Genomic DNA, 243793 nt, shown 5'->3' with positions numbered 1-243793 from the left:
TGGAATAAAAACTCTTAAGATGTAGGTGAGCTTTTCTGAGAGAGCTACATGTCGATTAGATCTTGCAAAATCTTTGGAAATACATTAAAATTGAAAATGTGAAAGCAGTAAACAGGTGGAATGTGGAAAAAATTTGGAAATTGAACATTGCATTATTATAATTTAGCTTCTTCAAAGATGCTCTTGGACCTGTTTACACACAGTTGAAAATAAACAGTCAAGGAAAAAATGAGTACACAAGGATAAATATTCAGTTCTTTATTAGAAAATGTTCACATGTTGATGTTTAGTCTGGTTTTTATTATTCTGTAAAAGATTTTTTCTAAACTGATGCCTGAAACATTGGTCTGTAATAGCTAGTCCCATGTTTTTTTGCCTACCATCCATCCATCCATCCATCCATCCATCCATCCATCCATCCATCCATCCATCCATCCATCCATCCATCCATCCATCCATCCATCCATCCATCCATCCATCCATCCATCCATCCATCCATCCATCCATCCATCCATCCATCCATCCATCCATCCATCCATCCATCCATCCATTTCTTTTAAGTATTATTCAAAAGGTTAAAAGGGGGAATGTAGGGGGGAATGTGAAATGTTCCAATTTTTTGATGACATTTTATGAAGTGAGCTGCCTTTTCATTTTTGCAAACAATTATTTATTTTGTTAATTAAAAGAATGGGGATATTATTATATTTTTAATTATAAATTAAATCCCTTGTGGGCAAAACTCCAAGGGATTTTTTTGTTTGGCCTCAATTTTGTTCAAAGATCTTTTTGTCACTTTCAAGTAAGAATCATAAAATGCTAATTTTCACATTAGATGGTGGTTACACGGTGCCTCCTGGTGACACATCAAGGTGGCATCTACACAGTTAATGGAAATGCTGTGTGTGGTTATTTTTGCTTTATGATTCCCAGGTGTGGTAAAAACCGTAACACTGACATTACTCTACTACCAGAAAAATGCATCAGATGTAAATGTGTGGTAAGTATACGCACACACACACACACACACACACACGCGCGCGCACACACGCACAGTATAAAACGAGCGATAAAGAAAAAAAGATAGGACCAAATCCAATGAAGGGGAAAAACAACAACACAGACAGCTGAAGGCAGAGATGCAGCTCTATCCATTTTTAATGACAGCACTGACTTCCTGCACACACACAAAGCACTTTATTAATACTAATGGAAGGGGAGCATGTTGTGTCAGGTGATGAGTTGAAGTATCACACCCATGTAAACACAGGCAAAGCCTTTAACAGGTCCGTGTGCATCAGAATAGTTCAAGTTGGATGTATAATTTATTATTATAATCAATGCAATATCCAAGGAAATGATTTTTGAATGTTTTTGTGCTTGTGTTCAAAAGCAGTCTGTAATGTTGAGAACATTTGGAAAAACTTGCTTAGTAAATTAGTTTTGTTCTTTTTGTTATCTTTTGTGACAAGAGCAAACAACTCTTGTCAACTCTTCTATATATATATAATTTTTATTTATCTATTTCCATTTAATTAATTTCCCTTTGGGATTAATAAAGTATTTTTGAATTTTGAATAACTCTGGATTTTATTTTGTGTCAATTAATATCAAATCAACACTCCTCATCCATTGTGCTGGAATGTATGTAATGACCATCTGTGTTAAGAGTTTAATTAGCATTTAGGCTTATTTATGTTAGAAAATCAAACTTCAGATCAACTTCAGTCACTCCTACGGAGTTCCACAAGGTTCTGTTTTTGGTCCTAATTTCATTTGCGCTTCGTTTACTTCCCTCAGATAATTTTTTATGGTTGTTCAGTGATCTCCAATCATGTAAACACTGATGATATTCAGCTTTTCACCAATTTAAAAACCCAATGTGTCTTGACATTTGCAGTCGAACAGTTTGAAATGTATACTACTACTGAGGTTGTTGAAACATTTTGTACACTTGAAAACTTAAGTTCTTTGGCAAATCTTTATGGTAATTTATCAATTTAGCCATATATCAGACATGTCATTAATTCCAGTTTTCATCAGCTAAGCAATGTTGGTAACTTAATGGTTATTACATCCAATAATGCACAATAATTCATGTTTGTATTTCCTCTTATGTGTTTTTCTGTGACTGGGATTGTACTTACCTCAGAAAAAATTCATCTGCAGCTTGTCCAATGCCCAAATTGCAGGTGTAGAGTTGTTTGAGCTGCCATGCCACTCCTTTCTGATCACTCTGCAAGTGCTCCCTCTTCAACACAGAATACAGGTTTGGACTTTTAAAGCCCTGCATGGTGATGAGCCTCTTTAGGTTTCTGATCTTCTTCATCCGTATGTCACCACCAGGGCCCAGAGGTCGACTCATCAAGGCCTGTTATCTGACCTTAAATCAAGACTTAAAACAAAGTCTGACAGAACCTTTGAATCTGTGAGGCTCCTTTCTCTTTCACTTTTGTTCTGTGGACCCAGTGGACTTTTTCACAACAGAAATCAGTCTTTGCTGGCCTTTAGATAGCCTTGTGTCTTATTGGATTTAACTTCACTGCTTTTTGTCTTTTTGTTAATGTCATTTTATTTTAGCTTTACATATTTTATCTTTAAAGTTTGTTTGTTGCAAAGCACCTTGTGGTTTACAGATTTACTAAAGTCTTTTCTAAATTGAGCCATAACGTTACATTCTCAGTGTGGAAATGGATCTTTAGCATCTCTGCAAACAAAGTTTAGCGCGCTCTACTAGTTCAAGCTTGCTTAAGATGATGCCACTGTTGCTCAGTCAGTCTTAAGTCCTGACTTTGACTTGGCCACTCCAATTTGTCTGGTTATGTTTTTGAGCTGTACAGGTAGACTTGTCATTCTTCCTTTGATTATTGTCCTGCTACATAGCCTTAGTGCACTAAAGCTAAAGAATGGATTTCTGTACATTCTCCTTCAGGATGATCTGGTAGAGGACAGAATTCATGTTTCCATCAATGACAGCAAATCGTCCAGTTCCTGAAGCAGAAACACAACCCCAGAAGGTCGTCACCATCTTTTACAGTTGTTATGATATTCTGTTTCTGTTTTCGTGTTATTTCAGTCACAACAAAGCAAGCACCTTGTAAAAAGCTCCAAAGATCTTGTGGATTATCCAGATTAGGATGTGTAAAATGGGTCTTTCTGTTATTTTTGCTCAAGTGAGAGTTTTTACCTCCGATCTCTGCTGTGGATATTGGAAATGTTTGCCCTATCTATTCTTCACTGCTTTCGTTGTTGTTCTAGTTTCCCCTGTGATCTCCTTCATTTAATTCAATAATTGTTTTTATTTAACCTGATTTGTTAAATAGAGATCACAGATCTTTGTTGACAGGGACGTTTGACCAAGATAGATGCTGTCTGCTAGCATGCCCCAAACTGTATCTTTTTCTTGTTCTGCTAGATTTTAATTGATTCCCCCAAAAAACGTTATGGTTTTAGAGTCCAGATCTGGTTCATTTATTGTCGCATCAGTGCTAAAAAGCAAGTAAACGTTTGGTCGTGAAAACCTTTAAGTTTCAGCTTTGCTAGCGTCGGCCCACACTCTCTTAAGTAGAAAGGTGGCAAACATTTTGTTCATGCATAATTAAAGGTCAACAGTGTGATGCAAAACAGAAATTGAGAGGAAGACCGTGTTTATGCTAATAACTTGTCAGACAGTGAGGCCAGCGACTTTCTGACACCATGTATAAATAATGAGACAAGATCAGGGGAAAGCAGTGGGTACAGGGCCAAACAACGCTGCCTCTGGCTAACAATAGGCGCTGACAGCAGGCTGACTGAGTGCTCTAAAATCCGCCTGCATGCTGGTGGCATGTCTGAGTGGATTTGTTTGTTTATTGATGTTTGTGTTTGTTTCACAGCAGTAGTCTTGTTTGGCCTGTTAGCAAACAAGTTTGTACACGAGTAGCAGCGAGCCGGTGAGACTGAGGATCGGCGAGCGACTGAAGCGCAGAAGACGTGGAAGCTCCCAGGTGTTGCTGCGTGTACTGGCAATAAGACTCGGCCTTTATGATTTCTGATCACAGGGAAAACAGTGTGGTAGAACTTTAAGAAAGTGAAAAATGCTGCTTTAATAACAATAATGATATTTAATGTAGGAGAAAACATTTTCCAATTCTGTTATGTGAAAACTTCAAACTAAACTGTAACAGGATTAGACCAAAACAAAATGCAATATAAATAATAAAATGGATGAAAGATAAAGTTATGATGAGTTTAATGGAGGGGTAGAAATCAATTTGCCAAGATTTGAACCGCTCACAGATTACTGATCAGTCAAACCCACCAAAACACGGTCATCCATCTAAAAACTGTCAGGTTGTTCAGACAAGGAGAGCATTAATTAATCAACATTCAATATTTGTCTTTATCCTGTTGTTACGTTCCCATTTTTAAATCTAATGAGTCTATTATCCTTTAACAAACCGAGACAGGTAAAATATAAATGGATAAAATACAATAAGTGCAATATTTGAAATATTTGTTGGGGGGCCCCCTCCTGTCTTGAGCACAAACATGATGACATTGGCAAAGGCCTGTTAAAAACTGGGGGACGTCGAGGCCTCCGGCGGTCAAACATGGACAGAGGCCATGTGAAGACTTGCTACTGATATCATTATTCTATGTCCAGTCTAGACGGAGCCCGTGAAGTCAGGGTGGGCCGTGTGTAATCTCTTGATTTTGTGTGTATGTGTGCGTACACGTCCTATTGTCATGCTGGCTGCTTGTCTTTGTGTCCAGTAGAGCGTATGTTTGTGTCTTTGTGTGCAGGATTAGCGTGCGTCTCCAGTCCTCTGGCTGTAATCGGACAGGACACTGGCTCCATGATGGCTTGAAACCCCCAACACCACCCACTGAGGGAACTCCTCCGTCTCTTTTTTTACCCCGTCATGCGTGCTTGGCTGCGACTTTGGCAGTATGTTAGGAGTTAAAACAATTATTCTAGCTAGATTCTTGCTAGCTAGCTGTTACTTCTTTTATTTTGGCTTGACCGAGAGCAAAACATTTTTTTTTTTTGCTCTGTGCTTTTAAAAAACAACTTGTTTTGTTGAGCAGCTCTGTAAAGCGAGAGTGTAATTCTGAAGAGAGACGCTGCGGCAGCTCCATCAGGGTGATAGTTTGGAGGTTTTAGATAAACAGCCTTCGCTGATCAGGTTAGCCCGAGCCCTCTGACCCTGGACCAGCCAGTCTGCTGTTAGTTTGACCCCCAACCTCCCCTTTTGTCTTTGAGACTCAACGCCCAAGCGCACACACCCACCAACACACACCCCTACTTTGCCTATTATCTTTGACAGCCCTTACGCTCATATTAAGATCTACTTCAGTGATTTCAGGGCTGTTTCAGCCATAAACTCTCATTTAGGGGAAATTAGCTTGGGCTAGAGTCTTGTTACTATACAGTCCTTAACAGCATTAAGCCTTTATTGTGGCTTTTAAATACCAACAAGGATGGATCGTACCATTCAAATAAAACTCCAGCATCCTACTCCGTTATACCACATGTAATAGCCACACACTTATTGTTTTACATTATTGTATTGCCATTGTGCTGTCCTCTGAGTGCCACACTGATTCTAATTACAGATACACACATGCTTAAAAAGGGGTTTATGCTCACGTCCACTCAGACGAGATCAGATGAGGAGGGCAGCAATCTCTCAACTAAGTTTATTATGGACATTAAACTATAAATCTCAGTCTCAGGTACAGTCTCTGGCTGAAGTATTCGCATTTCCTAAACATTTGTACATTTTGTCAGCAACACTTCAGTGGATCTTCATGGGAGTGAATGTGATTGACCAACACAAAGAAGCTTGTAGTTAATAAATGGAAACAAAATGAGACATGCAAAAAAGTGTGGCATTCATTTGTATTCAACCCTAATGATTCTGATACACTGGCATAAAATTCTGTGCAATAAATTGAATTAGAAAGTCTCCTATTTAGCATAAAAGATTATCTGTGTGTTAATGCCCAGCTGCTCCGTGAAGGCCTCAGAGATTTGCAACAAAAACACTGGTGAACAACTTGATGACCTCATTGAACATCAAGGAATGCAGCAGACAGGTCAGGAAAAAAGCGGTGGAGAAGCTGAAAACAAAATTGGGTTGTAAAAAAAAAAACAAAGCCCTGAGCTTTGAACGTCTCAGAGCTCAGATCAATCCATCATCTGAAAGTGGAAAGAGTAAGAGGTACAACTACAAACCTTCCAAGACATCTCCATCCAGAGGGCCATGACAGCCTCTGGAGCAGCTGTAGAGATCCACAGCTCAGGTGGAAGATTCTGTTCATTATGCATCCCACAAAATCTTGACTTTTACTCAAGACTGGGAAGAAAAAGTAATTCTTGAAAGAGACACGGAGGAAGGTGCTGTAGCCAGATGAGATAAGCGTTAAACTTTATGATCAAAATGCAAGAGCTACTAACGCTGTCCATGAACCTGGGAATGGTAGAGGTAGCCTCATGCTGTAGGTATGTTTCTCTTTGGCAGACAGAGGAGGATGAAAAGACAGAGGGAGCTAAATACAGAAAAATCTTGGAAAAATCTTTTATGAGCTGAAATGGTTTGACAGTGAGGTGGAGGTTCCTCTTCCAGAGAATCTGTCTTCAATCATTTGGACTGACTTTAAGATATTTTACAAAGATAAATGAGCAACAATTTCTGTGTTTGAAAGCTGACAGAGCGATACATCAAAACAGTTGCAGCAATAAGAGGGAGTTTTACAAACTATTAACTCAGGTAGACGGGATAGAAAAGCATGACAAAGTTTTACAAATAAATGAATAAATAAATAAAACACGTCTTTCCTCACCTTCACAACTGTGCACTAATTTATGTTGGTCTATCGCATAAAACCCCAACAAAGGACAGTGAAGTTTGAGATTGTGTTGTGAAATGTAAAAAAAAAGGAAAACTTTGACCTTATAAAAGGTGTGAAAAGCGTTAATCAAACTTTCTTGAACACAAATTCTAGTCTGTTACTGTCAGGCGGCAATCGGAGAAAAAAAGAAGCTTCTTCTCCTTTTCCCCTGTCCGGTGACCGATCGCCATCAGAACGATGGAGACCAACCATAATCATCTTTTCCAATTACGCTCCATCTCAGAGCACTTATTCCACACAAAATGACATCACTAATGCTAAACACCACGCAAATGCCTTTAGGAAGGGAGGCCAATTTATACATTCAAACAAATACCTCAGACTGTAATGAAAATAGCTTTTTATAAGTCCGTAATATCTTTTTCAAAGCACTCATGTAAGAGAAATTGCTCTGCACAAATAATTCAGTTTACAGCCTGTCTAGTCTGATACAAAGCTTCAGCTCAAGCGACTGGCAATTCTGTTACAAACCACAGCAGCTGAGAAGATCTGGGCACATAACTAGTGTATTGCTGCAGAATAAGAAGGGATAGTAGTAGTTGTATGTGCAGGAGTGGTGCAGAGGAGATGGGACTAATGATAAACACCACTTAGGCTCTTTGATCACACAGCTTCATCCATCTACTCTCCGACCAGCATGTCTGAGAAAGTCCTCCACCGACTGATTGAGGTCCCGCACTCCTACGCAGTCCACAGAGTCTGTGTTTAATATTAGTCCCACTTCAACCCCAGCACTTTACTCACTCCTTCCCCTTTTTTTTTCCAAAAACATGTCAGAAGGTCCTGTTGCTGAACATGCAAGCATGAAGAAATGCATTTTCACATGTGGAAACTTGTGGAATTTGGCTCTCTCTCCCCCTTCTGGTCTGAGTCCGCCTGGAGACAAAGGGTTAAGGAGGAACAGAGCCTCTGAAGAGGTGCCTGCTTAACCCCTGACCCTATGGTGTATGTGATGGAGACAGGAAAAAGAAAGAGACGTAAAAAGGGTGAGAGAAATAGAGGGCCAACAACTTCTGAAACGTGACCAACTCTGTGAGAGCTGCGGCAACATGTTGATAGAAAAACCAACACATGGGAATCTGAACGGGAGTTTCTTTGTCCTGTGTGTTGCTTTGCGACGGACCCCCTTCCCTCTCAGGGCAGCAGGTTGTCAGAGAGACGGTCCAGCTGGTGGAGAGCGAGACGCCAAACAACCTGTCAGAGATAAAGAGAAGGACAACGAGGTATGCACGGCACATCCAGAACCCTCTAAGGGTTTCCTGCAGAGTAACCTCTCAGCAGGAAACACATTCAACACAACACAGCTTTGCTGCTTATCAGCTCCTTCATATTCATACATGCATTTGAGCTGATAAAGAGAGCGGCACTCAAAAGAGTTTCCACTGCAGAGACGTTGGACGGGCTTTAAATAACCCACCGATAACGTTGAACGCCACGTGAAAGAGGAACGTACAACCAGTCGACTCGCTCTTGAAAAATTTATTCAATTTCTGTTTATAAATCTGTATTTTTTTTTCTCTCCAATAAAACATGTTGTTTTCTTCAGTTTCCACAACTATTTATCAACACTTTGGGATGGAGAGTAAAACTGGAGATAAACCCTCAAAACTTTTTCCACAAGTTAACAACAAGCAAACTTTACAAACCTGGAGCAATAAATACTATTAACAGCAACAACGCTAAAAAAAAAAAAAAAACACTCTAAAACATCTCATTTTCAGTCACACATGCACATACACGCACGCAGACACGCAGACACACTCACCGGCCACTTTATTAGGTACACTGCGCTAATAGAAGATTAGACATGGCTTTCTTTTGGCTTCAGATCTCCCATAATTGTTTGTGACAAAGATTCAACAAGGTGTCAGGAACATTCCTCAGACATTTTGGGTAGATGGCCTGCACTTCATCAAGTCCAGAGGACTCCAAAGCTCTTCACACTACATTCAGTCATTCACCAATTCATTCACAGACCGATGGTGCATTGTAGCCACAGCTGCCCTGGGGAAGATTGACAGAAGTGAGGCTGCCATGCACCCGAACCAATGAGCCTTCCCCAAGGACACAAGGTTACAATTGCCCACCATTTATCCTACAGTGGCAGAACAAAGTCCTACCACTGTCACTGCCTTTGCCAAACTGAGATGATTTGAGCTCAACGTGGATATTATCTAGCTGCAGGTTGCCATAAAGGGAAGAACATGATCAGCAACATCATTTGGGTAGGCTGCAGTTGGCATTATGAGGCCCAAAAGACAAGACAATGTTCCCAACACCACCATGCCCCCACCGGCAGCCTCAATTTCAACTTTAGATACTTAAAGGCTAATTCACTATTTTTATTTGTAAACGGAACTGAACAAGTGTACCAAATAAAGTGGCAGATGGGTGTGCAAACACATATTAAGGAATGATGAGGCTGTTGTCATGTTAGAGCACCTTATAATAGGTTACTGCATGTTAAAACACCCGGTCAGAGAAATGAAAACTGCTTCAGGACACAAACATAAAACCAAGCTTTCTGTCAGGGAAAGGATACGAATGTTTACAGTGAGCTACAAGGGAAACGTACCGAAATCTAATCAAAGCAAATGTTGGAATAATTGTGTGTGAATAGGGCGGAGACCAATTCAGATCAAAAGCAAAGCATTTTCATATGCAGAGCATCATTTTTTTTTCTTCTTTTCTTCTGCTGAGCAATCCTCACGTGTCAGAAATCAGCATTAGATTCATGAATAATTCACAAGCAAACAAAAAAGGGCTCACACACACGCGCACACGCTCACACACACACACACACACACACACACACACACACACACACACACACACATGTATAAACCTCTTCGGTCAGCTGAGCATAAATATAAGCTTGGTGTTCATTTGCTGCTACTCTCTGAACAGAGGATGCTGATTGGTCAGTTGGGGGGTGACTGAGAGGACACCAGTGACAGCTGCGTGACGCTGACTTGTGCATTTACCCAGAATGCAATGGAAGCAGTGTTTACAGGTCTTTCAGCCTGTAGCACGATCTAAACAAAGTGTTTATCTCTGCAAAGGGGAGCCTGCAGCCATCGCTGGCTGTCTCATTGGAAATTAAACTCTGAGCATCCTTTAGCTGAGCTGACACTGGGTTTGCATGTACACTCGCACACATTTGGACAACGCAGTGCCTTTTCTCCTTCACCGAGACTGAGCACGGAGCAGCACTTTGCTCCACTGACAAGAGAGACAAGTCCGCCCTGGGCTGTGTTGTGATAACTGAGATTACATTGGTGGATAAATGTTGCTGTCTGACTGACAGTGTGCACAACTCACATCCTTCACCATGCATAAAGTAGCAGATGTTGAGAGAGAAACAGCCAAGTGCCATTCAGGGGGTCTGGCCTTAAGAAATAAATCACAGTGCAAATGTTAGAACGAGCTTCAAATAGACGCAAAGATAACAATGTCACTGATCACCAGGCTGCCTGGAAGAGGCTACATTTCACTAATGTCCGTAATGTTAGGTCCTTAATAATTTGCTGCTCCTTCTAGCAGAGAGGAGGAACATGACTTACACAGCACAACGTCACAGAATTCACAACAACTTTACAAAAAGTATCTCAGTTCGTTCAGTGCAGCATCTCTAAGGAGAGCAGGGAGTTTATGGTGAATCTGTCTTTATGGTTCGGTTAGGAGGCTGCACTCCATTCTGGGACTCCACACCTGATGTGTGTGTGGGTGTCTAGCGTGTGATAGAGAGGCGGCGACAGGTTGGGCGTGTAGCGGGGAAACTCTCTGAGCGGAGAGCCGAGCTGTCTGCTGGGAACGCTCTGGGAGCTCTGCGATCGAGGTCCGGAGCTCTGGCTCTGGTAGGGATCGTGTGGGATGTGCTCTCCCAGCGACGGAGAGCTCTGATGGGCCAGCGCACTCAGTCTAGAGCCCTGGGGGCTGGAGCTGTAGGGGGGATGAGGAGTGTAAGGTGGGTAGGGTTCCACGGGGGTCATGGCGGTAGGGAGCGGACAGGTGTACGACCAGGATGTGCAGTTGAATTCATCCATTCTGGGCTCTGAGCCGGCAAACATGCATGCCTGACGCTGTCCCATGTCTGAGCTGTAGGGGGAGTCAGTGAGACCAAGAGTGGGAAGGTTTGACAAACCGGGTGGAGGAGCGGGATAGGAGGAGGGGTGGTAGTAGGACTCCTCCTCGCTTAGTGAACCACCAGTGAAGGGTTTCTTGTATGGAGGCTGGTGGTTCCTTGGAGAGCAGTTCTCCTCTGCTGCAGAGAGAAAGAGAAAATATCGGCTCCATTCAGCATTTAGGACACAGAGGATGAACATCAGGACTCCTGACGTAAAGCTGCAGTATGTAACTTTTAGAAAATATATGGTTTTTAAAAAATATATTTATTAAAACTGTCACCATGTTGTGACAGTGTGGAGACAGATAGTGTGTGAAAATATCAAGCACCTCCACCTATTTTCTATAAAAGCTACATTCTCCAGCTCTAAGCTGCTGAGCCGAAAATAATTATTGCACAGCAGATAGATTTTATGGTTTGGCAGATTTAGGATAATTACATTAAGGGCCATGAGTCAAAAAGATAAATCCATTCTGTTGGAAACATTCACCAAAATGTTTCCAACTTGTTGTCAAAAGTGCAAACATGATGTTATTTCATAGGTGTAACCAACTGTGTATAGCATGTACTTCTATACAGAAAAACTGTTTTACCACATTAATTGGCATCATTTTAAAGAGTCAGACAGTATTATTAAAAAATGCCTTAAGCACTGTCTCATACTGGGAAAAAAAAGAAAGAAAATTCCAGCCTTTAATCTGTGTCCATTTATTGAGAGGTGGAAAAATTGATGGTAGGAAATAGTTTTTCACAAAACCACCAGCGCCACAACCTCAGTTTGCCAACAGGGCTGTGCTCCTAACCAACCTGGGGTGTTTGGTACTGCTAGGCTTGATTCAAAACACACAGTTACACTTAAAGTCCTAATAGAGCTTAGCAAACTTTACATGTTTATGTTTGTGATGGTAGGATCCAGAAACCTTTTTCCTGCCATTATGTGCCCAGGTTTTGCTGTGAAGGCTTGCTAAACCCAGGATGCTTCTCTCTGTAGTCAGTCTCCATATGTGAGCTCTAAAGATGTCTCTCTTCCCTCGTCATGGTGCTCACTGTGTGTGGTGCCAAGATAAACCTGGCTCCTCATTTAGCTTATTAGCTGGTGGCAAAAAGAATTGAGCTTCTGATGTGTGTCACCAGGTATTTGTTCCCCAGGGAAACACAAAAACATGACTTGATTGTTTACTCTAAGTAGTTAAATGTTTGAAGAAACTCTGATCACCTTTGAAAAAGTGTAAATGTAAAAAAATGGCCTGGATACATTTAAATAAGCAGATTTTGTGGGCATCAACCTTCTGAATCTAAAATATTTTCCCCAAATGAACAAAGCTACTAAAATTAAAAGTGCATTTTTCAAAACTTTTTGTGTGAAATTACACCACTGTAGTAACAGATGAAAGACTATTTACACGCCTTTCAATGGGAACTGTGACAGCTAGCTAAAACTAAATGAATGGATTCAAAGTCTGAATTCAAACTGAAATTATTCACATATCATTGAAAGAATGAGAGGATCTCATTTTTTTAAACCAAATATGCGGTCTACTGAAGCGGTCTCTAATTTTCTTTTTTTTTTACTGCTCTTGATTATAATGTCTGAGTATCCATCGAGAGCGCAAATGGGTTCACATGAAAATAACTTATTTATTTATTCATTCAGCTGCTGTCCTTGTAAATCTGATGCTAATTAGATTTGCAGACACTAAGTAAGGGGAAGGAATGGGGCAAATTAATATAAATCTGTTTGTCAGCTATATTTGTGCGTCTTTGTTAATCACTGATCTGCGTTCAGATGCAGTTTAAAAAAAAAACTGAATAAAAAGACTGACCTGATCATTAAAAATAAGGAATACTAGATGATGTAATTTTCTCATATTTAGCTTTATAAATTATCAGGCCTTTCTGTGAAAACTGTAGTGCAAACGTCGCACCCACCTTTCCTCTTGCTGTAGCTGTAGCCCTGCAGCTGCTGGCCGGGCTGCAGGTGTGGGTGAGGATGGGCGTAGTGAACAGGCGGGGCGCTCAGCAGCTCCTGAGGACTGCCGCAGCTCAAACCGTTCTCGCAACTGAAAGGGGACCCGATGGCGTCAGGGGACCCCCGGAGACCTCGGCCCTCCCCACTGAAGGGACTCCCAGCAGAGCAGGCTTTCTGTCGGACAGTACTGCGAGGAACGACGGGGTAATCTTTACTGCAAGATTAAAAGAAGAGGGGGACTCTGGGATTAGATGCATTTGTTCTTATAACATTTGATTTTCTTTGTTAATACGTCCGTTTTGTTGTTATTTTCTCTCCGTCCCATTCAGTCGTTCCACAACCTTTCAGCTGTGATTTTTTCCCCCCCCTGCACTCGCTGCCCTCTGTGTGAACTCTGCGGTATGTAGGAGACAGCAGGCCACATCTCCCTGACTCCTGCTCACACACACACACACTCTATGCACGCACATACACAGGCTCAGCCAATGCTCTTGTGAGATAATTCACCGCTCTAAAAATAAACATCCATCCATGTGTCACTTCAGATAGACTCTCCTCTCCTCAACAACACGAAAACATGGGTGCTGCAACTCCCTCCCTCGCCCCTTTACAGGGTTTTCTTCTCCCTCCGATCAGTAACAGCTCACTAAAGTCTCTGAAATATCTATGCGACTCGAACAGAGATTAGCTCGGCACACAATCTCACACCGTGCAGGGCCGTCGTCAGCCAATCAGCAGCGACAGGCCTACTAGACCTGCAGCAATGTGATGTCATACGTTTATCAGTCCAGTGTTTTCACTGGCCGTTTAGTCAAGAGTTCAACCTTCAGGTGACAAAAGCTCGAACCTTTTCAAACCACTTGGCTATGCCATATGCATGCAGTCACAACATGCACAGCATCACCTATGACTTAATATGGACGAAGATAGGAACAGAAAATGGATTTAACTCTTTCAAATGCCTACAAACATGCAGAAGCGAAAGCAAATTGTGAACACTCACCCTTGCAGCTTGGCCATGCGATGCAGCTCATTGTCGTCACTGCCTCTGAAGCCCTTGGCAAACGGATTATTTTCTATCTTCAACTGCGTGATCTGAGTGCGGAAAGCCAAGAGCATAAGTGTTCAAATAGGACGGAGGTCAAAGAAGGCAGACAAAACACAGTGTTGTGGATTCACACAAACCTAAACATGCGTCCCTAACGGCTGTGATTGAAACTTTAAGCAGCTCGGTTTGAGCTCCGGACAACCAAGCATTCCTCGGCCGCTGGTGCTCAGAGTGCAGCGTCCTCGCCAGCTGACCGGCTGACGCAGAATAAACTGTTTACCCAAACAGTCACTGGGCTTTTAGAGGTCCGAAGCTCGGAGCTTTGAAGTCGAGGCTTCAGATTTTTCTTGGTGATGTCATGAAAGTAAACCTTCTGCGCTTTGAAGGATTTCTTTTGGCTACGGAGCAACTTCAGCAGGACAAGTGGGCCAGAGATCAGGTCCAAACAAACTTTGAAGTGCTGAAAAGACTGATGGTCGCTGCCAAGGTTTAGCCTCAGCAGCTCTGATTTCTGCACTGGAACATAAAATATTACTACACGCTGCTTGGTGTGAGTGCCTTAATTAGCTCGAAATTATTCTGATTTTCTCAACTGCTTATATATTAAATAAAAACTTTAAATAATAAATAAATAAATAAATAAATACAAATAAATAATGAAACTTAAAAAAATCCATTTTAATCAAATTGAAGTAAAAGTAACAAAGTTTATGCACAACAAAACATTTGTAGCTAACATTAGTAAACAGCGTCATTTATAAATCACATTTTTACAATTGTTTATAAATAAATTATAACTATATCTGCTGGATAAAGGTTATAAATAATTTCTTATCCTTTTCTTATTTTTTTTTTTAATAATTGACCAATTGACTTGCATTGAACCATCCAATAAAGATAATCAAATTTAACATTGACTGAATTAAGACATTTACTGTAAATTGGCAGCTTAACTGAACTGAATTTTGATTGTTTTTTTTTTTTGTTTTGTTTTTTTATTAGAACTGCATTATCTATTCATTAAAAATGACATACTAAATTATGAGATTAAATTAAAGTTTTAATAAAAAATAATAATAATGATGTAAGAAATAATATTGGAAAGTTCATTTTTATTGCTATCAAGTTTAATGTTTTTTTTTCCCCTTTCTTTTTTGTGCGAAAGTGAAAACAGATCAAAGTGAGTCTTTATGAAAATGTATCGACCCTGTGGCTCAAAGCTTCAGCAATCTGTCTTTAGTAGGTGTCAGAAAAACTGAAGGACTCAAGATCAAGGGAAAGAAACAGCTCATAAGAGACCAGCACTCACATGAACACGCACACACACACACACACACACACACACACACACACACACACACACACACACACACACACACACACACACACACACACACGCACACGCACGCGCACACGCGCGCACACACGCAAACACACGCACACACCTACATGCACACACACACACACGCACACACACACACACACACACACACACACACACACACACACACACACACACACACTAGCACACACTCAGCTGACTGACTCAGAGGGATTTATGTTCACAAGGAAACACTAATTAAACTTAGAGAATGCACTTCGTGATACAACACCAGATTATATCTAAACACCAGTTATAATGTTTGCTATAACTGGTGATGTTTGGGAAAGGCCTACCTTGTGGTTTTGATAAGATGTCACGGCAATGAAGGCGGTTTCTGGGAACACATGGGTGCAGAAAGCCGTGTTCTTTGAGCCGAAGCCGTTGTTTTCATCCGCTTTGACAATGTGGAGACGAGGTTGGTATTTGTGCATGGAGTTGAGTATTATCTGCACGGGATGAAAGGAGAAAATGATACCGACGGACCCGGTATCCTTCCAGCAGATGCTGGTGGTTGGACAGACTTTATTGAGATTGAACCCATATGGTCGAGATTCTGTAGTTTTTCAGATTTCTTTGTTCCTGTTGATGATTCAAATACAACATTTGTGGTTGGATCAAAGCGACAAACGCTAAGAAGACCAAGTGATTTTTTATTTCTTGTAACAAACATCATCTTAATCATTCATGTAGTGATTTTAACTGTTGACACTTATCCATTATATTGTGATAGACTACATTCAAATCACATATTCCCTTCAAATACTTTCTATTTTACTGGATTAATATAATTTGTATTATTGCATAACATACACAGATAAATTCAAAACTAGTCTGTGTATTCAGATTTTAGCAAACTTTTCAGGCTATGCATCCTAAAAAGGTTTTTCACAGATTATTTAAATCTGTTTTTGAAACAATAATCTGTAATGTCAAACTATAGTAACACTGAATTAAGTAGTCCAAACTATTTCCAGAACACTAACCACCACTCTTTAAGTAATTAATTAGATCAGTCTTTCTACAGGAACCTTTTGTTTATCCACAGGGTTTAATATTTCCACTGGTAACAACCATGAGCTAATGGACTCTGGATTCATTGAAACCATTATCCCTAATGGGAATACTGGAAATGAATGTTTTTAAAAAAAAAATTCATAATGTAAAAAAAAAAAGAAAGAAAGAAAGAAAGAAAGAAAGAAAGAAAGAAAGAAAGAAAGAAAGAAAGAAAGAAAGAAAGAAAGAAAGAAGGAAAGAAAGAAAGAGAGAGAGAGAGCGCTTGATGTGGCCTATTATGTGCTGTTTTCTTTGTACATTAAGAACAGACATATATTTTAAATAGAGATTCTAATTAACTAATTTGGTCAACAAAATAACGTTAATTAAATAGTTGATTCTTTTTTATATACGCAGTTATCTTTCAAGCAAAGTTTGTTTATTTTATCCCCTTTAAATGTCTGTCTTTAAATGATCGAGAGCAGCTTGTGGACGGACAGGAGGACAGCTGACTCACGTGTCCGAAGGGGTCCAGGTGGTTGTTGGTGAGTTTGAGCTTCTGGAAGGAGACAAGCTGGCGGCTCCAGTGCGCTCCGGTAGCGGGAGAGTCCGGGTGGACGTAGAGCCTGCCGGGCATCGCGGGCTCCGCTTTGCCCGTTACAGACCTGAATGGTTCCAAAAATGAAAATAAATTAATTAATTAAAAAAAAAATCCACCCATCAGATAGAAAAATGACCCCAGAGAGTGAGACTCGGGCTGTTGCAGTGATTTGCCGAGCGCCCCGTGGCGCAGTCGGCCTCGGCTGCCTCCGGCGGGAGGAGGCCTGCGTTGACCGGAGCTTTAATTAGACTCAAATAAAGAGCCGCGTTTTGTTGTTTCGACATATGTTTAAAGTGTAAAATAAAATGTTCTTTTTACGGGATATAGCTCCATTCAAGTGCTACAATAAAAATACTAAAGTGAAAAAGTAAAGTATTCTGCATTTAGTGTCCTACTAATTTTAGGCCTTCAGACTTGAGGTTTGTTGAAGATAAAAGCCCAAAAGAAGAAAAGGAGGTCACGTTTTATATTTTCTTTTAACACTGATTTTACACTTAGATATTTTAAATTTAATACATCCCAAAATATGTTTTGGGTATTAGCCAATTTTTATTTATTTATTTATTTATTTTTTAAGCATGTAAGTTTTTAAATGCATCCTAGTTAATGAAGAAAATTATTTTTAAACATGAGAATTACACAGAGGTGGTGGCTTAGTTGTCTGTTATTGTCACATGTTGTGCAGCAGAGAACAATTAGGTTGTTATGTTTAAATATGTTGTATTTATCTGGATTTAACTTCTAATGTTCAAGTTAAATGAGTTAGCGTGCTAGTAACTTTGACTCTTACTGCAAATCTGAGGCAATTACTGCTAAGCAGACTTTAGCCGTGGTTGTCAGGGAAGCTTTGGCTTACAATCTTGTTAGAATACATTTCAAATTCAAGAATACTTTACTGATTCCAGAGAGAAATTAAATGTTGTTGTAGGATCGCCTGTAGCAGTCTGTGTTACAATATACAGAAGCCTCTAACTGAAGACCCTCTGTGGTTGTAAAACAGTCCAAAGGTGGTCTATAATTTTCTTAATTTTTTGAAGAATCCTTGTATTCATAATCATAACCAGAGCAGAACCAGCCTTCTTGATCGGGTTGCTGAACATTTTTAAGTCCCTGGTTCTGATGCTGCCACCCCAACAGTAACATTCTCAACAACAGATTTATAGAAGATGTGCAGCATCTTTCTGCAAACCTTAACGCAACCTAAGCTGCCTCAGCCAGCTCGGTCCCTTCTTGTTGCAACTCCAGGCCAGCCTGATGTCTGAGTGAACCCCAAAATATTTATATTCCTCTGTCACCTCCACTTCTTTTTCCATGTTGGAAATAGATTTTGACCTAATCTTGCTTCTCTTGAAATCCACAACCATCTCCTTTGTTTTGTTCACGTTCAAGATAAGATGATTGTTTTCACATCGTGCCAAAAAAAAAAAATCTCTGTATACTCAGCGTCTTGACCATGTCTGATACCCCCAACGACTGAAGAGTCATCTGAGCATTTCTGCAGATGACGGGACTCAAGCACTGCAGTGCTAAAGTAAACCTGAAGCAATCTGAGCCCCTTAATCCAGAATTAGTGGTAGCAAGCATTTAAAATATCATCTTGTTTAAAGAAACTGGACATTTTGCATCAAGCATCAGTTTGTTTAGTGACTATAGTGCTAAAGTTAAACTTGCTAGCATAGCAACATGCTGAGCTATTTAACTGTGCAGCAAGCAGTTGATGCCAGTGAGCAGCCGATCGCAGCTGTGGCTGTCAGGGAAAAGTTTAACATGCCACCATAATAAAATAGATTAATAATATGTGCATCTGGCTTTATGAGTTAAGTGATAATGCTAATGCTAAACTCAAACTCAGCAGAATGTTAGCAAGCTGGACTCTTAGCCCCCAGGCAGTCGCTGCTAATGAACCACAAATCCAAGCCGTGGCTAAGAAGCAAAGGTTTAGCATTGCATACTGTCATGACAAATTTAAACATTTGCATCCAGCTTTAAATAGTTACGCCTCTTTATTAGGAGGCAAATGAACAATGCAGCATAGCTTGTAAAGTGTGTTTTAGTCACGATGCTGGCCAAGGCAAAACAGAAGGGACCCATAGGGACGATAGTTATATATAACAGTTGTCTGTGTGCTCTAATTGATTTGATTGATTGATTGACCTAACCCCAAGAATGGATGGAGGATTCTAGATTGAGAATTTTAAAATATTGATCGTTACTATATTAAGTTTATTTTCTCAGCATTTCTTCTTTTATTGCCAGGGGTCAGACAGATTGTTTAGCCTAGGGTTTGTGCGACAGCATGCGTCTTTTGCATTTCGTTGGCACCGACTCTTTATGGGAGTTTGTCCAGTTGCTCTTGGAAGCCTGTCTTGATGGTTCCTCAATCTCTATTTACAACTGACATGACTTGAGTTTGTTTTCCCCATGTGCCCGACTGCTAAGATCTGTGAACTTTGCTATTTGCTGCCTCTTTCTTCAAAATGTTATTGTCATCTGATATATATTCATCAAGTAAGTAATTCATTCTGTTGTTCTTGTCATGGAGCACAATGTCTGCTCAGTTCACAGAAATGGTACAATCTCTAGGGACGGTAATGTCCCACATGAGGACATAAGACTCATTGTCAGTCATTTTCTCAGTCCTGTTCTGGAACCACTTGTCACTTGAACCTACAACCACACCCTCTCACAATAATTCAGGTAACTCTCAATCTTGTGTCTTTATTTTTCAGCCTTTATGATTAATAGTCTCCTCTGCTTCCCCCCCACACTGCATGTGCTGCTGACCTGCAGGCTCATCACATTCTATTGGTGACAGCGAGTTTTAAATGCTTGGTCCTGCAATCCACAACCATGAGTAAATAATAATAATAATAATAATAATAATAATAATAATAATAATAATAATAATAATAATAATAATAGCTTAATCTAAATTATTATTATTATTATTATTATTATTATTATTATTATTATTATTATTATTATTATTATTATTATTATTATTATTATTATTATTATTATTATTATTATTATTATTATTATTGTGACATTTGGCTAATATTGCCTGTTGTGTCTAAACATTAAATGTAAGAGCACGAACCTAATTAATTTATGTAAATTAACTGATGTTATAGCAAAACTGCCGTTCAATAATTAATGGAATGTTGTGGAATAAGAACAACTTACAAGACTGAAATAAATGTAACTATCTTTGACTAAATGTTTATAGAAATATTGATTAAAATCAATTGTAGTTATTTAATAAGATTTAAACAAATCTCTCTTTTGTTCCTGTTAAAAATAAAACTTAACATAAACTAAGCCAATTTAGAGACATTCATAACACCAAACGAAAAAAAGAAGAAGAAAAAAACCCAGTTAAACTATGGATAAAACAATTCCACTTCTTCTTTCTTTTTTAAACCGCAAGTTTTACAAACGTTTCCAGAGAAAGCAAAAAAAGCAAGCTTGATGTGGCTTACACATCGGGAAACAGAAACCTCATCCTAAAGCTGTCTCCCAATCAGGCCTCGGGGTTGTACAGCACAAGGATAAAAAAAAAACCCCAACAACAAACATTTAGACATCTTTTACGAGCACTTTATATGTCAGCAAGTTTATCCACAGTCGCTCCTCCTGTCTTATTCTCAAAAGGAAAGCTTATTTTTGGCGTTGTGGGGTGGCAGCAGCGCACTGATGAATCTCATTAGAGTCAGTGGTCCGTTCGGGTTTTAGCCTCAGCACAAGCTGAATGAGAGACTTTAATCCGGTCTGTGCCGTCTGTCCGCTCCGTGAACCCGTCATATTCTGATGTAACCGGCGGGCAGACACACACACACAGAGAGGGAGAAACATGGGGAAGTAGGCCAGCCGCAGCCCGCGTAAGGACCCGACCTTTACGCAGCGCGGAGGAAGGGTCGAGTGGAGGGTAGAAACTCGGATCATCTCGGTTCAAACCACCACTTGTTTTGAAAGTCCGAATTATAAAGAATAAAACAGAAAAAAATATATATATTGTGTTTCAAATTATGGGCCTCATTTGAAATTAATACAACCAGTTGTTGTTTTTTTCAAGCTCCAAAAACATCACTAAACTATAGCCTATACTGTTGCGTAGTAAAGGGATGCAATTGACAAACCATTTATTGTCTGCAAATTTGTAGCGATGGTCATCTCCGGGCACGATGTCCATTAGGAGTATATACTTGGTCTTTGGATTGAGTCCTGTGACTTTGACCTTGTAGCTGGGGAACATTCTCCTGCAGGGGAAACGTGGAAAAAAACAAAACAAGAAATAACATTGCATTTCTAGCATAATAAAAATAAATGATATAAACAATGTGACGTTGCAAACTAAAACGGACGGAAAAGTAGGCTGCATAAATTCCTTCCCGCTCTCCTGAGACGAAACGTCCCTTGGGGCCCTCTGTGACATGCGTATTCCAGACCTTATTTTGTTAGAATGATTCATAACATTTTTTTTTATGTATAACACGCAGCGTTTTTGTTTGGTTCTTTTTTTCTTCTTCTTCTTCTGGAGATCCAGGCGTTGAGGTAATGGACATATTGCATACAACAAAGTAATGCCTCCTACCTTCCAGCTTTCGTGATGATCATTTCAGTTCCCACTTCGTCAAACTTGGTCCAAAGTTCCCTGTCATGAAGGACAACTTTGATCCCCTCCATTCCCTACGGCGGAAACACAAACACTGCTTTATAAAATAATATTAATAATATTAATAAAAAAAATTCTAGGAAAACAAAGCGACATTTGTCCTTCAGATTTGTGAAATCAAATAGCTCCAAATTAGTTGCATTTTTGCGAACTTAATCTGTTGGATTCAATAAAAATGATTAAAACGCAAAATCAGACGTTACGTTCAAAAATGCTCCGTACGCGTTAACATTTTAATTGGCATATTAAACACAAGTCTACTGAATAAGCGGCAGTTAGTAGTGATAAATATTTCATATTTACATCAGGGTCTGCAGCAGAGGCCGCTACCTGCTGGCTGGAAGCTGTCTGCGGTGAAGCAGCTGCTGATTTTAAAGTGAAGCTGAGATTTTCCTGTTTGCTCTCCTTTGGAGAGTCCAGACAGTCCGAGTCCGGGCGATCTGCAAGGCCGAACTGGTCCCCTCCGTTCGCCATGACCCACTGGACAAACACACACACACACACACACACACACACACACACACACACACACACACACACACACACACACACACACACACACACACACACACACACACACACACACACACACACACGCACACACACACACACACAGAGCAATAAAATGTCGATTCGGATTTTAAAGATCACCGCTGCGTGTTCAGTGAAGATGAAGATTCACAAAGTGACACACACACATAAACAAAATATCAAGCAATTTAGGCATACTTTGTAATGTGTAAAACACCCAGTTAATAACGATGGGAGAAAAAAAAAAGTAAATAATGCAAATAATGAAATAAACTGTATTAGAGATGCGTGCGGTGGCTGAAAGTCAGACGCCACATTGATTTAATGATGCACTAATAATCAGATTCTAGTAAATTATTAAGTGTTACATTAGATTACAGCGGCTCACTGTGAGTTACACCAATCCAATAAACTAATCACAAGCTTCACTTAAAATTAGATTATATATGTAGTTTGAACTTTTGCACCCACTTCGAGGAAATGGGAACATTTCTGTATATTTCCCATCGTTTATCTAAAACGCCGTCAAACAGTGTTTTAGTCACAACCTGACCTGTTTAACTGTCTGATTAAATTACCTGATAGTTTGCTAACTGCACCGTTAAGCTCATAATTTATTTGAAATCCCCCAAAAGGAGAACTGCCCAACAAATAAATGCGTTCACCGTTTTGAGTCAAACTTTAAAAGTGCTTCAGGAAACATATAATCTCAAATTGTCTTGCCTGTGTTTGTATTTTAGGTGGTCTCTCTGGGGGCCCTTCACCTCAGTTCCCTGCTCCCTGTAGAAAACACGCTCATCCTTTTCCTGCGATCAGCGTGCACGCATTTTATTTGCGTGTTTTTAATTTTTTTTTTTCTTATATTATTATTCCCAACAGATTTCTTCTTGGAAACGCAGACGAGGAAATGTTGCGCCGCTCTTTCTCCAGGAAAAAATTAAAACAAAATAAAATCCACCACTCCTGTGGCTTATTTGTGTCTGTTCTCGGTCCTCTGTCCGTCTCTTCGCGCACGAACCGTGGCTCCTCTTCCACGCAGTCCCCGGTGCATCCACCGATGAGCTGCTGTGATTTCCTTTTTGTTTTGCTTCGCTCTCCTCCTTGTAATCCACTCTGACCCGGCAGCGGCAGCGGCTCTTGATCTGAGACCCCTCTCCAAGACCCTTCATTACAAATGGAGTAATGTCCGCCTTACATTTCGTGCCCTGCCCCCTCATGCAGCCCTGCTCCGCCATAGGTCTGCGTGGTGATTCGTTACCCACCAAATGATCCACGGCTGTGATCCTGACCGGTGACGCACGCACACACACACACACACACACACACAAAGCACGAGAGAAATCCCATACTAGCACAGTGTTTCTACTGGAATCATCCTCAATCATCCCCATTTTACACACAGGTTCCTCTTATTCTGCTATCTGTTGGTTTTGACTTCTCTGCTCTGACAAAAGAAGCGAGCGCGTTTTCTGCTTGGAAAAAAAAATAAAAATAAAAATCTGGCTCACAGATTCCAGCTCTTCTGCTCATTAGGAATGTTTTATCTTTTGAAAAACATCAGGCCACATTAAGCAGAGCCAGACGGATGCATAAACGACATATGCAGCTACAAACCACAAAGGGGCCAAAAAACTCTCAAGATTTTATACAACACACAGAACCCCCAAAAATGTCAAATTTGTTCCTTAATAGAAATAATAAGAAAAGACGAGTTTTGAGAAACTCATTTTAAATATTTCAAGCTATGTGAAATGTTAAATAATTTGTTTAAAGACCTGGAAAATGTACATTATATTATACAGAAATCTTCATTTCTTGTTCTTTGGGACGCACTTTTTCTGACTATTTGCAATCTGGCTTGTATAGGTGTTGCAAAGGTCTGGTTTGGTTATTGATAAAAATCAGTTCAAACAACTGGGAATTGTATTTTATGATCCATATGAGTCCATGGCTTTACCTGGAATTATCCCGCTTAAAATCTGTATGGGAACTTAATCAGGAATCATTGCATAAATCACCTGCAGACATTCTGAACTCTGGTCAGCTCATGTATATATATTTCTATATGTAAATACTGGCCAAGATGTAATCATTTTAAAAACAATGACGTCAGAGGCTCATCTGGCCCCAAGCACATCAGATGTGACATCGGCAAGCTTTAACTGGCTTCTGCTGTTGTGTTGGTGTCTTTCAATGACAAGGTCAAGTACGAACTTAGCAATAGTTACAAAAAACTGTTTGGGTTTTCATTCTTAAAAACTATTCAAAGTAGAAATTTTATTCAGATTTTCCTAGTTTGAAGCAGATGTGCATCTAACAATCACATATGCATAAGAGACACTTCCAAGGTTAGGGCTCTCGCTCAGGGGCAAGGGGCGCCCACATCATCCTAAATCCAACCCTGGTTTGATAGTTGTCTTTTTCAGTTTGATATTCAACCAGCTTAATATTTTCTGCTGCCTGTGTTTGAGCTGCGGAAAAACTCATACTAATTGTTAATTTATCTGCCCTTTCTTCATAACTGAATCAAATGTTTACTAAAACTTTGTTAGTGGTGACTATAGAGGACGGATTGTTCAGGATGGGCTCCCAAATTAATTTCTGCTCAGGGACCCATACATTTGTCCACCCCTGTCAATAGGAGCAGCAGAAGGGAGTGTGGTGTTATTTTTATTTATTTTTATTTTTTTATTGTTTTCACCATTTTGGAGCCAAATCTAATCCAGCACAGCCTACTGTTCAGGACTTTATCAGGGTATTATGTGATGCATGTGCCATATTGAAGAATAATACACAAACGTAGATTAATTATACCCTCCAAAGATCACATAAATGAAATGCGGAAAGGGAGAAGATATCTGGTTATGGTAGATTATAAATTCAGCCCTTTAGCAGCAGCAGTGGCTGGACGCGGGTGCGCATCACTTTGACTGGATTATTGCAGATCCTGATAACCGCAGGCACCCAGAGTTGAAAGTTGAAGCGGTCACTGGGAGGTCACGCCGGATTCCTCCGTTTCACGCAGCTCTAAAGCGATCACGCTTACTTCTGTCTTTCTTTTTTTTTTCGTTTATCTGAAGTGGCTGGTTAATAAACACGCTTCAATTAATAATTTACTCAAAAATGAAATGATGCTGTCCACATTGCAGCACGATGACACGCTGGCAGGTTGCCTTAAATAGGCAGCTGGCGTATATCGATCTATTAAGTTTGTTTGTACTGTAATGACGAAACATGAGACAAGGCTACTTAACACTTAAATATGTGATGAATAAAAGAAGCGGAGATATTGGGTCAAAATGACGCGCGTAAAATCTGTCTTTACGCACAATCGTTTTCCTTTTTTTTTTTTTTTTGTCCTTTGTAACCCCCAATCTGTTACAAAAAAAAATCACTACAGCATTACATACCGTGTACAAGCAGATAACGATCCCCGCTGAATGATCTCAGTTACCGCAGCTCGGCGCACAGCTCCTTCAGCAAAGCGCGACAAGCGGCTGCTTCAGAGAGCGCGCCGCCGCTCCGAGACTCTTGACTGGCTCTCCGTGTCCTCTGTGCCCGGGAGCGCGTGCACAACCATCCGTGCGCGTTCCTGTAAGATCAGATCCGAGAAGTTCGAGCTGCTGACATATATATATATATATATATATATATATATATATATATATATATATATATATATATATATATATATATATATATTTTATGCAGAATGTTCGTCGGTATTTTCTTAAAATTACAATTCACACACACAGCAGCCGCCTTATGGATAATTTGACGCGTCCCAGCAAAATGTGTACTGTGGCCATATTTCAGTACCTACTGCATTACGTGCCGTTTTCTTCAGTCCTCCTTCAGCAACAATGTGCAACAGTTAAACAGAGTTTAACTTCCATCTGAACTCCATTGCTATCAGTAATATATACAAATATTTTTGAACAGACAACCCTGACTCTAACTGCCTACAGATAGCCAACATAAACCATCAGATCAAAAATATTTGTTTATATGAAACCTCGATATATTGCACATGTCCCATACAATTACATACGATTGTATGTAGTCTATTTGACACTGATCTCACTCCATAAGTTTGCTCTTTCTGTTTTGATTTCTCCAAAAGGGGGCGAATATGTTGACGTTTGTGTTCATCATCGAAACAGGCAAAAACTAGTTCTTATGACAAACTCTCTTCCGACTTCACAAAAAGTTCCTAAGTCACAGTTTTCTTTGCCTGAAACTATTGATCTACTGTGAAAAGTAGGGAAAAATATTAGAAGGATTATATTCTAAAGGATTTAATGTTTTTAAAAATAAATATTGGACAGATTAAGCAGTTGAACATCTGTCCATCACAAACGCTAACTTCGAACTAAAACTGCAGGCGGGTTTTTAATTAAATTTTGGACATTTTTATCGTCTGAAAAAAAAAACACCTTTTCAAACAATTTAACTCATTAAAATATAAATAAAATTAACCTTGTTGTTGAACAAAAATTAGTCTTGTTGAATAAAACACTAAAAAGTTCAATTTGTTTCTCAAAACTCAAAATGATATGAAAGTTATAGAAATAGAAATATTTACTGAAATTAAAATATGCAATAAGTCCTCGTTTATTAGGGTTGATAAATGATTTAGTTTATTTTTGTTTGTCTTAAAGTTTTATTAGCTCTCCAAAGAAGACCATTTCAAAAGAACATTTTTTAAATTTTAATTTCAAGCAAAAATTGTGGTTGATTAAAGAACAACATCTTATTTTTATCACTTAAATGTAAACATCTTTTAAAAAATGACCCAATGTTTAATATAATTCTTGCTCTTTCTAATGAAATCTAGTGAATAATGATGATAATAAAAATCAGCTTAACAGCATACCTGAAAGGAGGTGGCTGTGGCCTCTGGAAGGTTCATTATTGGCCCATCATGGCTTCAGATGACTCCATCCTCTGTTCTCTGTCTGGAGGAAGTGGTGAAGGGGTCCCAGACCTCCTGCACTCAGCAGGGCTGTCTCACACACCTTCAGCCTGGCCAGAGCGAGTGTGTGCATGCGTGCACTCGTGTGTGTGTGTCTGTGTGGCAATAAAGGGGCAAGGTCAACCCATTTCTCTGCAAACAATCACATCACACAGGGCAAAATACATTCCAACAACCTCCCTCCCCCTCCTTTGTAAGGTGGCCTGATGTGGGAACAGCGGATGGCGGAGAAGGTCTGGGCATCTGGCCAGACGGGCCCCTCTGAGTCCAGATGCAGGGAAACCTGCTTCACATTATAATGCATTTATTTCACACAAGTTGGAAAAAAATGCTTCTTCCAACACTGGCCTACTTAAAGTTCTCTTAGCATATCGCTTCACTCTCCAACCTGTTGCTAATGTGGATTCAGGTCAGAGCACTGAGTGATGTCAGATGACCTGAGTGAGATATTTAAAAAAAAAACAACAACTTTCACTTAATCACAAATGTTATGCCGTTAGATGGCGGAATCAGTTTCATCTAATTAATTTATCAAAGTATTGATTTTAATGCAGTACAAAATATATTTCCAGTTTATTTGGGGGATTTTATTATTTCTCACTGGATGTAAATAAAAAGCATATTAGCAAGCATTTATTTAATACTTTTTTGTTATTCAACTCATTAAAACTAAGACGAAAGACTGAGACAAAATGTTTATTTTCTGAGCATCAAAGACTGCATGCTGACTGAACTAACTTATCGTTTACTACTGAGATATGGTGTGTCATAGCTCCCTCTAGTGGCTTTAAAACAAAGTTGCCTCAAAAATAAAAATCCATTTTTACAATATCTAAATACACATTACTTTTGTTCATCACAGAGATACAGTTGTGGTCATAAGTTTACATCCACCCATTAAGGACATGCTAGTTTGGCCTTTTAATGAGGAAACAAATACTTTCAATGAGGTTTAAAAACAAAAGCTGGTTGTACAATTTCTTTTTTAAATTCTCTTGAACCCACAAATGGTCAAAGTTTATATGTTAACAAACTTACGTCCCACTAATATTCAAATAAAATCACAGAAGCAAGGTTCACCGCAATCACATGATTTTGTAGGCATAAACAAGCATATTTCTGATTGACCTGTCTTCTCGACCTGTTTTTATTAAATTTTTTTAGCATAGTCAAATTTTTAGAGGTATGAAATTTCCCAAAAGTTTGATATTTGCTGTTTTACCTATTTCCAAAACAGATTTGATAAAACAAATAAAACTCAGCTATGTATAAGCTTCCAGCATCTCACCTATTCTGCAACATTTATATGAAAGAAAATCGATTAAAATGATCAGAAATTATCCAGTTATCACCAAATATCAGACTTGCATACACCGGAAATATTTGGTACACCAGTATCTTCACAGTGAATTGAGAAATAAAACCTGATCTGTTTGCCCACAATAACAAGAAATAAGTTTTAACAATTCAAGATGAGACTTTCCACAAAAATAACAACAAAAAAAAATTAATAGGGATGAAGTTACATATTTCATCCTACATTCCACCATTTGGAGTAAAGAAGATACTTGATTTCAAATCTTTGCATCAATTTCTGATTTTCCATATTAATTATTCAATCCCTGAAAAATCGGAAATAATATTACGTCCCCAGGTATGATGAGTTCACACAAACCTTGGACCAGCAACGTTTCTTTTATTTCAGGCTACAAGCAACAGAATATGTCAACGTTCGAACCTCTGGGCGCAGCGACTGCATTTTCTAACATTTTAATCCAGCGGAGAAACATCAGACTGTGTTGAAGACAGAGCAGCGCAGTGCAGATGCATCCATGTGGGAATATTAACATTTAGGAGAGCGGTGTGTCTCTGCCCTCAGAGCTGCCCGTCACTCACAGGCGTCACACTCAAGCGCTAGGTGACCTTTATGTTTGTGCACACGGTGACAAGAAATTAGATCCTGAGGGCTTCCAGAGGAAAGCATCATCTCCAAGCATTCATCTCTTTAAAAATATTGCATAAAAGCAAATCAAATTCACTTTCACAAAGATATGATCATCCAGTCAGGTCTTGTTTGTCGTTTCTTTTAAGCTTAACAAAGTTTCTTCATCTTCACACCAAGGTTCTCCTTTGGCCTGTTCGAGCACCTGGAGGGGATTTGTTTCATAAAAGCCAAAACCAATTTCAGCATAGCTGACATTTCACAAGGCCTCATGGCCTTTAACACAATTTAAACTGTTCAGTGGAGACGTTTTTACTGTCCGGCAGCTGAACCGGAGGACAGGAGCTGAAGTGGACATGTTGGGTTTTAAGGCGTTTTACCTGATAGACTTTGCACTGCATGTGTGAAAGACTTCACTTAACACAGCCTCTGGTCGGTACATGGGCATCTGTATGCCTGTTTGCTCCCACACACTGTGCGCGTGTAAAAGGGCAAACTTGTTGTTCGCTCTGACCTCTTGTCCAGCAGCATTTGCCTTTTAGAGACCAAACACATAAAGGTCAAGATGCCACTTACTCAGTCAAACTGTGTTTTAGAAGACTTTGGTCCAACGTGTGCCTCCAAATAGACTTGATCAGAAACGGCCCAAACAAGAAAAATATAAAGCATTATTTAATGTTAGAGAAAGAACTACCATGACATGCAGGTAGATAAGTGCACACGCTTCAGAGAATGGAAACAGGAATGAACACGGTACCACATCAATGAAGTATCAACATAAGCTAGTGTAGCAACACTGAGCATGTGAGGAAGGTATAGTTAACCACTGTGAAAGATCAATCGAAACTATAAAAAAAAAAAAAAAAAAAACATACACACACATTTACATGCACGTACTAATGCAAAGTGCAGAATTACAGTTCAATTACCAAAGGTAGTGGCAAAAACGTCCCACGTAATGCTGCAAAACGACAGTCACATTTACATTTCCAAAGCAGCCGACGCAATCATGAGCTGTGGTTTGATACCAGCAGGTTGTTTTACAACAAGTACCACTGTAACACTGCACCATTCTCATGGTACCGAGCTTCAACCTTCAAACGGACTCACAGTTAACCGACAGTTGATCTTTAAGCAGAAATAATAAAAAAAACTATAAGAAACAGAGCAAATACATGAAAGCTGTTAAAAATACAAACGAGTAAAATGTAACTATATGCAGACGATGTACTTGTTTCTTTATGAGAATGTTTCAGGAATGAATGACTAGAAAACACTGCTGGCGTGGGTGAAACAAAGTGTGAAAAGAAGCTAATAGTATATTCTTGAGATGTCTGAATATAAAAAAAAAAAAACCTAATTTTTAAAAGCGTTAAAATTCCTTTAAACATTTTGTTTAATAACTGTCTTGCAAAAGCCCAGTCCTGGTGTCAGGGATTCAAATATGAGGCCAAGTGCAGGAGTCTGAAAGCATGTGCCGCCATTTTTTAAGTTTAACAAAAGGAAAACTAACAAGATTATTCAAGTTTTCAGAGGAAGTTGCACTAAAATACTCCATCACTCTTTTTCACAGTCCTTGGACCAATAAAAACAGTTCCTCTCCTCCTTCCAGCTGGGTGCATCCTTCGTCTGCAAAGCAGTAACATCACCAGCAGGTGGACCCCCATCTCATGCCATAGACCAGAGGTGCCCAAAGTCGGTCCTCGAGGGCTGACATCCTGCACGTTTTAGTTCCCTCCATGGTGGTAGAAACAACCTTCTCAGCATGTCAATGTTCTTCTTAGGCCTTCTAATGAGCCATCTTCGGATCCAGGTGCGTTAAACCATGGAGAGACCTGAAACATGCTGGATGCCGGCCCTCGAGGACCGACTTTGGACACCACTGCCGTAGACACATCGTCTCTTCATTAGCAGGGAATACTACCATTATCAGTCACATTCATCACTTAAAGAAGGTACCAACACGTTAGTCCACACCAGAGTCTGCACAGACCGCTCAGCGTTACACGTCTGTTGTGCGGATGCTGTCGTCATCCAGGCTGAAGGGGAAGGAGGAGTGAGGCTGAGGCTGCGAGCGGTGCCGTCGCCGGCCGCTAGCAGCGTCTGCCGACGCCGTGAGCATCCCCAGCCCGCTGGTCAAAGGCACCTGGGACGCACTGGGGCACGGGGTCGGGGTGGACAGGGAGTTGGAGGAGGACGAGGTGGACGAGGACGTGGACGAGGAGGAGAGAGAAGGCAGAGTGGGGACAGGACTGAACGGGCTGTCTTCGTCCTCCATGTCCATGATGGACGGCTCACCCGGAGGAACGGGGGTCCAGGGCTGCCAGCCTGGAGCCACAGAGCAGGACTTGACCAGCTGGGGCCGCGCCTCGTTACTGTGGTGACAAGAGGCACCGCTGGTATTGTGCTTTTGATGGAGAGACGACATTCGCTTAAACTGATGTCCCTGCAATTACAAGACAGCACAACAGACGACGATCACAATTCAAGACTAAAAAGCTTCACTTTCCATGTATTTGGTGACGCACAAGCGAATTCATACCCCTCGACTTTTCACATTTTGTAATATTACATCCACATTCCATGTAGTTTAGATTTTTGATAATCGTGACTCATCTTTAAAATAAATATCCTATAAATGTGACAAGCATTTAATGCAAGAAATGAATTTTTTAAATTTTTTTTCCCCATTTTTCTTTGTAAAATAGAACAACTTCTGTCACTGGGATGCAAAACAAATTTTCAGAAAGACTGTTAAAGCTGATTGGATCGAAAAGCAATTTTTAAGTCTTGAAGCTAATCCTTTGTTAGTTTTAGGTCTGAACTTTGACTGGGCCATTTTAACACATTGCTATGCTTTGGTCTAAATTATTACATTCTAGTTTGTTTATTATATTGTTGCTGCTTTATGATGAGCCTCAGCCCCTTCCTCCAGTATGATTTTTTTTTCCCCAGCTGCATCTCCTTTTCTATGAACTCTGATGATCTTCTCTGATGCAATTAATTCCCATAGCATGATACTGGAACCTCTGTGTTTCCCCCCTGAAGATTATATGACTTTTGACCTGATTTCTAAAGACAGAGGGTGTCTCTGGCTCAAAATGCAGATACATATATGGGTGAAAGACGTCTGGGTTACCCGTGGATGTCCTCTGAATTCCCGAATTTTCATGTCAATATCCCTGATCCAACCGTGCATCTCCTCCGGGGTGTCTGTCTGTAAAAACACCAGAAGATAAACACAGAGCAAAATGTCAGAAATTATGTTCATACATGACCATCACCTGTATTAACAACCAACCTAAGTTATGTTTGACACATCTTTTAAAAATGTTCAGACTCTTTTTATGCTTCTTCTGCTTGAAGTTTAACATGATGGGAAGGCAATTTTTAATTAACAGTTTAACAAACAGCTTTTTGATTGTGATAAGACATATAAAGATTTACATTTTATCGGATTAGACACACAAATTGCAGTTTTTATAGCAATTTGCACTACATGTGCAAGCTGAGGGGTATGTGCCCTGGAGCAAGTCATCTTTCATTGTCATCATCTTTTATCTTTCATATCCTCCTGTCGAGGTTTTTCAATATAGATTTCTAATGCAGTTTGGTTCTAAAATTATAATATTTATAAATAGGTAAAAAAAGAACGGATTTGGCCTAATAGTGACATACAAGTCCAAAGTCAATCTCTCAGTCAACATGGCAGAACACAGAGCAAGGCAGAAACTAAACTTAAGGGAAAAAAAGAAGCGAAAAATGCTGATTTGGTACAACAATTATCTATTTCAGAACATTTAAAAAGTGCAAAAATGCACTCTTTGTGCTGGAGGAGGTTCAGTTGGTTCTTTCAAACCAAAACATAAATCATGTAAATGTGCAGTGATACCGCAGGCGTGTAGAAGAACCGCGTCTGTGTGGAGAGCATCAGATGAGCAGCAAAAACTGCAGATGATGCAACCAACCTGCAGGCTAATATCTCCTCTGATGAAACTGAAAAGAGCTACGGAAAGAAGGAGCTCTTCACTTCAGAAACATTCATCGTTTGCAAGAGACTGTGAACTAATTCACCAAGTTTATTTATGAACAGACATATAAAACTTTAAATACAATATAAATGTACAAAACAGAAACAAACATGGTAACCTACATTTTAAAAAACTAATTTTAAATAAGGTTTTTGTCTCTTGTTTTGCCTCATAGCTTCATGTATTTCAAATACTTATAATAAACCAGTTAATCACCTAGTGTATTAATTAGTTCGTAAAAACAGATCTCATTATTGTAAAACAAATGCTTTAGTTGGCTGATAAAAAAACAACTTTGCAATAAAATTTGTAACAGTAGCCTTAAATGTTATTTTTTTAACAATACAAGGACAAACTTTTTAAAACTGTTTCACGAGCAAATTCATAATTTGTTCCACCTACAGCGCGTCGGATTTATCAGAAGTTTTGCAAAAACCAAATTCACCTTCAGGATTTCCCCATCATGTCTTTAGGCATTGATTTCCATTTCATTTGTTTTTGTTTATCTGAGATCACCAAGTCTTTTTTCACACTTCCTTTTTTCTCTCTCTCTCTCTAATCACAAACAGCGCTCGCCTGCCTCGTTCTCTCCCTCCACTTCCCATCTGATCCGGCGCTGACGCCTCGGGTCAGCTGCTCTCCCAGGGGGAGGAACAGGATATTATTGCTGTTATGGTAACACATGGCTGCGTCCAATTCTCAAAAACAAACTGTTAAAGGAGCCAAAAAAGGAGCCTGGGCCACACATCAGCAGCAGAGCATTTCAAGACAAACATTTCAAAACGTCAAGACAGAAACACCTGGGATTCTGAAGAGGACCTTACAACAGAATCATTGGCTTTATAAAACGGTCGCTTGCAAAATATTTGCACCCCTCGATTTTGTGTTGTTACAACCACAACCTTTAAAGTATTTAATTGGGATTTTATGTGATAGAAAAACCTTTTTCTGTCTTACCCCTCTGAAATGTTTCCACAGTGTCACTTAAATCCACACGGATTGTTATTTAGACTGAATCCAGATCATCAACTTTGAAATGTTGCCACTGGTTTGTGATTGGATTTAGGTCTGGGCTTTGACTGGGCCGTTCTAACATAAACATGCTGAGGATGCTCAATTGAAGGTCTGGAGGGATGACGAAGGTCACGGTCCTGCTGGAAGGTGAAGCTCTGTTGCAATCTGAGGTCTTTTCTCCACTCACTACATTATATTTAGTCATGTCTCCGTGAAGTCTGACAAGATTCCTCTTGTCTCTTGTATAAAAATAGCTTCCACACAGCACGATGCTGCCAACTTCATGTTTCACCTCCGAGGTCAGAAAGAATTCAGTCGTATACAAGATACGATTTGATTATTCTTCTTTCCTCAAGTCGGCTGGCTGCCTTTAGCTTGTCACAAACAGCAAATGGGATTTTTTACGGCTTTCCTTTAACAACGTCTTTCTTCTTGCCACTCTCCCATAAATGCCAGACTACTAATATTTATTTTGATTTCAAATTCTCCCATCCGAGCTGTGGATTCCTGCAGAGATCCTCCAGAGTTACCCTGGGGGTTTTGATTACTTATTTAATCAGTGCTTTCCTTGTTCGGTCTGTCATTTTAAGCGACGTCTCGGTAGGTTCGCAGTAGAACTACACTCTTTCCTTTTTCAGATGATCGGTTGAACAGAGATCTGTGAGATTTGTTTTATGTATACAACCTTCTCCCTGAGAAAATGAGTTTTTAGTCTTCATGTTGCTTTTTATTTCAATACAAATCCACAACACAAATTGTTTTTTGGGGGTTATTTTGTATAAAAACATGAAAGAGGTATAATTTTCCTTCCACTTAACAAGTATGCACTACTTTGCGCTGGTCTATCAAGTAAAATCCCAACATGCATTGAGGTTTGTGGCTGTGATTTGACAAAATGTGAAAAAGTTCAAAGGCACTGCACGTTTTTTGTTTTTACCTGGATGTAGAAAGTTCGGGAGTGGGTGATGATCTCAAATAGATTGTCTCTTAACAAAAGGTCCCTGGTGGAAAAGGGAACAGCATTAAGTTAATTATACTTTTACAGATCATAGAGAAAACTGTTTTATCTCAAACATTTAACTGTTTAAGATTACCTGAAAAATGATATTCACCATGAACAAAAACCAGATCAGCTAATTAACTGCTATCATAGATGGACAATAATTTAAACTGAGACACAGTCGTAGTAAATATGATGCGTCAGTTACAGGGTAACAAAGCTGTTTGTAAAGGTTATGTAATGAAAAGTGAGTTGTAATAATCAAATTGTGATGAGGAAGTAGCATTTCTTTGCAGTGTTTGGATGAAAACTGGAATAATTCTTGATCTGCTTAGTTCCAGTGATTTAAGTCTCTTCCAAAACAAAGTTTTGGGGGGAATAAAAACAATTGTACATACTGAAACTTTCAGTATGTTTAAATCCGGCAGATAAACAGATTGTCAGAAAGCACAATCTGACTGAATCAGACCGATTGTTTCATGACTCACCCTGACTTGACGAGACATTCGTGGACCTTCTGAATGTCTCTGAGTGGAATACCGCGGAGAGGCTCCTTGTCCTGGGACGTGAGCAGAACACAAACCACAGTCACGCCGAGAGCGTCAACAGGAAATCAAAAAATAAATGAAAACCATGCTGGCTCGTCACCGTGTCAGACTTGTAGTAGCTGACTGCGTTGTCATCCAGAGTGAAAAAACGCCTCTTCCAGCTCTTCCTCTGCAAATGCACAATACATCCTCTTTTTTTTCCACTTATTTTGAGTTTTTGCTGAAGAGAATATGGTTGGCAATAAGGCAGAGCGCTCACCACATTTCCTTGTTTGACACAGAAACCACATCTCAGCACACCAGGCCTGTTTCCCTTCTTCTCTTTCCCCTCCGTCTCTTCTGTTTCATTCTGAAAGATTTCATCAGAGTGACCTCTTATCAGCGTCACTGTGGTAGCCGCCGACAGATAAATTCTTCAATCACTACAAATTTCTGATTTTATCTTTTTTTTTTTTTGCATCTAAACATATTTACAACCAAGTCAAATAATTATTTATTCAGGTTTAAATTTGATTAACAAGTCTCTCCCTACTGGAAGAGATATTAACATTTTACAAATGACCCAAAACCAAAATCCAACCTTGAATCTGATTGAGAATCTGTGAAAGGAGCTAAAGATGAGGACGTCATCAGCAAAGATCAATTGCAAAAATGTCAGTGGAAACATACAAAAAGTTGATCTTTCTCTTTTGACATGCCATTAAATAAAAAAAAATTAAATAAATTTTTTTTTCCCCAAAAGTGTTTTTACTTTTTTGACAGATACCTGTCTAGTTTCCTGCCAGACATAAAATTCTTGGTTAAGTTAAATGAACTTTAATCATGCTTGATTTTGAGAAACCATGCTCTTTAAATGCTATTGCTGAATGATGATCTCAGTTATAGTTAACTTATAATATTAGACTGTGATTCAATATATTACATAACTCTAGTTTTCAATGTAAACCTTACATTGGTTTGACTAAATTCAGTTTATAGTCTGCATCACTCTTTTGGAGTGATTACAGCTCAGATCTCAGTCTTACCTGGATTGGCGTGTGGACCACCACGCCTCCAATGATCTCCGTCTTATAGGCCTGCTGTTTCCTCCCCACCTGAGAGTCGCTGATCACGGCGCTAGAATCAGATTTGGGAGGCGCAGGGCAGGATTTAGGAACCTGCCAAAACGTAGGACAGTACAAACAATTCAGACGTAAACATTTATTAGAAAATGTATGTTAAAAGGCAGATGTGTGCCTGTCTTCAAAATGTATAACAGAAAATATATACAAGAAACTGGTCATAACTGCCAGCCTTAAATAGTTTTGTTTTTTTTCCTACTCCTAAAGGACAGAAATTAAAAGACGAAACAGAAGCAGATTCATCATTTTTAAAAAGGTAATATTTATTGTACTAAGCAATATGCAAGTTAATTTTTGGAGCTGCTATTCCTTCTCCCTAATACAAAGAACATTTCCTTCTTTCTGGAGCTTTAAAACTTATAAACAGCCAGAGTTATAAGTCCCTCTCAAAGGGAAAATTTAATATAAACTGTATTATTTTTAGCAAGATTTTTGCAATGTGAGAGTGAGCATGCTAACACTGAAACTAAACAATGGGAACCTGAGTGTACGCCCAGTGGTCAAATCAAGAATAAACCGTCTCCTCAAATTTATCTGACCTAGCAGAAAAGTGGTGAAAAGTCACCTGGGATAAAAGAAGAGTGATGAGCAAATTATACTCTTTAGTCCCATTAGAACTGTTAAAAAAGCATGCAATAAATCAACAAAAAATGGTACATAAGAGCTGGGTTTATTTTCTACAAATAAACATGTTAAAAGTCTGGAACCTTTGTAGTCATTTCCCTTTACTCTAGTCTCCCAAATAAAATCCTGTGCTTGGTACAAAAACAACAACCTGTGTATAAATTAATCTCAGTATTAATCCGGCTGTTCTGTGAAGGCATCAGAGAGGACGTCGGTGAACAAACGACATCATGAAGACCAAAGAAACCAGCTGAGAGTTAGGTTATGAAACAAAATCTCAAGCTCTGAAAATAAATTTGCCAACTCAGAATAGAAAGCGTGTGGAAAAGCTACAAATTTAGCCAGGCATGGCCATCCACCCAACATGACAAGCTGGTAAAGGAGGGCATTAATTATAGCAGCAGCCATGAGGCCTATAGTAGCTCTAAATCTACTACTAGGACGACTTTAAGAATGAATAAAAATAGCAATCACTGACAGTAAGTTGTCAAAAGACCCGTTTGCACTGCAGTTCACCACAAGTCATGATGACAATACAACAAAGGTGGTAGAAGTTGCTTGTGTCAGATAAGATCAAAATAAGAGTTTTTTTAACCAACAGGCAAAACTGTATGCGTGTCAGATAACTAGTACTTCACATTCCCACGGTGAAACATGGTAGTGGCAGCATCATTGTATGGAGATGGTTTTCCTCAGCTGATTGGATGGAAATCAGCTGAGCATAAAAAACACTGAAAGCTTATATGGTTGTGATATGAACAAAATGACACAGCAGATATTTCCATTTCAATCACAACATGCAGATCATGCAGCAGGAACGCATTTTCTGATCTAATGCATTTTATTCAACAGCTTTAGTTAGGACCCATTGAAAGTGCAGATGTTACATAATGCAAAATGTTGCCAACTTTAGGAAGAAAAGGTTTGTGTTGTCTAACAGAGATCTGCAAGAGGCATATCTTGTTGTCAGAACTTACTTAGAGCTTTACAAAACCCAGCAAACACTGAAATGAAAGTTACATAAGCAGTTTTCCTTCCCTACTCCATCAACTGTCTTAATTTTGACGTCACACAGGATCTTGGTAATCGTCTAAGTCTGCAAAAATATACGCTCATCTACCACAGAGAGCAAGATAAAAATATGAATGATGATTTAATGTGTCAAACATTAACCACTGCATTATTTTCACAAGTCATTTCCTTTTTAGGGCTGCGCTAACATCCCGTCCCTTCTGCCACGCACGACTTTTTCATTGAGGCCAAGACGGCTCAGAAAGCAAGCAGCAGCAAAGAAGCAGAGCACACGCCGCCCCTCCTCTCCCCCGGCTACGGGGAAGTGAAAGAGAGAGCGAGCGATGTTGCTTCCTGTCTCGGTGAGCAGGTGAGCAACAACGCTCCCCTCTCTGGCACCTGCTGCTGCCATCATCAGACATCTGGACGACGCTGGTCACAAAAGCCTCCCCCCCCTTCCAGCTGAATACACAAATATTATGCAAACATGCAAACTAGATGTTAACACCTCCACCACATTGACGTCTGAGTGTTATCTCTGCTGCTGTCACGCATTCACAATTTCCCCATTCAGTCAGTGTAACAGAGGGCATCTGTGGGTGATGTGCTGGCATCCGCAAAACTGATGGGGCCAAACTGGTTTTGGAGCTGCCCTCCATCAATACGTCATTATACAAACCGACATGTAATGGGGGGGTGATGTGTGAAAGTGATCTTACAGTGATCTTGCTGGCCTTGTTGAGAGCATCCACCCAGTCCCTCATGTCGACTGCATCATTGGCTTGAAGGAAGTACCGCCGTGAAACTGCATTTATGACTGCCAAAAAAAAAAAAAAAAAGTAAAATGAAAAACACAACAGAGAAACAGAGAGGAGAGTTCCATGAAATCCACAGCGACCGCCAGCGACCGGGGGATTTTATCATGAGTAACAAAAATGAACTCAGTTGTGTAACGCCGCACATGCACGTGTCATCACTTCACGACTCCGAGGCAAAACTCACCGAAGCAGAACTCGGTCTTCGGCTTTTGCTTTGCGGTGGCTTCACTCACCTGAGAAAAGAAAAGACGAGAAAAGAAAAGGAGAAGAGAGAAGAAAAGAAAGGAAAAGAGAAAAGAAGAGAGGAATCTTTGATGTCAGGGAAGCCAGATGTCATTATCTGCGCGAGCAAACTAACATCTGGAAAACTTCACATCGCTGCTGCATGTGACTGCACACTGGAGCTGCAGATAACCCTGAATTCTTCTTGAGTATCTCAGAATCCTTGAGTGAATTTCCACATTATTCGTGGGTGTAGTGAGAACAAACACTACAGACCTGACCTTTGACTCACAAGAACTGCTTTAAGTCTTTTAAGAATACTCTTGATGGATAACAGATTCAACCACAACAACCTCTTCTTTCATGTCTATTGCATTCTGAATATCTTCCTGCAGGCAGTTTTTATATTTGAAAGATCTTAGTTTGATAATAATTCAGAATATATCAAAGGTTGTTTAACTTATAAGTCTTAAGAGTGCAATAGAAAACAAATAGCTGGTTATATTTTTGTTGTTGGCTGTCTAGCGTGACACATATTTCCAGAAGTTCGCCTCTGATTGGCTGATCAGGCCCTTGTGACGACTCCTACCTGGGGTCTACCAGCTCCCAAGCAGGCAATACCCCAGAAGAAGAAAAGAACAAGTAGGAGAAAAAAGAAGCCGGATCAACTTTTTTCAGATGCACCATTTGCATTGCACGCTTTGCTATGTTCATTTAAATGTATGTGAAGTTCCTGCAATTATTTCCTTTGGGTTTTTTCTTCAATTCAGATGAAAGTTCTTCAAGCATGTCGCTATGCTCCAAATCAAACGTGAGGGGTCTTCAGACGTCGAAAAAGTCAAGACCAGGAGGACAGAAGCTGATTTATTAAGTGTTTTTAGATAACTTACAGCTGGGTTTAGTTAGAAAAATTGTCGCTGGGATGCAGTTTCTATAAATAGAGGGTGGATTCGGTGCTACAAACACAAACTGCATGACACCTGCATGTGTTCACATGTCATTGCTGCAGGTTGGTAGGTCTGAGCACCTGGCAGGCTCCACCTGAATACTGCAAAGCCGTGCAAAGTTTACTGCTGTATCAGATATCCGACTGTCTGGTTGAACACATCAGGTTGAGAAGAAGCCACTTATTTCCTCATCAAACTAGACTGAGAAGGCTGAGCTGGATCAACCCAACTCAATGGTGAAGGGAGGTGAAAATAAAGTAAATGCAGTCCCTTCCAAGATCTATTATTAACTTACTAGCTAAAATAGTATGAGAACCAATGATGCTTTATTACTCAACTGAATGCAGGATGGGATCAAACTTTAAATGAGGGTGCCAAAACAAAACAAGCAAGAAACAATGACTCATTATTGTAATGCAATTAATCTGATCCATGCTAAATAAAGTTACCTCCTCGCTTTTTCACTTTTGCATTATTGATGTTCAAAGAGGAGGAAATGCTACAGATAAATGTTTAATAGATTATGTAAAATCCTATAAGTCCTTTAGGACTGTTTGATTAAAGTACAGCAATACAGTTGAATGTAGCCTACATGGACATTGCGTAAATTCCTGTCTGTAGTCCAAAAGTATCTGAAAACAAACGGGGGTGCACGCTTTACCTTAGAGATGTAGGTTAATCTCAGGCTGCCAACAAAGCTGGCTCCACTGGCCAGGTTCTGCATACAAACAGAGCAGTCATTAGCTCAGAGTCCAAGGTCCCACGACCTTATATTGATCATTTTTCATTTCCTCCTGCTGCTTGTGCAAACGTGCTTCAAGTTTGGTGGTGTGTTGTGTGTGTGAGCACCTGTGGATTGTCCATGTACCATTGCAGGACATTCCCCTGCGTGTCGAGGATGAAATATCGCCTCTGGAAGCGGCAGCTGTTCTCCTTCTCCTCGATGTCCAGGAAGCCGCACACACGGTTCAAGCGGTCCAGATACGGCATCGCTGCCACTATCACATAATCACTGAGACACAGAGGCAGACAGATGTGGAGGGTAAATCATCTCCGAGTTAAGAGTTCAGACACACACACACACACACACACACACACAGGAAGAGAGCGACCCACTCGCACTCAGCAGTTTTTCATGTGACGTGATTGAGGCTGAGCTGCAAAAGCCGAAAGCCCGAGGCTGAGCTGAGGCCCTCCACCACAGCCGAAAATTACACACCACTCTCCAGATCTGCACACAGGCACATTTCCACAGGACAGGGAAGAGGAAAGAGAGGAGATCAAGTCAAAGAAGTGTGGCCTGAAGAGGGCTGTTTATTCGAAATGAAGAAGAGCATGTAAAATACAGAGCTGCTGGCAGATTCCTAAAAATAATCAGGACTAATTCTTCTCAGAAACCCAGTTATTCTTGTCATATTTACTGCTGGGATGTATCAAGCAGTATTTTATTTCATTTATTGACCTCACTGCAAGCTAAACCAGAATTAAGCACAAAACTATGTGCAGGACAAACGTTTTTCATGTTGTGTTTCTAGATATTTCAGCCTGGCAGAAACCAGCCCCTTGTTCTAAGCTTTGCTTCGTACAGACTGGATCTGCAGCTGTTGAGAGAGATGATTGCTTCCTGGAGGCATGAACACCAATTAAGTTTTACATTTTAACCCAATCGCTAAAATTTTAGCCATAGCTTACACAACGCACCAGTTCAGTGCTATAAAGCTAACCAGGAATTGCCTGCACTGCAAACAACCATCTCCAACTGCAAAGAGAGAAGCAATGGTGGGCAATATGGATTTGGAATTGTATTGCAGTATTTTGTAGTGCTATTGAGAAATTGATTAAAAAAAAAATTTGATAAAAATGTATGACTAGGACTGTTTGTGAAAACATTCATACTCCAGGTGTCATTTATACTGCTAAACTATAACGTTAGTCGTATATGTTATTATCATACTTTCAAATTTAATTATATTTTTGAAGTTACTGATTGATGCTCTCCTGAAGCAAACAGTGAAGAAAACAGTAAAAATAAAATTTCAGACAGTTTTATTTTTAACATCAATAATTTAAATTTATCAAGACAACAATACATCTAAACTTTTATCAGGATATGAAATAATTCACAATGTATGACAAACGATACAATAAATGAACAAGGGCCGAGCTGAATGTGATGGTTGTTGATGTTAATTCAGTATTTGGATTTGTGGCCAACACAGACTGAACGACTTTGTTTAGTTCCTCCGCTGCCATTGCTAAAACTACAAAACTACAGGGAGACTACAAGTCTGAAACAACGCAGAAAAAGAAGGTGTTCATTCATAACTTCTCCTTCTGTTTGCTGATTGGCCCAGTAGAAAATTTACTGATGAAATCGAGCTCAATGGGAGAGAACCCAGACTGAGAACTGAAGGGAGATGAGAATTGAGTACAATTGTGTAGGAAAGCAATGGCCAGGCTGTAGATGTTTGAATCCGTTAAAGCATTTTTAAGATAAGCAAAAAGCACAAAATCATAATGGCTAACTAGGCATTACCTGTAGTGATAAACTATAGTGTGACAGCCGTCTCTATCCCTCCTCTGTTGCCAATAGTCTTATGAGACCACGTTGCCTCTTCGGGCTGAAAATGCATCAACTTTTCAATGAAACAGTTCCCACAAGAACCAGAGCCAGAAATGCCATCAGGCACACAAGTCACACCTGCTGGGTGGAACTCCTGCAGAGTTATTTTTAAACCAATGCTTAAGAAAAATGCCTCATTTTGAAACTAGTCTCGGCGTTGCATGCGTCAATCGTGCATGTTTGCCACTGAAATAGGTCAAAGATACAGAAGGCATTAGCAAAAGCACAGGCTGTGATGGAAACATGAAGGTGGAGGTGCAACGGGTCACACGGATGCCACCACTGAGACACACATCCACACAACTGTGTGCACAGCACACACGCTATTCTGGGCATCAGAAAACATCTGGTTTAATCATTGCTGGGAGAAACTGTGGGGAGGTTTTTCCATCTTTGGCAAAAACCAAACCAATAAATAAAACTTGGATGATATTTTAAATGCCCTGTTTTTGTAAAAAAAAAAAGAAGAAAAAAATGCAAGAAAGCAGCAAACATACAGTAGCTTATGGGGAAAAATATTGTGTTTAGATAAGGGCTGTGGTATCACACATACTTTACACAGAAGAATGGAGTGAAACATTCCTTTGCAAACAATGACTATTTGTGCACAAGATCAACACACGTCTGATACACAAAACCGGATAGTGAGCATTTGGAAAGCAAAGACGGTTAGTGATTTGTAATGGTTTTATTTCCATCTTGAGGTTTTGGGGTCTAGTAAAGCAGAAAAAGGGAGGATTGAATAATCTTCACTAATCACAGGCAGGTTTCTGGCCGCAAGTTACCAAAGTTTTAAAAGGTTACGGTTTCAAAACCATAATGTGTTCCACCATGTTGGTTTAAAGTCCAGTTCAAAGTAGGACACAGAAAGTGCTGGAGATACCAGAGTTTTTTTCAGCAGCATAGAGTAAAGCACAGCTACGACTACATGGCACTGCTGGTCAGCTGGCTGAAAGAAAGCTACCACACCTTTCTTCATGGCTAGAATAAAAGATCAGTTCAGCTCTTAGTGGATATTTCTGGTTGCAAATGACAGACAGTCAGGCAGAAACTAAAGGAGCACTAGCTATATTTATTATTTGGCTAATGTTTTAAAACTACAGCTGGTGAACTACAAGTGTTATTTCTGTGAAGCAACAGACTGCAGGCTGGCTCCCGGAGCATCTAGCTCTACTAATGAACCAGCTTGTTAGTCGAGTCTTCTGAGTTGTGAGGCACCTGTTAGTCTTTTTTTTTTTAATATCCTCTCTCTCATCTTAGCAATTGGGCAGATCTGAATCAGCCCGTTTTTACTTATTTTCTCTTCCAGTTTATTAAATTGATCAAAACTAACAACTTTACAAAATGTACCATAATTGGATGAATTTTTTTTTAGTTTTCAGATAAAAGTTACAGATATGAACTATGATGCATAAATCGAGACATTCTTGTAATTCCTTAATTTTATTTTTGGATTAAAAACTACCATTTCTGTTCTTAAAAATTGCAGCGGATTTGTTTTCTTCCATGCTGAATATGGCACGTTAACAAAATTCCCAAAGGCTTTTTATGCACAAACCAACAGTTTCATCCAAAATAGCGAGAGAAGACCTTTTAAATGTCACCAAAAGCATTTCTGTAGGTAAAACAATAAAAATGTCAGTTTTTTTTGACAAAATTCTGGGGTCATTTATGTCCCTCGATTGAATCTTGTGAAACAGTGTGATTCAAATGACAATCATGTTAAATATATAAACAAATCCCTTTGAAAGATGTTCTGCATGTTTAATGGGAAGTAGCATCAATTACTTCTTGGAAAAGGGGCAAAATATCCAGCTGTCTGAAACTGTAGCCTACAACATCAAATATGAAGATGCAGTAAAGCACCAAAGATAACTGCAGACTCACTGATGGTAATGCATGTCAAGGTCGAATCTCCAACAAATAACCGATCAGTGCATCTCCAGCTCAGATCAGTATTCAACTTTTTGTCCAATCAATGAGAGCTGCTTTGAAAAATGGTTAAGTCTAGTAAGGAAGACTTTGTGGACAGCTATTTGGAGTGAATACTGTGAAACTGTAAGATCCTGTGAGAATCGTGTACCAGCCCACGCGTCACTTAAACAGGGGGAAGAACGGACAGCTCAGTTTTTAACCCTTCACTTCTCTGAGCACTGTTCGTACCATCAGCACTTGTGTTTCCTTTGTCTCAGACCAGATATGTACCAATCCATCGGCAGCAGATCGGAATTGGAAAATGTTCCCCGAGGCAGTCGGTTGATGGAAACACTGAATAATCCATATTTCCCCCATTCATTAAATGCATCATAAGAACCCCCAATATTTTAGAACTGAAATGGTCCGTGGCCAGAAAAAACACTAACTGTGCATCCCCGCGTCTGTGTACAACTACAACTATTTGACGTGGATGATCTGTGCCGTAAAATGAGATTTCTGTTAAGTAGAGAGCTAGAAATCATTTCTAGATGTTGCGCATTTGTTGCCAGTTCACTGAACAGATGGAGTTTAACGCAACTTACCACTGAAGTTGAGTTCGAGCATGTATAACTGAACCGTTCTCAGTCTGAATTACTCAACAACACCTGACATGCACAGCATTAGTTCAGCTCAGATGACCTGCAGTGACTCACTGACACCAACAAGTCCACGGAATGACACACCTACTGCAGCTCCCAGCTCCAGCACGCACACAAAGCGACGGCCAGAGCCACGAAGTGGCCCTGCTGCCGCTGCTGTCTCCAGACTACTTACCCGCTGTGGAGAGTCAGAGTGCGCCACAGCCAGCGCCCCGAAACCAAGCGGAGAGCGCAGAGCCTGCCTCGGCGGCTGCGATCATCCTCAGAGGAACTTTTAAACAACTTTTACAGACTACACTTTTACAGATGAACCGGCGTGCGCTACGCCCTCACACTATCCTCTATTTGTTTGTGTGATCGGATTACAGAAGACTTGCCTTTTTTTTTCCGGGTTGGACGTTTCGGTATTAGAATAAACCAGCCCCGGATGTGATCTATGCGTCCCCTGAGCTCCAGCCCCAACCTCCTCCTCCTCCTCCTCCTGCAGCTGCTGCTTACTTTTTACCCGAGGGAGAGAAAGCCGAGTTTAACAGGCCTTTCTTATAACTTCAAATTCAGTTTCATGTTACAGCTTTATCAACGCAATCCTTTTGTAAAACACATCTTTTATTAATAGAAGGCTTTTGCTGCATCAGAACTGTGCGCTCTTTTTCTCTCTGCACGCCATATGTCATCTAGTCTTTTTTTTCAAGAACTAGGTCAAAGTGCTGAATCAGGTGGTTTGTATGAAAGAGCTGCAAAAGAAGGGAACATACACCTGGACAAACAGGAGCACGGAGAAAACATGGCTATTGTCCTACATGCAGGTGCAAAACTATGGTGTCAAAATTAATTAAATTATCCTGTGTATACACGTCACAGGTGAATTAATGTATTAACTTGTGAAAAATTGACTAAAATCAGACATGAATGTCAAATTCATACATTAAATATTTTGATAATTAAAAAAAACTTCCAAAAACTAAAACTAATAATTTATTGTTAAATCATTTAAACTTTTTAAAGTGGATTCTAACATCTGATTGGTTAAAATCCACAGTACGTCAGACACAGACCAATGATTTTGAGTAACTGTGTCTCAGTCCCGCCCCCTGGCTGTGATTAATGGGACAGACAGATAAAATCAATTCAGTATGTTCAAAACTCGTTACCATATTGAGCTAAATAGAGTTGACAGCCGTTATAAAAAATGATATTAACCAAAGAGTTTCACATTCAAGCTTAAACAAGCAACAAAAAAACAAAACATTAGCAATTATCTAGATAAAGAGAAAGATGAATTTGTTGCCTGCTCTCCAGATTTGTTTACTTTATCAAACTTAAATCATGTTGAACCCTTGTGTTGGCTAATTAATCCTCACAGGATCCTTTGGAGCTCTCTAAAGTTTTTTTGTGAAGCATTAGTAACATTTATCACTTCATGGTACTTTTATGTTTGTTTAGTCTACCTCTGTCGTTAAATGTATGTTTTTTAAATCTGTTTCATCTAGACTATTTTGGACTTTTTCTTGAATATACTTATATTTACCTTTTTTATTCTCATACCAATTTAGAGGTGTCATTACTAAAAAAAACAAATACACATGCTGTCATACCTTTCCAATTTTTATTTTTAAACCCTCTTCTCACTTAGTTATGTACTTGTGCTGGTCCATCACACCACACTTCATTTGGGTTGAGGTTTATGTGGCAAAATGTGCAAAGGTTAACATCTGTGCAACTCTGCTTCTTTGCAAAGCACTTTATAAAACGTATTACTTCTCCCTACTCCATTTTACACATATAACCCTTATATTTTAGTTTGATTTTTCAGTTTTATATTGTTTGAATGACATCTGTCATCTTAAATTAAATAAGTAAATGAACTAACGCAAAAATAAGAAGGGCAGGATGCTGAATTTTCAGTTTTTGTCTGTTATGAGTCATTTATGATTGAGAGATATTCAGGTATTGGGGTTTCTGTCTGAAGATAACATGGATTTCAATACAAAAAAATTAAAATAAAATATATGTGTATATGTGTATCAATCTGCAAAGTAAAGACACTGATGTTTGGAAAACATCTTTTCTTTCAAATTACATTCTGTGGTTTTTAATTTTGAATGTCTTCAAGATTTTTGCCGGGTTTTTTTTGTACTTTCAAACAAAGGTAACCACAAATTAGCCTAACTTCCTTGTTTCACCACTCTGCTCCTTGTCTTCTTAAGACTTTAGGTTTCGACACGTTCTGCAGACTCTCCTCACACCCAGTCTCTCATCAGCCTAATTGCTAAATATTTGTTTTGCACAGGTAGCGGTTTTGCTTTCTGTCATTTTTCTTTGAGTAAAAATGTATGTTCTCCCTTGTTAAGAGGAAGTGGTTAAGTGTCATATGACCTTCCTGAGGACAGAGACCTACCTTGCCGATTTCATATCCAGCAGCAACTGCGTAGAAGATTCAAGTGTCATTTCTGTAAGGGGAAGTGTTAAACTTTCCACAGACTCTCATGAGAATAGTCTCAATGTTTTTTTGTTTTTTTTTATGCACATCAGGAAAACAAATTTTCTAAAAGCATAAGGGGATCAAAGACACTACAGAAACTGAAGTGTGATTGTGTCTTTATTCAAGCTAGAAAGCACAATAAATGATCAGAGTGCCATGGTAACGACAGTGAGGAATAATTTGATTCTATGTGGTGAAGCAAGCTGTCGCGCGCACCGAAACCACACCCGCCACCCCCTGTCTGCACCAGAGCTGTGAGTAGGAGTTCTTGACTTTTCACATATTTGTGCATCATAAACACTCCCAGGTTCACGTGTTACTTTATAGCAGTACCTCATATCATTGTGCAACTATCAGAAAATGTTTTAAGTTTTCAGTGGCAGTGAAAACTGCTGAACTGCAGCATGTAGTACTGAAACGTCCCTGCACCACCGCAATCATGAGGTGATATTCTTCTTTTTACACCAATTTCAAACCACCAGAAACTCTTTGTGCCTCAGATCCTCTTTATTGAACTCGGAGGGATGACATTTATAATAAAACAGACGAGAAGGAGGCAGGAACAAACTAGGTGGAGGAGTTTAGAGCTGACAGAAGGCATTGTGCAGCAGCAGGAGCAGCGGGGTGATCAATGCGAGCGGGCTGGTCGACAGAGCTCCCGCGCTGTTGACAAGCGGGACTTGCTGGCTTTGATGGGGCCCGTTGCAGTCATCAGCAAAGCAGCACTCAATTTTGGCTCCTGTGTTCCTGCTGCTCTGTGCTTTCTTACAGAAGTCCATGTATGTGCATGACTTTATCACGGTGTCTGAAAGAAATCGAGACGCAGACGCTGACTCTGTGAGTCAGATCCCAACAATCCAACAGCAGAAGCAAAAAACAATCAGCAGGAAATGCACAGAGGTCTGCAATAAACCGTTGAACGAACAAACACCCGATTAACAGTAGTAGGACGTAGAGACATCTTTTATGGTTGTTTTACCCATTTGTACACAAACATGCAAAAGTTTTATGCTATTTTTACATGGGAACAAAATGGCATAAACCATAGAAATATAATACTATAGCTGTGAATTGGTTCAGCAAAAGCGTCGACTGTCAGCAGAAACAGTACGACTGCTGTGCAAGCGCTGCTGATTTCCTCAGACGTTCAACTGTGACAGATATTTCACTGGAAACAGCGTTGGTCCGACCTCCAGTGAGGCAGATCCAAATGGCTGCATATGTGTTGGGAGTGTGTTTACTCACTCGGGCCCGTGATGGTGGCGCAGGCCTCAGCATAAGCTGGACAAGAGATGGAACCCTCCTTGTCGCACTCTTTCTCGCTGGTTGTCGAGCAGGTGTAACATTTCAGAGCTTGGCCTTCGCAGACAGGACAGGAGAGAGCACCTGGCTTGAAACTAAGCATGAATGTTTACAGGCAAGTGCAACTCCCACACACACGCGCCACCTTGAGTTAACATCAGTCAGCTCAGGGCGCAACAACATACACAGGGACTCACTAAAGTCAGGTAGAAATAAAGTGTCCTACAAAAGGCATTCATAAATCCTCTAGTGTTTAATTATAAAGTGTAAGGGAAAGGATACATGGTTTGAATTTTGCTTTTACAATAAAGTAAATTGTGAAAGTGTGGTGTACATTTGTATTTAACCCCATTTTTTGTAGCAACTACAGCTGGACAAGCCTTACACATCCAGAGGCTGAATGTTTTGCCCGTTCTTAATTTCAAAATAGCCCAACCTCAGTCCAACTGGACGGAGAGCGCCTGGGAACACGTTTTTAAGTGTTTCCACAAATTCTGAATTAGATTATGGCCTGTACTTTGCCTGAACCTCTCCCAACACATGACTGTGCGTTGATCTGAACCATTTCAATGTCTCTCTGGTGCTATGTTTATTGTTGAAAGATGAACATCTGCTCCAGGCTTGTGTCTTAACAGATTCTCCTGCAGCATTACTCTGCATTTTGGTCGGTTCTTTTCCTCCATCATCTCTGATCATCTTTCCTATCCCTGCTTAATAAAACTAAAATGATTCCCACCAGCCTGATGTGGCCACCGCCATGTGGATGATGTAGACTGTTACGTTTTCTCTACACATAAAAAAAAAGAAACAATTTCAGTTTATTCCTGCCTTGTTAGCCTAATCCTGCTTTGAAACTTCTCCAAAACCTTTTCACTGATCTGTCTGCTGTGTTCCTCTGTCTACATGGCACATTTAGTTCTCTAATGTTTTCCATCAAACCCCTGGGGCCTTCACAAATCATCTGTAATTAACACTGATATTAAACTGCACAGATGTAAGAGCAGTTCACTAATTAAGTGACTTTTTTAACACAATCCATTGCACAGGATTTTATTTAGGGTCAAGGGAGTAAAGGGGGTTGAAACAATGCACACCAATCACATTAAAAATTAAAAACATGCATGCTTTTCCTTTAATTATGTTGCAAGGCACTGTGAATTTCTCATGAATCTCTGCTAAATCTGTATTGAAACACAAATAAAGGTGTAACTGATAGATGCAGAGTACACACTGAAAGACTGCAACTTCACTCAAGTCTTGAATTGTCTTTATAGGCCAAGATCAGCACTTATATTCTGAAGTGTTCTGGATCAATACTTCTCCAGACTACTCAGAAGGTCTTTCAAAGTTTTTCTTCCAGTATTTGGTCCTTTTTTTTTTTTTTTTACTTATTTTCATTTTAGTTATTACAATAATATTTGTTATTATTATTATTTGTTTGTTCAGCCTTATTTTCGTCTTATGAATCATTCAGTCATAAATTTTATGAGTTATCCAGCTGTGTAAATTAATGTAACTTATACTAAGCAAATAGGCTATTTTAATTTAAATTGGCAGAAATTGGGCATTTTGTCACTAGCAGTCGGTTTGAAGACATGATTAAACCTACATGGATATGCCAGTTTAACGGGAATAATCTTGTACTGCTGCACCGATGGGATGATTTTCAAACAGAAATTAACTGAAAAATTGATAATTGATCAATTGCAGCATGTTGCTGGTTTTGTATCAGGACTTTGATTCTTCTTGTTTCCCACAAACATGACTTTCAGACAATGACAATTTGATGTTGGCAGATTTTTAGGCCTGAAATTAATTTCTTTATTGTCCTCCACTTGTCCACTTTTTTTTAAAGTGCACACTGCTGTGCATGATGTCTTGTTCGGGCAGAACAGGAGTGAAAAAGAAATTTAAATTCCAAAGTAAAACATTGAAAAACCCTCATAAAGCCTGGAGAACTATACTGGCCATCTGTTAGAAAAGATTTAAGAGATGATTGATGGCTTAGCACTTTATCTGACTGCAAATAATCTCCCAGTTGCCTACTGATATATTGTTTAGTCTCCTACAAACATTCTGCATCCAATTATAGAAACTTACTGTGGCAGGCCAGAGAAAAAAGGCAGAGCAGAGTCAAAACAGTCTTCATGGCAACTGGATGATGGGACACTGTCTTCTAGAGTCCAGAGATGAAGTGGATGAGTGAGATGTTTGGGAATCGGGGACCATGGTGGCGAATAAGGAGGGGGTTTAACATTGGGAAGATTGGGAAGATGTTTAAAGGATTAAGCATCTTATCTCTGTAATCTCCATGCTGCACAGGCAGCACCCTGCACTAATGGACTTAACAGGACGAGTAGTAACACTTTATTTGAAGGGGGGTGAATAAGACCGTCATGACACTTTCATAAACATGACACAACATCTGTCATGAACATGAATAAGCCTTCATGAATATTTATGACTCTTGTCATAAAGCGTCATTCGGTCAATTATGACACTTTTAATACAAAGTTGACATTATTCAAAATGTTTTTGTTATGACAACTTGACATTAACCAATAAATCATTACTGTTTAAACTTTACCTTTAATAACATAAAGTTACCAAATTTTTTAAGTGCAATCAGTAATACTTTTATAACAAATTTGCAGTGGGGCAAAAAAGTATTTAGTCAGCCACCAATTGTGCATGTTCTCCCACTTAAAAAGATGAGAGGCCTGTAATTTTCATCATAGATGTACCTCAACTATGAGAAACAAAAGGAGAAAAAAAAAATCCAGAAAATCACATTTTCTGATTTTTAAAGAATTTATTTGCAAAATATGGTGGAAAATAAGTATTTGGTCAATAACAAAAGTTCATCTCAATACTTTGCAATATATCCTTTGTTGGCAATGACAGAGATCAAACGTTTTCTGTAAGTCTTCACAAGGTTCTCACACACTGTTGGTGGTATTTTGGCCCATTCCTCCATGCAGATCTTCTCTAGAGCTGTGATGTTCTGTGGCTGTCACTGGACAACACGGACTTTCAACTCCCTCCACAGATTTTCTATGGGGTTGACATCTGGAGACTGGCTAGGCCACTCCAGGACCTTGAAATGCTTCTTACAAAGCCACTCCTTCGTTACCCGGGTGGTGTGTTTGGGATCATCGTCCTGCTGAAAGACCCAGCCACGTTTCACCTTCAATGCCCTTGTTGATGGAAGGAGGCTTTCACTCAAAATGTGACGATACATGGCCCCATTCATTCTTTCCTTTACACGGATTAGTCGTCCTGGTCCCTTGGCAGAAAAACAGCCCTAAAGCATGATGTTTCCACCCCCATGCTTCACAGTAGGCATGGTGTTCTTTGGATGCAACTCAGCATTCATTCTCCTCCAAACACGACGAGTAGAGTTCTGACCAAAAAGTTCTACTTTGGTTTCATCTGACCATATGATATTCTCCCAGTCATCTTCTGGATCATCCAAATGCTCTCTAGCAAACTTGAGATGGGCCTTGACATGTACTGGCTTAAGCAGGGGGACACTTCTGGCACTGCAGGTTTGAGTCCCTGGCGGCGTAGTGTGTTACTGATGGTAGCCTTTGTTACTTTGATCCCAGCTCTCTGCAGGTCATTCACTAGGTTCCCCCATATGGTTCTGGATTTTTGCTCACCGTTCTTGTGATCATTTTGACCCCACGGGGTGTGATCTTGCGTGGAGCCCCAGATCGAGGGAGATTATCAGTGGTCTTGTAAGTGTTCCATTTTCTAATAATTGATCCCACAGTTGATTTCTTCACACCAAGCTGTTTACCTATTGCAGATTCAGTATTCCCAGCTAGGTGCAGGTTTATAATTTTGTTTCAGGTGTCCTTTGACAGCTCTCTAGTTTTGGCCATGGTGGAGTTTAGAGTGTGACTGTTTGAGGTTGTGGACAGGTGCGTTTTATACTGATAACGAGTTCAAATAGGTGCCATTAATACAGGTAACAAGTGGAGGACAGAGGAGCCTCTTACAGAAGAAGTTACACGGCTGTGAGAGCCTGAAATCTTGCTTGTTTGTAGGTGACCAAATACTTATTTTCCACCATATAGTGCCAATAAATTCTTTAAAAATCAGAAAATGTGATTTTCTGGATTTTTTTTTCTCCTTTTGTCTCTCATAGTTGAGGTACATCTATGATGAAAATTACAGGCCTCTCTCATCTTTTTAAGTGGGAGAACTTGCACAATTGGTGGCTGACTAAATACTTTTTTGCCCCACTCTATATCAGTAATGATTTCTTGGTTAATGTCAAGTTGTTATAACAAAGACATTTTGAATAATGTCAACTTTGTATTAAAAGTGTCATAATCTACGGAATGACGATTTATGACAACAGTCATAAATATTCATGAAGGGCTGTGGCTGTGTCAAGAGTGACATCGACGAGTGACATCGATGTAAAGCTCAATGTCTCTCAATGAGGCCAGAATTGCCACGGAATGGAATCAAAAATGACAGCCGACGAGCCCCCAAATGTTAAGAGAATAAAATCATTAACACAATATTCTCTTGTGCTCACGGATTCAATGATTCCATGCGTGGAAACAAAAGCCACACAGAGATGACAGCGTCACAATAATCAGCATTTATTCAAGACAGATGCATACTACCACCAGAAAAGCACATCACACAACATCAGAAAATTCAGAGCACAGACAACACATGAATTTACCTGAGAAAAGGAAAAAGACAAAAGATGGAAACAACAAACAGACAGCAAAGACGTCTTTGGAGAATTGCAAGGGCAAATATGATTTGTTACTCTGTGGGGAAAGTTTTATCTTCCTTTCTTTAATTTATTCAAATAAGGCGTATCTTTGCTCATCCAACCAGAACCTGTCTCTGACCCTCTCTCTAAAGCTAATTGCTCCCATTGTCTAAGGAGAGCTTCTCCGAACTCCTGCTGGTTTATGGCTTTCACAGATCAGTGTGAAAAGCTAGAATTTCCTACTGATTGTTTCCCAGACAGACAAAGGGACAGACAAAGGGCACATCAGAGATCTTGGCAAACAATCTGCTTTAACTACAGGTAAAATAAAGGTCTATAGGCCAGAATAAGTTATAAATTTTTAAATTATAATTAGGCTATTTCAATCAAAACATGTTAAGTTTTAAAACTAGCTTATTTTAAATTTTTTTCTTAACAATGTCAGGGGGCGTTTACACGACAATGATCCAACAAAAACTGAATTTTTGTTCCGTTTTTGTTGGATCATTTACATGAAAACGTTCTAATTACAATCTTTGTAATTAGTAACGGTACACATCGAAAACGTGTAATGCTCTCGCTGGCCTAATTGGTGCTAGGTTTCTTGAAACTGAAGAAATTGAAGGCACGTGGATTCGCGTTTCCCCATCAGGTACCGTTCTCCCATAGACTGGGAGAAAACAGGCACTATGTGCGTCTGATTAGGGCGCATGCAGTTGGAAAAAGTTGGATAACTTTGCTGAAACACCTTGTTTGAGCTTTCACGGGCCGTTTCTCAATACTGAAGAACGCCAGTACGTTCTTGAGTTCTTGGACGTACCCGCAAGAACAGTTGAAAGTCCGTTCTTACCGAGTTCACACGGAAGCAGTATGCTAGTTAGGCGTTCTTGATGACATCACACAACACTGAACTGAGTGGTTAGATAAAGCTATAAGGTCTACTTTCTCGCCTAAAAACAAATTTAAATGTGTTTTTGTAGCAATTAATTGTGGTAAAAATGCAATACATTTCTGTACTGACCTCTATTTACCGCTGCTGGTGGCGCATTGCATTGTGGGATACTTTGCTACCTCAAGTCCGCAGAAGGATGCATTGATGCATCCTCGATAAAATAGGCGGAGCAAGAATACATCCGGGTACTTTGAGCGTTCTTGCCTGGATGTGTACTTGGACCGCTGTCGATGACGTTTCACGAGGACGCGAGAACACAAGTACAGACAAGAACGCATATTGAGAAACGGCCACTGTGTCCGTAGCGGGCCCGGCGGGAAGCCGTTTATTGTTTTTACCTTGGAATGGCCAACAGTCTGTTATTCCTATATCAATTTGATACAATAGGGGCTTCAGCACTTCCCATATCCGTGTCCTCTGTCACCTTTTTCAGCAGTTAAAACAGTTTAATCCGTTGTTAAGTCGTAACCTGTTTTTCCGAGCCGCCTTCAAACGCAACATGAACGCGGAGACGCTCGCGCTGGGTTTACACCTGTGCCGCAGCGAAGGAGACCTGCTGCTGCTGCTGCTGCTGCTCTGGTGTGTGTTAGAATCATGGCAGCAAACCAGCAAAACGCAAATAACTTTGCACTGTTTTTTCCCCCAAACTAACCGACTGAGTTGAGTAAAGCTGTTGGATGCAGGTAAAGTTAGCTAAACAATGACTAGCTAATATCAATACAACACCTTAAGCTTCTTAACAAGTAGCCTGTAAGCTATTGATGTTGTTGTCTATGTTCAGCTACGTACTCACCCCCCTTCCCCCCAACAAAAAAAATAAGTCGATGCCCCCCTGTTAAACTGGTCTGGAGCCGGGGCTGGTCCGTAGTTCTCTAGATAAGAGCGCTGAACAAGCAGCCGTGTATTTTGCCACCTGGAAGGTGCGGAGCGATGAAGAGACGCTGAGGGAACGTATCTGATGGGGAAACACGAATTGTAGTAACCCCAGCATTGTGAGTAGTTTCTTCTTCTTCTGTGGATTGTAGGAAGCAGCTATGTTTTGTGTCATACTATGCATGAGCTGGGATTCTCTGGAAGAAAAGATCAGTTTTCTCTGTTTACACAACAACGGACATATGTACGTTTCAGAAACATCGCACTCTGGGACCCGTTTTCAATCTGTGCCGTTGTTAGAGAAAACATTCGGTGGTAAATGTACACTACAAACGCAACAAAACTCTTCCGTTTTCACCCGAAATCGTTGTTGTGTAAACGGGGCCTAAGGCCTAACCCCCTAACCCAGGGGTGGGCAATCCTGGTCCTCGAGGGCCGGTGTCCTGCAACTCTTAGATGTCTCCCTGATCCAACATACTTGAATCCAACAGCTGAGTCACCTCCTAAGTGCAGTCAAGTTATCCAGAGTCCTGCCAACGACCTCTTTATTTGACTCAGGTGTGTTGAAGTTGAGATGGACCTAAAAGTTGCAGGAGACTGGCTCTCGAGGCCTGGAGTTGCCCACCCCTGCCCAAACCCCTAATCCCCCTTCAAATAAAGTGTTACCGGACGAGCTTTAACAGGGCAACACATTTGTAGTTTTAGATTAGAATAATAGAAGTGCTGTTCTCATAACACGTGACTAATGTGTGTGTAGTGAGGCAGTCAATCAACTACTAATAAAAGGTTTCCGTACAATACGTTTTTATAATAGTATATACTATTGGCTAATACACTCATCTTAATGCAACATTTTTGTAAACGAAACGTAAATACAGCTTATACACATATCTTAATGCTATACTCAAAAACTATGTACACTATTCTACGTTTTATCAACCAATGAGAAAACACATGCTTAAGTGTCTTCCAAACATAAAATACTTACAAAGACTAAAGAACTCTGAGAACTTGACTGCACTTCTGTTTTTCTAGGTGAACAGCCAGATACTTTTACAGTTTACCATTTGTAAAGAACCGTCTACAATACTTGTTCGTAGACTGAACAGATATCTTTAAGAACTTTAACGCAAGGAATATAGTTTTATGACCTCATCCCTTTCCTTTAATTGGTCTTCAAATTAATACAAGGTGCCAAGTCCATTTTATATAGAAAGTAATGAATCCTTATGTAAAGCATGGTAATAAACTGAAAATATTGTAGAACAAACTATATTAATGTTTATTGAGGAGAATGTACACATTGTTCACACTGATTCAACACAGATGTGAGATTGTCATTTATGAACTATAGATACAAATTTATATCCTATTCAAGCAAAGTCTGAAGATACAAAATAATATGGCAAAAACAAAACAGTCTAGTAACAACATGACATATTGGCACAAATATATATACTCTTTACACATCTGGGTTTGTGATGTTGGTGAATTTTACAGTCATCACAAATTTACAATGAATATTTACTTTAATGGAATTTAAATAACCACATAATTAGCCCCAAAAAAATTCCTTCAATGCTCAGTCTCTCTCTTTAACCAGCTGATTTATAGGAAGATTTTAAACATGTTAAATCCTGCACTGCAAGGACAGGTCAATATTTTTTTTCCTGGACAGAAAATCTCATGTAGAAAACCAACTGAGAACCAAACACTCGTAATAAGCGTTAGTTGTAAAATTTATTTTGTATTGTGATAAGCAGCCATAAATTATGTTATAGTTAATCATTACAGCCCTGTGCTGAACACAGATTGTGCTTATTGGTGCGATAAAAAAAAAAAGAAAACATGTCTGAAAAAATAGCAAAACTGTGAAAAAGTGTAAATAAACGAGAACTCTGACAACAATCACACATTGACAGCAGGCAAAAGCTCTCACTAAGACATCAGGATTCTCCACAGGGTTTTGGAAAAAAGCAGACTAATGATATTTAAGCAGCAGCATCTGCAATTTGTAAAATATCTCCACTCAAAAATAGCCCAGTTACATAAAAAGTAAGGGTTATGGTTTTGTGGATTTGACTGAACAGTTCCATAAATTGCACACTGTTATAGAATGACGGTAGTGAAACATTTCTCAATTCATAGAGGTTTATTTATGTGGCCTTGCAAGTGATAGTCTGCATGTGTACAAAATAACTTGTATTTTCATGAAAAGCATGTCCACAGCATGATGCTGCCAACATCATGCGTCACTCATAGGCATGGAGTGTTAGTTTTCCTCTACGCAGCTGTTTGCATGAATTACTCTGTCCACGTGATTTTATGTCATCTACATAACTTGTTATATTCACATATAACTGTAAACAAGACATGGTTTCTTCCTGCATCAGTACTATAAAACAGATTTGTGGAGAGAATGACTAAAAACTGTCCTGATAGATTCTCCCACCTGAGCTGTTGACCTTTGCAGTTCCTCCAGAGTTACCGTGGGAGTTATGACTGTTTATTTGATAAATATTGTCCTTCCTCAGTCTGTTAGTTTAGGTGGAGAGGGCCACTTTCATATGCAATCTGGCCAAACCAATAAACTAAAAAAATAACTTGAAATTGGTATAAAAATATTTTTTAATTGTTTAACCATTCATATTAAATCTGTTCTCTAAAGTTCATCTAACCAGAAGGTTGAAAGTATTTTCAAAATCAAACCCAGGGATGAATTCAACTTGATGTCATTCTGGAGGAAAAGTTGGTAGAAGTTTAGTGGAAACATAAGAGCTGTTGTTCCCTGATATGATGGACAGACACTTGATGGCTCTAGATAACCTTACAAAAGGTGCAAAATGCAAACAAAGTGATCTCATGTGATTAATATGCAGAGAGCCTTGAAGGTTCAGGTCACAAGTAGTGCAAATGCAAATTACAAGAGGTTATTTCAGACATCTGTACATAAGCAGTTTCTTAGGTGCAGGGCAGGCACAGGGTACAGTATGGAAGCTGCTTCTTGGTTGGAGGCATGCACAGTGCATCTCTGCGGGACTGGAGGGGCGATCCAGGCTGATTAACCTCAAGCAAATCTTCAGTCTACTTTTCCCATTTTGGCAATCAGCTCATCACAGATCTTTGTGAGCTCCTCGATTTCTTGATTCTGCAGGAACGCCATGAAGGAAGGTAATTAAACACTATCCAGTCATCACAGACAGGAAATGGTGCTGAATGATGCGTTTCCTGGTGCACAGCCTGGAGACAATGAGTGTTGTACCTTCTGGAGCAGGGCTTGTTCCAGAGACTCGTTCCTCATCTGCTCCTTCCTCAAGCTCGCGGTCAGCGCCATCGTTTCTGAGCTCGCCTTGGTGCGCACCTGAGCAATCTCCTCATTGGCCCTGCAAGAATGAAGAAAAATAATATATATTTTCATCCAACAAAGTTTTTCTCCCAAACTCTTCTGTTGCTCAGACTCTTCATACTTGTCTAGTTTCTCCTCTGCATGCAGCTTCAGTGTCTGGTATCTCTGCTCCTCCTGCTTGACTCTGGCCAGGTAGTCCTGAGCACATTTCTTCAGCACTTCTTCATTCTGCATGAAGAGATACAACTTAATGCCATTTACCAATTCATGTGCACATACACAAGGCAGATTTTTCTAATATTCATTTTAACTTTTGTGTTTTGTCAGTGTTCTGAACTGCAACATATTTCCTTATAATGTTTCAACAGCAGCAGTAAAAGCTAAACTTTGTTTCATTAAAATCCTGCATATTTAGTATGTTATTGAGCAGATATAAAAGTCTGTTTTTCTGGGGGGTTTTAACAATTAAACTTTATGACCCTCAGTTTCTCTCAACTTGCTCTAAACTTGACAACCTTGGCCCTCATGGCAAAAGGTTTGGACACCACAGCTTATCCTTAAAATTACTTTACCTGACAGTTTTGCTGTGGTTTCTGTTAAAGTCTGCAGCTATTTGAGTCAGATCTTTCACCTTACGCCTGGTGCTGGTTGTACAAACGCCGCTGTTAACCACAAGATACACTTCCAACTTCATACATACATTAATCACCAAGTGCTAGAAACGTAAACTATTTTCAGGGTACTTGGGAAACAAGACGTTTCAACAAGATGTCCTGAAATTTCCCACCTTTTTAAAGCCCTCCAGGGTGCTTTTCATGTTTTCATAGCGGCGAAAGATGTCCGAGAGCGAACGCTCAACGGAGTTCAGGTCTGCCAAGGCAGCGTCCTTCTCCACCGTCGCCGCATGCAAAGCCTTCTGGAAGTTCACACTGTTACGTTGCTCGTCCTCTAAAGAAACACATAAATGGGTCCTTTTTTTGATCTCACCATAGTAACATGCAACATAAAACACTTTTCACATTGCAATTCGGACTTTTCTTATTGCAACAGAGCACTCACAGCATGAGTTCACACAAATTAGAATAAATTCAGTGTTTGAATGTTTTCCTGCAGTGTATTTAACTCACCAATCATCTGAGCTATTGTCTTCTCATATTCTGCAACAATCTTTCTGAAAGGAGACACACCGACATACAACTCAAAAGTTGGTCTAAAAGTTTGCATAAGATCATTATGCAATAAAAATGACTAATTTCATTTTTGCGGTACACAGGTCCACACTCATCTGGAACGTTTGATCGCCATGACAACAGCAGCACGTTTCCTAACCTCATCTCATCCACTTCTTGTTTGCACTGCTCATACTTTTTCTTCCAGTCATTAGTTTCAGCCTCCTTAGTGATAATCTGAAAAGAGACCGTTTGTGAGTAAAAACCTCCGTCAGCGATCTCTGAGTAACCCAGTGAAGCCAAGTCCAACACGAGAGCCCACCTCCTCTCTGATGAGGGTGAGAACTGCTTGTTTCTCGGCCTCACTGATGCAGATGGAATCCAGGACCTGACTTCCCGTTTTCTGCATCTCGCTTCCTTCTGATGTCTTCTGCTCACATGTGTCTTCATACTGGCAAGAAGGAAATCAGTCATCACCATCTTTTTTTTTTTATCAATTAAGTTGTCAAAAGTTTCAACTACTAATCTTAGAGATGAAGCAAGAAATGAGCTGATGACAAAGTTTGCCAAACTCCTGCATTCATCTGTGAGCTGGTTGAAACTTTAAAATCTAATCTTGCTTATGATCAGTGAACACCCAACTCAAACCTGACCACTACCAGGTGACACTATTACTGCAGGAAGAAGACTTGGTTAGCTACTTTCAGAGTCGGTAAGAAGTGGAAAAATTAGGCTGGAGGAAGCATCAAAGCAATAACAAGCTTCTAGAAGGGAAACTATTTTCTACAGAGTCATGCTGACGGTTTATTTAGGTGCTTCAACAAACACAGGAAGCTGAATGTTTACTACAAATTTGCTTCATTTTCTTCCAGCAGTCAAATTGCATCTTTAATGCAGCATGTTTTATTAGCAAATGCAAGCAGGTAAGGATCTGTAAACAGAGATGACTTGTTTAGACTGATGTTTAGCTAATTGCTAATATAAGACAGTAAAGAAAGTTCAAAGCACTAATCATTCAGTCCCATAATGTGGAGGATTTTACTGCAGGAGACACAGGTGTGTAACTTTAAACCAACTTTAATAAATCAATGTTTTACACCACTAAACATTTTTGCAAGAATATTAAATTTTATATTTATTCAGAACAGAAAATGTATTTATTAAGAGGTTACAGATATTGGTGAAAGTAGAGAAACTTTTGATTCATGCTTTTCTACACTAAATCTTTCAAGATTTGGAATAATCTCCTAAAACCAACTAAATTATGTTTGTTCCTTTTGGCATCATATTTTAATATGTGAATAATCTGATCTTCTCCTGCAGCTCAACATTCAGCATATATCACTCTCATCTTTGGGTCAATGTTCTCACTCCCTCCTCTGCTCCACTCATGTCTCTCCACGCTGTCGTTCTGTCCTTTGCTGGATTATAACAGTCATAGGCTAATCTTGAGGGTGATAATCTTAATCCATGTGTCACCTGAGAAGACTAACAGAGTGACACACACACCAAGAACCTTGTGCCGTCCTATGCCTCAATACTGTCATCATATTGCGTCTTACAATGCCACTTCCTTGGCTGTAACCTAATCAATTGTTTCTTTAATTCAAAATAAAATGATCAATTTTGTTATATTTTAAATTACTGCGTTAATGTCTCATATTTCAGCTGCATGTGAAAAATCGGATGCAGATGAAAGTGACACCGGCTGCAACTTGTCATTTCCTTTCATTAGAACAGATAAAATCCCCCCCAGTGGCAGCATTGCAGTTTGAAATTTATCCATAAACATTCATCCAATTTTCAGTGACAGATTCACACTCCGTTGATGAGCAAACCAAAGGCTGACGCCAAGAGTTAGAAAGAAGAAAATGTATCAGGTTAAAAAGAGACAGAGTCTCACCACAGAGCAGCAGTCTGACTCATCTGGTTTGGATGTCAAATTGCATTCCTGGTCTGTGAAAGAGAGAGAAGAAAACCTTTTGGGTCAAAGGTCCTATAAATATGATACAACACTGTTTAGACCAGCATGGCCAGCAGGTGGCGGCAAATTAAATCCTTAGGCCAAAAAAAATTTCATAGTGATTTTTAATCTGAAAGAATCCATGAATTATATTCCAATGATTTGAACGTTTTACTGCTTTATACCATTAATGACTTGATCCTAATAACTAACTAATCCATTCAGTTCTGGGTTTGGGCTCCTTTTGCTTAAATTACTACATCAATTCAGCATGGCAACGAGATAATTATCAGCTTGTGTGTCTGCTGAGGTGATGAGGAATCCCAAGTTGGTTTAATAGCAGTCTTCAGGTCGTATCTGTAGTTTCTTTGTCTCAATATCAGGCTAATTTGATGTCAGAGTGCAGAGATAAATGATTAATGATGACACTTTTGGCACTGCATGTTGTAGCCAGGTCCCACTAGAAAATAAGATCATAATTTCTCTAAAGCTTCTTTGCAGAAAGAATACATGAAGTGATATATTCCTTGATAAAACATATTACACTATAAATCTTCACACTGTTCCTGAAGAAAATTTGATTCTGTTCCTCTCACCTCTTCAGGCGTGACTTAAAACGAGGAAAACAACCTTTGTACAACACTTTTTCCTTCCACTTAACTTTCCAATAATATGCTTGGATAAACCCCCAGCTTTTTACCATAATTTTTGACTTCCAAGAGTGGACAACTGTCAGGTTTCCTTTCATTAATGTGTACAGGCCACAACACAGATTTCTATTGTGAGGGGGGGAAAAATCTATTTCATTTATCTTTAGTAATATTCTAATTTTGAAAAAATACTAAATTTGGGCGTTTTATTAGCTTTAAGCCACTACGGCCAAAATTAACAGAATCACTTGGAATATAGCTCTATGTAATAAACTCATAAAATATGAGTTATATATTTTTAACTGAAATAAACTTCCAGAAGACACTGATTTATATGTAAATGATTCATTTTAGCTGTATTTTGTCCTTGAATGTCAATTTTTCCTGAGAATGGACTATGTAAATGACTGAAACAATGTCACATAAAACTCATAACATGCAGTAGAAACTGAACTGCATGTCATAAAACATCTGTCATGTTCTGAACACAAGTTACAAACAGCTCTGTACATAAGGACAGCTCTGTCCTAATGATTCACCACATTGTAATTCTGCACATTTCCCATGTACAACTAATGATTAAACAGGCCTGTGTTTGCAACAGAAGAGAAATTTAATGTGACCATGACTGTTGTTTACCCACGGGTCAGGTAGTGCATACTGATCTAAAATAATGAATATCTAATCTTTGGTATCCTTCATTTGAGTTATTACTCTAAAACATATACCATCAATTTACTCACAGTTTTGCTCCTTTTCTGACTTGGTCCCACCTGTCCCCGCCAGTTTCTCCTCATCTGTAGCATGGCCCTCATGATGGTCGTCCTTAAACAACATTAAACTTCAAACCGTGCTGAGTTTCTCTGTATAAATCTGTTTTTTTTCACTCATTGTGTAACAGGCATATTACCATTATTATCAGAGCCTACCTGTCCATTTAAATCCTTCTGCATCTGCTGGTTTTGCTTTAGTTTGCAGGAGTTCCTGAGGACAAATGACAAAAAGCAACATCAGCTTCAGCACGACACATTTCAGCTTTGAGTGCATTTAAATGGGGACGGATGGAAAAATAGGAAGAGACAGGAAAAGAACACAGAAAGCCTTACTACTAGACCACATAGCTTTTCTTTGTGTGTGCTGAGCTGGCATGCTCTTCCAAAAAGTGCCGAGTTATGCAGTAGAAAGAGCAGAATAATGAGATGTTTGTGGATTAGAGGGTTTCCTCTAACGCTTGATATTTTTCCACTTTGCAAAAGTACTCATGTCTTTTTCTCCACCTTTGAGTTGAGATTCTGAGTTTATGTCGGCTGCAGAGCCGGAGTCACACAACACAGTTACGCAGTACTTACAACAGAACACAGAGGAAATGGACTTGCTCGGCAGTCCTGATGCCACACAAAGAGAAAGGGAAACAGAACGACATGTTGAGCAAAGAAAAGGAAGGAAGAGACACAAGATGAGACGGGGGTTAGGACAAAGACAAGGTGAGGGCAGAGGGTCTGACGTGTAGGAAAACGAATCAGAATTATCGGAGTGTTACTGGGAAACGTCAGACAAAACGTATTGAAAAAAATATTAATGTTGCAAATATAACGAGAATATTTCCTGAGTTTACTGCAAATTTCTTCCAGTGTTTGTCAAATGTCTCACTAGGTTTTAACACTAGATATCCAAAAGTTTGAGATGATAAAAATTTAAGATGCACCAAGAAATCAGCTGATAAAGTCCAGCAAAATTTTAACTGGATTGGACCTAATTAATGACCAGCCACTGGTAAACTAAATACCTTCTATATGGTGAATGCACCATATAAAAGTCCCACCAGGTGGCACACCGGCTGTTCATGCCACAACAGGGAGAAGGCGCTCAGCACATTACAAAAATAAAAATGTATTACAGCTTTAAACCATTACCCGTTTCATTGTTTTATTCTGTTGTAAGATAGAAAAGGAAGCAATGTAAATGTTTGAGAAATCTGACATAATAACCGTGAAGCATCCATCGAGATTTAATGTTCAATGATTTTGTGAAACAACATATTTTGTGATAATGCCATGATGTATGCAAAAAGTTGTAATATGCTAAAGTAGAGGATGAGATGTCCTGCAACTAAGTCTGCTTTTATTTAGATATCTCCATTTCATAACCTGGAGAGTTTTACTGTATTTTGTAGCAGGGATGCCTTTATATTATATACCTTCATATTTATATACTTCATTATATTTATATAACTATACAACACTCTTAGCTTACATACGTGACATAGTTAATTTCAAATACTTGTGTAAGATCTTCCACAAGAGGGCAGAGTTTGACTGTTTAATAGTTGAGCAAAAATGAAGTAGAAGCAAAACATACAGGTATGTCTACGGAATGTGTAAACAGAGCTTAACAGGTGTCTGCAAATGATACAAAATAAACTTCCTGAACATAAAGTGGCCCATTTTAGTGCTGCGAGTCAGGCTGTATGCAGGAGAGAAACAGCTGACATGTCTTAAACCTGCATTAGACACCAACAAGCCAACACAGTTCGTACAGACAAGGACACTTTGATCATTTCAGTGTAAAGAGCTTGCTGTCAATGCAGCTCTTTACAGCCATTTATAGGAACTAGTTGCAGATCTCACTTATTTCTGGGTTGTATGTGTGTAGCTGTAACCACGAGGGGCCACAGGCCTTTATTTGGGTTTACTTACTTAATGATTGAGTTGCTGTTCTCACAGGCCAGTTTAGTGTTCGAGTTCACAGGGTCTGATCTCACGTTGCCATTCAGCAAATCGGGGTCCAGGCACTCATCACGACTGATTGTGTCTGGACTAGAGTCTGAAGTTGCCGGAGCCTCGTCGTCAACCTCTGTAGGATCCGGTTTGGTAAGTGGTGAGAGAACGGGAAGTGATGGCGGTCGGAGAGCTGCAGTCTGGGGAAGGTGGCCGGATGGTGGGAGATCTTCTCCAGAGCCAGCTTTGGAGCCCACGGTCAAGTTGAGGTTTTGATCCAAACCAAAGCTGCCTCTGTTGGAGCCGGTCATGTTGTTCAGGGAGTCAACCTGCTGGGATGGAGCTGAGCGGACATCATGGCATCTGTCCTGAATGTGGCTTGAACCATCAGTAGAATCTACAGGGGGAAAAAAGGGAACAAACTAGTTAGGAAAGAAACCATATTTATTAGTTATACGTAGCTGTGAAAGAGTGAACTTGTGGCAAACTTAGTATTAATAAACTGTATTTATTTCCATCTTAACTTTTAAGTAAATAAAACATTTGAGGTTAATTCTCCATAATTTTAGACCCTAATTGAGATTTTGACGTTTTTCTCTTTTGTTGCCATCAGTAAATGAATACAGGCAACTTCCATTAAGAATTTAAGAAAGAAATTATCTAGCCAGTCACTTGGATGAAAATTTCAGGCAACTTTAAATGAATCCCAAAATGTTCACACAAAACCTGTAAGATTTATGCTTTTAATAGTGTCATTAAATGTTAGATTTAAAAGACATAAGCAGCAGCATGATTACTAAAACATGCATAAATTAATATGAACACTGCAAAAATGAAATGACTACAACAAAAACTCGCCACATTTCAACAACTCCTTTCTAGCACTTCATCTGACAAAATACCGTTTGGCTCTGCAAAACTGTTGCACATCTTCCAAGTGCTTAAACGGTGTATAAATATTTGCTGGAAATTTACAAACGAAAAATTTTCCAGCAGCAGTGATTTACATCGCTGACGCAGTTCACCAGGCTGCCATTCATTTTTGGATGTGTCAAAAAAAAAAACATTCTGTTGCATAAATACTGCAACTTAGAAATTTATACTGAAATTTACCCAGAATTTGTAATAACTTAGCGATGATAGTTTCAATTGAGGTTTTTGTATGTCAGCAGTTTGTGACTCCACTGCTTTGATTTTTTAAAATACTAAACTTTTCCATATTTGTAAAAAGAGGTAAGAAAAATTAGGCGTTTGTGTTAAACATCGTAAGTAAAATGTATTATGGTGGCAACACTCAAAGGGATTTAGATAGTCCATATAATCTCAAAACAAGCTCCAAACAACATTTCATATGTCCTTTTGTTGCCAACTTTCAGCCGCAGGTCGATTGTTCGTCATTCATTAATCACAGGTCAACATCATTACCACTTTAATCCCACCTACACATTTGTTCCTTTTCTAGTTCCCACCAAATCCTAATTGGCAGCTAAATGATTTACGAGCAAGCAGATACGTGTGTAACCAATTGTCACCATTCAACCCCATTACAATAACATTAAATCCTTACATTGTTAGAATGCATCTCTTTCGTGTACTGTTACCATTTAGGGTTTAAGCCTTCAAAGGGTTTACTTAAAATCTGCCGACTTCCTCCCAGAACAATCCACTTCCTGTCTCGTCACACATCCCGTTAAGCATCCCGGCGGGCTGGGCTGTGTTGTTGAAACACAGGAACCCCTGTTGCTGAAAATAATCACCTCCACAATGCAAACGTCAAACAATTATAAACCAACACCATCACCCTATTCCTTCTCTACACCACATGTGGACTGCTGTCATGTTTTCTTAAGCTGCGCCATAAACTGTATTACTTTTTTTTTTTTTCGGTATTTCATGTGATGGACAAAATAGTGCATGACTGAAGAAGAAAAACAATTCATGATTACTTTTCTTTTTTCAGTGTAACTAGCTTTTTGTGAAGGTCTTAGTGGTTTTAGAAGAAACACAGTAGGCAGGTCAGAGACTTTAGAAAGTAATTATTAGCTTTGAACATCTCAGAGAAAATCTCAACCAATCATCTGAAAGTGGAAAGACTATAAGGCACAAGGGACAAGTATTTTGCTGGGCAAAAAGAGTATATTTTAGCAAAGGATACGAGAGGTCAATGGTAACTCTGGAGGAGCTGCAGTCATTCATAACCGAAATGGAAAAATCAATAGGACAGTTCGTGGTCTTGCACTGCACAAAAAAAAAAACAAAATACAAAAAGGGGCAAGAAAAAATCCACTGTAGAAATAAATAATGATAAAATCCAGCTCAAACTTTGCTACAAACCAAATAGAGCAGACAGCAATCAGATGGGAGAAACCAAAACGCTGAACATGCAACTGCAGTTACCAATGAATCATGGTGGTGGCAGCGTCATGCTGTGGAGAAGCTCATCTCAACACCACTTAAAATTTATAATCATTAAAGTTAGCTCAGTTATGATGCCTCCCACATTTATTAGTTTTTTCTTTCATCTTTTATTTCCACTAAAAAATGATTCACTACTTTAAACTGATTCATCACATAAAATCCCAGAAAAACACCTGAAAGTGCAACAGGTGTGAAAGGTAGATGATGTCAATGTTCTTTTTAAATCAAAGTGTTAAAGTCAGCTTGTACAAACTTCAGCTCTAAATCTCCGTAGCTCCTCACATTGAATGCACCCTTTGTAGACGAGGAACATATGTAGAAAAACCACACCCAGTCATGAAGAGTTCAACCCATCACGTGTCCCAGCAACACAAACAAAACATCAGGCTTTATTATCGTTTCACAACTCTGTGAAAAAGAGGAAAAGACAGCAGAGGGGGAAGTAAGAGTGTCAGAGAAACAAGTAGATACAAAGTGTTCTCAGGTTTCTGCTCTGCCACCGTTCAGAGAGACGCATCGTCATGTTCAAGTGGTTGTTCCCATAAACATTGAACTGTTTGTGTGTTCTAACTATAGAGCCCGTTTCTCCAGAGTCAATCTTTTATGTATGAAAGGAACTCGGCAAGCGAGCTGTGTAGCGTGAAATGATACATTTACTGTCTCAGATTGGCATAATTTACCACGAGCAGCGATTCAGACCTCGTAAACTGATCTGACCCGGATAGAAGAGCCCGATGTCAAACCCCGTTGCTCCCAGTGTGTGCTGATATCCCTGCGCAATCCAAGTTTGCAAACACATGCGATATTCATATCTGTGGTTGAACTGACGTCTGGATTATCCGTTACCACAGCAACGGGTGCTACTTGTGCCTGTGTGGGTGAAAGATGGGCAGTAAAAGCAGAAGAGGAGGAGAAGGGAGTGGAAACTAGGGAGCCTGTTTGGAAAAGCAGGACTCAGCTGCAAGCTATTTGTTTTTTTATAAAAGCTTAACCAACAGAGAGCTCATTTCCAACTTTTAACAGCGTTCATAAACACTACTCTGGACCTGTAAAACTTTGCTTAATGAAGTATGTAGCACATTGCTCCTAAAATGGTAGTAAACAGCACCAAGTTTCAAGTGAAATGAATACTGATGCACAAGTAAATTCACATGAAAGACGACAAAGGGAGAAATGTTCCTTAAAAGGTTAAAATTTCTTTGTCGGCTGTCACAAATACCGTATGATCTTTATTTAAGATCACACTCCACATCAGCCTTTCTGGGTATAAAATAGAGCTGCACAATTAAAAGAAATTATAGGACAGGAAGCTTTTTTTAATATTAATTTAAACTTTAAATTAAATTTAAACTTTCCTGTCACTTTAAGTATGTTGTGTTCAATCACTTTTGTTCTTCTGCAGAGAGACTCGATCCAGCAATCTGAATCTAATGATGGTATCTAAAACATTTATAGCACTTCAGTTTTTGGTAACATCCTTCTCAATGTTACCAAATGCATATTTTGCCAACCTTCGGTCACAACTTTTTAATATTTCATGGTAATGAATGTGATAGACCAACACAAATCAGTTCATAGCTAATTAAAAAAAAACAATTTTACTTGTAAATAAAAATTTTGACGTATATGCCATGCAGCTGGGTCTGATAAAATCAAGTGGAATTAATTTGTTAGTTAAAATCTCTTCTCTACACAAACCCTAAACTGCAGGATTAAGTATGAAGGAATAAACTTTCTACTAAAAATACAAAAGGTAAAATCTGTGATATTAATTTATCTTCCATCTGACCAATCAGCACAAACATCAAAGGTTCATCTGTATCTGAGCCTTTATGGCATCGAAATTGTTTTTGATAGGATGTATTAAGTGTATACTCCAGGAAACCATTACTGTAATAAATCCCTCTTCCAAGCATTGAAGCATGCTCCTGAATGATACTTCTGCAGTAATAAATCTGCACAGATTAACCCAAATCAGGGTTTCCAGTAAAGCATAAACAAAAGGGCTGCAGACTGAAACTGAAAGTAGGTTGACAGCTGGCTCACATACAGAAATATGTAGGTCTGTGATACCATGTTATCTGCTGGGCTAAAGTCACATTACTGTTGTAAACAGTGGGCACCATACTGATACTTTGCCCACTATAAATGAAATGCACAAGTACAATAAGATGATACCAAAATATGTCTTGGAAAAACGTTTTTTTTTTTTGCTGTTCCATCTGCAAAGCCTGACTACATGTCAGATATTGTTCATTGTAGATATGGTAAGCAAGTAATACATTTAAACATACAGTTAAAGAAGACGTATAAGATAAAACCTTCAGGATTTCAAGATCACTAGTTAAACATTACCAATATCTGATAATAGTCAAGTCGAGTGACCTACATCGGAGCTCTAACTTGCTGTTTGCTCTGAAGTCTCACCTGTGTTGTTTGAGTTGTCCAGTTGGCTCAGTAGATTCACAACTGGAGACTCGGCTTCTGGGGTCTCGAAGGCTCCCTCAGAGTCCGAACTGCAGGTGAAAAGAATAAACTGCTATTTGTTTTATTTCAATGAAACATTACATGAAATAACAGAGAAGCACAAACAGAAGCTAGAAGAGAAAACTCTCAAACCAACATGGGAAGATTTGTTATGCACTTTTTTTTTTGCCTAATTACACACGTTGTTAACTACCTTGCAAAGATGTTCACATCATAATTTAAGAATTAAAATAAAATTCTTTATGTGGAATACATTTGTATTCAGTCAGTTATTGTACAACAATAATTGGCATCGAAAGACTTGCAGCTGAAAGACTTTTGGTGAACTTTAAAAACTTTGCACATCTAGAGTTAGAGGTTTTTGCCAATTCCTCCTAGGAGCTGAGACTAAACTGAATTGGAGCCTCTTTGAACATTCATTTTCAAGTCTTGTCTCAAATTCTGTATTGAATTGAACCCACCCGTGTGCTTTGATTGAAAACATTTTATTGCAGCCCTGGCTCTGTGTTTAAGTTTGTGGTCCTGCTGGAAGAAAAACCTCAGCTTTGTGTTTTGGTGAATAAATGCTTTCCCATAGCACACCACTACACCATCACCACTGTTCGCTTTAAAGATGGTGTGTTCTGATGCGCAGTGTTGGACTGTTTGCCACACACAGCACTTTGGATGTAGGTTAAAAAGTTCAGTTTTAGTCACATTTAAAGAGAACACTTTTATGTTTCCTGTTTGCTCTTCATCACTTATGGGAAACCTGCTAGACTACTTCTATTGATATTTTTTTTGGTGAAACGCACAACCAAGTTATCCTGTCAACATTCTTTCACCTGAGCTGTGAATCTCTGCAGCTCCTCCAAAGCTGCTTCTCTGATTTCATGTCTGCCATTTTAGTTGGGTTGCCATATCTTGGAAGGTTTGCAGTTGTGCTATTCTCTTTCCTTTCACAAGATAAATCGACCAGTGCTCTGTGAGGATGTTGTTTAATAAATTAACTCTGCTTTAAAATTTCTCAACAGCCCTGATCTACCTGCTGGGCTCCTTGGTCTTCATGATGCTGCCTGGTTCTATAATTATGGATGGATGGATCCATAATTAGTTCCATTAGATCAATTTTCTAACACCCTTGTCCCTCAGTGGGGTCGGGAGGGGTGCTGGTGCCTATCTCCAGCTAACGTTTCGGGTGAGAGGCTCTCTAATTTTATGTTGAGGATAAATTAGATACAAGTGGACCCTGTTTAGCAATTAGTAAATGTAACAACATTTGAAAACCCATGTCATTTTCCTTCCATTTCACAGTTACGCATAACTATCTGCTAGTCTATAGAATGAAATACCAGTACAACACATTGAAGTTTGTGATTACAATTTGAAATTAATTCTCATAAACTTCTATTAATATAAAGAAGTTAATGGGATATGAAAACCTTCGAAGGGCGCTGTATGCGTTTCCAAATAATCGTGACAACAGAGTCATCAGATTTTCAGGATCCATTTTCTTGAAGAGACTTGAACACAGTGGCTTTCACAGGTCAAAACAAACGAGCTCCTTTTATTTTTAAAGGAAGTCAGAGGAAGGAGAGAAGAGGAAGCAGGGCCCAACTGGGCCACCTGCATCCTTTGCTCCTCAGTAACCGTGTCCCACAAACACTCACGGTTTTTGGCCTGCAATCTGGGCTGCCTGGACACCCAGCTCTGATTTATTCTCAAACAACAGAGACACGAAGAGAACGGGGAGAGGCATCAACAGAGTGTGTGTGTGTGTGTGTGCTCGTGTGTATTCCTAGCCACTTGAAAGCGCATCAAAACGTCCGCACTCTAATGAAAAACAGCACAAGGAAGAGTTCACAGTGCCAGCACCCAGGAGCACACCGTCTCTGGAAGCCAGTTCCCACAGACACACACTTAACCCCAATTTAATACAAATATAAACCCTCCACTCCCACACACACACAGCCTAAGAATCCTGTCCCACTGACAGCCTTAGTGGCTCAAGATCTGAATGGTTACTAAGAAACTAGAAAAGGAGGGGAATCAAAAAGTATCTAAAGCTTTGAAAAGTGTTGCTTTTTAATCCCCTGCTTTTTAGCAACCATTGCCAAACGGCCGCACACAAAACAGGCTTAATTACATCCTCTGTGTTTGAAAGAACAGGGCGGCGCATAAAAATCGTCTCCTCTTAACACAACAAAGCTATTTTGACTTAATATGTGCTTTGAGATGATGACAGACTGAGAATCAGAGAATAAACCACAGGATGGGACCGTTGGTCTGACGATGTACAACCTGTCAGTATGACTCAGGAGAATCTGCTGCCATCACAGCATCCAGTCACAATCCACATCCATCTGTTCACGCACACACACATGCACACACACAAAATCTCTTACTTGTCTTCTTTGTCATCCCTTCCTGTATGTTGTCCATTGTCTCCTGCACCTCCAGTCACTGCCGACCACGTCCACTTGGCCCACTGGACCGGAGACAACCAGGACATCTGTGCAGCACTTCCAGCCCCACGTCTGAGATAAGAATTGTAAACTTGTCTTTTCTCTGGGTGAGCCGACTCTGTGATTTTCTCAAGTTTAAATCAACACTTTTGCTATCGACTACAAGCAGCTCTTGATCTACCAGCGTATTTTCTGTTTTGACCTCACTTCCTCTTCTTACTCAGTTTCTCTGCCTGCCCATCCTGCTCTTCTGTCCTGTTGACGCTCGTGAGAGAGAAACGTGTCTGTCTGTGCGGCAGCTGCTTCTGTTTGCGGCTCTGCGCTCTGCACAGCACTGACTCACGCTCTGCAGATTGCAGCCGGAGCATCAGTAGTCACTCCCCCCCGCCCTTTCTGCTCCCCTCCTCCTTCCTTCCTCCCAGCAGCCTCTTCGTCTGGGTGAGCGACCAGCTGATTAATACGCATCGGCTCGCTCTGCTGCTCCTACAGGTCTGCTGACTGGCTCTGTCCCTCTGTGATGCTATCTGGGGTTTTTGAAAGTGGGAGGCAGGAAGAGAGGAAAAGGAGAAGTACATTTCTGTTTTACAAAATAGGGTTAGTCAGGTTTGAATTGGTTAGAGAGAATATCAAATATGTTTGTGCATTGGGGATCAGGTGGGCAAAAAAGTCATGGTGGGAAGGAAATGCCACATTTATATAAACACCTTGTTTAGGTGGATATATAAATGTCCACCTAAACATTTAGCCATCCTAATTCGAGATGAATTAGGATGGCTTTTTTTTTTTTTCAAACGACCAGATAAACAAGTGTTGTCAAAAGCTGGGTCACTGGTTCAACTCAAGGTTTTCAACTATTTGATAATAAGCTGTTAATCTAAGTTTAGTCATCCTTTGGCTGCATCAGATATTTAAGCTGAACAATAAAAGGTTAATCACATTAGCAGAAATGTTATATATTTGACAAAACTCTACATATCCTTTCATTTTAAGCTTAAACTTTGTCCCTTTGACTTAGAATAAGCTCCAGATTGCTACGGTGAAAAAAGGGGTCATCAACAAAACCTGGATGTTTTAAAAATCCCATATATGAAAACTGGTGAATTTACAGAACCTTTCACTTTCACTTTTTCAAAATAAAAAAGGAAATATATATATTTTTTAATACAGAAATGCATCCAAATGAACAAAAGGACGACCTTGTGAGAGCAAAATTAAAATTAAAGGTTTGGACTGACTTGAACTAAACTAAAAATCTGCTGTGAATGTGAGACTTTCACATGGTTAATATGACTGATGTTCATTTTTTTTGTTGGAAGGTGGACAAACATTTGTCAAGATGAGGGATGATGCTGTCTGACTAAATGAGTCAGAAAGCTAAAATTTAATCAGAAGGTGCTTTAAGTTCAAGGGTGTACCTACTAGTTCTACAAGGTTATTGCACCTTTTTTATTTTTAATTGAAAACGGGTTTTTTAGTTAATTTGGCTGTATGGGATCTATGCCACATTATAGGTAGAAAAACGCTTGAAAAGATTAATCAAAAGACCTGACATCCTAACAAGAGTGTGTAGACTTTTACAAGCTGCTGCATGTAAAGCAGTTTCTGTCAACTGCTGCTGTCTGCTCCTGTGCAGAGGTATTAGCTTTATTATCCTCCAGTTCCTTTACGCTCATAAAATGTTTCCTACAGCAGGAGAGATCTCTCTACCTGAAGACTTAACATTTTGTTGTTCTTCTAAAGAGAAACAGTTTTAGTTTGAAAAAACAGTTTAAGACTGACGTATTCTAGACACTAGTTGGCAACATTTCCAAATGTGAAACAAGCTGTGCAATGTGTTTTTTATTTTTAATAAGATTTTATTATTAACATGATTTTATACTTTAAAGCGTGATATTTTTACCATATTGGCCACCCTACATTCATGCATGTCTCAACAGGTTCCAAACCTCTCACCCGTATTTTTATTTACTTGTGCCTTTCATATCTTCACCCTTTAGTTGCTAAAGTTTCTTCCAAACTTTGCGTCAACCCTGAATGCTTCACACACACTGTTCTCACTGAGATCTGATAGGGTAATCAAGATGCAACCCGAGACGGTTAATGGCTTGTTTACCCAGCAACAGATATGGTTGACAGCTCAGCTAAACGCAGGCAATTAAACCGCCTGCCTCTTTTCTCAGGATGAACATGAAAAAGTGAAAACAAATATTGCCGAGACAGAAACTGTTCCCACTGAACTCACATGAGCTACTAAAGCCCAGAGGTGCAATTAAAGTAACTGAGGCTCTATTGTTCACTGAAACTATCCAGGCCAGACAACAGACGGATCAATAAAATAAACCCAGATACAGATTCAACGATGCAGCAGCAAATCCCCCTGGAAGAATAGGGTTTTAATTAAATGCTCTCATCGCTGAACACACACACACACACACACACACACACACACACACACACACACACGTCTTTCTCTGTGTTTATTCATCAGAAGCTTATGTAACTCTACACAGCTCTTCCCTCGGACTCACACAGAGACAGAGGATCTAGGCTAGATGAGATGCATTTTCTGAAAGGGAAAACATGGACCGTGACTAATCCAATAACAGGCAGAGGATTTAGTCACTGTGAAAAGATGGAAAGATCAGCAGAAAGAGGCACTTTCCTTTTTATTTTATGTTTTCTGTTGCATAATTCCCACACATGAAGACATGTTACCACACTCTGCTCCACACAAACAAGAGCAGAGAGAGGAAAGAGGATGATCTCAGAAACCTGCACACAACGTTTCACACTGGTGAGCGCAGAGAAAGAGGCTCTGTTCAGTCTCATAGACTGAAAAAAAAACTGTACAGAAAATAATCACGGCACAGAAACAATGAAGGGATTTTTCTGAAAAGAAAAAGACAGTGTCTAGAGGTTTGTCAAGATTAAAATATCAAACGTTTGTTTTGCATTCCTGGCATTGTCTTCTTTTTCCCTTTAGTATCCTTCTGACAGTCAAAACACATCAGAAGACAAACCAGTGACAGCCTGGAGGCACACAGACATCCATTTAACCTGTTATACAATAAGGCACTGGCTTCTGGCCAGGCACATCAACAACATGTGATTTCTTAACATTTAAAAATTAAATAAAAATACTCATTATTCCTATTGAGACAGAGTTAAAATACAGAGGAACAGAGCAGAGAAATAACAGTGGAAATGAGTCTGCTCTTATGTAATCGCTTGCAACCAGATACTGCGTCAGTAGTGCAACCCACACATGCCTTCATACAGACGGACATAAACTACAGCTGCTACCTTGGTCCACTTACAGGTTAAAATACAGCAGATAAACAAAACGTGTTCCTTAAATAGATTTTGCCCCATGAAGCTGATGCGTTTGTGGTCTGTTAATCCAGTAGGAATGTGGATGTCTATTCCTCAATTAGATTCTGACTGATGGCAGCATGTGTTGTTTGTAGCCAAGAATAAAGCCAGACATGGCAAACATGTCTGCAGCCTGGAACAGAGGAAATTAGATACCCGATGTAATAATTACCAAACTCTGCATACTGAAAGAGGATTAACAGTGGTATGTCAGTAAGTGTCTGGTGTAGCTAAAGATAACTTTAAAAGATATAAACTTTATTTAATGAAAGACTACATGGACTTTTTTAAAAATTCACCTTCATACAATAATGCCAGTGTCTCTGTTGGACAAAATCTCAGCATACAGGTAAGAAACCTATCAATTACTAAATCAGGTATATAAAGTCGTTAATATTTACCTCTGGATTGGTATGAAAATGTTTGTGTCATGTATTTGTGTAGAGATGCACACAGATCACCTCCACCCATGAAAAGCCTCCAATTGCACTACTTCATATCCAGAGATGCACCGCAATAACTAAAACGTCAGCATCATGTCTTTAAGCATCTGTTACTGTGAACTGATGTGTGTCTGCCATGCTGCCCCAGATATTTGGACATGCCAAACCTAGAGACGCAAGACATATACCACATGTATGTGCCACCGGCCACATACATGTCTAAAACTTATCAGATAATAATCTTCAAGGAGAGGATACTCAAACAACTACCAATAAGCCCGGATGTGGCTGTCACTGAGAGCAGACTGCAATGTGCTAAAAGAAATCTCCCAAAACAACAAAATCTTCTCATGTGAACTACGGCAGCATCTTGCTACTGTTGATATGAAAGTACATGAAAACACAGAGCCTGGACTTAGGTTTACCACAAAGAGTGCAGACCAAGACCAGGATTTCTGAGAAAAGGTTTTTGGACAAATGAGTATAAAGTTAAAAAATAGAAAACAGAGATGGGAGTGTCACTGACTCATTATGAGGTTGATAATGAACCTATGTCCTTACTACTATTATAAATGAAATGTTTCTTTAAATATCTTTTTGTTTTCATTGGATTACTTTATGAAATAATGTTGCTATGCAAATAAACCTGCCAAGCCAAGACTAGCCTCAGATTAATGACAATCTGGCGCCACCTGCTGGTAAATACTGGATGCGCATTTTGCATATAAGCAACTATTGAAATCGCAGTGGTCTTTATACCCAGCCATCTATTTAGTAATACAGTGATGTGAGGAGGGGAAATGGACAAGCTGCATGTGTGAAAAACATGAGCTTAAACATAAATGACAAACCTTTTCACCCTGGCAACAAAGAGGAGTCATGAGTGTGCTAATCTATGAAAACACCCATAAAGGGACTACAGAGAGAAACTGGAGCAGCTGGTGTCCCTCTGTCTAAATTCAGCATGGTGTTATCCAGAGTAAAGCAGAAATAAAATAAGCAGAGAGGCTGGCATTCCCTGATCTCATCTTCCGTGGAAGACGCTGCAATTAGTGTAGAAAACCAGCGTGGAAACTAAGTGGAGCTATGGTGCTCACAATGCTATAGCAGCTGAATCACTCAACTGACTGACACACAAAAAAACAAAGAGAAAGAATGAAACAAGAGGAGGGTTTAACCCCAGAGAGGCATGGACAGAAATCAGCAGAGCTATTGTTCTTATTATGAATGGAGCTGAAGATCACACAGTTCCCACACAACAGAATATGTACATTATACACCGTTTGGGTAAGTTTACAGGACCGATAAGAGTGTCAAAGTAAAGAAGCAAAATACACTTGAAAGAAACATTTGTTTCACAATTTCCTAGATTAAGATTGCTGTATTTCTTAAGATGTTTGACCCGTTTTAAATTAAAGTTCCTATAATTGGGCTAAAATGTTATTCTATAAACAGTATATAATTAGTACAGATGGAAAACTTTCCCAGAACTTAGAAATCTAACAAGCAAGACTGGCAAAACATACTATAAAAACAATAAATGAGCATTTAAAAACAAAAAAGGTTCCATTAAATAGAGAGACAATCAAATTTGTATTTGTCAAGTCAAGACTGATGAGAACCACTTCTGGTATTATTTTATGAGTTTCACTATCACACACGAAAGCTTTTCATAAGCAATATGTCTTGAATCATGATTCTTCAAAAAATTACTTTTTGGAGGTGTGTATTTTTATATACACAGGATATAAAGCCATTTATATCAGTGTTTTTCTCCAAATATATTTCTGATGCGACTACTGGTATAAAATTCCCACTGGAAGTCAGAAATAACCCAAATAATCTACAGATAGAAAAATTTTAAACAAATTGTTAAATAAATTATGTTCTGTGTAAGGAAGTGAAACAACAGAGGAAATGTGAATTTACATGGTAACCAAAAATGTATTTCATTACTTAAAACTATTTTTGCAATGATATCTCCTATATCATTGCAAAATGATATATGTAAACTTTTTGTGAAGTTTACAAACTTCACAAAAACTTCATTTTGTGAAGTTTGTAAACAGACTTCACAAAATGTCTTTCTGAAAACAACTGTGGGTTTTTCCCTGGATCAATTTTGGACATAAAATTGTAATAATTCTTTATTAATCCTCAGATTGTTAATCAAGAATGTCTCTCAGAAAAAAATTATTCCATTTGCCTGATCTACATGAAATCTGCCAAATGGTAGGAAAATCCCACACCATGATGGTACTACCTACAAATGTCTTAGTGTTTGGGGTGAAGTACAGTGATGCAAGTTATCCTCCATCTTCTTAATTTCGATATTATTTGAACAGATATTCTCAATCTATTCATCTGCAGCAAATCTTAATCAAGGCTCAACTCTCCACACTCATTTTGTGGATCATTCCTTCTAGATATAGCAATTCACTGAGTCAGTCAGCTTTTTACATAATTAAGTTTTCGCATCATCAACTTTTACAAATATAGCTACACAGAAAACATTGACATTACCAAACCTTGCTTTCACTGCTGTATTTATCACCACTAAGAATAGCTTCAAATGCAGGTCAGACTGCTTCCAGCTGGGTGATTGTGCCAGTGCTCTGGGCTTCTGGAGAGCAGAACAACCACGACTGCTCCAGTTAAGATGTAAAAACCAGAAGGGGGATGATGAAGCTGACTAAAATTAGAGCAAAAGATGAGAGCTGCAGACCTTTTCCGCTGGCCGTGGAGTTTTTCCCATAGGGAAGACCCCAGCTCCCTCCTGACCTAACACAAACACAGATGGATGCAGAAGATAGAGATCCTTTATTTTAAAAGGTTTGCTTCAGCATTGCTTTATCTGGTTCTCTTTCTGAGCTTCTCTTTCCACACTGTAGCTTTAAAAGCCACCTCAAAAACATCCCAGCAAGGCTTTTCACATCTTATCCCAACTCCTGTCCTTCACGTCGGGAACTATTGAGAAATTAAAGGAACAAGTGTCTAAATATAGAACAGCTCAGGCTTTCATGAGCATCGAGAGAAAGAAATCCACTTCAAGAGGCTCCTGGGAGCACTAATGAAAAACATAACCGAGAGGCTAAAGTAAAAGCACTGAGAAGATTAGCGGGGGTGAAGAAAGAGGAAGAGTGGTTTATGTTTGTGCTCTGTCAGATGTATCAGGATTGAAATACTTTTCTGGTCTGACACAAAGACCTTACACATGAATTAAATAAGACTCAGTAGAGGGATAAACTCCATGGATGAATTCATGAATGCACTCCTGTTAAATTTGGGTCGTGGATGCATAATTAACAGCAGAGCCGCACAATATCAGGAACATGTGCAACTGCGAAATTGTAGCTCAACAGTACAATGACGATTTCAATTCGCAAAACCTTTCCTTACCCTTGATGCTAAAGCTCAATCGGAGTGGTGAAAACGTTCTATAAAGGGAGCCTTTATAAAACGTTTTCACCACTCCGATTGAGCTTTAGCATCTCGGGACATTAAAACCACATATCATCAGAGCTGTTAGAGTCCATCTCATCATATCAACATGTAAGAATTTGAGATAGTATATCATATTAAACATTGCACCCAAACAAGTGTGATAATATACTTTGACAGCACGATGACAACTGGGGTTAAATATATTGTGCAGCTATTAATAATCATTACAGCAACAAAACCTTCCTTCCACTCCCCAGTCTTGCCCTCTGACTTCCCTCCAGATTTGAATAGCTAAACAGTATTAAAATCAGCCAATCAGCTGACATTGTAAACAGAAAGGCATGATGGGCTAATTTGCCTTCAGTGACTGAATCCAGACACTTCCCTTCTGGCTCTTTTGCTTTCTGTCACCTTCGCCTCCAACACAAAGCTTGCACACAGCGTTACAAACATTAAAAAAAAAATAAAAAATAAAAATCTGTTCTTACAGGCTGTCTTTCTTCCTAAGAGAGCTGAGCGATGCTCTCCTGTGCTGGCTGAGGGAGCCCCCCATGGCAACAGCAGGACGTGCGTTTGTTTCGGGTTTATCCCAGATGCTCCAAAAATCGTCTTCTGACAGGGTTCACTGCTGCATCAGCTCCCGACTGCCTCCAGCTGCATCACAGCTCCACAATACATCTGACCCAGCAGCCTGTCCTCTCCTCATCTCTTTACATGCTCGGAGTATTACAGCTCTGGTGACGGTCCCGCCTCCTTGCTCCACTACACATCTTCCTCTCTTTCACACACACACTAACCAGATTATAGTCCCTCATCAGGAAGAGCGACGTCCTCAGATTGAGAACGAAATAGAGGTTCTGTGAGTTATAAGTAGGATAAACTATGACAAATGTCTACCCCCTTAAATTCCTTCATTTAAAGACAAACTGTGTGATTCATGGGAGGGTTTCATGTTCAGAAGTGAAAGAGTCTCATCTATTGTTAAATCCAGGGGGATGGAGGAGGGTAAACACAGCTCCACTTGTTGAAACACTCCCACTACCTGCTGGGTCCCAAACACACCAACTATTTTTATTTTATTTTTTGGCTTTTTTTTGTGAGCGTTTGTTTTTCTATATTTAGGCAAAAAATGTTTTTAAAGAAAAAGTTTCCCTGTACCGACAGAAGAAAATCATCACGGCAAAACAGCAGCTCATAGCTTACATTATGATCCTTGACAATTTGTTTAGCAAAAATGTATTAATTAAAATGACATTTAATGCTTTTGATTTTATTTTACTAAATCAGTTGTAGATAATCAGTTACAAATAATCACAGTTATTTGTGACTGTGGCGACAGACTGGGCTTTACATGGAGTGCTTCTAAATCTCTCCGTAGGTTGCCGGTTCGTTTAGTCTCAAAGCTACTGCATTTAGATAAATTTCACATGACTCCCTCATTTTCAGTGGAATGGTCACCAGGTAAATTATCCTAGTTTGAGCTGCGGCTTTGCTCCGCTTTTGTCTTGTGTGGACAATGTGGTTTGTTCATATAAAAATGTTATTTCTCTTCAGCAACTTTATGTGACTTTCAAGACTCGTCTCTAGAAATAAACTATTGTGAACCATAAGCCTGAACGAAAATGAAACAGCTTGAAAATAATACATTTCCTTTAAAAGTATTAAAATTCTGAATAGGAACCATCTGATTAATGTATTTATTAAAACAAATAATTCTATAACGTGAATGCATTGCTGTACCCTTTAGGTCTGATTCTCAGACTCTGCTATCCACCCAACCTTTAAATTAAATGAGGAATAGTTGAAAACTGAGTCAGTGGGGTCCAGGACAAACCAGCCTTTGACAACTACAGAGGAGCTTTTGAGCGCGTTTCCTCCCACTGAGCTGAATCACATGAAACTCTGCGAGTTTCAGGGTCTAAATTTCTAAATGACTTCTCAACATCTCCTCCCCGACTGATCCAACACAGCATGTCGTTTCCGACATTGAAATATTCAGAACTTACTCATCAGCTGTGCCTCGTTACAGTCTGTTGACAAGCACGGGGTCGAAGCTTAATACTTTGTGTTTCTAAGTTTCGATAAATACAATTTATTTTACTTTTATACAATGAACTTTAAAGGAATAAATGGAACAAAAATCTATAAATGAAAACGTTCCAGTCAAACTTGCCTGATGGTCTCAAAACTCCTGCAGACTCCCCAGCTGCAAGCAATCACATCCGCTCTACTGCGCATGCTCCAGTTTTACCAATAATTAGGCGCTCGATGAGCGATTTTCAAGAATTTACTTTTTGTTGGCCCACTTTCTTTCTGTTGGCATTAGTACCAAACAAATATTTAAAAACATTATATAGATGACTGGATGTAAAAAAGATCAGCCAAGAACAAAACCACATTCAAAATGTAAAAGAGCGCCACTTAAGATCTGTTATATATTTAGTTTGTTTGTTAAAAATAGAAATAAGAGATTCAAAGCTATCTTTGGCTTCTAAACCAAATTCTATTTAAGAGGTGTAGATGAAATTTAAAAAATATTAAATAATGCTAATAATGACTTGTAGATATTGAGGATATGTGAATTTTGTAACTCAAAAGCCAAAACTGAAACTATAATCTGACAAATCAAAGATAAAGCACACAGTAATTTCAGAAACTGCTTACTTTAAATTTGGAAATTACCGTTCTTTTTTTTTCACATTTTGTAAATGCCTTGAAACATATTGAGATACTGGATATGAGAATAAAATGATTTAAATAACCTCTAAAAAAAACAACACCAACACAAATACACAATGATATCTTTATTATGGCACATAAGACAAGTATTCACATTTATAAAGCTATGTATTTAAAGAGAATATCACCTTTCTGGCCTGAATAGGTGACCGTCAGAACTCAACGTGAGAGGATTACGTTGAGTTAGAACACTGCTGTTACTGAAATGACACTGAAATTTTAAATATTATAGTGAAATGTTTGTGCTTTCTTAACAAGAAAACAAGCAACCTCAGTAGATTTATTTCTCAATGATTTCGTCCAAAAAACTCTGAACAATTTACAGCTTTGGTGCCAGGCTGTGGTTCCGCTATCAGTGCATATAAAACAAGTAATATACATTTATGTCATAATGACAAAAAGGCTTGGAACGTTAGCGGTGTGGGACTGTTTTTCCAAAATACTCATAACTTTCCTATAAAATAAACTGAAACTACTGGAAGATAACACTTTTCTTTTTATGTAGCAGAATAAATAACAAATATTTTTATTGCTTGTTGCTTGAAACACATCTGAATTGTATGGATATCAAAAAGCAGGGGAATCTAACTTTTAAACAGAAATACATGCAGCAGAGACATGACAGAAAATTTATTTATTCATGAAAACTAGACTGACATGGAAATGGGTATAATTTTAAGTAAACATAAAAAAAAGTCTATTTAATAGCATTCTGTTTCTAAATCAACAATATAAAGCATGTATTGCTGGTCTGAACTTGAGATAAAATTGTCCCAACTTGGAGCACTGGTAGCCTTTTTGTAAAATCTATACAAACCTACTTTGTAGTAGATACAAAACGGAGATAAGTTGCATAATGCATAACAAAGAGACAATCCTGTTGTCTGCTGAGGAACCCTCCTTTCCACACTACAACAACTCTTCATAAGGATTTATACTTTAGATTCCTGTGTTAAATATAACCAAATACAAATATAAACAAACATTCGGCTAAACAGGAAAGGTGCACTGTATTTTGGATTACGTAGCACTGTATGCAAATTGAGAGGAGATGAGTGTAGTTAGCATTAATGAATAATTAAAATAAATGAGTGGCAGCTTTAGGCTTCAAGCTGTTTATTACATCAGTAGAATAATTATAGCTGCCAAAGAAAACTTGTAACAGAAACAAAACCTTCATTGTTAAACAGAAAACAAAAAACCTCAGCCGTTTCTTATGGGGCAATATACATTTTTGGTCAACGCAGACTAAAGTGACTAAAGATCAGATAATTGTATTTATAAATCTCTTTTTTCCACAGAATGGCAAAGAAATGACAGCTGAAAATGAACTAAACTCTCACATGCATTTTAAGTAATTAAGATCATAATCTTTCTTTACACGACCACGAAGTCATGCCAAATGTGAAAGTGCTAATAAATTATGACATCACGTCAAAAAAAAGTGCATCGTTTTGATCTCGAAAAACTCGCAGAATTAAATTGAAATATTTGGACTGCAGGAATGGCAGGAGAGCCGCCACTACGGCAAACAAGCTTTTGACAAACACACGTAAACCAAGATCACCCGGCTGCTGCAAACCATCCAGGCAGCAGGCCGGTAAAACATAGACGGTAAGGCATTCTGGAGAGGATTGTCTGTCAGTTTCCGGCTCCGTCGGCTGTCCTTCACTTTCAGATAACGGTCACAAGAGCAGATCTTCATTCACACTAATTTGCTACTGTTGCGGCTGTTCAAAAGCCACACCGAGGTTGTCGTAAATCTCTCTCAGCAGCAGCAAAGCCGCGTCCTCAGATTCCCTGACACACACAGATCATTTGTGTGAGTGACAGGAAAACCAAAATAGAAAATTCAGCGACATATGAGCACAACTGTAGCAGTGCAGGTATTTGTGACTCACCAGTAACAGAGGTGAGACTGGATGGCAAACAAGTATTCGTTGAAGCTCTCGATGGGTTTCTCCTGGAGCACGTAGTCGATCCGCCGCCCTCCATTCAGCATCCCCATTTCAATCTCGGGTTGTTCGGCCTGCTCCGCTGACACTGAGCACTCGGCTTCTGTGCATACTCCCGCTGCGACAGAAGGCAATACAAAGAGAGATTTTACACGAAGACATCAAACTGTGAGCAGCAGCAGCGTCCGTCTGATCTGACCCACAAAGAGAATCAAAGAGGAAAAGGGCGGCTAGGTTAGTCGTTAATGTTAAGATCATTGATAAACTGGATAAAATCCTGGCAGGTCGAAGGCTCAGACAAAAAAAAAATAATGTAGAAATGATGTTTACAGTTTGAATGAAAAATTAGTTACAACTAATCCGAGGATCTGGGATTTCAAACTGCAGTCTTGCTACTTTTAGATGCATCTCAGCTTCAGAAAACCTGAATCAAATAATTATGCTATTACCGGGATTGGAGGAAAATGACTGCATGCGGAGGAGACGAGTCCACCATGTGATCCAGGTGTGCTGGACGACGGCACTAAAGTAACTAAAGATGAATAGCCTCTGCATCACCAACACACTTCAGCAGAGCAACAACACCCAGAAACAAACCCAGTAATAGATCATAATAGAGCTAATGAGCTATTACTTTAACTTTCATTACTAATAGTTAACATAATCTTACTTTTGTAGACAAATCTCTGGTGATCCACTCTTCCCTGTCATTATCACACACCCTAGCTTGAGAAACATTGCAGACTTATCCAGTCAATTTGCTGATTCAGCAGTACTTCGCATGTCATTGCATGTGACGGTGCAGATGACAGGTAGCTGTGAATCACGCTGGGTCATTAATTCCTGAATTACCTTCTTAGCATATTAACAGGTTCTTCATCAGCCATTTCTTTGATTCAGCTTTGTCAAAACTGGGAAACACAGAAAACGTGTAGGACGGCTTGACGGCGTGAGCTGGACACCCTCGATCTAAAACATCTTAAAACTGGACAAAACAGCCGCTGTCGGATGTTCACTAGGGCCGAGAACCCAAAGAGAATATATATTATCACTCATAAGTATTATTACCTCCAGAACAAAACATAATAAATTGCACTGACACTAAACAAAATTAAATTAAAGCTACAACAATCATTTTTCACAGAAACTCACAAACATAATATAAAAACAGAAGAGAAAAAATGTTAAGAGACAGTACAAAAAGCCTGAAATGGGTATAAATATTCTGGTTATTTCGAGGAAATGAGAGAGAAGGCGCTTAAATAACAGGAATATCATGTAGCAAGTAGCAGGAATTTAGCTGGAATGTGCTTCACAGTAAGTCACAGAACATGCTTTGTTGTTCCTGAGACAGTACATGCTGCTAGCATCCCAATAGTTTTCCCAGCTAGTTCTGATAATCCACTATACAAGTAGTGACTTGCAATAATGTGGTGAAAATCCTATTTTCAACTTTCAAGAAAATCATATAACATGTGCAAATGAAAAACAATAAATTTGCTTCTAGGGATGGACAGAAAGGGAAGAAAAACATGACTGTGAAATGAACTCTTTTCTCTGAACTGCTGTACCTTAAAGACATCTAATGATCTGACAGACTTTCCTCATTACATGACTGAATATGCACCAACATGTAGGAACATATAGATTAAAGTGAAGTCTTGCCTACAGCTAATTACTTACTTAGAAAAACAACTGAGCTCACATAAAAATGTGCTTTAGGCCAGATCCTGCAATGGATTATGATGTTGACGATCAGCGAAGCTGCGAGTGAATTGAGCCAATGAGAACCTCCAGGTGGAAAGGCATGCATGGGCCTGAGGGAGGCTTCAGTAAATTAAACTTTCAGTTAAAATGACAACTTGTTCAGCAGGTGGTAAACTCGTGACGCACAGGGAGAGGAGAAGAAGACAAGCAGCAAAAACCTGTGGTGATAATCACAACCATTACGTAAGACCCCCTCTCTGAGCATGTGCAAAGATAAAACATTGAAGATGAACGGATTTTTTTCCTCTATAAAGCTTTACCACAAGGTATCTAACAGGTAAAGACAAGGCAATAGTGCTTAATTTGCTTTGTTAGTATAGAAAGAAACTAGAAGACAAATTACACAAACTCAGGCTGTCGCCAAATCTTCAGGAGATCACTGCGATTACTCTTAGCGTAAACTGAATCATCAATATGATCAAAGTGGTAAAACTGAATTGTTTTACTTTCTATCCTGGCTTACCTTTTAGGTAAAGCCTGTGAAGGGCCTTTGGCCACTCCTGCATTCTAGTCCAAAAATCTGTACATTTGTCCTCCCTCTAAACAGCAGCAGTCTCTACTGAAACTGGAGTTCGCAGTAAGAAGGCAAGAGGCGTGCACAGCAGTAAAACAACAGAGAGGAGAGAAGGCAGCAGCATGCAGAGAGGAGTGAGAAGGATTCAAGAACAGTGGGTTGGACACCAGCATGTCCTCTCTCAGACAGCAGCCAACGTGAACCAAGTCAAACCCAGCAGAAGGGTTTGGTACCTTGATCCTCCTGGGGGGTCGTGTCATTTGTCGCTTCCCCCTCTTCCGCTGGAGGTAGTGCAGCTACTGGTCTGGTAAAGGACTGCCACGCCGTCCGCAATGATCCCAAAACGTTGTTCCTCAAATCCATACTCATTCTGGTTATGCTGTCTTTAAGCTCTACGGGAGACGAAGAATTACAGGTGAACATTAAACAATTGTTTCTGATTGTGCAGATGAACAAAAGGAAAACTGTCTTACCAAGGTGCATCCTCTTTCGGCCTTTGTGGTGCGGTATAAGCATCGGCTCCAGATCCACCTCCGAAACAATCATGGGCTCGATCCGATAGGCAACAGGGTCATACTAAATGGGGATTGAGACAACACAAGACGAATGCAGCTTTTGAGATGACAAGCTCTCATTTAAGCCTTTAAAACAGAAGTTTTCTAAATTGATATGAGCTGAATTAACATCAAATGGAGGCAACAAGCAGGTCTTGACGCTCAATTCCAGTTTTTTGCTGAAATCCGAATTTTTTACATGGTCGTTCATACTTAAGGCATATTAAACATGAAACGTTCAAAAGGTTCAATGCTAAAAAGGCAGTCTGTTCATTTTAAAAGCATTCAATACTCAGGTTAAAACATAAAACTTTGAAAATAAAAGACAGAAGGAAAAAAAAGCCAGAAATATGTTTAAAAACCTTTCCTTACTGTATTTTCCTTTTCCATGGAAAACTGCTTAAATCAAACGTCAACGCTTTAGAAACCATGAAGGGACCACAAGATACTCACTGGATGGTAGATGTTGTAGAAGCTCTTGCAGGTTGGGAATGAGTAGTTTGGATCGATGCGTTTCAGGCCTCGCACAGTCAGGAACATTCCAATCGGAGACCCAAAAGCAAAAAATGTCTCAGGATAAAACGCCAGCTGAGGGTAATCGATGCACACCTGTGGGAGTAGAGACAGGAGCAGAAATGGGAGGTAGTGTGAGAAGTTAGCTAAAGTGAAACTTACAGAAACATGTAGGTCATTTACAACTGATGGACTCGTTTCTTCAGTGAAGTCGAGAATGAAGAGATGACCACTCATGCAGCGTAATACAAACGTATGAGCACAGATACAGAGTGTGTTTTTGGGTACAACGCTTCGCTTTTTGTTTGAGCAAACTGTAACAGAGTCATGGGGATTTCTATAAAAAGCTGTCACTTCAGTTCAGTTGCCAAGATTGCACTGTGTGCAAAGGAAACATCAAGTCAGAGTGAGGTCAAGCACATCAAGAGACAAGGTCTGAGGAGAACGTGGACACCATGTGAGACACACCTGTCCCTTGGCTATGCCTCCATTGGACTTTCCAGGCAAGCAGGGAGAGGGAAAAATCAGCAACGGGTGACGCAACAAAGCAAATTCTACAGTATTCGTGTGCTTGTTTGCTACCTGTCCGATGCCGACATCAAAGTATTCGTAGTCCACAGCACCGGTGGTAGAAGGCTTGTTGTGGAGGGAGGATTCCTGGCCCGGCAGTTCTGAAGACTGGATGCCCTCACTGGTAACCTGAGGTGGACCGGACTCCGAGGTCTGATGCCCTGGTGCCATGTTATAGTCCTTATAGAGCAGAAGTCATCCAACTTTGTAAATAACACCAAAAACAAAACAGCAAATGCTAAAAAAATTTATAAAATTACTAACTGCCTGTTTCTCACAGATTTATCCATTATTCCTTACAATACATGATAAGTAGGGTTAAATATAAAAAGTAACACATCCTAAACCCTACACCTGAGTAATGGCTGACCTCTGGAAGCCTCTTCTTCCTGATGTAGTGTAAAATCTTCTTTCGGGGTCCAAGAGGAATTCCTAAATTTCGAAGATCACTGTCTTGGCAGAGAGCCTAAAGAAAATTATTTTAAAAATGTGGTTTTCAAAATTTGTACCGTATGCATAATCCAAAGGTGCCACTCCTGTATTTCTAGTTGTGCAATACTCATTTGACTTGTACAAAGATTTGCAGAAGGATTCATACCCAGTGAACTTATGAACAACCACAAAATTCAGCGTTGTATCAAATCCCATCAAATCCCAATAATTACATTGACGTGTGTGGCTGTAATTTAACAAAAGTTCAAAGTGTTTGAATACTTTTTCATAACAGTCTATGGGTTGATGCTTGTGATACCAGTGATTCCATGTCGACATTTTCTGCCAGTAGAGTTTGCAGGTACTGCTGAAGGTCCAATTTAGTCAGCATCTGCTCCAGCGTGTCACTGTTCAGAGCAGAGTGTTCTCCTGACGGTACCTTAAAAAACAGAAGAGATTCTCTTAGGAGTGTGCTTTACAAAACAGAAAATAAGATGAAGACATTCATAGTAAGTTCAATGTCATACTCCGTCTCTTGCTCTGGATCTGTTCCTCTGATTGGTTAGCAGGTCAAACAGGATCAGAGAACCTGAGTGACATCAGAGATTACACAATTTAGTAAAAAAAAAAAACTTTGCAGGTGGCACCTGCATGTGAATGTTTGTGATTCTGTGTTGGTAAAACTCTGACCCAAGCTGTGTCCTATGACAGAAACTTTTCCATCAAACTCTGGGCGTCTCTGCTTAAAGAGGGCATGCAGCCGGTTGACTTCTGAGGCCACTGTGTCCACTATTGTCTGGCAGTAGGTGGGGCTGTTGTAGAAAAATAAGTCCAGCAGAGTGTCGTTGGTGAAATGCCGGAGGCGGCTGATGCTGGGCAGAGTGATCCTTTGAATGTCCCTAAAATATGGGAAAAGAGGATGGAAACAAAAACAAGAGCACAGATTAATTATTATTATTGTTTTTAGCAGCTGTGACAGAAGTTTTTTCTTTTTTTTTTTTTATCATTTCTGCTCGTCAGGTTACGTACTCATCCACACCGGTGGCATCCCCGTGCAGAGCGCTGTGCCAGTTGACAGGAAGGAACTCAACTCGACCCACGTGGCCTTCCTGCTGCGAACGCCTGTAGTGGGAGGCCAGGAGGGACAGCGAAACACTCCGGAAGTCATTCACTGAAAACAGATGAAAATCAAACCGAGTCATTGATGCACATTTAAGAAAATTCTTGCGCAACTACACACACGCACACACACACGCACGCACGCACACACACACACACACACACAGACTCACCGCACTGTACGATGGATCTAAAGCGTAAATCACATGCTGGACCAATCCCATGTACCATAAAGACCAGGTGATCCACCTTCTCCGGTTCACCTGAAAACAAACCGACATGATGAGAGCAGGTTCTAGCCTCCTGGCAATGCGTTTGTCCTTCTTTATGATCTGACAGCTAAAGAACACACACACCCTCAGGTATTTCTACAGAAATGCTCTCCACTCCCCTCTTGACTGTACAAGGCCGTAACTGGTCCGACGGAGATGAAGCCCACTCATCCTGCAATCCTATTGGCTGATAGTGCATTATCAGCTGAGAAAGGGACAAAAACAAACGGTGAGGAGGGACCCATGAAGCTCATTTAAAAATCTTTTGTTTTGATTGTTTAAAAAGAAAAATTAAACACTTTTTTGAGCATGTTTTGCTTTACATGTGTCCTTACATCAGCATTATTTAGATAAGGAGAAAATGCATTTATCAAAAGAAAAGTAAAAAAAAAATCAATGTCAAACAGTTTTATTTCTCTGGAAAGACATTTAATTACAGGTAGAAATCAAAAATAAATGACAATAAATGACAAAAATGTCTTAAATCTGAAGCAAAAGACCCCATTCCCTAAAGCTAGGGTAATGGTTGATCTCTAAGAGGTCAACCATTACCACCTTGCCGTCTCTCACATTGATCCAAGGGAAGTTTGTCCCACTCCTTACTCTCAGCTGTGAGACATTTGAAAGGTCTATAGCATATGCAGCCCATTTCAAATCACCCTGCAGTATCTCATTGAGATCCATGTCTTTGTTTCAACAGAGGACTTTCCTTTTCTTTTATAAACCAAATAAACCACATTTTCTTTACAGCTATAAAATCCAGTATAGGATCTACATCCTGAACCTCACCTTAGGGTTGTGCAAGATGACGGTTTCTCCAGTGGGAAAGTCCAGCTTCCTTTTCCATTCATCTAAGGTCACTGCTATCATATAGGCTTCCTGAAAACTCAGCGTAGTTGAGATGGATTATTGGTGGGAGAAAATAGCATGCATGTCACAAGCCAAAGTTGGAGAGTAAAGAAAGTCTGAAGTTAAAAAAAAAAAAAAGCAAAAAAATGTATGTGAGATTACCTCCAAACGTTTGCTGAACTCCTCAGAGTAAGGAAAGAATCTTGTGTCTTTATCTCCTTTGTAGAACCAGGTGCAGCGGCGGACCTCAGCGGGAGGATGTTCCCAATAGACAGCAAAGCGCATCCTCTCCTTGATATGTACATCGTAGCGCTCCCCTTCCACGGCAACCACGATGTCCTCTTCCTGTTCTCTTACTGCAAAAAAAAAAGGGAAATTATCTATTGTTTCTATTTCAAAAAGGTTAAAAAGTAAGTATTCCAGTACTTTTTCTCTGGTAATAAATAAATATATCAACCGATTGTTAAAAAATCAGATTTTTTTCACAATTGACTAAACTATTGTACTGTATCAAACAATATTCTTCAGTAAAAATAGCTCCAAAGACAATAAAATACAATAAAAAAATACTATATTTATAAAGGCCTTCATTACTGTTATTCCAGGCTTTTTTTTTTACAACATGCCAATGACTTTTGGAAAGCATTTGTCAAAGGAAGCGATTATAACTTGACCCAACCACTGAACCTGTCGACATTTACGATTCTAGATAAATGTCGTCTAGAAAAATTATGCTTCTAGATTTTTCCTTAGTTAACTGACATTTATAGTTATATGAATTACAAATTTAGGGGGTTGAAGTTACACTAAAAATTAGGTTTAGTGCGTACCTTGGTTCTAACGTCCCATTTCAGTCATGGGTTTGATTCGGGGGAACGTTTCCTTTTCCATTACGACTGACTTAGTAAGAAACCTTAATAATCCCAGAAAGCAGACTTCAGTGTCAGCTGGGAGAGCTCTCTCTGTTGTTTCGGTGTTGCATTTCAATATTGCGCAGATACAACATGAAATTTTGTACTTTAGTTTCACACAGTACTATATTCATTCTGTAAACGTGCGTGCCCAGACACAGGTGGTGTAACTACATGTACTGCTTCACCCCTAGTAGACACTTATATAAGGACCAATTAAATTCAGACTAGAAATGGAACATTTATCCACATTTCAATTTCACTACAGATGCTTAAATATTTATTACAGTGTAATTCATCAAAAACCCACCCAGAAACAAAAGTTCGCCTGACAGGACAGTGTCCAAACATTTAGAGACAATTGCTTTAAAGGGGAGGAAGATGTGTCAACTGGACTTTGCTTCAAGGATCACAGGACTGTTTTACAATTGTATTCCCCCCCCCAACACCGATTTGCAAGGAAAGAAAAACATGCTGAACACTTCCATTATAACATAACTTTAGGTCAAACAGCTAATAGTATTTATAATGACATAATAACAGTTTATGTCTAAGGTACTTATTGTTCATTACCAGTATTGAAAGCATTTTCTAGTTTGTCAGAGTCCTCTCTACTGAAGGGATGCCAGAACTCGCTGTCATCTGCCTGACGACAGAAGAACCAGTGAGGCTGCACCTCTTGGTACGGAGGTGGCACTGACTCCATGTCCAGCATCTCAAAAGAGGAGGCAGAGGAAGGAGAAACCTCATCCAAAACAGGAGAAATCTGAAGAAAATTGAAAAACAGCAATTTGATCAAAATCTAAAAGCATTACCTGCTATGGATAGTTATTTTGTGTCTTCCTTTTTGCAGAGCGGTTCACCGGTCAACCCTTGCGGTAAGTACCATGAGAATAATCTGAACAATGTCCGCGCCCTCCTACTAAAACCCCATCAAGTGAGCTCAGACCATTACATAAAGCAAAGGGCAGTCAGGAAACAAAAGATCAGACCACCTCTGGATCAAACCAACAAAGCCTTGTTGTATTCTTCCCTTGTCTACAAGCTTTGTCTTGTCTGTTCTGCTGGTTCCAAGGTGGCCACCGCTTGTAAACAATTTCTTTCCACAGACTTTCTTATGCCTCCAAAACAATACAACCACTAATACGGCTCCTGTTTCAGCGTGCCGAACGGTAGAGCCTGCCACCGTTTGACACAACGTTAACCCACAGTGCGCAACTGCCAGATCATTCGAGTTGTTTACACTTTCCCAATCTTATTAAATAAGCATTCGCACAAAGCAGGAGTACATGTTTTGGAAAGATTGAGAAACTGGAATGTGATTGGAAAATACTTCCTAAGAAATAAATCCCACTGATTCCTTGAAAAGTTTTACTTTTTGTAGGTGCATTATTAATGAGCTGCAGCTAAACAGCTAATATGTTTTAAAGTTCTGGAAAATAACAAACTCAGGACTGGTAATTAAAAATGCTCCAGCGCAGGTGTGGGTATGTGCTGTGTTTGCTGTCCCTTATGGAGCCCTAGCCATGTCCAACATTTTACAGAGTGTGAACATCATAAAAGGAGGGGCAGCATGTGATGTCCATTTTTCTCCAATCCCCAAATAGAAGCTCACAGTTTCTTGTTTAACTTGCGGTCATGCACTAAAGCCAAAATGCTCAAAGTTACATTTGTTCAACAAAGCATGTTTTCTGGCAAAAAAAATTACTAATCTCTTTATTTCTCACGGCTTATGTCATTATTGCAACATTTACCAGTATCATAATTTTTTTGTTTGTTTAGCTAACATCATGCAGTCTGAGGCTGAACATTTTGTGAGCCTAACCTTTTACATTTTAGGATGGAAAAAAAAGATAATCAAATGAGCTTAAAGTTTTCCATGTCTGACTAAATGCATTTCTGCTTCACTTAACTCCAAATATTTTCATTAGTTCAGTAACTACCTGTAATAAGCTAATTATTTAAGCATTTTCTTGGCAATTTTACGCCTAGACAGGCAGTACATGTAGTGTCAAAACAAGAACTAATGGAGAATCCCATGTTTATTGATAATGATGACTAGAAGGTGAGTTGGGAATGTTACAGAGATGCCTTAGTATATATTTTTTCAAAACAGATTAATTAAACCCAGAAGCATCTGTAGAAAATAAAACAGGACATCTATATAAACACATTCAGTTATGGAAGCGAAACATGCTTCCATAACTTCATAAAGCATTTTGCAATCATGCAAAATGCTTTATGAAGAAGGACAGAAAATAAACATACTACAAGGTCTAAAATACAACCATTTGCATCGTTATATGAAATCCCATCTGCAGCCTCACCTGTGCCTCAGGAAGAGACAGCTCGGCCTCGCTGGCCTCAGTTGTGTTGCATGTTGCAGCAGTCTGAGTAGGGTTGTCAAAGTCGTCCTGGGTGGTGATGTTGTTTGGGGCAGCCTGAGAAAGACCCCCTCTGTCACCTTCACTGGATGACATCGGTCCGATCCTCAGCTCTTACCTGAGGGGTGGAGCACTGTCACAGGACCTGGAACAGCCATATGCGCATAGAGTAACAGGTAAACAGACGACTACTGCATTACCTGATGTTATCTTGAAAGAGCATAATAGATGGTGAAGCTGAGAAACAAGACAGATTAACAGCGACTAACACCTTACTTAGAGTTTTAACGTGAGGTGTTAACTCCTAATCGTCTGATTTAAAGCCTCCTTAACTTCTGCCCTGTAAGTAAGTGTATTGAAATGGAGGTAAACAGTTTGGTTTCGATCAAATATAAGGGACGCATTATACACCAGAGAATTTTTCGGAATAGCCTTAAACACGACTAGCTAATTTTAACCTTCACGCAAGTTTTGGCCCTAAATGTTTTAAATGACTCGGAAAAAACCCAAAACAAACATAACGTTCAGGCCACGGGTTGGCGAGTGTCATGCTAGCTGAGAAACAGCGACACAACAGCTACGTTCTTTATTTTCTTATCTTCCAGATGTTTCAACATCACGACATTAACGGGCATTAAATAACTGACAAAAACTCACCGCGACCGTCTCATATAGACCGAAAACAAACGGCTTGTGCGGACGTTATGTTGCTCGGTTTAGCTAATGCGGCTAGCTAAGGAAAGCCTCCTGTCAACTCAGCTGCTGTCAAGATATGTTTAGGTGTCGTCGGAAATACGAAAATTATAAGTCAAACGTTTTCCGACAGATTTAGCCTACAAAGCAAACAAAAACATAACAATATTAGTTAACATAAAGTACGTTTAAAATGAATCTTTTCTAAAAGTTATACGTGGAATGTAAAGGACGATAAATGCTATTTTAAAAGGAGTTGATGCAAAGAGCGGATTTTCTAAACCATTACACAACTGTACATTTTTCAGGGGGATAATATTTCACCGTAACATAAGTGGCAGATTAGTTATATAATAATAATGATAATCAACAGAAGGTGAAAACATTTAAAAACATTCACCCTTTTAAAATATTTTTACTTACAAGAAACTTTAAAGGTAACATCGATAAAAGCAAGATTGCAGGTGTCATCAAAACTGTAAATTACTCCGTACATACGCTTATTTGTGCAGTAAAAACAAAGAGTGAATGTATAAAGGGGAAAAGCCAAATTGCTGACACCCACTCCAGTCTTAAATTTAGGAAAGAAAATTGTGGGATTCATTTGCTAAGTGATTTATTCAGATTTATTTTGGATTTTAGGCATTTCACCTCTTTGCCATTTCATGTTCTTGTAGTTTGAGTATGTTACTTCACCTCGATGGGCCACTAAAAGGATGGTTATGTGATCCTAAAATATATTTATCAGCCAGAAATCGTCTTAACAATATAAATTAATTCATTTAGGCCACCATGCACAGTTTTTTTAAATGTTACAAATAATTGTGTAAGAGCTTTGTGTAAGAGCTTTGCGAAAAGACATAACTAAAAAGAAAAAAAACTGACATACAATGGCTTAAACACATTCTGAGTTAAAATGACTCAGGCAAATCTTAGACAATAGAAAAAATATATTTCTTCTTTTTGAAAACTTAACAAAAGATGGCATGTCAATAATTATTTATGCTATCTCAATAAATAATGGAAAAACCTCACTCAAATACTTTTAATTTGCTAAGCAACATTTGCATATTTCCACTGGTATTCTTGATGACTTGTCTCTTGCAGAGATTTTGAAGTCTTTGAAATGCCTTCTTGTCATCACTCTAATTTTTTGTTCCCTTCTCAGCTTCTACAGGTGTGAATAATTTAGGGCTTGTGCCATAGGATTAATGAAAGAATAATAAAACTATTTAAATTGTGCCACCCCTTAATTTTCCTCCCCCATCTGGGAACTTGTTTTATATCTGTATGGAAGCGCCCCTGGCACAGTCATTTCCATGATCAGCATAAATGTAATGAGGTAAATAAACTTTAGTCTATTTAGGTTTTTTTTTTTTTTACCTGGTCTGGTCTCGATTTACCTGTCCTACAACTACAGCTAATTTAGACAACGCCCTGCCCTACTTCTACATTATTCAAGTTTATTTTGTAGGATACCAGTGATAACAGACAGGTGACATTTGCAACCCACACATCATCGGATTTGTTCAAACTGAGATACTCTCAAGTATGTGTGTGCTGAAACATAGTAGGTATAGTCCACTAAACAGTCACAAGGAACCACATCACACACAGGTACACCCATCTGTGGAAGTTCAACCATGCCTTGTTGTATTTTCTGCAAACTGACTCAATGAACAGTGCAGCATGGTGGATCAACTTCATGTTACAGCCGAAGGATTCATGCAGTTTAAAAGATACAATATAGCTGATTTGTTTTAATAGATGCGTCTTACTGCATTATGTCTTCTTCCGACAAATTGAAATTACCTTCACAACTCAATGACAACATAAAAGCTAAAAATGCCAAAAGCTTTGTGCACAAATTTCACTTCTACTTGCAGGCTTATGGGGGAGGAGTGAAACATGCCTGAGGGAGGAAGAGTGAGTGAAGCTACAACAAAGACACACCCAGTCCAGCAAAGTTTCTGAGGCTGTCTGTGTGGAGCAATAAGAGGGTGTGGCCTTTTTTGCACACTGGGAACAGATAAGTTGAGTTTGCCTTGTAAAGAGGTGCATGAGTCACAGTCGTGAACAGTGAGCCGTTTACTTTCACTCCGCTGGACACTCTCTCTCACACTCACACATAGTCCAGCTGCACAAATCAAACACCCTTTCATCCACTCTCTCCTGCTCTAGCAGTTTTTAGACAAGACTTTTCTTAGGGAGTAAGAAAGAAGTAAAACTCCCAGCCATGAAGGACAAAGTGAAGAAAGGAGGAGGAAGGAATCAAGTCAAAACTGGTGAGTAATCCCTGTAATCGCAGGTTTTTCTCTTGTTCCTTCTTTTCCGCTTAGTGGATTCTTCTACTTTGTGAAGAATGTGTGGAAGTAGGGTGGGAGATCTGGCACAGCGCTGACGCTCTAACATGGCTGGTGCTAACTTTCTAGCCTCTTGGAGAACGTGCAGTTCATTTTTTGTGTGTTTTTAGAGCACTCTCCTGATCCTGACACATTCCTTACAAAATGGTTAACCCCACCCCTGTATAATACTGTAACAATCTAGTTATAACAATTTCAAAGAGTAGATTTATTATGAGAAGAAGGAGCAATGCTCTCCAGTGTGACTTCTTCACCTTACTGAACATTTGCCACTCCCCTTTTTTACAGAGTTGAATGACTGAATTAGGGTTCAGTGTGTGTTGGCTCATCTCCAAATTAGACTGAGTCAAACTTTTTCCTGTAAAATAATAAAATGTTGGCACCACAATAAAACTGAAAGGTGGTGCATTTAATTACCTGGATGCTTTGTGTTATTACAATTACACATAAATGACAAGGCAGTTTTTTTATTAGTTTGTTTATGATATTTTTTACGTTCTTATAATCTTTAAATGTTATCTCAAATCTCAATTCCTCAAAGTCTTTAGGGCGTCTCTCAAAGTTGATCATGCAGTGTTTGTCAAGCCATTCAACACCAACTTATGGATCATTCATGCATAAAAAACAACAACAGAGCCATGTTTTCACATTACAGACGTTTATGCATAGGTATATATTTTAGAAACGTCTTTAACCAGTGTGTTAGCAGTTTTTCACTTATATGTGTCAAATTTCTAAGTTGCTCCAATTTAAGCAAAAAAAAAAAGACACATTTTGACAAAATGAAAGCTACTGTTTTTGAAATAGATATGAGACTCTCAAAGCAGCTCATTTCATATTTTTTTCTGTTAAAATAAAGTAGCAACTCCTGCAGAGAAAAGAAAAACGATGCCTTCTTAGCTTCCAGAGGGGAGGCGCGTTCCTCCAGCCAATAGCGGCTACTCGTTGACTGGAAGCTTTCCAGTAGTAAAGCAGATCCAGATTGACAGCACGAGCAGATAATCTACTGTAGTAAAGAGAACAGTAATCATGCACAGATCAGGATTTGTTGTGTTGCGGGCCTTCAGTGTCGAATGGAAGAAGTCAAACTTTTCGGGGGTTTTGCGTCTCTTGTTACACTATACTGTCTGCCGATGTCAGATCTGGGTGTGGTTGTCGTTTCACCTGAAGATGACATCAAGGCCAATTGGCAAATGCAGCAGGTTTAGTCACAGATCAGTTTGGGGAACACGCTGAGTCCTGCTTCGCCTCTGGTTCTACATGTGTGTGTGTGTAAATCTGCAGCTACGCCCCATTTATCTTCTTCTTGGCTTGTTTTTCCCTTCCTATTCTTTTTTTTTTCATTAAGACTCTTCAAGTTAGCTGAAGGGGATTTTTGAAAAGGTCTTGATAGACAAAATAAACATTAACTACTGATAAAATCAGAGCATATCATCTCATTATATTCAAGTTATCTTTTGATACAGCTAGGTATTTTCCAGGATACATTTCCCATTATTTTCTCCTGTTTCTACAGACACTGTAATTATTCACAGTTAGTTGGGTTTCTCTCCTTCTCATAGATGTAATCAGTGCAGCCAGCGGAGACGATGCTGCTGATATCAAACAAGATGAGGGCACAGCGTTTCCTGTGAAGATCCAAGGAGCAGGAGTCGAGCCGCTTGAACTGCAGGTACGAAAACAACAGTGAGAGGCGAGACGGCATTTTGGTTTCACCTTCAGCCATAACCCACAAATTCACTTTGTTTTCATGGTCCGGAGTTTTGAGGTCCTTTCTATGTTTGTGCTGTATAGGTTAACGCATTTTGGCTCGTTCAAGATGCAATAATGGCCTTGCTGTCGAGGAATGAGGTGTGTCCACGTTCCAACTTGTCTCTCGCTCTAGCTGGGACAACTCTGGATCCCCACGCCGAGCTGCAAAGCCTTAAAGGCCTTAAAGCAGGAGCTCTCATTCGCCTGGTGGAAGGTATACTCTTTTATTTCAATTTATTTTTTCTGTGTGATTTCTTGCTGTAGCTGCACAATTGGGTAATGATTAAATCTAGTGACATGATATATTTGTCCTATTCTGGTTAGTATTTTACACCAGTATTTTAAAAATATCCTCATCCCATAAACTTTTTCACATTTTGTATATAAACGAAGTCTCCTTAAATCCCCTATTTATATTTAAGCTCCCTATTAAGTCTAACTGAATTTAAGCTATGTTACAAAGCAGAAGGGGCAGAAAATACAGTTTCTAGATGTCCAAAGCTTTTAGATAGATACTCCAAAAGACTTAGTCGTAACTAGGCCTAGTCGTAACTGCTCTTGCTCAAGAAGAGACAGGTACTAACGCCGTCAAGGGTACAGAAAATGGATTAATGTTATTATTAAAAGCTTAGACTTAGACTATCTCACCCATCTGCTCACCAGGATGTTCTGGATGCTTTTTGAGCGACGTTCATTTCACGGGTTCAGCAGACCTTTCCCACATCACTGTGACTTTCATAAAGACGGCCAGGCTACACTGGATGCTAACTAATGCATGTCTCTGCAGAGCCTTACACCTTCCACTCCGCCAGGGTCCACTTGGCTCGGGTTGTGGAACTGCTGAGAGCGTCCGGACCTCATGATGCGCTGAGAGAAGGACAATCACCAAGTGTGCTGGAGACCCTCACACACACACCGGGTAAAAATGCATGAAGAAACAGCCCACTGAAACAAGACGGCAGCAGAAAGTCACAAAACGGTTTCTGACTCATTCTGAAATGTCTCTCTGTTCCTGGTACAGACTCGAGCCTACCAAATGGAAAGAGCCTGAAGCGCTCGTTAAGCAATTCAAAGGGAGAATCAGCCAACCAGGATGGACCCCCTCCTGAGTACCTCTTGCCTGGCTCCTCAGAAAGACCCCTTATGGCCCTGCTGCCACACAGTTCTCAACCAGAGGTGGATTCATACCAGAGACTGTCTGGGAATTTGGCTTGTTTGACCCCAAGAAAGCACAAGTTTACCATTCTCCTCTTCATGCGTGTTTCACCAGGCCCCCAGCTACCTGAAGGACTTGTCTCTCAGCTGCTGGCACCCCCCACCAGGACACAGGAAGCTGCAGGGAGACTTCATGTACATGACAGTGGTGACAATAGAGGGTCGGCATTGTGATATCACATCCTGTCCCAAAGGTTTCTTCCTGAACAGGTGAGCACAGCTGCAATAGAAATTATCTTATTTTCTGACTGGGCAGCAATAATTAGATAGTTAAGTGTTTTGATACTAGAGCAACATCATTATGCAAATATATCCCATGTTTTTTAAAAAATAAACATGTTTCAAGGTTCTTTTTTTGGGTGGTGGGTGTTATCAATAACACAAAGTGATAATTGTGAAGTTGGAAGAAAGGACAGTTTTTAAATGTCTGGTGTGCATTTATTTGTGTTCAGCCATATTTACTCTGATTCTACTAAATACAATTATTAGTAAATAGAATTCACCTGTGTGTAGCTTTTGTCAATAATATCAGTTCTGTTAATTCTTCAATGTTTGTTAGAGGACATAGTTGAGCACAAAGTATAACAAAGAGTGAGGAACATTGCAGACAAGTCAGAAAGAAAGCCGGGGAGAAGCTTAACGCACAGTTAGGTTATAAAACAATATCCCAGGCTTTGAAATGTAATGAAAAGCTGCATAATGCATGGCGTGAGAGTAGAAAAAAGGGTGACGCATCTGCAAACCTTACGAGGATATTGCTGGTTATCTAAACTAACAAGTCAGACAAGGACAGCATTAATCAGAGAAGCTGCCACAGTTTCAGTGGTAATTCTCATGAAGCTTCAGCATTATTTCAGCATGCAGCTGCATTCAGGACAGTCCTGAAAGAAAATATTTTAGAAGCTGGATGACACTTGAGACTGGAGAGGAAGTTCCCTTTCCCTCAGGAGAGGACACTAAAACACTGCCAGTGCTACAACATAACAGTGTAGATCAAAGTATTTCCATGTCAGGGTCCAGAGGAAATTTACTGAGACTTCTTGTAAAGGCGATTCAATCTCACTAAGCTGGAGGTATTTTGCAAAGAAGAATGGGCAGCAATTTTAGTTTCTACATGTGGAAAGTTGGTAGATATACTTAGAAAGATTTGCAGCTGTAATTGAATAAAACATTGTATGAAATATTGCTTTAGGGGCATGCCAAAATGACCAGATTTCTGTTTGGAAAAACAATCTGAAAACCATGAATGAATTTATTTCCATTTAACAACAATGCATTAAAATGACATGTGTAAATGTTGTAAGGATATGTCTGGCTTTGCAGGACACTGCATGTACATCCATCCATGTACCAGCTGTACCCGCCTGTCCCTGCAGAGTCTCTGGTTATCTCAAATGAACAGTTTTAATGTTGTTTCACATTTCTTTTTTCTTCGTTTAGGTCTACTGACGATATGTTTGACCCTCGTCCTGCGCAGTCTACTCCAGTCTGTCACTGTCTCACCGACTTGCTGTGCCATGTCAGTCCTACTTTCAAACAAGCCTTTACCACACTCAAAAACAAGTCAGTAATATTAAATGCCACTGGATGCTGTAAGAACCGCTGTGGCTGAGCGTGATGGATATGAATCTGCATTATGTCTCTCATCCTTCAGGCCACCACAGCCACCAGTAGAGGCAATGCCCACTCCTTACCACACGCTGTGCTGGCTCGGACCTCCCTGCGCCTCTCGTCTCCAAAAGAATACTTTCAGTAGACTGGGGGTGGATGAGCAGGCGGCAGCACAGGTTATATACCACACAGCAGTGGTTTGCTGTTGATCTTAATCATAGATATATTGCATAACACATAAATATATCAGGTTTGAGCAGCTTTGTGCGTCTCACCGGCAGGCTCCAGACTGGAATGAGGAGTTACAAGCAGCCAGAGATCTTTCCCAGGGGAGTCTGGAAGAAAGGCTGCAGAGAGACAAAGTTTTGCTACAAGTAAGAAATATGCCTGTGATTTTATTTTTACTTGTGAGAGAAGTACACTTTCTAAATCTTTCTGGATTCCTTTATTGGTCCTCCTCTTTTTCACTCAGGTTAACAGTGCTTTCGTAAGGACTGTCATGCAGGCGGCTGAGACGGTCGTAGATGGATTTGTTGAGCCGGTAAATGGAAACCCGGAGGACCCAGCATTCCTTTGGAGCGGCCTGTTCATGAGCCAGGGGGCCACAAGTCGAGCGTTTGGTGGTGAGAGAGGTCGCAGGTAATAAAAGTCTAAAGTCTTTTAGCATACACGGGAGAGAAGATGCACAAAGCTGGACTTTTATGCAGACTCCACCATTGCTGTCACTCCTTGCAAAGATTTGCATGAAAACAGCACAATAAATTGTTATGGAGACTCGGTCAACCTAAGAAGAGACTCTTTGCTGCAGTTCTCTAAAAGTGAGCGTTGGAGATGTTTAGCTGCCTTACAATACACCTCGCAGTGTGTAGAGAGAGGATAAACTTTAGTTCTTGACCAGTTGTACTTGTCATATTTGCACATGATCTAAACTAATTTAAAATAAATGTAGTTCAGACTATATGAGCAAGTTTAGGAGAGTTATTATTTTCTTGTGGCGGTTTTCTGAGTCATGAATACCAATACTTATTTGTCTTAGTTAAGTGATATGCTGTTCTGTCTTCAGCACATTAAAGACAGACTTTTATATATTATGCTATGGGAACACATTTGTTCTGGAGGGACAGAAAAGCTGATTTCTGTTGATAGGGATTAATAATGAAATAAGCTATTGTCCTGCTACATAGTACTACTTTTTAGCATAATATTCATTGACGTTTTGGGTGTATCATGAAAAATTTTAAAGAGGGTGAATATTTTTTGCAATTTTAGGCATTATTGTGGATGCCAATGAGTGTGATACTCATAACACCTGCAGTGTGATCTTCTCAGATGCCAAGTATTTAAAAATGTTGAGTTTTTCCCTCTGAAAAAAAAAACTAAAATTAAAAGTTGGACTTTTAATAAAATATTTAGTGCGACATTATACTATTGTTAAAAAAAAGAGATGCATTTATTTCAAGGCATTTTACAGCTTTGGCAGAGGTTTCCAATTGAATTTTTTTGAATTTATTTTAGTATTTTCTTATCTCCTGCTTGCAGGGCAGCTCAGAGGTTGGAGCTTAAATGCGTGCAGGCTTACAGTGACTTAGAGGCGCTGCAGGGGCTGCATACTTTACCCACAGCCATCGTGGACTACAGAGGAGTGCGTCTGTCGGCCCAGGGCCTGGCCCCCGGCTTCGAAAGCTCAGACCAGGACCAAAAAGATTCTCCTGCCTCGGGGTACTTATGACCTGTCACCTATATTTGAGCTGTGTGAGACTTCTATTCCGCATTTGGAGCTAAATCTGTTTCTTCTTCTCTCCTCAGAGGTTTGCTTTATGGAGTGAATGCAGGGCCCCAAGAATCCCGTGAACGCAGACGGCTGCTGGCCTTATTGGCTCAAGCCGCCAAAAGTCTGTTCATCCAGAGACATGTTGTTGTGGCCCCCAAGGGTCACCAGGTGCCTCTGTTCACCTCCCTGGACGCTCAGGGCCTGCTGGGGGCTGATGGGAGGTTCTACCTGCTGGATGTATTCAGAAGTTTCCCAGTTGATGCCAACTTCTGTCCAGAGGAGGAAACACAAAGTCAGACAGCTGCTGGGGAGGAAGAGAGCAGCAAAAGCTGTAAAGAGAACGAGGAGAAGAGCAACGGGAATGAGAAACAAGGCTGGCCAGAGAATTATCAGAGCGCCTCTGGGCTTCCAAAGAGGTTTCCTCACAGTCTCTGTAGGCTGAGGCCAGAGCTGGTGCAGGCTTTCATTCAGCACAAGTGAGTCCAATGTGAAAGAAAACGTTTACATTTAGTTCTAACTTTATTATTATTATTATTATTATTATTATTATTATTATTATTATTATTATTATTATTATTATTATTATTATTATTATTATTATTAAGTTTAATATGTTTCGTTTATTTTCAGACATTGTCAATTCACCCAACGTGTGAAGGAGAAGATGGATGAAAATGGAGGATTTGAAGAATGTGCAACAGCCTGTAAGGAGTGTTTCGGCACATCCTTGTGAAAGGAAATTCAAATCTCGTTTAAGACGAAGCACACATTTTATTCTGGACTAATATGACTTTTCTCCCAGGCGACTCTCGAGCGACTGATGCCGTACGAGCTGCATGCAGAGACGTGGGCTCCGTTAGTGACATCATCTTTGAGATGCGCTTTAACCCAAATGTTTTCTCTCCAGGTACACAGATTACTGTGCCTTCTCAGGAACAACAGACAGACGATTGATGTTTAGCATACATTTCTTGTGTTTTACATTCAGGAATACATTTTCCTCCCTCTGAGAGTGCATCAACAAACCTGCAGGAGAAGCTGCTGAGAGAAGCCGCAGCTTTCATCATCACTCACCAGATACCAGACTTTGTGCGTGTCTCCAATGTTTCGCATTTCGTGCTGCAAGGAAGTTCTCTGCGACAACAAAATCAGTGCATAATACGTTTTAATGATTGTGTTTGCAGTTGCAGTGTTGCCTACACAGCAATGAGGCGCCGATGGACGGAGTATCTCTGAAACAGGCGCTACACCAGAGAGGCATCAACCTCCGCTACCTGGGACACGTGGTCAAGGCGATTTCCCAGTCAGAACACAAGGAGCAACTCAGGCATATAATGGTGTGTTTCATTTCCTCACATTTAATTCACACATTTAAAACTGTCTTATTGTGACCATTTTTTAAAATAATGTTCTTCTTTCTCCTGTTTTATATTAAACAGAGGTTAACAATAGGTGAAATTTTCACCCGCTCAGCAAAAAGAGTGTTCAACCATTTCCTACAGGTACTTTGCAGCATTCAGTAATAACTCTGATAAGTTCTCATGTCTGAAAACTGTAATACGTGATGGGTGGTAAAAGACTTTTTCCAGTTGGAAGTTTACATATATTCCCTGTCAATAGTATAACTTGTGTCAAACATTTTGGGTATCTTACTACAGGTTTCCCACAACAGTTTGCTGTAAATTTGGCCAAGTCCTCCAAACAGAACTGGTTCTCACACATCTTCTCTAAAACTGAGATCAGGGCTTTGCAGTGATCACTCTAAAACATTGACTTTTTTGTCTGAAGATACCTTGTAGCCATGTTGGTGGCATGTATTGGCATTTTGTAAGATTGTTGTTAAGCTGTTTAAACTTCCTGGCTGATTTTCAAAAATGTTGCTTCAATATTCCTGTGTAATGTTCTGCCTTTATGATGCTATTTATTTTGTAAAGTGCACCAGTCCCTCCTCCTGAAAAACACCCACACAAAATAATGCTGCCACTGGTCACAGCTACAGATTTTGTTCCAAGTCTTGCAGACTTTCTCCCTTTTACCTCCAAATGTAACAACTATCATTTGGCCTAAAACGTCAGGGTTTTTTTTCTCAGACTGATATATTCCCCCCCACCCAAAAAGGTAAATGATTCTGGCTGCATTTTAATCTGCTTTTGGCGTAATGACGTTTTCCTTTCTGAGGGACTTCAAATTGTGTTTTGGGGTTGATTCACACATTTCAAACCAAAACACTTTAATCTGGTACAAAGAACCTTTGTACCAGATTAGAGTGTATGTAAACTTCCAACTGGCACTGTAACAACCGGTGTGGTTCTCAACAGAAAATGTAGCTCAGCATCTCTTCATGTCTACGCAGGGTGTGGACGTGCCAAGCCTGTCTGCAGCCGTCAGTCATTTCCTCAGTTGTCTTTTGGTTCATCACTTCACACCCTCTCCTGTCGGGGAGGAGGCTAAGAAGAAATCACGGAGGCGTGGCCGTGGGGCTGGGGCCTCCGAGAGCACGCCCTGGAGCATGCTCACTGGATCTGAGCTGTGGAATCTGGTTTGCCAAGACGCTGTCGAAACATATGGTGTCTCTGACAGCCTTGGGTGAGAAGTCACAGACCTTGCTTGTTCACCCCCCTTTTGTGTGTTAAGCAATGGTGAAGCTAATGCTTAACCCTTGCCATTTTCTCATAGTTCAAGTCCGAATCACTTGGTGGAGAACTATGGGCTTCAAAAACTCTCTTTGCTGAGAGAATTCTGTTTAAAGACCGGAGTGCAGGTAATCAAATATTCAGTTTTGCTTCTTTGAATCAGTACTTTGCAGCTCTAAAGATGCATTCAGGATAAGACACAATGCATATATTAGAAACACCCTGAAAGCAACACAAACTCTTTGAAAACACCACTGAGATCTCTGTATCTGCACCAGCTGAGACTGAGAGACTACATCCTCGAGAACCAGAACAAAGCGCCCTTCAGTCCGGACGACATCCTTAATATCTTCCCCGTTGTTAAACACATCAAAATGCCAACTGCTGATGCTTCAAAGGCATACCGAGCCGCACAGACTTCCATTCAGAAGGGTATGTCTACAAGAAAAGAAAAAAAAAACAATTGGGTATATGTTCAACACATGCTTTTGAATGGCTCTTATGCTTATAACTCCTCCAATCTGGTGTGTAGGTCTGCTAGATCAGGCCCACGAGCAGCTGAAGGAAGCAGCTTACCTGTATGGCAGAGTGTGTGACGATCTGGACCCCGAGGCCTGTAACTGTAACAGCTTGTTGGCCAAAGTCACCTTCCTGCAGGGGAAAGCAGCTGAGGTATGCTCACAAAGCCTTTCAACGTCTGGCAGTAATGACAGAGTATTAGCAGATTTTAAAGTATTCCAGATGCATTCTCCAGTGATGGATAGCTGTGGCTGATTACTTAAAAAATTGCTTTGTGCATTGCAAAGTATTAATCCTCTTGAAATGTTTTCACCTTCTGGCACATTGCACCCACAAGCATAAGCATACTTTATTGGTGTTTAAAGTAATTAACCAACATAGAAATGAAATGAAAGGAAAATTATGCATGGTTTTAAAATTAATGTCAAGTTTACTCTAATACTGTATAATGAACAAACAGCTGCCTTGAGACGTCAGCTAGTTAGTAAATGTAGTTCCTCTGTGTGCAGGTTAATTTCAGTATAAATACACATTTATTTACACAGCGTTTCATAAAGCTTTTCATCTAAACATTAAATAAATATGGCACAACTGCAGACCTAGCAAAACATTACCAGAGAAACAGAGATTCGCAGCTCAGGAGGAAAAATCTGCTGACAGATTCTGAGCTCCACAAAACTAGTGTTAATGGATGTGTGGCAAAAAGAAAGTAATTGTTGAAAGAAAGCCAAATGTAGTTATTCTTCAAGTTTGTCACAAGCTGCATAGGGGACACAGCAAACATGTGGAAGAACCGGCTCTGGCAAGAGAAGACCAAATAAAATGTTTTGGCCTACAAGCAAAACAGTAAGAGAACTAACAGTGTTAATTACCCTGAAAGTGGAAGATGGAGCTAAATTCAGAGCAACCATGGAAGAAAACGAGCAAAAAAAATGCTGCAAGACTGGAGCCGAGGTTTTACCGTCAAGCAGGACAACTCAAAACATCCAGGGAGAACTTTTTGATCAAAGCATGATTTTGTGACCAGGTTAGCGCAGTGAACTAAATCCAATTGAGAATCGATGGCAAGACTGTATAAATTGATGTTCACAATCTCATTGTCCATCCTGACAGAGGCTATTGTAATTTGCAAACAGAATGGGGAAAAATTAAAGTAATAAAATGTAAAGTTGCTTGAGACATTGTCCAGTGGACTCCCAGTTGTAACTGCAGTGAAAGGTGGCTATGCAAATGAACTCCACACGACTCAAATTTTTAAATTGCATATTCTTCAGCTGCACAATCATGTACTAGTTTGAGATGCTCTATTACATTAAATCCAAATAAAACACATTGACAATCGTGGTTATAATCTGACAAAATTGTAAAATGTGCTGTGTATTTTTCCAAGGCACAGCACACATGACTGTATTGCTAACTTAACTTCAGTAATACATCTTGCAACACTGCTATTGTATTTGAGAGTGCACTGCCAAATATTTCAGGATGTTATAAACACTAAGAGCTACATTTTGACCGTGACTTTTTTTTGTCCTGAAGGCTCGAAGTGTTCAGCTGAAGACAGTGGTCATCAGTGAGAGGGTGCTTGGCTTTGACCATCCAAACACTATACAGCAATATGTGAGTACATCCCCACGTAGATGTTTATCATCACCGTTTACTCATCCGTGTTGTCACGGTGTGAATATTGTCACTGATGTGTGATTTATAGGCCCTCCTGGCTGTGTATGCGTACGCTGGAGGGGAGACGACCCTGGCGCAGAAATGTCTTCTCAGAGCTCGTCTGCTAATGCTGACAGTCCACGGAGAAGACCACCCGTACACCGCAACGCTAGATGTAAGTCGAATCAGTTTATTAAAGTCTAACAAAGAAGGAAGTACAGGTTTTGCTCACAGTTCGGTTTCTCTTTTTACTTGTTTTCTGGCAGAGTTGTCTTGGCCTGGTGCTGACAGAAGATCAAACAGGACAGTTCCTTAAGAATGCTCTGAAACTTAACACTTCATTTTTCGGCCCCGCTGATCTGCATACCGCTCTTAGGTATGTTAATTATAGCTCGCATTGAAAATGTGGCTGTAACTGAGTAAGTTTACTTACTGCTTCCATTTTTTTTCTGTGCAGCCACCACCTGTTGGCCCAGTGGATGTGCAGCAAAGGAGACTACAGAAGTGCTATGACACATGAGAAAGAAGCCCTCTCTGCCTTTACATCCTTGGTTCGTAGCTCTGCGATACTGAGAAAAAACGTCAGAGGGCTCCTTTTTTTTTTCTACCCATCTGCTTACATTAACTTTCTGTTCCAGTTTGGAGAAGATCACCCACAGACGAGCTGCAGCAAAGAGTTCCTGGGGACCATCACCAAGCAGGCAGTCAAAGTAGAACGCACTCTCAGACAGACAGGAAGTGAGACTGCAGAGCAAACCGTTGAGGTAAGTGTAAGAGCTTGTATATATAGATTGTCTAAAACGTGTAAAACATGCTCAGGTTGTTGTATGTTCTTCTCTCAGTGTCTAAGCCCAACATCTGAAACTATTCTGGAGCAGATGGTTCTGGTGACGGGGATCAGGAGGATTACACGCAGGTAAATACATTTCTAAACAGACTGAATGGTGTGAAATCATATATATATATATATATATATATATATATATATATATATATATATATATATATACTGCTCAAAAAAATAAAGGGAACACTTAAACAACACAATATAACTCCAAGTAAATCAAACTTCTGTGAAATCAAACTGTCCACTTAGGAAGCAACACTGATTGACCCGACGAGGGTCCCTGTTGTCAGTCAGTGTTGCTTCCTAAGTGGACAGTTTGATTTCACAGAAGTTTGATTTACTTGGAGTTATATTGTGTTGTTTAAGTGTTCCCTTTATTTTTTTGAGCAGTATATATATATATATAAATATATATATGTGTGTGTGTGTGTGTGTGTGTGTGTGTGTGTGTGTGTGTGTGTGTGTGTGTGTGTGTGTGTGTGTTAAAAAAACATTATTTTGATGACACGCAACAAATCTGTAGTTCGATTTATTAAAAAGGTTTTCCTAGTCCAAGTTCTTTATTTGTGAAGGAGAGTAAAGCTCAAGACAAATAACATTTTCCTAGTTACACTTTGGCATGAACAGCTATTTTCCTTCTCAACGATTTGTTGTACTTTTATTTTCTGTCACAATACCAACAAATACTTCAAAATTTCAAGCAAATTTTAATATCAGGCAAAGACAAATTTTTGTCAAAATATATTTATTGAGGGAATAAACCTATCCTGACCAACCTGTCACTAGAGGTGAAAAATGAATCACTCCCATTATTAAATCATTAATTATTGTGATAAACCACATTTTTAAAATTGAATATGTTGGGCTTAAAGTATTTAGATTTCTGACAGATATAAGTAGACTATTCATCTTAACTGTAAATATCACAGAAACCAGCAGTATTAAAAATCATCAAAGCATCAACAATATACAACCTGTTTTCAGTTTGATATTCTAAAATCTCTGCTTTCATTCATTAAAAAAATAACATTATAGGAGGATTTATGTTTATAAATAAAAGCAATACCAATTTTTATCTCTTTGTGTTTTCATAGTGACAGGTTCCAGGAGTATAAGCAGAAACACCTGGAACGAAAGGCTGCAGCAGCAAAGGAACTGGGATTCAAGCTCCCAATCTGGCCTGTCAACTCGCATCTTGTTAGCAGAGAAGATAAAAGCTTGGACAAAGAAAGTGGGAAGGAAGCTGGTGACAAAGGAACCGAAGCAGATATAAAAGATGCAGAGAGCCAACAGGAGAACATGTCTACCGACAGTGGTGCAGGTGTCTTAGCTAACGGTCAAGAGGTGGAGCCAGCTGAGCGAAGCAAACGTGAAGAGAAAGCTGATGTGGATACTAATGGAGAAGTTGCAGATGGTGAAGCCCAGACAGTGAGTGAAGGTGAGATGCAGTCAGCTTCCGGGGGGAAAAATAGGGAAATAAACGGAGACGTGGAAACAATCTCCAGCCCATCTGCCCTGAGTAGTAAACTAAGCTGGGCAGATATTGTTTCAAAATCTAGCAATGGAACAGGAGGCAAGGCAGTAAATGGAGTCGCTGCTAATGGGGCAGCTGAAGAGTGAAAACACTGAAAACACACACAGGCTTGTAGGGGCGAGCTTTCTAAAGGCACTGCTGTAAGATGAAACTATCCTTGGATTTAAAATGTAACTTGTTCAAAACAACAGGAAGGTATTATTAACAAAGACGAGTATTCTTTCATGTTTGACGTGTTCCACTGTCACGGATGCTGTGAGAAACTTGTTTGGCTGCAATTGTTTTTGTTCCCTAAATAAACTTTTTACTTTGCTGTAATAAACAAATTTTGTCTTCTATTAATAATCTGTTTTTTGCTGCTTTTCCTGAAACTAGCTCGAGCACAAAAGATAAAATCATGTTCACCAAGCGAGAGAGAGAGAAAAAAGTTATTTTCCAGCAAATATTCAAACCATATTTCAGAAGTATATTCTGATTTCTATTTTTAAAGGACTATATGTTTCCTTAATGGAGCTCTGTGAAGTGATTATGAACAATAAATGCAGTCGTATCAAACGCCAGATCATGATGTTAACAAGGAAAGACATCAACATGAATTGCTGCTGCCCATGAATCTGGGAAAAATTATGAGATCCATCATTCTATAGTCAAAAAGATTAGCAACAAGTGGAAAATCTTTAAGATGGCTACCAACTTTTATTGGAGGTTAATCAAGTAAATTCACTCGCAGGTGGGTATGTGCGGTCCTCAAGGAACCTGTAAAAACCTTGGTGCCAACTCTCAGATGCTCTCAGATCTTGGTAAGCATGTTAAGAGGTAAGTATTCTGCAACAATTAGAAAAAGGCTGAAAAATGGTCTTCGGTATTTAGCAATTTCACCTTTTGTTTAATTAGACACACTAGTTCTAGACATAGTACCGATGCTAATATTCGTCAAAATCTGCATCTTTCATATCTGATATTTAGAACCTGGTTCCTGTCAAGTTAGCTTTTGCAGAAAATGTTGGTTGTCAGAACTTCACAGAACGGAAATAATCTTTTTAGTCAAGCTACTGCAGTTTAACCTAAAGAAACATATTCAAAAATATGAAAGTAGTTCCCCCAATAAACAGAAATAAAACACTTAAAATAACAGGCATAAACTAACCTAATGACAGTAATTATTGCTAAATGAAACCAAACCTGAACTAAATATAATTTTTCTTCTCCCGAAAAGCCTCAAAATAAACATGCAATGATGCTGATCTGTCAGATTGGGCATTTATTTTAAAAAAAGGTGTATCAATGTTAGGCTTGAAAATACATCCGTTGTTAGCTAAGACCTGTTTCAGGAGAGTCTAAGACGGGTGTTTGTTTCAGTATAATTTCTAAATCTGAGCAATGTTGGTATTGTGGTTCAGGTGAGTCAGTCCAAGTAGATGAGGGGAGTTTGTTTAGTCGGTCCGAAGGAAAAGTGATAATTGCTGTGTCACTGAAGACGTCTACCAGACGGGAAGGACAAGGCAGAAGTCTCTCTTCACACAAATCCACAGCTCTGCTAATGTAGCTGTAATCCCGCTTCAACTCCCTCTCGATGGTCCTGCAGGCAAAAGAGGAAAGAACGTCACCTTCTCTCAGCCATCATTTCCAGGATGGTCTCATTTCATTAATTCCTGGTACACACCTCTCTCTGATGCCGCTGAAGCAGTTTCCGATGATCGTAACCAGAGACAAACAGTGTGGGTTCCAGTTCTGCCACAGCAGGTTGTTGTAAAGGGCTTTTCCACAGTGCATCAGATAAAATAAGGTGGGCTTAGTGGCCAGACGCTTCCCCTCCTTCACAATACAACAAAATAAGACGTTGTTTCTTATTAAGTTATGATAAGGTGCAATAGCTGTAAATGTCGATGTTTGTCTAACTTACTACTATTAAAGTATTATTATAAATTACAGGCTAAAATAAATAGAAAACATAGAAAAACTGACCGGATCTGTGATTTGATTAAGCTAAGTAGTAAAATATAATGCAGCTACCTTTGATATACATCTAACAGTGTATTCTAAGTCTGGAAAAATAAAATGCCTAAGCAGGCAACAACTGACCTCATTTTGTGTAAGCACAGTCAAACCCAGCTCTCTTAAAATGTCCTTTTCTGCCACGGTGAATGCAGGATCATAAAGAGCGCAATCCTTCAAGGGAATCTACACAAAGAAAGGAGCAACAGCACACCATCTTAGATTAAACGCCATTTAATAAACGTGAGGTATAACACAGATGAAATTGATTCCCTCACATGTCCTGCATCCAGTAGCAGCAGCAACATGGCAAGCTGGTAGCGGGCTGAGACACACGAAGAAAAGGAGCCGAGGCCGTAGCACACACACTCCAGCTGCTGGCGTACTGTCGCCTCTGTGTCCTTCTCCTGCTGGCCTTCAGTCTTTATACTGTCTGAAGGTCTTGATGGGGATGTTGAAACTAGAAGCTGATCTAAAGACAAGGTTTTCATCAGGCTGCAAGCGAGATCCTTCAAGAGCAAAGCTTCAGTCCCTGATAGACGTATTCATACCAGCTAAGCCCTGGTTTGTGCTGGTCCACTTTATGAAATCCTCCAAAGCAAAATTAAGTTTGTGGTTGAATGTGATATGTGAAAAGGCTCAAGGGGTATAAATACTTTTGTAAGGCTCTGTAAATACTTAGCTGTGAACTACACTTACTTTTCCATTGTTGCCAAAACTCTTCAGCTCTCAGCTCAGACCTAAAGGAGAACAAATAAAAGCAGAGTTAAAAGTGTGTGAAGGTAATCTGCTGAATTTAAAAACTAACCTTTGTAAAGGTTTGGTCTCAAATACTGAGGATATTCATTGGGTTGAAGCTGATCTTCATTTCTTACACTGTGTCTCTGATCCGTCTGACAAGTTTCTCAACATCCAGCTGCTCCTGAAGACATACAGAAGGGATTTGTTGGTGAGATCTAAATTTCCTTGATGCACCTTTTCCCCGTCGAACTACCTGCCACTCTTCTACAGAATCCGACGACATTTATATATTATTATGCAGAAATATATGCAGGAATGTCATAAAAAGGTATATTTTATGATATTTTGCATATTTTTTATTGCAATCGTTGTCTGCTGGAGAGCGTATATTGTCTATGCTGGGAAGCCGCTAGCACGAGGGGTTATTTTGAGAACAACACAGAAGTTCCTCTTCCGAGGTCACGTCATTTTTTTTTTTTTCAAATTTAAAATGCTAGTCAGTAAATGAAAGGAGGAGCAAAATAACGTAGTGTAAAATATTGTGTACAGACGTGAATTAACTAAAATAAAAAATAATTAGCTAAATTAAAAACCAAAGTAAAATAAATTATTTATAGAATGTTCTGAAATGTAGACACAGAACACTACAAATTGTTTATCTTATATACAGAAGCTGAATAATATAATATAATATAATATAATATAATATAATATAATATAATATAATATAATATAATATAATATAATATAATATAATATAATAACAGGCGATATTCAATCTTTGATGGTTAAAAAAACAACTATATTTTCGTGCTTCTCAATGCAGTAGCTGAAGTAAAAAAAAATAAAACAATTCAATTGACAGTAAAATCGGAACTTAAATGTAAGTTGGGGAAACAGATACTTTTGTTGTGTACAAGAGTTGATGTAACACCAGTAAACCGGAAGTACTTGGATCTGCTAAAACGATCGTTTTCGTTAGCAGAATTATTTCTATTTTCTAATTTAAAAAACATGTTATTGATCTCGAATAAGAATACTACATAAACTTTAACGTGAGTATGATAAAATAATTCAATGTTTTCCCGTTTAAATTGTTTTAACGTACAGACGTATAGATTATGCCCCACGTTAGATTTTGCTAGTTAACATTAGCTTTCACTGGGCCTAATTACTCTTCATTTGTCATCGCTAAATACCAATACATATATATGTGTATATATACATCTTTTAACACTTGTCTTTTTTGTCAATATTTTATTTATTGTGGTTAACTATGAGCAAATTGCTGCTACAAAAATAATATCCTATTTGTAATCCTAGGTGGTAGTCTAAAGCAGTAAGATTTATATTGTTTCTGAAGGGAAACGCAGTCTTTTCTGACACTTTTAACACAAGTACAAGATTTCTTTCCTCAGTTTTCAGTCACAAGTTTTGATTACCGTCAGGTCACCAATTTTCACATATTCTTCTGGGGGGGTTTTTGTGGGGTTTTTTGCCTCAACATTTAGATGTCCATGTCTCACCTTTACGGGCGGAGGGAGGAGGAGGAGGAAGGTGTGGAGATCGAGAGCTTTGAGGTGACAGACTGGGATCTGGCCAATGAGTTCAACCCGGAGCGTCGCAGGTTCAGGCAGACCAAGGAGCAGGCCACCTATGGAATCTGGGCTGACAGGGATTCAGATGAGGATGAGAGACCTAGCTTCGGTGGCAAGAGGTAGTGGCATCTATGCCTGTTGCTGTTAACAAGTAATAATAGGTTCAGTTAATGTGTTTTCTAAAAATATTAATAGTATTAAAAGTGGTTGTAACCTAAACATACTTAGGTTACAACCACTAACGTAAGTACCTTTAATTTAATATGCTAGACCAACACAAACTGGAGATCTGGGTTTTATACAAATAAAAATCTTTAAATGTTGTTATATTAATTTACTACCAGGTCCAACTTCTCCACAACTTTCTCCCTGACTTGTCTGCTGCATTGCTTGTTTGTTGGCTAATGTTTGCTGAGGCCTTCACAGATCAGCTGAATTCATGCTGACATTAATTAGCTGCTGCCCCTGTGACCCGACCCCGGATAAGCGGCAGAAAATGGATGGATGGATTAATTACACACAAATAGGCTCTATTTGCAAATAAGTTGATATCTGAATTTATTTTTTTTACACTAGATTTTATTTAATATGCTGAATACAAATGTAGCAAACAACATTATGTTGGCCTAGCATGTAAAAACGTATTAAACTTATTATTCTATGTAGAAATTTGATGTAAAATTAGTAAACCGTAGCAGAATTTTTTCTGCTAGCAAAACAATTCGTGGTTGTACAAAATGGGGAACATTTTTATTGATTTGATACATTATTCAAGGCACTGTAAATGGTTGTGACATATTTTTCTCCAGGTCTAAAGACTACACTACTCCAGTGAGCTTTGTGAGCGCTGGTGTGCGTAAGACTGCAGGTGAGGAGAAACAGCAGCAACAAGAAGGAGGTTCTGATGACTCTGATGATGATTCCCCTCCAGCACAACCTCCTCCACGTGCGACGGCTCCCAAAAAACTTCAGATGGTGAATTTATTTATGTCTGCATTTTGTCCATTTGCTAACCATTAATTTAAAGAAAATACAGGGAAGAGTAACTAGTCCTTCTTTTAAAATGCTTTGTTTTTCTAGGGTACTTTCGGTGGGAATCAGTCCCAGAGGTTTGCAGGTGGCATCCAGTCTGGTAAAGGCATTGGAAGCTGGGAGAAGCACACCAAGGGAATTGGACAGAAACTTCTGCAGAAAATGGGTTACCAGCCAGGAAAAGGTTTGGGCAAGAATGCTCAAGGTGGGTAGAACTAACAGTGATATCATCTGGTTGTGTAATTTTGTTTACATTTCAGAAGAGGAGAGGTGGCGCAGTAGGGAAACTTTAACATAAAGTTCTCTGCCATTGCTGCAGGTATCGTGAATCCCATTGAGGCCAAAGTTCGTAAGGGAAAAGGAGCAGTCGGTGCTTATGGCAATGAGCGAACTCATCAGAGTCTTCAGGACTTCCCCGTGGTTGACTCCGAGGAAGAGGAGGAAAAGGTAAACTACTGGAACATATGGCGCCGTTCACACTTTTCCCATTTATATCCACTATTGTTTTTGCTTTTCATAACCTGTCTGCTGATCCTGCAGAGCCTCTTTAGCGTTATTTGTTTTTTTTGTTTTAAAGGAATTTAAGAAAGAGTTAGGCCAGTGGCGTAAGGATCCGACTGGGACTGCAGGAAAGAAGAAACCAAAATACTCCTACAAAACTGCAGATGAGCTAAAAGCTAAAGGTAAAATGGCTTATCGGGGCACACCGGCATCTGCAGGAGAGCTGGCACAAGTCAAGGTATGTCAATGTCTTAGATTGGATTCCTTCATATATGTTCACATGGATTACACAACTGTTTTGGGGGAGTTGGGCTATTGTGTTTAAGCTTAAAAATAAAGTTGCACTCACATTTGTGGCCCTCACACACCAGGGTATATTATAAAGTATGCAAGGGTACATGTATTCTTACTTTTTCAGGCATTGAAATCATCCTTATTTATTCCTCTCCTCTCTCTTACATCATTGCTAACTTTGAATGGTTTTATATGGATTCTTACTCATTAAATTTAGAAAGTAGGATTTTTTGTTCATATGTTAGCGAATGAGTCATACATGTCTCAGTGTTCATTTTTCACTGGACATATGACCTCTGGAACAAAATGAAGAGTTTGGGGGATGGTTATCTTGAACGTGTGAGTCCATTGAAGCCTGCTGTTTAGCGTTTTAAACGTAATTTTCCCATGTTACTCCTGGTTCAGGTCATAGATATGACTGGCCGAGAGCAGAAGGTTTACTACAGCTACAGCCAGATATCCAACAAACACAGCGTTCCTGATGAAGCCCCACCAAGCCTGGCCACCCGCGACCAGAAAGGATCTGGCTTTGCTCTCCCTGAGCTCGAGCACAACCTGCAGCTTCTGATAGACCTCACAGAGCAGGACATCTTACAGGTGAGGGGAAATGGTGAATTACATTCAGCAAGAGCAAGACTTAAACTTCACAAAACATTAACAATCTGAGGTACAAATGTAAGAGTTACCAAACGGTTTCTAAGCTTCATTTCTTTCCCTGGTGCATGTTTTCGCAGTCCGCCAGGCGTTTGCAGCATGAAAAAGACGTGGTTGTTTCTCTGAGCCACGAATCTCGAGCTTTGCAGAGCCGACTGGACACCGAGCAGGATGCCATTAAAAGAATGGAGACCGTGTTGGCCTTGGTGGAGCGATTTCCTACTGAGGAGACGGCGCCGGGCAAGGGGCCAACCCTGCAGGTTTATGTTACGCTGATTACACTCTGAAGAGCCCCTGTCGTTGAGCATTTTAAGTTTTATAGTTTGAACCCTATTCTTTTAATCGCTTCTTCTTCCTCTCTGTTCAGGAGTGTGCCCATATGTTTGAGACCTTGCAGACTGATTATTATGAAGAGTACAAGACAATGGGGCTGGGGGACCTGGCTGTCGCTGTTGTACACCCGTTACTCAAAGAGAAACTCTCCTCCTGGGACCCTCTCAAGGTAATTCTTCTGCCATCATCACAGCTCAGGAAAATTATGACATTTTTAAGTGGTGCCAACATGTTTGTCTGATTATTTCAGGACAGCTCATATTGTCTGGAAGATATTGGTCAGTGGAGAGCAATCCTCGAGTCCCAAGACATGCACTCCAGCGGTCCACATTCAAACATGGATCCATATCACAGGTCATTGTAAACAAAAAAAAGAGAGACTTAGATTTGTCTCGTGAAGAATTTGTACCAAACAGAATTTCTATGTAGTCATAATTGACATGAGTTTCTTATTGATTTTGTGCTTTTAACAAAGCATTTCAAACATTATTCTTTTTTTGTGGGTGGAGTAATCACACAATTACAGAATTTTAAATACAAAAAGTAAGCGCACAAGTTAGAATTTGGTGATATTCTTTAGTCCCCACTGCATTAAAAGTATGCATATATAATTATTTATATAATATATATTTAAATATATAAATAATGATATTTAGATACATCCTAATTAGCAGCTTGCAGATGAAAATAAATTTTGCACCCATGAACAAACTGGCCTAATTTTGATATATTTGATGGCTGTTTTTATTAGACTGTTAGTAGGGGCGAATGTGCATTCATTTCTAAATAGATGTAATCCTATTTAGATTAAAGAAGTCCTCAGTCAATTAAAATATGCAAAATTAATTCTTGTTTTTAACATTTAGGTTGTCTATGTTTATAAACATGTAATAAAAACCCCTTATTTAACAGCAGCTTTGCTGGTTATAAGAGGATGTAAACTACTGTCACTATATTTTAGTTTCTGATGTACGTTTATTCATCCAGACTGTTGTGGGAGGTGTGGATCCCAGTGATGCGCTCCTGTGTGTCCAACTGGCAGCCTCGACTAGTTGGGCCAATGGTGGACTGTTTGGATTTGTGGGCCCCTCTTCTCCCCCCGTGGATCCTGGATCAGCTGCTGGAGCAGATGATCTTACCCCGACTGCAGCGAGAGGCAAGACGAAGACCGTCTCGCATGCTTGTGTGTCCTCCCTAATATCAGCGCCAGAAGGCAGATGTTAAGAGCGAACTTCTTCCTTGTTGAAACAGGTGGATAACTGGAACCCTTTGACCGACACCGTCCCCATTCACTCCTGGATCCACCCGTGGCTGCCTCTGCTCAAAGCCCGCCTGGAGCCTCTTTACCCGCCAATTAGGAGCAAACTGTCCAACGCTTTGCAACGGTGGCATCCAAGTGACGCCTCAGCCCGCCTCATCCTGCAGCCGTGGAAGAATGTGTTCACAGCAGGGGCATGGGAGGCCTTCATGGTGAAAAACATCATCCCTAAACTAGGTTTGTCCTCAGGGATGCTTAGGACTGTGTTTGGCATATCTATTAATGAATGTCTACTTTGCTGCTCTCTGTTCTCCATTTGTTGTGGCTGCTACTAATGGTAGTCTCTCTTCTTGCTCTGGGGAAGCCTTGTGTCTGGAAGAGCTGGTTATCAACCCTCACCAGCAGCAGATGGAGCCATTTCACTGGGTGATGGACTGGGAAGGCATGCTGTCCCCCTCCAGCCTGGTCTCGCTTTTGGATAAAAACTTTTTCCCCAAATGGTTGCAGGTTAGTGAATACACTTGGAGTAAAACAAATCTTATGGACATATAAACAGATCTTCTTCAAGTATGTACATTATTAAGCTAATTATGTAGCGAGATGGTAGTTGAAATAACATTAAGAAATTTGGAAAATTCAAAATATTTTTCTGTACTATGATTTGTTTACATTCAAAGATAATTAAACTCCAACCAAAAACATTTAACTGCCAACAGAGACAAACAATACCAATTTTATTCTACAACTGTAAATGTAATTGTAAATTTAGGAAGGGAAATTTTGCAGAGTGAAATAAGTAGTAAGGCAATTCTGGAGTACTACTTTCATACGGCATCATGTCTCCCCATGACATTAAAGCGAAAAACAGAGTCATAGTTGTAAAATTTGTCTTCTGCACAAACTTAACAGCTCAGCTCTATGCACTTCCTGGGGAGGAGACATCAGAAGGAACTGATCAGCCAATCAGAAGTGGATCTGAGATCATATGAGGGACATCTCATGTTGGACATCCAGTTAAAAAAAAGCAATTGTGCAGATTTGTTTACTTATAAAGAAATCTCAAAGTTTCAATAATATAGACAAACTTTTACTTTAGTACATTAACTAGTTATTGTTTTTACCTTCAGTGATTTTACAAATATAACCTTTCTACTTAATTAAAAACTGAGTGATATTTTAGGGTTCCTGAAGTGTCACCTATAGGAACAGAATGTGATCTGGTTAGACCGTTGATTCTACAAATTTATTGGGATTTATAGAAAAGCATTTCTAGTCAGTAATAATATGTTAATAACTTTAATGTTGCGTATCTGTGTTGGTTAAAGGTGCTGTGTTCGTGGCTGAGCAACAGTCCAAACTATGAGGAAATTACTAAGTGGTACCTCGGCTGGAAAAGCATGTTCAGCGACGTCTTGTTGGCGCAGCCGCTCATTAAAGAGAAATTCAACGAAGCTTTGGACATCATGAACCGAGCAGTGTCTTCGGGTATGGGACATTGTCCATATTCCTTTAAAATGTCCACTGAAGAATCTTTAAAAAAGTTGCTTTGCCTTAAAAATATATTATTACGTCTCAGCTTGTCTTTCCACTGAAACCTATTGTAACACTTATTCACTTTTACAACCACAGGGGGATACATGCAACCAGGAGCAAGAGAGAACATTGCATATCTCACACAGACAGAAAGACGGAAGGACTTCCAGTACGAAGCGCTGCAGGAGCGCAGGGATGCTGAGAGTGTGGCTCACAGAGGCATCAGTACTGGTGTGCCAACAAACTTTAAAGATCTCATTCAGACCAAAGCAGAGGAGAACAACATCGTCTTCATGCCCTTAGTGGGCAAACGGCACGAGGGGAAGCAGCTCTACACATTTGGACGTATTGTGATCTACATAGACAGGGGTGTTGTGTTCGTGCAGGGGGAGAAGACTTGGGTTCCCACGTCTTTGCAGAGTCTCATAGATATGGCAAAGTGAGCTTTGCCATATCTATGAGAAGCATTTGGTTTGTTGTTTATAAAACGATTTAAAAAGTAAAGCAACCTTTTCATGTAACTTTAGCACAGTGGTTATTTGTCATGTCTATAAATTTTAAAAATGTCAGACTGAATAAAAATAATTACCATTCACAGACTACTTTCCACAAATAAAACCTGTTTTCTATTTTTCTTTATTCATTAGTGGCCTCTCAGTTAGAATTGACATCTCTTCAATGCAACTTTGGACTTTTAATGAAAAGACGACATACGAGTTCGGTCCTTCAATCCTTTTTCTGCAAGTTTATGACTAATCTCAGATACAGCATAAGCCAACTCATTACTTTCATCATTGATGCAACAATAGTGGGAATTGTCTAATGGGAATGGAACATCCTGCAGTTTGCTGATGTGAGAACAAATACTCCATCTCAATCAAATTTAGACTTTAGATCTTTAGAGCATCCACAGCAGTAACTATAACAGGAAGATGAAAATTCTGAACCCAAGATTTCAAAGGTTAAATGCTGCTTTACGAATTTGAATTAAGAGTTACTTTGATCATCCTCACCTACTTTAACTAGAATAGCATGAAAATGCTAGAGCAATACAGAAAAGACAGTAGTCGCTCTCCTTTTTGGAGGCCAAATTCTAGTAGAGACACAAAAAGCCCTGTGAATAATAACTATCTTAACCTGTCTATAAACTGTTTAACTTCCTGTTAATGGCTATAAGATAATCCTGGTTAAATTCATCAGAAAGGTAGAAAATGTGCAATAGCTTAATTCCCCCGATGAGTCTCACAAATTTCCAGTAATACTCATTTGGAAAAGTTTAATGTTTTGTTTCCATGTAATTTATTGTAATATAACTGACAAGACAAAACATTTGACACTGAAGGAGGTAGTCCTGGTAACCACATCATAACAGTAGGTGGCAGTCTTATTTCTGCTTATCCTGTTTGGGTTGTTGATTATTGGCTGATCCGGCTTCCGTCGATATTCGGCGCTTTGTGGTAAGACATTATAGCTCTTTTTGTCGTTCATTTATCATTAAACTATTACGGTGCCATTTTTTTCAAACAAACTGGTGCGTGAGTAATTTTGACACACAACAACAGACATCCTATTCATTATAGTCGTCAGGAAAGACGACTGTTAGCGGCTGAACCTCTTAGCAGCTAAGCTAACAGGCTATGTGGCTAGCATTAGCATACTTCTAGCACGTTGCTAAACTGAGGTTTCATGTCGTTTCTTTTATCCGGTTCATGCACCCATATTTACACGTAGATAGCCATGTCGACCGATGCCTTAAAGAAGAGAAAGTCGAAGGTTCTCCGCGGTGAAGGAGGGACCCCAGAGACGAAGCGAGGCCGGGGGGAGGTGGACCAGGTAAGCACACAACTAGAGAACCGACGCTCTGCAGACAGTGTGCCTTCATCTAATTGCATAGCCATTTTAATTAAATGAGAATATTTAACAGATACAAAGATTTGTGTTTTAAATTAAAACGAAAAGCCCTTTAACATTTTCTATAAAAAATAACTTCTGGAAAGGAATAATTTAGGACACTTCTATATTTAGTCCCACGTAAACTGTCTAAAACTAGTTTTAGTAATTTCATAATCGGTGCAAATGATTCGAACACGTTTTTTTCCGCATTTTGGTGGAGGTTTGCCCTCTTTAAGTTTAGGATATTTAGTTCTGAAGTGTTAGTGAACAGAGTTTTAAGATTAAAAGTGCTGTCTGAGGCCTTCACATTGTAGCGGGGATGTGAAAGGCTGAAGAAGAAGAATCTGAAATCAGCATACAAGTGGAGGACATTCAAAACAACTGTCAGCACAAGCTAGACATCCATTAAGATCAGAGATGCTGCAAGTCAGAGAGGCTCATTATCACAGAATCCACCGTGAATTCTTGTAAATATTAGAGTCTGCTGGAGGAAAGTATGAACCTAATGGAAAACAATTAACACTGAAGCAGAGCTGCACCTTTATTATGTATGTATGATTTTGTGTCCTTGCTTTATTAATTTTATGTGATCTTACACACATTGCTGCACACTTGTATAACCATAACCAATTGATAACACATGAAACCATCTCCAGTCACATAATCATGGGGGTTAGTCTAGTAAATTGCCATGAGAAGCCAAAGGAGAGTTTTCTAACTTCTTTTCTCTGTTTAATGCATACGACTAGGTTATTTTTTGTGTTAAAGTCCAATTAAATTACTTTCTTTTTTTTAGATAAAATTATGATTAGCTGTTGATGTATGAACATTTTCTTATTAAAAAAGAGAGGAAAATATTGTTTAACTGCAACCTGTATCATCATTGTGTCACAAAGAGGGGACAAATATGGGCAATTATGACCAAAAAAAATGTGTTTTTGATTTTGATTAATTGAAACCATTTCAAATTGATAACACAATGAGAGCAACAATGAAGAGGTGACCTATAAATGCAGGTGGATTCTTAACTTTTTAATTATTGCTTCCTTTAGGACGTTCGTGTCTATAATGAGGAGGGGGAGCTGGACGGCAGGGACCCCGAGCAGGACTACCTGCAGTACAAAGAGTCCTGTGACAGCTTGGCTGCAGTCATGAGTGAGATCCAGGAGCTGAAAGCCAACGGCACCAAAGAGGGGGTAAAACAATCAATTCACCATAAATATAGTTTCCCATTGTTCTTAATGGAGAGTAAATAAATTCAATTCAATATGGTGCGTTTTGTTTTCTTCACAATTCCTTATGGGGTTGACTATTTTGCTTTTTGCAATTCAGTAAAAAATAAAGTACTAGGTTTTGCTTATTCTGCGTATAAATGCCACCTATACGCAGAATATATATTAAGAAGAAAATAAAACTGGAGTTTTAAGTAAGAATTTGTTAAAAAAACAAAAGCATCAAATGACAGGAGAAAATACATTATGCCAAAATTAAGCATAATGGTTGCTTTGAAAATCTGTATTTTGAACTCGTCCAATAAACTGACAAGAAAGGGAAATGTCAGATCAGCCTAACAGAATGACGGAATAATTTTTCTTTTCATCACACATAGTCATACACATCGATCAGTGACTAACTACTTGCTACATTTAAAACACGTCTCTTAAAATTGATATTTCTTCAAAGGAATCAATAATTAAGAAGGGAAATATCTCCAAGATGTCTGGAAGCAATGCTGCAGATATTTAGCTTCTCAGATTCCACCCCTCTTGTTATCTGCAATGTGCGCAGGAAGAGGACCTTAAATATCTATACATCTAACTGGTGTGTTTCTCCTCAGAGTGCCGAGGTGGAGCTGAGACGCATGCAGGGCTGCATCCACTTCATGAACCTGAAAAAACTCAACCGTTTGGCTCACATGCGTCTAAAAAGAGGGCGAGACCAAACCCACGAGGTAATCCTCCCACAGATCTACAATGGAGTTAATGACAGACAAAATAAGTTAAGTTGTATTATTCTAGGTATTCTCAAAAAAATGCTGATGCGAGTTCCCTTTGTGCTGATCACTGAAAGAGTGTTGAACTAAGCACTTTTGTCCTTGCAACATCTAACTGCGGTAGATGCTACAGTCTGCAGAAACGGTCTGAGTGCGCTTGTGTTACATTGTAAATGTCCACTGTAGATCGCATTTAAGCTCATTAATCTTTGATTCCACATAAACCAGGTCCTCAGATTTGGCGTATCGGCAGGTATAAATGTATCGGTCTTTATTTTGCGTCCGTCAGGTGATTCGTCTGGTGGAAAAGCCTCTCCAGCGATTTATGTTTCTGTCCTCAGGCAAAGCAGAAGGTCGACGTGCTTCATCTTCAGCTACAGAACCTCCTCTACGAGGTCATGCATCTTCAGAAGGAGATCAGCAAGTGTCTCGAATTCAAGTTAGTGTGAATTACTCTTTGTCAGATGAAACATTTACAGTTTTATTGAGACAACGTACGTCACTGACGTCGCACCAGTTTACCTTGGCATAAAGGACTGGAAGACGGTGCCGTGCAAAGATATTTATTTTGTCATGTTACGACCTCGGAGTTTGATGTATTTTATGTGATAACCCAACATAAAGTAGTGCATTATTGAAGATAGACGATGTATTAAATTTTTATTTCTATTAAAATCCTGAAGTGCAGCGTGCATTTGTCTTCAGCCCCCTTTACTCTGCTACACCTAAATAAAATCAAGTGCAACCAGAGGTTTTCAGAGATCACATAGTTTATGGAGTCCACATGTAATTTCCTCAGAGAACATTAGGCGGTTAAAACATCTTCATGAAGATGGTGACATCATCATGCTGCAGGGATTATTTTCCTCAGCAGAGACGGGAAAGCTGGTCAGAATTAGTGGTAAGATGGCTGGACAACACAAAGCCAGAGAAACGGAGGAATGGTTTAGATAAAAATGTTTTAATGTGTTAGAATGGCATAGTCAAATCCCAAACTCAGTTAAGGACCTGTGGCAATGTTTAAACATGCAAGTTCAAAGATCTTCTACATTTAAACTAGCTGAGTTTGGTGTGTTTTGAAAAAAAAAAATTGATAGTCATTTAATTATCTGAGTGTTTATTCTGGTTGCAACTGCAATAAGAAGGAAATGTGGTTCTACAAAGTCATCAGGGAGACACTGACTGTAAATTCATGCCACACTTTTCAGACTTTTCTTTGTAAAACATTTTCAAAGCCATATTTTCTTTTCCTGCCACTTCACAAATACATACTAGATTATATTGGTCCGTCACATTAAAGCCCAATAAAATACATTGAAGATTACGGTTTAATGAGGTTCAATAGATATTAATACTTTCACATGGAAATATGTATGAGACGTCGTTACAGTAAGCTTTTACGTATTAAAATTAAACTTTAAAGACTTTGATCAAAAACGTACAAACAGCACAATCCAGTTACACTTAAAGCAATCCTCAAATGCTTCACATTTTCAGATTTATATTTTGTCACATTGATTAGCATCTTTCCTGCTTCAGATCCAAGCATGAAGAAATTGACCTGGTGAGCGAAGAGGAGTTCTTCCAGGACGCTCCGCCGGAGATTTCCAGGCCCAGTCTGACCAAAAATGACCCCCACCAGCTGACACTGGCAAGACTGGACTGGGAGCTGGAACAGAGGAAGAGGTGAAAAACTGGAAGCAGAGCTGGAATAACTTGATGTTGCTTTTATTAACACTTAGAGAGATGAAAGAAGTTATTGAGCGTTAGTTTTTGGAATCCAGGTTGGCGGAGAAATACGAGGAGTCACAGTCCACAAAGGAGAAAATTCAGAAGACCATAGAGGTGAAGAAGGAGCATCTGAGAAGCCTTCAGCCTGGACTGAATGCCATCATGCAGGTGAGTTATAAAAAGTTACAACAGAAAACTGCTGTTATTCTGTTGAAATTCTGAGCTAGAGAATTTCCTCCTCATGCTCTGTCTCTCCTCAGGCGTCTCTGCCGGTGCAGGACTACCTGTCCATGCCGTTCGAAAAGACCCAGAAGCAGGCAGAGATTGCCCGTCACCTTCCTCCTCCACTCTACGTGCTGTTTGTTCAAGCAAATGCTTACGGCCAAGCCTGTGGTGAGTCGAGACAGAATATACCACAAATAAATAAGAAATTTGAGTTTGACAGCTCACCATGTGGCTTCGGTTTGATAACCGATTTATTTTTTTTCATATTTCAGACAAGAACCTGAGTGTGTCGATCTGCGGTGACGTGGACGAGGCCAGGGCCCTTTCTAAGCCTCCTGATGATTCTCAAGGTACATGCAACGCCATGTTGATGCCACTGGAGTCTGTCCACGTTAAAATCTCCGCTTTTGTCCATTTAGTTGGATTTAAAAAAAATATATATTTTTTTACATATCTGTTCTTCAAAATGTGACATTTCTATTCCCAGATGATGAGAGTGATTCAGATGCAGAAGAGGAGCAGGAGAAAACGGTGAGTTTCAGGCCAGGTCTTTACTCTGGAATGTATATACACACTCGCACACGGACACACACACGCTCAGAGGTTAGTGAGTTCAGTTGCTTTATAAATATACCCGTCTCTGGGTTGGACACAGAAACCCTGGCCTGAAGTTTTGCTTTCCACACACTGTGGTCTGGTGGCTCAGAGAGTGGCAGCGATCGATCGATGTCTACATCCGGAGGCGAGTGGGGGATTCTGGGAAATATTTACCCAGATCAGGGAGGTGACTGTAACCTGAGTCTGTCTGGGACTTGCACTCTCAGCAGCACGGCAAAGCTGGATTTTAGCATCTAAATGGATGAAGGTTTAGTTGTGACTTAAAGATATGATTTATGAACTGAAGGTTGTGACACAGTTTTAAAAAATAGCAATTTGAGTATTTTTTCCAGGTACAACGATGTTTGAAAGAGAGGGTGAAAAATGTGTATTTCCTGACTTTATTTCCTAGAAGTTGTAGCCATCCATCTGCCCATTTTTCTTCTGTCTGTGCATTGGTTTTCCGTTCATCCATGAATATTTGTTTATTCATATATCGGTCTGTCCATTGGTTTGGCCGGCATTCATTCATCATCCATGTGTCTGTCTGTCCATCCGTCTGTCAGACCAAACAGTAAAAAGGCCTGCATTGAAAATCAACCAGCTCCAGCCCTCAACATGTTCTGTATGTCTGTCCCTGGTCCAACACAGTGGCTCATTTGTCTGAATTACCCAGTCAGCATGTCATCAGACTCTACAGGAGCCTTTTAGTGAGCAACTTAATTGCTTCATGTATGTTAAGCCATGGAGAACTCCGGGTCTGGAGGACTGGACTCGGCCACGCTTGTCCAGGCCTGCTCTATTATTGTGCCCCAAAACTCCCTTTTTTGTCTTTCTCAGTCTTTTACCATCAATTAATTTCTTATCTTTTTTTATGTTACTTTTTAATAATCTTGAAGGGTAAAAAGGTAAACTTTTATGTAATCACGTAGTAAAAATGTTTCTTTCCATTTCTCCACCAACCCTTTCAGCTGTTTGCTTCTCCAAGTGCATCTCAGAAACATCATGAAGTATCTTCTGCCTTTTTATGTTTTCTAATGTTATGTCTTTATGGCTGTGTGCTTGACAGAAGAGAAGGAGGCCGACAACAGGCGGACAGCTGGACGACAAAAGACGAGAGATGCTAAAAAGACACCCTCTGTCTCTCAGCTTGGACCTTCAGTGTAAAGGTAAAGGTTTTCTCCATTTCTTCTTATTACACACCGTTCATCCTAATATTTACAGTTGTTTTCTCATGCACACTTTGTAACGTGACCACATATTTGCTGTGCTGCGATGTAACTCCATATTTACGGTTGTTTGAGGGAGAAATTGTGAGCGGCTCTGCTGTGGCATGAGACCGCTTGACCCTAGTGTTCCCTCTGCTGGCAACAAAGGGAACACGGCGACAGATTATGGGGGAGATCTGCATTGCAGGCGTAACTCTACCTAATGTGGGAGGGGAGGAAGCGGAGGGAGGTAGATACTTGCAGCATTGTAGGTCTGCAGCACCTACAGCATCTTGTAAGCATTTTCTCTCTCTGCTTTGTTTCTGCCCCAGTCTCCCCTCATGATTTTCCCCCCTCACTCTGCTGCCAGCAGCCTTTTTAGTGCAGGAAAAGCAAAAAGAGAGCAGCGTAGGTGTGAGTGATTGACAGCGTGTCACTGAGTTCAGTGTTACTGCAGAGACGGGATGTTAAAAGATGACCATCAGCATCGTGTGTGCTCCCCAGGTGCGGCGAGCTGCCACACTGACCACGCCCCGTTGTCGCTCTCTAACACGCTGCAGTGTGAAGTAAACCCAGGAGGGCTATCGCTGGGAGGATTAATGAAGGAAGGATGAGAGCGTGTTAAGATAGCAGTGAATTGGATGATTTATTTTTTTCCCCCTCATTATCCCTACAGATGGCAGCACGCTGCATCTCTACTTCTTCTACCTGATGAATCTGAATATTTTGACTGTGAAGACAAGAGTCTCTACCACCACAGACCTCAACGCGGCCATCAGCGCTGGGTGTGTATAAACTCAACTCGGCGTCAGTCTGGAAAACTCAATGTTTTCACCTAGTCCCTTAATCTGGTGAAAGAAAATGGTGTGAGACAAATATGTTTCCCACCATGATAACCTTGTTTTTAATAAGTGATATCCATCAATCTCTTCTTTCATCTGTTGTTGGTATATTCATCTTTTTGCCCCTTATTAATCAGAGTATCCATCCAATTAGCTGTACTGAATAATTTAATCTAGTAATCATTTACTTTGTGATAATGATGAATTCCTTCCTTCCCATTGAACAAATTCTGTCATATTTTTTTTTTAAAAGAATCAACACAATATCTAAAATAATTGCTATTAAAGTAGGGCTTAAAACAAACAAAATAACACTGGAAACAGACTAAGAGCCGTAATGAGATAGATTTACTGGTAATCAAATTCATTTCTATTTAAAAAGGCTTCAGCTAAAAATTGGGCCCTGTCTCTTTAAGGAGCTCCTGCTCTTTCTGACACTTTCACTGTCATCACATCAACCTTCGTCCGTTGCACTATTTACAGCCATCTTAGGAGAGTTGGACTGAGAGAGAAGTAGTTTGTATGATGAGCTCACCAGGTTTTTGCTAATTGCTGCTGCCGCTAGTCTGAAAGAGCTGAGAACTCTTATCTCCATGGAGGAGCAGTGTGGAAAAGGGCATTTCTTTCCACCCTGATTTTTTGTATTTCTTCTTAAAAAAGAGGCTAAAAAGGACCGAGAAGTCTGGAAATTCAAGTCTGATAAAGTGTTGGATTTAGAAAGCTCATAGAAACCCTGCCTTTAAGAGTCAATAGATGCTCTAACAACGTTTTCTTTTCTCCAGAGAGCTTCTTAAATCAGAAACTCTCCTGAGCTGTCTCTACACGAGGGACCAAGGAAGAGAAACTCCCAATCCAGCCAATCGCTACCAGTTTGACAAAGTCGGGTAAGAACATCGAGCAGATTATAATGTTGCATGTCAGTATGTTGAAGAAGGATTAACATGTAATTCTACTTTAGGATTGTTTCCTTTGCTGACTATGTGGAGGAGCTGGGATATCCCTACATGTGGGTCCAGAATCTGGGAGGACTTCATTTCCCCACTGAATCATCAGAGGTGTGTGTCGACATCCTGAGGTGCTTCAGGAAAGCGAAGCTGCAGCTGTTAAATGCCGGTGTATGTCTGTGTGTTTCCAGGGCGTTCTGGTGGGCAGTTCTCTGAGCGCCAGCCACATGGAGACCACCATGAAGCTGCTGAGGGGCCGAGTCCTGTCCCGCTTGGCTCTGCACAAACAGTTTGCTTCTTTAGGTGAGTCACTTTGCAACTTTTGTTAAATAATCCTAATTGAGGATCACTTGTGCAAGAGGTTGACTGTGTTTGTGGCTGCAGAGCACAACATCATTCCAATCTCCGCCGAGTGTCAGCACCTGTTTCCTGCCAAGATCATCTCCCATCTGGCTCGGTGGACCACCATCAGTCAGCAGGAGTACTTGGTAAATTCAAGAAGAAACCAGTTCAACATTTTTCATTAAAAGTTCACAGTGTTGCTCATGCTCGGTGTAATCTCATCTGAAGGAACTGCCCTATACTCATCATGTAACTGAAGCTGGACTGGCCAGAGAGACAGACCTGTACTTTATGGGAGTCGTCGAAAGAGGAACAGGTAAGTCCAGCCACTGACACCATAAATGGAGTCATTTGTTGTAAATCTTTGAAAACCATCATGGCTGCTTTCCCTTTAGCGCGTCTTCACGCCGCTGTGGTCCTGAGTCCCCGCTACCCAGAGATCTCTCCTCTGTTCTCCCTGTCCCTCAACTGGAAGGGAGAGTGCAGCGGGCGCAGTGACGACAACCTGAGAGTACGGACATTTCAGCTCATTATATCCTCAAATTCTGTTCTTAGTTTACCGTTTTAGTCCTGTAATACAATCAGTGCCTTGCAAAAGTATTCATGCTCATTTAACCTTTTACCATTTGGCCCTGTCGGCAAGCCTAAATGCATCTTATTGTCGTTGGCAAACACAAAGTAGTGCATAATACAAAGTGGATGAAAAAGAGGATTTTCAAACACTTGCATCATTAAATATCCGTCCATTCTCAGCTTTTTAAGACTACTTTAAGATTTTATGTAATGTTTCGTTATTTAAATATCTCTTACATTTTTAGGCCGTGGAGAGTGAAGTGAATGTGTTCAAAAACGAGCTTCAGGGCCCAAAGCCTGGCCATCAGCTTCTGACCAATCAGATCGCACGCCTGTGCGTCTGCTTAGACGTGTATTTGGAGACAGAAGTGCAAGATGACAGTGTGGAGGGACCTCGGGAATTCCCACGAGAAAAAATGTGTCTGCGTACTGTCAGGTATCCAATTTCGTCAGAAATTATAGATTTTAATTATTTAATTGTATGCTAAATAAATGTACCTTTAACATCCTCTCGCTTTCTCTCTTTCTTTTTTTTTAAATTCAGGGGTCCAAACCGCCTGAAGCCATTCAAGTACAACCACCCTCAGGGCTTCTTCAGTCACCGTTAGACCTGCGTCCTTATTTGTCCTTCTGAAATCGTGTTTGTACCTCCTAGCAACCCAAAGTCCCGTTTTAAAGATTTTTCAAATAAAACTTTTCCTTGTCATCTTTAATCGTCATAGATCTGGTTTGTCTGTGACTAGCAGGCTCTATTTCACACATCGTTATCCATTTAATCTCTTGGATTGTCCTCTGTTCTCCAACCTTTGTCTTTCCTGCTCTATTTTTAGCTATGTGAGAGCAGGCTCATTATTATTCCATTGTGGTTCAGTGGAGGGGTAAGCTGAGTCATTTCCACAGAGACAAATGCACACAAAATGCAACATTTTGCATTGTGTGTGCAGGTAACCTTTGACCCCTCTTTCATTGTCCAGGCTTTACTAGTGGCAGGGCAGCTTGGTATTGAGAATTTTGCTGAGATGCATTTCATTTTTCAATCAAACACGTGTGGGGGTTGGTGATTTTGGGAAGAGAAGTTTTTTTTAAAAAAAATTCTTGTAAGCCCTCTGGTGAAGATGATCATTGCTGACTGACCTCAGTTTGATGATTTTCATTCATCAAATGTAAACAGTTCTGCAGAAAGATTAATTAAACCTCACCTCCCATAGAATTAAAAAAAAGTGATTTAAAGAGAAAGTGTGTAAAGAGCAGTGACGTCCCAGAGACTGATTTTTTTAACCAATCTTTGCAAAAATACTTGAAGCTTAGTTGTTTTTTTTACAATGCAGATATCAAAATAATGTTTAAATATCTGAATTGTAATGTTCTCAAAGGATAGCAGATTTTTTTAGATTATGCTATATTGGTGTACAAAAAAGCTGTAGGGAGGGAGGTTTATTTAAATAGTTCAATTCATACTCTAGCAGGACATCAAATGAAAAACAAAACAAAAAATAAGTTCACTAAATATGTCGAACATTTAAAAGCATTACACAAAGTAAAATAAAAAGGCAAGTTTATCAGAGGTGTGTGTCTGATAAACACAGACACAAATTAAAAACAAATCCAGTCTTGATACTCGCACTTCAGTCATTGATTGTGCAAACAGCTAATCAGATTCTTTGAAAAATTGCCATAAGCAAAATTGTTTTCCCTCCGGACCTGAAGGACTCGACAATTTCTGTCAGGTTTTCAGGGAGTTTGTGGAGCATAGCTACAGAACCAAGCCCTGCCCCGCTTTGTTTAGTTCTGCTCCTGGGAAAACTGAATCAGCTAATGATGGCTAATTTAGTAGCACATTTCATATGATCAGTCAAAATTAGATTTGAGTCTAAATCGACACCAAAGTCTCATGTTTGTCCTGTATTCCTTATCCTCACTTAGTCAAGTTCTAGGTGCTAAAAACGATTTTCTGCCATAAGCTGGAGGGCACTCTGACTCATCCACTCCTTTATATTACACCTATCAAGAGGTTAGAGGGTTAAACAAATGGTGGCATAATGCCAGTGAGGATCCAGTCCTGTATCAGTGATCAGGAATCTATTTTTAGTATAACGTGGAGTATTGCATCAAACACATGCTGCTGTGGCGGGAGGGGCTGGAGGCAGAGAGGTTGGAAAAGCTGCAGGAGGAGGAATTACTTTACTCTGCTTGTATTTCGGTGCTCTGCAGCTTTAGTGAAGTATCATTTGCAATGAGGACAAAGCTGCCAGAGCATGCATCCTCAGAATCAGCAAAAAGTGTGTCTCAGAGAAAGGTGAGCGTTGTCCACACGCCTAATCAAAACTACAAAAGCATGTTTTCTTGCTTGATGTTTTCAATTTTGCAATTTTTTTCCACCTCTGACAGTTTGATTAAGGGAAACCACACCCTGTCTCTGCAGCAGTCGCCCACTCTATGGCACTAATGCTGGGAATTTCCTAGAAAGATAATTGTCTCCTATTCAATTGACGTAGTCAGACATAATCAATTACATTTGTCCCTATTGATTAAACAAGCAGGTCCTGAAAACGAACAGCCTCTGCTGCTGTTTTTACATGTTTATCCCCTCACCTTGGCAATAAGGAATCAATAGCACTAAATTGGACCATAAAGGTGCTGCTGTTCAAGTGAAGTTGCTGCGCGAAGACGGGACTACTGATTTATACATGAGCGTGATCCGCTGCATGTAAGGCAGGGTGCAGTGGCTGCTGAGGACGGGCACAGCTCCCCCTCTCTTTAGCCGCAATGCAGAGCAGTAACTCCCGGCGTTTACCTTTCTGTGGTTTCACACCTTGTATGAGAGCTTCTCACACGTCATTAATCTACCAAGAGTTCTTACGCGGCACATTTCTGCAGGACTGTAATATTTAAAAAATAGAGGGAGAGAGAGAGAGAGAATGATGCTACACAGACTTTTTTATGTTTTTCTTTTTCCATTGTTTATTTACTGTTTCATTTTGCATATTCTCAGCAGTTTATACATAGCACAGTCATCATTGTCTTAGCATTTGCAGACTGGAAGAGTGAGACGCCACCGTTCGCCTGTCTGGAGAAGCAGCATTATTGGTGCACAACGAGCAAAACTCAAGTCTTCCTTAAATTATTCATCTGTAAATAGAATATAGAGATTTCTACCTCCCTTAATAAACATATTTATATATATTCAATATTGCTCACAATCATTTAGCTTGACGTAGTTATGACATCTCTGCCCATGAAGGCTTGTGTGGGCCCTGCCGGCCCCGTCAGGATTCGGTTTAAATGCACTTGATGTCCATTAAGGGCGGTTGTCACATTCACATAAGGAGTTTAGAGCATTCTGCATTCACTACAGTCATACAGTCAGAAGCTTCGAGGTGTGAGGGGGGGTGTAATGGCCATACTTGGGGAGCGGTGGGGTTGTTTGCTACAGAAATCAATATTGCTTACATACTGTTACCTGCCTGAACAGCTGGGTGCGCCCAGTTCCTTCCTCCTGCTCTGCACCCTTCTCCTCCTTCCTTCCTACTCTGTTCTTTGGCATCTCCTTCTCCTCCACAGGTAAAAATGCAGCGATAGGTCTCACTTCTTGGCCTTCTCCTCCTTGGTTTCCTTTGACTCAGTGCTAGAGGACTTTTCAGCTTTTTCTGCCTTTGCTCCTTCTTTGCTCTCCTCTTTACTCTTCTCGTCTGACTTCTTCTCCTCCTTTTTGCTCTCGGTTTTCTCTGGTTCTACCTTGGCTGCGGGCTTTTCTTCAGGTTTTTTCCCCTCTTTCTTGGTTTCAGTTTTCTCTGGTTTTTCTTCAGGCTTCTTCTCCTTCTTGCTTTCGGTTTTCTCAGACTTTGCCTCAGGCTCTGGTTTCTCCGGTTTGGGAGCAGTGGGCTTCTCCTCTTTAGCAGGAGGACTGCTCTCTTTGGGCTCGGGCTTTGGAGCAGGTTTCTCCTCAGCGGGCTTGCTGGGAGTCTCAGGTTTCGATGTTTCTTCCTTTGCCTTCTCGTCCTTCTTTGCATCAGGTTTGTCCACCTTCTCTGGCTCTTTTTCCTTGGGTTCCTGCTTCTTCTCCTCCTTCACAGGTGGCTCTTTCTCCTTCTGCTCCTCTTTGGCTGGCTGAGACTTCTCCTCTTTCTTCTCCTCCTTTGGGGTGTCTTTGGCAGCAGCGGGCTTAGCACTCTCCTTTTCTGGAGATTTTGGTTCGGGGGTCTTGGGAGCCGGAGATTTGGATTCGGGGGATTTACTAGGAGGGGATTTTGACTCGTCTCCTGCAGGAGACTTGGCGGGGGATTTGGGCTGGGGGGATTTGGCTGCTGGTGATTTGGATTCTGGAGATTTTGGAGGAGATTTAGATTCTGGTGATTTCTCAGCAGGAGATTTAGTTTTCTCTTCTCCACCTCCTTCCTCTTTCTCTTCTTTCTCCTCTTCCTTTCCTTCTTCCTCCTTCTCTTCCTGCTCCTCTTCCTTTCCTTCTTCCTCCTTCTCCTCTGCTTCTTCACCTTCATCCTCTTTGGTTTCCTCATCTTCCTTTTCTGCTTCCTCATCTTCTTCTTCTTTCTTTTCCTCCTCTGCCTCCTCCTCCTCTTCATCATCTGCCTCTTCTGTCACCTCTGTCACCTGTGTCTCATCCGTCTGTTCCTCCACGATCACAGTGTCTGAGATCTCCTCACTTTTTACTTTGATGTGGGCTGAGATCCTGCTCTCCAGGTAGGTGTACGGGCTGCCACCGGACACAAAGCGGTTCTCCTCTCCCTCCAGCAGCTTCCTGTTTCAAAACCACAAATGGTAAAAATGTTCAAGACCTTTGGTAGGAAAATCTAAATAGTAAAAACAAAGACGTGTGCACTTTGACCCTAGCAAACCTGTATGCAGCGATCTCGATATCCAAAGCCATCTTCACATTCAGGAGTTCCTGATAGTCCCTCAGCTGGCTCGCCATCTCCCACTTGGTTGTTTTCAACTCGTTGTCAAGTTGATTGATGGTCTCCTGCGAAATGAAAACACAGAAACCTCAAGATCAGGAGTCACACTGAACATTTGAGGAGATTATGTGAGGGGGGAAGAAAGGGGGAACTCCCTATCTGGTACCTGGAGTGAGGTGATGTCATCCTGGTGTCTGTCTTCACTCTCCATGCGCTGTCTCTCCAGCGACTCCTTGGCTCCTCGCAGGGTCTCCAGCTCGATGGTGCGGCTCTGGAGCTGGCGGCGGTACTCTGAGATCTCCTCCTGGGAGCCACGGATCGCATCCTGGTTGGACCTGGCAGCGTCGGACAGGCGCTCCATGCGCACTGCAGGTGTACAAAAAAAATATATTAAGCATTCAGAAACCACGTTTCTGTTTTAGTTTCACAGCACCGATTGATATACATGTCAGATTAGATTTGTCATCTTGAGACTTTTTGGCAATCCCTTCCTTCACCGCTGGGAGCGTGAGTAACCTTGACACTGTTCATCTGTCATTCAGTCTGACTCAGCTTCCTCCCCTTCAGGAATGACGCTCTGCTGCAGTCAGCTGGACTCAGAGGTCACGCAGTCAGAGGAACTGTGACTGTACTATTTTTTTATTATTATTATTTATAATAATAATAATTATTATTATAACATGATTTTAGCATGTAGGTACAAGTACACAAATTTAGGAGAAGACGCTCTGATCGATGGGTTAATTTGTCCTGCTGTCTAAACAACGAGCTGTGTCCCTGAAGAGGAGTTTTATTTTTTTTACATCCATTACCATAAAAAAATGCACTGCATGCAAGGGCAGCAAGCCAGAGTGCAAATGAGCCTCCTCTCTGTGTGCCATCTCACGCCTGCAGAGCTGTCCTCGCTTCATGCGAAAATTGTCGATGCGGTCACGAATTGCGGTGCATGTAATTGAAATCCGAATTGTGTGTCAAAATATGTTTTCCTTTAATTCTATTTTTCTCTTCGAAAAGTTTGCAACCAGATAACGGTGTGGTGTGGTTTTATGTGAAAATGAATCACTACAGCTTTTATCTGAAAAGCGGAGAAACGGCTTCAGCACCGTGGACAGAGGGACTTTGCAGCTTTTGCTCTAAAACGTGTCCCCTTGGCCAGCCTCACCTTTGAACCACTCCTCTGCGTGCACTGCGCTCTTTGACGCGTGGCTGTCCAATTGTGAGCGGATCTCTCGCAGCGCGTTGGTAACGTCCGCCTTGAGCGTGTCCCTCAGGTCGAAGCTCACCTGCGCGCCCTGAATCTGCGCCAGCAGCTCCGCCACCTCCTCCTCGTGGTTCTTCTTGAGGAAAGACGCCTCCTCCTCCAGGGCGCGGAGCTTCTTGTCCAGCTCCAGCCGCGCCAAGCGGCACTCCTCCACGTACTTCTTCATGGCGCGGGCGGCAGCCTCCAGCTCCTCGCGGTTGCGCGCCTCGTCCTCCAGCCTGACCCGCAGGTGCTGGATGTCTTCCTCCAGGTGTTCGTGCTCCAGGGCGGCGCGGGTCTTCTCCCCGGTCAGCTGCTGCAGGAGACCCCTGAGGTCGTTCAGCTCCCGCTCGTAGTGCTCCCCGACGGAGATGCGCCCCGCCTGGCTCTGCCGCAGCGCCGCCGCCTCTGCCTCCAGGTTGCGGTTGTGCATCTCCAGGTTGCGCACCTTGTCGATGTATCCAGCGAAGCGGTCGTTGAGAGCCTGCAGGATCTCCTTCTCGCTCCTCCGCGTCATGTCGCCGTTGAAGGTCTCCAGGCTTTCGATGGAGGGCGGCTGGCTGTAGGTGAGGCGGCGGCGCTGCTGGGAGTGGAAGCCGCTGGAAGACACGGATGCGGGCCGAACCTTGCGGTACGAGCTCGGGCCCATGAAGTGGTGGTCCACCGTGAAACTCATGTTGGCCAGGCCGGGGGAGAACTGACTGCAAAGGAGGGAGAGCGCTGCGCTTTTATAGGAGGGAGGGAAAAGTCGCTAGTCAGCACAAGGGCACTGTATTTTTAAAGAGACATCGTTTCTTCTCCTCCTCCTTCCCAAAAAAATCTACCGGCTGCGCAGAAATAACTGGGCAGCTCAGATGCTGAAACTACAAACCTCAATATTAACTTTATATCATGCAACGCGCACCTTAGAAATCACTTCATCTACTTTTTTAAAAAAATATATATTTATTTATTATTATTATTATTATTATTATTTTTTAAATCACCACACTTTAAAACATGCAGCCATGTCGCATTTCAATCCTCCTAACACTAATATTTATAAATAGCTCAGGTTAGTTTTCTTTTTTTTATATATATTTTTAAAGATGTAAAACCATTATAACGGTGAACTGAGGGGGTTTCAGTGTGTTCTGCTGATGCTTTTTATTGTTTGCTGCTGCAGTGAGTTTGCAGATCAGCCCTCCTGGGGATCACCTCAGCTGCTGGGCCATTGACAATTTTCACACTTGCAGCGTCTGGCAAAAGTATTCACATCCCTCGAATCTAGTTGACACAAGCTTGACTTTATTTTACCAGGATTAATATGGTAGAGCAACACAAGGTTCGTATGTGTAAAACAGAGAATAAAGAAGGAAAATGAAACAGGATTTTTAATACTCTTCTCTGCCCCTCTTCAGGGTTCAACTCCCAATCCCCTCCAGCTTTATCATTTTTGTCTTTTTCACTGCGCATCTTGTGTTCTACTTTTTCTGCTCTCACAAGGCAACCAGATTAGTTATGATGCAATTTAAAATCTGCCATATTTGCAAACATAGGGGGAATTGTTCCATTTCAGTCCAGTGATTAAATCAAAATGTGTTATAGACCACGCCATATGGTTGGTTTTTATCTTAGTTGGCTCATCCCTCCGGCATCCCTTATCTGGTAATATCGGAATAGAAAACAAGTTGAATAATCTAAACATGCAAAATATTCACACCCCTTCAACTCAAATGTTGTCATAACCGCAGACATCTTTGGTTTTTATTGGGATTTCAATTGACACAACAACACAATTAGCACATTGCTGTGAAGCTGGAGAAAAATCATTCATTGTTTTCAACAGAAATGTGAAGAGTTTCATGATGTATTATGTTGAGTCAACACTTCTTTTGCTGCAATTCCAGACGTGAGTCTTTGGGAATATTTCTCCCACATCTAGAGACTGAAATGTTTCTCAATTCTTTGTTGCCAGATAGATAAATCTCATTCAGACATGAACAGAGAGCTTCTGTGAATATTCATTTTCAAATCCCCTTCAATGAGATTTAGTTCTGGACCTCTGGACTCTTCTAACACATGAAGATACTTGGATTTAAATAATCCTCTGTGTGTTTAGGGTTGTTGAATGTGAACCTCTACTGCCTCAAGTGTATTGCAGCCTCCAACAGATAGTCCTGTATTTAGCTTCATGGATTTTACCAACAATTTAAAACAATTTTCTTCCTAATACAATCTCTTCAGCATAAATGCTGAAACCACAGGGTTTGATGTTAACCAATGGGTATGCTGTGCTCAAGGGGATTTTAGTTTTTTTCACACAGTGTTTAGCAGGAAGGTAAAAAATGTTATATTTTGGTCCCATCTGACCTGAGCGCCACATGTTTGCTGCAAGTTCTACTGAAGTTGTGACAAACTGCAGGAACTTGACCTTCTTGTGACTTTCTTTCTTCCACTCCTCCATAAAAACCAGACTAATGGAGAGCCTGACTAATAGTCATCCTGCCTGGAGATTCTATCACCTGAGCAGTGGATCTCTAGAGCTCCTGCCTCTTGGCTGCTTCTCTGATTGATGCTGTACCTGACCGACCTCTTAGTTTAGATGTGTGTTGGTAGCTTTGGAAATTATTTACTGTCCCTGATTTAAACTTCGCCAAAATTGGGGATGAAAACACATAAACATAAAACACATAGATCTCGTACCAGGACATAAAGAACAGACGGTTATAATCCTGGTGTATTTGGGTTTTGGCTTTCATCTGTGTTTGCATTTTGATTATTTTTTTGTTTATTTGTTTAAGCTTGGCTCTTACCTTAGCAGTTCATTCTTTCATATTTATTTTCTTTGTTTGCTCTTACTTTCCTTTGTGCATTCTTGAGTTTATAAACCTTTTCTTTATGCTGTTGTATATGTTCTCCTCCTTCCAGTTTATAGCCTCCTTCCCTCAGCCTGCCTAGTTGCTCCCTGCTCTTCCTTCACACTTGCAGCTCAGGCAAGCAGGGAAACTGAGCTGCAGTTCACACAGAAGGAGCTGAACAAAAACTGCAAAGGAACTACGAACCAGAGGGAAAAGACTAACACAGATCTGAAAGTACTGAATCAAAAGTCTCAGAGAACAAAACACAAGAATAAACTCAGAAACTGAGCACAGAGGAATGAACTAATGTGGCAACACCTTTCTAATGATCACACAGAAATAAATCGAATATAACAAGACCTGATGAACGCAAATGAGAACTAAACCCCAAACACCAAATGATCATAACAATTAAGCACCATACAGTGTGTTGGTCTATCACATTAAATCCTCTGAAGATATCCGTGACAAAATCTGAAAGTGTTTAAGTAAAAGAGCAAAGCATTTTCCGGACATGCATACAAGCAAGGACTACATTTCAAGCTTCAAACAAAAATCCCTTCTTGTGATTTAATGATCACTAGTATATTTTTGCATTTGCATTTATATCTGGCTGGTTTTAGATGATGCAAATCACCATTTAATGCACTATCTTCTGCAGCACCTTTACAGTGAATGTGTGAGGATGTGAATTCTGCCACAATGACACAGCATTATCCCAAAAAGTGAGCTGCTGATGTGAAGAGCTCTCTGCTCTGAGAATAGAGCTCACCCTGAAGAGCATGTGCAGCACCTATTGATTGACTGAGGGTGAACGAGTTTACACGGCACACCTCAACAGAGTCCTGAGAATTGTGAATTCACTGATCTGTTGAGAACTAAGATGAAGAGCACTTTGGTGTTTCCTTCTGTCTACTGTTTGTCTGTATGATGGCATGTTTTTTTAAACACCGACTCTCTAGACAGCATGGAATATATCAGCATTTTATGCCTTCCACTAATATTTTTTAAATTTCCTGTGACGCTACTCTAATAATTGCTCACACACTCATTTCCTGTTTTCCTCACCATCGCTCATGTTTGGGTGACTGAAGGACAGACAAAACATGTGTCTCTCTCAGGGCTACATGGTTTATAAATAGAAAAGAATCGGCTGAAAGCAGAGGTGATGTAAAACAATCTCATAAAAGCATGTAGATGTCTTCAATGGCTCAATGTATTTACTCCACAAATCTGGAACTACGAAAGAGGTGGCAAGAGGAAATATATTTTTAAAAGACAGCATAAGACGTGCACAACATCCTGAACTTACCGTCCTTACTGAAATATGGTGGTGGCAGCGTCATGCTGTGGGGATGCCTGGCTTCAGGAGGGACAGGGAGAATGGCAAGAGGGAGGAAGCTGGATAAAAGAAATCCTGGCTGAAAACCTGTGAAAGACATAAAACTGCTGGGAAAGCTTACTTTTCAGCAGTTTTAACCAATATCATTTTGCATGTTTAGAATGAACCAAAGTCCAGACATAAATTCAAATGGCAAGAACTGAAAACTGTATTTCTCCAATGCTTTCCATTTAATTTGGATGAATTTGAGCTGTTTTGCAAAGAGCAATGGGCAGAGATGTCAATCAAAAGTACAAAGCTGGTAGAGAAAAGTAGAAAAAAAATAAGTCCTGCATCTGTACTTGCAGTCAAGGGTGGTTTTGCACAATTTTAACCAGTTTGTCTGTATGGTTTACAAAATGTTGTACTTTGTAAAAATTCTGCATTATGCACTACTTTTGTTGGTCACATAAAATCCCAGTGAAATACATGAAAAGTTTAGTTTGTAGGTTCGTGAAAAGGTTCACGAACTGTTGGCTGTTGGACTGTGGTAAAATATGGAATAAGGGAAACAAAAAATCTCTGTTTTAAATATCCAAGACAACTTGCTCAAAGAGCTGTGGCAGGAGGACAGGGGGAAGGAAAGAGCTGGGGGAGAAATGTAGGCAAGGATGATATGTTGAGGATCTTAGCTGTCAGGAGCGCCTCTCCATATGTTTAGACTGTCCAGTTATTTGAGTCTATGAAGAAATGAAGGGGATGCTCAGGGTTGAAGAAACAAATTAAGCCATAAAGGCTGATGCGCTCATGCAGGGATGACAACAAACACACAGACTGATCTAAGACAGATGCATCTGGGTAAGAGGACAGACGGTCACCTTGTGCAGGGACATTTAGAAAAATGGCTGTCCCAGCAGGCTCAAGTATGACTCAGCCATAGTGCAATTAAAATCTGGGTCAGTGTGCAACCAGATTTCTACATTTGATTATAGTTTCACTTTGTGGGAATTCATCATTCTGAATAAAGCTATAAATTTAATGAAACTTGTAAATGGCGTTTATTTTTGGAAGATTGCAAGCAAACAGCAGCTCTTAACAGTTTGAGGGCTGTTGCAGGTAGACTGAAGTTTCTAGAAGAGTGGCTGGGCCTGGCTTCCTCACAGCACCACCTACTGGACAGTCAACAGAACTGCTCGTGTCATTCACAGATGTACCCACCCGGGGCAGCAGGACCTTACACCAAAACAGATATTACACCAAAACAAACCCAGCAGCTGCTTTACGGGTGGAGGTGAGTGAACTGTAAATGGAACTGAAAAGATTACATTTCTGAGATAATTTATAGAGTCATAGTCAGAATCGTCCAACACAGACAGGGTTAAAATACGGCGTTGGAAAGAAACGGGAAATAAGAGGTACATACTGTAATTCAAACAAAGTTTGGAGAATTCAGGTGTTTGATAAGTTAGAGAATTGCAGAGGGGGTAATAACAAGCCTTTCACTAAGGCCTACTGGACTTATTGCTACACAAGATGGGCAAAACCTGAAGGAAGGCGTAGGTTTTGTAAACTAATTTAAAAAAAACAGTTGAACTTGTAATGATTCAGAGTAGAAGGAAAAAGGGGAAATTAGTAAAAATTGGGAAATTAAAAGAAAAGTTAACCTCTATTACATGGAGGTTAACTTGTAACTTCCATGGTTACAAGTTAATCATGAAAAATAATCATATTATTTGTCAGTCACAAAATGAAAAATAGTACAATTATTTTTAATTTTGTGGCTGTGGTTTGATTTTTTTTTGTTTTGTTTCTTTTGATCCACACTCTTTACAGGCTGATAGCGGTAATGCACTTTACCTTATTTTCCAACTTGACCAGTCGACCTGACATCACATTTTTCACTTTCTGTCCTGATTAGCAGCATTTGGTTCTGTGCCCCACACTCCAGAGCGGACGGTGGCGCTAGTGCATTTCTCGGGCTGATACCAGAAGAAGAAGTCTTCACGGTAGTTAGGTTTTGGACTTCCGGTTGTGAACGAGGGAAAGTTAAACAACCACAATTAACTTTATTCTTTTTACCATTAACAGTGATGTAGTTTCTGACAAAATGATTCAGTCAACAAGTTTATTGGAAAGCTGGACTCAAGAAAATAACCAGCTAGCTTCTAGCTGTAAGGTAAATCCCTGTTAAATATGTATTTTAACTGCTAAATGTTAGTAATATTAAGTTTTAGCTATATGTTCCTACTTTTCTTCTAAATTGTGGTGGACTAAGAATGTAAAGTTGCATGTCTGCAGGTAGAAAAACTCAGATACATCCTGATAAAGTTTGTCGTTTGTTTTGGACTGATTGCTTCAGCAGCAGGATGGACAAAATGAACCGAACCCAGAGCACAACCTATTCAGGCAGAGACGATGGTCTTCCGACTTTCACAAACTTCTCAGAAAAATACAAGGTGATCCACAATCCTCTCTTTTTTATTTGTTTATCCCACTCCACCAATTACAATTTAAAATAAAAATCCTCTTTCGTTCAACTTAGTTCGTGTCAACGGAGTGTCTGTCTTGGAGCGTTTTCACATCAGGATTTTGAAGACCAACAAACCCCCATACTCAGTATCAGCATAAGTTTAATACCACAATGATAAAATGATCATTATAAAATGCACACTGAAGCCTTTTTGTAATTGTTAGATATAACTGTTAATCAGAATAAAATAAATAGCAAACAGAAAATATTTTTTGTGTCCAGAATGTTACAAAAACTGCAGAAACAATTGAGAAATTTGACTCTAGGAAAGTACAGAATTTTGAGATGAAAAATCTTAAGGAAATCTGTATATTACTCTGTGAGAAGCTCTCATCTATAGCTTTCATCTCATGTGTTTCTTTTCCTGTGTTTATCTCTCTCAGGCATTCCTCCTCATTTGGATCGTGCACAGCTGGAGCTTTCTGTCGTTTATAACACTTGTGTATGCTTTACTGCTCAGTCTCAGTTTGATGAGGCTGAACTGCTCCTCACACAAACCGCCCAGAGACGTAAGTTTCTGCCTGAAAGCACGGGAACCTTTTACTGTACTGTTGATCGCACCAGCTACTGCCAAAGAGGTAATCTTACCCTGATAAGGTTTTTCTAAGTCTCCTACTGTTTGTGTTTGTTCCTGGTAGTGCTTCAGATAGCAGGAGATGCTCCTGGTACTTCTGACCCTTCTGTGCTTTGGAGAGCAGCTCTTAAATCAGTGACTGGCCCAGCTTTGCATCGCTGTGTCCTGAGCCTCCTCTGTTTGCAGTGGGGAGTGTGGCTGGCCAAGAGCCGCCTGAACGCTGTGCAAGACTTTCAGGTTGGTTTTGAACATATTTTAACGAGTTATTCCCACCGCTTTATGTTGTTTAGAATAATTGAATGTAGTTTGTGATCTGCAGAAAAATAAATTATATTTTTGAAATGTGAGCATGTGCTATGAGCAATGTTAGATCTCACATGCTTTATGTCAATTTACTGGTAATATAAGGGAACACCAGAAAAAAAAAAATTCCTAAGGAGTTTAGGTGGCAGGTTATTTGGTGTATTTTTTTCACATATGTCCAACCTTTCAATATTAGTGAATGAATAACTTGGAATAAACTTTCATTCAACAAACATCTTTATCCAGACTTTGTTGACAGGATCCATTTGTATCAAAAGCACAAAACAGTCCTAAATCAACAGGACTGCTATTATCCATCCATCCATCCATCCATTTTCTTTCACCCTTGTCCCTCAGTGGGGTCGGGAGAGGAATGTTCCAGGCGAGAGGCGGGGTACACCCTGGATAGGTCACCAGTCTGTCGCAGGGCAACACAGAGACACACAGGACAAACAACCATGCACACACACTCTCACATCTAGGGACAATTTAGAGAGGCCAATTAACCTGACTGTAGGAGGAAACCGGAGTACCCGGAGAAAACCCACGAATGCACAGGGAGAACATGCAAGCTCCATGCAGAAAGACCCCAGGCCGGGAATCGAACCCAGAACCTTCTTGCTGCAAGGCAACAGCTCTACCAACTGCGCCACTGTGCAGCCCGGACTGCTGGAAAAAATATTTTCCTGGATTCTTTGGGAGCTTGTTGGCCCTTAATTACATATTAATTATAAAATTGGACCCTGACACCTCACGGAACCGGATTTGGGTTTATTGCGTCAGGGCAACAAGGGGTCTAGAATGGCAAGTTTTCTACAGTGATTATGAGAAATGAAATTCAAATCAAACAAAAACTATGTTCATAAGAAAACTTTTTTTTGACAAAAATGAATCAGACATGGTTCCAACTCACCAAATATAAAATAAACAACTAACTTTCATTAATGAATGGTACATTTGAGCAAATTACTAAAACAAGCTTTTGTGTGTTTGTACATGTTTATGTTTGGCAGCGTTAGAATCACTAAGGATGTTGAAATTAGTCTTTTTCCCTATTATATGTTAAACATCAGGAAGGAATTGCTTGCTGATGTGAAAAAAAAGTGTATATCACATTTTTGGCACTTGATTATTGGCGTACCTGGGAATCACCATCTGTTTATCTGATTATCTATAGGTTGTAGCAACCAGATTCACATCAGTCACTATAGTTAGGGGTGCAGGTTCTTTTTTTAAAAGTTTGTAGTTCTGATTCTTTGTTATAATTTGAGCCAAGCAAAGGATAACATTTCCACCAGCTCCCATATCTGGTAGATTTGGTGGTTGCACGGCTCGTCCTGTATAGGTTGTAAGGACCACCATCTGCACCAGTCACACAAAGTACCCTGCAGACCCATATTTTTGGGTTAGGCAGGTATTGCTTCAGTCTTTGCCTGCCTTGGAATAGAGCCATTAGTTCATTGATGACCAGCTCATCACTCTTTGGGACTGAAGTCAGTTTTGAGGATAAACAAACAATGAAATAATGGTTGTACAGTGGATCCTCATGTTTTCATCAGGAATGACCCCAACTTATGAACCATGCACCTGTTGCTGTTATCCAATAATAGAGTAAAAAACTTGACTGTGATGATTAGTTTGTAATCAATTGAATATCATTGCATTAGAATAATATTGTCTGAGCAGAAGGGCCCTAACTGCGCAATGTTGCCCTGAGGCAACAAACAAAAAAAACACAGTTTTAGCATATAAATTATAAAAAAGATTGTCTTGAAATTATCTACAATGATTCTTTACATACTCACAGATATGAAAATATTTTTAGTTGGAGTGACCCAAATTTAAACATGAAGAAAAGTGATGTATAACTTACAAGTAGGAGGCTAGGTGTAGCATGCACCTCCGCTTCATAAAAAAGACTGCTCCTCTTCTAAGTAAAAGGTCACATGAACCTCAATACCTCTTTTATTTGGACAAAAATATGTCTGGAGTTATTTTAAATCATCAACCCCCAAAAATAAAATAAAGGAGCAACGTGAGGTACAGATATATGGTTTGTTGCCAGAGGCAACGCCATGCCATAGAGGGTTAACAACTAAAATTTCATTTTTGTTCTGTTTGTTTTGCATACAACACGATAAAACGTAAGCAAAGACTTGTATTTTATAACCTTGCTACTCAAGGCATTACATAAATAAATGAAATTAAGGTATTTAGGTATTTATACATTAAAAAATTTATAAACTTTTACCACAGTGTAAATATCAAATATGATCAAACTGAAGTGGAAATAAACAGAAATGGGGTTAATTTCAGTCCATAGGGAAATGAATCTTCATCTTTTAAACACTTTAATTAAAATGTAATTTGTAACATTTTCACTTGACACGCATAGCAGTTATATTTATTAATTGTTTTTAATGGATTAATGAGAACTGGAGCAATCAAGATGCTAACATCGTCTAAACAACAACATTTAACACTGGCAGTATTAAAATGGATTTTGCATATGAAAACACACTCACATTCACCGCATTGTCCGATCGTCTGGATGCTGTATGTTGTCTATCTGCTGTATTCAGGACATGGTACAACATACTGACTCATGGCAAACTTTAGACCTCTTCATGGGTGTCAGAAATAATTTCCTGCAAGGCAGTGGAGAAAACATCATTTGGCGTTATAGTAATTTTAAGACCTGCAGCCTGGGATGGGTTCTGCTTTCTTTTTCTGAATTGTTGAGCAGTTTTCCAGAACTTCCTTTAGACCAGTTAGAGTCCTAACCCACAGACTCTCTAAATTCCTCCCAACCATCCAGTTTGCAGCCATTCTGCCCCCCAGCCATTCTGTCTGTTGCTTCAAGAGTCCCCTGAAAACTCCAAACTCCAAATACCTTGCTCTTCATCCTGGTCTATCATTTGTTTTCTCAAACTCTGCAGTGTTTTATCTCTGTGTAGGTTTGGTTGTTATCAATGAAAAAACTTCAGAACACTCATTTTCTTTGATGCAGGTGGAGATGTCTCTTTTGGAGGCACAAAGTGGAGCAGTTTGGAATGATTGTAGGGCTGAAACAAAGGAAAAGATATCAAATATTCCCATACTGGTTCTGGACCCAAGAAAGCTTGTTGATCTGTTGAAGATCTGCACTGCAATTGTTCAAGGTCAGCAATATTTATACTGGTTTAGTTTTATAATGCTGATTCCAGTATGTGTGACTAAACAACATTTAACATTTAATAATATTTTAGCTCTGTGTTCTCTAACACATGCATTAAAATTTTCCGTAATTGTATCACTTTCTATTTTGTCTGCAGTGCCAACACTATCAGATGGGTTTCTTGTAGAGAATTAACTATTTCCTTTTATAATGACCTCAACTGAACTTTGTAACTGGGAATAATAGTTTACTGTTAGTAGCAAAGTGAAACTGAATGAAAATAGAGTCGAGCTGTAAGAAGATAAAAACAAGAACAGGAAGAATTGGCCTCACACAAATAATCATATTGTTTTGTAGTCATTTAGGTTGCTGGGAAGTTTAAAGCCTCAAATTTGTTTCAGAGTGCAGTAAAAGTTGTGTTTTTCACCATTTTTTCCTTGTAATGCTACAAAATCACTTGAGACATTTGGGAATCTTAATGCAGAAAAGTTTGGAGTATTAAAATGAGAAATTTGTAAGAATGATCGGATCTGACAGCTCTCACTTGTTTCCTAATTACCCAACTCCTTCAGCTAAGACGATCAATGCTATTCCCCTCTCCTGTCAGCGGCTGTTGATGAATAACAACCCAAGCGGTTTTGCTCTTCTTTCTTTGTTTTAATAAGGTGCAGAAAGGCTGACGGAGGGTTGGAGTGTGCTTTCTGCTCTGCAGGCTGCTTCTGCCTCGCCTGCTCCCAGAGCTCTCATCGCTTACACACACCTCCTCTCAGGTTCCTGCCTCGCCCATATGGTACATAAAGCCGCTCATACAAGCCATTGATAACAGAAAAAGTAGAGTGCTAGGTTGTTTCATTGCCTTTGAGCATATGTGTATGTGTTTGCACTTGTCTCTAGAACCGCCCTCACATGGCACTGCAGTGTTACCGAAAGGCTCTGGAGACGGACCCCCGCTGTGTTTGTGCTCTCTATCAGAGCGCTCTCATCTACAGGCGGTTGGAAAACTCGCAGGCGGAGATACAGGCTCTTCGCATTCTGCACTCGGTGAGTAACCTAAGATAAAAATATTTGTCCCAATAATAGGATGCTTTTTGTTGTTTCTTATGTTAATGGATACAAATACATTGCTTTTGTAATAATTAGTGGGTGTCTTCCAAAAGTATTAATAACCCTAAATAGTTTTGTCACAAACATGGATGTTTAAATGTCTTTTATCAGGACTTTGTTTAATAGCTCAACACAAGATGTTGAGCTATTAAATTAGATGTTTTCATTTTTCATATATTGGTTTTCATTTTTAACCAATATAAAGTTTTATAAAATCATCCTTTTATAGCGACGGGGACTAAAATTTAGATCTAGATTTTTGACTGGGTCAGTCCATGAATTCACGCATAAATTTTGATCTAAACCATAATCTGACTCTGTGTTTAGCATCGTTTTTCTCCTGGTTTCTTATCTATTGCAGCCTCTAACAGGTTTTCTTCCATGATTGTTCTGAATTTAGCTCCAACCATTTTCACTGTCCCATCTGATGGAACACATCCCCACAGCATGATGCTGACTCCACCATGTTTCTCTGTGGGACTGGTATGTTCAGGATGATGTGCAGTGTAGGATTTTTTTGCGTCGTACATTGCTGCTCAGGCCAAAACGTTCAACTTTGGGTTACAGAAAAACAGTCTATAATGACATTAAATCACACACAGGTTGATTCTAGATCCTAATCAGGTGTTTATTTGGGGGTTTCAGTGTAAAGGGGGCTGAACGCAAGCCTTCACCGTCCTTCTGAGATGTTTAAGTTGAAAAACAGTCCTGGATTTCCTTCCACCTATTAAATATGCACTACTATAAGGTTGTGGAAAGAATTGTAACAAAATTGGAAAATGCTGAAAGCATAGAAATGCCTTTCCCCAAGCACTGTACATGTGTTTTGTAGTTAACTAGATGAGCAAATAAGTGAAAAACTAACTTTTTATCACTGAAAAATATTAAGTGAGTTCCAAGTCTGGATACTGAAACAACAAACCTCTTTTCTTCCGTAGATGTTGCTGTTACCCTTGACTACAGAACCTGCCATGGCTGCAGGCTGTCTCCTCTCACCGTCCTTATTTCTCTGCAGTCAATCACTGAGTAGCCTGCTCTCTGTCCCGTCTGCCCTCAGTGTCCTTCACAGTCTGGCTCTCAAATGCGTGATCCACGGCAGGTGAGAGAAGCAGCATGGTGGTCCATGTGAATTCCTTTCACTGGCGCAGATCATGTATTTGAGAACGTGTCAACTTTGTTGTTAAGAAATTAGAGTATTTCTGCTTGTTTAGGGTGTCAGAAGGCGTGGAGTGTTATCTAGACCTGCTTGCTGCTCTTCAGTCAGAAGATCAGCATGGTGTAAGAGCAAACATGTTGATGGACCATTTCCAACAAGTCACGAATGAAGTAGTATTTCTGAAAAGTGTTATTTTGCATGTTTATGGCCTCAGGTTCATGCTGCGGTCTCCACCCTCCCCAAGTTACCCAGACTCTACCTCGAGGCTGGAGCTGCCTTACTGATGGCCCGGCGGCCTGCAGACTGTATGGCGCTTTGTGATGAGGTCATCGGGTCGACTCAGGATCTGCTTCCAGAAAAAGTGTTGTTGGAGGATCCAGGGGACGGGAGAGTGGCCGGGAGCGGGGAGGTGACGGAGGAGGCAGAAAATGGGTTGGTAAGGCTGCTCTGGACAGCAGCAGCTTATCTCCTTCAGGGTCACTGCTACTCTCAGCTGAAGGACTGGAAGCAAGCAGTAACCCACTACACAAGGTCTGTGGTTCTGGTTCTGGACTGGTTTTACTCAGACTGTTTCTGTGTGGAATTCTGAATAAACACTCAACATGGTTTTCTGCACTGTAGGTGTATCAGCCTGTTGGTGAAGGTGCTCTATAAAGACACAGGTGAAGTATTTAAAAAAAAAAAAGTATTTTGGAATGGATCTCTAGTCAGTCTCTTCTTAACTGCATGATTCATTACAGGTTTCTCTCTACAAATGCCTTGTGCAGATAAAGATGCTGAGCAGTGTGTAGACTTGTGTGTCCTCCAAAGACTAAAGGGACTTTCATTAGCTGGTAGGGGGATCAGCTTTGCCCAGATAGACCGGCTGAGAGAGGCCCTCAGAGACCTTCAGCTCAGCCGGCAGGCCCACCCAGGTATGTACACCACAGCTGCGAATAAATGAGTGCAGCTATGATTAAAGATCCAGAGCTCACAGTGTCCTCCCGACTTCTGATCCGAGCATGTATAATGGTATGTTAGTGCCCTAACGGCGCATTTAAAGCTGCTTATTTTTCCCTGTGCACCTTCAGTATGTGACGGTAAAATAATTAAATGGGTAAAATAGAAATATTTGTTTGTTTTACAAATAGAGGTATGGGGAGATTTGTTGGTAAGTAAGTATAGCCATGTTTGAAACATAAATTAGTATCAGAAATGCCTTGAAGTTTTTCATCAGATCAGGACCTCAAAAAGAAGGTTTTGAATTTCTGTGGTAAACTCTACTAGACCATCTCCAAGTAGTGTATTGTTTCTGTGACAACAGTTGTCGGTATTATAAAAGAGTATGAGGTTAATAGGATTGTGGACACAAAAGGAAATGCAACCCAAATGATCCAAAAGCATTCACGCTGAACTCTGAGGTTAGCAGGGATTGATGCAAATAGTTCTGATATATAGAATCAAGTTAAGGGTGACATTTATTTTGTCAAGGCCATTTTAATTTGTTTAATTATATATAAACTTCAACTGGCCCAATAATCTAAAACAATGCTGTAAGCATTAATGGATGCCATTTAACTTTTGTTGATTTTTAGCAATGTTTTTGTTTATTGCAAAAAAAGTAATCATAAAAGCTTGTTGCACAGAGGATGTGAGAGTACAGATGCAAAAGTAACCTGTGTCTATAAACAAGAAACCACAAAATACAGATCAAATGTCTGTGAAAACACTCAGCCCACCTGTAGGCTTTGTAAAGGGAAAGTGGGCTGCTTTCTAGCGGTGAACATGTCAGATTGTGTATTTTTGTGATTGTGAATTGTGTTGAAATAGAAGGAAATATGTTATTTAAAACCACTGTGTGGGTACTTGTATTACATTGTCCTGTTTTCAATCACATGATCGTCCAATCCTTTCGGTTTCAGAGGGTGTGAGTGCCAGGCGGTGGTATGGGGAGGTGCTGTGGAGGCTGGACAGGAAGCAGGAGGCGGCTGCTTGTTGGGAACAGACCTGGAGCAATCCCATCCCATCCTTATCAGAGTGAGATGCTTTATACTCTGCCCTTACACAGGCTTTTCCTTTTTACCGAAATTCATATCTACTTGTAACAATCTGTTCGATTGGAGTTTGGGACTTTAAAAGGAAGAAGTGAAAAAGAAATTAGAAATTGTGTAATTTGAATTATTTAGATCTGATTGAAAAACACAGATTTAAGAAACATCTAGAGATAGGGAAAACCTAATTATATAACCTGTTTACTTTGTTTTGTCTTATGGTGGGAACCTCACTTCTCTTGCAGGGCTCTTCCTGTGTATGCACAAGAACTTCAGTCTGGACCGTTGCTGGATTCTGCAGAGCTGCACCAAAAACTGCAAGAACTTGGTCCTACCTAGTCAGCTTAGAGAATAAAAATATAAACCTAATCACTTAATAAATGTTTGGGGCGGCCTGTGCAATAAGTCAAATGGTAGCAAGAAAATTATGTGGAGAGAATTAAATAAAGAAACTATATTTATGAAAACCCATCATGTGTTCACATTTTTCTGTAGGTATGTTACTATCAGTTAGTCTGCAGCTGCAGAATTTGCTTTTCAGAGCAACCACCCTGCAACCTTTAGACGCTTACCTGCCCTGGCACACCTATATCAAACAAATCAGGAGCTATGTACGCTGGCAAAAGGTTTGACATTGTTCTGGATTTGGTTGATTCACAAAACTCATAAGGATCAACTGTGGCATAATGTTCTTTGTTGCTATATCTTTCAATACCTGATGGACACTAACCACTGAAAAGTCAGAGTTCTAATGTCTAAAAATTGTAAAATGACACAAACCGTGGTGGAGGACAGTGAACCTGGAATAAGTTCAGATGAGCTGGCATCTTAACCTTCAAAGTTGGAACTGGAAATGGCATGTTTATCAATCAATGGTGGACTGTCTAATTTTAATTTCAGAAAGCCTTGTTTTTTTTCTCTCTTTTTCAAAGTGTGTTTTCTGCTTTAGGAAGGAAATTGGTATCACAATTTGCTCTGTAGAAGTACAGTAAATTGTTTTAAAACAGAATTATTTTTTAAATGAAAAGTCAGGCTTAATTTCTAAATACCTAAACAAAAAAGTCAGTTCCTTACAGTCAAATAATTTTAAAACCGGGCCTGAGGTAACACCACTGTTACTATGAGCAAAACACAAATTTACAGGATTTATATCAACGCGGTGACCGTTAATTGGATGAGTAGGTTTGATAATAGGCCAATAGAAAATAAACTTAACGACCTCCTCTCTCTTCTTTGTAACTGGCCAAACTTCAGAAGTACCCTTGGTGACGATAGCCTCTACACGTCTGATTGGTTCCCGAATTTGACGGAGTGATTCTAGCCAATCAGAAAGCAGATTGTGTGTAACTCATGGTATAACCGTAAAGAAGGCGAAGGAAACTGCTGCTCTTTCGTGTGAATGCACAGAGAACGTCTAGTAGCGAAACCGGTTCAGCTCATTTAACATTTAGCTAGAATTTCTATATTTATTACCAGTAAACCAGGTGGACGACCATGGCTTCGGGAGGGGAGTAAGTATACACAATCTTCAGATTTGCTCAAAAGCGTCTTTTTGTTGCAATGGCAGCTAACTATTACCCTTTAAAGGTCTAACGTTCAGAATGCTAATACATGACGAATTTGCTAGCATGAGAGCTAATGGGGTCAGTTACTTCATCCTCCGCAGTATTTTCCGTAGGTTAAACACTTACTACCAGTTGTATGTTGGCTTCTTTATTTGTTATTAAACTATTGTAACCACACACGGTTCTTCCTGGTCGGTTAACGGTATTCACTAACTCAGTTGTATGACTTCACAAAGCGCAGTCATCGCTACTCGAATGCTAACTTTAGCTTAGCACCGTCAAGGCCAAAGCCATCCACGATCACATTGAAAATTGGCCTTTTCACCGGTCCTGGTTACTCATTATTTAGAGTTTGTATTAAAAAGTGAAAACATTATATTTCAGCTGTCCTGCTTGTCAAAAGTTTACCCGACAAGCTAACGATTCTACGGGACCAAACGGTTGATAATGTTGTGACGAACTGCTATGCTAAACGGTGCACCAACGCAGGCTAATTCAATTTAGGCGATCGGCAAGCCTTTATGGATCTATTCGGTTAGAATAAAACTCTTGAAATTAGCTATCTGATTACAACATACACAAGGTTAAGTTGAGATTTGACCAGTCGCAATGAAATTTTAATGGGATTTCTTAAAAGGACGAAGCTTGCTAACAAAGTTTTTTTCTTCAGATTCTTTTGCTGTGTCATCTGCGTTCCCCTGCTCGCCAGCCGGTTAGCTCCAGGCTAACGTTAGCATGCTGTCAACGTAAAAAGGAAACTACCATAACATTCCGCGAAGTTTCTAGAAAAAGGCGACACTTTTAATTTAGCTTTGTGTGGTCTTATGACTGTAGAAAAGTATTATTGAATTTTCTGTGCGTAACGTAACATGGTGGTTGTTGGGATGTTGTGCAAACGACCTGTTTGCTCATATCAATACAACGTGGGCCACATAGCTTTAGTAGGATAGTGTTTACATTTCTATAAAAGACAATCTCACGGAGGCAAATCAACATCCTTCTTGTTGTGTGTCTCTTTTATATATTTGGACAATGGGGTAAAACTGAAACCAAGCATTTGTTTAAAAAGAAAAACATCTCAATTATAAGACATTTCTTACCAGTTGGCATTGTATAATCAACAGGCTCAAATTGCTCTGCATGTAATTGGAAAAGAGTATGATTGGTGGTATTTTATTAGTTAAAGTGCTCTTAGTGGAATTTGAACTGAATTGGATTGGGTAGAGCTGGATCTTTTTATAAAGTGGTTTGCGATTCCAGCTCAGATTTATTGTGGGTGATGCTAAATAAGTAAGATGGCCAAAATAAAACAAAATCTGTACAACTTTAAAGAATTTAAACCAAAAACTCCATTTAAAAAGCCGTTGTAGTTGGAGACATTATGTGCTGGTCCTTTCACCATTTTGCTGTCTTGGCTTTGTACCAGACTTTTGGGTACAAACGGAGGACTCCTGGTCAATATTTCTTTTCTTATTGTACCAACACACTGAAATAACTCCATGTTAATTTTATTTTTTTAAATATTTTTATTAATAATTTGCTTTGACATAAAAATGCTTCAATTACACAAAGGACTTGTATTTTATTCTAAACAGTTTTACATAGTCTTCCTATTTAGTTTGATTCTAGTTCCTTTTTGGAAGTGGAGCCTACAATCTGGAAGATTATGACTAAATATCAAACAAAATAACACAAGTTCTTCAGTGTATGTTATAAGAAATAGACATTAATTGTTAAAATGAGTATGAAACATCCCTTTGGCAGCCGTACATGGTCGGTGAGAAACATTACACAATTTTCTACCAGGTAAGCGTTTGAATACAAAATGGCCAGGACCCAAAAGACGTCGTATACCATGAAGATTTTGGTACACACGATGTTTAATCTGCATCCACTTTGGGGATGTTTCATACCAGTCATTGAGCCCAGATGTGATTAGAACTAGGGGTGGAGCATGTGGACTTGCAGTGTTATAACAATAGTTTCACAAAATATAACGATAAAATGCTAAGAGCTTCTTACTTCTATTTTAGATAACTGTATGGCTGTGTCACAGCAATCATAGCCCCACAAACACAAATGCTGCTCTTGAAAAACGTAACTATTTATTAAATCAATTTACTGCATACAGTAACTTGATTTAATCAATATTTTCAACTTTGATGTATGATACTGTCTTTGAACAAATGGTAAAAATATTAATTAGAATTTATCATGACAATTATAAATTGAAATTCTTACATCCCAAACATTACACAATAAAATAAATGCCCATCTCTAAACAGGACCATAATCATTGATATCGTTTGCAGAAAATAAGACGCAGTTAATTTTAAATTAAATATTAAATGGGATTTTAAGATTTTGTCTGGATTGATGTTCAGTATTCATCAAAAATACCAGAACACAACAATTAACAAAACCGTTTTTACAATATTATTATAGATTTAATCTGAATGGTTTTTATTTACTGGAACAAAATGGAATTGGGTTGGAATGAAGAGACGAATAAAAACTGATTTGACCTTGAGCCAATCAATATGGCACTAGGCTTTGCAAATTACCATGTTTTCACACTGGAGGCATTCTGTATCAAAACAAAATAAAAAAATGTACCATGTTGTTGCCATTGATTTTAAGTGCAAATTTTATTTTCTGTATAAACATCTGTGTGTATATATAAAAATTTTTTTAAAAGACCGTTATGCTGAGGAGTAAGATTATTTAGTTTGACCCTTTCCTCCGTTTCTCCTCTGTAGATCCAAAAATGATGACCTACAAACTGCTATTCTGAAGCAAAAGAGCAGACCCAACAGACTGATTGTTGATGAATCCATCAATGAAGACAACAGCGTGGTCTCTCTTTCTCAGGTAATCATTGAGAGGCTTTCCACCCACTCCACAGCTAGAGAAACAAAGTCCGAGCCCGATATGGTGAGATTCAGAATTATGCGAGCGCTTCCATCAATTCAATGTTTTGTGTCTTAGGCCAAGATGGACGAACTGCAGCTCTTCCGTGGCGACACAGTTCTGATGAAGGGGAAGAAGAGGCGGGAGACTGTGTGCATCGTGCTCTCAGATGACACCTGCTCCGACGAGAAGGTCCGGATGAACAGGGTGGTCCGCAACAACCTGAGGGTCCGTCTTGGTGACGTCATCAGGTGAGGGAACGCAGATTCTTGTCCAACTTTCACCTACATATATGCGTGAGTGTTAAGCCATGCTAAGTATAATGTCTTCCTCAGCATTCAGCCTTGTCCTGATGTGAAGTATGGAAAGAGGATTCATGTCCTCCCTATAGACGACACAGTGGAGGGCATCACTGGCAACCTGTTTGAAGTCTACCTGAAGCCATACTTTCTGGAGGCTTACAGACCGATCCGCAAAGGTGACTTCCACACCCTATTGTTGCTTTTAACCTGTACAGATATAAGTCAACATGTAGCTTTGATGTAACTTATTCACCCCCCTCTTCCCTCCCTCGACTTGTAAAGGTGATATTTTCCTGGTCAGAGGTGGCATGAGAGCCGTGGAGTTCAAGGTAGTGGAGACCGATCCATCCCCCTACTGCATAGTTGCTCCTGACACAGTCATTCACTGTGAGGGTGAGCCGATCAGGAGAGAGGTACGAACACACTCGTCCATGCGTCTTAATTCATTATAAATGACGTGAAAACTAAAATGTTGAGTCTCCCACCTGCAGGATGAGGAGGAGTCCCTAAATGAAGTGGGCTATGATGACATTGGAGGAGTTAGGAAGCAGTTAGCTCAGATCAAAGAGATGGTGGAGCTGCCTCTCAGACATCCTGCCCTGTTCAAGGCCATTGGAGTCAAGGTCAGGCACTTACTTGATTTTTTTCTTTTTCTTATTCAAATATGGAGCAAAACTTGACCTTTTTTATTATAACTGCGAACTGGAATTCAAACAGAAGTTACATGCGACAGATTGATTACAGAGTTTGATCTTTCAAAAAAGCCTCTTAAACCTTTATATCACTAGGAGACTTGAGTTGAGTGAAATGTATTCTATTAATTTATTCTTGGAATGAAGTTAGATTTTGAGAAAGTTGTAGTCTTCAAATGTTTCTGCCCTTTCAGCCCCCACGTGGCATTCTTCTATATGGACCACCCGGAACTGGAAAAACCTTGATTGCCAGGGCTGTGGCCAACGAAACAGGAGCTTTCTTTTTCCTAATCAACGGTGTGTACACTTGACAACATTTCTGTTTTGAAAGCTGCTTGCATATAGTAGAAATGCTGCCTCTAAAATGGAGCCTTGATTTCATGCTTTCAGGCCCTGAGATCATGAGTAAGCTGGCTGGAGAGAGTGAGAGTAACCTGAGAAAGGCCTTTGAGGAAGCGGAGAAGAATGCTCCTGCCATCATCTTTATTGATGAACTTGATGCAATTGCTCCAAAGAGAGAGAAGGTGAGTATAAAGTGGTACAAGGCCTGCCTAATAGATGTTTTAGAGCTTGCAATAGACTGAAAGTGCACAGTGATTAATCTGTAGAACCTTCTTGTTCATTATGCATAGCTATATTTCGCTGCTACTGTAAAATCTGTTTCAACATTCCAGCATTGTGTGTTTTGTGTTTGTTTTCCAGACTCATGGAGAGGTGGAGAGGCGCATAGTTTCCCAGCTGCTGACTCTTATGGACGGCCTGAAACAGAGAGCTCATGTGATCGTCATGGCAGCCACCAACAGACCCAACAGCATTGATCCAGCTCTCAGGAGATTTGGTAAATCTTTTTTTTTTTTTTTTTTTGTCCCCCATGCAGATATGTGTTAATTTGAGGCTTTTTTTAAGCTGTGCTTCTGTTGGTTTGTCGTGATTAGAGCTGGTGTAACAAGTACTCGTTTCCCCTTAAATCCTATGGCAAATGCTGTTCTGTGTGTCCTGGTTGCTTATGTATATTTTCTCTATAATGAACATGAACTCTGTTTAAATAATTGCCACATCAAAATGGTCATCTTACTACCTGACAGTTTTATATTGACAGTTTTAAGATGCACTGTGAGCCTTATTATACACATTATTGTCCCTTGAGACTAAGTTTCAGTTTCATTTTTGTAAAAAAAGATAGGGGTTTTCCTGCAAAACAAAATGCTGCATAACAGCGTAGACATTTAGTTTTGTTAGCTCTGGAGATCAGAGCACGCTCCGTCAGTCACGCCCATCTCTATCCCTCTAGTTCTGCATTTTTAGCATGTGACTTAATGTTTATGACAGGCTTTATGGAGGGCGGGATATGGATTTTGCTCAGTTTCAAATACACATCTTCTACTAGTTCATCTGAGAAAAGGGTTTTAAATTACGTTGACATGCATCTCAAATGTTATCATTTTAAAACCACTGAGCTCTTTGTACCGTGTTCCACTTCCAGGACGCTTTGACAGAGAAGTGGACATTGGCATTCCTGATGCGACCGGCAGGTTGGAGATTCTGCAGATTCACACCAAGAACATGAAACTAGCTGACGATGTTGACTTGGAACAGGTTTGTGCACATTACTCCCTTCAGGTGATATGACTAACAGAGAGGTGCTTTTTATGTTTATTTGTTTTGGGGTTTTTTCTTTTCTTGGATAACTACACCATAAGTACCATTCTGTCATTTATATCCTAACTTTTTGTCCGAATAAGCAGGCTTAAATAAACTTGATGTATATGGATAATTAGTCTAAGCGTACTTTGATATGTCATATTTAAATTTCCCCTACATATTTTATTTGCTTTACAATTGAAATGCATCAGAAAACAAATCTAGCTACATATTGCAGAAATGTTGGCTTTATTTTTCTTGTCACAAAATTAAAACTGGCAAATATGCCATTTTCAATTCTTCTGCCAAAAACCCCACAGTGAAATGGCAAATCACATCCCAGGAAACTACATAATGTTTCTTGGATAGCAAAATATTTCAAAGTAGACATATCCTGCTTTTTAAAAAAAATTTTTTTTAATTTAATTTAATTAACCTGTTCGAACACTTCAAAGTAAACATTTAAACATGCTAGTTTAAAATGTTTTAATAAGCAAAACAACATTTTGCTTGTTTTAAATGAGAGAATATTTACATATGTGACTGGCTCTAAAAGAACTCCTAATACTCCATTTACGGTTTTGAAAAATCTGTTTTTAGGAGCTAACAAACCATTTACTTTTGATCTGAAAAATGAGCCTCATCAGTTCTTGTTGTTCTCAGATACGACTGCATATTCAAAAATGTCCGAAATATTTGTTTTTGCTGAAATTGCTGAATTTTAAATATTGTCCACTTTGGCGACCTTTTGAACCACAAGCAACCCTTGAACCCTTATTGGGTATCTTGATGCTTTTGTTTGCAGGTGGCCAATGAGACCCACGGCCACGTCGGTGCGGATCTGGCGGCTCTCTGCTCCGAAGCCGCCCTGCAGGCCATTAGGAAGAAGATGGACCTGATCGACCTGGAGGACGAGACTATTGATGCTGAAGTCATGAATTCTCTTGCCGTTACCATGGACGACTTCAAGGTAAACCTGTAATCTGATCTTTTCAAATGGAGCTTAGGTGCCTCAATTGGCCAGTAAATGGCCGTCTTTGTCGATGCTAACTCGGTCAACACTGTGTTGCAGTGGGCTCTGAGCCAGAGCAACCCATCAGCTCTGAGGGAGACGGTTGTTGAGGTTCCCAATATCACCTGGGACGATATTGGAGGTCTGGAAGATGTCAAGAGGGAGCTGCAGGAGCTGGTGCAGGTATGATAAGAGATTATGCTAGAAAGGAGTTCTTTACCCTTTTCAAACTTGGGGTATTTTCTTACTGTAACACTGTTGTCTCTTTGTGCACAATTCAGTATCCTGTGGAGCATCCAGACAAGTTCCTGAAGTTTGGCATGACCCCATCCAAGGGTGTGCTTTTCTACGGTCCTCCTGGTTGTGGTAAAACTCTGCTGGCCAAAGCCATTGCCAATGAGTGCCAGGCAAACTTCATCTCCATCAAAGGACCTGAACTGCTCACCATGTGGTTTGGAGAATCTGAGGCTAATGTCAGAGAGATCTTCGACAAGGTAAGTTGTTTTTTTCCCCCTGGGTCAGTCCATTTAAATCGTTCCTCTGAAGTTTAAAGACTTCAGAGGAACGGTCTTTAAAGTCAGTTTTCATGTCAAAATAAATGCATAAAAAAGAAAACTGAGTATAAATAAAGTTTGCATTAGACTTTTTTTTTTTCATATATAACAAATGTAGCGCTTCTCACGTTGACGTATTTAATTCACATCTTTTTATTTGCCACATCTTAATTGGAATTTTTGTTGAATGCAGTAGTTTTGTTTATAGAAAATAGTTACTTAGGCAGAAAACAAATGGCTCTGAAACACAATGTGGATGTTTGCAGGGGAACATTTGTTCAGATGGATGAGAGAATCTGTAGATGAACATTAAATAACATTTCTCAGCTTTGATGACGTCATGGTTTTTAATCAATTTTTCAACTGAGCCTGTTTTGTTACCTCGTTAACTCGTAGAACTCTTTATTCATTGACTTTCACAAGTTGATTAAGTGAATGAAATGCTTAGTTTTGCTCTAAACGTATTTTTAGTTTTGGATCATTTTGTTTAGATTTGACAAAATGAGGTGTCATTTTCAAGAGAAACAGACTTTGTAATAAAGCATGTTCTGGTTCCCTTCACCATCAGAAACCAGCATTAACATGAGTCATACAACATGCAAATTACATAATCATGTTCTCAGCGTCCCCACGTATATTCAATATATTAAATTTGAGTATGAATACATACAGAATTTTCAAATCTAAAATAAACTCTGTCAGCGACTTGCTTCTTAAAACCGTTGTCCTTGTGTCTCCAGGCTCGTCAGGCTGCGCCGTGTGTCCTCTTCTTCGACGAGTTGGACTCCATAGCTAAGGCTCGCGGCGGCAACGTTGGCGACGGCGGCGGAGCTGCCGACCGTGTGATCAACCAGATCCTGACCGAGATGGACGGCATGTCAAGCAAGAAGAACGTCTTCATCATCGGCGCCACCAACAGACCAGACATCATCGACCCGGCCATCCTGAGACCTGGCCGTCTGGATCAGCTCATCTACATCCCCCTGCCAGACGAGAAGAGCAGGATCAGCATCCTGAAGGCCAACCTGCGCAAGAGTCCCATCAGCAAGGTGACTGCGCCGTCTGCCATCGTTTATGGTCCATTTACTTGCATGGTTGAGTTGAGTGTAATGATGCTGCATTCTAGTAAATTCCTCTTGAATAACTTTCAGTCAAGTTTATTCGTATAGCACTTTCCAGTAACAAGGCAGTTCAAAGTGCTTTACATCATAAAAATATAAAGACTTAAACATCGCCAATGGAGAAGCCAGTAACAAACATTACATTTTGTCGGGTGTCATCATTGGAATCGATACACATTAAATAATCAATACACGGCAAACTTGAACTTTTATATGTTTAGAAGAGACTTTTTTTTTTGGCTTACTGTGTGAAATCAAACCCGAAATAAGATATTAAACGATTTTTGTTATTTCTTTTTTTTTTTTTTTTTTTTTTTCCCTGAAGGATGTGGACTTGGACTTCTTGGCTAAGATGACCAACGGCTTCTCCGGCGCTGATCTCACAGAGATCTGCCAGCGGGCCTGTAAGCTCGCCATCCGAGAGAGCATCGAGAACGAGATCCGCAGAGAGCGGGAGAGGCAGACGAACCCATCGGCCATGGTCAGTGCTCTGTGAGGCGGAGCGTCTGCTCCCTGCTGCTCCTGAACGTTTCATGAACTCGCCCATCTCTGTCCTTGTAGGAGGTAGAAGAGGACGACCCCGTGCCAGAGATCAGGAAGGACCACTTTGAAGAAGCGATGCGGTTTGCCCGTCGCTCTGTCAGCGACAACGACATCCGCAAATACGAGATGTTTGCTCAGACTCTGCAGCAGAGCCGAGGCTTTGGCAGCTTCAGGTACGCTTTCTGATAGGTTTTACTTATTTATGTCTCTTAGGAGATTTGTTCTTACTGTAGTGCATAAAGAGTTTGATGAGTAATTAGCACATTATCTGGCAACCATAGCTATCATTACAAAAGATATCCTTGATCAACAAATTGCTACATCCTTAAATTCTGTTTTATTAGGAGTACGATCCCTATCAGTTTACATTCTGACTCAGTTTATTTGAAATGATTTGATCCTGGACCTGAACATCTTTCTTCTTCTTCTCCTCCCTCCCAGGTTTCCCTCCAGCGCTGCAGGAGGCAGCGGTCCAAGTCACGGCTCTGGTGGAACTGGTACTGGTCCAGTGTTCAACGAAGATAATGACGACGATCTTTATGGATAAATGCCTACTGCCCCACAGTGGTCGGTCCTGGGATCACACCTGTACAAATTCTCACCAGATTCCACATTTTTAGGACTTTGTGCTTCTTTCATGTGTTCCCTTCTTTCTTTTTCTTTTTTTTTTTTCTTTATTTTGTATAATTTCTCTTGGAGACAGCATGTATCCACTTGGTTTGCCCTGACTTTGATGTGGGTGGGGGACTGGGATGATGAAAATGGAAGGTGAGTGACTGCAAACAAGGGTCAGAGAAGGCGGGGTTGGCGTTTTTTCTTCTTTTTTTGTTTTGTTTTTTTCAGTGGCTTCATTGTCAGTATATCTCAAAAAATACAGGAATGGCTATAGTGATGGGGATTTCTGCTAGACTCTGAATGAAAAACATTGCTGATGACTTTTTTTTCTTCTTTTTTTTAAATAAACAGTAGCATATAATGTATTACAAATTTGTCAAGGTTATGTTGTTGCAAATAAAATCTCACTAAATGGAGGCGTTACTAAGGTCTCTCTGCTGTTTGTTTAGATTAGTTTAAGGGTTTTTAAGGCTTGACTAAGATTTTATTGCAATTTCTATTAGGGTTCCATGTCATTTGCTATTTTTTGCTCTCTTTGTTTTATCAAGTACAACGTTGGCACAGTCATCCATCAGGAACTTTAGAGTTGAGCTTAAAAAATGCTTAACTCTGCTTTAGAAACCCTGAGTTAATATTCCAGCAGAACTTGGTTCCTCCTTACTTTCAACTTGCATCACAAGGAGGCCACTTGTGATGCAAGTTGAACTTTTCTAACACCTCAGCAGAACATCAGTCTAATCATCTCCATGCTACTCGCCACTGATTCAATAATTCATGTAAAATGAGAACCAACCAATACTGTGGAGGGCATGGACATATTTTTGTAGGTTTACATTTTGGTGCTAACATTCCTTGGTTTTAATGTGATATTCAAAGTTTTTGGGGGAATTTAATTCATTGGAAGTTTTAACCAAAAGGTACAGAAATGATCTAGAGCTAGATCTCTATCACTGAGTAATGACACCGAGTTGGATTGTGTGAGTCTTTAAATAACTGAGTCAGTTCTGTCTTTGGCCACATAGTGTCGCTCTCACCATAACTTTTTTTAAATTTTTTTTATGAACATCAAACTAAACATGTTTTCAATAAATTTTGTGAACGTGTCACTGGAAAAAAACGGACGACACCAATTCTGATGGAGGTTCAGTTTCATTTATTTTTCCATATCATCTATTTGAGAATCACTTTTAACGCGTTTCTTGAAGGCTCAGTACGGATCATGGAAGGGAAAGTGAGGATGTTTTCCATCCCTCCACACTTTCTTGCCATCCTTCTGTAGAGGGAAAAATATTCTGAGGTTGTTTTATTTAACACATCTGCTACTTCAGTCCTGCATGGAGAGTCGTAACCATGTCATTAGGATTTATTTCTGGATTTCTAGCAGTAATGTCTCACCTCCACTGTTGGGATAATAAAACGTGTGTTGCGGTTAAAGGAGTCGATTAGTCTCATGTCTTCTGGAGACAAGGAAAAATCAAACACCCTTAAATTCTCCTGGATCCTGGAGGCCGTCACGCTTTTGGGGATACACACCACCCCCCTCTGCACGTTCCACCTGCAGAGTCAGGTGATACAGTCACATGGCCCACAGTAACATTAGACAGTTGGCTGTGTTGAGAAAAGCGATACTTTGAGGTGTCCTGCCTTACCTGAGTATCACCTGAGCAGGAGATTTCTGGTACCTCTCAGAGATGGTGCCAAGTCGCGGATCTGCCAGCAGACTAGGCTCATCAGGAGAAGCCCAGGGTCTGTCTCCGCTGCCCAGGGGACTGTAGGCTGTCACACAGACCGCTAACGACCTACAACAGAAGTGAGAGCATGATTTCAGCTGCTCTGAATGCCCCTTACCTAAAGTGTATTTAACTGACCGACAGTGTGACAGGAGGTCTGCTTGAGACAGATAAGGGTGGCACTCCACCTGCAGAAAAAGACAGGAGATGTAGTTTATTCAAACTGACATGAAAATATTAAGTTGCACAGAGCCGGTCTAAGATTTTATGGGGCCTCAAGCAGACTTTTGTTTTGGGAACCCATTTCCAAGTAAATCCAATATACACCAAAATCATATCTTATTAAACTGATCAAGTGGATGTGTTTTGAATTTGACGTGGTTTACCAGTAAGTCAGCAGTAATACTATATTACATTCTTCACGCCAGCTGTATTTAATGATGTGCATGAACTGTGACCCCAGGCAAGACACAAATGGTTAAATTAATGACCAAATTGTTGAATTGGAAATATTTCACATTAAGCATAAATAAGATATATATATATATATATATATATATATATATTTTTTTTTTTTTATTTTTTTTTTTTACTTTTTTTAAACAACCTTCAAAGTGATTTTAAATTTGAGTCATTCCTGACAAAAGTGATGACAGAACTTAAAGTTTTGAGATTTATATTATAAGAAAAGTCAAGAAAATTCAGGGCTCCTAGGTAACGGATTAGTTTGCTTTCTTTGGGTTAGCTCTGGATTTTTAGTTTGAAATATGTTCTGTTTGAACAGCCGTACCTGGTTCACCACAGGTTTGTGCCTGGCGATGGTGATGATGTCATCAATCTGCCTTGCATTGAAGTTGGACAGCCCGATAGCCTTAACCAGACCTTTATCTACGAGGTTCTCCATGGCCTTCCAAGTATCTCTGTAGTGAGTGTCAGAGTAACAAATACTCCCATCGTCTCGTCGAGGCATTAGCTCCTTCCCTCTCCTAAAACATCCACATTTTGTTTCGGCATAGGAATGAATGGTTTTCACCTCAACACTGACTCTAGGGCACATAATACGCACTGGAGGAGGAAGCAATGCTTTGCAGAATGAGCTGCTACTCACTTAAAGGCCATGGGCCAGTGCATGAGGTAGAGATCCAGGTAGGAGAGACCCAGGTGGGTCAGACTGGACCTGCATGCCTCTTCCACATCCTCGGGATCATGTTTGGTGTTCCACAGTTTGGAAGTCACAAACACCTCGTCACGCCGCAGAGCCTGGGGGTCAAGAGGGCAAATTAGACTTCTGGCGAAACATGTGATTGGTTTTATAAGCTATGCTAGTGGTTCTCAAACATTTCGGGATGAAAATTGTTTGAGTAATTACTAGCTTCGAAACGTCGAAGCTCTGATAAACATTGTTGCCAGTCATTGCATCAGCAATGCAACATGACTGGCATTGCTCAAACTTTTAAATAAAATGAAATAAGCTCAACATTTTATGCCACTCGTTTCAGAAAGTGAGACTCGTATAACATAGAATCATCACACAAATGTAACTTGGACAATCCTATCTGGACCAAAATGGGAAATCATTTAACGTCAGACGGTGGGAAGAAAATGGCCATGTTTGTTTTTAAGCTTTTAAGAAAACATCTGATTTCAATTTATACTGAATCAGCTCAGTTATTTATTTTTGCTGTATTTAAATTACAGTAGTTTGATGCCAACGGATTATTTCATTTGAATGTAAAAACTACTTCTTTTTTTTTTAGTTTTTTTCAAAACACAGAACATTTTCAAAATGGTCTTTTCTGTTATGAGCTGACTTTTAGAACCAAGGGCTAAGCTGAGTTTAGGAAACCTTTTAGACTGAGATGCAACGTCTTAAACTTGTTTCACCCTGAGGGTGGGGGGATGGAAAACTAACCCTCTTCCACTTAGACAAGTGATTCAGTGAGTCGCCAGTTGAATAAACTGACATTAAACAAGGCCAATAAAATACCGATGAAGTACAAAAGGAAGAAGAGATCACAGCTCCTCACCTTCCCTGGACCCACCCGAAGAGCCAAAGCATCTCCAATCTCCTGTTCGTTGCCGTACACGGCCGCACAGTCAACATGTCTGTAGCCACCGTCTAAAGCTGCCAACACTGCCTGCTTCACCTGGCAAGTACATAGTAACACTCAAGCAACATCCTAGACCATCTTTGGACTCAGTCTGTTAAATCTGGGTGATTATGCATTGCTCTACCTGACCTGGTGCGCTCTTCCACGTGCCGAGCCCAACCAGAGGCATCCTCTGCCCCGACGAGAGAGTTACGAAAGTGCTCATGTTTCAGGACCAAACGGAGGACAAGCGAGTGCGTGAGGGCTCCTCTTAACTCCTGTGGAAGTGGGCGCAGCGATTATCCAGTCATGATGACTGTGTTAATACTCTGTTACTGATTATCAAATGGATTCATCAGCTCTGCCCTGCAGCGGTGTTGTATGACGTTTCAGTGGATTTCACATAAGACAGAAACTTATGACGGAGCAGATGCCGATCACATGCAGGGCAAACTAAATATTTACTGACCCACTTACGGTTTCAAGCTCGCTCTACCCTCAAGGTAGATCTTCGCAGAGGATTCATAAACCCTCTGTGAACCCAACCTTGCCACTAGAAATAGCTGACACAGCTATACGCCATTAGTCACAGCGCAATGTAGCTGCAGCTGACCTGCAGGCTGAGTAATCATCGGCAACACCATGTGCTGCACACAATTTGTTCATTAACCACAACTCGAGTTTCACGTGATTTTTCTGTCTTGCACCAATAAGCGGGCCTGACCGCCTCCTGACCTGGCTGCAGACCAGAGTGTAATCCACTAAAACTGTCTCAGTAATTAGAAGTATTGACTTTTTCTGTTCCCAGCTGAGATCGCTCCAACAGGGTCCGATGAGACTCTTGCGTCCGAGTGAATTTTGTCAAGTTGAGGTCAAAGTGTGTGTTTGCTTGTCACTGATGGAAAATGTCCAAACTCCACTTTGCTCAGAGATACCAGAGACACGCAGAGTGAATTTAAAAAAAAAAAAGCTGTCTTGGTTTTGTTTGTTGTATTGATAGCAGATCGACGTATCTGTATGTTTGTTTCTGGAACTAGTTTCTGCTAGAAATATTCAGTATCGAAATTTGCCTTCCTGTGAGGAGTGACAAAATTTTTTATTTTTTCTTGTCACAGCTCAAAATTTTAGATAATCAAAAAAATTTTATGGATGACATTTTTATTCAGTTTCCTCCTTACCGTTGAATCATGAACTCTGACCTTTACCGGGGAAAACAAGGTCTGCAGTGCTTTAGACGTTGTTCTGATTTGTTGGATTAGTTGTTGATGTAAAGTCGAGGTAATTTTGGCAGCCTTGTCCCTCCTTCATAAAGTTTTAATTCTGTGTTTTGTACTTAAAAGAAAACATCCTACCCCGTTTAGCCATGTCAAAACTCGCTAATATCACACTGTTATGCTTACATCCAATTCAGTGTTAGACTGAGCTAGAATAAAAACAATGACACAAGTTTAATTTCACACAATTGGTTTATTTGTAACATTATTAAAAGTTAATAAATACCGTATTGTCAAATGCAGACAAGCAGTGACGGCGAGTCTTTCAGCAGCGGTACATGTACACTCTGGTTGCAGCCACACTTTAGTGTCCTCTGAGGGTTTAAGAGGCGTACAAACAATCGCACAATCAGACATTCACGTCTCTCCCATCCTATAACTGTTTCCGCAATATTTTTTTACAATATAAAAGTGCATTTTTAATGCATTTAAACATCCCAGGAAGAAAACATTTTATTTATATATATATATATATATATATATATATATATATATATATATATATATATATATATATATATATATATATATATATATGTAAGACCAACATGAACGTCCTGCATAACTCATGCTCATATAAACATCTCTGTCTTTTACATCACTGATGTAAAGTACAAAATGAGGAGGAGCTCAACGGGTTTCAGCGCCCCCTGCTGTTGAGAAAGAGATCATCTGCTTCAAGGCCTGGTTCCTAAAACAGGGTGTTCTACTAGCTGTACACGTATAAAACACAGAAGCCTCATCAAATCACAAAGCAGTGTGGTTTATTGGTGGCACTGCTCACTTTAGCACCAAGACATGGCCTTCAAAAGCCACAAGAGAACAAAGATATAATACACAACAAAGCAGGGGGCTGTCAGACTAACCGCCATTTAGTCCCTCAGGGAAAATCCCACCTCTACTTGTTTGGCACTTTGCTTTAAATTACTTACAAAAAAAATCAAATTGCTCCCTAAAAGCATTTTGGCTTACTTACAGTACTTTATAAACTTTACATTGCTTACTTGCAGTTTTACCACCGCCAGATGGTAAAGTCTAACACAGCATAGGGCATCATCTGTTGTGCACTCATGGCTTTTTGTATAAATTACAGTGTGGCCTGTGTTACTGGTTTGACACTGGGCTAAGGCACCTGTATGTCCCTTAGAAAGTGAGCCAGCTAATCGGCGATGAGCAGCTTGGCGTGAAGGAAAGCACCCTTTGTTGCAAGCAGATTGTTATCAAAGCTCCCGCTGCAGTTGCAGGTTGTGATTGTCGTTTCAATTCAACCAAGATGGGCTAATGTGAACTAGGCATGGGCCGGTGCGTAATCCTCATTGTATGACAAATTTGGGCCAAATGATAATTACGCGAAAAGCTTAAGACCAAAATGCATGATGTAATCTAATTGTTTTCATTTGAATCGGAAAAAATAGCCGCATTGCTTCTAAATGCTGGTACATGTTATTATAGGAAAAGTTATTTATTTAATTTATTTATTGGTAAATTGGTTGTCTTACATAAAATTAAACTAAATGCAAAATAAAGATGTGACAAGTGTTTTTTTTTTTAAGTAACCGTGCTTATTATGCAAAATATTGCTTTTTGTTGTTCTGCTTCTTAATCAGGGGTTGATGATTATTTGTATGAGACGTTTTGGGATCATTTCTCTGAGCTGCGGGTTTTTCACAAGCTGATTTCACAGCCATGACAAAAACAGATGACATGCAGGCTAAAGGTAACATCTTAGGTCTAAAAGGACAAATAACTATAGTTGTTCTCGTGCTGATTCATATTGAAAAGTGCATTATGTGGATATAAACATGTTGAAATGAAGGGTATTTGTGTAAAAATGGTTTCCCATTGTGGGTATTGCGAGTGTTTTGGAATCAACGATGTGCAATCACAGTGTTCTGCGTATGTTATTGCTCCCAGAATGTCACCATCTGTTCTTATATTTTAGGATCAACAGACTATGTTGGAATAAAAGGTGATGGTCAGAAAACATTTAACAGAATTACTCGGAAAGTAGGTCCTGTCATCAGTTTCACTTTCATTTTCAAGCATCCAGCATGCTGACATGAATGAAGCAACTGTATAGCTTACAGTGTGATATAAAGTGATGTTGTTATGGTCGCTATCTGAGTCGCTGTTCTTGTCAATTCCTTAGCAAAACAGACTGTGTTGGGATAAAAACAGGAAAAACGTCCTGTTGGACCAAAAACATCCACAGCAGCTCTGCTTGTCTGGCAACCAAATTCTGCATGCCATAGTGTTAAATGTCGTCATGAGCAAAGGTAGTAAAACTTGTAGACGAATCCCTGATTCAAAACACCTGAATCAAATGAATGGCTCATTATTAGGCCTCTGGAACTTGATGACATGCAGAAGAGGCCATCCAGCTATTTGATTCAGGTGTGTTGGAGAAGGGATGCATCTAGACTTGGGGACTCCTGCTCTAGATGCCATAATCATGATACATTGCTGATTCTATGGGCAAGTAGTTGATTGTGACATGCTGAAGCTCACCAGATGCAGTTTTAAAACAGTCTAACAGATTCATAAGAACAATAAATGACGCCCTTATAGTTTTCATATGATGACATTCTGTGTTATACCGAAACTGCATCCAGATAGCTGAACGTCTCTTTCTTTTCAGCAATAAAAAAAACAGTAGTAGCATACTTTCAAGCAGCTGACCAGCAGTGCACAGCAACAAACGAGGGAACAGCAACTCTGTTTTATTCTGTGCTTCAAACAGCTAGAAAAAGTAGCTTTTAACGCCAGTATTTTCTCATATACCTCTATAAAATGACATTAAACAGTACAATCAGTATGACGGGAAAGGTTTGGGGGTTTTGAAACCGTAACCTTTAAAAACCTCGGAATACCTTGAGACCAGAAACCGGCCCATGCCAAGTCTGAACTGCAATGCGATGTGGAACTTCATGTGAAATTTGGCCTAGCAGATGTCTACTTGTTTGGGGAAGGTCGACCACACTAATGAGCCTACAGACTTAAAATCTATGTTTCTTTAGCATGGAGTCCAAGTCAAGGTGGAGTTCTGTTAAAACTAGACTATGTTCTGAAAACACTCAAGCTGCTGGTACACTTGAGGTAAAAATAACAACAACAACAAAAAATCCTAATTAAACATTTCTTTTAAAAAAATATCTCAAACTTCATCCTTTTCACAAAAAGACAAGGATTGGAGAGGAGGAGAGCTTATAAAACCATTGATAAATTGGTAAAAAACAGTTCAGAAAAGAAGGTCGGGTAGAAGCCACAATTGTGCACAGCCCAGCCTCAGCACCGCTTCACTGTCTGGGGACTCGTGTGTGTGTGTGTGTGTGTGTGTGTGTGTGTGTGTGCGTGCGTGGGTGTGTGTGTGTGTGTGTGTGTGCTTAGACCAAAAGACAGCACATACAAAGCTAAATTAAATCCTGATCCTGCCAGTCTTTGTCTGTCCTTCTAAGATGTTGTGTGCATCATCAACACAGGACATTACCATATATGGGAGGAGTAGATGAGGTTGTATGACGGGTAGTTTTATTTGCCGGTGGAGGGCTCAGAGGGGTCCTCCTACGACTGGGGGAGGTGCTGTCTGATAATCTCTCGGGACTGTGGGGGGATCCTGTCAGGAAAGCGGACAGAAAACTCCACGATGAGGTCACCGCGCTGCGACGGGTTCTTGGGGAAAGGCAGACCTTCCCCCCTGACCCGCTTCAACGTTCCTGGCTTGATGATGTCGTGGCAAGGGAGCGAAATGACGCGGTTTTCCAGCGTGGGAATACTAACAGTGCAGCCACACAGCGCCTGGAAAAGAGAGAGGAAACACAGAGGGTTAAAGTCTATAGAAAGAAAGAAATTCCAGAGCCATGAATATCCTAATGACCTAATGTTTCCATGAGGTAAAACTGGAGTTTATCTCCCTCCCCCTCATCCAACCCCCAAAACAAAACATCATGCTGCTGTGTTTTCTGTGCTGTGTGTGTGGAAAACGGAGAGTGTTCCTCTTTAAAGATCACTTAGCTTGGACTACAGCTCTGCCGGGTCTGGAGAACCGCCTCTGGAAAAGAACATTAGGATCTTGGCATCGGAAAAGTTTTCAGGTCTTTGTGTTTTGTGTGAGTGCACAAGTGTGTCAGCGTTGCACTGGGGACTAATTTTAGCAGCACCCTCATATCTTGGACTAATGAAGTGAGGCAGGAATCGGCTGAGCTCGTGAATAGTTGGAGGGCTTGTCAGATCCACACAGTCATGCCTGGCGGTGCACGCACACACACACACACACACACACACACACACACACACACACACACACACACACACACACACACACACACACACACACACACGCACACGTACACCCACACACACACACACACACACACACACACTCACACACATAAGCATAACCTCCTTATCACAATGTACCATGAATCCAGAGATGTGGGTTTTAACGACTTCACAGGCTTTGTGGTGGGCATCTTTCGGGATAATAAGGCTGAACAGAAACAACTATTTTTAACTGTGTGACTGAATAGCTGAATGAACAACAGACTTTATGTAACACTTAGAAGCAACTGCTACAAAGAAAAGCAGTAAAATAAAAAAAGGAAGGTGTTAAAAGACACAGATGGAGATGAGGACACAGTTACAAATCCGAAAGGTTCGGGTCAGGAGAGTTAAGAGTAAATAAACAAAATAGCAACTTTGAAATGTATATGTAAAAATACAGACTAATTCTAAGATTAACAAAATAATAAGTACAAGATTTTTAAAGTATTTCTTTTTACCAATTAATATAATAATTGTCATAATTAAGTTTAATAGTATTGGTAAAAAATGACATCTGAATCTGACTATATGACTGGATTGTACAGAGAGGAACTGGATTGACAAAAAAAATTATTTTATATATATATATATATATATATATATATATATATATATATATATATATATATATATATATATATATATATATATATATATATATATATATATATATATATATATGCCAAAAAGAAAATTGGCATTTTTGTGAAGTAATTTAATGTTTAAGTAATTAAATATAAAAACTGAAACTTTTTATATGTATATTCTAACCAAATATTCTAACCAAATATAGAATACTGTATTTTAAGTAGGTTAGAGTTAATGACAACTCAGAGTTCAATTGATCAGAACATTTGAATAAGACCAAAAACATCATAATTGGCAAATAAATGTCATGTTGTCACCTACACTATCATGGGGAAGGTTTAAACGTTGTTCAGCAGAAAGATATGAGCCATAAGAGGTCACTGATAAACAATTTCATACTATAATCAATATGGAGTTGTTTTTGTCCCGTAGAATCCTGAAGCAAATTCATAATGCAAACATTAAAGAAAATAAACTAATATCCAAGTACTATTAACTTCCACTCTGCCAGCTTTTCATAATGTGATTGTGTCTTTGCACAGGCGTAACCTCTCAGCACATCTATGTCTGCACTTGCTAAATGTTCTGTTGGGAGCGTTGCTGGGTTTTCTTGTTCTGTCTGATAGAAAGTAAATATGGACCATTGACTTTCGGGTCAAGCGGAGCAGCTGTCTCAGAGCACAGACAGCGTTTTTCCAGCCATGACATCAGCGTCCTGTCACCCAATGCATAGGTTGCCCTTTGACCTGGCCTATTGGCTGCCTCAGAGACTCATCCTCCAGTTCTGAACACTTTCATTCACTAACGCAGATCTTACACACAGACACAGGTTGCCATAACACTGAGAGCACACCGCCATCTGATCAGTGATTGCATAAGGCTCTGCTCAGACAACAGCGCCACAGAGACTGGCACATACAGTACAAAACAAACACTGACATTTTTTACGGAAAGCAAAATCTCAAGATTTTCTCAGAGCCAAACACCCGTCCTGCTAAAACCTAAAAATTCTGTTTCGTGTTTGCTTCAGGATGCAACCGATAAATATCCTCTTAATAGAAAGAGTCCTCTCAAAGATGTTGACTGGCGTTGATGACGATTTACACAGGAAACTGAAGAAGGAGGTGCAACGCCACCTCTTTCAAATGTGCACTGAGAACAGAACATGCCAAGTGTTTCTGTTCACAATAGCTGCAGAGAAGTAAATGAAAGCAAAATAGCATTCACTTAAACTGATACGGTAGTTTAATTTTATACAATGCTTTACTTTTACAGCAGGCATTCGTTCTACTTTACACGTTTTGTTCTCTGTACGTGTTTTAAACAGTAAAAACATTATGTAACAAAAACGTTGCCGTGATAATTAATGCATTAGTAAAGTAGCTCTCAGAAGCAGGAATGGATAATTATCACATATAACTGGGTGAAGAAATATTACTCAGAACAATGATTTATTGCGATCATTTTTTTAAATTGTAGTTTATCAAAACAGACAGTAGGTTGAGATTCATACTGTAACTGTTTAAACTAGGATCTTCCACTGCAGGTTTAATGAAATCATTAATAAACATCAATATATTTGAAGAACATTCATTTATTTTTTATTTAGCAATACATTACTGCTTAATGTAAATGAGGTAGTGAAGGAGCTTGTTTGACGAAGGCTGTGGTTTGTGTATTTTTAGAGTAATTTTTGTGTTTTTGTATCCCAGGCTATGTGCAGAGACAGATGTATTAAAAGTACTTTTTATTACCCCTTTTTCTTTCATCGCAGTGAATAAAATGTCACAGTAACATTTTAAATCTATAGCTGCAAACAACATCACTAAACCATACAGAGCTGCCTTGCAACATGACCTGAGTTCAAGCTTTCTGTGAACTGTGGGGGAGATGTTCTGAAGCAGAAAGGAGCATTGAAACACGCTACAAAAGATCCAATTTTGTACATTTGACATGCGTTTTTTTTTTTTTTTCATGGAGGTAATTTCTTGGCTCAATACTACTAAAGTGGCTCTGCTGTATGACAACTACAAAAAGACTTTAAGAAGGTTTACCAAACTAAAAAGAAAAGAGAAGCCAGCGTTAAACTGAAAACTCTGTTGTTGTTTTTTTCTTTCACTTGCATAGAGATGGAATAAAAACTTTTAATACGTTATTTATGCTGTGTAATCAGTTTTTGTCCACACCTTGTAATTTGGCTCTGCATTGACTTGTGAGATTTTCTTGCAATTTTTAACGAACTCAAGATACTTTTTTCCCCTTGACAAAAATGAGTTGTTCAATACAGACTGATTCAGAAATATCAAATGACATACAGCATCATATTCATCGTTTGCATAAATTGCTTTGACTATTTTGACACCAGAGTTGCTTAAAGATGGCAAAAGTTTACTTTGGTCTTGGTTCCTGTGGAACAAGCTGTTACCTTCAGCCGCTGAGTCCAACTAATCTGGATTTACACTAATGGAAATGCTATGAGAGATGTCTACTGCAGGTAAGAGTTTAACAAAATATCAGTTCAAAAATCCAGAACTGTTCATTCAAGCACAAAATTTACTAGAAAAGATTCAACGTCTGCATCAGCGGCTATTAAGTTGATGGAAGACAGACGTCCAATTTTGACCGGAGAGCACTGAGCCATTATCATCGCTACATACTGGTCTCCTATGGGTTTGGAAAGAATTTGCTTACTAGAGAAATCAGAGTGTCAGATTTGAGCTACATCTCCTGTTGCTTGTGGCTTTTGGAGATGCTGCAGGGATGAACGTCTCCCATGAGTGTCACAGCATGGTAAAGCAGAATTGGCAGCACTAAACTAAGCTGCCTACCGAGGGATGCTTCTGGCAGAAAACAAAACTGAGCAACCTCATAGCTAGGGAAGAATCCAGCTGTCAAAATATGACATAATATTTAATACTCAAACCTCGAACATCAACGCATCCAAACGGTTCTGTTTTGCTCCTTAGAAACAAGCTGGCTTTTATTTATGGCAGCAATTATTCCCTGTGACAGAACTTGTTTTATGCGTTGCATGACATATTTCCCACTTTGATAGATTGGAGTGTGAGCAGCCTGCATTTGAAGCTGTGGTTTTTCGCTGCAGCATTCCTCTGCATTTTTTGAAGAAAGCAGAGCAGAAGGAGGAGAGATATATGAGCTCATTTTTGCTTAGGAAACTAAATCATCTGACCCACTTCCCTAAAACTCCCAGGATGCAGCCCCCACCCCAGAAAACATTTCCCCTACTCTGCCTCGTCTCATGTTTAACTCCACCAGACTTAAGTCTCTTATCTGGCTGTGGAAAGAAGAGACGGTTTTAGCTGTGGGAGTTGCAAAGTGCAAACTTAATTGCTCGCAGGTTTGATTAAGCAACATCTCCAGCTTTATATATGACTCAATAAACTCCAATGCGCTCTAGTCTGTGCAGGGTTGCTGTGTGAGGCCACTGCTCCATTACCTAGCTCATTATTTGGAAAAGTTTACAGAAAAACCGTAAAAATTGGCTTAAGCTGAGAACAAAGAACTGCACTGACATCCCTGGTGCTCTCAGCGAACCCACCGTCAGGTTGACTGTCAGGACGTTGCAACCTTAATGGAAACACTAAAGCAGCGGAGCACCCAGTGCCCTCCACACTGTAGGAGCGGCCAATTAAATATCCTGCCAGATGCAATAATAGAAGCTGGGATTGTCACCACTGTAACACTACGATCCATCTTTATCTGAACGTGTTTGCAGGCGGTGGATACTTATGTGCTATCTAAGGTGTTTATGCATATGATTTTATGCTGATGCACATAACGAATGAGGATGGTGGTTCTATGCCTGTCACACCAGGACACCACATTCCTGCTTCCTTTCTCACATGTGGGTGGCAGAGACTCTGCTCCGACTGATCCTGTCCTCCAGCAATGACCACATGCAATGAACCCATCCAGGAATAAAGTGCATTGTAGGGATATTCACAAGCCTTCAGCGCTTATACATTTTCTCACGCAGCAAATATAAAGTGTTTTATTAAAATCTTATGTCGTAGATCAGGAGGTTGCAACCTAAAGAGCCGCTTTGCTCTCGGGTTAGCCAAATAAAACCTGTTTAAAGTACTAAATGTCACATGACTTTTTGAAAAAATAAATTTTTTGAAAAAAGGAACTTATTGGTTTAGAATGGGTGCCTTTAAATCTCAACTTAAAACCCACCTGTTTAGAATTGCTTATGGCTAAATTAGGTTTAGAGTGTGGGTTTTGATGTCTTTGATGTTTTTAATGTTTTTATTTTTACTTTTCATCTAGTTACTAACTTCTTTTTATTTCTCTTTCACACTGTCTATGTAAAGCCCCCCCGGAAAACGTCCCAGTTAAACGAATCTATATCTAGGGGTGTGAGAATCCTTCTTAAATTACATCTTAACTAAAACTCTGAGGTGTGAGAATCCTTGTTAAATGGCGTTTTAACTAAAACTCTGAGGTGTGAGAATCCATGCCGTTTTAACTAAAACTCTGAGGTGTGAGAATCCATGCCGTTTTAACTAAAACTCTGAGGTGTGACAATCCATGCCGTTTTAACTAAAACTCTGAGGTGTGACAATCCATGCCGTTTTAACTAAAACTCTGAGGTGTGACAATCCATGCCGTTTTAACTAAAACTCTGAGGTGTGACAATCCTTGTTAAATGCCGTTTTAACTAAAACTCTGAGGTGTGACAATCCTTGTTAAATGCCGTTTTAACTAAAACTCTGAGGTGTGACAATCCTTGTTAAATGCCGTTTTAACTAAAACTCTGAGGTGTGAGACGTTTAACTGAAGTCCTACAATGGGTGCGGGTTTTATGGTTTTTATCTTTAACCTTTTTTTATTCTCTTTGTCTTTCTAACTGTTTATTCACTGTCACATGCTGTTTTTATTTCAATTATGTAAACCACTTTGAAATGCCTTGCAGCTGAAATGTGCTATATAAATAAAATTTGATTGATTGATTGATTGATTATTGTAGGTGACTAATATTTTCACACCCAAGTTGTGGATCACAGGAGCTTCTCAGCTTCTTCTTTGATTAATGCTCTCCTTTCCTGGTCGGTCAGTTTAGCTGGATGCTAATCTATTGGCAGGTTTGACTTTTATTGTGATTAAGATGTTTAAAGTTTGGGAATATTCTTCTTTTTTTTATCAAAGATGGTAGACTCCAGTCCTTCATCTAAAACATGTCCGACATGTTTTAGATTTTTGTTTTACTCTAAATACCTGACTTAAATTAGCAAACAATTTTTCTTTGTAAAATAATATTTCTCCTTACTTCACATTTATGCACTCCTTAATGTTGGTCTACCACATAAAATCCCAATAAGACCTGCTAAACTGTGTGGTTGAAGTTGACAAATGTAGAAAAGCTTTAGAAAGTCGCTGTTTGAGGCATTTCTGTTCCAAAGCTTCCCAGCTGAAGTGAGTGTTTGCCTGACTGGATCCACCGGGAATCAAAATCCCTCTAAAGAATTAGCAACTAATCTGTGGGAAGAGCTGCAACATGAGAAGACAAACAGAGATGAAATAAGTTGGACGTACCTCTTTTAGGGTTATCTTGCAGTTATAAATGATATTGGAACCGTCTCTTTTGAAGTGGGTATGCCCCTTGTCTTTTAGCACAAACACTATGTCGGCAGGAATGTTCTCTGGGGTCTCGTCCCCCTCTTTTGGGAAAGTAATCTTGGTCCCCTCCTTCCAGCCCTTTTTGATGATGATGTTGAGGATCTTGTCCTCCGTTCTCATGCTCCTCCCGTCTGGATTCAGCCTGCGGCGGGTGATCTTCATGCGTTTGGTGCAGCCGTGGAAGATCTCCTCCAGTGAGACCTTCAGCTCGTGGACCACCGGCGCGTCCTGGTGCTTCCGGTTGGTGCCCAGGCGCTCCGACGGGGTTGTCCCCCTCCTCCTGCGGCCCTCCCCTGGAAAGCCATTGTTCATTCCTCCGGGAAAGCCAAACTGTCTCCCAAAATGAGCAAAGGGGTCATCCTCATCCATTTCCGCGTCCTGCTCTGCGCCGTTGCTGTGGTCATTGTGGAAGGGGAAACCGTTGGAGCGGCTGTGGCTGCGGCTGGAGCCAAAGAACATGTCAAAGGGGTTGGAGCCCCCGAAGAAAGAGGCAAAGGTGGCGTGGGGGTCTCCATGGAAAGTGTAGTGGTGCGTCGAGCTGCCAGGAGTGCCAGAAGAGCTGCTGCCTCCTGTCTTCAAACCTGCAACAGATCAGAGGGCTAAGAAATTATTGACTGTACAAACACACACTAAAAACCTCGTGCTATCTGTGAGCATCTTCTAACACACACATGGCTCCGACCCCAGCATCAAACATCTTGGAACGGTATCATATTTTTATTACCGTGTGTATAAGTATGAGAAAAAAAAAAGTAAAATTTAGAACGAACAAATGTTTGATTTTCTGACTTTTCTTATTTTCTGAGTTTTCCTGTTTTTCTTACATTTTTAATCTTTAATTTTACCCGTCAAATGTTGATTTTAACATTTCACCCATCAGTATTTGGGTTTTTGACATATGGACAGAATACAGATGCATTCAAAATTTTAGAAAAGGTCTTTTCATCACTCTTTGGACTTCAGTTACCTTTAAATTCATATTTATCTAACCTGGGCCTCTGAGCGTTAACCCCTTCATGACCTGAATTATATGGAGGCCACTTGGACTTATTTTGATTTCATAAATGAAAAAGGAGTAGAAACATTCCCTCACTGCATATTTTAAGTCAGTGTCAACTTTCAGTATTACTGTATTGTTTTATTGTATGCAATAAAGGTTTAGAAGTTAGTGGAGAAGCCAAAAACAGGAGTCAGTTTCAGCGTTGTGTTGCTTTGAAATTTGTGGTACCTACAGATAAGATAGGTAAATATGTTGTACTAAAATGTCCAAACCTTAAAACTTCAGAGGAAAAAAATGTAGAAAAATTACCTGAAAACATGTAAATTTTAAATAATAAAAAAAAAGTTTTGGAAGTCTGTCTGAAATGAGATGGCAGACAGAGGATCTCTCTCAAAAAGCAGAGAAAATAATCCATCGTGGGCGGGATAAAAATCTCACAGCATCACCGATCTTCCAGCAGTGCTGCCAGCGGAGCAACAGCGACTGAAATACGAGGTCACTGCGAGCAACAAACTCACACAAATACACACATGCGTGCACATGTGTGCACGCATGTGCACACATGTGCACATGCGTGCACACATGTGCACGCATGTGCACATGTGTGCACATGCAACTGCTGATATGAATAGCAGCAGTTGCTGCTATTCATATCGCAGCAGCATCATGATGTTGAGCCATCTGTCTGTCAGGGAACTCACACACACACACACACACACACACACACACACACACATTCATTCATACACAGATCACAACAGCAGCTGAGGAGGACTATAAGTCATTGGACCTGGTGAGGGTTGTTGACACTATAATAACCAACAATCACACATAAAATACAAAAGCATGAACTCAGCATTATTACTTGAGTGACTAACACACATTTGTGTGATATTAGACCTGAGCCTGAGTTAACTCAGTAGAAATACCTGCTGGCTTCTCAGACTGAATAAGCCCTGCAGGCTTCAAACCTGGAGAAGAAGAAAGTCACCCGTTTTCTCCTCACCTTCCTCTCCCAGCTGGTCGTAGATGACCCGTTTCTTGGGATCGCTGAGAACCTCATAGGCCTCTGCGATTTCCTTGAATTTCTCCTCCGCGTTTGGATCTGTGTTCTTGTCCGGATGGAAGCGCAGTGCCATCCGTCGGTAGGCCTTCTTGATCTCATCCTCGTTGGAACCTTTGGAGATCCCAAGGGTTTTGTAGTAGTCCTTCCCCATACCTGCGCCTCTCAGGACCCAGAAGTCCTCTCTTCAGCTCAGACTGTGCTGTCACTGGTGAGACACAAGGACACAATAAGAGTCTCGCAGCAATCCTCTGAGACAGATGCTGCAGAGAATGACAAGCTAGATGCATCTCAGTAGCTTAGAATTATGTTAAAAAGTTAATTTACTCAATTTAAAAAGTTTAACTCAAACGAATCTAAAACACAGAGTTATACATTTTACACATTTGTTATGGTTTACAGCAAATGAAAACCCACAATTCAGTTTCTAGCGTAAATATAACATAACATAGGACCAACCAAAGTTCAATGGTGGTATAAAGTGTGGCAGAAAAAGATGCAGAAATAGTAGGAATAGCCACACATTTTAGACAATTACAAGACAAAGTATATTTAAGGGTTTGGAGGAGATTTACAATGTGAGGAATGCAGCTGGAGTTAGAATCTCAAGGGCCATCATGCCCTTTCTATGCAAGGATCGAGGATGCTACACACAAAATGTCACATTCATTGAGTTAAAACTTCTAACTGGATGAAGCGGACTGTTGCTTCTTGGTTCAAAGTCCTCTTGTCAGGTGAAAGTAAATTCCTTATTTGACCGGATAAACACAAAGCTTGTATCTAGATACAGACTCTACATTGAGTGTATCAAGATCACAGAGTGCAGCTACAGAGTGGAGAGATAAAGTTGCTATGAACACAACCCAAGCTTCCTTAACACCCACAGAACCACAAGCTGATAATCTCCAAGCCACACTGCACTGATGCAGTAATTTGTGCAAAATGAAATCTGGTCATGAATTGACAACAAAATATTTAGTAGATCACATTCTGTATAAAACAAAATTAGTTTTTTATTGGTTATTTGCAATTTTACAGTTTTCTAAGAAGCCAAATTTTTTAATTAATAAGCTCTGAACCAATATCTAACCAGATGAGTGTGGTGTTGCAACAAAGTGGAGATGGCGAGTAGTTTTAACATTTTAATAAAAAATGATGAATAAAAAAATACAAAAATCACAAGGAACGCAAGGAGCCAGAGCAAAACAAGACAAACAAAAAAATCACAGCAGGAACAAACAAGCCAGCCATGTGAATGGGAATGAAATTAGATTTAACAGGAGGAACCATCAAAGAGTGACTGACAATGAGATTTATACATACTGGGGATATTCATTACTGAACAAGGAATAGATGGATGATCAGAATGGGTTGACGGTGTGAGGGGAGAGAGAGAGAAAATGGCACACGGGTCAAAACTGGATAAACTTAGTAAAAATCAAACTACTAACAAACAACCAGACATAAGGAACATAGTTAAACTGGAGTAACTAAGAAAAGACTGAAGGAAAGAAAAACAGAAACACAGCTGATCTAAACAAAGAATTGAAACTAAGGAATGCATAAATAATAAACAAACACAAAAGCAACTCAAACAACCCAAGACCCTGGCAGTATAATCAAAACTGACAAAAATAAACACTTTAAATGCATGTATGGACAATCTATGCAGTGTTTCAGTTTAAATTATTGAGATACAGGCATTTGTCAATAACATTCAAAACTATTGAGAACCACCATATGACCTGGCCAAACAGGCCTACTTTACAGCTGCTTATGGCCCCCTGCTGGCCTGGAGGACTTGTTCCAAATCTTGAAATTACACAGGGCAGATTTATGAAAGAATCAGTTGGAAAAATCCCAAGAGTTTTAAATTTGCAGCAACACTTAAGTTTTAATTCCTGCAGAGTTACATACACAGATCAGAAGGCAAGTTGTAGTTAAGTGCCTCACCTAGCAGCACACCAACATGTGGCACAAGGAAGCTGGAATCAAACCCACAACTGTCACCACAGTCACCACGTTACTTATTGAACTGCTGAGCAACAAGAACCGGCATTATTTGAGTGGTTGCCTTTGGAACACTTTACATCATTACAGAAAGACGTGTGGTTCTTCAAAATAAAAGCCCCACAAGTTTGTTTCATGCGGTGCTGTCTAATTTCTGACTTGTTTCTTCTGTTATCTTTAAACTTAAATGCCTATTTCTATTTGCAAGATAATGAATATTACACCCAGTTAAGATTCAAAATAACCCAGAGCAGTTCATTGCATTTTCAGTTTAAAGTAAAAAAAAAAATAGTGTTGATGTGTTAATTTAAGCATAACAATAAAATGTTATGTTTCATTCAACAATGCAGTGATATCTGCTACCTACCTGGCATATATCAGATATAACACTTTTACTTTTAGTTACACCAAAGACTTGATTTGGTACAGTTAATTTGAAAATATTAAACTCACCTTTTCTCCCCTAATCTCCTAACTCTGTAAAAAATAAAATAAAATATGAGAAAAATGTACTGGTAATAGGTTTTGCTGGAAGAGGGCCCCCAAATTAAATTCTGCTCAGGACCTCAGACAACATCAGACCGGCCCTGGATCTGCCACGCACCCTCCAAATATCTCATTTGAAGACTTAGTGTGAGATCTATTAAGTGATATGTGGGGAACAGAGAGTGCTGGTTTCACCAACTGTTGCCATGGCGATATGGTGATGATGTAGTCTGAGATGGAGAGCAGAGGAATCCCCTTCATTTTACTGTAACCGAAAGGGCTTCTCCACATCAACTCTGCCTGGTAGCACCAGAATAATTTCCCCTTAACCAACCACCTCTTCTGGAATCGCAGGAGATTTTGTGTGAAAACGGAAGGAAGCAGCCCACTGCAGACCACGCTGATACACCGCCTGAATCTATTGTGTTCAACCAGCTTTATGGGCAGGAGAGACCCCCCTCACTGCAGTGCCTCTCAACAGGGCACAGCAGTCTCCAGAGAGCAAAATGCGGAGGATTAATTTTTTCTTCTTCTTCTCGCTTGTGCCCTCTACTTAAAGAAACAGTTCCAATTTGCGATGTGATGCCAAAAATAAAGCTCAATATTTCCGCTTATTTCCCGACACGTACATGCTCATATGCAGGCCCACAGACCACGTAAAAGAAGCGAAGACAAAGCCCTACCAGAGTGCCCTGTCAGTGGGGAATCAGATCAGCATGGTCCGGCTTCCTCCAGCCTGTTTCTGCGCTCCTTTCTCCCCTTCAGCCCCGCTGTCTGCCCAGCCGCTCCGGTTCCGTTGCCTCCTTATAATAACCTGACGTCAGGACGCAGCACCGACCGGCGGGGATCACAGGCTCTGAAATAACCAGTGACCAAACGCTGAGGTCCGCCCGCCCGCCCTCCCGCTTGCCTGACGTCTCGGTGGAAAACCTCAGAGCCAAATCTGGACCAGTGCTGTGTTGATGGGGGAGCAGAAGCAGGCTGGTTCCGAGAGTCAGGGAGAGAAACGTGTCTAAATCGATGTCTAGTTATCGATTTAACGGCGCGAATAGCTTAACTCTGATGGTTGTTTGGAAAAGCAACCCTCTTCTTAAACTTTGTAATCATTTAAAAGTAAAAACTGTATTTTAAAATGTCCTTACCGACCCCTCTGCTGCTGCGGTGTCCGTTCCTGGACTTGTGCCTGAAATATGGAGCCTGGGCTGGAGACCAGACCAGACCCAGCCCCCTCAGTCGGCCTGCAGGAGTCGTTTCTTTTTTTTTTCCCCCTAGATTTCTTGAAGAACAACTAAAAAATAAGTTTCCCCAAACTATCAAAAACAATGTCTATTTCTTTAGTTCTTTCTTTTTGCTCTCAAGATTGGACAGATGATTGCTGTAAATCAGCTGTCCGCACAAACGAGACCGAGTCCAGTTTGGATGCTGATCTGAAAAATGTGGGTGTGCGTGTCCATGCGCGCGGTGCTACAGTCGTGCCTCGTGCCTGGTCTGAGTCATGAGATGACTCCACTCACACCCGCATCTTTACCTCCTATCTCTGTAAAGAGTGCAATCATCAGATCACAGCGTGGAGGCTTTAAATGAACCAGACATCTCTCTCTAGCTTACTTTCCTTCTATGCATTTATTCTGAGGCTTTATTTCCCAGCACTAACTTCAAAATCAGAACCAGACACTTTTTTTTTTAAATGCAAGCACTGCATATGCATTTATGCCACTCCTTGATACAATGGTGCCCTGGGTGTTGAGCCATCCCACCCATAAACCACTGTCACCAGCTGTTATAGTTACTAAGAAACACATTTGTAGTGTGAAAGTTGTGTTAAAGTCCTCATTTAGTTATTTTAGCAACTTCTGCTTCTTTTGTCAGACTGGAAAATATTTAATGCATTCTGTATTTCTAAATATGACCAAACTCCTACTACTGTTTCTTTGATAAATGACAGATTTTATAATCAAGGAACAAGTTGCTTTCTCAGTTTAGTCATTATTAGCCCATTAATTGACTGTAAAACATTGTGAGTTTAAAATAAAATGTAAAATATGATCAAGCGTGTACAGCATATGAAGCAGATCTGTTGTAGCTGCCGCTGGACGTTGCTGAGGGTGGACACCAAAAAGACTTCTGCTAACAACCAACCAGGAATGCCCTACAGAGGCGCAACACTAAAACCTTACCCCCCACTTAAAATCTAAGTTTAGACAGCTCTGCTAAAATAACCAAACCTTGACCCTTAGGAAAAAACAGACGCTTGTGGGAGACTCTTTAATAAATATACAGTTCAAGTTAGGCAAACCATTAAAAAGTAATTTTAAAAAAGCAGCTTAAGAGGTTTTGCAGCAGATTGCAAAGCTTAAAAAGTTACACTTCTATTTTCAACAATTTGTATGTCTTCACTATATAAATGCTACACTTTCTTTCTGCCTTTTCCCCACAAAATACACTGCTCAAAAAAATAAAGGGAACACTTAAACAACACAATATAACTCCAAGAAAATCAAACTTCTGTGAAATCAAACTGTCCACTTAGGAAGCAACACTGATTGACCCGACAAGGGTCCCCGTTGTCAATCGATGATTTCACAGAAGTTTGATTTACTTGGAGTTATATTGTGTTAAGTGTTCCCTTTATTTTTTTGAGCAGTGTAGTTTTCTTCACAAAGCATAGCATAAAACAAATGATTACAAACACCACATACGCATCCTGGTAAAGGCGTGCAAGAAACCACAAAACGAATTCAGTTTGAGTGCATTTATTTAGTCAAACAACACAGAAATGGTTTATCAGACTCAAAATCTGTTGTTTTCCATGACCGTGGCCCAGCCACGTCTCCACACGGAAACCCGGCAGAAAACCTCAGCGGTGAGTTGAAGAGAGGAATCCAGGAATCCAGATAATCCAGAGATTTAGAAAAAATAATGATCCAACATCCCTCTCTCTCTATGACTAAAGAGTAACATATCAAGGCACAAACTATGCCTTTTATTAAGTGGGCTAATATTTGTGCTGTGATGATTTTGTCAAAAACAAAAACGTGGGAATTTCATCGATAGTTCAGAACTGCTAGAAAAGATGCGCTTTGTTTTATGGAGAAAACGAGCAGCACAATAATTTGTGTATGAAGATTTAAATGATGCACGAGAATGACAGCCATATGGTAATATCATGCAATGCATCACGTAACACTAAATGTCAATTCTGGATGAATTTAAACTCTTTCTACTGGTTTTTAAAACATGCTTCTGTAAACCAACCACTGGAAAACAAAGCCTCAACTTGAACAAGCTCCAAACCTGCTGACCTACATAAACCGACCTGTTGGCCTGGTGGCGGTCCGAAGTGTTGGACTGGCCATCAGTTCCGACTTAGTCTGGGACTAATTTTAGCTAAATATGACACCTTACTTTTATACCGAGCCTCTGACTCATCAGCCCCATTATCTAGAAATGAGTCAACACAGGCTTTCTGAGCAAAATGTTCCCTCGTCAGAGGATTTTCTTGCTTGTTTACAATCGAGAGGATTTGCTGCTTGCAACAAAGTGAAACGATAAACATCTTAAGGGTGAAATATTAAAACTATTTCGCTTTGGCTTCATCAGTGTTCTCAGTCCTGATATAAATAACAACCAGCCTGCCCTGTTCTCAGAGAGACATCACATTAGAGCAGCCGTGTTGAAGGTCTGAGTCATTATTGATGACTTTTATCGTTAAGTGCCCATAAAGGTACTCTCAGCAGGACACTTCTGCTCTGATTGGTCGATGCCAGAGGAAGCGCTGGAGAGAGAAACAAGAACTAATTTAAGTTTGAGTCACCGGTGAGGCGAGGAGGTGTGAGAAAGGTGGGCGTCTGAATGGAGGAGTCTGTCTGACACACGCAAATATGCTGCGAACAACACAGACAGGCAGACACACACACACACATTTAACATTCAAAACAATGTGAGCATGTAGAGAAGCTGCTGTGCAGAGGGACATTCAGGGACATTCTTGTGGGTCCAGCTGAGGAGTCCTTGTGTTTTGGCAGCAGGAAGGGACTTCTGGTCACTGCAGCTGTCACGGAGGAGCAGCTGTTCAGCAGCAGAGTTTGATTCATGCAGCCTCAGCTCAATCTGTGAGGCAGAAATGCAATGAGGGACTCATCATGAAATTACAATTAGCCTGCATAAAGCGCCACGACGTAAACCCACAGAGATGCAGGATTTGGTCAAAAGAGGAAGAATACGGAGACATTGCGCATATGAGCAAATAGATAGTGTGTATATGTGCGTTTGTGAGGGTTGTTAATTTACAAACAAGAAGAAAAGAAAAAAAAACAGAAGGAGAGACGGTGGTACAAACAAGAACCAAGGAAAGAGGGAACAGACAGGCTTCTGGTCCTGATCGGGTCGTCCCTGTTAACTCTTCCTAAAATTACAATCACAGAAGTTAGGACACCCTGACAGCCAGAACGCACCCTGGCACATTTGGACATGTGGATACTTAACATCATTACAATGTATGGAAGGATTCAAGCAACATAAATAAAGAAAACAACCTTTGTTCTGATTAGCACACACTATTGCTAACATCACGTGCTTGGACTTGATTAGATTACTACTGCAGTGTGAAGGAGGTTCGCCCCGTTTTAACCTCAGGTATTCAGTGTGTTGTGCTCCAGACTGGTGAAGTGAGAGCGAACAACACGGCGAGATTCAAAAGGCTGCGGTGGCTCATGAGTCTGTTATGGGATTTGAAATCAGTCATTTTTCTGTCTGGAAAACTGCCTACAATTTGATAGTTGTATTCAAAACAACTTTCAGCATGTCTTTATCTGGCAGTTCATGCAACTTCACCTTGAAAGCAGCCAGGAAGAAGGAAAAACTAGAAGAAAACCTAAAAACAGAATCACAATAATTATGTTCTCTTCACGTACACCTGATGTGACACGGCTGGGTGTTATTTTAACTGTTTTGAGCGGAAATAAAAGTCCAGTTTTATTTGGACATGCCCACAACTACAGCTCTGGAAAACATGAAGAGACCACTTAAAATGATCAGTTTCTCTGGGTTAACTCTTTATAGGTTAACTCTTTATGTTTGAGTAAAATGAACATCGTTCTTTTATTCTATGAACTACCGACAACATGTCTCCGAAATCCCAAGCAAAAATTTAGTATTAATTTGCAGGAAATAAGAAATAGTCAAAATAACGAAAAGATGCAGTGCTTTAAGAACACAAATAATGCAAAGAAAACCAGTTCATATTGATTTACAAACAACAATACTCAGGAGGAGTTCAGAAATCAATATCTGATGAAATAACCAGGAGGTTTTCAATGTGGTTCAGTGCAGTGGGCTCTTAATTTTTTTTTTCCAGAGCTGACAAATAGTAAAGTAAATATTGAAGAAAGTTATAGGTCCTTTATTCAGTTTTAATTAGGTTCTAATACTCAAATTGTTAACAAACATAATTGTTTCCCATTATGTTTGAGTGTGTATAATTCTGACTCTATGTGTATGAAAGAAAATGTGAAATGACTGGACTCAACTTGTTTGATGTAAAATTGTTCTAAACTGGAAATAGAGGAGCTTGAGTGCATTATTAAAACACAAAATTAATAATAATAATAATAATCTCTGAGTAGAAATGAAAGCAGCAGAACAAAGAAACCAAGAGAGCCCTGCTAACCTGACTGTCACACGAGCCATAAGATCACCTTCTCTGACTCAATAATGGCAGATGCTTTTGCATAATTGATAAACGTTGAGAGAATGAAGTCACATCTCTCTGCTCTAATGATCAGCGACTGATGTGAGTTCATTCACATGCTGAGTGTGCACAGAAACAGCCTGGGAGCAGCTATTCCTGACCCAACTCCGGCTCTGCACACTGATGGAAGAACCTGCCAGACAGGCATGCGTCTGCCAGGAATCGCAGCGACGGCTCCTCTGAGAACGTGCGTGTGTACACAGTGCGTGCGACACATCCTGTGAGGCTAATGCTTCAGAGCAAGGTTTCTCTTGGATCCAAACTTCTTCAGAGCCCTTCACCAGCGGAGCTGTGAGACGGCAGAGCAGACGGCGGACTAAACGGCGAGAGACACTCTGAAGCTATTTTTGAGACGCAAGAAGAGGCAGCAATGAGTGTCTGTAAGCATCTCCTCCTCTTCCTCTCCCCCCTTCACTTCAGCCATCCTGTAACCATAGAGACCGCTGGTGGCTGAGCAGAGGTTTCTCTCTGGCAGACGTGTTGGTGTCAAATGAGGTGGCTGGATGGAAGCATGCACACAAAAGCACAAAGCTCCATTTAGAGACCGCCCACCCCCCCTCCAATTATCCTGTGTGAAAGCTCTCTTTTTTAAAATTGCACTGTACCTCAGGAACATATGACAGCATGTGAAAGCCAGTCACATTGATGGTTGTCAGAGAACGAAGCTGTAATGGCTTTATAAACACCAGAAAGGCTGGGAGCAGACAATTAAGATTGCAGGACTTATTAAAACACCGGTGCACAAACTGTGAGCTGTGAAAAGAGCAACGAGGGTGGGGGAGGAAGTGAAGAAAAAATGTTAGCATACAAGCAGCACCCTCCACCTTTATTGGTGGCCCAGGCAGACATGGGAAAACGCCACAAGCAGAACCCCGCTCTAAATGTTTACATACTGTATGGTAACAAAGAAATGCCTCAGCTTGGCGAGGGATGAGGATCTCCAATAGAACGCAGATAAAAAAATTAAAAAAAAATCACAACAAAGTTTCAACGTCAGACCCACAGATGAACAAGTCTTCCTCAGGTTATCTGAGCCACTTCTACCCAAAGAAACCCCCACATTTCCTGCTTTACTGGACCTTCCTGAGATTATCCAGACCTGGACAATAAAACTCTGGCTGTAGTAAAATGTGTGTTTGGAGCCGTCCTGTTGATTTGGTTAATATGTCTAGTAAGAAATTTAGGTTTTAAATGTTCAAACCACCAATGTTCATCTAATAGATCATGATTAAAGTAATTATTTTATGGCATTAAAACAATATTAAGACTAATTTGTTCTTGTAATTGAAGAACAGTGTTTTGATTAAACTCTTTTACAATATGAATTGACGTCCAGTTTTCTGTCAAATCAGGATCTGAATTAGTGTTAAACTTTTGAATGTTTTTTTAGAAACGTTAAAATAAGATGCGTGGTCACTTCACTGCTGGTTATTCATGTGTTTTATTATTTAAACTTTTTTTTTTCTGAATCTGCATACCACTAATTTCATCACCAACTTATTTCTGCTAAATTAAAACATAATTTTGTTGTTTGATCAGTTGAACCTTACAAAGTATCAAATCCCTGTTATTTTATGGGTTTATCCTTACTTAATCCCTCAGATGATTTTCCATGTGAGTTTTTCTAAAACTTTTAGTCAGTCTCAGAAGTTTCCTACATTTAATAGCACAGGTACGATCTCGAAACAGCAGGTTGCACATCGAAACACAGCGGTGATACATTCAGTCAACTTTATTTACTTGTCTTGCCTCCTTTGTGCAGCTTGGCTCTGTCGCTCCCCCCCCACCCTGTGTAGCCTTCCAGCAGAGCGTTTCTCGATCAGTGACTCATTACAAGGGAAAAAAAAAAAAAAAAAAGAGAGAGAAAAGCTTTCGACGTTAACAGTCCCCATATAACACCGACATCGGTGATAAAACGAGCTCCAGGCTGCTGAAGTGCAGCTCGGCTGTTCTTGAGATGGCACAGAGCAACAGGACAAACGAGGAGAGTGATTAAAAGTTAAACGTTCCCCTTCGATTTAAAAATCTGCAGGTCTGTGAATGTTAGATTGCATGAAAGCTCAGACAGTTTCCCCATCGCTCTCTTTCTCTCTCCATGAGAAATACCTGCAGCATTAGCCATCTGTATAACATTGCGCGCACACACTACTTTATAAGGAAGCCAAGTGGTTGGGCATATTGGAGGTGGTGCTTGGTGTGCTTTCAGAACACAGATGGATGAAAACAGGACTTAGGCAAAATGAGCAAAGGAAAAACAATAACTACTCTTTGGCAAATGCAAATAGAGCACTTTTGGCTGAATAACACTGAAAAAAGGATGAAGCATTTGGATGCGTACAGTACAAAGAGTTGAGAGGTTTCAGACTATTCAGCTTCCCTCAAAGGTTCCCCACCATATTTTAAGAACGCATTACTAAACTACCGACCTATTAGATCTGTGCTTCCAGTGGTTTCTGGACCCTTCATTTTTGCCTCTGCTGAGATTTCACGTGTCGGTGTAAAACTCACACAGACACTGCAGCGCTGAAACTCTTATTTATCAATAAATATGCGCCACATCCTCTCCAAGTCATAAAAACACATGTTGCTGAAAGCAACCTGACGAGGCATGAACACAAGAGACACAGGAGTAAAGTGCTAAAAAGCCAGCGATTGGCACAAAATTAGATATTTTGATTTCTGTCAAGAGTCATGATGCAGTTTCTATCATGCACAGCCCAAAACTGGCAGAACAGGATCAGCGTCACTTCTTGAAAACTTTCTGCTCCGTCACCTTTTCATCTCCACAGATGTTTACTCTCCCACATTCAGTTGCGGGAAGCTGAAGTCTTTCATATTTCGACTGCTTGCCAGAGTAAAAAAAAAAAAAAAAAAAGAAGAAGAAGAAAAAACCAAGGCTAACGGATGACGTGCAGATATCTGAGGTCCGAGTACAGAAGGTTAACCAGCAGGGCCAGGAGGCGGGGTCCATCTTTGACACAATGCCCTGGGTATCGGATGAACTGCATTGCCTTATTTAAAGCCTCCTGTAGCTCAGCGTACTGCTTATTGCTGGACATGGTCTCCAACATCCCCAACATCTGCATCCACCAGGGGGACAAAACAGGAAGTCCATGTTACGTTTAAGAAACTATATATATATATATATATATATATATATATATATATATATATATATATATATATATATATATATATATTTAAAAAAAAGCATAAAAAAGCAGTTATTGTGCATACCTGTTGTGCTTTTGGAGAAAGCTGTAAATCTGTGGTGGGTTGGAGCCTCAGCTCGGTCTCTGACGTCACCTGGATGGACAGGAACGCTGCCAGGCTGCGGACCACCACCTTGAATCTAAATAGAGATTAATCACTTATCGACGGTGTCGCGTTGGGATTTCTGCACCTTTCTGGAAGCAAAACTTAAGGCTTTTTAAGAGCTTTTCAAGACAACTACACACAAGAATGAAGTAAAAACGGCTTAAATTGAGTTACTCAAGGTATTTAAAAATGAATTTATGCCAAAAAAAACTCACATTTTGAGATAAATCTCAGAAATTTTTGAGAAAAAAGTAGAATTATTTCAGTTTGAAATGTCAAAAATCTTCAAGCAAAAGTCACTAGTAACTCAGAAATTTTTTGGCAGAAATGTACTTTTTCTCCACAATTGCCCTGAGGTGCTGTCATATTTAAGAGCTGAAACTCATTCGATTATCAAGTGACTTTGTGAATTTCCTTTGGTTTTATCTGTATTATAAATACAGATAAAACCAAAAACCAAATCTTCAATTAATTATAATTGAAGATCTCGTATGCAATACTATTTAGTAACCCTTCAAACAATACAGACTCCATTAATACAATAGATGGAAGCTCACTTATTAGAAACAGGAGACCTCTTCCCAAGGCCTATGGCTCCCAGCAGCCCAGAGTTTAGCCTTTCCTCTCCCAGCTGAAGCAGCCTGGTCTGCAGCCGCACCAGCCCCATGATGACCCCTGACCCCTCAGTGTTTCCTGCCTGCGGTTGCAGCTGCTCCACTGACAGGTTCAGGGCTTTGTGCCACCAAAGGAACAGCTTAGCTTCATCGCCCGGACCGCTGGAGACAGACAAGAACCTCCAGATGAAATGGCTCTAACAGGCTCCCGGATGCAGAGAACTTAAAATCGACTAGGGTCCAACCTGGGGAAGACCTGCGTGGTCCACGTGTTGATGAGAGCCAGGATCCTCCTCTGATTGGCTGCTGTGTATTCGCTATTGAGGCGTTGCAAGATGAAGGCGTAGAGCGTCAGGAAGCTGCCTCCTGATTGGCTCTCGGAGAGGAAGTCGTCCATTGTGAGCTCAGGCACCTGCAGCGATGCCAGCACGGGGCCCCAGCCGACAGACTCTTCCTCAGCTTCAACAAACACGACAAACAGGAAGTTAGCATGACTTGAGGGGAAATAAGGTTAATTTGACGTGTTTTAAACACCGGCAAAAGGGATTTTAATACCAATATCCACATAATTCTGAACTGGAAGATGGATTATTTTTTTATGATTTCTTTCCAAATTAAAATCTGGAAAAGTGGTATTTTTATTGTCTTTTTTGTAGATATTTATCAGCTTTCATAACTGAAATTTCAGGTTTTTGCCCATTCTTATAAAATAAATTCAAGCTCATTCAGATTTAACAAAGAGTTTCTGTGAACAGGTGATGTTCAAGTCTTGGCGCAAACTCTCAGTGGGATTAAAGTCTGGACTTCGACTGGGCCATTACGACACATGACTATGCTTTAAGGCAAACCATACCAATGTAGCTCTGGCTGCATATTTAGGGCTTTTCTCTGACTGGTATATGAAGCTCTGTCCCAGTTTCACATGTTGCAGCTCTAAACACATTTTCTCCCATAATTATTCTGTATTTAGCCTTTCGGTCTGTTCGAAACAAATCCTTTAATTCAATGTGGGGACGATGTGTTCAGGGCCAGGGTGCAGTGTTAGCATTTTGCATGTAGACATTTTGTTCTCATCTGACCAGAGCGCCTTCTCCAACATGCTTGCTTTTTTATTTTCTCAATTTCACAATTATGGTTCTGTTTGTGTCACAAACACACACACACAAAAAAAATCAAAGAATCTTAATTGAACTTTGTGCGTAAAACGTGCAAAAATTAAAGCAGAACTGAATAAATGAGCAAGAGGTAAACCAACTCTTGCTCACCATGGTTGAAGTACGCTGTGATGCAGGCCTCCATGATGCGCGTCATGTGTCGCACCGACGCCAGGCACCGGGAGCAGGCTGTGAGTAGAGGCAGGATCGGACAGCCCCTCCCCTTCCTGTCCAGCCAGGTAATGACGTGAGCAGCCAGCGCCTCGCCTGTCGAGACCCCGACTCCGTTGAGCAAAGTCAAAGCGTCACTGAAAAGACCACAGAACGCCATGTGCCTCTGCTCCAAGCCCACGTCTGCAGAGGAAAGAACAAGAGAGAAATGATTAACTCAAGACGATGAGAATCAAAGAGGCAATGGATGACGTCACCAAGAGACTGTTGAGGACAGGTGGACAGGACACCTGGTGGGTTGAACGTTACAACGCTTTCCAGAAGCGTCTCCAGCTGAGCCTCCAAGCTGCTGAGGTTGATCCCGCCTCCTTGCTCCAGGGTCACCAGTGACTTCACTGACCAGGAGACGTAGCCTCCGGCCTTCAGGGTTTCCTCCTGACACAACAAACAGCAGAAAATTATTCACAGCGACGAGATACAGTATGTTTTCACAGAAACAGATGTATTTATTTAGGTCAATTTCTTTTTTTTATTTTTTATTAAAAGCTGAAATAAGATGCAAAACATAAAACATTTTCTACATTCACAGTAAGTTAGTTGTTTTATGAATGCATTTCTTTAATGATTTTTTCTTTTTTTTGCTGACTCTACCTGTTATTAGCAGCATGCTGCAAGACAAAGAATCGGAGCGTTGCATCAGCTGGTCTCTAAAAATAGTTAGGTACAAGGATTTGCTGTTGCAGCTATAAGATGTGTTTCTTTCTTGTGTGTAAAGCCAGAGAACTCTGGATTGTCAAAGTCTAAGTTTAGTGTGGGTGATGCAAGACTCCAGTTGAAACAAAAGATGTACCAGTGTGGGGCAAGAGCCATGCAATAATAAAATATTAATGACTTTTTATACTCCTAGTGCTAAAGCCTTTTCCTTTTCCTGGTTTGTTGAGTCCTTATACTTCTACTCTCATTGAGAATTGATCATATATCTATAAATACCCTAACTTCCTCAAAATATAACACAAAAATAATATTATTTTTATGTTTAAATCATGTCATGAATGAATGATGCTTGTCAGCTTGTTCAAGATGAAAAAAAAAAATCCATCACAGCTGAATGCATTTCTGTTACAGATTATCTCTGAGTGTTGAGGTAGCGATACTGAACTTTGGTGCAAAACACCCACCGACTTTTGCACAGTTATCAAACTTTTACCAACACACTACGTTTGTTTATTGAAGGATTAAGACCAAAATGAATCAGATTAACAGGGTTTTCTTGAACTGCACCGTGTAATCAGATTATGACCCAATTTCTTTAAAAAAATGTAATTAAATGAAGACGATTTAATGTATTTGAACGCAAAAAGGGAATTATTTTTAATGACTGCTTTAATCTTTTCTAAACCTTTCCGAGCTTGGAAAATGAAATAATAATGAAATAATAATAATAATAATAATAATTCTGATTTTGTTTATTAGGAAATAAAGAGCCTCATTTTGTCGGACCTGGTGTGGAGCTTCACTGGGATGTGGATGGAGCCCCGCAGCACCACGAAGTAACTTCAGGAGCAGCTGGGGCGCAGAATCACCACTGAGCAGCAGAGATGGAGGATAGTGGGTGCCTACGTATCCCAGAATGCCCTGGTACGAAGACAGGTCCAGTTGGTACCAAGGCAGAGACGTGGACTGAACCAGCAGGCTGAGCAGAGGGGAGTCCTGGAGGGAAATGTGAACTCAGTAAATAGTGACGCCATCTTGATGTCTACGACATCTGGACTCACCTGTTTGCTGAGGAGCTGCTCCTCTTTGGCCAGAAACACCAACATGTATAACAGATAGACCAGCATGGTGAGCGAATCCTTCTGCGTAGCCACGGATGACAGAGCCGGATATGATGTGGAGCTGGAAGGCGTTTCTGAGTGGTCTCTTAAAACACTGACCCAGTTCACTTCACACATCAGCTCACCCATGAACAGGAAGCAGCTCTTGGGACTTCCTCTCTCCACCTGAAGGCATAAAGTTCAATGAAAATCTGCTCTGTCAAAATGCAAGGAGTGAAGTTTTAGTGGAGTCTGTTTACACAGAGACACTAACAAATTTGTTACAATAATGAGAAAAACATCTGCAAAAAGGGGTGGAAGAAATACAAAGTTGTTTCTTTGAACAAAATCACTTTAAAAAAACTATGTCTTTAAAATAAGCTTAACGGTTTTACTTTAGTAATCTAGACTAATAAGGAGTGAGATCTTGGGATTGAGTCTCCAAATCAATTATATATCATTTATATGCAATTTTGAGCTAATAATGACAGAAGAAAAAATAAATTCCTGTCCTACCATCACAAACAGAAACATGCATCTTGCCAATCTCTGATGCCGCAAAACCTGGAAATGTGAGCTTTGGTCTGAAGAGACTAAAACCGGTGCAAAGTTTAGAATAAAGTATTTTGAATAAGTTTAAAGTTAGATAAGGTGTTGAATATTAAGGCATTTATATTAAGTATTTACATGTCTTTTTAAGAACCTTCACCTCGATATGCTTCTTTGTCTTCTTGGTTTATTTTAAAGGGAAGAGAAAATACTAATTGGATCAGAAGGAAGTGAAAGTAAATATAATAATGATTTGAGAAACCTCAGGTATGAACATAAACAATCTATTTGAGTTATGGTTAAAAAATGGCATAAGTTAAATGAATATGAAGTAAACACTTTATACACCTATTGAAACTGGCAGATAATGTGATTTATTTTCCAGCGGTGTCTGGATTGTAGAAACCCGTGTGTTTTACTAGATAGTTGCCTTTCTTTTGTTTCGCAGCAAAGCAGAGTTGGTCCATTTAAAGATCTCCTGCTAATATTAGAAGCTGGCTCCAAGTGTCAGATTAACAAGCAGGGGGTCAGACTGTGTCTCACATTGAATAAATGCTCCATGAGCTGAGTGTCGGGGTGCAGCTGCCTCCAGGGCAGGCTGCGGAGGTGTGTGTGGTACAGGTACAGCAGGTACTCAGGCGTGCGGGGGGAGGTGCAACTCTCACAGTACTGCATCAAACACAGCCACAAGGCCCCTCTCTGTCCAGGCAGCAGGCGATCTGAAAAATTAAAAAAAGACACATAGGGTCAGATTAGGGAGAAGAAAGAGGTTTGGATTTATTCTCCCAGTAGCGAAAGACTTGCCTCTGAATTTGTGATGAAGTGTGTCGGTGAGCTGGATGTACAGACCGACCAAACATCCTGCTGCGACTGCATCCGTCTCCAGCCAGGGGTAGCACTTCCCATTCCTGGAAGACAAACATGTTTATCTTGGGATTTTCTCATGATGGCCTTTAAATCGACTTTTCAGCTTTAATTTTGTTACATTTTGGTCATTTTTGTGGTATCGTGTGTAGTTCGCTTTGTTTGTCCAGGTTCTATTTCTTTATAGGTTCTTGAATCCGTTTTAGGAGGAATCAGTAAATCTTGCTGATTTCTGTTTGCTAAAAAGAGGTTTCCTTCCTCGCATGTTTTATTGCGTTCTCAGAAACTTTAGGAATAAACACTTTTCTTTGAGACCTGAAAAGATGGGCCTCGAATAAAAAGAGATATTTTAATATGTGACGATATGTAAAAGCTTAGAACCAGAAGATCTACGTACCTCATACCCCCACTGAATGTTTCATATATAAAATATTTCTAAAACAACAGATTCCTGACTAGATAAAACAGTAAAAAAACAAGAACAGGGTTGCAAAATGTTAATGTTTTGCCATTTCTAGAGTCTGTTCTGGTTCACACAAAGCTCACCCCTTCATGCAGGCAGAGACGCTTTAATGCACTTACCCTCCATCAGTGGCGTCCAGAGGAAAGATCCACGGCGTAAACAAGTTCACCAGCTTACTGTGCAAATCCTGCAGAGCTGTGGGAGGAATGACACATTTTCTTTCATAATGACAGCAAACAAAATGATCTGCACACAACTAAAAGGTCAGTCACTTCCAGCTTTCTCCTCTCTGACACGCAGTAGTTTGTGTTTTTACCTTTCATTACTTTGCTGCTGCCTACTGACTCTCTGGTGCAGCTGCTGACCTGTGTGTTAATAAGGCAACCAATCAGATGTTCCCAGAAGGTAACGACATCACTGATGTAGGGAACCCAGGCGGAGTACAGGCCAAAGCTGCGGAGGTCTGCCTTGCTGAGGCGACTCCGCAGGAAGTAGTCACTCAGCCAGTTCACGGTCTCCTCCACCTGATGGCAATCAGATAAGCAATTCAAAAACTGTGGATTATTCCGAAAGCATTCAGTCATCTACAGAAGAGTTTTCAAAAGTAAAAAAAGTTAAATAAAAAAAAAACATTAAAAATCACCAACAGGGATTACCTGCTGAGGAGAGAGACTTATGGGGGATCGGTAAGGGGAAGCTGTGGCGCCGACTGCGGAGCTGAACGACGGTTCAGATTTGTTCTTAGAGCTGCGGGTTGGAGGCAAGCAGCCCAGAACTCGCAGGGTCACTTTCCAGCACTCTGGACTCAGCAGCTGGTCTGCAGAACCTGATGGGATCATAAAACGAGTTAAATAAAGAAACGGCACGTCAAACATCAACACGCAGGATAAAAAAATGCTGCAGACATTCTACTAATCTTCGTGACTTTCTCCAAATCCTTGAAGATTAGAGTCTGACTCCTTAGGATGATTCAGCCTCCATCTTGTTTATTTATCAGTCTAATCTTCTGCTGGTAAAATATATGAGTAGGAGGCACAATTTCAGGGGGATAAATGTGGTTTTCTGCCTGGGCTACAGGAAGAGTAATGGCTTGGTAATGTCAAACATGACAAACAAGAAATGGATACAGGTAGTCTGACATAAACTGACATTTTCGTGCGTTTTCAGACTCTTTTATTCTAATGTACATACAGAGATGTGCACTTTGAAAGGTCTTTAAAAAAAAACTGCATTCTTTTCCTTACACTTATTACAAATTAGTCAAAACAGTGTGCTTGTTTGTAACAAATAAACTCCAATAAAATACATTAAAGTTTGTGGCTTTAAGTGTAAAAACTAAAAGAAGTATTTATGCTTTTGCAAAGCCCTGGAGAAACTAACAAATGACCTAATGGAAAACATTAACTATGTCTTCATGTGAACATCTGCACCATGCTTTATAAATGTATATTTAATTTACAGGGGGACAAATATGGAAAATAACTACATATAACTAAACTAAACCAGGCATTTAATAGCGTTTAATCTAAACTTACTGGTCATCAGCAGACGCAGGCAGTCGCTGTAATGGTCGGGAAAATGGTGGCGTAAAAGCAAGGTCCAGTGCTTGGCGAAGAGGTGAAAAGGCGTGAGGAGTTCTGACTCGGGGTCTCGGCCGCAGACACACAGAGCTCCGTGGACCAGCTCCAGCAAACGGGTTCGCTCCGAAAACACGGGATGAGCCTCGTTCAGCCACTGGGAGAGATCGAACTGCCGGAGAAAACAGACAGGCTGCGGGGTTACGTGCATGTCTGCAGCGGATTCGTCATGTTTTATTTTTCGAGTGAGAGCAAACCTTGGTGAGCAGCATGAAAATTATGTCGGCGGTGTCGAGGTGAAGGGACGTCACCACGTCTTGGTAGAGGAAGACAAACTGATCCGGAGCTGCGTTTGGCGTGAAGAAAGGGGAGAGGAGGGGGCAGAGGAGCCGCTGCTCCAGGATGGTCTTCAGGACACGACCGCACTCTTTTGGATTGCCCTGGATGAAAACCTGCACAGCAGAATCACAACTATCGATTTAAACTCACAAGAAAGTCTAACTACTGAAAGAATTCTCAGTTCAGTCATTGTAATCTCCAAACAACATGCTAACAATCGACACCTTAACAAACAACCCACTTAGGTTTAACAAACTCTCAGTGTAAGGATGAGCTGTACAGACTTGCTGGTTTCAGTGTGTGTGTGTGTGTGTGTGTGTCCAGCTCCCACCTGTCCGAGTATCTCCACACACGAGGAGAGATACTGGCGTGTCGGCGGGTGTCGCAGGGTGTCCTCACACACAAAGGAGACCACCTGGTAAAAGGCGGACACACCGACTTGCTGCACCGCCGGAGATTTCTGAGCTTTATAAATATTCACCAGAGCTCTGAGTGAAGAAGTCAGAACAGGTGTTTTAAACCAGTGAAGCTCTTCCTTTACATTTAACTGTCCTTACAGTATTGTTGATATTGTGTGAAGTAGGAGGGCGTGTTGCTACTGACGTGATGAAGTTCTCGGTGTGAACTGCAGCTTGGGCCAGGCTCTGAGGCGGAGGAGCCATGGCGTCAGTCTGTAGCTTCTTGACGTCTCTACGCAGAGATGTTATCTGGTTGTGGACCGCCTCCTGTCTCTGGACACGCTCACACTACACAGATACACACACATCAGACAAAGTTTACAAAAACGATTCTCTGCGTGTGATTTTTCCCAGGCGGCGACAGGTTGTACCGTGACTGTGATGTTTGCGGCTCCCTGACACGGCTGGCCTCCCTTCCCTTTGCACTCCAGAGCCATGCTAACTTGCTCTGGTCGGTTCTTGAAGAGCAAAGGGAGGTTCTCCAAAAGCTCCTGCTCCATTGCCACCTGCTGTGCTTCACGTGCAACCGCAATCCTAAAAAACGAATTGAAATATTTTACAAACAATAAGAAATCTTTGGGTTTTTTTTGTTTTTTAAAATAAATTGCAACTAAGTGCAACAATATGCTTGACTGTTTTTGACACGTACCTGGCCTGGTCCTGTAGAACGCCGAGGTCCTGCTGTAAAAGTCTGGCCGCAGCTTTCGAGTCAGTGAGGCAGGAGGGGGAAACCTCGGCCACGGGAGCCTGGAGCTGCTGGAGATCAGGAGCCGGGAGGGGAACCGGGTGCTTCTCCAGGTTGGACATGATGCGCTCCCGGGCTGAATCCACAGAAACACTCTTAAGAATGTTTTAGTCCACGGTTATTCATGTGTTCATAAATTACATTTGACGAATGGATGGATGGACAGATGGAAAAAGACAAATGAATGAATGTAAAGCTTGTTGGATGAACTGATTCAAGGATTATGTGGATTCATTTACGAATGGATCATACGTGGACGCAGCACAACGTGGATATTTCCAGCTCAAATAGCTTAGTATACTTGAAATAAGACAAAACTAACTTACAAGTAACTTTTCAGCAAATAATCTGAGCTTGTTTTAAGTCAATAATTCACTAATATACATGAGAAAGTTCTAGTTCCACTGGCAGGTTATTTCACTTATAGCTAATACTTTTTCATCAACGTAAAAGAATTATTGACTTAAAACAACCTCCATTTTCTAGATGAACAGTTATTCTTATTTCAAGTCAACCAAGATATTTACACTAGAAAATAGACCAGGAATACTTGGTAAGATTTTGTGTTTTGCAGTATGTTTTAAAATTCTAAGACATAAATATTTGTCCACCATACTGTTGTCACTACATGCCTACTGATGCAGGTCGTTTAGAATTTTGGTACCGTTGCTCAGGCCGGTGCCGTCAGCGAAGCTCGGGTTCTGAGTCTGGAGGAAGGTCGGCTCACTCTGCACCTTCTCCCACAGAGACAAAACCTCCCGCTCGTCATACTGCAGACGCTCCTGGTCCACGTACTCCAGCCACAGCTCCTACAGTAAAAAACATCCAGTTCAGCTGAAAAATAACGAGCCATTACAGGTCAATAAGAAAATCACCGACCTGCTGCCGCTGCATGACCTGAGCCAGTCTGTGAGGCTCGTACTCTGGTGGCAGACAGGGAAGGTAAACCTCCTGCTTCTGCAGTGTCTCGTCATCCAGCCACAGAGCGAAGACGCCAAACAGCCTGCAGGAAAACCGTCAGCGGACTCGCTAGAGAACGGCAGCTTTAAAACGACGGCAGCTGAAACTCGCTGTCAGGAACTTACCGGACCAGTTCTGAGTGGAGCTGGGGAGAGGTGAGGTAGAGCGGCTGGGGATTCAGGGGGCTTTCGTCCTCCTGGCTCTCTGATGAGGGGCTGTGTGGCGGGGGCACCCTGAGCGCCTGGCTGGCTGTGTGGTGGAAATCTGACACCTCTTGTATCCTCTGCCTCAGATCTTTTAGCAAAGCAGCCTGAGAAGAAGTCTGGAAGAACCTCCTACCGATGCATCCCCCGGCAGCCAGCCTGGTGGGAAACAGAAACGTTTGTTTTTCTCTTTTTTTTTCTTATTGCACATCTTTTTTTTAAATTAGAAAATTAATCTCACCCGTACTCTGGTCCGGGCTGCCTGAGATAGAGCTGCAGGAACTTCTGCCAGATGAGAGGAAGAAGGGGGTGGTCCAGTGGTGTGGCTAAGGCCTGGGAGGCCCAGCGGTACAACTGAAGCCGCTGCAGAGACGGGGCTACGGGCAACTTCAGCTTCTGCTGTGCCTTCTGGCTCAGACACAGAAACGCTCTGGTCACGTACCACAGATTTATAAAAGCTAAATTACTAGCACAGTATTTATCTCCAATAAGTTAACATTTTGTTTCTGTGGAGACAAAGTTTCTTCTAATCGTTTAAGTAGTCTTTCCAAACTTTCTAAAAAGTTTTCAAAGTTTCCAAACTTTCTAAAAAGTTTTCAAAGTTTAGTCTGCTTTTCAAGTATCTATGGACCAGTTCTACAGTGAGAATAACCTCAAAAGACAACAGATACGTTGTTATAAAACTTCTGGAATGTTCTGTATCTTTGCATTTTCTTTGTCTGTATCCGCAGGAGCAGAGCTGGTCAAATATTTGCTTTTGCTCATTATGGCAAAGGATGCCATTAATATTGATTGTGTTGTGGTTTGAATTGTTTTTCTGTCCAGAATGAAGGGACTATACATCACAGTCAACTTCTGGTACTTTTATAAAAATGAATTGGGCGCACAAATGAATCGAGCCCATAACCACTCATAGTTATGGGCTCAAATACACACATGCGGTCCAGCTAATACTTGGCTGAATCTCAATTAGCAAGCTGCTGAGAAACCAAAAATCTTTCTGTTCATCATTAGCATTATTCAGGCTGGATATTTGACCAGGCTCACCTTTAAAAAATGGCATAGTTCATTTAAAATGTTTTGGTTTTCCTGTTATGGACCAACATTTTAAACATATCCGAAATTTTTTTTATACAGCTAAATTTCATTTTTAAACCAGAACATTTCAGTGTGCATCTACCTTTAAGGCCTGATCCGGGGAGATGCTGGGCTCGGACAGCAGCTCATTCTCAACGCAGCGTCTCAGCTGAGATTCTTCCTCAAACATGGCCTCCGTGTTCAGGACGAGCCAAGCAAACCAAACCTGTGGCAAACAGCAGCGCGGTCAGAACCGGGACAAACACCGCCTACAGCGCCTGTGTGGACTGTAGCTTTGGGAATCCGTACCTCTCCGCTCAGGGACTGGCCCTCGATGAAGGACGGCGTGGCGTTTCCAGCAATCCAGCCAACCAGAGAGGAGAGCAGACCCCGATCTCCATGGTAACCTAAAGCATTCTACGTAAACAGAGAATATTCAGAGATTGATGGTGCAGTTGTTTAGGATCCCTCGCCACCACCGCGCCGAAGGCAGTTTACAGAGCTGCATTCATCTCCAACAATTGGCCTCACAAGAATCCCTCAATGATGTAAACACTGCAGATACCTTGTGCTGCTGGTACAGGAGCTTCTGCACACATTCCTCCTGGTGGTGAATGAAGGCAGCACAGCAGATCTGATCCATGAGGAACAGAACCGTTTTGTCACGATACCACAGATTCTGCTGGGTCAGGATTCCCACCCAAAACTCCAAAACGGCAGCGGCACCGACACGACCGGGCCTGGAGCTCTCCGTCACATGACTCTGACAGAAAAAAAACAGACGTTTTCAGATTTTAGAGATGAAAGATCTTCTGTTTTTCTTTTGAAATATCCAACATCCTTCATTACAGGTTTTCAAAAAAGCCTGAGGGGAAAATAAGACCATGAAATCAAAATATTTTTTTAAATCTCAGCGTTCTTTCATTTAGTGCTGGCTACCATCTATTAAGAAATAGTGCCAATAATTCACTCTATTTATACACAGTTCTCAGTTTGAAAAAAAAAGTTCAAATGTATCAATAAAACCTGAAATGTATGTACATTTCTGCTCAGAACTAAAAATTTCACTTTAAATAGTCTGAATTTACCTTTAAGATCTCACTTTTTCAATTTCCTGACAACTTTGGATCTGTTGCGTTCTCATTATAAAACCCATAATGATGTACCTGAATGACGCTGTTCAGCAGACGGACATTGTCCCCATAGTTGGTTCCGGTGAGCAGCGGCGCCACCCGGTGTGTGACCTGCTGCGTCACACCTTGAGGACACACGCTGTCGTACTGCAAGAAAAGCTGGATGCAGCTGACAAAGCTGGCAGAAGACGACAGTTCCAGGAAAATATGTTAGTCTGGGGGAAGATGCAGCTGTAGCCTCCACATGGTGCATCACAGGTTTTCCTGACTTACTGAGAGTTGCTCAGGAGGTAAAAGCTCAGAGGGTAGGTGGGGGGCAGGATGTTATCCAACAGATGCACAGCAGCTCTCAGGTAGCGGGACTGAATCAGACTTTTTAGCAACTCAACTCCGTCTGTGCAGAAGTTTTCCAAACTGGAACAATAAAATACACAAATGACATCTAGTTCAACTTCTAAAAGTAAATCTCACACCTTCTACGAGTGGGAACAAACCTGTGCCCCACTGTCGTCATAGCGAGGGACAAGTAGCAACCAATAGGGAGGCCAGATTTTACAGCCCTGAGAACAGAATGCATGCTGGGAGCATGGGTAAGCTCTGGAGGTGGGTTGGAAGCCAAAGCCGGTACCGTCCAGCCCCCTTTAGGGCTCTGGGCGTTACCATGGAGCTTCAGCCTCAACAACAGCTGCCACGCCCACTGACTAAAGGACGCTTCTGGAGACACACCCAGGCGAAGGACGCTGGCTAGATAAGACACCTACAGGTGGAAAAAGAAAGGAGATGTTTTTGAAAATGAGAAATGAATTCAGTGCTAAAGCTGCTTGCAAAAAAAAAAACAAACAAACATCAGCACGTCACCTGTTTGATTCCCTCGGATATGAGGCCGCTGTATGGTTTGTCTGTGAGATATTTCTGATAGGCTTCAGCCACCAGCAGAGCCACCTCACTGTGGAGGACGGACGCCAGCGCCAAAGAGCCGTCCTGTAAAATAAATAAATAAAAAAAAAACATTGTAGACATTTATAAACTTCCAACAAGTTTAAAAACAATTCAGCGCACATGTGACCACCTGAGTGTAACCCCAGTTCAGACCCTCCAGGATGACACAAGCCAGTCTGTTCTCCACTGCAGACAATGGGTTCTGGAGCAGCCAGGCTCCAATCACAGATATCTCCTCTCTCTGCGGCTTCCACAGACTCAGGGGAAGCTCTTTGCACAAGTACAGAGCCATCTGAAACGCACAAAGCAGAACCTAGAGTACGTAACGTTTTGATTCATTTAAAACAATTCTGTCACAACTGTTTAATGGACTAACCATTCCTACAGACTGGATGGTGTCTCTCAGTCTCTCCAGGAGCACAGAGATGATGTAGGGATGGGCTGTTGCTATGGCAGCCAGCAGCTCCCTCCCCACCTTAGAGTAAGTTTCTCTGGTCGACAAACTAACGTAAGACACCTGAGGAATACCAAAAAAAGGTTAAAGAGGATTCTTATTGTTTGGTGTTAAATGAGAAGAGATAATCATTAACCAGCTATGCAGCACAAATAGTCACAGGAATATGATCAATTGTACTCTGTGCAAGTAGAAGAACAGATAAGATGCTCTCGTTCATGAACATAGATAGCAAATTTCATTTTAAGCTGTAATTATCACAGATATTCCTGGAAAAAAGAAAATGTTAATATGTAACAAGTTAAAAAATATCTTGTTTTTTGCCCTTCCATTGAGTTTTTAATGTGACTTCTAAGGGTTTTCATAAGATGTATATGTTTTATAATGTTGTAATTACAAACTTTAATGTATTTTATTTAAATTGTATGATAAACCAACACAAAGTAGTGCATATTTGTGATGTGGTATCCAAATTGTGACAAGAATATGCATTCAGTCCCAACTCTGAGAACATCCAGCAACATCAAGTCACTCTGTGAGTAAATAGAGTCATCTTGTGTGAAATCTGATCTCAGTATAAATCAAACTGCTCTATAAATGCTACAGAAGTTTGTTAGAAAACATTAAAGAACAAACACCATCATGATGACCAAGGAACATAGCATTGTTACATCCACCATCTCAAGGTGGAAAGAGCAAACAGCTGCAAACCTACAAAGTCAGATAAAGTAGGAGAATGTTAATAAAAGAAGCATCTGAAAAGCTGATAACTTTGGAGGAGCTGCAGGGATAAACAGCTCAGGTGGGATCCCTGATATTTGTGTGCTGGATATATCTTGCAAGAAGAAAGCCATTGTTGAAATAAAGTTATAGAATAATGTGGGAATGTTTTTTTTGTGCTGGTCATGGTTATTGGGATGATGAATAGTGATAAGTATCCACAATTTGAGGGTCATCCTTAAGAAAGCCTGTCCTCCAACAGGTGTGAATGGAGACTGAGCTGTTCTCAAAAGACCAGGCAGGAGGTTTGGTCTCAAGATGCACAAATCTGCAGAAATGCAAAGTGGATTTGCACTAATTTGTGTTGATCTACCGACTTAAAATCCTCATAAAATACACCAACATGTGGTAGTAATTTGACAAATGTGAATAAGTTTAAAGGGTATAAATACTTTTCAAAAGCACTGCACATATTTACATCCGTACATGAAAAATCAATCTGTTTCCCTTCTGAATGGATTTTCGGTTGCTTAACTAACTTGTGTTTTTTATTTAATTATGAATTTCCTTCTCATACCTGGTAAATCAGCAGAGTTATGGTTGTGATGAATGTGGGGTCAAAGTGCTGAGTGGGCATCGCCATGTGTGCCAGTGCAGTGAGGAGGGAAATGCCGTCAGAGCTGTTCACTTCACACAGCCACCCTTCAAATCTATCCTGGTGCTTCAGGTCTGCAGCACACACAAAAACATTACCTTGATAACTCAGACTGACACAGATGACTTCCATTTTTTTAAGTCCTACAGCCGAAGAAATGCAAAATGCATCAAAATGAGGTTGTGCTGAAAAATTAATACGTAAAAAGTGTCTGTTGTTTAAAGATGTTGGGGTGTGGAGAGGTCACATATCAAACTGTGTGCATAAAAATACCTCTGAGAGCCTGAATGCAGGATTGCGTGTCTCCAACAGTGCTGAGAGTGTCCAGTCCTGCTGTCTCTGCACACTGCATGACATAAAGGACCTTCCAAAGCATAGAGCTGGACAACGTCCCGTAGGGCATCTCAGACATAAACAACCAAATGCCCAACCTGGGGAGAGAGAAGGAAGACAGGAAATAAAAACTAAATAATTGTTTCCAGGACGGGATGGAAACCTAAGGACGGCTTCTCTCACCTTTTGTTTCTGAGAACATGCAAAACAGCTCTGAGGAAGAGGTGATCGTATTCCAGCTGCAGTTTTTCCAGAGTTAAGGAGTGAACGTGAGAGCCGGATCCACCGGCATCAGTCACACTCACATACTGGGCCCAGTGGTCACTGACGTAGCACACTGTCATTCTGAGGATGTAAAACTTCTCACAGTTATTGTCTTTTCTGACGCCATTAAGCAGACGAGCAGAATTTGCTAGCCCGGCACTGACCGGATGATGTGTCCTATTCGTTTGACCAGCTGCCTGTAGCGAGCTCTGTTGTAGGTCTGGAGGCCGCGGGCGAGAATTTCAACGAGCGAGGAAGCGAAGGCAAAGACGCGCATCATCTTCTGACTGGAGCAGGCCTGAGGCTCGTAGACACCTGGAGGCAGAGCGAGGCGTCGCTTAATCAGTGCTCACAGTTCAGGTGAGAACATTAAACAGGCTCATTGTCAGAGCTGAAACCAGACGTTTACACGCACTGAATAAAGAGAAGTTAAATCAGACCAAGATTTCTCTTGTTTTAGATTAGTTGAAATGATCAGAATTAATTTGATTTGTTAAATGCCAGAAAACATTGTGAGAACATTTTTTAGATATTTATTTGTAACTTTTTTTTTTAAATTGAGATGTTTACATACATTTGGTCAGTAGCAAAGGTAATTGTCTTTTAAACTGTATTACAATCATCTGGGCTTTCCCTCATTGTTTAAAGGGACAGTAATCAGTCTGTATGTAAACCTCTGGCTTTAAAGACATTAATAGATAAATCTCTGACATATTCTTTCTCTCAATATTGTGCCTTTCAGCAAATAGAAATAATTCAGGTAATTCCAACTGAATTAAAACAAGAAAAGTTTAGTCTGATTTGCTTTGCAAAATAAGAAAAAGAAATGTTTATGTATCTTTTTATCCAGCGTAGGTAAACTTTGGGTTTTAACTGTATATATCCACAGCTCTCTCATATTTGGATAAATGCCTTAAAAAAGTTGTACTTTTGCCAAAAACATTTTGTAGCCAAAGACAAGTCACTTTACCGCTCCTCCTTTTGTCAGAACAGTTTGAGTCAATTAAAAACGGGTTATTTTCTTGGCAAAGACGCAACATCCTTCACACACGTTTGAGGTTGAGGCTTTGCTAAACCAGAAGTTTAAGATTAGGTTAATTCATCCAAATAAAATCAGTCAGAGGAGTGTTTGGATCATTTTCCTGTTGGAAAACGCAACTCTGTCAAGATGCAACCGTCTAGGTTAGTTCATGCTAACTTCTGGAATACAACTGATGGAGATATTTACAGCACATGCAGCTAAATTTCATATTTTAAACCACTGAAACAGAATGTTGCATAAACATTTTATCCTGGACAAGGTTAAAATTAACATGACATTTGTACCTATGATAAATGGACATGAAAATGTGATTATTTGTGTTGTAACTGTAAAAACTCGAGTGTTGAGTGTCCTACCCTGTTTGCTCATCCCCAGCATGTGTGAGTAGAGCTGCTGGAAGGGGAACTGGCTCAGCAGGGAGATCAGATCTTCCTCACAGAGCAGGAGCCAGCTGCTCTCTGGATCTTCATCCTAAACAGACAACATTTCTCATTTATTTTTTAAATAGTCTGGAGGAGCTTCATCCAACACTTGTCCTGTTTATTTTCTCATAGAAACAAAAAAGGTACAAGATCCTTACTTATCTTTAGCATGCTAATAGGTGTGTAAATATACAATAAAACCCAGAGAACTAAACATCTTGCTTTGACATTTGCTCCCTGGCAAGCGTTTAGTGCTGCAGCTATCATGGTTTAAATTAAAATGGCAGATACTTAACGAGTCTTTAAATGTGACTCAGTTTGTCAGAATAAATATTAAAACATTTGATTTTTAAAAAAAATCACAGACTACATTTCTAAATCCCTCTGATGCAACTATTCTTCAAGCATAAGCAACCTGTAGATTTAACTGCATCAGAACATGTTAAAAATACTCAAATGAAATCAGCGTAAAGAACATCGTACCCATGTAACGAAAATGCTTTCACATATTAAGACAGCTATTCTATTTTTTTTTTTTTAGATATTTTTCAGGTACAAGGCAGATATTTTTATTTATTAAAAGTTTTTATTGTTTTTACATTTTACGAGAAGATTAAACGTTACCTCTTCTCCTCCTTCATCGACGAGGGTCCAGTTGCCAGACTCGGGTCCTGAAGCTGCTGAGCTCTGACTCTCACAGGGCTTCATGTGACCCAGAAACTCTGCACGGTGCCTGCAAAAAATAAAAAAAAACAAAAAGGGAAACAAACGGGGAACCAAATGGTAAGTGAGTAAAATCAGAAGACACAGCACTGTCCACACCCACAGGCCCGCATGTTAAAAGGCCTTAAAGTCAGTTCACATTTTATTGAAGTAAAATAACTTCATACAGAAAATATATCTATTATTAAGCAGGGGTAAAAATTCCACCTTAACAAAAAACTGATTTTACCAAAATCATTGCCACACTTATTGGCACCAATAATTATCCCTTAAAAAAATGTATCTGAAGCTTTTTGTATACTCAGAACTTCTTAGGTTGATTAAAGGTTTCTAGGAACTCCATGACTTTTCATTTCCTAGTGGTATAGAAAAGATATGACATAGAGATCTTTCAGTTTCAGCCAGTAATCTGTTTTTCACCCATAATTCCAGTCTTCATTACATGATTGAGTTTTTCTCACTTCCTCTATAATTATTCAATTCATTCATCTTTTTTACCATCTCCTTCTTTGTATGTTTATGTCAATTTCTAACCTCTGTTAATCACTTTGTATTCCACCGATCTGCTGAAATGTGATCAGCAAATAAGTCTGACTAATTGAAAGTTCAGTTCAGCATGGTGGAGGAGCTGTGATGCTGTGGGCTTGTATAGTTTGCAAAGGGCCTGGAAACCGTGTTAGAGGACAAGGTGTCATGAATTCTGACAATTTAAATAAAAATCTAGTAAATCGGTAACTGAAAGCTGAAAATGGGCTGTCAATAAGTGTTTCAGCAGGACAGCAATGCAAAACAAGATTTGCATTGTTTTGCATTGCTATCCTGCAATGTCTAATGACAAAAATGTCATTAGACATTTTGTCATTAGACATTTTTGTTGTCTAATGAAACAAAAATGGTTCATTAGACAAAAAGAAACTATCCCACTTCCATGAGCATCTGCATTTTAATCTGAATCCTATAGAAAACCTGTTTAGTGAGTCTGGAGAGAAGATTTCAGAGGCCCCTTTATGTTTGACCTAACCTCAAGAAATCTTTCAGGAGAATTGCGAGAAGATGGTTGTGCAAAATATACCTTTCAGGGTGTCAATAACTGTGACCACAAGGATTTTGTTAAAAACCAATTATTTCTGAGCCTGACAAACATTTATTTGTAACGAAGGTTGAATTTGTCTGGAGTTTTAATGCTAGATTTTCCTACTAAATGTGGATGACACAGTACATGTAGGTATATTTACCTGGCAGGTGACATTAAGATGGCTAATGCCTGCATAAAATGTTGCACTCCAGAGTTCCCCGAAACTTGAATCTGATGCAAAGAAAAATAATGCATGAACACAATTCATGAAAACACTAGTAGGGTTAAAAACATGAAAAGCGTGTTTTTGATTTACTTGAAGGAATGGAGCCGCCCACTTTCCCACTCCAGCAGGACAGCAGAGAAGATGACACAGCAGGTAAAGTTGCTCCCCTGATCCTCCAATATGCAGCAGGACAACAACCTGGCAGACAGGTGATCAGACACAACCATGAAGAATATCAAAACAAATGAATTCAGCTCGAGAAAGTGGTGTGAAAATATGATTACCAGCCTTTCCAGCCACTGATGGATGTCTGTCTGGAACTGTGTGTCATCAAGGACTCTCCGGGTGAAGCTAAACAGGACACTGATGGCCTCTTTCAGAGGCTGGAGAGAACAAGGCTGGGTTTGGCTTCCAGAGCATTCTAAAATAAAATAAAAACAGGAAAACTACTTTGTCTCCTGTTCACATTAGCGGGATGTCTGAAGTTATGTCTGGAACCATCATGTTGGAGTTACTCTGAGGCGAGAAAGCTTTCAACAGTCTCACCTTTTAGTAGGCGATACAAATAGGATTCAATCTGCAGGCGAGACAGCAGAGCGGTGTAGGCGTGCAGCACCACCTTCTGGTGGAGGAGCTCACTGCAGGCCTCAAAGAGTAGCCGCAGCTCTGCCACAACGGTCTGACTAAACTCTGCCTGCTGGAAACGATGGTATCCACAAACCTTAGCCTGGTCGGCACACACACCCTGCAGGAATGGACGCATAAAATACATTAAAACAGAGACACACCGTATGCTTCCTTCACCGGCCCAAATGCCCAACACTAATGAAACACCTGAAGTGTGAGCTGTTCGTCTTTGAAGCTCCAAAGACGATTCTGTGTGCTCTTGCAGTCAGACGACTGAGTATGCAGCTGCGTGTGCGACTGGTTCAGCTGTCGACGGCAGCGCCAGTAGTTCTGCAGCAGCTCTGTCAGTTCGTGGTTCTCCTGATGGGCCAGAGCACAGAACTGGGCGGCACAAACATCAACCCCTTCCAGCCAAGTCCGCAGCCCTTCGCCTGGCTCCCACACGCTCAGCTGCTCCAGTGAAAAGGCCTGTCGAAGAAATTACACATGGGAAAATAAATGTAAGAACGAGAAAGACAAAGAAACTGGACTATAAGCTATTCCTCTGACTTAAGATATTGGGAACATTTAGGTGATAAGCAATTTATTGTAGGCATTCCCTCAAAAACTTGCCTGAATGACATGTTCTCTCATAATTCCCAGATTACGTCTAAAAGAATTAGGCCTATGTGCCACATTGTAGATTAGCCATTAGCGAGGGGTGCAACTAATCATTTCATCAGTATTTTTGTTTAAAACATGCCAAAAGTGAATCAAATGAATTGCTTGTCACCAGGCCTCTGCTGAGGCAAAGTTAGAGTTACAGGAGAGCAGCTCTAACATACTGGAGTTGGAAAACTCTTAATATAAATGCACTGACAATGGTACTTCTGGTTGATATAATGTAAAATTGATAGAAGCATTTAAATTAGCATTTAATGTTATGACCAAAGATTGGTTGTTTAGCTGAAAAAAGTATGAATATCACCTCACGGTCTGTGAGATTACCTGCATCTCTGGGGCTGTTTTGGGTAATTCTGGGTACAGTTTGCTCCTGGGAAGCTCAGCTACGGCCTTCAGAGGCTGCAAACTCAGGGGAGAGGATTCCTGCTCCGGCAGTGCCAACACTGCAGGTTCCCTCGCACAGTTTTTCACAGATTTCTCGTAGATCTGCATCACAGAATCCTCCTCCAATGCTGGAAGAGACGGGTACAGAGCAGGAGCACTTGAGACACCAAACTGAGTCGCCGCAAAAGGTTGATTCCACAACTGCGTGTCTTTTTCAGACTTGTTGGTTTGTGGTGCAGTTTTTAGCTCAGGAACCCGAGCGTCCACCCCCTCGTCTTCTCTTTCTTTTTGGTTTGACTCTTTCTGTTGCTCTGTCGCTTGTGGTGTCTCTGCTGACAGATTCAGACCTGACAGTAGAGCCTCAGTCGACTCTGATGTAGTTTGAGTCTGTGCTGAGGAAGGCTCTTGTTTCTCAGATGGCTCTGCTGCTGTGTTGGCGGTCTGGACAGGATCCTTCTGATCCTCCTTGGTCTCGGCTGGACAGGGAGGCAAACTGAGAGGGATCTCGGTGAAGCCATCGCAGACAGCGGATGGAGCTGGGCAGTTTTTGTCCTTGTCTGCTTGCTTCTGCTTCTTGCCCAACTGAGAACATTAAAAAAATGTTTTTCCTTATTAAAAACTCTTCTTGTCCAATAGTTTTGTGCATATTTGTCACATCATGCAAACTACTACTAGTTTGACAGACAAGTTCAAATTTGATCACTGAGTATAATGTGCAGTGTGTTTGGTAACACTTTAATTTAAGTGTTACCAAGCACTTCAATTAATGAAGTATAACACGTGTCATGAAGATGAAGGAGTCTTCATGAACGGTTACAACAGTTGTCATAAAGTGTTATTTGATAAATAATGACACTTTCAATGCAAGGTTGAATTAAATTTTGTATTAAATGTCCATTAAAATTGTCAACTTTGCATCAAAAGTGTCATTATTTACCAAATGACAATTCATGACAACAGTCATAAACATTCATGAAAACTCCTTCATCTTCATGAAAGTATGTAAGTCTTGACCCTGTCAAATAAAGTGTTACCATGTAATTTTATTTATTAAGCATATTATTCTTTGCATTTAAATTAGATTAATTGAAAGAATCAGGAATCACATGTTTAAGGTGGGGACACAGTCGTTCACTGTCTGCATTTAAGTCATCTTAATATAATTACTGACTGTGAGGAAGCTGAACAAGATAAAATCTCTAATCAACAGGTAGACTTCTGAACTTGGACACATTTGGTACCAACAAGACAATGATCTCAAAAACACATCAAAACTGGAGTTGGAGTCGATAAACAGGCTTCCTTTATGTTTATGGAAAGCCCTGATCTCAACTATACAAGAAAATTGTAAAATGTGCTTAAAAGTCCAACCACTTCAAATGATTTCTAAAAAAAAGAAAAAGAAAAAAAAGAAATAAATAACAAAGACGTTATTAATAGCTAGAAATATCTTGCAATCTATGTTAAACTTGTTGAGGAATATTTAATCAAAACATAAATGTGTATGTTCCCTTATAAATAAAACGTAAGTGTTTTCCAAAACGACTTTTTTTTGTTTTGTTTTGCAAAAATAACTATTCTTTTCCTGAATGTGGATAAACAATAATACTTACACTTACATTTACAGCTTAATCTAAGCTGTATGACTAATGATAATTGATTTTTAAAGATGTTTGTTTAATGTATTCAGTGTATTCTGAGATTACAGTTTGGCTTCTAAGGTAGCAAAAAACAGCATTTTACTGTGCTCATCAGATGATAGATGCAAACACGTGTCATTCGTAGTTAAAGATACTGGCCCGCTAACGATCACAGAAAAAGGCTTTAGAGATGACAGTGCTGGGTTTGGGGTAATCACCTGAGATTTTCCGCTGGTTTTCGGTTTGCTCTTCTTAGGTCTCACAGCCTCCATTTTTAGCGGCCTGATCCCATCAGTTCAGACCACAGACACACACAGTCCTCTGGTTAGCGTCCCGGTGGAACAACGATCACCGGAGAACAACAGGTCATCGTCTGTTTTCAGGAAAACAGCCAGAAGCAGCTGGAACAGCGAGTCAAGTCCCGTCTGTGCTGCCAACATAAACACTGTCCTTTAAAAATATATAAAAAAGCGCCGTATATAGTCCCTGTTGGAAAGATTCTTCAGACAGACAGCCACCTGAATGCCCTATAGGATAAACATTTTATCCACACAGTTGTTAGGAAAGCGAAACCAGTGTTTGTTGATGAAAACTCCTCTTAGCTAAGCTAGGCTACTCCCCATATCCTCGTTCGTAAAGATGAATTTATTCTCACTTATGTTTCTCCCGCGCCACTGTGTGTCATCCCGCTAGTTTTTCACATTATTAAAATGCCATTTGTGCTAGTCAAATAAAGTGTCATGCGACGGCAACCCCAGTCTCCTGGTCAGCTGTCATTTGTTTTGTTTTGTCTGTTCCAGGAACTACAAGATCGCAATCTGTAAACACGTGACTACTCCACCTCTCTACGGCAACCGAGAGCTGCCTAACGTTACCAAACGCAAATGCTGTCTAAGGTGTAAACTGTAGACATTATATACGTACATGACGACTGTCCATCCATCCATCCATTTTCTGTACACCCTTGTCCCTTAGTGGGGTCGGGAGGGTTCGTACATGACGACTTTAATGTATAATTATATACGGATATCTATGAGGTATCATACCTCTCGCTCAATGACCGCTAAATGTAAGCACGTGCCTGAAATGACTTATTTTGACCCACTTATAAAGATTATGAGTCATCACCTGAGACAGTTTTTACAACTAACTTTTTCTACTGCTGACAACCTCAATTGACTCAGGTAAGCAGTGATACCACTGAAGTGTATGGTATGTAAAACATAAAAAAAAAAAATCAATGACATGTCAACAATTTATTTAAGTTTCAGGCAACACTTTGTGCTATAAAAGACAAATGAAAACATAGTAGCAACAGCAAAGCTAAAATGAAATTCAACATGGTCTTAGAGTACAAGTGTGGGAACAGTTATGTGAACAATCTGCTTTTTAGGGTTAAAGCTGTGCATGCTTTGAATTTAGGATTTAGCATTTTATTTTTAACAATTTCTTGTTTCAAAGTGCTAATGATTCTCATTAAAAATGTGTTACTTCATTTCTGTTAAAATATATAATTAAAAAACTCAGAAAACATCATGGCCATTGACATGTGTTATGATTTCCGATGCCTCTTACACTGCACCATTCACAAAGATGTCATGTACAATGCATATTATTTTATTTCCTATTCATTGTATTTAGGGTTATATAAAGGCACAAACATGCACTGTGAAAATAGTAAGGGGCTGTTAGCGGGTGTGTCTGTGGAAGTTTGCATGGCATTATTAAACACGCCATTGTGCTGAAACATCTGGTCATCTGTATCCTGGCTGTATAACACATGTAAAGGCAGCTGTTCATGCTGGTCTGTGTGACTTGGAGTTGGGCTGAAAACTCCAGGTGTGTGGTGAACATATGCTTGACTGAGGGCCAGGCTGAGGATCTCTGTTTTTTCTTTGTAGAAGCGCAGCTCTATGCCTCGACGTCGCGCCAGCACCAACTCTCTCTGTGCCATTTGCAGCTCCATTGCCAGGAGTCCAGGTGACTTCTGCTCCCGCCCAAGCCAATCCAGAGCCATGCTGCTTCGCATGCTCTCATCCAGCCCTCGCTGGGAGTAGTAGGTAATCACACTCTGGGACAAAGGAGATGAAGCATGCAGTTATGACTGTGGATTAGCAGATAAAGCATCAATAGTCCTAACAACATAACATTTATAAAACAATCACTTTATGATTTGCTGCTTGATAGGTTTTCACCTGTCGAGAGCACTGCTTTTCCCTCAGAGCCTTCAATGTCCCGTTCCAGTGCAACAACTGGAACACCGTCATCATCTCCTGAAAAAAGGTGAGCAAGGGTATGGGAAATCATTTTGAACAAAGTAAACTTCCAAATCATTGCTTTTAAAGCTCAATTGTAAAAGTATTCCTGCCTCTTCAACTTTTTTCACATTTTGGAAGTTTAAAATGACAGACATTCATTTCATCAAAGGCAATTCATTGGGATTTGAAGTGATAAACCAGATAAAAGTACAGTGGAGCAGAAGGAAAATGGTACATGGTTTTAAACAGTTTTTACACACAAAAAAAATAAAAAAAGATTATTTCAAATCAGCCGCCTTTATTGTGATATTCTAAATAAAATCCTGTGCAACCAATTACCTTCAGAAGCCAGTTGATTACTAAATAGAGTCCACCTGTTTGTTAGTTAATCACAGTATAAAATCAACTGTTCTGTGAAGGCCTCAGAGTTTTTATTTTATTTTTTAGAGAACATTAGTGAACAAACAATATCATGAAGAACAAGGAACACAACAAACAGGTCAGGGAGAAAGTTGTGGAGAAGTTTAAAGCAGGATTATTTTATAAAACATTATTCTAAGCCTCAAACATGTCACAGAGTGTGAGTGAGGAACGGCAGCGACCCAGAGCTCAGGGAATCTGGCCTTTACTGAACTTTGTCAAGAAGGAAGCCATTTTTCAAGGAAACATTTTTATACCTTGTATTGTTACAAGACATGCAAGGGACACAGCAAACACGTGGAAGAAAGACCAAAATGTATCTGTTTGACCTCAGTGCAAAGTGTTATTTGTCGAGGGAGCGGCGCACATCCTCCTGAAAACTTTACCTTGACAGTGTTGATACAGCGCCGGTTTGACCATGACATGTAAAACAACACCTGGCCGACCAGCTGCCATACATTAACAGCATTAACATTCGTGTTGAACCTCGAGACCGTACATTGACAGACAGATTTAATGAGACACACATGGGAGGCATTAGATTTAACTTGCATGAGACTGAAGTCTTTGTTTCTTTTGTTTTATGGCAGTACACACAAATATGCGACTCATCTTGCACTAACCGGCTTCTACTTGATGTCGTCAGTATGGCTACATATCAGCATGCAGTCATGTGGATGTAATGGTGACAATAATGAACCCATTTCCTCTGCCCATTATCCCCCCTGTCTGCAGATGTGTTTATTTTACCCAGAGGTAGAAATATGAGGTTTTTCATGCCTCAGTTCATCTGCAATAACACTTATTGCAATGAGGGTAGACTGATATACCTACTAAAAACAAACTCCGGTTGTAATGATGCAGCTAGAAGGTGTAAATAACACCACCAGTTGAGCTACAAGGTTAAAATTAGGCCAAAAATGTAACATTAAATAGATACAATGTCTTTGGAAAGTATTCAGAATTTATAATACAGTCGCTGGTTGAGTCACTAGAGCGCTGTTACAGCGACTGATCATAGACCAACAACAAGGTGCAGACATTTTTTGTGCCAGAGTTTTTATATTTTGACATTAAACACGTGACACTTCATGATTTAGAAGCACAGATTACAAAAATATAATTTTGCAAAACGGTTTGTCGTTGTACCTGGAACTCCAGCATGGTCCGTCCCATGTAGGACTGAAGCAGCAAACTGTAGGTTCCTATGCTGGTGCTTGAGTCGCACGAGTCCTCCACAGGAACCTTTACTCAGAGACACAAGGGCAGGTCAATGTTTATGAGGTGAAGTTAAACCGAAGGAATCTGGTAGCAGCAGATACTCACAGCGTTTTCTGTGGCGGCTTGATTCAGACTGTGAGTGATGAACTCAACGGTGATGCGCTGACATGGCAACTCGTTGACCAGTGAGTTCATTAGAGCCACACGAGCTGCGTCCCTGCGAGCCTCTGCTTGGGTATCACACACCTGAGGACAAGAAAAGGACTGAGATGTAAAAAAATAATAATAATAATAATGTGCTGTTTATGATGGTAAGGAGATAAGAAAACAAGTCACTTATTTATTTTATTTCTCTTTGCTTTTCAAGGAACCACATTTTCTTGTAAAAAAATAAAAAGGCAGTCGCTTGGAAGCGTTGTAATGGATTTTCAGTCTTTTTTTGAGTTCTGTACAGTTTTTCGCTCAATTTATGCAAAAAAGCAATTCTTATAATAAAATCTTTGAGCAGTGTGTACATAAAAACACAAGTGATGAAGTGGATGACAAAATAAAAGATGCCAAGCTAAGGAAGCTGCCTATAGCAGATAAATCATATCTGAAAGTTACATCTTTGATAAACACAATAAAAATCCTGAAACAGGATTCATTATTCCTCAGTGGATTGCTCTTGTGGAAACACTTTGTTGGTGTTAAAATATTTTTTTCTGCACTTGAACTGACTTGTTCATGGCTCTCTCTTTTTGGTCTATGGTTTAGTCAATAAAGCAACAAAAAGAGTAAATCAAATTTCTATTAAAAATATATAGCCAAAAAGGAATAACATAATGAAATAAGAACAAAAAATTATTGCGAAAATAGTTTTGAAATATCTTATGTAGGCTTTCAGGCCATTTAGAGTTATTCTCTGCACACTAATTTATTACATTTTCATAATAATCTTCAGTCTATTTTTGATGAGAAAAATCCAAGCCAACAAATGCGTTTATAGAAAAGGTCAGGATTGTCTGAACAGAATGTGAATAAAGTACTTTAAAACGTGACAAATCTCATTGCTAACAGTTTTAACATTGATAACAAATTGCTATTACAATTCACGCGTTTTCCAGTTTAATCAAAAATAATAAAAACTTGAACATCCCTTAAAACACGATAAATATCCAGATGTAGTATTTGGCCCGTATGGGTCTTTTTGCAATAAAAGCATTCAAAAGTAAAGATATTTTTTTGCTTAATAGAGCAGCAGGAATGACATCACCTTATAGTTGCCAAAGCAGCTTCCTCCCGGCAGAGTGACGTAGCAAACGTAGGGGGGACCAGGCGGAGGTGCTGACTCGTACAACAGCAGGCCGTCTGCATGGCTGCCAGGCTTCCCACAGAACCTGTCCGACTCAGAGGAGGAGTCGTTACACTGAGCTGTCTGCTTCTGCTCCCAGAAGCTGTGCAGGATGCCCACCACATTAACTGCACACAGATGGGCGACAAAATGTTACAACATTCATGAAGCAACTCAGTAAAATCTTGCATTAGTCTGGAGCCTTAGATTTAACAAAATTACATTTTTTAAAATCCATTAACGATGCGCAGAATACTTAATCCAAATATATAAAGAACTCTGTATATAATATGGCTGGATCCTGTGTTTATGTAAGAAGAAAACTACCCCCTGACATTTCGCTCAGATCTGATTATTCTGACCCATTAAAGGGTTTTTGTCTTCCAGCATCTTTTCTTTCCTGCTGCTCAGTTTCTGTTCCACCTGTGTGAAAACCTGCTATTACAGTTAAATACTGCCAAGTGAAGAACTTAACTTTTCTTGTAATTTATAATGTACTTTCCAGACTAGTGGTACTTCTTCAATAACAAAATGTATACTGACACAATAATGCAGCTTTTGGCATGTGAATATTTTTCTTCTGGTTGTTTGCTCTAGAATTGACTGAAATGATAGTGATGTGTTGCAGATGAGGCTAATTGGCAGGACAAGGCTCGTTAATAGCCTTCATCAAGCCTGTTTCCCAAGGATTAGCCTGGGCACCAGATTTTTGTTTTTAAATTATTTTTGGTTAAATTGTAATTTTTGATTTTACCCTTCAGTAAAAGCCTAATTAACCATCATTTTAGGCACAAGAGCTGAACTGGTCAGCTCTGCCTTAATATCTACAATGCTTAGATTGGTTAAAAACCAAACTGGATTATTCTACACAGCACAGTGACTCTTTGAAGCCCAGCTTGAGATTTGTGAAACTTTTTGTGAAAACACAAACATTTTTGACGTTTTTGGTAATAGGACCACCTTTGGTTGTTGGATCACAGAATAAGGGATTCACCCAAAGTGCCTTTAAATTCAAAACAAGCCAAGTAATTCAGCAGTATACACAGTTAGAACTTGAACATATCTTATTTGAATTAGATTATACAAGTTTTATTTTTTTTTAAAATGGCCGACACAAATCTGCACTGTTCCCCAACAAAAAATGCTTCCATGTGTTTTATTGTTGCAAAGTTGCCTTGAAATCCATACAGTTCACACAATTCAAATGATCTGCTGTTCAGTAAAATACAGATAAACACCTAAAAAGGAGAAAGTTTATTAAAAACATTTCAAGAAAGAGAAGAAAACAAATAAAATAGAAATTATGAACTCAAAGGAGCCTGATCGGTTACTTTATCCCTCATGTAATGTCACCATAGCCATTCAAGCTCAGCTTTCGTAAAATAGATTTTACCTCGACTAAATGACAATTTGCAACAGAATCACAAAACCCAATGACAGTCCGTTTCATTAGTGAAAAACAATAATCTAAAGTGAGATTAATTTAACAAAAATAATCAGAAGCAGTAGCTTTAAAAACCACGTTTTCCCTTCGACTAAAACGTTACTCACAGTCTTTGGGGCAGTCACCGGTTTCACTCTGTGAGAGGTAAGAGATTATGCTTTCCTCCAGTTGCATGTAGCTCATCTTCATCCAAAGTTTAGTTCTGCTGCTGCCTCAAGAACATTCAGTCATGTTTTAACTGGTCCATCAAAAGTAAAAACTAGCACCGGTCGTTTGCACCTCAGCGCATAAGTGACAATACGTGGAGAAGCTAGAATTTAAAGGAGTTTTCACAAACTTCATCCTCTTCTCCAGTGTGAACATCTCACCAGGATTCCTCTTTTGAAGCAGACCACCTTTTGTCACTCTCTGCACCAATTAGCTCAGAGGGCCCCTCAGCATATTGACACAGAGGTGCAGGGCAGGAATGCAGAGTCCCTCCCCTTTGGGCTGTGCAGCTGGCTAATCCCTGAACAGAACTGCACAGCTTTGCCAAGGAATCAGACCGAACTATTCTGAGGGGAAAAAAAAAAAAAACTTAGCTCAACTACAACAAAATAAAAACATTACAGATCCAGTAGATTCACTAATTTTGGTCAAGGAACAAGCTGGCATCAAAGGGACATGTGCCCATTCATCAGTATCTAAGACTAGAGGGGGCTGGGTCATTTTTGACTTCACACTCAAATCTGAACCCGCTGAGTTCAGAGGCTGAGCTCCATTCATCCCCTTCAATATGAATGGCTTTTGTTCAACTGTGAATTCACCCCCTTTATAAGAGCTGCTTACACATAAATTAGCCAAATTCTGACAAGAAGCAGTTTCTTAGCTACCAAGTCTTACTTCTTCAATCAGAGTAACTCAACAGGTTTCGTGTACAGCTGGAGTAGGAACTGCATCTTGTTTCTGTTGGAGGATCAGTACTCAGTCCTACAACACAACAGCCAAACTATAATCAGCTATTTCATCAATGAATAATTTCACAACCATTCAATCGATTGCAGCCATTTTGAAGACCTACTTAGGGGTGCAACAAAAGTGTTTGAAAGTTTCGATTTTTATAAAACTAACAATATGTAGACATCATTCCATGATTTAACTACATTAGAGCTGTTAAAAAAAAGATATTTACAGTTCAATTAACTTCATGTAAAAAACAGCTTAAGCAGAAAAAGGATCTGTTCTGAGAATATATTTTTATTATGCGATTACTCTTTGAATACTATTGATTGTATAAAACAGTTTAAATTGCTGTACAGAGACTCTTCTGGTGTTCTTTTCTCCATCCTCGATGATAAATGTTCAGTTCTTCAGCTGAAGGAGCGGAATATTCGAAAAATATAGCTGAAACAAAAAGCATGTCGACATAAATTACGTTTGCTGATTAATCCAGTCCTGCAGTTGCATGCTATCCCCAGAAGGAGGCGCTCTCCATGCTGGACTTGATGTTATTTTGGTTATCCCTTCTAGATTTGGTGACCAGGTTAGCCTCGCCCTTCTGCAGACGTCTCCTCTGTGCCGCCTTCTGCTGCTTGGTGAGTTGCTGCCGCACTTTCTGACGCACAACTTCCTGCAGCACAAACAACATCAGCAGGTTACTGCATCAATGGAATCACACCGTGCAATTGTATCTATATTGATATTGCTATGAAACCAGCAGGGTTTTTACTTACTGGGGGAATAGTAGAGCAGCTTCCTATGCTGCCCATGGTGGCTTCACTGTCTGTTCTCCTTCTTCTGTGTTCTGCAATTTGTTGAAGACTGTCTGAGTCTCTGAAAACAAACCAAAAAAAAAAAGGTTTACAGGGAATGCATTGACTGCTGGCAATTCCAATTGTTTTCTCTGCACTCAGGATTTCCTCAAGTGATTCTCAGGCACCAAATTAGGGCCTTAATGAAGGCTTTTTAAATGATCAGTCAAATATTGTAGACCCTGACGCTGCTAATTTGGTCAGCATATGCCTGAGCTTACCTGAACGGTTTGAACTCTTTGTTGGAGGCAGAGAGCTCAGCCAGCTCTGGACATTCATCTTCAGCTTCCTTCAGCTCTTCCTCAAACTCTCCTCCTGTTTCCTCGTGGCCTCCAGGTGTGGGCACCACCTCTGGAACGTCTTTTGATTCATCACTGCTTTCCTCTTTCTGATCTTGTGTCACTGCAGGTGTTTCGCTGACTTTCAGGCCCTCCAGTTCCTGCATTGAATGTTTATATTCATCGATGTCAAAGCCCTTTTCCACCTTTTCTGCCTCCTCGTCTGATGCCTCTTCTTCTTCTTCTTCATCACCATCATCATCCTCCACCTCCTCATCTTCGGGTCCAGCAGGATGTAGTAATTCAGCATGAGTCTCCAAATCTTTGGTAAAGCCGCTGGCTGACACTTCAATATCGAGAGAACAGGACCGCCTGAGGGAACAAGCAAAGCTCTTGTAAGAACGACTTTCTACCCATGACTCAGCGCAGGTTGGGTGTTCTTCTGAACAGTTCCTTTCAGAAAACTCACATGAACTCATGTTAGCAAGTCCATTTTAGTTTTAGCTTCTTTTTGCTGTGTAAATTATAAAACATACAACTGCAATGAATTTTTAAAAGAATTGGATGCAAAAGTTTATATTTATTGTGGATTTTTTTCCTAATCACAGATCAAATCAAATTCATATACACACTCAAACTAACATCTATTTTTTTATTATTATTTTCAGGTATTTGAGATGTGTAATGTTAGTTTGCGTTATGCATTTCAAAACCAGTTTTGATATGTGTTCAGAATCATTGTCCTATTTGAAAAAAATAGTGCCTGAATTAAATCACCTGGCCCAAACTGTCTCCCTCACATGAAGGGAAACTGGTTAAAATGTAAAAACAAACCTAACACATTGTGCAACTGGGAGGTCCTGACATGGTATGGAGCATTAAAATCGACCACCAATAATACACTTCAGAAGGAACTTGTAAACTTGTGACTACTTTTAACTTTAAGAGATACTTTAAGTGTCTGGACTGTAAAATATGTTGATCAGCAGAACCTGGACAGGAGAACAGGTGGAGGAAAAGCAACAACTTTTCCTTCAAGTAAAGAACTGAATACATTTGGACAGATACATTGGACAATATATTGTGGAGCCCTTCTTATTTTGACACAAAGTGTACATATGAAGAATGTTAAACATTTTAGCTCATGAAATATTAGAAGCTACCTGACATCTTTGAAAGTTGGAAAGAGCTCGCTTTCATAGTTAAATCTCTTTGCAAAGAAATCTCTGATGCATTTGACGTCACGGTCGAAGTACCTGGAAAAAAATAGGTTGGAGATGTGAGCAAAGTTTTTTTTGGACAATTTTGTTTTTTAGTCTTCAGGAACACATACACACCACTCAGCATTGGCGTGAGACGTGGACACCATCTGAGGGAAGTCGATCATTGTTATGTGGTCCTGGTCGTCCAGCATGAGGTTGAACTCATTGAAGTCTCCGTGAATCAGGCCGTGATTGGCCAGTTTCACAATAAGCTCCATGAACTCGCTGTACAGCGCTGACGGGTCCTGCAGCTCATGCACCTGACACCTGCAACAGTGGGAAATACACTCAAATTAGGAGAGGAGAACACATTTGTAGCGCATCACTATTATTGCTAAATGCAGACAAACGCGGAGGCTGGCCAGCTTACGCACAGAGGATATCCATTAATGAGCTCCATCACTACGGCATGTCTGTTGTAATCCACAGGTTTGGGAACAGGAAAGCCTCGGTCGTACAGAGCCTAGAGATGGAAGGGAGAATAATTTAAACTGCAACTTTATTACATTTTCATTTCGTCAGCTCCACCTGACCTAAATCCACCGATTCAGTTCATTACCTTCATGTAGGCGAACTCCTTCATGGCAGAGAGGCGTGAGAGGTAAAGCCAGGACATATTCTTCCTGTGTTTGTGGTAATCCCTCTTGTTTTTTAAGTTTCTGAAGGAGGTGCGACCCAGCCTGTGCAGTTTCAGAGCGTACTGCTCCCCATTTGGACTCGCAACAATGTAAATATCTACACACAGTAGAAAGAAACAAGAGAAAAGAAAATAGTCAATTCTTTGGAACAAAAGTTCAGTTGTTTTTTTGGTTTTTTTTACATTATTTTGAATTTGTAGATAAGACATTGCAAAACACTTCTCACAAAACACAAATTCAGTGAGAATTGTATTTCCAGCATAAAAAAAACATGTTCAAATTTGAGTTTTGAGATTTTAAAGATTGTAATAGTTTAAACATTACTACAAAAAAGTACAAGTTCTGTAACTGAATTCCACTAAACCACTTCAGCTAAACTTAATTTATGGTAATTTATGGCAAAAGGCAATTTTCTCTCACCTGACTCTTTGCCCACACCCATCTGGTTGCCAACCGACAGAATCACTTCTCTAGAGCACAAAGTTTTTAAAGCCAAGTAGTCGTATCCTCCGTAGTTCAACCTGTAGCCCTGCACAGCTACAACCGATGCAGAATGGACATCAGAATAAATGACTCACAGGTAAATACCAGCACTGCTATAAGTGAGACAGAAACCCAAGCTCTTACTTTTGGAGCGTTCATACACCACGAGTTTGTGTTTTACAAGTTCTCTCAGGACCTTGTTGCAGCCGCCATGTTTAAGGCTGGCAATAGATGACAGAAGACTCACTGGAACAATTTCATGGTTCTTCATCCCCATCTCAACCTGTGAAGGAAACACAAGGTTACACTTTGAGTGGGAAAGCATAATGGTTGCAAAAAAACTACTATTTCTCAGGGAACTTTCAAACTTTTTTTTTCCATATTTATGTAGATATGACAATTTAATTCTCGCCAATACCTTTTTTCTTCAGCTGAATAAGATGTTTACAGTAGTTATAAAGTCTTGATTATTTTTAAAATCGTGAAAATATCCATTATACAGATTATTTGTGTAGTTTATGTTCACAATATTTAATTTTGAGCAATAACTTATTTTTTTTAAAAACAGGAGACTGCACAAATTAAAGGATTTTTCAAAGCAAATAACTGAATTGAAGCTAAAATGTACTTTTTGTAGCTGTGACACATAACATTTTTATCTTTATTTAACTATTTGAGATTCTGGTGGCTTCTCAGTCTTTATCAATCTCTTTCCCTCTTTGTTTCAAAGTACAATAATTTCAAATAATGTACTTTCAGGGAGGATAAACTTTAGAGGGTATTGTCGTCTCTAAAGATAATCTCTCCTCTTATTCTTTTTTCCTAAGAGCGTAAAATTAGAAAATAAATCAATTCGACTTTAACCGAGTCATTTGCCGTTACGACATCGGTAACAGTGTCGTTAATGAAACATTAATTCAGATTTAGAATAGATATCCTAACAAATGAAGCTAAGCTAACTCATGCTAACCCTTTTAAGACCAAGCGCTAATATTATTACTTACAGCGGTGAGGACTCTGAAGTCATCTCGAGATAAATACCTCAGCATTATAACATTGAGCTTCCCCATATTACAGTTAGTGAGGTGAAGAGAATAATATTATAAACAGGTTTTCTTCTACCAGTACAGAGCACAGTTTTAGTAAACACATGTGCAAGGCGGACGCTCTTCTTCTGTAGCGTCAACCAAACTCATGAAAACATTACGCCACCTACTGTACTGGAGTCTTTTAACGGTCCAGCGCGAGAAACCAACGAAATAATTTGTTTGGTTTTAGACAAATGTAGCGGATGCGCAATTTTGAACTGATTAAGTTACCATTGCTACTAAATTATTGGTACTTCATTGATATGACATATAAGTCAGACATAATAATGATACTTTTTTTTCTTTCCTCACAATTGCGAAAATTAGCTTTCATTGTTTCATATTTTGAGCCAGGTACTGCGAGTGTCAAAATTTCCGAGAGCACATGAAAGCAGCTCACTGGAGCCGAAGTTGTAGCCACCTCTTGTTGCTAAGTGACCGAATGTTTGGAGCATTCTGAGTGCCAATTTGACGGCGGCTTTACCCTCTACCGCTTTAAATTTTGAAAATATAAATTAGTCAGGCATTTGTTTCCGCCCTTCCCGATTCACATATTTGACATGGATGCCAAGGACGATGAAGCACGAAGCAATCCTGAGATGGAGTTAGAGGCTGTTATCGGTTTTAACGGTAGGTTCTCTGGGGAGTTCAAAGTGAGGAGGTGAGGACAGGGTCTGCTTTTTGTTGAGGAAACGTTTGAAATAGAAATGGCATATACATTTATTTTTTATATAACATTTATTTTTTATTTATTTTTGTCCATTAACAAATGTACACTTGCAGCAAAACATTAACTAAGTTGGGTTTCCACCGCCTGACTTACCTCAATCTTAAGTATTTACTAAAAAAAAGAATGTGCTCATTCTGTTTTGTTGGTAGTTGGGTTGATGACATAACAACAAGCACAAGAACCGGAAATGGTTACTTGTTGTTTTCGGATGAATTTTCCCCATCCACCTAAATGTGGGGTTTGCTTTTTCACCAGAATTTTTTAAAAATGTTTTTAATAAAAAAAAAATTTCATTAAAGTAATTTTAATAAGTTAAAAGTTTTCTTTGTATTTGTTTGCGTAATAATACTTGTATAGCATTTTATATTATGAATAGAATAGGAGAATCAAAAATTGTAAATCTGTTGGATAGAAAAAAAAATTAATACATATTAAATTTCCACAAAAAAACCTGCTTTAATATTGTTGTGTTTTTCTTTACTTGTATGTAATATTCATAATATCCTAGAATATTTAAAACAAAACAAAACTTGTGCAAATTCCAGTTCCAACTATTCCTCTTTCACACCATTTGTATCCTCATGTCATGTATCAGGTCATGTGCCCTTTGGCCTGAAGCTTCATCCAGACAAGAAGTATTTGATATATCCTCTGGGAAGTCTTGTTATCCTGAAAAGAACCGACGATGGGAAGCAGGAGTTTCTGCATGGGCATTCAAACAATGTATCCTGTATTTCTTTGTCCAAAAGTGGAGACTACATTGCCTCTGGGCAGGCCAACGTTGTGGCCGTTAAGGTAGCCATACTCACAAAACCCTTTTATGATTGTGCATTTTTTGACACTCTTAAGTTACAGTAATACTTGTCTGCAGGCACCAGTGATTATCTGGAACTATGCAGCGAGAGCAATCCACGGCCAGCTACTGCTCCATAAGGTGAAGGTCGAAGCAGTCGCCTTCTCTCCCAACGACAAGCACCTGGTGTCTCTTGGGGGCCAAGATGATGGCAGGTAAACAGCTAAACCTCTAAAGACTCTGAGCCCTGTAAACTCTGACCTCCATGCAGGATGGACATCTGATGAGCAGGACCTATGCAAGGTGTTTGCTGTGTGTTTCTTAGCATCGTTGTTTGGAACGTCGAGACCAAACAGGCCATATGTAAGAGCTCAGCCTCGACATACGGTTACTGCCTCACCGTGGAGTTCTTCCACACCAGTGATAACATCTTCGCTTCAGCTGGCAGGTGGGTGAACGACATCTCTCGTTCTGTGATGTGTTGGAAATGATTTTGACAAAGGGCCTCGTCGGCCTCGTCATAGCAAGGAGGATTTCTGTAAATACCAAGTACAACAACACTTGGGAACTTTTAATCTAATAAATAAGTGTTACTGTGTCATTTGTCTTACTGGTACTGCTGTTGTTTGCCAGTGGAACACTGCGGATCTGGGAGTTGGATCTTACCAACAGAAGGATCTGGCCCACTGACTGCAGGACAGGCAAGCTGAAGAGGACTGTGAAATGTGTGGAGGTATGAGGCCATATTGACATAAAGCTGGAGATTAGGGATCTCTATTACTCCTGAAACTTTAAAAAAGAAAACTTAGTTGAAAAAAAATGAAAAAATGAAATCATAAGAAATACTGTAATTAGAAAAAAGTGTGCGTTGTTTTGAATTTAATTTTTTTTTTTGCACAGATTTCAATGTGTGATCAGTATATGTTCTGTGGCACAACAAGTGGGGACGTAATGAAAATCAACACGAGGTTGAAACTTTTGAATAACTGTGGTCCAGCTAGAGCAAAGTTCAGCGGGGTAAGTCATCACAGCTTCTAGTCTTTTATTTCTAACACTGCACAATTGCTGACCTGTAATGTTTTGTCCTGACGAAATGCTCATTCAGGAGATAGTTACTATACTTTCTCCATGTGTGAGGGATAAGTTGAGCAATTTTCTCCCTGACCCATCTGCTTTGCTCCTCGTTAACAAACAGCAAACAAACATAATGCTGTTTGTTTACTAGTGTTCTCTGTGAAGTCTCTGATTTGACAAGTCGTTCTGTTTTCTGTTCAGGGTATCAATGTCCTCAAAGTGTTGAACTCTGGAGACATGATTATTGGCACTGGATCGGGTACCTTGGCTCTGTGTTCCAAGAATAACTTCCAAACTGTCAGGTGAGTCTCACTCAGCCTCAAACAAGAATAGCAACATCTGACTGTTAAACCAGCTAAATTCATTGTGTTTATTATGCAGATGATTTTTACTTCTCTCCTTTATCTTCCCTGATAGGGAAATCGAGCTGGAGAACGGAGTGACTTCCGTTGCCTTCAGTGACGAGGGAGGACAGCTCTTAGTCGGCACAGAGGGAGCCCAGATGTACCGCGTCAGTTTTGAGGATTTCAAAGCTGATCTGCTATGCACAGGCCACAGAAGCACTATCCATGACATAGCCATTCCTTTGTAAGTCTGATCTATCATGTCTACGACCACTTTTCTGTCTGAGTGAGCTCCCAATGGGCAGAAAAATGACCAGCACAAGTTTGAAGCTGTCAGAGTTTCTGCTTCCTGACTGTCTTTCATTTTTTAGAGTGTGTTTTGGAGGAAGGTTGTGTTGTATCAGACTGTTTATTTGTTGTGTTTGCCTGTCTCACATTAACATTCAGACAGAAGCAGACTTAATTTCTTTCACAACAGTTTTTTTTTTACATTCAAGTAACATGTTCTAATAGTACATGTTTCCCTGCATGGAGTTACAAACCTGCACAGGCTGAAATTTTTTAAAACAGAGGTGTCAGAAATTGTGCTAGGTTAATTATTTTTGACCCACAAAAAATAATTCCAAAATATCTACTACAGCTGGCCGGCTACTGGACAGCACATGCACCGCTAATGTTACAAATTCCTGAATGTTCTAGTGAGCCATTGGCACATATGTCAGAAGGACCTACAAGCCACCCGTCCTCTCTGTTTGCAATTAATAGTGACCTAATGCTACTACCAGCCACATTGGTAGGAGAAGAGATTACTGGTATCTGTCTCAAACTGATGGCATCAATAGATCATAGTACAAAACTGCACTGTGATGAATGTTTTCCACATGCCCCTTTCCTTGCAACAGCTGCATGCATGCGGAAGGAGAACTCCACTGTGGTGGCTGAAAAAATTCAGAAGTTATGAGGACTAAGTGCAATAAAAGTCTCTAAGACTTTGCGATTTTGTCTTAGCAACTTTTTCCAACTTTTCCCAACCACCGAGTGGTTGGACAGTCATTTAAATAAATGATTCTCATTATTGTGAGCCTGTTAAAAAGGGGTCACCGACGAAATTTCACTCAGAAGGCTACAAATGAGGAAAATAACCTTAAAGGTTTTTAACATTTCTATTGTGCTTTATTTTATATTTGATTCGAAACTACCTAATTTCTCCAGTACATGTCAAGTTTTTAATTTTGACCAACTGTGTGACATTTAAAAGAAATCTGTGTTTCTCTAGCTTGCTCACTAGAGGGTGACACATTAATGCAACATCTGTTGTAAAGTTGGGCAAACTGCAGGTCAATACTTCTTACTTTGTTTCTTTTGATGTGTGCTAGTGCCATGTCCCAGGTGTTTGCAACCTGTTCTGAGGAAGAAATCAGACTGTGGCGCGTAAACAAGCCCAAAGAGCTAATGCGTCTCTCTGTGCCCAACGTGACCTGCAACACCCTGTGCTTCATGACTGATGGGCACGGCATCATCAGTGGTGAGATTCAGGCAACGCATCTAAAATGTCTTGTAAACACATTTGTATTTCTTTAACAATTTTGCATTTTGTCACAAACTTCCATGTATTTTATTGAGATCCTACCTGATAGAACAACAAAGAGTTGTGCGTATTGGGAAGTGGCAGGAAACTGATACATGGTTTGATTTTGTAAAATCACCTTGAGTAAATCTCTGTCAGTTTTTGGGCAACATTCTTTGCAATTTCCCATGATTTCCCTGTGGGGATAATGTGTTTATGATAATGTCAATCATCAGTCAGTGGATTGAAGCAAACTGCACTTCTCATGGTTTTCTTGTAACAATAAACCAGAAGTATTCATTTGTGTTCCTCCACACTCATAAGTACCTGAGCGATATCCCATTCTAAATCTATGGGATTTAATATGATGCTGGGCCACCGTTTGCAGCTGTAATGACTTGATCTCACCTGGGAAGACTTTTCACAATGTTCAGGAGAGTTTGTGGAAGTTTTTGTCCATTCTTCCAGAAGCACTGGAATTCCTCCAAAAGGTCAGAGTTCATCTGCACAACTCTGTGCAGCTTTTCCACACAGAACGTGTTCCTTTATGCTTTTGCGAACATTGCTTTATGTACTAAAACACACGTTCAAACTATTCCCACAAAGTTAGGAGCATAAAACTGTCCAAAATATCTTGTAAAGCTAGATCATTAAGTTCCGTTCAATGGAACTAAGGGAACAGGTCCAACTCATGAAAACACACACACCATAATTCCCTCCATCAAACTGAGATAATGTGGTTAGGCAAGTTCCTGTCTCCTGGCAGATGCCAAGCAAAGAAATGCCCATTAGGCAAGATTCGACTGTGGGGTATCTAGTTTGGTTTAAAACTGGACTTATTGCGCTGATGGCATTTTATCATGCTGTCACCAGGCCATGGAAGTGAGTTACACATCTTCATTCAGCATTTTGGATGATTGACCCAATACTTATGACAATGTAGTTCTGACTGTATATAATAAATATAAACTCATGCCACACTATTCAATTTTTTTTCTCTTTTAAATTATCTTTTCTCTTTACCTCACAAATGTGCATAGTGTGGTATTTGTCTATTATGTGAAATCACAATAAAATACACTGAAGTATGGGATTGTAATGTGACAGTAGCCTGAATACTTTATAGAGTAGCAGTTCATCTGCTTCTGTGTCAGCGGTGCCGAAGTCACCAGCTACAAAATACCGCTCATCTTCACAACAGTAGGGATGCAGGTTTTTCTTTGGGTTTTAGGATGGAGCGATGGTAAGATCCGCATGTTTGACCCAAAAAACGGGAAGCCGCTGCTCATTATGAACAACGCGCACAATATGGGCGTGACAACCATCGCCAACTCCAGAGACTCCAAGAAGATTGTCAGTGGAGGAAGAGAGGGACAGGTCAGTATGTTCTAATATTCGCTCTACAGATGCAATGTTCAACTCAAGAGGTTAAAACAAGCATCTTCTCAGTTTGAACAATACGAGACGTTATTTCTTCACAAAATGCTACAATAATCTAAAGGGCCGTACTCTTATAACAAAATAGTGAGAAGGAATAGAGAAGAATGAGTTTATTTCCATTTGCAGGTGCGGGTTTGGGAGCTACAGTCTCAAGGCCACCGTTTGCTGAATACGCTGGCGGAGCACAAAGAGACTGTGACTTGTGTCAAAATCAAGAGCGATGACAGCGAGTGCGTCACAGCCAGCACTGATGGGACCTGCATCATCTGGGACTTAGTGTGAGTAGCACTTCCGGAGAGCACATCACACACTTCAGCAGTGGAAGGAACACACACACACAAACAAACTTTATACTTACTCTCTTCATCTTTAGATTTGTGTTGCAGCCCTCGCAAAATGTCGTGGAGATCAGATAAATGACTGGAAATTTAAAAGTGAAGCTACAACAAACTTGTGGAAAAGACAAATCGAAGCACATTACTACGTAATTTCATCACGGCGTTCAATTTAGCAATTCTTAAGTGACAGACAGAGAGCAGCATGCTCCTCCTGCGTAGGAGAATGGGCTTCCTATGCAGTCAGGAAAAGTGAAGAACTGAGGTGTTTTTCACATCAGGATTGGTGGAGACAGTCCATCCATGCATATTGTAACTGTGATTGTTATAGCACTATATGAAGCACTGTTGTGTTTCTGCTTCAAAAAATTTAATAAAAACACTACCAGTTATTGTCTAGAAAAAGAAGAGATGAGAAATACGAAGAGTGCTGTAAAATGGCTGTCTTTAAATATTGATGCTGTTTCTGGTTTTTAGAGAATTAAAGTACATTTACCGTGCTTACGGTCTTTAAACAACAACAGGAAGATTCTCTTTACAGACTCTCTGTAAAGAGAATCTTCATTATATCAATCTGTGGTCACAGTTTTTCGTTGTGCTTGGTGAACTTTCTTCATCCATCCCAACATACTGTAAATTTTCTGTCTACTTAACAATTTACAACAGCAATTTTTGTGACTCTTGTCCAGCTCCACGTTAAAGCTGTCTTCAGCAGGCTATCCTTTAAATGTAATCATCAACAGAAAGTTGACTTGGAGTAAAAAAAAACAACAACACCATTAGCAAGCTTCTTCTCATGTCTTTATTGAACTGTTCCTCTGTTTTTCTTTGTTTTCTTGTTCAGACGATTCGTGAGCCTTCAAAGGGTGATTGCGAACACTCTTTTCCGGAGTGTGTGCTACAATCTAGATGAACACCAGATCATCACAAGTGGAACTGACAGAAAGGTGCTTTCAGACCCTATGGACCCCTTGCAGGGTGACGTCACGCGCGTAAGATCCCTCCCCAGTCTCAATACAGGAGGCCAAAAAACTACTGGCTGACGATGACATTGGTTTTAGCTGTTAAGATGTCAATATGACGCGCTGAGTCTTAAATGTATGCCCGATATATAAAATAAAAAGAGACTCATTGCTTTGCTACGACAACTAGATAACAAGGTCAGGAAAAAGTTTTTATTAAGAAAAAAATAGTGGATGAGAAGAAAATAGTTCACTTATTCTTGCTTGAATTTGACAACCGTAACATCTAGGTGTGATGTGGAATTTGGTGTGTTTCGGTTCAGTTAAAAATAAAAAAAGGCGACATAAACACCAACTCTGACGTATCCTCGTGTTTAAATTGACTAATCAACCACCGCAGTAATAGCAGCTGTGTATAATCTACCACAGTGAACACTTATTAATAATTGCAAAATAAATATTAAGCCTAAAAACATAAAACTGCAAAGGACTAAATGTTCTGTTCTTTGTGTGGGAAATGTTTGAGTGTTTTTTTTTTTTTTGGTGTTGAATCCTGAAACACATAGTGGCGTTGTTGTGCAGCGTATCTGACACAGAGAGCACGAAAAAAGTGGTTTTGAGTAGTTTATCAATTTTTCTTCTACGTTATTTTTCCCTTTTTGGTGGCGCACTGCACTAAACGAATCGTACCTACAGCTCCAGGCTTAATTTAAACAGTATTTTTGCCCTTCATCATTGTGCGCATGCGCAAAATTTCCGGACATGAACAAGGGTGCTTGTTCATGTCCGGAACAAGCACCCTTGTTTTGCAGTTTTGCATTGTCTTGCAAAAGTCTTCACACCTCTTGAAGCTTTTCACGACAACCACAAACTTGAAAGTCGAGATACCAAACAGTGATAGAATGTTATGGGTTAGATAACTGGTGTGCAAAGTTTTTGTCACTTGGTCCAAAGTCATCAAGTCAAAAGTGAGTGATCTGTATAATAATCTGATAGCTTAAAGAAAACTCCAAAAGTAAAGTTTTTATTTATGTGGCTTTTTTTTTTTTGTACCAGCTTAACATTAATGTGCATGTGCAAAAATAACATTTGAGTAAAACAAATAAAATCTGAATAAAAAGGAATCTCTAAATCATTGTAGATCTGCAATATGATAAGGGTTTTGTTCTTCTTCAACAAACATTTATTATATTTCTCTAAATCAATCAAGTAAATGCATTTTTTTTTTTTGCAACCAGGCTGACCTTTGAGTAAAAAATTGTGGTCTTATTTACTATTAAATTAAAAAACGTTCCAGTATGAGAAAAACCGTGTGAGGTTAAAACATAATAGCTGTAACCTCTGTGCTCATCTGATTGTCAGATCACCTACTGGTACGTGTTGGACGGCACTTCCATCAGAGAACTGGAGGGATCCCAGTCAGGGGCCATCAACACCATGCACGTCACAACTGACGGCAACCACTTTGTGACAGGTCTGTTTCCGTCTGAACCTTCATTGTGTCACCAGTGTTGCTGATCTGAGTCAAGCTTAGAGAGCTTGATTAGAACCTGGACATCAAAACTGGTTTTAGACTGGATATAACAGGCTAACGTTAGGCTTCTCTGATGCCCTCCCCAAAGCCACAAAAGATAATGTCTCTTTTCAGAGAAAATGATTAAAGCCCCTGACGAATATGACAAACATGCCCAAGATAGTAACTTCTGAAAAACAAAATGTAAATAGATATTGCAATCACACATTTGCTTCTGTTTCTTTCTTTTCTTTCTTTCTTGTCTGTCTGATCAATCACAGAGCATTTGAGTAAAAAAAAAAAGGTAGTCATAACCTTTTTATGGCCTTTTTAATATGGCATGTTTTTACTATTTTATCTTGAGCATGTTTTACTCTCTCCTGATGACACTGTAAGTCACTTTTACAGTTTTCTTTAATGTTATTAAAACATCTTTCTCTGTTTTGTATGGCCAGGTGGAGAGGACAAGCAGCTGAAGGTGTGGGACTATACGCTCGGAGACGTAACCCATGTAGGGATGCCTCTTGGTGCAAGTATTACCTCCACCAAGATCTGCTCCAGCAACCGCGTCCTGGTCTGTACCACTGCTGACGGAGGCATTTGGCAGTGGAAGTTTCCTCACCCTCCCTCTTCCTAATAAACTCTTGAAGTAGCATTTTATCTTAATATTTATTTGCAAATTTTACATGTAAGATTGCAGAATGGATTTAAACTGAGAAATAGAGAATATCACTAGATTCAAACAGTATTACTAATTATATATGTCAATGTGTTGAAGTGTTTTTGAAATTAATTTAAATTAGTAAAATTAAACCACCTAATAGTTAATCTCCTCTCTGTGACTCACAAAAGAAAGTGTCTTATAGAAAAAATATTTTCAGGTCATAAGCGCAATTGTTAATTGATTTTATCTCTGCAATAACATTGTGTCAAGCAGATGTGGGAAAACTATGTGACAAAATCCACTTTTGATACCTCAAGTATTCCCCTTATTGGAAAAGAAATAATTTCAAATTGTTCTATCTGTCTGTCTGATGTATCAGAACAACCTGAATGTTCTGCCATGAACAGCAGGTAATATGAAGCTCTTCATTTTGAAGCTAGATGGCGCTGCAGCACAACAGGAGTCATATGAACAGTTGTTTTTTTTGTCTCCTGCATGATTGTTTAATTAGGCATGTCTTTAGAAATCAAGACCCTTTTTCCTGGAAACACCAGATTATTTCCTCATGTAGTTCAGTCTCAAATGATTTCATGTTTGATGTTTAGTGTTGATTTTATATGTATAAAGTAAGAGAGCAATGGAGAACAGGATCTGTAATTGTGGTCCCTGAATTTGGGAATACTGCTGTTAATGGATTTAAACATAATTTTGGGGGTGAAGGAGCTAATGACTGTGCTGGGGAAGTGATCAATTTGAAAAACTGAATTTTGCAAATTGTGGACACAAATGAATGAAATCTGTGTTAACGGTGGCTGTTGTCCTCTGGTTTAATTGTCTCATTTGTAGTTATTCTGTAGTGTGACCAGAGCCAGGATCACAAAACTCAACCAGAGCTACTTTGTTAGTAAGAAGCTAAAAAGTGAGAAGTACACCTGTAAGCTCACATTCGATTAATATCAGGGCTGGTTCTCTCCTTTTACATTCTTTTAAAAATAAACTTGTCAAGGAGCTTCTCTTTGTTCTGTTGTTTCAAACATTTAGAAATATGTTTTCCTGTGATCTGAGAAAGAGCTTCAAATATTTTTCCCTTTCATATCATGGTGAGAGGAAGCTGGATCACATGATAATCCTCTAACTTGGTTGGCTGAAAGTAATAAGAGGCCACGTCTAATTCAGATTGAATCATCATACCATCCCCTAACTCAATTTCTCTCTCACTGTTCCGTTAAGAAAAAAAAAACCACATTCAAGGCAGAAATTTGATCGATTCATTTATGTGACTGAAGGCTCCAACTCTCAGCAGCTGCAGAGATAAAGTTTTGAGGTGAAAACATGCGATGCAGCCTCTGACACTGGAACACAGCGAGGCACGGCTTGTTTGTCAGTCAGTCTGGATAGATAAAACCAGTGGTGTGCTGGTGGAGTTGAACTGGGAGCACACAGCAACAACCTGGCTGGCCCCGCCTGTGTGTGGGGATTATCTGGAACGTGGCGTAACGGCCATTCCCGCATATGTGCACACACACTCACACACACTTAAACAGTGAGTGTCTTCTTTCCAGATGTGCTGAAAAAAAGAAAAAAAAATGCTTCTTGGCGTGCTTCAGCTCTGAGCAGCTTTGTTTCCAGTCTCCATCTCCAGGTTGCATGGATTGAAACGTGGCCAATGGGAGTGGACGGACAGGATTCGGCTTTATTTTGTGTTCATGGCGGTTCTTCTCACCACTCCTCGCTCGTATAAAATGCGACGACCCAGTCCGTTTTCTGTGCGTAAATGCTTGAGTATCGTCCACAGACCTGCAGTGAATCAGTCTCCTTTGATAAGAAATTAATGAGCCCCTCGTTGGTGTGAGATGAAAGTGAGAGCAGGGCAGGTCAAAGTGATGAAAGGATCTCTGCTGCACTGACTGGGGGGATTGCTACATCAGATACACACAGTATATCAAAGCAGTCAGCCCTCCTATTACTACATTGACTTAAAAAAAAGCCTTTTATGTTTTAATAATAAAGCAAAAAACCTTTTAAAGCAGTAAAATATCTACTGTCTCATCCTGTACTGACATCCAGGACTTACGACCTTGCAAAAAGTGTTTATACTCAATGAACTTCATTGTAATTTTATTTGGATTTTTATAATAGAATGACATTTGTACACAGTGGTAAAGTGGATAGAAAATGAAAGCCTATTCTCTTGGCTGGAGGCCTCGGGGTTTGTCAGAGAACAATAGGGAAGAAACGACAGAAAAAGTGGTGGAGAACTTTAAACCAAGGTTTGAGTAATAAACACCATTACAGTTTTCAACATCACATGGAAATTTGGTCAGTTCATCAGTTGAAAACTGAAACCGTACAGCAACACTGACCTAAACTGACAGGCTGAGCAAGGAGAGCATCGATCAGTGAAGCAGCTGAGAGGTGAACTCTGGAGGAGCTGCAGAGATCCACAGCCCAGATAACTGAATCTGTTTACAGGATATGGCTACAAATCTGCTTTTCATGGAAAAGATGCAAAAAGGAAGCCATTGTTTGGAAAGCGACGGCTGGGAGAAGAACCATTTAAAGTTTGCAACAGTCATAAGCACAAGCTTAGACCTGGCTCTGGCCTCGTTCCTAGCTAACTTATAAACAATATAAGTACGTTACAACTATTACTTGATCACAGTTTTTGAATACTCTACCCATAATCTGCGACATGTCACACTTTTCAGGTTTTGATTAGTGGAAAAACAAAAAAGAAAGTAATTTCTAATTTTTTTTCTCCACTTCATGTGTTGACAACATCTGGCTGTAACGAAACAAAATTAGTCAAAAATGTTTAAGGGGTTTGAACATTTTTGGGAAACAATGGATTTATTAAAGTATGAAGATTTGACAGTTGTTTGTAAAAAGATGGAGTATTTATAGAGAGGCTGCAGGCATTTCAGCTTCGATTTCTGTGTCACTTTGTTATAAAGTGGTAACATGGAGGAAATGACCCTCATAACCTCACGGCCTGCTACACAAAATATATCACACACACACACACACGCGCACACACACACACACACACACACGCACGCATGCACGCACGCACGCACGCACACACACACACATACACACACACACACACACACACACACATAGAGTAGTGCACACACATGCAGTGTCACCCGGTTAAATTGCTTTCATGTTGTTTTCCAGCTCTTAGCCTTGGGGAGAGAATGCTAAATTGAGGCAGGAATTGGAGAAGCTTAGGTAAGTCTGCAGCAACAAGCGTGGGCTTTGTTCCTGCGTTATCATCGCAGTGCCTTCAGCCAGCCGCTGTGTGTTTGGAAACATCAAATTTGATTAGATTAGAAGAGAAGAGAAGGGATCCACTTTCTGTGCCTGCTCTGCTGCCAGTCTCCTAAACAATAATCTGCTCTCAGGTGCCGCTACAAGAGGCTTGTAAATGAGGGGCCTGAGGATAATTTGAGCAGGGGGAACATAACCTTCTGCAAGACACAGATATACAAACACACATATGGCATCTGTGAGACACGACACTTACTACCTCTGCATTTCTCGCTAAAGCTTGAGCTCCATGAACATTCAAAAGCTTGTATGTGTGGACAAGCCTGATAGATTTCACAAATCACCACTACTACCTGTAAAATTTGAAGGTTCTTATTTTGATTTTCTTCCAAAGAATTGTCATCAAGATGCCTAGTAACCTATTTAACATAATGTGAGCATGTATGCGTCAGTGTGTTTGCAGATGGATATACGTTAACAGTCATGAACTGAACGGACCTGCTAAGCGATGCTTGATTCCCTTCCAGGCAAGTTGGCAATCGGTTCAACAAATCCGGGCGTCACTAAGAAATCGTCCTACATTGTTACTTTGCTTACAACCTTAAAGTGTCACATTTATTTTTCTTTTAATACTAAGTAATTACTCAAATACCTTAAAAAAGGCAATTAATTTTATGATATAATCTCAGCCAGATGTGAAGCTGAGCAGTTAGTTTTGATCAGGAAATATAAAAACGATGCAGATCAGCTGGAATAAAGCTGCATGTAGCAAAATAACTGGATACTTGGGTGAGGTGTGAACGAAGCCCAGATCGCAGTGATGGCGTTTATTCAGTTTATCTGCGTCTTTGGGTCGTCTCTCATCTTCCTCTTGACAATACTCCATAGATTTTCTGTGGGGTTAAAGGTCAGGGGAGTTTGCTAGCCAATCAAGCACAGTAGTCACTGAAGCAGCTTTTGGTATCTTTGACAGGATGGGCAGGTGCCAAGTCCTGCTCGAAAAATTAAAATCAGGATCTCCATCAAGCTTGTCTGCAAAAGACAGCATAAAGTCAGTCCAAAATGTCCAAGTAGACAGCTGCATTGACTGTGGACTTTAGAAAGCACAGTGGACCAACGCCAGCAGATGAGATTCATGAAATATTTATGAGAAAACAAAAAGTTGATGTTCTGTGTTGTTCTTTTTGGCTCTTGATCCACTTTTACCAAGCAAAAAAAAAAAAAAGGAATAAATTGACTATTAAACCTTGTCTGGAATATGTTATGCTGATTACAGATTATTTTTTAAACAAATTAATAATTTATAAAAAAGAAAAATAAACGTATTTTAGTTTTCCTCCTAAAAACATTGCTAGAATCTGGCGTCATCTTGTTTTCTTCAGCTGAATGATTATACCAGCTATTTCCATTTATTTTATGCCTCTATGTAAAATTATTTATTTATGATCCTAGGATTTTCACCATGGATATTACATTTGAGTTGAATTTTTTTCTTTTTTTTTTCTAATCAGTGTCCCTTTTTTAAGATCTCCAGCTTTTCCAGAGTTGGAGGTTGCTGGTTGGTGATGAAGGATGAAAAACACACAAAAACCCCATTGCAGATATATGTTTCTGTGACCATGTGCTGTTTATTTGGGTGCTCACACACCCGCCCCAGTGTGTATGTGTAAGTATGAGTGATGTAACGTAGACCCCAGCCAGATAATAACATGCCACAGTGACAGAGAGCACTGCTAAATAACTGCAGTCCTGAGATGATCTTCTCCATCAAACACGCACACATTTATAAGCCTTGCTTCTCAGGCTCTTGTAATGGGATCACTGGAGTCTGGTCAAACATCTGTCACACCAAAAGCTACAAATATGTACTCACACAGATAGGCTCAGAGGCAGAACATGACCATGTGCCGCTGCGACATGAGAGCTGCCGTTTATAACAGAAGTGGTTCGGGCCGTCTGATGGTACCCTCATCTTGCGGCAGCACATTTGCACGTATATGAGAAGGGGTGGGCATATGAGCAAATCTGTATGTCTGGTTTAATGGCATTAACCATTGCAAGCGTGAAATGAGACAACCTTGACTATCTGTCTTTGAGGGCCAACAGAGCAGCAGCTGAAATTAAATAATAGATCACGCAGACAGAGGTGGATAGTAACTAGTTACATTCACTCAGCTACGTTTACTTCCGTCATTTTCTTAGTGCACTTCCAAGAGTAGTTTTACAGCATCATACTTTTTGCTTCTACTCAAATAATATTTAAATAACATGTTAGTATAATATTACATTTTTAATATTATTTGAGTACCAGAATGTGGAAATAGTTTAACATTTTGTCTGCATGATTACATCAAGTTAAATCACATTAAGTAGCCTTTTTTACTAAATACTCTTACTTTAGTCATTTTCGGATAGCTACTAGGTACTTTTACTTGAGTAATATATGTTGTAGTAGTGTTATACTTGAGTACAATTTTAGCGGTTATACTGTTTTTGTTAGTGTAAGTGTGTAGAAATTTATATATAAACTTATTAAAGCTGATAAGTGAGAATCTTTAACTACTTTACTTATTTGAAAGGTAATCCTTTGCGTGATAACATAATTTAATCAATTTTTTTTCTATCGGCTTGCATGAATCAGTGGGTATAATAGTTTACATGGACTTATAAAAAGTACAAAGAAGCTTTTTATAGTCTAATAAAATTTTTCCTGGGTTTTCCAACCACAGCTCAGACTCACAATCAATGATAATAAACCTAGAATATGCTGTTTAACCCTGTCCTGCATAACAGCTTGCACAATAACTGGGACACAATTTGAAAACTGGTCTCAGAAGAAGCCTCAAAGCAAACACATTTTCTGCTTTAGCTTCAAATCTCCCTTGTCCAAATTCCTCTTGTAGATCTCCATAAACTGCAGCTCAAAGTATAATAATGCACCCACACACACTTTATACACAGGCAGCGACTCCACATCTCAGTAATCTCGGCGCAGAGGATGCTGGGTAATTTGGTTAAAGATGTCAGGAGAGTAAATCACTTATAACAAGAACAGCTCTCTCATTGGTCAATTTGTCCTCTTTCTGCACATCTCAATTGGTCACTTGTCCATAACAGTGAAACTCGCCACAGAAAGAGACTTAGAAACGACTTTATATGTATGTATGAAACTCACTGCTTAGCTGTTATGCAACAGGATAAGAAATGAGACACTTTCCTCCAAGACTCCATGAAAACATCAATAAAAGAAATCATTCTC

General features: G+C 40.0%; 17 protein-coding genes across 29 annotated transcripts; 6 read left to right on the top strand and 11 right to left on the bottom strand.

Moving 5' to 3' along the window:
• Positions 1-7220: 7220 nt before the first annotated feature.
• On the bottom strand, positions 7221-25832 carry LOC103470367 (T-box transcription factor TBX5). Its single transcript, XM_008418766.2, has 9 exons — positions 25635-25832; positions 21997-22173; positions 21613-21707; positions 21158-21277; positions 16935-17082; positions 15718-15870; positions 13996-14087; positions 12953-13206; positions 7221-11161 (listed from the first exon to the last, which is right to left on the bottom strand). Exons 2-9 carry the CDS (start codon positions 22165-22167, stop codon positions 10575-10577), a joined length of 1620 nt encoding a protein of 539 aa, XP_008416988.1. The 5' UTR covers positions 22168-22173; positions 25635-25832; the 3' UTR covers positions 7221-10574.
• A 3968-nt stretch (positions 25833-29800) lies between these two features.
• Positions 29801-46104, bottom strand: plekha2 (pleckstrin homology domain containing A2). Of its 3 annotated transcripts, XM_008418771.2 has the most exons (13): positions 45852-46104; positions 41594-41708; positions 41327-41489; positions 41139-41195; positions 39493-39541; positions 39210-39307; positions 36760-36891; positions 35994-36083; positions 35835-35903; positions 35675-35745; positions 35124-35187; positions 32281-32358; positions 29801-31587 (listed from the first exon to the last, which is right to left on the bottom strand). In XM_008418771.2, the coding sequence occupies exons 3-13, from the start codon at positions 41465-41467 to the stop codon at positions 31144-31146; spliced, it is 1293 nt and encodes a 430-aa protein (XP_008416993.1). In that variant the 5' UTR covers positions 41468-41489; positions 41594-41708; positions 45852-46104; the 3' UTR covers positions 29801-31143. The 3 variants fall into 3 exon arrangements, with proteins under 3 accessions (XP_008416993.1, XP_008416992.1, XP_008416995.1); XM_008418770.2 differs by lacking the exon at positions 41594-41708 and having other exon boundaries at positions 45852-46103; XM_008418773.3 differs by lacking the exons at positions 41594-41708; positions 45852-46104 and adding an exon at positions 45620-45739.
• A 2153-nt stretch (positions 46105-48257) lies between these two features.
• On the bottom strand, positions 48258-82778 carry LOC103470370 (transforming acidic coiled-coil-containing protein 1). 2 transcript variants are annotated; one of them, XM_008418775.3, is made up of 16 exons: positions 82653-82778; positions 73161-73292; positions 70717-70805; positions 65851-66268; positions 64084-64138; positions 63898-63979; positions 62445-62497; positions 60864-60992; positions 60702-60778; positions 60500-60543; positions 60160-60320; positions 59494-59600; positions 59289-59409; positions 55223-59174; positions 49404-49517; positions 48258-48963 (listed from the first exon to the last, which is right to left on the bottom strand). In XM_008418775.3, the coding sequence occupies exons 1-14, from the start codon at positions 82715-82717 to the stop codon at positions 59106-59108; spliced, it is 1602 nt and encodes a 533-aa protein (XP_008416997.1). In that variant the 5' UTR covers positions 82718-82778; the 3' UTR covers positions 48258-48963; positions 49404-49517; positions 55223-59105. The 2 variants fall into 2 exon arrangements, with proteins under 2 accessions (XP_008416997.1, XP_008416999.1); XM_008418777.3 differs by lacking the exons at positions 73161-73292; positions 82653-82778 and adding an exon at positions 80968-81214.
• A 490-nt stretch (positions 82779-83268) lies between these two features.
• ddhd2 (DDHD domain containing 2) lies at positions 83269-95154 on the bottom strand. 2 transcript variants are annotated; one of them, XM_017306777.2, is made up of 18 exons: positions 95002-95154; positions 93248-93440; positions 91926-92119; positions 91704-91793; positions 90999-91119; positions 90816-90905; positions 90553-90694; positions 90214-90422; positions 90051-90112; positions 89843-89962; positions 89462-89557; positions 89104-89271; positions 88990-89016; positions 88462-88617; positions 87928-88030; positions 87688-87846; positions 85120-85291; positions 83269-85018 (listed from the first exon to the last, which is right to left on the bottom strand). In XM_017306777.2, the coding sequence occupies exons 1-18, from the start codon at positions 95152-95154 to the stop codon at positions 84937-84939; spliced, it is 2337 nt and encodes a 778-aa protein (XP_017162266.1). In that variant the 3' UTR covers positions 83269-84936. The 2 variants fall into 2 exon arrangements, with proteins under 2 accessions (XP_017162266.1, XP_008417002.1); XM_008418780.3 differs by lacking the exon at positions 88990-89016.
• On the top strand, positions 95127-111984 carry LOC103470371 (clustered mitochondria protein homolog). 2 transcript variants are annotated; one of them, XM_008418778.2, is made up of 29 exons: positions 95127-95234; positions 97638-98036; positions 99677-99786; positions 99909-100080; positions 100654-100785; positions 100888-101042; positions 101137-101291; positions 102522-102644; positions 102736-102868; positions 102974-103066; positions 103165-103331; positions 104232-104411; positions 104499-104939; positions 105094-105167; positions 105266-105370; positions 105452-105552; positions 105648-105800; positions 105903-105965; positions 106817-107049; positions 107140-107224; positions 107375-107528; positions 107629-107768; positions 109155-109235; positions 109327-109452; positions 109544-109653; positions 109735-109828; positions 109916-110041; positions 110120-110193; positions 111219-111984. In XM_008418778.2, the coding sequence occupies exons 2-29, from the start codon at positions 97988-97990 to the stop codon at positions 111742-111744; spliced, it is 4155 nt and encodes a 1384-aa protein (XP_008417000.2). In that variant the 5' UTR covers positions 95127-95234; positions 97638-97987; the 3' UTR covers positions 111745-111984. The 2 variants fall into 2 exon arrangements, with proteins under 2 accessions (XP_008417000.2, XP_008417001.2); XM_008418779.3 differs by lacking the exon at positions 95127-95234 and adding an exon at positions 95244-95400.
• Positions 110638-114809, bottom strand: srrd (SRR1 domain containing). 2 transcript variants are annotated; one of them, XM_008418783.3, is made up of 7 exons: positions 114648-114809; positions 114529-114575; positions 114353-114393; positions 113932-114125; positions 113741-113839; positions 113322-113473; positions 110638-113237 (listed from the first exon to the last, which is right to left on the bottom strand). In XM_008418783.3, the coding sequence occupies exons 1-7, from the start codon at positions 114675-114677 to the stop codon at positions 112970-112972; spliced, it is 831 nt and encodes a 276-aa protein (XP_008417005.2). In that variant the 5' UTR covers positions 114678-114809; the 3' UTR covers positions 110638-112969. The 2 variants fall into 2 exon arrangements, with proteins under 2 accessions (XP_008417005.2, XP_008417004.2); XM_008418782.3 differs by having other exon boundaries at positions 114529-114809.
• A 486-nt stretch (positions 114810-115295) lies between these two features.
• tfip11 (tuftelin interacting protein 11) lies at positions 115296-122236 on the top strand. The gene is made up of 15 exons (XM_008418784.3): positions 115296-115449; positions 115906-116111; positions 116802-116967; positions 117073-117229; positions 117344-117471; positions 117602-117763; positions 118225-118416; positions 118554-118733; positions 118841-118975; positions 119057-119160; positions 119794-119962; positions 120058-120301; positions 120429-120571; positions 121390-121549; positions 121694-122236. The coding sequence occupies exons 2-15, from the start codon at positions 115906-115908 to the stop codon at positions 122038-122040; spliced, it is 2493 nt and encodes an 830-aa protein (XP_008417006.2). The 5' UTR covers positions 115296-115449; the 3' UTR covers positions 122041-122236.
• A 696-nt stretch (positions 122237-122932) lies between these two features.
• Positions 122933-132658, top strand: thoc5 (THO complex 5). 2 transcript variants are annotated; one of them, XM_008418785.2, is made up of 20 exons: positions 122933-123054; positions 123329-123430; positions 124543-124686; positions 125328-125441; positions 125825-125922; positions 127023-127169; positions 127268-127382; positions 127475-127607; positions 127712-127789; positions 127927-127970; positions 129106-129205; positions 129921-130029; positions 130869-130970; positions 131045-131141; positions 131222-131333; positions 131415-131518; positions 131601-131688; positions 131768-131883; positions 132191-132381; positions 132490-132658. In XM_008418785.2, exons 2-20 carry the CDS (start codon positions 123335-123337, stop codon positions 132551-132553), a joined length of 2052 nt encoding a protein of 683 aa, XP_008417007.1. In that variant the 5' UTR covers positions 122933-123054; positions 123329-123334; the 3' UTR covers positions 132554-132658. The 2 variants fall into 2 exon arrangements, with proteins under 2 accessions (XP_008417007.1, XP_008417008.1); XM_008418786.3 differs by having other exon boundaries at positions 122973-123054; positions 123333-123430.
• A 2221-nt stretch (positions 132659-134879) lies between these two features.
• Positions 134880-138915, bottom strand: LOC103470377 (neurofilament heavy). The gene is made up of 4 exons (XM_008418789.3): positions 138021-138915; positions 137025-137224; positions 136799-136923; positions 134880-136701 (listed from the first exon to the last, which is right to left on the bottom strand). The coding sequence occupies exons 1-4, from the start codon at positions 138772-138774 to the stop codon at positions 135528-135530; spliced, it is 2253 nt and encodes a 750-aa protein (XP_008417011.2). The 5' UTR covers positions 138775-138915; the 3' UTR covers positions 134880-135527.
• A 5298-nt stretch (positions 138916-144213) lies between these two features.
• On the top strand, positions 144214-153584 carry fancg (FA complementation group G). Of its 2 annotated transcripts, none has more exons than XM_008418791.3 (14): positions 144214-144435; positions 144622-144715; positions 145173-145298; positions 145428-145600; positions 148677-148827; positions 149489-149613; positions 149718-149864; positions 150866-151026; positions 151139-151205; positions 151298-151614; positions 151705-151745; positions 151824-151997; positions 152985-153099; positions 153359-153584. In XM_008418791.3, the coding sequence occupies exons 1-14, from the start codon at positions 144367-144369 to the stop codon at positions 153450-153452; spliced, it is 1854 nt and encodes a 617-aa protein (XP_008417013.2). In that variant the 5' UTR covers positions 144214-144366; the 3' UTR covers positions 153453-153584. The 2 variants fall into 2 exon arrangements, with proteins under 2 accessions (XP_008417013.2, XP_008417012.2); XM_008418790.3 differs by having other exon boundaries at positions 144619-144715.
• Positions 153585-154465: 881 nt separating this feature from the next.
• vcp (valosin containing protein) lies at positions 154466-164491 on the top strand. Its single transcript, XM_008418792.3, has 17 exons — positions 154466-154624; positions 157438-157549; positions 157667-157839; positions 157924-158066; positions 158173-158303; positions 158382-158513; positions 158777-158879; positions 158973-159106; positions 159285-159420; positions 160066-160178; positions 161029-161193; positions 161296-161418; positions 161517-161729; positions 162530-162838; positions 163236-163391; positions 163472-163626; positions 163895-164491. The coding sequence occupies exons 1-17, from the start codon at positions 154608-154610 to the stop codon at positions 163998-164000; spliced, it is 2421 nt and encodes an 806-aa protein (XP_008417014.1). The 5' UTR covers positions 154466-154607; the 3' UTR covers positions 164001-164491.
• Positions 164492-165204: 713 nt separating this feature from the next.
• On the bottom strand, positions 165205-169644 carry akr1a1a (aldo-keto reductase family 1, member A1a (aldehyde reductase)). Of its 2 annotated transcripts, none has more exons than XM_008418793.3 (8): positions 168034-169644; positions 167826-167945; positions 166907-167058; positions 166589-166784; positions 165937-165986; positions 165718-165867; positions 165464-165623; positions 165205-165341 (listed from the first exon to the last, which is right to left on the bottom strand). In XM_008418793.3, exons 1-8 carry the CDS (start codon positions 168112-168114, stop codon positions 165276-165278), a joined length of 975 nt encoding a protein of 324 aa, XP_008417015.2. In that variant the 5' UTR covers positions 168115-169644; the 3' UTR covers positions 165205-165275. The 2 variants fall into 2 exon arrangements, with proteins under 2 accessions (XP_008417015.2, XP_008417016.2); XM_008418794.3 differs by having other exon boundaries at positions 166589-166718.
• A 1099-nt stretch (positions 169645-170743) lies between these two features.
• Positions 170744-185705, bottom strand: dnajb5 (DnaJ heat shock protein family (Hsp40) member B5). 3 transcript variants are annotated; one of them, XM_008418797.3, is made up of 4 exons: positions 185412-185705; positions 181717-181981; positions 179627-180291; positions 170744-172957 (listed from the first exon to the last, which is right to left on the bottom strand). In XM_008418797.3, exons 2-4 carry the CDS (start codon positions 181925-181927, stop codon positions 172724-172726), a joined length of 1110 nt encoding a protein of 369 aa, XP_008417019.2. In that variant the 5' UTR covers positions 181928-181981; positions 185412-185705; the 3' UTR covers positions 170744-172723. The 3 variants fall into 3 exon arrangements, with proteins under 3 accessions (XP_008417019.2, XP_008417018.2, XP_008417017.2); XM_008418796.3 differs by lacking the exon at positions 185412-185705 and adding an exon at positions 184953-185152; XM_008418795.3 differs by lacking the exon at positions 185412-185705 and adding an exon at positions 183727-183832.
• Positions 185706-190817: 5112 nt separating this feature from the next.
• Positions 190818-216474, bottom strand: epg5 (ectopic P-granules autophagy protein 5 homolog (C. elegans)). The gene is made up of 45 exons (XM_008418798.3): positions 215843-216474; positions 213925-214566; positions 213145-213405; positions 212857-213055; positions 212595-212731; positions 212401-212508; positions 212245-212315; positions 210911-211019; positions 210221-210335; positions 208987-209137; positions 208742-208903; positions 208499-208656; positions 208148-208299; positions 206773-206913; positions 206527-206688; positions 206316-206438; positions 205952-206214; positions 205731-205871; positions 205491-205635; positions 204890-205087; positions 204634-204741; positions 204428-204550; positions 203489-203655; positions 203170-203406; positions 202964-203087; positions 202749-202893; positions 201989-202160; positions 201711-201873; positions 201485-201627; positions 201213-201369; positions 200800-200994; positions 200501-200714; positions 199622-199791; positions 199282-199489; positions 199085-199160; positions 198443-198546; positions 198182-198357; positions 197051-197275; positions 196776-196985; positions 195566-195710; positions 195216-195458; positions 194196-194409; positions 193894-194112; positions 193256-193370; positions 190818-193098 (listed from the first exon to the last, which is right to left on the bottom strand). Exons 1-45 carry the CDS (start codon positions 215894-215896, stop codon positions 192916-192918), a joined length of 7728 nt encoding a protein of 2575 aa, XP_008417020.2. The 5' UTR covers positions 215897-216474; the 3' UTR covers positions 190818-192915.
• Positions 216475-216867: 393 nt separating this feature from the next.
• LOC103470384 (protein limb expression 1) lies at positions 216868-223370 on the bottom strand. Its single transcript, XM_008418799.3, has 6 exons — positions 222408-223370; positions 220779-220984; positions 219629-219769; positions 219452-219547; positions 217820-217897; positions 216868-217695 (listed from the first exon to the last, which is right to left on the bottom strand). The coding sequence occupies exons 1-6, from the start codon at positions 222487-222489 to the stop codon at positions 217249-217251; spliced, it is 1050 nt and encodes a 349-aa protein (XP_008417021.1). The 5' UTR covers positions 222490-223370; the 3' UTR covers positions 216868-217248.
• A 148-nt stretch (positions 223371-223518) lies between these two features.
• On the bottom strand, positions 223519-228171 carry riok2 (RIO kinase 2 (yeast)). Its single transcript, XM_008418803.3, has 10 exons — positions 227756-228171; positions 226896-227034; positions 226689-226805; positions 226190-226365; positions 226005-226093; positions 225706-225897; positions 225532-225624; positions 224312-224740; positions 224013-224112; positions 223519-223909 (listed from the first exon to the last, which is right to left on the bottom strand). The coding sequence occupies exons 1-10, from the start codon at positions 227819-227821 to the stop codon at positions 223748-223750; spliced, it is 1563 nt and encodes a 520-aa protein (XP_008417025.1). The 5' UTR covers positions 227822-228171; the 3' UTR covers positions 223519-223747.
• Positions 228172-228289: 118 nt separating this feature from the next.
• On the top strand, positions 228290-237252 carry LOC103470385 (cilia- and flagella-associated protein 52-like). Of its 2 annotated transcripts, none has more exons than XM_008418801.2 (14): positions 228290-228469; positions 229165-229364; positions 229441-229577; positions 229688-229810; positions 229996-230095; positions 230263-230379; positions 230638-230738; positions 230854-231024; positions 232157-232305; positions 233579-233724; positions 233914-234065; positions 234967-235114; positions 236447-236558; positions 237053-237252. In XM_008418801.2, the coding sequence occupies exons 1-14, from the start codon at positions 228400-228402 to the stop codon at positions 237232-237234; spliced, it is 1908 nt and encodes a 635-aa protein (XP_008417023.1). In that variant the 5' UTR covers positions 228290-228399; the 3' UTR covers positions 237235-237252. The 2 variants fall into 2 exon arrangements, with proteins under 2 accessions (XP_008417023.1, XP_008417024.1); XM_008418802.2 differs by having other exon boundaries at positions 228291-228469; positions 234967-235069.
• Positions 237253-243793: the final 6541 nt, after the last annotated feature.

The sequence above is a fragment of the Poecilia reticulata genome, chromosome 9 (genome assembly GCF_904066995.2).
Source record: "Poecilia reticulata chromosome 9, P_reticulata-male-v2, whole genome shotgun sequence".
NCBI classification, from domain to species: Eukaryota; Metazoa; Chordata; class Actinopteri; order Cyprinodontiformes; family Poeciliidae; genus Poecilia; species Poecilia reticulata.
The sequence above is the reverse complement of the archived record's forward strand: the minus strand, read 5'-3'. Positions and strand labels throughout refer to the sequence as shown.

Coding starts and splice junctions, on each gene's coding strand:
- LOC103470367 (XM_008418766.2), bottom strand. CDS start 22,167: ATGGCGAACGGAGGGGACCAGTTCGGCCTTGCAGATCGCCCGGACTCG. Junction 15,871..16,934: donor ACCTGGACCCCTTCGGACAC/GTGAGTCAGCTG, acceptor CATCCCGTGCAG/ATAATACTCAACTCCATGCA. Junction 11,162..12,952: donor CAGCTACAGCAAGAGGAAAG/GTGGGTGCGACG, acceptor TTCTCTCTGCAG/CAGAGGAGAACTGCTCTCCA.
- plekha2 (XM_008418771.2), bottom strand. CDS start 41,467: ATGCCGTATCTGGACCGCTTGAACCGTGTGTGCGGCTTCCTGGACATC. Junction 35,904..35,993: donor GTGTCAAACAAGGAAATGTG/GTGAGCGCTCTG, acceptor GTGCATTTGCAG/AGGAAGAGCTGGAAGAGGCG. Junction 35,188..35,674: donor GAATGTCTCGTCAAGTCAGG/GTGAGTCATGAA, acceptor CTTTTCCACCAG/GGACCTTTTGTTAAGAGACA.
- LOC103470370 (XM_008418775.3), bottom strand. CDS start 82,717: ATGCGCAGTAGAGCGGATGTGATTGCTTGCAGCTGGGGAGTCTGCAGG. Junction 60,993..62,444: donor AGTCAGACTGCTGCTCTGTG/GTGAGACTCTGT, acceptor CCTTCTTGCCAG/TATGAAGACACATGTGAGCA. Junction 59,601..60,159: donor CCCTGGAGGGCTTTAAAAAG/GTGGGAAATTTC, acceptor CTCTTCATGCAG/AATGAAGAAGTGCTGAAGAA.
- ddhd2 (XM_017306777.2), bottom strand. CDS start 95,154: ATGTCATCCAGTGAAGGTGACAGAGGGGGTCTTTCTCAGGCTGCCCCA. Junction 91,120..91,703: donor TCATCTTGCACAACCCTAAG/GTGAGGTTCAGG, acceptor TCCCTTTCTCAG/CTGATAATGCACTATCAGCC. Junction 85,019..85,119: donor CAGTCTCACCTCTGTTACTG/GTGAGTCACAAA, acceptor TGTGTGTGTCAG/GGAATCTGAGGACGCGGCTT.
- LOC103470371 (XM_008418778.2), top strand. CDS start 97,988: ATGAAGGACAAAGTGAAGAAAGGAGGAGGAAGGAATCAAGTCAAAACT. Junction 105,371..105,451: donor CCCAAATGTTTTCTCTCCAG/GTACACAGATTA, acceptor TTTTACATTCAG/GAATACATTTTCCTCCCTCT. Junction 107,050..107,139: donor GGTGTCTCTGACAGCCTTGG/GTGAGAAGTCAC, acceptor ATTTTCTCATAG/TTCAAGTCCGAATCACTTGG.
- srrd (XM_008418782.3), bottom strand. CDS start 114,677: ATGTCGTCGGATTCTGTAGAAGAGTGGCAGGTAGTTCGACGGGGAAAA. Junction 113,840..113,931: donor TGCTACTGGATGCAGGACAT/GTGAGGGAATCA, acceptor TTCTTTGTGTAG/ATTCCCTTGAAGGATTGCGC. Junction 113,474..113,740: donor CTGTGCTTACACAAAATGAG/GTCAGTTGTTGC, acceptor TGTATTGTGAAG/GAGGGGAAGCGTCTGGCCAC.
- tfip11 (XM_008418784.3), top strand. CDS start 115,906: ATGTCCATGTCTCACCTTTACGGGCGGAGGGAGGAGGAGGAGGAAGGT. Junction 117,472..117,601: donor CCGAGGAAGAGGAGGAAAAG/GTAAACTACTGG, acceptor TTTGTTTTAAAG/GAATTTAAGAAAGAGTTAGG. Junction 119,963..120,057: donor TACCCCGACTGCAGCGAGAG/GCAAGACGAAGA, acceptor TTGTTGAAACAG/GTGGATAACTGGAACCCTTT.
- thoc5 (XM_008418785.2), top strand. CDS start 123,335: ATGTCGACCGATGCCTTAAAGAAGAGAAAGTCGAAGGTTCTCCGCGGT. Junction 127,790..127,926: donor GCCTCCTGATGATTCTCAAG/GTACATGCAACG, acceptor TTCTATTCCCAG/ATGATGAGAGTGATTCAGAT. Junction 129,206..129,920: donor CTTGGACCTTCAGTGTAAAG/GTAAAGGTTTTC, acceptor TTATCCCTACAG/ATGGCAGCACGCTGCATCTC.
- LOC103470377 (XM_008418789.3), bottom strand. CDS start 138,774: ATGAGTTTCACGGTGGACCACCACTTCATGGGCCCGAGCTCGTACCGC. Junction 137,225..138,020: donor CGCAGAGGAGTGGTTCAAAG/GTGAGGCTGGCC, acceptor GTACACCTGCAG/TGCGCATGGAGCGCCTGTCC. Junction 136,702..136,798: donor ATCGAGATCGCTGCATACAG/GTTTGCTAGGGT, acceptor GTTTTGAAACAG/GAAGCTGCTGGAGGGAGAGG.
- fancg (XM_008418790.3), top strand. CDS start 144,367: ATGATTCAGTCAACAAGTTTATTGGAAAGCTGGACTCAAGAAAATAAC. Junction 151,615..151,704: donor GCAGTAACCCACTACACAAG/GTCTGTGGTTCT, acceptor TCTGCACTGTAG/GTGTATCAGCCTGTTGGTGA. Junction 151,998..152,984: donor CAGCCGGCAGGCCCACCCAG/GTATGTACACCA, acceptor TTTCGGTTTCAG/AGGGTGTGAGTGCCAGGCGG.
- vcp (XM_008418792.3), top strand. Junction 158,067..158,172: donor TTACAGACCGATCCGCAAAG/GTGACTTCCACA, acceptor CGACTTGTAAAG/GTGATATTTTCCTGGTCAGA. Junction 160,179..161,028: donor ACGATGTTGACTTGGAACAG/GTTTGTGCACAT, acceptor TTTTGTTTGCAG/GTGGCCAATGAGACCCACGG.
- akr1a1a (XM_008418793.3), bottom strand. CDS start 168,114: ATGAGCACTTTCGTAACTCTCTCGTCGGGGCAGAGGATGCCTCTGGTT. Junction 167,059..167,825: donor TTCGGGTGGGTCCAGGGAAG/GTGAGGAGCTGT, acceptor CTTGACCCCCAG/GCTCTGCGGCGTGACGAGGT. Junction 165,868..165,936: donor GACCTCCTGTCACACTGTCG/GTCAGTTAAATA, acceptor CTTCTGTTGTAG/GTCGTTAGCGGTCTGTGTGA.
- dnajb5 (XM_008418797.3), bottom strand. CDS start 181,927: ATGGGGAAGGACTACTACAAAACCCTTGGGATCTCCAAAGGTTCCAAC. Junction 180,292..181,716: donor CGACCAGCTGGGAGAGGAAG/GTGAGGAGAAAA, acceptor GATCTGTTGCAG/GTTTGAAGACAGGAGGCAGC. Junction 172,958..179,626: donor GCAAGATAACCCTAAAAGAG/GTACGTCCAACT, acceptor TCTCTTTTCCAG/GCGCTGTGTGGCTGCACTGT.
- epg5 (XM_008418798.3), bottom strand. CDS start 215,896: ATGGAGGCTGTGAGACCTAAGAAGAGCAAACCGAAAACCAGCGGAAAA. Junction 198,358..198,442: donor ACTTCATCACAAATTCAGAG/GCAAGTCTTTCG, acceptor TTAATTTTTCAG/ATCGCCTGCTGCCTGGACAG. Junction 195,459..195,565: donor TGTAACGTTCAACCCACCAG/GTGTCCTGTCCA, acceptor TTTCCTCTGCAG/ACGTGGGCTTGGAGCAGAGG.
- LOC103470384 (XM_008418799.3), bottom strand. CDS start 222,489: ATGAAGATGAGCTACATGCAACTGGAGGAAAGCATAATCTCTTACCTC. Junction 219,770..220,778: donor GCTGCTTTGGCAACTATAAG/GTGATGTCATTC, acceptor TCTTGTCCTCAG/GTGTGTGATACCCAAGCAGA. Junction 217,898..219,451: donor GGACCATGCTGGAGTTCCAG/GTACAACGACAA, acceptor ACCTTTTTTCAG/GAGATGATGACGGTGTTCCA.
- riok2 (XM_008418803.3), bottom strand. CDS start 227,821: ATGGGGAAGCTCAATGTTATAATGCTGAGGTATTTATCTCGAGATGAC. Junction 226,366..226,688: donor GGGTGTGGGCAAAGAGTCAG/GTGAGAGAAAAT, acceptor TACTGTGTGTAG/ATATTTACATTGTTGCGAGT. Junction 225,625..225,705: donor TCTCACGCCAATGCTGAGTG/GTGTGTATGTGT, acceptor ATTTTTTTCCAG/GTACTTCGACCGTGACGTCA.
- LOC103470385 (XM_008418801.2), top strand. CDS start 228,400: ATGGATGCCAAGGACGATGAAGCACGAAGCAATCCTGAGATGGAGTTA. Junction 228,470..229,164: donor GGCTGTTATCGGTTTTAACG/GTAGGTTCTCTG, acceptor GTCATGTATCAG/GTCATGTGCCCTTTGGCCTG. Junction 236,559..237,052: donor CGGCAACCACTTTGTGACAG/GTCTGTTTCCGT, acceptor TTGTATGGCCAG/GTGGAGAGGACAAGCAGCTG.